Raw genomic sequence first — 288,358 nt, 5'->3', positions numbered from 1 at the left:
CATTTGATTCTCTGATGTCCCCATTTAGCCAATTATAGGCAAGTTTTCAAATATCATCCCCTTAAAAATATTATAAAAGCACTTTGTACTATCATTCCAATATAGATGGAAAGTGTTAAATGCATTAATTTCATTGAACTACAGGAAAATTTCAGATCAGAAGATGATGAGAAGCTAAGAAAAATGAAACATTTTCCTGATGCTTAATGTGGCCTCAACTGCATTGAAAGACAAAATTTTGACAAAATAGATAACTTCTTTCTTTAGGGAAAGCCATATATAAAATGAAGAGAATTATTGTAAGGGTGGAAGGCACTTTTCACGCCAAATGATACCCTCAGATACTTATCAAATTATATATATATATATATATATATATATATATATATATATATATATATAACTTGATATATATATATATGGAGATATTGATGCCAGATGACCATTAAATACTCAATATTTGTATACAAGAGTAGACAAATAAAAGGCCTCAAAATTCTACCAGTTTTTATAATTTTCAAGAGTTTCAGGCTTAATAAATCCAGAAAAGGTAGGAACTAAGGAAAATTCAAAATGTTTATTTAAATAAAACATGTCACATTGTAAGATACAGAAAAATAAGAATAGGGATAAAATTATATTTTTTCCCAAAAATGTTGCTTCTGTCCTTTCTTTTTTTCTTTCTTTCTTTTAAGTGAGAGGAGGGGATATAGATCCCATAGGTGCTCCAACTGGGATCTACCTGGCCACCTTCATCTGGGGCCAATGTTCAAATCAACTGAGCTATATTTAGCACCTGAGGCCAACACTTGGACCAACTGACCTACTGGCTGTGGGGAGAGAAGAGAGAGAAAAGGGGGAGAGAGAGGGAGAGAGAAGCAGATGGTCGTACCTTTTCTGTGCCCTCACCGGGAATCGAACCTGGAACATCCATACATTGGGCAGACACTTTATCTACTGAGCAAACCAACCAGGGCCAAGAAATTGCATTTCTAACAATCACCCAGGTGATAGAGCTGCTGCTGCATCAGAGGCCACACTTTAAGATCCACTAGATTACACAATGATATTTCAGAACACAATACAACAACACATAACAACATGTAACGTAGTATATGTATAGCTTAACATAGCATATCTCAGCACAGCATAATACAGCACTGCATAACATAATTCAATACAGCATAGCTTAATATAACATAAAATCCTACTTTCTAAGTTATTTCACCACTGCTTTGCTTTTTAAAAAATAAATTTGTGCCATGTTCTGATCTCTAGATCAAATAGTCCTTAGTAATCTGCACTTCAAGTGTAAAGTAAATCACAGAAATATCAGCAGATATTGTAGTTCTTCTCCTACCTGGAGCTGGAAGATAGAGAAAGAGCCATCCCGCACTTGCCAGGCTAGACGATTTGCCATGTCATTTCCTGGCACATAATTATGCTACTTGCTGACAACTATTCTACTTTCTGTCTTTCTGTAAATTGTAAATGACAGTTTGGAAGCTGTTGGCTAAAAATTCTGAAAAAGAAACCTTTACAGAGAGAGGCAAGGACAAAATCACAGTCAATTTAGAGCGGTTGTTGACAAGGTGGCCCTGAGAAGCATCCTCAAGTTTGTACTCTGTGGGGGAAAACATGGAATTTCCTGTCCCTTCCTCTTCCCTACCTCCATCCTATCACCTAGAGTCTCAAAGCATGTGAAGCACTAAAAAAATCCAAATTTTATTGGAATGAGTTATACAGCTTAGTGCTTAGAAGACTTTGCTGCCTACTAGAATAACACACAGTTGAATTTTATACTTAGGGTAGAGAGAAATCTTCTTACATGACCAGATGTTTCCCTACATCCACAGCCTACCCCTGCCTCCCAGGTAATGACATGCTTCAAAGCCCATTAAAAAGGGCCATCTTATGAGAAAAGCAACTCAGTCATTTTCCAGGTCTAATATTTGATCTGCGTTGGCTCCCCTCCTTGGTCAAAGTAATCCTTCTGCCATTGTAGCTACCTCTTTTAAACCATGCTTTGTTAACCTCCTAAGGAAGATAGGCCAGTTTAATTCACCCATTACTCATCCACTCCCCATTGTGTCCAGGATCTCAGTGAGTGGAACAAAATAGTTATCCTAAATTAAATAACCAAGCCTGGCCAGTCTTCATGGAAATAAAGAATTCAAGGACCATAGCAAAGCCCATTAAACCTCCTAGAAATAACATCTAAGATCTTGATCTTTTACCACTGCTCAGCACAAGGAGCTAACAACCCGCATAGGTCCTTAGAATACTTTTGTAATTACTTATATTCCTTCAAGCATTTGAAGACCCTAGCACCAGGAATTAGTGGTTTTAAATCCTCTCCAGCACCAATTTTAGCCTTTCAACATTATTTCTTATTTTCCAAGAGAGCCATCTTTCACCATTCCTTCTTCTTGATCGAAGTTAGCTTTTCAACTGCAACCAAGCCTCCTAAGATTCCCTTTCAAACTGCAACTGCAGACATTTGAGGGTACTCTATACAAGGCACTGTGCTAAGGGCACAAATTATAAGTTAAGTGTTAAACAGGAGGTAGAAAGCATCAGTGCAGAGTGACTATAGAGAAGGAAGTCATCCTTAAATGCTGGGAAGATAGAGAGGGCCTCATAGGAGGATAGAACATGACTACAATGAGAAACTTCTGAGAGATAGATTCCAGGGAGAGGGAACATCAGGAGCTGGCAGTGAGGTATGGTAGAGAGAACACAATTTGAAGCCAGCCAGATCTGGGTTTGAAAACTTTGCTTAGATGTGTGAATCGAGTCAGTTACTTTCATGCTCTAGATACCTCAAATTTCCTTATGTGTGAAGTAGGTGTAATAATACTTCTCTTAAAGGATTGTTCTAAAACTACCATGAAAAGGCAGAGGGTATGTGTGTAAAATTTCACCATAGACTTCAAGCAATAGAGCTATTGTTGTTAAAAGCTCTTTAAGCCTAACCATGAGACAGAACAAGAAAAACTAGTAGGGCCAGTTGTTTGAGGTGAAGGCTTTCCAAAAGAACTTCAGGAGACAGTGAAAGGAAAAACTGAATCAGTAAATTAAATCCAGACTTCAGCAGGCTTTGAATGGCAGGCTAAAGAGTTTGAACTTGATTCTAAAGACAATATGAATATGAAATCTATCAAAGATTCTTTTTTAAGAAGGAAAGTGACATATATGAAAAAAATTCATTCCCTCAAATGCCCATTGGTTCCTTTTAACACAGGTTTGGAGAAGCCCAAAATGACATTCAGGTCAACCCTACAAAACCTTGTAGACATCAAAGGTCTAAACACAAATGGATCAGGCCATGTGACTCACAATCTAAACCTGGATTAGGCAAAGCGGTAAAAAAGTTCCAAGTAGACAACTCAGAATTTGTAGATCAAGAATTCAGGTTAAGAACTGAGGAACAAAGGGATGGTGTGTCAAATTTAGCAATTGATTTTACATATCATGTCTCATCAACTCTATGACTCCATTTATGGGGGGAAATCTTGTCAATTAAATAATAAAACACTTGAGCCTATGAGATGCACCCCAATTTCAGAGGCGTTAAAATGTTAAGGAGGAGGAGGAGAAAAATATCAGGGAACTGATGAAATAACACAAATTTTCTCATTCATTTGTCCAGAAAACAAACCAAAGCAAAGTACCATTTATAGAATGCCTGTAAGTCTCAAGCTCTTTTTATGAATATTTCTGTTCAACCTTCACATCCATTAAAAGTAGTTCATTATCCTCTTTGCTCTCTACACTCTTACCTCCCTGAACCACTCTTGGTTTCTTGGATAGGCCATTCTCTTCCCAGCCTAGGTGCCTTGCAAATCTATTGCCTCTCCCTGGACCCCCAGCCCCTTCTCATAATTCATCCCCACACAGCCTTAGGCATCAACTCTTTCATTTCTGTCTCAAGAAAACATTTTCTAAGCAAGGTGCTCATATTACCATATAGTTCGGCAAAGCTAAGGTGCCATTAACTCTAACATATAGCACTATTTCATATATTACAAAGGGAAAAAAACATGCTAATTATTAAAACCATGACCCACCATCAGGCATAATATACATCTCAATTTCACAGATGTTAAAATGTGGGTGGGAGAGATGTATGCTTTAGAACTGATGAAATCTATGGTCTGGTACAGTCATTGATTTACAGAAAAACATGATACCTGAGCTGATATGTAATGTCGCCTTCCATACTGTTTGTCTTTCAGTACATGGGAAGAGATGGAGAAAATTTTACTTTCTAGGGAAGCTGCAAATGGTAGGAAGACCCAGAAAGCCTGATCCCATTAGGGAATTCAGAAGGTGGCCAAACATGAGGAGAGAGCCAGAGAGAGAAAGAGAGAGAGAGAGAGAGAGAGAGAGAGAGAGAGAGATGAGGGATTGGGGTGGGAGGGAGTCAGCTAATAGCTGCTGAGACAATAGAGTTTTCAGGAGGCAGTTTCAAGTTCTCTAGGAGAGCCTCAAAGCTGGATTAAATCTCCAAGTTAAGCAGCCTATATGGATGTTGTTTCTCTAAAAAGTAGCAAAGACCTTGAATTCTGGTAAGCTCAGGGCAGAATCAAGAGGACCAATATGAATTCAGCAATGGAAGTTGAGGAAACCCAATGGAAATCCAGCCTGAAACTGAGAACACAGTGGGAAGAAGTCAATATTTGTTCAAGCTGTGCCACTTGGAGGGGGGATCTCAGCCACATTAATCTCCCAGAGCAAGAGGTGAGCACTAGGTGATCTGGGACATCTTGGTTCATTTTCTACCCGCCTGGTGAGCAAGAGAGTTGTCACCAAGCAGAATGCGGCATTAGATTTATTCTAGGGGTCAAGGATCTAGAACCCAGAAAAGCTAAAGGAATTTGACCCAGGACATAGTACTTAAGGACACATAGTTTGTGAGCACTGATATTTGTTAGAATGTGCTCTCCCCATTCATGTGTTAAAGTCTTCATTTCCAGTGTGATGGTATTTGGAGGTGAGGTCTTTGAGAGGAAATTATGTTTAAATGAGGTCCTGATGAGATTGAGAGCCTTGGAGGGAGATGAAGAGAACAAAGCTCTCTCTCTTTCTACCATGTGAGGATACAGCAAGAAAGCAGCCATCTGTGAACCAGAGACAGGGCCCTTCCCACAAACCCAACCATGCTGGCATGCCAGTCTCATACTTCCAGCCTCCAGAACAGTGAAAAACAATGTCTGTTCTTTAAGCCACCGAGTCTTTGGTATCCTGTTAGAGTAGTCACTGTCATTTGCAATCATAACGAAGTGTCTATGAGTCCCAGACAGTTATGAGAGGATTGGTCAAGCTATTCTGCACAAGTATGCACACCTGGGCTGAGGTGGCAGAATAAATGTGCTTTCCAGCAAGTCTCAAATTAGTCTCCTAGTGACATCAAAGAGAAACGAAAACACAGTGTCTTCTTTATGGGGCCCAGGAAATTCAACCTTGCCAGGAGGGATACACAGAATACTCCAAGAAATAGAAGATGTGGGCTCTGATTCTGGTCTGTTTATATTCCTCCTAAGTGTGGGTGGCAAGGGCTGTGTGGCACTGGCTGGCAATCACCTGGAGACAAAGTCTTACAACACTAAGGGCTCTAGACTGACGCAGGGCTTTAGATGTAGCATGGCAGATTAAGAGCAGGCAGGTCAGATACCTGCATGAAACCGGCCAGGTGGGGGCTGTAGGAGGCCCATCTAAAGGAGACTCAGCAATTGCTATTGCCACTTGAGGAAGTAAACATGCACTATCTTATTTACAATAGAGATAAATGAAATTCTGATGTCCATGGTAATTTTCTCAATCTTTAAATATTGACAGCTAATTTATTTTTTTAAAAAATACTGCTCTGAGCCCTGGCCAGTTGGCTCAGCGGTAGAGCGTCGGCCTAGCATGCGGAGGACCCGGGTTCGATTCTCGGCCAGGGCACACAGGAGAAGCGCCCATTTGCTTCTCCACCCCTCTGCCGCGCTTTCCTCTCTGTCTCTCTCTTCCCCTCCCGCAGCCAAGGCTCCATTGGAGCAAAGATGGCCCGGGCGCTGGGGATGGCTCTGTGGCCTCTGCCTCAGGCACTGGAGTGGCTCTGGTCTGCAACATGGCGACGCCCAGGATGGGCAGAGCATCGCCCCCTGGTGGGCAGAGCGTCGCCCCATGGTGGGCGTGCCGGGTGGATCCTGGTCGGGCGCATGCGAGAGTCTGTCTGACTGTCTCTCCCTGTTTCCAGCTTCAGAAAAATGAAAAAAAAAAAATACTGCTCTGAGACTAGTCTGAAGAGCTGATATACCTATTGGACTTCTCATTTACCATCTCAGGCTTAGCCTTTCAGGAAAGTCTAGACACCTATTTACCCTCCCAACCTTATGGGAATCCTCTATAATTGCTCTAGATTAAAGACCACAGAAAAGAGGTGGCACTAAATGTATGGTGTGGTACCCTGGAGCCATTCCATGTCGCTCCATTTTTTAAGACACTACCATTATTTGGCATTTTTCTTTCCAGGAACTCAGTAACTCAGAGAAGTCTATAGTCTGCTTTTTATGTATCACACCATAAAAAACTATCAAAACTTCTGATTGTCAAGTAGAGGTGGCAAGATTAGTGATTAATAGTTTCATTTCTGCCTGACCAGGCGGTGGCACAGTGGATAGAGCGTTGAACTGGGATGCAGAGGACCCAGGTTCGAAACCCCGAGGTAGCCAGCTTGAGCATGGGCTCATCTGGTTTGAGCAAAGCTCACCAGCTTGAACCCCAGGTCATTGGCTCGAGCAAGGGGTCACTAGCTCTGCTGTAGCCCCCCAGTCAAGGCACATATGAGAAAGTAATCAATGAACAATTAAGGTGCCTCAACAAAGAACTGATGCTTTTCATCTCTCTCCCTTCCTGCCCCCATCTGTCCTTCTCTCTGTCTCTCTCTGTCTCTGTCACAAACAAAAAAAAGAATTTCATCTCTGAAGTCAGAATGCAAGGGTTTGAATACCAGCTCCATACTATATCAGCACACAAACTTAGGCATATTACTTAAGCTCTCAAAACCTGTTTCTTCATCTGTAAAATGGGTCTAATTACTGCTTCTGAGCTTATTTTGAGGGAAAATACATGCACTGCACATAGCAGAGTGCCTTGCCCATAGTAAATGCTAAATAAATATTAGCTATTCTTATTAGTCCAGATGAACTATAATTAAAGGAGCCATATTGCTTGTAAAACTTTGAAGCCAAGTTGATTCAAAACATTGACAGATGGAAAGGAGAGTGACAGTCCCTCAGCATAATTAGATAGAGAAACATTAGAAGGAGGCAAATTTCCGCAGTGCTAGAAAAAAGATTGAGGTTTACCCCATGTGGTAAGATGCTGTCAGGAGCTCTGGAAGAGCTCTCTGCCCTACTCCCACACATCATATTTCCTCAGGCATAAAAATACCATTGGCATAAGACAGAGCCTTCCCTTCCCGTGTTCAGGAATTTGAGGAGGAGTAAGGCAGTAATTTTGACCCCCACTGAGTGTAACGAAAGAAAGGGAGAATTAGAAGGCAACCCCCAGAGGACGAATCCCAGCTCCTTGTCAGATCTATGAGCAAGAAGTGATTTCTTGTTTTGAACAATAAATGGATTATCAATTTGGAACTGAGATAATAACAAAGACACATGCCTGGGCAGAAAGGTTGGAACTTAGAGGCCCTCATTCTCATTGTGTGTCAGAATAGCCAAGCAAGATTCTCAAGGACTCATCATTCAGAAAGGGCCACACTCTCAGAGATTCTGTCAATTGGTCAGGGTATAACCACTTTGGAGACCTGGTTAGTAGTTTCTTATAGAGTAAGTGTACATCTACTCTATGATCCAGATTATCCACTTGTGGGTATACGCTCGACTAAAATAAGTGCACAAGAATGTTCATAGCAGCTTCACTCATAGTCACACAAAAACAGAAACAGCCTAAGTGCCCATGTACACTAGAACTGGCAAGTAAAATGTACTAGATTCCTGACATGGAAAACTACACAGCAGTGGAAGAGAACAACCCCCTGATACATGCAACAGTGTGGATGATTCTCACTCATAATGTTGAGTGAAACAAGCCAGAACAGAGTACCTACTATATGATTCTATTTTTATGAAGGTCAAAAACACACAGGACTCATCCATAGTGATAGAAGACAGAAGAGTGGTAATCTTCGGAGGAAGGTGCTGAATGGGAAATGTTCTTCTGAGGTGCTAGGAATATTCCAAATCTTGACCTGGGTAATGGTAACAGAAGTAGAAGCATATGGAAAAAATCAATTACATTGTACATTTAAGATTTTGCTCTCTGTGTGTATTTGTTTATTTTAAAACTCAATTACCAATAATCTTTTAAAGTCCTTCAAGTGGTTCTTATGTGTGGCCAGAATTGAGAACTACTGTCACCAGGGCGTCGTGTCTTCCAGGGTATTGTTTTCCTATCCACAATCAGCTGTGTCCTTACATAGCAGATTTCGCTGTGCCGCCATTCCTTGCTCTTATAAAACCACCCATGATATTTCTGAGAGGCCTACAAAGAAAGCAATAAGTGTATCATTTAAAATTTCTACCAAGGCTGTTCTTTTCATTAATTCAGCTTTTCTACACTGTGCAATTACTAATGGGAGTTCAGAATTCTCTTGTCAGTCTTTAAATTCTGCAGGAGAGGCCCATATTTCTAGGAAGAAATTTATGGCCTGGTCACTCACCTGAGGGTACCAAATTATCCTAAACAATTTCAATCTAAAGAGTGAGGAAAGAGAAAGGAGGGTGCAAGTGTCACAGTGCAAAAGACACTAATCACACATATGATTCTATTTCAATTCTGTCTTCAAGCTGATCTTAAGAAAAGCTGATCATTGAAACTCCAAGAGCCTCTGTTAATCTATAAAATGAGAAAATGAGTTATAGTTCCAATATTCACTGACTGTTGTAAGTATCAAATAAGAATTTTTGTGCATGTACTACTACTAAATGTGCCTGTGAAGTCAAAGGAGGAGAACAAAGCTGGAAATGTGCTGATGGATGATTTCTCTGCTAAAATATTTTCCAGCAAAAGACATCTTCTTAACAAGCTACTCAGTATGCTATCACATATACATCACAACCTATCTACCTCCTGCAAGATGTCAAGACAATTGGCCAATATTATTTTTAAAATATAGTTATCCACCTCTGGATTTATCATGTGCACATGTATTTGCATAATGATGACTGAATTTACACAGCGTGCATCTTTCCCGACTTTACATTTCCATTACTCTTTTATTTTAAATTGCAGGTCTTGTTACAAAATGTAAGAGTCTCTAAGCATGATTATCATTTTTCTTCAACATAAAAATAAGTAATGGGAGTGGTGTTCGACTGTTAGCCTGGAGACAAAAGATTAGTAACCACTGACAACAAACTTGGAATTTCTACTCCATTGGTCAAAAGAGAGATGGTTCCAATTTGGTGTCCAACTCTATTATGGCAGCAGCCTCAACCTCAGTAAACTGGCAGATTATTTGAGGCAGAAGCCTTTCTGTCACTATCGTTTTATCTGCTGTTGGGAAAAGATTTTTATCTACCACAATCCAAGGGGAGTAGAAACTGAGAGGTGGCCCTATTAGATATCAATGGCTAGCAGTCGATTGGCTGTTACAGAGCCATTTCCAATCCCATTATTCCTTGCTGCCTCACATTATAGGCAGTGGAAAGTCAAATACTTTCCCATACTCCATGGCGGTTTTAGGTTGCTATATGCACAGGTCTAGTTTATAAGATACAACTATGTTTTGTTTTGTTTTTAGCCCTTCTTTTTGTCTATAGGGTATATCTTACTAGGAATAGATATAGTGAATATATACATATACATATATAGTCAAATTACTGGTGTTTAAAGTCATTTAAAATATTTCTTCTCTCTGAATTTTTGCCACTAAGTATAAATTTAGATTTGTTTGTTTTACTTTGTCTTTGTTTTTAGGAAATGCTTTAAAAATTTTTAATTTTGTTTAAAATTATGTAAAACTTTTCATGATTCCAAAGTCAAACCTATAAAACATAGTATATCAGAAAGCCCAATTTCTATCCCCATCTTCCTTACCTGGTTTCCTCCTTTCTCTATGTGTAACTATTTTTAAAGTTTTTGGCTTATTTTGTACTTTTTTTAACTTTTTATTTTAAAATAATTTTAGATTTACAGAAAGTTGCAATAATAACACATAGAGCTCTTATATACCTTTCATTCAGCTTCCTCTAATAATATGTTTTACATAACCATGGTAGATTTGCCAAAAACAAGACTTTAACATTGGTACAATAGTTTTAACTAAAATACAGATTTCTTTATATTATTGTTTTCCTGCTAGTGTCCTTTCTCTGGGCCAGGATCCCACCTTGCATTATTACATTTAGTTCTTATGACTCTTTAGACTTCTTCAATCTGAGATGGCTTGTCAATCTTTCTTTGTCTCTTATGATTTTGACACCTTTGAAAAGGACTGGCCTGTTATATAATGTTCCTTAATTTGAGTATGAAAGATGTTTCTTCATGGTTAAATTCAAGTTATGCATTTTTGGCAAGAAAATCACAGAAGTGAATATCTGCTCTTCTCAGTTCACACCAGAAAGACAAACAATCCAATCAAAAAATGGGCAAAAGAAATGAATAGACAGTTCTCCAAAGAGGACATACAGATGGCCAATAGACAGATGAAAAAATGTTCAACATCACTAATCATTAGAGAAATGCAAATTAAAACCACAATGAGCCTGACCTGTGGTGGTGCAGTGGGATAAAGCATCAACCTGGAACACTGAGGTTGCCGGTTCGAAACCCTGGGCTTTCCTGGTCAAGGCACATATGGGAGTTGATGCTTCCTGCCCCTCCCCCTTCTCTCTCTCTCTCTCTCTCTCTCTCTCTCTCTCTCTCTCACTCCTCTCTCTCTAAAAATCAATAAATAAAATATTTTTTAAAAACCACAATGAGATACCACCTTACACCAGTCAGAATGACGCTTATTAACAAAACAACATATGATAGGTGCTGGCGAGGATGAGGAGAAAGGGGAACCCTCCTGCACTGCTGGTGGGAATGCAGACTGGTGCAGCCACTGTGGAAAACAGTATGGAGATTCCTCAAATAATTAAAAATGGAACTGCCTTTCGACTCTGACATCCACTATTTTTAATATCCATTACCCTTTGAGTAGTGAGTTTTTTGTTAACCCTTTGAGTGAGGACATACATGAACATTTGTACTACTCAAAGAATTAATAATTTTAGCCTAAAACTATTATTTGTGTAGAATTTACCAAATGGTGATTTTCTATTTTCATCATTCTTTCTATATTTGTTACTCAAAGTCTATCAAAAAAGAATTTTTCCTTCTCCTACATTTATTATTTTATTCAATTATTTACCTATATCAGTATGGCTTCACAGATATTTATCTTGTTATATAGGTTATAACCCATTACTATCATTATTTGTTTTGTTGCTTATATTTTTTTCCAAGTTTGACTATTAACAACTCCTTGAAGTTGACTCTTATGTCCTTTAAACACATCCTCATGGTTTTTTAGCACTTCTAATTTCTGACACCACAAGATGTCTCAGGCTTTCCTGTATTTTTCGTACCTCAATCTTGAAATCAATCATTTTTCTGAGGATTCCTGGTTCCTTTTATTGGACAGTGGTATTTTAAACCAATATGTGGGTACTATGTATGATCTTTGCTACTGTAGTGTCATTGAACTCCATCAAAAAAAACTGTTTTGCTCTACAGAAGATACTGTTAAGAAATTGAAAAACCGGCCCTGGCTGGTTGGCTCAGTGGTAGAGCATCAGCCTGGCGTGCAGGAGTCCCGGGTTCGATTCCCGGCCAGGGCACACAGGAGAAGTGCCCATCTGCTTCTCCACCCCTCCCCCTCTCCTTCCTCTCTGTCTCTCTCTTCCCCTCCCGTAGCCGAGGCTCCATTGGAGCAAAGATGGCTCGGGCGCTGAGGATGGCTCTGTGTCCTCTGCCTCAGGCGCTAGGATGGCTCTGGATGCAATAGAGCAATGCCCCAGAGGGCAGAGCATCGCCTCCTGGTGGGCATGCCAGGTGGATCCCGGTCGGGCGCATGCGGGAGTCTATCTGACTGCCTCCCGGTTTCCAGCTTTGGAAAAATGCAAAAAAAAAAAAAGAAAAAAAGAAAAAGAAATTGAAAAACCAATACACCACATTAACAAAATGAAAGATAAAACTCATATGATCCTCTTAATAGATGCAGAAAAAAAGCATTTCATAAAACTCAATATCCATTTTTGATAAAAATTCTCAACAAAATGGTCATAGACAGAACATACCTCAAAATAAGAAAGGCTATATATGACAAACCCTCAGCTAACATTATATTGACTGATGAAAAGCCAAAAACTTTTCTCTTAAGTTCAGGAATAAAAAGGATGCTCACTCTTGCCACTTTTATTCAACATAGCATTGGAAATCCTAGCAATAAAGCAGAGAAAAAAAAAGGCATCCAAATTAAAAAAGAAGTAAAACTGTTACTATTTGTAAATGACATGATTTTATATATAGAAAACCCTAAAGACTCTACCAAAAATAAACCTGTTAGAACTAATAAACATATTCAGTAAAGTTGCAGGGTCCAAAATCAATATACAAAAATCTGTTGCATTTTTATAAACAATGAACTATCAGAAAGTGAAATTAAGAAAACAAGCTCCCTTACAATTGTGTCAAAAAGCATAAAATACCTAGGAATAAATTTAACCAAGGAAGTGAAAAAGCTATCCAGTGAAAACTGTAAAATATTGATAAAAATTCAAAGAAGATGCAAATATATGAAAAGACATTTCACGCTCATGGATTGGAAGAATTAATATTTTAAAATATCCATGTTACCCAAAACAATCTATAGATTCAATGCAATCTTTATCAAAATTTCAATGTCACTTTTCAAAGAAATAGAACAAACAATTCTAAAATTTGTATGGAACCACACAAAAAAAAATAGCCACAGCAATCTTGAGAAAGAAGAACAAAACAAGTGGCATTACACTCCTAGGTTACAAGCTATACTATAAAGATACAGTAATTAAGACAGTATGATTTGGCATAAAAACAGACACACAGATCAAAGGGACAGAAGACAAAACCCAGAAATAAATCCACACATATATGGTCAATTAATTTATGACAAAGGAGGCAGGAATATACAATGGGAAAGGATAGTCTTTTCAATAAATGATGTTGAAAAAACTAGACAGCCACAAGTAAAAGAATGAAGCTGGACCACTGCTTTATACCATACACAAAAAATAATTCAAAATTGATTGACTTTAATGTAAGACTAGAAACCATAAAACTCCTATGAGAAAACATAGGCAGTAGGCTTGTTGACATCATTCTTGACGATATTTTTTTTTGGATCTGACTCAAAAGGCAGTGACAACAAAAGCAAAAGTAAAAAAATAAGACTACATCAAACTGAAAGGCTTCTGCACCAGGGGAAACCATCAACTAAATAAAAAGACAACCTACTGAATGGGAGACAATATTTGCAAATCATATATCTGATAAGGGGTTAATATCCAAAATATGTAAAAATTTTATACAGCTCAATAATGAAAAAAGATCTAATTTTAAAAAGGCATAGGATATGAACAAACATTTTAGTAAAGAACATACAGCTGGCTAACAGGCCTATGAAAAGGTGCTCAACATCACTCATCATCAGGAAAAGGCAAATCAAAACCACAATGAGATGATGTCTCACACCTGTCAGAATGGCTATTATCAAAAGTATAAGAAATAACAATTGTTGGAGAAGATGTAAAGGAAAGGGAAACTTCATGCACTGTTGGTGGGAATGTAAGTTGGTATAGCCACTGTGGAAAAACAGTATGGAGATTCCTCAAAAAATTAAAGATAGAGCTACCATATGACCCAGCAATTCCACTTCTGGGTATTTATCCAAAGAAAACAGAAATACTAATTCAAAAAGATATATGCAGCCCTATAACTCCTATGTTCACTGCAGCATTATTTACAATAGCCAAGATATAGAAACAACCTAAATGTCCATCAATGGATGAATGGACAAAGAAGATGTGGCGTGTGTGTGTGTGCATGTGTGTGTACACAATGGAATACTACTCAGCCATAGAAAAGAGTGAAATCTTGCCATTTGTAACAACATAGATGGACCTTGAGAACATTATACAAAATGAAATAAGTCAAACAGAGAAAGACAAATATCATATGATTTCACTTATACGTAGAATTTAAAAACAAAAACAAACAAAACTCATAGCTACAGAGAACAGATTGGCTATTTCCAGAGGGAAGGAGGGTTGGGGGAGTACAGAAGGGATGAAGGGGATGAAAAGATACAAACTTCCAGATATAAAATAGTTATGAGGAGACAATGTACAGCATGATGACTATATTAATACATTGAATATTTAAATTTGCTAAGAAAATAAATCTTAAAGGTTCTTAACACAAAAAATATTGTAACTTTGTGTGGGGACTAGTGGTAACTAGACTTATTGTGTTGATCATTTTGTAATGTATACAAATGTCAAATCATTATGTTGTGTACCTGAAACTAATATAATGCTGTATGTCAATTACATTTCAATTTTAAAAATTCTTTCTCACACACACAAGAAAATGAAAAGATGTGCTACAGATTGGGAGGAAATCTTTCTAAAACACATACCTGATAAAGGACTTGTTCCCAGAGTATTTTTTTTTAAAAAGCCCTCAAAACTCAATAGTAAGAAAATAAACAACCCAAATAAAAATGGGCAAAAAATTTAAACAGGCACTTCATCAAAGAAGATGCATGGCTGGCAAATAAGCATATGAAAAGATGTTCAACATTGTTAGTCATTTGAATATGTAAATTTATCCACAATGCGATACTACTCTGCAGCCACTGAACCCTCAAATTAAAAGACAAAAACTGACGGTACCAAGCACTGACAAGAATGCAGGGCAACTAGGACTCCACTCTGTTGGAGAGGATCCAAAACAGTATGGAAAACAGTTTGTCAGTTTCTCATCAAGTTAAACATACACTTAACACACAATTCAGCAACCCCATATCTAGGCATTTATCCAAGAGCAATACAAACTTATGTTCACAAAAAAACCTTACATGAATGTTTATATTGGCGTTATTCATAATCACTAAAAACTGGAAACAGCTCAAATATCCTTCATTGGAGAATATTTAAACAAACTGTTATTTAGCAAAAAAAAAAAAAAAAAAAAAAAAAGGAACTAACTACTAATACATGGGAACAGCATAGATGAATATCAAATGTATTATGCCAGCTGAAAGAAGCCAGACCCAAAAGGTTACATCCGGTATGATTCCTTTGACATGACACTCTGGAAAAGGTAAAACTATAGAGACAGAAACTAGATTAGCATTTACCAGGGGCTAGGGTTAGGGGTCAGGATAATTACAAAAGGACACCAGGAACTTTCTGTGTTAATGGGAATATTCTATATCTTGCTTCTCATGGAATTACATAACTGTTAGATGTAACATGTTATGGTGGTTACATGCAGTTGTCAGATTCCATAGACCTATATACCAAAAAGAATGAGTTTTTCTATATATAATTTATTCCTCAGTAAAAAAAAAAAAAGCAGAGAGGAAGGAAGACAAGAAATTCAAATCACATCTCTGTAACTCTAGATTATCTGTCTTGTCAAATGTTTCCCACAACACTTCACAGTGCATCATTTAAATTTTCTATAGCTTTTTGTGTTTCCGTGATTGTAGGTCTGGAAATAGCCATGAAACATCCTGTGGATAAAGTACCTTGTACATTTGGAACAGGGTTTTACAAGAAAAGATGAGAAAAGCAGCTATTCTATGCTTATAAAAGGTATAAGAAGTAAATCATGATAAGAGGCTTAAAGGTCTGAGCTCTACAAATTTTAATTTAAGAAACGCAGGTGGGCCAATTACTCCCTTTGGAAAAAAAGGCAGAAAATCTTCCCCAGACTTGTTCAAGTCAATGAGTCATTTTGAGTGAATCTGTTCAGAACAATTTCTCAAGGCAGCAGGCATTGCTCATTACTGTGTCAGGAAAGAGGTGCCTGGCCACTCTGAATAAGTGCTTTCTCTTCTGTCCCTTTCTAAACCTAAAGTCAGGTATGTTTTCATCCTAATGTCCTTCTCCCCTCTTCCAATCACACCCATATCTTCAACCTCTTACAATCATTCTGTACTAATTACTCCAGGACTCTGCAAATGGTGGCCTATGGGCCAAATCCAGCCTGCTGCATGCTTTTATACAACCTCTGAGTGAAAAGGTTTTCTTTTACATTTTTAGTGGTTGAAAAAAAATGAAAAGAAGAATATTTCATGAAACATAAAAATAATTTGAAATTTAAATTTCAGTGTCCATTAAGTTTTATTGGAACACGGTCATGCTTGTTTGTTTCTGTATTGTCTATGACTATTTTAGCCCTATAAGTGCAGTTAAGAAGCTGCAAAAAAGACCACATTACTCACAAAGCCTAAAACATTTATAAACTATCTGACCCTTTATAAAGAATTGTGCTGAGCCATATTTTAGGAAATTTTATTCTCTTGCCTTAATGTCAATGTCTAGACTATAATTTTATAAAAAGATAAGGCTCAACAGCATCCTTTACACACTGGATGATGTCTCTATGACATCATAACAAATTGTGCTCTCGTAAAATATGTTTTGCTGCTACTATGCAGAATAAAGACGTAGCATTACAATAGCGACACAGCATTGCAGTAAAAATAATTTGAGGAAAACAGTGAATTCTTTGTTTATAAAACTATCTACTTTGTATTCCACTATTATAGGAAATTTGTAGATTCTAAAACAATAACTATTCACTAAGTATCACAATATCTAGTCACTCAACTGAAAGAACCTATCAACTCTACAAGTCACACTGTCTTCCCAACAATAGCAACATCCCAACAGAGGCCAGCCTGGGGATTGCACAGAGCTAAAACTTGTAATACAGCACCACCTACAGGAAGAAAACAGAAAAACCTCTCAAAACAAATATTTTTTCTTTTAAATTTCATTTTCTTTAATTTTTCTATTTTTTTACTCTTATTTTTGTGGGTACTTTGTTTTTTATGACTTTTTGTATTTTACTCTTTCTTTTTGTTGTTTTTATTTTTACTTTTAATTATTTATAAAATTTTTCTATTTTTGATTGTATTTTCATTTTCATTTCTTTGTTAGATTTCTTAATGATCCCACTCTCAAATGCCATTAAAGAAGAAGAAAGCAAATACCATGACTACACAAGAAAGAGGCATAGTTCAGAAAGATAATGAAAAATGTCCAGAAAGCAATCTCAAGCACATGAAAACCTTGAAGTTAGTTAAACAATAGAATTCAAAATTAAAGTACTAAAAATGTTTAATGAGATGCAAGAAAACATTGATAGACAATTTAATGAGATCAAAAACAAGTTAATAACAAAATTAGTAACTTTACCAAGAAGATTAAAACTTTAAAAACAGAGATGAAGAACTCAATATATGAATTAAAAACTGAGCTCCAGTTTAGCTAATTGAATAAGCCAGACAGAGGAGAGACTCAGTAACATCAAAGACAGGCATATAGAGATGCTACAGAGAGAAGAGGAGAGAGACTCATGAATTTAAAAGAAAATAGAACTCTACAAGAATTGTCTGACTCCATCAGAAAGAGCAACATAAGAATAATGGGTATATTAGAATAAGAATAGAGGAAGAAGGGAATGGAGAGCCTATTCAAACAAATAATTGATGAGATCTTCCCAAGCCTATGGAAAGAGTTAGATTCTTGAATCCAAGAAAAAAACAGGACACCGAGTTACTTCAACCCAAACAGGACTCCAAGGCACATTGTAATAAAACTGCCAAAAATCAATGACAAAGAAAGACTTCTCAAGGCATCTAAGGAAAAGAACATAATATATAAAGGAAGGCCCATTAGGTTATCATCAGGCTTCTCAGTAGAAGTTCTCCAAGCCAGACAAGAATAGACCCAAGTATTCAAAGTATTGAAAAAGTCTGACCAGGCGATGACACAGTGGAGAGCATCGGACTAGCATGCAGAGGACCCAAGTTTGAAACCCCAAGGTCGCCCAGCTTGAGCACAGGCTCATCCAGTTTGAGCACAGAAGTCATTGGCTTGCTCATGGGATTATAGACATGACCCCATGGTTGCTGGCTTAAGCCCAAATGTCACTGACTTGAAGCTCAAGGTTGCTGGCTTAAGCAAGGAATCACTCACTCTGCTGTAGCTCCCTGGTCAAGGCACATATGAGAAAGCAAACAATGAACAATTAAAGAGCTTCAGTGAAGAATTGATGCTCCTCCGCTCTCTCATTTCTTGTCTATCTGTCCTTATCTGTCCCTCTCTCTGTCTCTCTCTCTGTCTTGATCATAAAAAAAAATTACTGAAAGAGAGGAATTACTAGCCAAGGATACTATATCCATAGAATTTATCCTACAAATATGAAGGAGAAATAAAAACTTTTCCAGACATACAGAAGCTGAAGGAATTTATCACCAGAAACCCCCATTGCAAGAAATACTCAAGGGAGTTTATTCTACTGGATACAAAGAACAAAACAAAACAAAACCATAAGTAAAAGCTCCAAGGTTACAATAAAAACAAGGATAATCTGTGACAACAATAACATAAAAGGGGAGAGGACAAAGATCTGCGGCAGCAAAGGAGGATGGAGTGCAGAAGCACTCATAAGTCAAAGGACTCTTGCATATATGAAAATTTTTCTCTAATAACCTAATGGTAACCACCCACAAAAAAACCACTACTGAAACACATAGTTTCAAAAAAAAAAAAAAAAAAGAAAGAAAGAAACAGAAGAAAGGAGTATAGAATACCACTCACAGCATGTTTGGTGATTGAGGCTGGCTATTAGCTGAAATACACATGGCTTTCCCATGAAGTCTCTCCATATAGAAAAGTTTAGCTTCTTCACAGCATGGTGGCTGAACTCTAAGAGAATAAAATGGAAGTGCATGACATGTTTATGGCCTATCCCAGAAGTCACAGTGTCACTTCTGCCATATTTTAATGGTCAAGGTAGTCATAAAGGTTTACTCAGTTCAAGAAGAAGGTAATAGACCCTACCACCCAATGGAAGGAGTATCTAGGTTATACTATAAGAAGAATTTGTGGGATAAGAGACATTGTTGTAGCCATCTTTGGAAAATAGAACCTCCTTCTTCAGGGCAGATACAAAGTCTATGAAGGAATATGGATTCCTGGAGCCTGACTGGAGGAGGAACAAGAAAAAGACTTTCCCAGATTTCAAGTCTAGTTGGGAAAAAAATAATCACAAAAGGGAAAGCTTGATTCAGAGCTAGTCTGGGGGAGAAATTATTTCAAAAGATATTCCCAGGAGCTCTGCCCTTTGAGTGTGAAGAAGATCTGAGTATGCTTATTGGCAGAGATAATGGGGCCAAGAAAAAATTTAAAAATAAAAAAGTGGAGGAGGGAAAATAATAAGGCAAGATTCTGGAGGAGACAAATGTGACCAAATACTCAGGTGGAGGTTTTTTGTTTGTTTGTTTGTTTGTTTGTTTGTTTGTTTTTTATTGATTTTAGAGATAGAGAGGAAGGAAGAGAGAGACAGAAACAATCTGTTCCTGTAGGTGCCCTGACAGGGATCAAACTGGCAACCTCTGTGCATCAGGCTAACTCTTTAACCAACCGAGCTATTCGGCCAGGGCAACCCTATTTTTCTGCAACAAGAGAAAGTAAAAAAAGAGGATGGAAGAAACAAAGTAAAATTTTTAAACAGAGAAGACATTTAAAGGGGAAAGAAGGGAAAATGGCAGATCTCAAACTGACCTATCTTCTCAAGGAAGAAAGAAGTAAGAAATTTATTAAAATTAAGACAACATATCTTAAGGTCCATAAGGAATAAAATGACTAGGCAAGAAATTGAATGTTATATCTATAAGATATGGCTCAATTATTTTTTATTTTTGAAAGAAGTTGTAATATTGGCAAAATGCTTGTTGTTGATGTTGGGTGATGGAAATAGGGAAATTTATTATACTGGTTTCACTAATTCTGTGTATGTTTAAAATTTTAATAATAAAATGTTTTAAAAATTTTAAACCTTTGAATAATATACTTATTATCTGTTTTTTAAAGGAAATTAATATCATTGCATTTTTGTTTGTGGGTTGTCAATAAAAATGTTTCCCTTAAGTCAATGGCTCTCAGTGGACAAAGGATTATCTGTCTCATACATACTGCTATTCTAAATAAAAGTTCAATCACCTCAAATGTTTCCATATAATCCTTTGCCTACTGCTTTTTAAAATGCTTGTCACATACTTTAGTCAAGTTCTGAGATAATTTTGTTTATTTACCTTAACAGTATAGTATTGCTTTTGTTGACATAAAATAATGTGTTTTAATTTATTTTTATGACTTAGGACAAGTTGGTTTCTGGCTAAATTCTATTCTGTCCTCTCTGCAGCAATAAACAAGTGAAAAATATAGTTTCTAATCTTGTTAAATTTCTTCTTGGTTCTGAGGAAACGTTGAGCTGGAAAAATAAACAGCTCAAATCTCAGAAACATATTGGAGTGGTATGGTATCCTGTGTGCTTCATAACCTTGATCACCAACTCATTTGTTTTCTTGGGAATTGAAGGAAACATATTATAAAATAATATTCTTGCCTTGTACAAAATGGTCACAGTCAGCTAGCAAGAAAGATTGAAGACTGAAGAAATATCCATGAAGCAGCCACTTGGTTTCCTGAAGCATGTCAATGATACCCAGAATTCATCAAATTCATGGTTCCACATTTTGAATTGTGAAAAATGACTAGGCAATGTGCATGATTGTGACCTTCAGTTAATATCTTTTTTCTGCATTGTATTAAAAATAATGAATTCTCGTAAACAGTATGTGGCTCAAATCAATATTCTGAGAAAATAGCTGGTGAGTTTTGGAAATTAGATGGCAAGGAACTCAAAACCTTCACAGATGAATTTTTTTAGATACTACAAGTATCTTAAAAGTAGAATAGCTTAGTTTTCTAGCTTTAGTTCTTACCAAACTATCCATATGATACCCAAGCTCTTGCTCAGGTAAGAAGCAATAAAATGAAAGTGTAAGTAATACAGTGGATGAAAACTCTGAAAAGAATAGAAGGAGAGAAAGAGAAGACCAGGGAGATTAATGAAAGGGAAAACTCAAAAGCATGAACTCAAAATATAAGGGGTGGAAGACACCATGAACCCTTTGCTGAAGGGTCAAATTATTCCTTTTACGTCAGGACAGCAATGCAAGAACAGAAAACAAGAATTTTTTCTGTCAGATACATTTTACTGGGCAAAATAATGCTTAGTTAACTTCACTTTCAATAACCTTTGACAGTAATTTGAAGAATGCAAAAGAAAAATTATTGATATCAAATGACAGCACCCTCTGACACCATTCCTCCTTTGACTACATTAATCATGAATTACTGTCCAGAAAAGAGTTTCTATTTAATGGAAAAAGAAAGCATAGGCCACCATATTTTAGTATCTTACCAAACAGTAGTTTTGGAATTTATCTGCATGGACAACAAACTATATCTGGAGCCCTGAACTTGATTTTGATGTTGAAAAGTTTGTCAAGAGGTATACTATATGACAAATTAGGGAAGAGAGAGATTGAGAGTGAGGCTGGAGTGGGACTGAGGTTGATTTTTCTTATCTAAATCCCCTTGCTTCCTTAATGGCTATAAATCATCAGCCAAATGTATATAGACACTCTTAACAGCCAGAGAAGAATCATGTCATCTTTTCCTTTTTTGGCTTTAGTGAGTTCCCAGAAGATCTAGTCAAAGAGCTGGTGTTGACAGCCCTAGTAGAGATGCTACTCATGGTTCCCTTATCAAATAGCCCTAGGAGAAAACTCTGTTTATATACAGGCATAGCTGTAGCACACAGCCCCTGTACCTTCTGGTTCTGTGTGACTCAGACACTTTGGCCCCAGTGATGAAGGCAGGGACCAACCATGGTCCAGCTCCAATACCTGACAGAGACTAACTCTGGTATTAAAAGAGTGAGGATTTGAGGCAGACATTACTAACTCAGCCAAATTGATTGAACTCAGCATTGAACATGCATTGAATGCATGTACTGAATGCATGTATTCAACAGCATCGAACAAAATGAATTGAACTCAGCAGTGAACATAAAGGAAATGTTGAAAAGCAAATATAACTTTTGTGTTCAAGTATCCTCAATTGTGGTAAGCTGAATAATACTCCTCCCTAAAGATGTCCATAACCCAATACTAATAATCTCTGAATATGTTAACAGAGTAAAAGAGATTTTGTAGATGTTATTAAATTAAGGATCTTGAGGTGGGTAGATTATCCTGAATTTTCTGAGTGTGCCCAATATATTCACAAGGGTCCTTGTAAAAGGAACATAAGAGGAGTCAGAGTGACAGAAATGTGTGATAACAGAAGCAGAGGAACAGAAAGAGAGATTAAAAGATGCTGTACTGTTGGATTTGAAGCTGGGGGCTGCCTCTAAAGCTGGGAAAGGCAAAGGAACAGATTTTGCCCTAGGAATGCAGTCCTACAAACCAATTTTGAACTTCTGACTTCAGAACTGTAAGAATAAATTCATGTTGTTTCAAGTCACTAGCTTGTGGTAATCTGTTACAGCAGCAATTGGAAACTAATATGCCAACAGCCTTCGCAGATGAGATGAGATCAATTTACTCCTGATCCCTAAATTACGACAACATAAGTCCTGGCTCACTTGTCAGTAGAAGTCCAAGCTTTATGTGACTTCTCTTCACAAACAAAAGGGAAGGATTATTTCTTCTAGGAGTTTGCCTTGGTCAGTTTCTACTTACTTAGTGCCCTCATAGATTGAAGCACCTTTTCCCTCTAGCCTTGGGGCCACTGATGACCCTGTTGCTAGACATTGTTCACTCTCAGGGTTTACTTCTCTTGCATTCTTGGATCACTACCTTGTGTAGTTTTATCCAAAGCATGGCCTGATCACCTTTCTTAACTTCCAAAGTGAAATGCAAGGCTGCAGCTTGTAGTAATAAGAAAATAATAATTAGTAATAAAACTATGAGTTGAGAAAATTACAATTCAGAAGTATCTGTCTTAACTTGGCCTCCCTTGAAGCAAATCCAGAGGTCAGAATTCTCAAGCATGAGTTTTCTTGGGAAAGAGAAGAAGGAGGGAAGCAGGATGGAGCAAGGAAAGGAGTGAAGTAATCATGGGGTCTCACTGGAAATTCAGCTTTAACATGATCCCACAGGGAATTCTGGAGTACACATTGCAACAGAGGATAGTATTACCTTGACAGCAAAGAAGCCAGTATTTTATATACTTGGGTCAATCAGTCATAGGCCATAGCCACTAGGGTGACTGGGGAATGGTAACATAACCTCCCAGATGAGGAGACTCCCATTGTGCTGAGGGTGATTCTCCAAAAAGACAGCCATGAACTATTAACAAACAACAGTCACAGTAGCTGAGGGATGAGGGCACAGACTCTTAAAGAGGATCTGGGTAGAACCAACAGCATCAATTATAATCACTAAAACAGAGCTCATAACTAGTCCCCAAAGAGCATCTGTGCCAATTTCCCTGGCCTTACCACTGTTGAAAGAGTTAACCTTATTTTTCATTGTTCCACCTCCTTTCCAGTTCAGAAACAAAACTGTCCTTGAGCTGTCTTTTCTCCCTGGAGTCGGAGATCCCAGAGACATTTTTTCTCTCCCATAAAAACATCGTTCAATCCTATTTCAATTCCAGGATATTACAAGAAAATTGACAGCCCTCATTCCCTGATCTTCTTCCTTAGACTCCAAGAAGACATTGGAATGCATACTCCCAAATTAGTACATTTTTCCAGGTGTGATTTATATCAAATTGAGTAGCATATATCTATGGCATCCACAATCCAATATATGTTGAGCCAAGGTTACTTAACTGCTTTCATTTCCCTTTCACAGCCTTTCACTCCTCCTTAGGAGGTGGAGATTAGTCCTATGCTTCATTCCTGCCATCCACAAACACCTCCAAGAGAACAAGCAATAATATGAAGGTATTGAAATCTATAAAGCTCTTCTTTGGGAAGAACCTATCACCTAGAAGTGGTATTTATATTACAAGTGACACTGAGAAAAAAAATTATTTAAAAAGTGTGGACTAGAAAAGATAAAAAATTATTTCAAACAATAAATGTGCATATTACTCCATGGAGCAAATCTTTGATTCAGTTATATCTATTAGTATATGTATATTCAAATATTTTTATGTTCAGGGTCATGATGTATTTCTTACTATAAGCAGGATTCCAAAGAAGTTGAAAAAAAAAAAACCCCTCACCAATTTAAATGCTTTTCACTACTCAGATAACCTCTCTCATTTTCAACTAGAACAGCCTGATTTCTTGATGTTGCTGGGGATTTAGAAATCTTTATTTACTGTTGTGGATCTTTGCTTCATGTCTATGAAAGAGAAAGATCCCTTTGGGTGGTTGTTTTTCCCCAAACAACCCCATTCTCCACACCATTCCACATCCCAAAAGTGAATTGAATTTAACTTCTCTACAAAGCCTGCTTAATTAAAGCTTTGAAATTATAACATTATGAGTTGAAATGGGTAGAACTATTCCCTATAAAAAATATATTCAAGTCCTAACTAAATAGGGTCTTTATAGACATAATCAAACTAAAATAAGGTCATACTGGATTAAGGTCCACCCTGTTCCAGTGGTTGGTATCCTTATTAGAAGAGGGAAATTTGGACACAGAAGCACATAGGGAGAATGCCACATGACAACAAAGACAGATATTGGAGTGATGTGTTTATAAGCCAAGGAGCACCTGGGATTGCTGACAACTACCAAAAGCTAGGAAGTAACAGAGAAACATTCTTCTCTAAATCCTTGAAAAAAAAAGCATGAACACCTTGATTTTGGACTTCTGGCATCCAGAATTGTGAAAGAATAAATTTCCGTTGCTTTAAGCCAGGGGTCTCCAAACATTTTACACAGGGGGCCAGTTCATTGTCCCTCAGACTGTTGGAGGGCCGGACTATAAAAAATACTATGAACAAATCCCTATGCACAATGCACATATCTTATTTTAAAGTAAAACAACAAAGCGGGAACAAATACAATATTTAAAATAAAGAACAAGTAAATTTAAATAAACAAACTGACCAGTATTTCAATGGGAACTATGCTACTCTCACTGACCACCAATGAAAGAGGTGCCCCTTCCAGAAGTGCGGCGGGGGCTGGATAAATGGCCTCAGGGGGCCACATCCGGCCCACGGGCCATAGTTTGGGGACTCTTGCTTTAAGCCATCCAGTTTCTGGTAATTTGTTACAGCAGCCCTAGGAAATTAACACATGGGGTTTTCTACTTCTACCCTCAACACTGAATTGTCATATATCTTAGGAAATATTTACATGAACCCTCCTTGAATAGTCATAAAACATGTCTGAAAAGATAACCAAGAAAATGACATTGGTTGTCTTTGAGAAAGGGAACTTAGGATCTGCAGGATATAGAAGGAAGACTTTTTATTATAATACCCTTTTGAATTTTAAGCCACATGATACATTATTGGTTTCAAAAACAAAATAGCCCTGGCAGGTTGGCTTAGAATAGAGCATTGGCCCAGCGTGTGAAAGTCCAGGGTTCAGTTCCTGGCCAAGGCATATAGGAGAAGCACTCATCTGCTTCTCCATCCTTCTCCTTCTCCTTTCTTTCTATCTCTCTCTTCCCCTCCCTCAGCCACAGCTCCATTGGAGCAAAGTTGGCCTGGGCACTGAGGATGGATCCATGGCCTCCGCATCAGGCACTAGAATGGCTCTGGTCTCATTGGAACAATGGCCCAGATGGGCAGAGCATCACCCTCTAGTGGGCATGCTGGGTGGATCCCAGTTGAGCTCATGCGGGAGTCTGTCTGTCTGCCTACCCGCTTCTCATTTCAGAAATAAATAAATAAATAAATAAATAAATAAAACCCTGGTCCAGTAGCTCAGTTGGTTAGAACTTTGTCCTGACATGCCAAGGTTATGGGTTCAGTCCCCAGTCAGGGCACATACAGAAATCAACCAATGAATGCAAAAATAAGTGGAACAACAAATAGATGTTTCTTTCTTCTTTTCTCTCTCTCTCTCTCTCTCTAAAAATTAATTAATTAATAAAAATTAAAAATATATTTAAAAGAAAACAAAATAAAAAATTAGAAAATTTGTGGCTCAATCTTGACCTGCCTACCAATCTTCTTCTCAGAGATTGCTGCTGATGGAAGCCCATTACATTTTTTTAAAACAAAAGGGCAGAGTAGTTGAAAAGACGATGAAGGTAATTGTTCAACCTCTTGAAAAGCTAGTTAACTTGAGCTTTAAGGATAAGTATGATTTAAATAGATATAGAAAACATTCTACACATCCACACAGTGATGAAAATGAGCATTCAATTCAGTAAATATTCATGAATTACTAAAAAAATAACATCATATCAACTACACAGTGGTTGCCATTTTAATTTGGCTGAATCCCTATTTGAGGGAGATATTTTTGGTTATAGGTGACAAAAAGAATTAAACTCACTCAAATCACACACACACAAACAAAACCCCACACAAATAAGAGGTCCCATGTTATTTCTTTATTCAGGTAAGACTTGACCCTGTGGCTTATGCAGTGCCATGAAGTGTCTGTTTTCTTACTGGTTTCTTCTCAGCCTTCCATTGTGTTGGCACCATCCATAGGGTTTTCATGCTGATCCCTTGGCTTGCACCTCATTGTAGTATAAGAGAAGCTCAGGTCTAAATCTCACATCCTCACACCAACTTGCTAGGTGATCTCTTTCTATACCCTCTGCCTATCTTTCAGCGCCATTCTGTATTATGTTCTCACTTGCACTTTGCATTCCAGCTCCATTGGCCTATTATTTCAAGCTCATCAAATATGGTATTGTTACTTTCTTCACAGCATGTGGGCTTCCATGTTGCATTCTTCTTCTTTTTTCATGGTTAAGGCATACTCTAACTGTAGTTCCCAGCTTAAACCACACAACTTAAAGGAAAACTCCCTTGCCATCCCTATCTAAGAGAGAAGATCAGCCTCTGTTATATGCTTTCAATACATAATGTAGATCTCCTTTGTGGCAATATGTTTATATAACCATTTGATTAGTGTGTGTGTCTTTCATGAGAACAGAAACTATGTCTGGTTTTGTTTACCATTGCATCCTCAATATTAAGCAAGTGTCTAAACAGTAGACACTCAATAAATATTTGTTGGTTGGCTAGGTGGGTGGATGGATGGATGGATGGATGGATGGATGGGTGGGTGAATGGATGAACTTGGCTTCTAAACCTGGCCATGTAACTAATTAGTTACTCAGATTTTTTGAGATTCAGTTCTTTCAACTGTGAAATGAAAAGGTTAGACAAGTTGACCTTTAAGATCATTTCTGAATTTAAAGTGCTGAATTCATAAAGTGTTACTGGCAAGAGAATTTCTTTAACTGAAGGTACTGTGGAATCAAACTAAAAACTAATGTCTTGGGTTACTCTGCTATCATTTCACAAATGTTATTTTAAATTAAATTTTGACTTTGCGTGGTCTCATGCAGTAGTGATCAATCTGGAAAAACTGGTGTCCTACAACTGTTAACAAGCAGCTGGAATTGCCAAATAGCTAATACAAGTTAGAGAAATATATGCTGACAATCTAGGCAGATGTTAAATAAAATGTTATTGAGAATATTTTACACATGTTTCTTTCCCCGTCCCACCCCACCCTTAAAATTGACAATATTCAAAGTAAATGGTTGATTTGATTTGATGCACGGTTAAAAATAAAATTTCCATCTTTGAGTGATGTTTAGTATATAGTATTATAATTATATTGAAATAGTTTTATTCTGAATTTACAAAATAGCCTTGTTATAACTAAATTCATAGAAATTTTATTAGATCCTAAATATATTTTCATTCAGGGTCCAATTCATAGCCATCTATTTGTGCATTTAAAAAGAAAATGCAATTTATCTTTTCACTTGACATGCTTATGAAGCACAAGATAAAATTTCCTACCTGCTCTCTTATTTAACATCTAGATCTGAGCTATAATGTGCCTATAAATAAGAAATGAGAATTTTGATCAGGCAGCTTTGCTATCTATTCCAAGTAGTCTGGGAATACTTGATTGTGTAACAAATCTGAAAGTCAATTAAGTATTGTTAAGACAGTTCAATTACCATAGAATGTTTTATTATATTCTATAATCCTTTAAAAATGTATACTTTTCAATGAAGTGATGCAGCTAGAGTACTGATAAAGAGAAAACACTATATAGAAAAGTCCTTGTAAAAAGAAACTTTGTGCCCTTTTTGAGGAAACAAAGGCCCCATTGTTCCTTATGTTTCCTTTTCTAAGTGCCTGGGGTAGGCAATAGCCAACTATTCCCCAAACCTATTTCCATTTCCTCTTTGGCTCCCAGACAGACTACATTTCCCAGCCTCCCATGTGACAGATTTCTGGCCAATGGAATGTAGACAGGATGTTATATACCCCATTTCCAGGCCTGGCCTATAAAATTTTCCCATGCAGTCTTCTACCATCTTCCTTTCCATATGTTGTAGATGGCAGAGCTAGGTCTGCCTTGTTCCCTGAACACTGTGTGGGGCAAAGCCTCATATTTCCAACCAAATTATGTGCTAGCAGAAGAGTGACTATATTATCTTACTCTTCATTCTTAGTATCTCAAGTATCTGGGCACAGTACACTACCAAATGTCTGACTAAAAATGTGCTATAGGTGATTATTTCTTTTCCCTCATTTTTTCCTCCTTTTAAAGGCAGAAAAGAAAAGGAGAGGTAAGAGCCTGACGTAGGACTTTTTTTTCTCAAGAAACATTTCTCCTTGCAGATATTGGGCCCGTAAAATAGACTGGCTGCAAGAATGGAGAAAATACTTAGCTGCAGAAGTTTTTTACCTGTAGGCTTTTTGATTACAATAAACCTTGCTTTGAATGAGTGTTAGTACAGATTCTTATAGAAGCAGATGCCAACATGAGATTAAGCACGTGAGGGTTTTTCTACTTTTGCCTGTGAGGAAAAAAATAGAATGCGAACCAAAAAGGCTAGAGGGTAATCAGACCATAATGCAAGTCTGACCTCGAGTGAAGAAGAGAGAGTAGTTTGGGTGGCAGTGTCCTAGAGGTCTAGGAAAGGTTAGGCAAGGTCATCACGGAGTCCTCAAGCCAAAGTTGGCCAATGGAGGAGTCTTTGTCCCTCCACAAAAAACCTATCTTAGTATCCCTGCCATGTGTCACTGGCTGGGAGTGAGCCTTGGAAGGCAAGGCCTTGGGTCAAATGTGGAGATGGATTTCAGAGCTCAGCAGCTCAGGCCTCAGTCAGTTACACTCCCAACAGTTCTTCAAAGCACATTCTCATAGACTCCACAGAGTGTTTTTTAATGGCAACATGACTTTATCCATCTTATCTGTATATCATTTTGTTTTAATAGATGTTAGGCATGATGAAAACATAAAAGATCAGGACCAGAATAAACTAGTTTCAGTGATAGATCTCATCATAAATTTTGTTTTTATCAGTCACCATCAGTCAGTCAGATAATGCTGCTCCATTGAATAGCAGCTCTTTAATCTAGTTAGTAAAAGGCAAAAGATTTATGCAATCTGAAGAGAAACCAGAGTATCTTTAATCCAGTTAGGATTTTACATTCAGCTGCTGTTAGTTATGCAGACTGGAGATAAAAATGGTTCAACCAAGGGCCCTGGCCAGTTGGCTCAGTAGTAGAGCATTGGTCTGGTGTGTGGATGTCCTGGGTTTGATTCCTAGCCAGGGCACTCAGGAGAAGTGCCCATCTGCTTCTCCACCCTTCCCCTTCTTGATTCTCTCTATCTATCTATCACTCTCTTCTCCTCCCCTCCTGCAGCCAGGCTCAACTGGAGTGAGTTAGCCCTGGGCGCTGAGGATGGCTTCATGGCTTCCCCCTCAGGCGCTAAAAAAAATGGTTGCAAAGGAGCAAGGTCCCCAGATAGGCAGAGCATCGCCCCCAGTGGGCTTGCTGGGTGGATCCTCGTTGGAGTACATGTGGGAATCTGTCTCTGCCTCCACTCCTCTCACGAAAAAAAAATAGTTTAACCAAAATCAGCAGGTTTATTTTCCTGCCATATAGAAGAAGTCTGTAGTTAAACAGTGCTGAAATAGTATAATAGCTGTACAGAGTCATCCTGGATCTAGTACCTAATATATTTTTATTTCTTCATTCTTAGAGTATGACTACCATCCTCAAAGTTACCTCATATTACATAATGGATGCTGGGGATCCAGTCATCATGTTTGTGTTCCAGTCAGGATGAAGAACAATAAATGAAAAGCATAAAATATATATGCTATCTATGCACCCCTTAAAAAATAACTTTTGCTGAGAAATCCCACTACATGTGGACAATTTCAGCACACAACTCATTGGAAACACCTTGCTACACAGGAGGCTGGGAAATGTATTTTTTTAGCTGTACAAAAAAAATGCCCAACTCTTTTCATAGAGGAAGGAGATAAATCACTCTTTCTTCATCCCAGTCTTTTCTTGGGTTTGTTTCTGAAACGAAAATTTTTAACTAAAGACTAATGACATTATCCTGACATGCCAAGGTTGCAGGTTCAATCCCCAGTCAGGGTACATACAAGAATCAACCGTTGAATGCATAAATAAGTGGAACAATGAATCAATGTTTCCCTCTCCCTCTCTTTCTCTCTCTCTCTCTTCTTCACTCTAAAAGTCAATAAATAAAATAATAAAATAAGGCAGACTGATGAGATTTTTTTCCTGTGGTACCAGATAAATGAATTATACTTATGAAAACCATTAATCTAATTCAATTGCCTTCCAGAAATTTGCACATATTGTTCATTGGTTGCCATGTCCAAATATCTATTCACTGTGTACTTTCTTTCCTCTCTGGGCAAAGTAAATTTTTGTAGTTGTTTTTCTGTTTCTGGTTTTTGTTTTTCTCATTGTATTAGTAGCCTTCTAGGCTATCTGTCCCAACCAGCTCCCTTCTCTGAGAACTATTTTCCCAGAAAAGAGTGATTCCTATGCTGAGGTTGCCAGTTCAAAACCCTGGGCTTGCCTGGTCAAGGCATATATGAGAGTTGATGCTTCCTGCTCCTCCCCCCTTCTCTCTCTCTCTCTCTCTCTCTCTCTTCTCTAAAATGAATAAATAAATAAAAATAATTTTTTAAATAAGAGTGATCCCTATGTCATATTTATAACTACCTAACCTATCCCTTGGTCCTTGAATATTAGACCTGGGATAGAAACTAACCCAAGCAGAGCAGACCTACTTCTCTCTTCTGAGAATTTTAACCTGGGATTAAAATCACTAATCAGTCTTCACTGGTCATTTAAACAAATGAGATGTAAATTCAGAAATAATAAGGATAGCCATCTTCTAAGTCAGTTTTTTTTTAATATTTACTTATTTATTTTTAGAGAAAGAAGAGAGAGAGAAAGAGATGGACTGAGAGGAAGAGGGGAGAGAAGCGGGAAACATCAACCCATAGTAGTTGCTTCCTTTATGTGCCTTGTCCAGACAAGCCCAGGATTTTCAACCGGCCACCTCAGCATTCCAGATCAACACTTTTATCCATTGTGCCACCACAGGTCAGGCCTGACAGAGAAGAAGGAAACAGAGATGATGCAGCCCTTATATTGCTGTAGTTATATGAATTAATACAGATATTTTCCCAAATGTTACATCCAAGTAGATGAACTGGAAGGACCCATAAGTAGCTGATGTACTTAGTGTCAGGTGTTTTCTAAATCACTTTTATTATTGTGACCTAAGTAATACAAATCCAGACCTTTCCCTCTATAGTCCCTCAGTATGGTATACTGGACCCACTATGAAATCTGTTGATTTTTTAGTGTGTTCCCCCATCCTCATCCTCATCCCCAGTGTATATTTCTTTAAGTAGGTATCTGTTACTTCTTGCTAATAAGATTTATCCTGCCTGGTATATGTTTTCACAGGTATTAAGGGATAAAGGTAGTAATAAGGGGTTGGGCTATTGGTTTAGCTAACTGAATTCAACTTGAGAAATCAAGTGCAATTGGGTTTTACGCTGTGCTAGATCTGGAGTTTGCACAGATGAATAAGACATGGACCCTGCTAAAGAATTTATAGTTTGTTATCATAAGTGACTCTCAACCAAACCCACATCAAGTCATATCTAGCAAGGAGTGAAGATCACTCAGTAGAAAGATGATTCAATAGCAGAAAGAGAGAGGTGATTCCATTGATTTCTTAGAAAGAGGAAACCCTTTCAAAGTTCATATTTTCCTCTCTACCCTATTTTTTACTGCCTCCCCTTTATTTTTCTGCACTCAGTATATAGATAGCTCCATTGAGAGGAGATAAAAAAGAATGCCATAGGAGGGTAAACAAAAGTAAAACATCTACATGTGACTAATTTTAGGTGATTTTTAAGTAAAAAAGCTCATAATTGTGCCAGGCTATGAAAGTCTAAAAAGATTTGATGCACATACAAAAAAATATATTTTTCTTAATCTTCCGTTTTCACTCTGATCTGCCTTGTTATTTAAAAAAAAAGAAAATGAGTCCCCCGTCTTCTGAAACATTTTACCAGCAGAAGGTGAGAAATCATATAAATTGCTGAAAATAAATGGTAACAGTCAGTAATTTATTTTATTATGGACCATTAGATTAGTGTATTTGCACGTATCATTAAGATTTATTGCAAATTCTCTAATGGAATGGCAATGCTACAACGCTAGAGGTAGTCTGTCTAATACAATTAGAATGTAGAATTCTGGGGTAAAATTGCTACATATTTTCTTTGGAGGGGAAAGAATGTATCTCTTCTGTCATGAAAATACCAATGAGAATAAAGAAGCTATTCTGAATGCTTTTGTCCAATTTAACATTTTTCTGTCATAACAAAATTCTTATGAATTTCACATAAACCGGTGATTTAAAACCAGGCATCTTCAAGAGTGAATTTTTTCTTTTTCTTCTTTTTTTTAATGCAGAACACAGGATAATCAAGATTAGGAATACTATCATTTATTCTTTGATGGGAAAGGCAAATGATTTATGAGTAGTACAACTAGCAGCAGAGGCCAATGTTATGGCTCTACAAGAAATTGTAGGAGCACTCACCTGAGCAGTGCTTCTTTGCAGAAGATGAGAGCTAGAGATAGATTCAAATTCCAAAGTGGGACAGAAAAAGAGACATGTCCTTGTTCAGAGATGCACATAGGTCCATTTCAACACACAAGTTGGTTTTCAAGAGAGTTTCTGGTGCCAGATTTAGTTTTTACACCTCCATTTCCCATACTTGGAACCATTGGTCAAACACTGCTTATCCTCAATGGAAGGCCTCCTTCTACTCCTTGAAATGACAAAACTCTCCCATCACTCCTTGCATTGTTGCCACAGCTCCCATGACACCTGACTCACTTCAGGGAAACCATAAAACCGTATGAAAATCAAATCCATTGTAATTCTGAAACTGGAGGTTCAAGGAATAACTCCCCAAACCTATAGTTTTAAAAACAATTTTAAAAGCAAACCTAAGCATTTTGGAGACTATTTTTAATTACAACATTAATTTAACATATTAAATATTATGTATATGTTCTAGGGAAGGTAGAAATAGAAAAAAGAGAACAGTATTTAAAAATCAGTGGTTTTAACATGTATTTAAACAGCATGAATAATTTAAATCTGCCTCCCAGTATCAGAAAAATATTCCAGAAAAATTTTCAGAGATAAATTTTGGTTATTTGAAATTTAATGATATGATGGGTTTTAGCTATATTCAAATAGATCGTTAAAAATGAAGTATGGTTAACTCAGAGGATGCCAGAATGCCAGAGGAAAGAAAATACTCACGGAAAATATATGGTTTATTAATATTACACACTCAGAAGCTTAAAAATTTCTTTCTGTTACACTTGAAATGCCTGTGGTGCACTATATTATGGATGACGAAACAGAATGTGAAATTAAGCTAATTGCTGAGTGGTCAACCAGTTTAACTATACCAAATGATAGATTCACTAAACTGGTTATGTGGTGTTAATTACTCTAGAGAGAGCCATTGTGAAATACATATACTTTAAAAACAATCCTGAGGCATGTAAAGCTATATTGGTCAATATTTTCTGCAGATATTCTCACAAAATATTCCAAGTAAATGACCTGGAAGGATAACACATAGCTAGTAGATCTAGTTTCAAGTGTTTTCCTAACTAGCCTTTTATTATTATGACCTAATCAATACAATCTCAACTCTTTCCCTCTCTCGTCCTTCCTTCTGGAACAGTGAAATCAGAATGCAATTTAGTAGTGTTTTCATCACCACCCTACCCCGTTCCACAGGGCATATTCTCAAGTGTTTGTTTACTTATTCACTTATGCATTTGTTTACCAATCTCTGAGCAACCTGAGGACAAAGACTATATGTAGTTTATCTCAGCATTCTCAGTATCTGAGATGTGGTAAATATCCTGCTAATGTTTGATAATTATGAATCTCAGTCACTTATTAGTGGTAGGACCTTGTTCAGGAAATAGAAATCTCTGAGGTTCAAGTCTCCTCATCTATCAAGTGGGGATTAACAATATTTGTTTATATTATAAAGTTATTTTTGGAACCAAATAAGATTGACAGAATATTTGATTTTTACTACATCATTATAATAATTTCTGCCTTTATTATTCTAAAAAAATATTATTCTAATTTATTATTCTATAAATTAAAAAAATTTTAATTTATTGTGTTGACATGGTTTCAAGGTATCATTCAAAACACCCTCTACCCCCCCATTGTGTTCCTCATGCCCCATGCAAAGTCTCTTCCCATTCCTATTTACCCCTTTAATCCCCACCCCCGACTTCTACTCCCCCTTTCCCACTGGGAATTGCTACCCTGTTGTATGTATATATGTCTTATGTATATATATTTGGCTAATCCCTTTACCTTCTTTGATCCCATCCCCTTGTCCCCTTCCCTCTGACAACTGTCCATCTGTTCCCTGTTAACCTGCCTTTGTTTCTATTTTGTTCCTTAGTTTATTGTGTTCACTAGATTCCACATATAATTAAGATCATATATTTGTCTTTCTCTGCCTGGCTCATTTTAACCATTATTATTATTCTTATCATGAATCTTCAACCATTACCCAAGAAGACTGATTGACTCAGTCCTCTCAAATGTATATGGCTGAATTTGAACCTGAAAGATGGAGCTTGACCCCTGAGATGATGACAATAATGGACGATGTGTTTTCATTAGAAATTTTGATTTAGCAGTAAGAACCCTGTTTGTTCAAATTCAGATACAGATAAATAATGAGTATGGTTTAGGAATAATTACAGGGTAGCCACAGTTACAAAAAATGCCCTTGTTAACACCCATTGTTCTATTTAGACTTTGGGAGGTGTGCTACCACCTTTCCATAAATAGAATAGAAATTCATTCATTTCAACTCTGATCACGTGCAAGCCTCAGATCTTCTCAAGAGCAAAGGAACCGACCTCCTTTATGTAATTTAATGGTTGTGATTGACCTTATCTATGAGAAAAAGTAAGCACAGCAAAGAAGAAAGAAAGCTTATGAAAGGAGGTGGGGCTTCCTAAGATCCCCAGTAGGTGATTGTTTAGAGAAGAGTGACCCTGAGAAGCTGAACAACCTTAAGCTACTTTCAGTTTCTCCTGACCACTCATACAGTTTTAGATACAAAACAAAAAAAGAGGATTGGAAGATTTATGATTAAATATGGCAGCAAAAAAATGATTTTTGGGAAAGGCCATAAGGTCAAAAAGAATGAAGGAGTAGATGACAGCACATTAGAGATGGTCATAAATTTTTGAAAGCTGGAAATTAGATGGATATGTGGTAACTGGCTTAACATAAACCTAAAACTTAATTATCTACAAGGATTCAAGGTCAGGTAGCAATGGCAAGAAAAAGAAATTCAAGCCGCAGAATACCAGGAATGCACAGAAATTGGCAGCACCAGGTACTTCTGAAGGTTGAGTGGCAGAAGGCTGAAAAATAGCCAAAGCTAAGGGGCGGGGTTCTATACTAAAAACAGGATTTCTTTCTCTCTTTCTTTCTTTCTTTCTTTCTTTTATGGTTGGCAGAGTCAACTGAGACTTTATTTTGGAAAAATAAGTTGATTTGGCTTTTAGTTAGTTAGAGACATGGCTGAGAGGCAGTAAACTGTCCCACCCAAAGGGTGAGCTGATGAGCCTCAGGTGGGCCTCTTGTGCCCACTGTACCCCTGCACAGCCCCCTCCCCACAGGCTCAGAGGACAGGGGGGACCACAGTGGTCATTCAGTTCGGCAGGACATCTGATGACTCAAACACCTGCTTCTCATTGTGGGTCTCTATCTTCTTCATATCCATCTTCTTGGAGGAGCTGGTACTATTGTGGATGAAGGAGCCAGTGACCCCACCAGAACCCAAATTGTCCTAGAAGCACAGGCCATAGTTTAGGTTCAGACTCATCCCTCCTGAGTAGCTGCTGGTGGGCTTGGTGTAGATACTAATGTTCTGCATCCCAGCCTTCAGCTGGCTCTCCTTGCCCTCCAGAAGCTTAGGGTAGGCGGCAATCTTCAGGGCCAGGGTCAGCTTGACATTCATAATCTCCTGGTACTTGTACAACTGCCAGGCCATGTCTTGATTGGTAGTTCTCAGAGGTTTAGTTTTCTTCTGCTGTCTGCATTGCTTCTGTTTTTTCTGGGTTTAAATTTTTCATGTTTGTTCTTTGTCTTTCATGTCAGAACTGTTCTTTAAATGGAAATTCTTGGTAGTCTAAGAATGAAACAGTAAAAAGTTTAGTATAGTAGAAACTGTGGGGTTTGACAATTGGTGAACAATGGAGATTTGGGAAGGGTGGCCAGCTCAAAGAGCATGGAAGCTCCATGCCCTTTCCCTATAACACCCTATACATCTCTCCCATCTGATTGTTCCTGAGTTATATCTTTTTATAATAAACTGTAATCTAGTAAGGAAACTGTTTCTCTGAGCTCTATGAGCAGCTCTAGCAAATTAATTGAATGCAAGGAGGGGGTCATTGGTGGAGACAGGTGGGGGCAGTCTTCTGGGACAGCCCTTAACTGGTGGGATCTGATGCTATCTCCCAGTAGAAAGTGTCAGAATTGAGTTGAGTTGTAGGACACCCTACTGGTGTCACAGGGAATTGCTTGGTGGTGTGGAAACCCAGGACACACGAGAATTGGAATTGAAATCCTAAGATGTGTTCCACTAAAATGAGGAGTAAACCAAGACAGAAGATACGGGATCAAGGAAAGGAATCAAACACAGGAGAGAGAAGACAATTCTGCTTCACCAGGATGAAGGTGAAGGAGATCCCAGGACCATAAACTAAGAAGTGGGCCTAGAAAGCCACTGATTCAGATTGGATAGAAACGATAGAGACATAACTTCAAACAAAAAGTGAGCCTATAGATTACCACCTGTGTTTAATTTGCTCATAGGGGATTGATGTTTCTAGCAAAGTCTTTGGGGGATGAATTAGGGAATAAAATTTAGAAAACTAGCCCAAAAGTATGCAATAATTAGCTCCAGAGAAAACAAAAGTTTTTTTTTTTAAATGTAATAATTGTTTATTTATGCATAATAGCTGCAAAGTCATACTATGAACACTGAATTTGGATCTAATGTTTAAAATTGGTAAAACTGCCTGACCAGGCGGTGGCGCAGTGGGTAGAGCATCGGACTGGGATGCAGAGGACCCAGGTTCGAGACCCCGAGGTTGCCAACTTGAGCGCGGGCTCATCTGGTTTGAGCAAAAGCCCACCAGCTTGAACCCAAGGTCGCTGGCTCCAGCAAGGGGTCACTTGGTCTGCTGAAGGCCTGCAGTCAAGGCACATATGAGAAAGCAATCAATGAACAACTAAGGTGTTGCAACACGCAATGAAAAACTAATGATTGATGCTTCTCATCTCTCTCCATTCCTGTCTGTCTGTCCCTGTCTATCCCTCTCTCTGATTCACTCTCTGTCTCTGTAAAAAAAAAAAAATTTAATTGGTATAACTGTAGTGTAGGAGGGGGTAGAGTAAGTATATGTATTTTGGAACTCAGTCTGAGATAAGCAGGAAAGCTGAGGGTAAGAGTAAAAAAATATAAATGAGATCACTTTAAAATGGAGTCAGAGCCACCATCTCAGAGGAACTGCCTTGTACCTCTCAAACCTTTGAAATGTTTGAACTGGGCTAATAACCCTTAGACTGGGCTAGACCAGCATTGTCTTCCAAACAACTGCTTCTAAAGCAAACAGGAAAGCAGACCTCCCGATGACAAGGACTGAGAATTAAGGACATTCTTTAGAATTAGCACCACCATGTATAGCTAAAGAATAACTTAGCTTATCTGTATCAATAGAAATTCCTTCCTTCTATTGATGCGATGGTTCCCCTTCCTTTTCTCATAAATACCTTTTGCTTTCACCTAATTGGAACACTATGTGGGTTTCTGCCTGAATCAGTGCCACTCAAATAGCTATCTTTGGATCTCAAATAATTGCTTGTTGCCACTCACTTTGGTCTTTTATTTTTAAGTTAACAATAGTTGCCATATTTCCCCATGTATAACACACTCCCATGTATAAGATGCACCTTAATTTTGGGGCCCGAAGTTTGAAAAAAAAAATGTATTACGTAAACTTATTGAACTCAAGTTTTATTCATCATTAAACAACGAGCACAAAGACAAGCGTGAAAATGAGGGAAATGCAAGTAAAAAATCTACAACCATTGTATAAGACACACCCAGTTTTTAGACCCCAAATTTTTCAAAAAATGGTGCATCTTATACATGGGGAAATATGGTAAATCCTCAGCCTCTATAGTGAGAAATGAATAAAACATATAGAATTAGAAAAAAATATTAGAAATATTAGTGTTGATTTAAAATAAGGAGATAAATCCCAGAAGAAAATAGTTTATAGAATCGAAAGTAGTTGACTCCTAAAAGCAGATGACATGTTGAAGGGTAGAGAAAGAGGTTATTCATTTTCATTTAAAATCTTGTAGAACCCTATGAATTTGTAGAATTATGTGATGAAAAGTAACATTAAAAAACTATTGGTAAGTCATGGGGATATAAAGTACAGCATAGGAAATATAGTCAGTAATATTGTAATAGCAATGTATGGTGCTGGGATACTAGACTTATCAGGGGAATCAGTTCATAAATTACATTGAACTTTTTTTTTTTTTTTGTATTTTTTCTGAAGCTGGAAACGGGGAGGCAGTCAGACAGACTCCCGCATGCACCCGACCGGGATCCACCCGGCACGCCCACCAGGGGCGATGCTCTGCCCATTGGGGCGTTGCTCTGTCGCTACCAGAGCCACTCTAGCGCCTGGGGCAGAGGCCAAGGAGCCATCCCCAGCGCCCGGGCCATCTTTGCTCCAATGGAGCCTTGGCTGCGGGAGGGGAAGAGAGAGACAGAGAGGAAGGAGGGGGGGTGGAGAAGCAGATGGGCGCTTCTCCTGTGTGCCCTGGCATGGAATCGAACCCGGGACTTCCGCAAGCCAGGCCGACGCTTTACCACTGAGCCAACCGGCCAGGGCCTACATTGAACTTTTAACCACTATGCTGTCCACCTGAAACTAATACAAAATAATATTGAATGTAAACTGTAGTTGAAAATAAAATTTTAAATAAATAAAATAAAGCATTGCTGTGCATCTTCCACTTCTGCCCTCAGATCTAATCTTTGCCTTGCTCCACTCTGTTGAGTATTCTGGGAAGTTGACTCATGGTGACCACACTAAAAGTCTTAGTTGAATTGACCAAACAGCAGAGGTTGGAGTGAGAGAGAAGAGTGAGACCAGGACATTCCCATCACACTTCCAGTTGAGGGGTTCACAAAGCTCTTTCTCTTCTTGTCCTCCATACCTAATGACACTAAAGCTCTTCTGAGCTATCCTTACTTATTGTGCTCACCTTTACAATTTCCCTCCACTCTGCCTACACTTTTGGAAACAGTTTTTTCATTAAAATTCTCTTCAAATTACCTAATTTGAATGTCATGTACTTCTTCCCAGGACCCTGACTAATCCAGAGCTTTAACAACATCTGCATCTAGATTGACTAGAAAATCAATAATATTTTCTTAACTTTTAATAATAATAATACATTATTATAATAACAATAGTTAACGACATGCCCATCTCTCTTCATTCTAAATCTATGCGCTCTGCATATTCATCTCTTCCCTGACAACACCTAGTTTTACCTTTTCAAGAATTCCACATACGGTTACACTCCACATAACGACATTTCTGTCAGCAATGAATTACATATACAACTGTGGCCATAAGATTATAATGAAGCTAAAAAATTCCTGTCACCTAGTAACTTGGTAGCCATCGTAACATTGTGATGCAAAGCATTACATTTGTATTTGTGGTGGTACTGTCCTACCAGTTGTATAAAAGTATAGCACATACAATTATATACAGTACATCATACTTGATAATGGTAATAAGTGATAATATTACTGGCTTATGTATTTACTATACTCTTTATCATTATTTTAAGGTGTACAGTTCTACTCATTAAAAACAAACTTTTCTGTAAAACAGCATGCCATATTATGCCAGTAACGCCTTCATACATCTTGTAATTTACTAGGTCTCTTGATAGCATCATTTTCTCTTGTGTTTGGCTTAATCCCATGTTTTGTATAGTAACATGACATATAAATTTGTAGCCTGGGAGCAACAGGCCATACCATATAGCCTACGTGTATAGTAGGCTATATACCATCTTGGTTAGTTTTAAATACACTCACTGATGTTTGCACAACAATAAAACCCCCTAAAGATGCATTTCTCAGAATATTTTCCCATGCTAAATGTCACATGACAATAGTTGGAGTCATATAGCATTATAATTTGTGTTATTTTGAGGTATTTTTTCTAGTTATGTACTCTTTATAGAAAAATTGAAAAATAAAGAAACTAATCATTATAATTTCACTAGCCTGAGTCAGTTGATAGTAATACTTTGGTGTGAAAACCCAGCAAAGTGATAATTAGGTACCTGGATAGTCTTCACATGGATATTCTTTAGGTGATATTCAATGTTTGTATAGAGAAGATGTGTAAGGGAATGGCAGAGCATTAGAATGCATTGTTGACCCACCTTCTCTTAATGTTCCCAGTAATACAGTTTCACTCCCAAAATTCTACAGTGTACAAAGTATTTCTTCCAACCATGCACACAGCTATAAGAGAAAAGCTCTGTAAATATGGCTTTCTTCATCTTGGCAACATTCCCAATGATATTTTGGTGCTCTGAAGATCTTTAACTCACCCCATTTCTTAGTCATTGGTACCCTACGATAGTGTGCATGCCTTTTTTTCAACTTTAGCACCAAACTAAGCATGGTAATAGGAGCTTACTTCAACATTGTCAGTAAGTGAGGCCAAACTAAAACATAATCTACAACTCTCCAGTTATCCTATAAAAAGTTTATCTTATCTTCACCAAAGTTTCTTTGTGTTCACAAAGAGATATTGATTTTGATTCATAGCTGATGTAAGGGTAAAAAAAGAAATAAGTGTTTATACATAAATACTTTAACTTGGATGGAATGGAATAGACTATAGGTTAACAAACCCCATCAACAGAAGGCACTCTCACTGCTGTTTAACTTTATACTATTACTGCCAAAAGCACAGGAGCAATGGTGACATCTTGTGTCAGGTTAAAAAGTAACAGGATTTTAATTCCCTGTGGCATCTATGGGGAGTAGTTCAGATGAGCACTGGCTAATATTCATCTTCATCTGTACCTTTTGGTTACTGATGAAATAATAAAACAAGAACATTGATTCTCAGGTGCAGAGACTGTATCTTTAAGAATTATGGGGGAAACTCCAGTTGGTATTTGACTCCTCTGTCACCTCAATAAAAAGGAAACCAAGGATCCCAGTCTAGTTTTTCAACTCAGTCTTTCCACCTTTCCAGGATATCCCGGCTAAAATATATGAACTCTGGCCCTATCCACTATCAATCTGAAGCAACCAAAGGGGAGTTGTGGATCTCTGTAATAATTACACTTAGTTATCCAACTGCTTCGAGCATTTTCCTGATCTTATTTCTTTGATAGCCTTTTGAACATCACATGACATGACTGGAACCTCTGGAGCCAAATAGATGGCATATAAAATAATGCTGGCCTGACCATGCGGTGAAGCAATGGATAGTGTTGGACTGGGATGCGGACAACCCAAGTTGGAAACCTCGAGGTCACCAGTTTGAGTGCAGGATCACCTGGTTTGAGCAAGGCTCACCAGCTTGAGCCCAAGGTCGCTGGCTTGAGCAAGGGTCACTCGGTCTGCTGTAGCCTCCCCCCATCAAGACACATTTGAGAAAGCAATCAATGAACAACTCAGGTGCCACACCAAGACTTGATGTTTCTCATCTCTCTCCCTTCCTGTCTGTCTGTCCCTAACTGTCTCTCTCTCTGTGTCTCTGTCACACCTCTCTCTCTCTCTCTCTCTCTCTCTCTCTTTCTCTCTCTCTCTCTTTCTCACACACACACACACACACACACACACACACACACACACACACACACCATTTTTTAAAATGCTGAAAGCAGACATCTGGGAAGCCAAGTCTTTTGTTTCACGTGCTCTACATGAGCGTGATGGTTCTTAACTCTGGCCACACAAAATCACCTGGGGAGCTTATAAAAATATCAATACCCGAATCTACCCCAGAGCAATGGAATTAGAATTTCTGGGACTTGAAGGCTGACATTTTTTTAAAGCCCCCAGGTGGCACTAGCATGTATCTTTCACCTACTTCTCTTGTCCTTGAAACCCAGACATCATACTGTAAGGAAGCCCAAGTCACATAAAAAGGCCATATGCCATATGCATCCTTGTGTTTAAAGATACAGGCCTTAGCATAAATCTCTGATTACTCTGTATTAAAAAAAAAAACCTAAAAAATCTTAGAAGTATTGAATCAGAGAGCATGCTTTTAAATATATATATATAAATGTGTGTGTGTGTATATATATATGTATGTATGTGTATGTATATATATATATATATAGTGAGAGAGAGATTTAAAATCATTTCATTTTTAATAATTAGAATAATTTAATTTTTTTTGAAATGTTACAGGCCCTGGCCGGTTGGCTCAGCGGTAGAGCATCAGTCCGGCATGTGGAAGTCCCAGGTTTGATTCCCGGCCAGGGCACACAGGAGAAGCACCCATCTGCTTCTCCACCCTCCCCCTCTCCTTTCTCTCTGTCTCTCTTTTCCCCTCCCGCAGCCAAGGCTCCATTGGAGCAAAGTTGGCCCAGGCACTGAGGATGGCTCCATGGCCTCCACCTCAGGCGCTAGAATGGCTCCAGTTGCAATGGAGCAACGACCCAGATGGGCAGAGCATCACCCCCTAGTGGGCTTGCCGGGTGGATCCCAGTCAGGTGCATGCGGGAGTCTATCTGACTACCTCCCCGCTTCTCACTTTGGAAAAATACTCCAAAAAAATGTTACTGAAGGGGAGCAGAATGTGCCACCCTAAAATGTGCCACTTTGGCATGTAAATCATTTTCAGCTAAAGCAATCAAGACCCAGCAGACTCAAAAAGACACTTTTCCCTCTCCCTTAGCTTTATTTTTCTTTAACAATCTGTTTAGGAATATAGCTATATGTGGTAAGAGCATTTTGTTTTAATAAAAGAGAATGTTCAGGAGAGCAGTTATTTTGGTGAGAGAAATAGAAATCATGAAGGGAGCCCAGACATTAATGTTCCAGCCCCTGTGTGTTTACACATATTTTAGTGTTCCTCACATTTTACATATATATTATATATTACATTTATTACTTCATATACTAAATATATTTTGTAAAAATAATTTAAGATAAAATATATTTTCTGTCATAGTATTGTGGGGCAAATTTTTAAAAGATCTTAAGACCAATTGATTTTCCTCGAAAAATTAAGACTTTGTAGCCCTGGCTGGATGGCTTGGTTGGTTGGAGCATCTATTCTGATGCACAAAGGTTGTGGGTTTGATCCCTGGTCAGGGCACATACAGGAACAGATTAATGTTTCTGTCTGTCTCTTTCCCTTCCTCTCTCTCTCTTTTTCTCAAATCAATAATTAAATATTTTTTAATTGTAAACATTAAGAAAGACAGACCAAGTGAAGTCTGAATGCTGGTGCATTCCTCCAGCGAACCTTGAGAGCAGCCCTTATTAGCTGATACACCTTCCAACCCAACTCCAAACACCTCAAAATTACTAAACTGGCTCATGTTATCTAGCAAGCTCCATGCCACCAGAGAAGATAATTTGCCACACTTTGTAACCACTTTGAGAGTTTATCTTTTGATTCTCCATGACAAATCTTTAGTCTCTGGAACATTAGACAGTCATTTTTCAAAGACTAAGAAAATAATGACGATTATCAGCAACTTCCTGTCATTCTTTATGTCCTTGATATTATAAGAAGAGAGTTCATAAAAGGGTTTGGGAGTATTGGAAAAGATTTTGGGGGCTTGGATTTATAACTGGGAGTTTTATTTCAGAGTATAATTCCTTGTATTTTTATGATTTTTTAAAGGAGAAATGGAACTATCTGACATGGTTCTGATTTTGTTTTAAATCCTCTTATTTTCACATTAGCCTTATAGTCAGAGAAAGTGACGAGGAAGGGGGATGGGGAGAAGGAAGAATGAGAAGAGAGGAAGAAAAGGAAATGTGTAAGAGAAAGCAGAAGTAGAGAGAAGGAAGAAGTGAGGAGAAGGAGAAGTGGGGAGGAGAAAGGGAAGTGAAGAGGGCAAACGGTAAGTTGGGAGGAGTAATGTGAAATGGGGAGAGGAAGGAGAAAATAAAGGAGAGGAGGGGTGTAAAGCCAGTGGCCACGGCCAGGGCCACCATCAGAGCAGCCCAGCCCATGCAGGTTCGCATTGGATTCGGACAGTCGGTAAAGAAACAATGGAGCCAAAAACTGATAGGCCATTTTCTTTCATTCTAGCTTGCACCCGGCGGGCAAGTAAAAATACACACTGGGCTCCAAAACCCACTCACATTCAGTGCTCACAAAGCCACTGACTTATCTGAGTTTCCTAGAATCAAAGGTTTCTAGCTCACCAGCCTTATTCTCCTCAGTTCCCCATCTCCTTCCTTATCCCAGATACAAACTCTGCACAAACTGGCCTTTCACTCAGCACTCCGCCATCTTGGCTGCTTGTCCTGGCCACATGGCCTCTTTCTGCTCTCCTTTCTGCTCTCTCCTCTAATGATAATCTCAGGAACCAAGAGGGCAAACTCTCATTCTGCCCCCATTTTATAGTGTAGATTCCAAACCTTTAATCCAATATACAAAATAGGGAAGTCTCTACTACAAAGACACTTCTGTGAGGCATGATTGGATTGTACCGCCCCACATCAAAACGGGTGAGAAAGGCTTAATCCCAAAACCAAGCACCAGGCTACAAGGATTCTACCTGCCCACAGAGACACACATTAATATCACCTGGGCAACGGCCTCCACGTGGGCAGCGCCACTTTAACAAAGTGAGCATAATACATTTTATCTGCCCAACAAGGGGGAACTGTGGAGGGGAAAGTGAGTGTGAGAGAAGAGAACTGGGGAGGATAAAAAGAAGAGGAAAAGGAGGAGAAAGTTACATGGTACGAACAACAACATTTCCACATGCACTGCTGGATGATTCCCATAAAGGTCATCTCATTTATTTCTCACAACAACCTTATGAAGGAGGTCGGGAAACTTCAGGCTCAGTAAAGATAGAAGCTTTAAAATGACAGAGCCAATAGTGTTTAGATTTAACTCCTGGTCTTTCTGACTCTGAAATTAAACTCTTTCTAAGTGTCCACCTCTAGAAACTGGAATTACAGAACAAGGCAATGTACCAAGGAGCAGGAACCTGGAGAACAGTGACAAGTTGGGAATTCCAAATAGGTAGACATCAAAAAGTTTCATCTCACTTGTTGGGCAGATAAAATGTATTATGCTCACTTTGTTAAAGATTACACTGCCCACGAGGAGGCCGTCGCCCAGGTGATATTAATGTGTGTTGGGGTGGGCTAAAGGCAGGCAGAATCCTTGTAGCCTGGGGCTTGGTTTTGGGATTAAGCCTTTCCCACCCTTTTTGATGTGGGGTGGTACAATCCAATCATGCCTCAGAAAGTGACTTTGTATTAGAGACTTCCCTATTTTGTATATTGGATTAAGGGTTTGGATTTCTACACTATAAAATGGGGGCAGAATGAGAGTTTGCCCTCTTGGTTCCTGGGATGATTAGAGGAGAGAGCAGAGCAGAAGGAGGCCACGTGGAGTAGGCCAGGAGAAGCAGCCAAGATGGCGGAGTGCTGAGTGAGATGCCAGTTTGTACAGAGTTTGTATCTGGGATAAGGAAGGAGATGGGGAACTGAGGAGAATAAGGCTGGTGAGCTAGAAACCTTTGATTCTAGGAAACTCGGATAAGTCAGTGGCTTTGTGAGCACTGAATGTGAGTGGGTTTTGGAGCCCAGTGTGTATTTTTACTTGCCCGCCGGGTGCAAGCTAGGATTAAAGACTATGGCCCACCAGTTTGTGGCTCCATTGTTTCTTTACCGACTGTCCGAATCCAATGCGAACTTGCATGAGCCAGAAGACTGCTGTGATAGTGGCCCTGGCCGTGGCTTCTGGCTTTACATCACTAAAATGAAGAGTATTTGATATTATAGACTAATCTGGCTAGCAATTTTATTGAACTGAAGGTACACACACAAATGGAACACACACTTCTCAGTACCCAAGAACAATTTGTTAAATAAAGTGTGAAGAACCTTTATTTTTTTTTTTGTTTTTTGGGGGGTTTTTTTTTGTATTTTTCTGAAGCTGGAAATGGGGAGAGACAAGTCAGACAGACTCCCGCATGCGCCCGACCGGGATCCACCCGGCACGCCCACCAGGGGCGATGCTCTGCCCCTCCGGGGCGTCGCTCTGCCGCGACCAGAACCACTCTAGCGCCTGGGGCGAGGCCAAGGAGCCATCCCCAGCGCCTGGGCCATCTTTGCTCCAATAGAGCCTTGGCTGCGGGAGGGGAAGAGAGAGATAGAGAGGAAGGAGGAGGCGGGGTGGAGAAGCAAATGGGCACTTCTCCTATGTGCCCTGGCCGGGAATCGAACCCGGGTCCCCTGCACGCCAGGCCGACGCTCTACCGCTGAGCCAACCGGCCAGGGCCTGAAGAACCTTTAAAAAAAAAAAGCAGCAGCTTTATCTAAAACTCTAAAAGGCAAGGAAAGTAAAATTAGATGTAGACTTTTAAGAAAACAAATTTCTACTGATTCACGGAAAAGGCAATCACAGAAGAGATTGTTTCAAGGAAGTTCTGAAAATATAGTTCTGACTATTTAATAAGAATACTATAATACCACTTAAGACTAATGTGGGAAAAGAACTAAAGAAACAAATTTTGCTATGAGCTCAGGTGTTCAAAAGTATTTAAAAAATGGCCACACAACCTTTCCAGCTCGATGTGACTCCAGCGAGGGTTTCAGGCATCAAAAACAAGGTAAACGTAACACAGACCCTGGGGCCGAAGCTGCAACTAGGAGGACTGAAGGGTTCTCTTAGTTCTTTCTTGTGCCCCTACCAGAGAGCCTCGGTTGTAGGTTGAGAAATTCCCATATAGTTGTGGAGAAGTCCAGGAAAAAGAAATGGTATCTAGTGGCTCAATGGTCACTGGTGTCCAGATCTTAAGTCAAAGGAGAAAAGGGAATTCTTGACCTTTCTACGTGTTACATCCCAGGTTCCCAATCCAGGCAAACAGTTGGGGATTCAGAAAATGCCAGGAATATGAGCATGCTTTCACTATCCAGGGTCCTGCCAGGAAACAGATGGCACACTCCCATGGGGTAAGTGAGAAGGGTTTAATGAAGAACTCTCTCTAAGGGTAAGGTCAAGGCAAAGAAGAATGCGGAGTAAACCCAAAGGGGAAAACAGAGTGACTAATGAAATTATTCAAAAATATGAGTATATGCAAAGATTTAGCTACAAAAATATTCATCACAACATTGTTTATAAAAGCAAAAATGTGGAAGTGACCTAAATGTTAGATAGGGGAAAATTATGTTATACCCACATGAGGGCAGAGACAATCTTACTTATTTTGGTACATAAACTGCAGCAATTAGAATAATGCCTTACATAGAAAACACCCCTTAAACACTAAAAATGCTAGTGTGGGGTTATTTATGGACATGGAAAGATGGTCATAATTCAGTTTTAAAAAAACAGGTTACAAAATAATGTGGTAGTAATCTCATTTTGTTTGATAGCTAGCTACATAGATACAGGATGCCGTTTTGGAAAAACGCACATGGAGATAGTTAGAGTGATTAATGATGCTCTGAGGGAAACTGTGTTTTGTTTTGTTTGTTTTATGATTGTGCTTCATTTTCTGATTTTCCTGTAATGAATACAAATTGCTTTTGTAATAAGAAAATACATCTTTTATTTTCAAGTTTATTTATAAAACACTAGTTATTTTCTGGTGTTTTCCTTTCCCTTCCCTGTGTCATCTCTTGCTCCATAACCTTGAGAGTGGCAGCAGATGGCTGGGCAGGCATGTGGATTGAGAAGAGGGGAGGGAATCCCACCATATGGGAGTCATGACTCACAGCTTTCACAGCTTATGGAACACCAAGGACCAAAATACAGAAGAGTGGCAGGGGCCTAGAAAAACCTCCTCTTCTCAAGGCTTAAATCCTAAGAAGCTGAGAATTATAGTATATGCTGAAGATGACTTTAAAACGTATTCTTGAGCTACATGGAAAGCAAGATGAACAAGCAGGGAAGAGCATCACTACCAAGGAAAGATTTCACATTACCAGATAGCAAAGAGGAGAAACAGTCAATTTCAATTTTGCTTTAATGTCAATTATAGATAAGGTCTTCTCCTTTTCTCTTTCTTGGCCAACATCACCACCACCGTCATCATCATCATGACCACCATTATCATTGTCACCTCCTCCAAAACCACTACCATTATAATCATCACCATTCCACATAGTAAACATCCTAAGATTAAATATGTAAGTATGTTTTATCCTTGTATGTACACAGTCACATTTAGCACATGATCCTACATAGGATGAACATAAACTGAATTGACAAGGCCAAAGGCATTCTTATCAAATGAGTGGATAACATGATGCTGGCAGGCTAGTAGGAAGACTTAGTGTGTATAGATATATATATATCTTGAGAAGTTTATAAACTTTTTTAAGCCAGTATCCCAAAAGGTGGAAACTTTTTAGCCATGTAACCGCCAGTATATTTATATATGTTTTTACACATTTTATACATGTACTACTATAGTATAACATTGTACATATGATCAAATGCACATAAAACAAGATTAGAAATGTTGCTATGAAAAAAGGTAACATTTGTTTTCCACACCTCAATGGATCATTTTGGGGTTTGCACACCCTGCATAGGAAACCAATGTCTAGATGACAGACTCAGAATCAGATGTTCTTAAAACAAATCTACAAAGGTGGTTGTAACCAACAATAGGCAATTATATATAGATGAATGGATGAATGTCAAACATTGCATTTGAATTCCCAAAATGAGTCCACTTGAGGAATTTAATATACACTCTTGTAATACCAACACATCACCACCACATGACCTGTAGCTCTGATAATTGACTATGGGTAGACTGAACAATAAGCAGCACTTAAAGAAAAGCCAACCTTGACAATTATTCAAATGTACCAGATGGTGCCTTGTTCTTGCTACTATCACTATTTAACATTGTTGTATTATATTAGTGTGTTTTCTTTTTAGGAATTTCTTGAAACAAAATAAAGTTTTAGAGGGCAGAAGCAATATGTGCTTGCTTCCATCACTTTTGGAACCTGCTGAGATACCCAGTCAACCAGAAATTCTTCGGCACCAGCATTCTAGCTCTGGGTTGCCCCTGCAGAAGGGGAGGAAAGAAGGGCCATCCTTGCTAGTTCACCAGTGTGGTTCCTCGCACATCTGGACATTCATGTCATAATTTCACATCAAGTTAAGGAACTTCTGCAAAAACTGCCACCCTGAAGGGTGGGCTTGGGGCAACCACAGCGTGTTCTGGGTACAATAACCTTCTGACCACAGCAGTTTTATGGAAGATTGCCATGTGACAGACTAGAGAGAACAAAGGCTTTAGAGTGGGATTTGGGTGAAATCCTTCATCTGCTGCCCATTGGCTTTGTGACATTTGGTAAGCTACTGAACTTCTTTATTACAAAAGGCAGTTAGTAAAATGCCAAAAGACTTTTTAGTCTGATTAAGGGCTCCAGAAATAATATTTATAGAATAGCAGGCACAGGAGCCAAGCTTGCCATTCACTCTGTCATGCCTGTGGATCTGAATACCTGAAACACTTCCTTAAAATACAAATATTTCTTTCCTAGAGAGTCAGATGGCACAAGCCTGACTTTATTGTTATTCCATAATTCCTGCCACTGGGGAATCTGTATTCTTATTATTAAACAAACTTAGCAATCTTTGCACCAACAATTATTTACCATTATTGTGACCATTGTCATTACTTCTTTGTTCCTTTCTGCTCACCCCTGCATCACTACTCCAGGGTGCCACAGTTATACAGTCTGCCTACTTTCTTCACCAAAGGCTCTGCATTTTCTACTCCACTTCCCTCCTCCCACCCTCACTCCCCAGTCAACCTGCTCTCTGCCATCTGTCGAGTTGGAAAGGCCCGGGTGGATGGATTCACATGAAGGCTTGGAACTGATAGTGCCTTACTGTGTTACGCAGGCCAGAGATATTTCACAAGAAGTGGTATAAGCTAGAGAAATTCATCCTAAATAATATTAGCAGCCCTATTCCAGTGGGAGATATTTTGAGGAGAGGGATTTCCCAACTCTTGCCATTGTCTCATTGTCTACTTGCTGATTCATTTGCATGTGTAGAGGAATCACGGAAAGCTCTTATTAAAATGCAAATTTTGCTTCTATCAACTGTATCCATGGTGGGCCAGAGAATCTACCCAGAGAACAAGCTCCTGGGTAATCTAATGCTGGTCCAAAGACATTTTGAGTACCAAGAAATGGATAATGGTGAAGAAAAGCTACATCCTTAAATGCTTAAAAATTACCAACACCCCTCAGCCTAAAGTGATCATGAATGTCTGGATTCTCTTGATTTAGTAAAGCACCAAGAGATAGGTCTGTCAGTGTGCACACATACACACACAAGCACACAAACCCACAAACACCAAATCAGAATTTTCCAACAACCTTGACAACTTAAAAATCATTACTTTCTGCAGGAAAATAATGACAAAGAGCTCCAAAATTTATTGTTAGAAGCATGAATTAGAGCAGAATTTGCCACCTCAAAATGTGCTTCTTTGGAGATTGATTATTTTGGTCTTGGTTAATTTTAAGAAACAGCAAACATGGGAGAAGCTCTGAAAACCAGGGAAATCTCTGCCTATAAGGGTATCTCCCTCACTATGGCCTGCCTTCACTATCACTGAAGAAGGCAGGGGTTTAAGTCTGCATAACAATGATACCTTTGTTACTGTGCTTTTCCTGCTCACTTCCCTTAACTGACTCTCCAATCCCAACATCATCTTTTATCTTTAGCTGAAGGTGGTAAGTAAGGTAATGGCTTCCGCTATTTTAGGCAGTTTTCCCAAGTCTCTCCCATGTATACATGTTCTTAAACTTTAATTTGTTTTTCTCCTGCTAATCTGTTTCATGGCAATTTGATTATGAGACCATTCAGAAGAACCTTGAAGAGAAATTTTTCCTCACCTACAAGCTTTCTATCCAGTTACTTAAAAATTATATGTTGCCTGACAAGGCGGTGGTGCAGTAGATAGAACATCAGACTGGGATGCAAAGGGCCCAGGTTCAAAACCCTGAGATCATTGGGCTCATCCGGCTTGGGTGTGGGCGCCAGCTTGAGCGCAGGGTTACTGGCTTGAGCGTGGGATCATAGATGTGCTTGAGCCCAAAGGTCCTTAACTTGAAGCCCAAGGTTGCTGGCTTGAGCAAGGCATCACTCGCTCTGCTGTAGTCCCCCCACCCTGTCAAGACACATATGAAAGCAATCAGTGAACAACTAAGGTGCCACAATGAAGAATTGATGCTTCTCATCTCTCTTCTTTCCTGTCTGTCTGTCCCTTTCTGTCCCCCTCTGACTCTGTCTCTGTAAAAAGAAATTATATCTCAACAACTTATAAAAGATAGAGGTAAATGTGCTCATTTTACACATGACAAGAACACCAACTTAACTGTTGAAAAGACCAGCACTCCTGAAACAATGAAATTCCCATTAACCCTTGTGCCACAGTCAGCTCCATAAAGAAAAGGCTTTGAAAGCATTCAACTGGCTACTGCTGTTAATGTTCTGTGGGAAGTTGAGTACAATGTGAAACAATGAACTACTGAACGGGAGAGCTGGGAACAGTAGAGTGTAGTCCTGGTGTTCTGGAGTTTGAGCAGTAGCCTATTTGTAAACCTAGAAGGTCTCTACAAAGCAGCCACTGGTGGTCTAATAGGTTACAGGTGCAAACTCTATAACTGCAATTGATTTGAGGAAGACAAGCTCCACCTTGGCTGTGTAACCACATAGAAACTTCATTTCTGTTTTGGGACCCTTTCTCCTGTCTTTCCTTTTGATGAAAACCGGGCTCCTCCAGCCCGCTGACTCACCTGCCTCCTTCTCTCTTGCATGTCCACTTCCTTAATCATTAGCCCCCCAGGACAATGGGGTCCTAGTCGGCCTCAGATAATCTTAGGAACAAAGCCTCTGGTCTGCTGACCACAGAGGCAGAGTTTCGATCAAACTAGAGATAACATCTAGGCCTCAGTTGTGTTTCAGCTCCAGACCCAGAAAAGCCCCCAAACCAGATGAAGCTACACCATGGCTGACACCAGGACCAGATGCACTGATCAACCCTCCCTACCCTGGTGCCTGTGGTCAGTAAAGACCACAACCCCGACCGTGACCCTACCTCCCTTAGTCACCATGATTACTGACCTTCCCCTATATAACCCACCCCCTAGAAGCCATCGGGGAGCCAGGTTTGAGATTAGCTAGCTGTGTCTCTGGGTGTGGGCCACTTCCTGAAAATAAACCCTTACTCTCTTTGCTGCAAACTCCTCTTCGTGTCTTATCGGGCTCTGATGGCTACAGGCAAATGGAGCCTTTTAGTCTAGTAACAGGAGGGTGAGTGTGAAGCTTCTACAGACACCGATTTCCAGGGTTACAAACATATCACTTGATTCTTCAGCTCCACACATCATCTAGGAAAGCCAGTGTTGGCACTTGCACACATCCAAAGTCTCTTCCTAGGGCAGCTAACACTTTCTGGAACAAGATGACAATGTTTGTTTACAACCCATTTAAAATTGCCATCACTTTCGAGAAGGCCTGGGCTGTGCCCCTGATCTAGAGTCCACCTTGTGCCTTCCATAGAAATGGGGAACCTTTCTCCTCTCCCTGGAAACCTGGATTTTTAGCCTTAAGCTGCTGAGCTACCAGGCTGAGGAAAACATCAAGCAATGTCAGCCAGAAATTTTCACTGTCTCTGCAGTTCTCCTTGTGCCTGTGGGAAGATATTATACTCAACCTTGTACAAGGCTAGTCTTCTTCATATGTTCCAACTCATTAGATTTTAACCTCTGGTAACATTTTTAACTGGAAAAGACCTCTGTCTTTTCTAGTTCTAAGTTAAAACATCATGGGACAATTTTGTAGTTTATATATGGTATTAAATACATTGCTCAGATTTATTTTTCTTTTGTGTTTTTTTCTTTTTTATTTATTTATTTATTTATTTTTATAAATAAATTTTTATTTTAATGGGGTGACATCAATAAATCAGGGTACATATATTCAAAGAAAACATTTCCAGGTTATCTTGTCATTTAGTTCTGTTGCATACCCATCACCCCAAGAGAGATCATCCTCTGTCACCCTCTATCCAGTTTTCTTTGTACCTCTCCCCCTCCCCCTCTCCCTCATTCCCTCCCCCCACCCCCCGTAACCACCATACTCCTGTCCATGTCTCTTAGTCTTGCTTTTATGTCCCACCAATGTATGGAATCCTGCAGTTCTTGTTTTTTTCTGATTCACTTATTTCACTCCGCATAATGTTATCAAGATTCCACCATTCTGCTGTAAGTGATCCGATGTCATCATTTCTTCTAGCTGAATAGTATACCATGGTGTATATGTGCTCCATCTTCTTTATCCAGTCTTCTATTTTTTTTACAGTGATTAAAAGCCTTTAAGCAAACTCTTGGCCAATACAGCAAGAATCCATAAAAGAGTAGTGTCCTTAACATGTTCACCAAGTCCAAGTTGGCCCCATCACCATGCCAAATCCCTGAAAAATGCACCCCAACCACAGTTCAGTCTGTTAGGAGCTGTCACAGGGAGCAGGAGTCCAGGAAAAGTCCACATCCAGGAAAAGTCTGCATGGCACTGGAATTGTTGTCACCATTCTATACTTTGCAGCTCATGTCCAAGTCCCAATGACCATTGCTTCTAGCTGGTAATGATTCAGGTAGACTGGAAAAGCCATTTGCAGCATGCGTGGATATGGAGCTTCTGTTCTCATCTGCCAGTTTCGGTGTGGCTTCTTCAGTGTTCCTTGGTTGAAGAGTCCCTTTCTTTTGTGTTTTAACTTTTGGTTGACCTATAAAACACATACAGAGAAAGTGCACAAATTATATGTGAACAGCTCAGCAACTATTCACAAACTGATCACATCCTTTAAATCGGTATGGAGCACTGAAGCATCCCAGAAAGCCCCCTTTGTGTCCCTTTTCAGTCACTGTAACCTTCCCTTCCCCCAGAATGACGATCCTGACTTTTAACACTCCATAGATTAGTTTGGCATATTTTCAAATTTTAAATAAAATTCTAAAAACTGACTTATTTTTGAGATATGAAATTAAAAGGTAATAGTATTAATACCAACTTTTTAAAAGTTCGCTCTTTTTATGGGAATTTGACAATTCTAAAATTAAAGTTCTTCTTTTGGTCCAGTCCAGTTGCTATGGACTAGATTTTGTCATCCCAGAATTCACGTGTTGAAGCCCTAACCCCAACATGACTGTTCTTAGAGACAGAGCTTTTAGGAAGTAATTAAGGATAAATGAGTCATAAATGTAGATCTCTAATTATATTTGTGGCCTTATAAGAAATACGAGAGTCTCTCTCTCTCTCTTTCTTTCTCTCTCCTGGAAGGGCACAGCAAGGCTACCATCTGCAAGCCAGGGAGAGAGTGTTTACCAGGATCTGAATCAGCTAGCGCCTTGATCTTAGACTTCTTAGCCTCCAGAACTGTGAGAAATAAATTTGTTATTTAAGCCACCAAGTCTGTGATGTTTTATTATGGCAGCCAAGCTGACTAATACATCCATTCTTTTTAAAATGTATTTCACTTTTTGTCTGCCTGCAGTGGCGCAGTGGATAGAGCATTGACCTGGAACGCTGAGGTGGCTGGTATGAAACCCTGGGCTTGCCCGGTCAAGGCACATACAACAAGCAACAAGCAAGCAATGAACAAGTAAGTGAAGCAACTATGAGTTGATACTTCTTGCTCCCCCTCCTCTCTCTGTAAAATCAATAAAATATTTTCTTAATCATTAATCGCTGTATGCCAGCCTGTGCATTCAAAACAATGCATTGTTTTGGCAATATTAAGAGAAGCTAGCACATAAAATTATAATTTCATACTGCCCCCTAAGAAAAGTGGGTTTGTTAGATAAACACATGAGCCCATGTGCTAAGTGCTGAGGTGCAAAGATAAAAAGGCCAGATCTCTTTCTTCTGTGAAATCCACACTTTACTTGGGAAGTTTCCATTATTCCAAGTCAATGGCAGATATGGATGGTCTCTCATGTAGATATAGCTGTCCTGACTTTAAGGCAATGCAACAAAAAGCCCTGTCCTTGCCACTGCCTTTGAAATCAGGATGGAAACTGCAGTGCCTCTCACTAAAAGTAGACATCCAACATGTGTTGTTGATTAAAGAGGCGGCTGGAGGATATTGAAGTGTAGCTGGAGCAGAGAGAGGTGCCAAGAGGTGGCTCACTTTAATTAACACTCTGTTGGGAAGAATCAGGCTCCCAGTGGAATCACCCAGAGTGCCCCAAGAGAGAGCAGTGATTCTGTTTGCAAGGCAGTGTGACAAGAAGCATTTCCACTGAGTCATATTTTCAAAAGCCATCATTTCCTTCTCCTGTAAACAAATGCCAATTAATATGTAGGATGTGACTTTCATAGAGCTGAGTAAAAATAAGAGGGCAACCACGTAGCATGCAATTTGCCATTTGAGCTTTTCATTTACAGACCTATTGCATGCCACCTGTGTTGGTGAAAGAAACAAGAAATAATTAAAAAGGTAGGCTAATGGGGAGAATAGATGTTTGTAACATCAGGGTCCTCCTCATAGCTCAAAAGGCACTGTTTGTTATACTGCATCCAGATATAAAACAAATGTTCTGTGTCCAACATAAACTATTTAGACTGAACACCAGCCAAATGAAAGCAGCTGCCACTAGATTAAAAAGTCATTTTCTCAGCCAACTCAGATTAAAAAAAAAACAAAAACATTTTATGAACATATTTCTTCAACTCAAGCAGATTTTTATTATTCTGTGTTTCAGCTGCACATAGAAATAAAAACATCATCTCCTTGCATTACTATTTGCCAGAAATTTAATTTCAGATAAACAGATGGTGCCAAACTAAAAATATTAGTAGAGTATTATCTGTAAAATTCAAACCATATTAGTATATGTTGTCTTTAGTCTTTTTTTCAACAAAGAAGTTTCTTATTCCAAATTTTATTACATCAAAATATAGCTAACATTTATTTTCCAGAATGTTGAATAGGGGCAGTTGGCATTTCTCTTATGTCCCCTCTGTTTATTGGCTATTGACAAGAAATAGCCTTAAAACATATTGTACCTTCTTTATTCTAGGCCCTGGGATAAATCTGAATACAAATGTTAAAGGCTACAAATTGAAGTTAGAATTCTCTTTACAGGTTGATTTACTTGCTATTCAAGGCTTGGGCACATTTTGTGTACCTGGGGTTCCAAGTTCTTTTTTTTTTTTTTTTTCTTTTTCTCGAGAGAGGCAGGGAGAGAGAGACAGGAACATCGAGCTGCTCTTGTATGTGCCCTTACCGGGAAATCGAACCAGCCTGGAATGACACTGCAACCAACCGAGCTATCAGACCAGGGCTTTGAGGTTCCAAGTTCTAAACAGCCAACATTAATTAAATGCAAAGAAGCAAATAAAAAAGAAAAAGATGGGCACAGCAAATAGCTGAAAGATAAGTTTCCCAAGTTCCAATAATAAGTAAAACAAATTAAAGCAGTCCTTCCAATGACTCAGTGAAAGTTCTCCCCCAGGGCCAACAGTTATAGCAACACTGGGAACCAATCAAAAAACTCTGATTCAAAGCATGGATCAGATTAGAGTGCTGCCTTTTTGCAAGCTTACTACACGGCATATATCAGGTCAAACCATGTGAAATTGCCAACCTTCAACCTGTTTTGACCATTATATATTTCAACTTAATACTGAGATGGCGGCCTGACCGGGCGGTGGCGCAGTGGATAGAGCATCAGACTGGGATGTGGAGGACCCAGATTCGAGACCCCGAGGTCACCAGCTTGAGCGCAGGCTCATCTGGTTTGAGCAAAGTTCGCCAGCTTGAACCCAAGGTCGCTGGCTTGAGCAAGGAGTTACTTGGTCTGCTGTAGCCCCCCCGCCATCCGTCAAGGCACATATGAGAAAGCAATCAATGAACAACCAAAGTGTTTCAACGAAAAACTGATTGATGCTTCTCATCTCTCTCCGTTCCTGTCTGTCTTGTTCCTTTCTATCCCTCTCTCTGACTCTCTCTCTGTCTCTGTAAAAAAAAAAAAATACTGAGATGGCTTTCCAGGGCCACTTCATTTTTAACTATGCCCCTAGTACAAATCAAGAACATTATTCAATAAATATAATTCACAGTGCATATCTGATATCAAAAGTCTGTTGTAATAAATGTTAAGCATTAAAAAATTGAGTCTACTGTAGCCATCAGCATTTGTAAATATGAGTTAACTAGTTCAGATAAATAAATAGATTTGGGATTATTTTTCTGGGAAATAGAAGAAGGCCAAGCTCTTTTTGGAAATATATTGGTAGCCTTATTAACACTATTAAAATATTTATATTACCCAAAGCAATCTATAGATTCAATGCAATTCCTATCAAAATACCAACTACATATTTCACAGAACTAGAACAAATAATCAACAAATTTATATGGAACCACTGAAGGCCCCAAATAGCTACAGCAATCTTGAGAAAGAAGAACAAAGTTGAAGTAACCATACTACCTGATATCAAACAATATTACAAGTCCATAGTAATCAAAACAGCATGGTACTGACATAAAAACAGACATACAGATCAATGGAACAAAATAAAGAGCCAAAAAATATACTCAAACCTATACAGCCAATTAATTTTGACAAAGGAGACAAGCAAATAGAATAAGGTAAAGACAGTCTATTCAATAAATGTTACTGGGAAAATTGGAATGATACATGCAAAAAAAGAAAAAGAAAGAAAAAGAAATTAGACCACTTATTTATACCATATAGAAGAATAAACTCAAAATGAATTAAAAACTTAAATGTAAGACTCAAAACAATTAAACTCCTAGAAGAAAACATGGGTAATAAAATGTCAGACATTTCTCATACTAATATTTTTACTGATATATGTCTTCAGGCAAGGGAAACAAAAGAAAAATAAACAAATGGAAATATAGCAAACTAAAAAAGTTTTTGCACAACATAGGAAACCATCAACAAAATGAAAAGACAACCCACTGAATGGGTGAACATATTCACCAATGATACATCTGATGAGGAGTTAATCTCCAAAATTTATAAAACAACTCAACACGAAAAAAGCAAACAATTCAATTTAAAAATGGACAAAGGGGCTGAATAGACACTTCTCCAAAGAGAGCATACAGATGGCCAATAGACCAATGAAAAGATGCTCAATGTCACTAATCATCAGAGAAATGCATATTAAAACCACAATGAGATATCACCGCACACCTTTCAGAATGGCTATCATCAATAAATCAGCAAAAACAAATATTGATGAGGATTTAAAGAAAATGGAACCCTCTTGCATTGTTGGTAGGAATGCAGATTGGAGCAGTCACGAGAGAAAACAGTATAAAGATTTCTCAAAATATTAGAAATGAAACTGCCTTATGACCCAGTAATTCCACTTCTGGGTGTATATCCAAAGAAACCCAAAACACTAATTCAAAAGAAATATTCAAACTCTATGTTTATTGAAGCATTTTTAGAATAGCCTAGTTATGGAAGCAACCTAAGTATCCATCAATAGATGAATGAATAAAAAAGTGATGGTATATACAGTGGCATATTACTCAGCCATAAAAAAGAATGAAATCTCATCTTTTGTGACAGCATGGATGGACCTAGAGGATATTACACTTAATGAAATAAGTCAGTCAGAGAAAGACAAATAAGAAATGATTTTACTTATATGTGAAATCTAAAGAACAGTATAAATAAACCAACAAACGAGAAACAGACTCATCAGACTCATAGATACAGAGAACAAACTGATGGTTGCCAATTGGGGGCGGGTGGGGGACTGGCTGAAAAAGTTGAAGGGATTGAGAAGTACAGATTGGTAGTCACAAAACAGTCATGGGGATGTAAAGTACAGCATAGTAAATGTTAGTTTAATATTTAATTAGCATAGGAAATATTAGTATGGCTGTATTAGTTTCAGGCATACATAGTTGCTTCTCTATGTACTTTGACCAGGCAAGCCCGGGGTTTTGAACCAGCGATCTCAGTGTTCCAGGTCAACATTTTATCCACAATGCTACCACAGTTTAGGCACACATATATTATATATATTATATACCTTTTTCCTTTCTTTATAAGACTCTGGGGAAGGTGCTGTTCTAGTTTTCAGTACTATAAGGCCTTAGCTTTGTGAAAAAGAAAGCCATAATTGATTTTGGAGGTAGAGAGGGTAGAGCACTGAATTGCTTCCCTAAACAAATAGAAAGAATTTGTGCCTGACCTGTGGTGGCGCAGTGGGTAAAGCATCGACCTGGAACACTGAGGTCGCTGGTTCAAAACCCCTGGCTTGCCTGGTCAAGGCACATGTGGGAGTTGATGCTTTCTGCTCCTCCCCCCTTCTCTCTCTCTGCCTCTCTCTCTCTCTCCCTGTGTACCTTCTCTCTAAAATGAATAAATAAAATCTAAAAAAAAAAAAAATTTAAAAAAAAAAAAGAAAAAGAATTTGTGTTTCACTCCTGAGAAGAACAAAGCAGAGAAGGGGAAGAGGAGAGGGAGAGCTGAACAAGGACACATCCTGATTGATGTGAAATCATAGAGGCAGCCAAAGAATTAAGAGTCTGGATATCCAATGTTAATTTTAAGTTTGGTCCATTATAAACCAGAGGTGTACAAAATACACATTTTAACCACATGTCCAATGGCCCAAGCCAAGGCCAGAATCAAATATTCTATCCTAGAATGAACTTTCGTATGTACAATTTTATTTTACAGTATTACAGTTTTATTATTTAAAATTATAGTCCTCACTTTTGTTAAAGTGTGACATTTTACTGTGGGTACAGCAACATCTGAGCTGAGACAGCGGTGGACTGCCCTTTCAACCATGGCGCCGCACGTTTGCAAGTCTGCACGAAATGGACATTCAGTTTCAAGTGAAGTCAGAGCAGGTGCCCAGTGTTTTTGGCCAGCATTGACAGCATGGAGATCTTTTCTTAGTGATGTTGCCATTGATTTATTACACTCCCTGCTGAACAGTAATTGACCGTGGTCAAAATTTACCTCCTGGAGTTAAAAGTTAGGTGGACGGTGACAGTGCAATTTCACTAAAGCAGGCTCACCAACCAAGCTTTGTGTGCGGCTTAAAGAAGATCATTTCTGAATATTTTCTGGAGCAGTGTTAAGATTGTTTTTCTTGCTCTGGCTTTTTATTTCTAATATGTGTGCAGCATTTACAATGTTTCACATGATCACGGGAGATAAATTTGTCCTCAAACCTTGGATCTGGAAATGTGGCACTGGAGCAGGTAATTGGCTTTCAAGATGACAAAACTATCTCTGAATTTTCACCTGCTCTTCAGCTTTCATTGCATTCACACCAATTTCAGCATCTTCACTGGAGAAAAATGATAGAGGTATCTTTCTGGCAGGTCATGGAGAAAATACTTGCAGCTTCAAGGCACACCAGGCTGGTTTACTGCTTTAGCAGCTTCCAGCAAGTAAACTATCTTCACTGCAAGTAACCCCTGGTTGTTAATAAGCCCTGCTATGTTGTTATCATTATCTGCAAAGTACAGAATTATTAAGGATTCTCTGTCCAAATAACATTTTATAAAATATGTTATTGCTGCATTTACTTTTTATTGGATCTGCAGTTTGGAAAGCACTGTTGACAGTACACTGTTAGGGAAAGAGTTCTTGTTTATTAAACGAGAAGTTTAGGGAAGGAGTTCTTGTTTAGTAAAAGCAACAGTGAGCTAAATGAATACTTCTTCAATTTCAATGACCCTCAGGGATTCTGATTTGGGAGTTTGCAGTATGACGACTGAGGAATTTGTGTTTCTAATGAGCTCCCAGGAGACGCAGCTGGTGGTGAGGGGCCCAACACTTGGAAGAGTTCTGAGTTCAGTAAAAACCTTGCCCTTCACCCACTATCTTGTGTTGTGGGTCTGCTTTGCTAAAGGAGTATTTATTTGCTTTTCTTATTTCATCAGTTTCTAAACTTCTTTTCATTCAGCCTTTTGTTCTTTTAATACTACTACTAATAAGAAGAATAAAACAGCTTTATTGAGATACAATTCACATGATATACAAGTCATCCATTTGAAGTGTCCAATCCAATGTTTTTAGTGTATCCACAAAGTTGAGCAACCATCATCATGATCTTAGAATATTTGCATCAACTCAAAAATAAACTCCATGTCCTTTAGCAATCACCTCCACCTCCCTCCAGCCCCTAGCAACCACTGATCTACCTTTTGTCTCTATGAATTTGCTTACTCTAGATATTTTATAGAAACAGAACTACACAGCCACCTTCTCTTCTTGTGTGCTTTCTTGATGGGACAGGAGCACAGCAGTATTTGTCACGACTGAATATGATTAGAAAAACAACTCTGTTGGGCACCATTCTTTAAGAAATGAGGCTCTGGGGGGATAACATCTCTTTCTCAACGGAGTCAGTGGCATTTGATAAAGTTATTTGGGTTTCAAAGGTTCACCATTTACTGTTGCAGTGGGATAGACTTATTTTATATGGCCACCACCTCACCGTTTGAGAATGACCCATTCTTTCTTTTAGAGGACTCATCTTCACAGCTCCAAATGTGTGATTTGAATGACACTGGTAATCGTAATACTCTCTTTCGAACTCCTAACCCCCATGTTATGGATTGAATGTTTGTATTAGGTACAGGGGCCTTTCAGAGGTAATTAAGTCATGAGGTAGGAGCCTCATGACAATCATCGAGAGCTTGCTTCCTCTCTCTGCTCTCTACCATGTGAAAACGCAGCAAGAAGGTGGCCATCTGGAAAGTAGGAAGAGGGCTCTCACCAGAACCCAACCATGCTGGCACTGTCATCTCAGAATGCCCTGATCCAGTCTGTGAGAAATGTTTGTTGCTTAAGCCAACCAGTTTCTAATATTCTGTTACAGCTGTCCCAGCTGACTAAGAAACCCCAATTCTTAAGACAGGATACATGACACAAGCTTGCTTTGTCAGAAGAACTTCCCTGGACATTTTCAAATTAGCCCTAAAGGAAAGGAACTATTTCTTTTCAGGTGTCTATGCTGGGAGGATGTGAGCCCTTTAGCTGCCATCAACCAGGGCTTCAACATCTTGGTTGGAACCTGCAGAGAGAAGTAAAGATGGGGAGGGAAGGTAAAGTCTTGAGAAGAGGGGGATCTCCATCTTGTCATTGAGGTTCCCAGGGCTTCCCTGGTTCTTGCTTCACTAATACTTGATTTGTTGGCTCTGGCCACTATTCTAGAAGTTGATTGGACCTTATGGCTCAGACCCAGAAACTCATGGGAAGTTAACCTTTAATGTCACCAGTCTCATTACAAATGAGGAATATGCAAGGGTTGTTTTGTGTCTATTTCTCATATCTGGTGAGTAAGCAAGCAGGTAGGTAGCCAGCTTCTGCAGTATGATTGATAAGGGTTAAGAGTCAAAAGTCCCCAAGAGAAGAAGCAGGTGAGAGCTTTTGCCACCCATCAAAATTCTCACTCTGTGTCCACCAACCTTAAAGGGATCTCAGAGGAATCAAGGATGGAAGTTGCATTGTCTCCTGCTTTGTGATGCTGTTGGGCACAGCTAAGTTTCTGTATCTTTTGACATCAGAGAAAACGTATTCCTTTAACTGTATCTATGGCCATATTTCCATTAATCACATCACTGTCCCACTGAGAGAAACTGCAATGAACTATCCAAAAATACTCCCAATAAATCCTTTTTTATCTAAAGTATTTTTTTGTTGTTGTTTTCTCATTTATTTCAAAAAGTTCCAACTAATACAACTGCTGATGCTGAGAAATTCAGTCATCAACCTGCTTATCTAAAGATAATGTGCTCACTATACTTTTGTGAAGAACCTAACTATATATAACTGTCAAGCAGAACACCATAAACCAGCTACCAATCCTGGAGGAGGACTCCAAAAACTTCTGCCTATCGCATCTTTATATCAGAGTTGCCAAGAAAAACACAACACAGGTGAGAACTGGAAGGAATATTTTGCTGATGTGGAGAAGAGATTGAGCGAGGTCAACTTCAACAGTGGGTGTCCATCTCCCATGGCCAGCAGGCTCCCCACGCAGACAATGAAGGGCAATTGCTCTATGTACACCCCTCTAGTGCCACAGCAGAAGGACCCTGACCCCTACCGTTGGAGTGTGAAATACTGAGAGCTGGGAGCTTGCCTTTGAGCCACTGACATACATGATTAAGCAGAATGAAGGAACATTCATTGAACATGACACAGGGCAATAAGCCCAGCACAAGCTGTGTAAGCTCTTATCTCTTGGAAAAGACACGTTCCAGGCCTAAGGCTCATTCTTATATAGTGAAATGGCGAAATGGCAGGGGCAGGTGTCAATAGACTGTGTCATGAGACTACCTTTCCCAACAATAACCATATTCATTAGAAACTCCAGCTTGCAAGGTACAGAAAGTGCAACTCAAATAGAATTGGCTGGAGTAATTGATAAAGTCCAATAGTAAGGATCCCAGCTCCGTTTATGTATGACTCTCTCCTCTGCCTTCTCATATAATACTGTCATTATGTTGAGGCTGGCATTCTTTATGAAGGCAAAATGGCTGCAGATTTTGTCTCTCCTAACATTAGATCGTCCTCTAATTGGACTAACTTAGCATTCCTAAAATAATCAGGGAGAGACTATTTCAAGGTCTTATTTAGACTTAATTTAGGTTGATAATGGCTGAAGTTCAATTGTGTACCAGGTATTGTTCATGAATGAGCACAGCCCTGCCCCACCCTAAAATTAGTCTTCTAGACAATACAGAAGCAGTTACTGTGAATATAATAGTGAATGGTAATTTATAAGTAACAAAAGAAGCCTGGAAGATGATAGTTAGCCCAGCCTAGGGTGTTGTAAAAACCCTCTGGTAAATAGTTTCCTTGTGCTTGAAGGTATTTCCACTTGAGACTTCAACTCCATAATGACACTCCATGAGGGTAAAGCCTAATCCCACAGCATCTACTTATTCTTGGCAGGGACTGGCTCTCATGCCATCCTAATCTGTTCCAGACAAAACCTTGGCATAATTGTATTTTAACCAGTTAGTGATTTTTTTGTTTCTATACTCGGTCAGTTGTTTGTTCTCTTACATTCTCATTCATTAACTTCTGACAATGTAACAATCCTGTTCTGCCCTCCATTTGTTCTTACAGCTCCCTACCCTCTCTGTGTGAAAACTTAATTTTCATTTTTCAATGTATGGAGACCCAGTAGCACTTTTTAGAGCAAGTCAGCAGGTACTGGAAAGGTGAAAACTGACATTTATTAAGCACCAACTATATGTCAGGAACAAGAGTAGACTTTTTTTTTTTTGCATCCATTTAATTCTCAAAGATGTCTGTGAGATAGATATATATCCTTGTTTTACAAATGAGGAAACTGAACCCCAGAGAAGGTATTTTTTACTTATAGAAAGTTATATAGCTGCTTAGTAGAATGGCAGAAATCTACACCCAAAATTTTCAGTTTTCAAAGATTTCCCAAAGCTATGCTTTCTTCATTACCCAGCAATTTCAATTTTGACTGTAATAAAAATCATATGGACAGTTAACACACACACATCATCTCTCTCTCTCTCTCTCTCTCTCTCTCTCTCTCTCTCACACACACACACACACACACACACACACACACACACACACACACACACACACACACTCATGACCCCACTGCTAGAGATCTTTACTTTAATGGGAGAAGTCCAGGCATCAGTATTTTCCTTCAAAGCTCCTGGGATGATTCTAATGAAAACCCAGGGTTGGAACAAATTGTACTAGAATATGCTGTCTCCCAAATTACATCAATAAATTTCATGAAACATAACAGAAGCCGGACAGCACTTCAATCTCGGCATCTAAAAATAACTAATAGTGGCACCAATACACAGCATGAAAGGAAACAGGGTAATCTTACCTAGGATGTTTCACTCACGCAAAATATTTATGATGGGCCTGAGAACCAGGTAGTGCAAGTTAGATCCAAGAAACATGCTCTTGACTTTGCGTCTGAGCCTTCATATGACAGTTGGCTTCTCAGCACACATCATAAATGCCTTGCCCCATGTGCCCTTGGCCCTCCCTGGGTTCACCTGCAGCTATGGGGGAAAACAGTCTCATACACACTGAGAACCGCCCGTGTCTCTCTGCATCTCTGCCCAAGGGCTTTTGCAACCACCTTTGGAGCTGGGTCAGCCTGTGCACAAGGTATTCAGGTAGTGCCAGGGGCATGTTATCCCTGAGAGTAGCGTTAACTAACAAAAGATAGAAGGCTGTGGCTGACTACCCTAGCTTCCCCGTCCTCAGTGGGATGCCTAGGAGGCTCCTTGGTTCTTCTGAGCTTCATTTGCATATTGTTATAATTACTAACAACTTGTCATTTTGAAGGACTTAACAGTTCCCACTCCCTCACTTATGCTGACTGGTATAACCTCCCCAGTTTACTCTCTGCATTCAAATTCTATTACCAGGGTCTGCTTCAGGGGAAGCAAAACTAGAACAACAACCTCCAGATGTCTCATTTTAACCTGGATATAGAGAAGTGGTAAGCTAACAATAATACTTGTTTATATATGAATACTATTTCATAGCTTACAAAGAGTTTTCACAAATATTCTCACGTTGATCACCAAAGGAGAAGAACATGTCATAATATCATCACAAGACAGTCTGGGGATGGATATAATGGAAATTAATTTCCCCTTTATGCATGCACTCTGCTGACTGTTAACTCTATAGGACTGCTTGTTTGAGAGATTTTAGAAAAAAGGCTTTACAAGAAAAAAATGGTCTTTTCAAGCAAATATTAGAAATAATTCTATTGTTTTATACACAGGATGCTCAAGCAATTAGTATAACAATATCAGTGTTTTTTTATTTTATCATGCTTCATTATGTAAAATTATATGTTAAAAATATTTGTTGTGGCCTCAAAGTTCCAGTCAAGATAGCAGTGTAAATAAACATGGTACTTGGAACTTCCCACAACCACATCAAAATGACAACGAAGCTACAGATCAATCATTGAGAATGCCTGAAATCTAGTGAAACAGAGGTCCTATATCTAATGATACAAAGAAAAAGCCACATCAAGACTAGTAGAAGGGGCAGAGACATGGAACTGGCTGGTCCCACACCCATGTGTGGTAGATAATAATTAGGAAGGGTATCTCAGCTGCAGGGGTTCCCCTTGAGGATCTAGGGGTCCCAGTTCTGCACCAGACCCCCCAGCACAGGGTTCCAGTGCCAGAAAGAAAAGTTCCTATAACTTCTGGCTGTGAAAACCAGTGGGGATTGTGACTGAGGGAGGTGAACAGCTGTGGGAGTCCCAGCATTTCTTTTAAAGAGCCAGTACATAGACTTACCCAGGTTCACTCGCTCTGAGCTCTAGCACTGGGACAGCAGCTCAAACTGTGCATTGGCCATATGAAGAGGAACTGAAATATCTGGCTTCAAGACAGGAGCTGGAGGATCAGCTTTCTTCCAGACATAAGTACTGGCAGAGGCCATTGTTCCTTTGCTGAGCTCTCCCCCCATAGAGACAGCAAGCAGATGCCATATATCTGAGTCTTCATCAACCTGGCTAACACTGTTTCCTCACCCTGGTGACTTCCTGAGAACCTACCCCACCCAACTTTCTGGCCCACCCAAGGAGTTTTCAGTGGCTTATCCATACAAATGGTCTCTCTTTGCTCATGTTTCAGACTTTTCTAAAATCTCTCAAACAAGTAGCATCTGGCCTCAGTGTGCCCTGTACCTCTCACTGAGTGGCCACAGGCTTGGCACTAGGAGCAACCAGCCTTGGTTCGCAGCTTGGCCTCTCCTGGGCACCTCCCAGTGCAGCACAAGTAGCACCATCTGCACACTGCTCTGGAGCTCATGCTGGGTGGCTTTGGCCAAAGCACAGGCGGTAGCTGAACTAGCACCTTCTGGGAGACCCCAGAGCCAGTTCACCCTCTGGACAGCTTCAGACTACACCAGATTACAACCCAGCCACCTCCATGAACAACAGACTCAAGAGGCAGATTTAGTAGGCACCAAAGCCTCACTGTCTCAAGTCCTACTCTGTAGGGTTGGGCTCCCACACAGCTGGTCATTAGAGCTGATTAACCTGGAGGTCAATTCCTCCCAGAGACATGTCAACAGCAAGACTCAACTACAAGGCAGTGCACAACACCCACATAGGAGAGGGGAGAAGAAGATCATGGAGCATCCAGCTCAGGTAACTCAGGAGGCTGCACCACTAGGCCCTACAGGACACCTCCTACACAAGACCATTCTATCAAGCCTGGGAGACATAGCAGCTCTACCTAACACATAGAAACAAACACAGGGGAGCAGCCAAAATGAGGAGACAAAGAAAGAGTTCTCAGATGAAAAAACAGGAGAAATCTAAAATTAAAAAAAAAGAACACTCAACAAAATGGAGGCAAGAAAACTACCAGATACAGAGTTCAAAACAGTGGTTAGAAGGATGCTCAATGAACTTAGTAAAAACTTCAAAAGCATAAAAAAGGACAGGGAAACCATAAAAAAGAAGCAGTCAGAAATGAAACATACACTAACTAAAATGAAGACTACATCACAGGGAATCAATAGTACAGTAGATGAAGCAGAGTATCAAATCAGAAATTTGGAATATAAGGAAGCAGAAAACACCCAATCGGAACAGCAAAAAAGAAAAAAAGAAAAAGAAAAACGAAATGACGATACTATAAGGAGCCTCTAGGACAACTTCAAGCATACCAACATTTGCATCATGGGGATGCTGGAAGGAAAAGAGAGAGGCCAAGAGATTGAAGACCTATTTGGGGCCCTGGTCCGTTTGCTCAGTGGTAGAGTGTCAGCTTAGTGTGTGGATGTCCTGGGTTTGATTCCTGGTCAAGGCACACAGAAGTGCCCATCTGCTTCTCTGCCACTCCCCCTTCTCTCTCTCTCTCTCTCTCTCTCTCTCTCTCTCTTTCTCCTCCACCCATGGCTCGATTGGAGCATGTTGGCCTCAGGTGCTGAGGATGGCTTGAGGCACTAACAAGAGCTTGGTTGCTGAGCAACAGAGCAATGCCCCGGATGGGCAGAGCATCACCCCCTAGTGGGCTTGCTAGGTGGGTCCCACTCAGGGCACATGGGGGAGTCTGTCTCTGCCTTCCCTCCTCTCACTGAATGAAAAGAAAAAAAAACCTATTTGAAAAAATAATTTTGAAAATCTCTACTTGGTAAAGAAAATAGACATAGAAGTTCAGGAAGTGCAAAGAGTCCCAAACAAGATGAACCCAAAGAGGCTCACACCAAAACACGTTGTAATTAAAATGCAGAAGTTTAAAGACACAGAGAGAATCTTAAAAGATTCTCTTAAAAGCAAGAGAAAAGCATGCAGCTGATTTCTCAACAGAAACTTAGCAGTCCAGAAAGAATTGGCATGAAATATTCAAAGTGATATAAAGCAAAGTCCTACAACCAAGATTACTCTAATCAACAGGGCTATAATTTAGCATCAAAAGACAACTAAATAGCTTCCCAGATGAGAAAAAGCTAAATGTGTTTATCATCACCAAACCAGTAATACAAGGAATGTTAAAGGGTCTTCTTAAAGAAGAAGAAAGAAATAAAAATAAAAATATGAATAATGAAATGGCAATAAATACATATCTATTAACAATTACTTTAAATGCAAATGGATGAAATGTTCCAATAAAGATATATGGTGACTAAATGGATTACAAAACAAGACCCTTACATATGCTGTCCACAAGAATCTCACTTCAGATTGAAAGACACACACAGACTAAAAGTAAAGGGATAGAAAAAGACATTTCATGAAAATAAAAACAAACAAAACAAAAAGCAGGAATAGTAAAAACAGTACTAGAAAAATTAGTTTATTTTTTAAAATAAGGGCTATACCGAGAGACAAAGAAGAACCCAGCAACTCCACTTCTGGGTACTCATCCAAAGAAATCCAAAACACTAAATTGAAAATAAATATATATCCATATATTCATTGAAGAATTATTTACAATAGCCAAGACATGGAAGCAACCTAAGTGTCAATCAATAAATGAATAGATAATAAAGAAGCTGTGTATATACACACAATGGAATATGATTCAGCCATAAAAAAGAATGAAATCTTGCCATCTGCAACAACATGGATGGACCTAGAGGGTATTATGCTGAATGAAATAAGTCAGACAGAGAAAGACAAACGCTAGATGATTTTATTTATATGTGGAATCTAAGGAACAAAATATGGTCACATGGTATTCCATTGTGTTAGTGTGTACCACAGCTTGAAGGGTGGAGGGATTGAGGAAAAAAGGACAGGAAAAAAAAGAGCGAGAGAGAAAACTCATGGACATGGACAATGGTTTGGCGATTGCCTTTGGTGGTTGGAAGGTGTAGAGGAGGGTGTAAGGGGGACAAATGGTGATGGACAGAGACTTGACCTGGCGAGTGAACACACAATACGGTTTACAGAGATGTGTTGTACAATTGAGCACCTGAAACCCACATAATTTTGTTAACTAGTGTCACTCCCATAAATCCAATTAAAAAAAATGAAGACAAAGCAAAACAAGCAGAACAGAAACAGATTAATAGATACAGAGAATATTTTGAAGGTTTCCAGATGGGAGGGCGGATCGGGGATGAGTGGAAAAGGTGAAGGGATTAAGAAGTACAAATTGGTAGTTACGTAACAGTCATGGGGATGTAAAGTACAGCCTAGGGAATATAGTCAATAATATAGTGTCAGAAGGGTACTGCATTTATCGGAGTGATTACTTCATAAGTTATATAAATGTCTAATCATAGAGTTGTACACCTAAAACTAATATAAAATCATATTTTAACCATGATTTAAAAATTAAAAAAATATGTGCTAAGAAAACATTTTTCACTAAGCTAAAAACAATTTAACTGGGCACAGACTAGGGATAACAAAGAAATTCAATTGCTTTTTCCTGTCTTTCTATAATTTAAATAAAAATGAGATAAAAAGGGGGAGATCATTGGGGTTGCACCATTAAAAGTAATATACCTTTGTGATTTCTTTGCAACATACAAGAGATCCTCCTGGGTATTATAGCTTATAGCAGTCTTAGCTATAGAAATTTTTAAATAAAATTGGCTGGCTCAAGAAAAGGATGTTATTATTTTGAAAATAAGAATAAGGAAGAATGCCCAGCTCTCGCTCTCTCTCTCTCTCTCTTTCTTTCTCTCTCTCTCTTTCTCAGTCTAAATTCCTAATGAAACAGATAATCCTGCAGTAGAAGAATTTGATTTAAGCTATTATTGTTCCATCTGTGCTGAGTCAGAGCTGGCCATTTTCCACTTTTATTCATAGAAAATAGGGCTCCTTTTTAGCAGAATTGCAACCTTTTCTGTATAATTTGGAGCTTTTTATTGCTGGTAGGATTTCTATTATTACTATTTGAATAAATTTTAAAACATTTCCCTAACAACTTTTGTTTTAGGGAAAACTAAGTTTTAAGTAGAAGTTTTAAGTTTCTATAGGTTATCACATTAACCATGTAATTAAGTTGCTTTTAGTTTCATATTTATTTTTCAAAAACATCTAGATGATTTCTTGAAATAGCTAAGCTATGATATCCACAAATGAAGTTTTGAACTTCAGCTTTTTCTCTTAATCTAATGACCTTTGACTTTAATTAAAACACAATTTCATTCATCTTTTGAGGTCACGGTTTGATACAAGTGGTCATGACAAAGTGAGGTGCAAAATGAGTGTTTACTCATAGAGGGTGACAGTGTAAAGAAGCAAATTGTTTCTCAGGAAAAAAACAGTGTAAGAGGAAAAAGTGCTGATCCTAATTGCATGACTGAAGGAGAACGCAGGTGACATGGAAGCAAAGCGACATTTGTCTAGGCTCACTGAACAGAGGGTATGCAAACTGAGAGGTAGGAATTTGGGGACACTTAAAGTTTGAAGAGAAGGGAGCAGGTGGCTGGAAAAGACACTAGAAATCAGCTGAACCCCCAGAGAGAAGCTGGATTTATATATTTAACCTCCTCAGTATAATCATCGTTTCTAAAATATATCAACAATTCCTGTTTTAACATCAATCCCTACCAAACACTCCATGTAGGGAAGGGGAAACCAGCCAGTTTGTCTGTAATCTAACATTTTTATTCCTGATCATAATAATACGGAGATGTTCACATATTAATTAGAAAAGTAGTAGTGTTCCAGATAATCATGTTAACTATTACTGTAGGCTTACAGATAGATTGAAAGAGGCTAAGATATTTCAAAAGTGTATATTCATCTGTTTTCCTGTGCTAAATTAATTTGGGGAAGCAAGAAGATGTAATGCTCTTTTCAACATTTCTCTTTGGGACTTTTCATTTTTACCTTTGGTTTTTGGGTTGGGGATGAAAGAGGGGTTTTGGGGGGGAAATTCAAAATGCATTTATATCTTTGAGGCAGATTTTTATCTAAATGAAGTGATTATTTGTTTTAGCATTCTAAACACTTTTGTTTATTAGGATTATCACCCTCTTTTATGCCTATTTTTATAACAACAAATATCAACATTCTGGTCAGCAAGCAACTTCAAGAGATAAAAACGGGTTTGAAATGGATAGTACTGAGATTAATAGGGTGATTTGATGTTTCCTACCTGAGGACTATTTGAGACCCAGCTTAGCTGTTTTACAATCATCCGAAGGCCCCATACTGACTTCAATTTTATGTGTTGCTCATGAAGATGTCATCTTATTCAGATACAGCACTTAAATTTTACCCTGTGTTTTAGAACAATTACTGATTTCCTCTTTGCTTGAGTAGACATAGTTTTGATACATGAATTTGTATTTCTGAAGCTTTAAGTAATCAGTTAACTTAGGTTCAACCACTACCATATAACACAGAGTACTTGTTTATGTTTTCAAACACCAAATATTACTTTGAAATCATGCTCACTGTAACATTCAGATGAGTTTTCTTTCAACACTTGGAAATTATAATAATACATGTTTTATTTATCAGCTCCCTTTCTCTTACTGCTGTTTGCATGTCAAAAGAACAACGCAAGCTAAAAGATTTAAGTTTAAGTTATGTGAATGTTACAAATGATGGTGATTGATTGGAACTGGAGGGGGGCGAACAAACTTTCTTCTGAGTATGGTCAGGAGTTAAGGCCTTTATAACAGCTAAAACTGTCAAAATTAAGTCAGTTGTGAAAATTCAAACCTTAAGAGGCATTGTTGATCTGCAAATCTGTAAGTTTTATGCTAACTGTCCAGGTCCCCTAGAAAAAAGCTGATGAACAAGACTTTGCAAGATTCAAATTCACTGATGGATGTTTCCCAGTTGAAAACAGATCACTTCCATGAACTTTTTCTTATTTTTCATCTGCAATTTGTGGACTCCTAAATATTATACAGTTAGAAGTTGAATGAAATTCTTTAATTTACTTTTTCGTAATTTTTTAGAAAGTAATTAGCTTGTTCTTTGGTACTTTCATGATATTAAAAATGAAAAATATGATTATAAGCACTTTTATGGATTTTGAGGTTTTAAAAAATTTATGATTTTTGACTTTGCCAGTTTAGAAGAAGACATAGTGTTGAAATTTTAGCATTCATCTATCATAGGGGGTTGGAAGTAAATTCAGCCACTTCCCATGTACTCCTTAGCAGGCAATTTGGGTAACCTCTGGGTTATGTTAAGAGCTCTAGTAGCTATTTTCATGCTGATTTTTCTTTAGCAGGCATTTTTTCTCTCTAGCTTATGTTACTCTTTGAAGGAAAAACTAAGTCCTTAAAATTTATATATATATATATATATAACTGGCCTAGAAAATCTTTGAGTTTTTTTCCATCCCATCTTACACACTGATGTTGGAGTATTTAGACACATTTACAAAGAAAGGATGAAAAGAGAAGAAGAAGAAAAAAGGAAAAAAATCACAACTAAATGTCACCTGGTTAGGTTTTGCTCATCTTTCTCTCTTTCTTCAGTATTTCCTGATTTTAGATTTGGTATACTTTCCGTTTGGGTGTCATCTCTAAAATTCTATCAGTTTGCCTACGCAAGAGAGATAGTCAGCTGAATGGGCTGTGCCTTCCCTCGGGGAAACTAGCAACAGGCTGTCTCATAGGAAGGACTTCAGAAAGTTCATCTGAGAAGGGTGATTACTCTGTGCAAATTCCAGATTAGTATGATCCCTGCCTCAGCAAGACCATTCTACTGACCATTAATCTAAGTCCTTTTAATTCCTGATGATGCACTCCCAATCGGGTGTCTCCAGGCCCTCTCAACTTCTCTGTAAATACAGAGGAGCAGAGTCTTCCTCCTGAAGTCAATCCTTGGTGCTTTCAACTGTGCCCTGCCCCCAAACATTTGTCTGTGGAAAGAGAAGAGTTGAGAGGTGGCATATACAATGTATGTATGCCATTGTCTGTCAGACATTTCACTGGACCTCCTGTAAGTTTCCTCAATAAACCTGCTTTGCCCTTAGCATTATGTACCATGTCTAGTATTTGTCAGTGCCCTAGGGTTGAATAGCTGACATTTAATGTGAGATAAACACCACTTGACCTATTGCTATGGTCTTGGAAAACCAGAAGAGTTCACAGGGTGGGGGAAGGGTGGATACCTCTTTCCTGGGATTATTGGTAAGTCATCTCGCTGAGTTGGAATGACCAGTGACTAGGTGATCTCAAGACTTATACCCACAGACTGCAGAAGCCCCGGATCAGGATATCTGCAATGAAACGAAAAAGTGGTATATAAAGCTGCCATAATTCCATCCCCTGATTCCTCCTCAGTTTGGAGATTGATCATCTGAAGCCCTAGAGATGACGAGGAAGGTGTCCATGTCCTAATTCCTAGAACCTGTGAATATGCTATGTTAATGGATAATTAGCTGACTTTAAGATAGCAATATCCTGGATTATTGAGTGAATCTGATGTAATCACAGGAGTCCTGAAAAGTAGAAGAGGGAGGCAGAAAAGCCAGAGTCAGGTTGTATTGGAAAACTACATAGCTTGACAGAGGAGTGTGTGCAGAAGGTAATGTCTCTTGCTCTGTCTGGTCATCACCCCAGACCAAGTCAAGTGGTCCCTGCAAGGCCTGGGGAAGCTGCCAAGTTGCTCCTCATCATTTCTTGGGATATAGTTTTGGGACTCCTTACCCACATGTTCACCGAGAGCTCTGCAGAGCTGCATGATTGGCGCTGTGTTACTTTTTGGAGTCTGCCTATTAACAGTGTCTTTTCTGAATTTTGACAAACTAGAAACCTTACTTAAGGTCCAGTTAACTTCTGCCTCTGAATAAAGAAAGCTTGTGTTTAATGAGCAGTGGAAGGAAGGTCTGCAAGGTCTGGAGGCCTGAAGGCTCAGTGGTTGCCGACAAACAAACTCTCCTGGTGAGCTAACATAAGGATGTTCCTCTCACCAGAAGGCCTGGCCTCTCACAGACTGCCCATGGCCTTCCATTCCCGCTGTTATATGATAAGTAGGGTGCTCCCTGCCCGTCCAACTTTTCCATGAATATGTAGAGTATCAGTGCGGTAGTGTTTCTAAAACTAAGAAGAAAACCTAAGGATAAATCATGATTTTGGATTTGGTAATGTTTTTTTTTTCTTCCCTTTTTAGTGTGTGTGAGACAGAGAGACAGACAGACAGGAAGGGAGAGAGATGAGAAGCACCAGTTCTCCATTTCAGCCCCTTAGCTGATCATTGATTGCTTTCTCATATGTGCTTTGACCGAGGGAGGGGGGCTAAAACCGAGCCAGTGACCCCTTGCTCAAGCCAGTGACCTGGGGCTCAAGCCAGCGACCTAGAGCTTCATACCAACAACCTTTAGGCTCAGGCCAGCCACCTGGGGTCACATCTATGATCCCATGCTCAAGCCAGCAACCCCATGCTTGAGCTGGTGACCCCACGCTCAAGCCAGCTACCTTGGATCCTGGATCCTCAAACCTGGATCCTCAGCATTCCAGGTTGACACTCTATCCACTGCTCCACTGCCTGGTCAGGCTGGTAATGGATTCTTAAAAATGACACCAAAACCAGAAGCAAATAAATAAAAAGATAAAATAGATATATTAGAGTTTTCAAATTAAAACTTTTGTGAATTGAAGGATACTATCAAGAAAGTTAAAAAAAAAGCAACCTATAAGTACAGGATGTTTTTTTTTGAAGTGATGGAAAATGTTCTAAAACTAGATAGTGGTGATGGTTGCACAACCCTGAGAATATACTTAATACCACTGAATTGAACACTTTTAAATGGTTAAAATGGTAAATTTTATATTATGTGTATTTTACCACAATAAAAACAACAACAATAAAAAAGAACAAAGCCATCTAACAGGGTGACCATTCAGATCACATCTATCTATCTTTCCACAAGGATACGAAGACCTTGCCAAATGCCTTGCAGAAGCCTCTGCATACTATTTGTACCACATTACTTTGATCAACCAGTCTAACATCATTAGTGAAAGTACAAGTAATAGGAAATCTGATGACTGATGTGATATTCTATTGTGACCCCACCATCCTAGCTTCTACAGCTCAGTAATTTTCTGCATGGTTTTCACATTTTATTCTTTGAATATTGCAATTAATGACTTGGGAAGAACATCAAGTATAGTAGACTATTATTTTTAGTATTGTGTCCTTTTTAAGAATTAAGACTTCTCCTCCCTCACCACCCCCTTCCATTCCTCTGGCTATTCTACTTTCCAACCACAGGAATTCAGGGTTTCATTTCGAAGTTTTCTCTGATGGTTTATCATATTCACCTGGGTCCAAACCCCCATAAGTAGAGTTAAATGATGCTGTAACTTTTGTCTGTTTCTTCTTCTTTTTAAATCTCACCTCTCACCATCTTCCTCTTCACTCACTTTACTTCAGCCATGCTAGTTTCCTTCCAACTCCTTACATCAAATATGCCATACTTTCTCCCATCAAGTTCTAAGATTTGGTTCTCTCTGTTCTCTCTGTCTGGAAGGCTTATTCCCCAGATTCTACCGGTTCATTCCCTCACTTCCTTCTGACGTGTGCTCAAATGTCACTTTTCCAGGACCAGTCTATTTGAAATAGCAGCTCCCGTGGTCCCTCCTTGCAGTTTCTCTCTCTTGCTATTTATTATTTCCTGACATATTTGTTTATTTGCTTATTGTGTGTCTTCCACTGTCACTCCCTTCCCCTCATGTCTTAGCACTTCTCACTATCTAACAGGGTTGTGTTTATTTTTGGATTGTATGGCTCCCCTAGGATATCATGGAGGTTCAGTATTATTTAAGTAATAAATCAAGATTGGTCTTCAACTCTCCTGATCCATTCAGCCAATCGACCAAGAGTTATTCAGCAATCTTTACATGGCAGGCATTGTGTAAAGTCTCTGAGCTACAGAAAATAAGAGACATGGTCCCTGCTTATAAGTAGCCTCTGAACTACGAGAAGTGGACAGACAACAATAGGTCTGAATGCCAAGGAAGGTTCCCACAGGTGTTCAAAGTCACTGAGGTAGGGAAGAACATGGCTTATTCAAGGAACTTTAATATTCTGAGACTGGAGGTCCAGATCAGAAGAGAAAAGGATAACACCATCATCTGATTATTTATCATTTATTTGTCCTCTATTATATTCCCCCTTACTTCTTGGGCTTATCACTTCCTGAGTAAGCCCCAAGAGCCTGTCCTAAAGGGCCACCATGCGGAGTTTGACACTGGCAGGTGATGAAACATGAGGTCGAGAAGACAGAAAGGGGAAAATGAGGCAGGGAGCCAAGCAACTGTGCTGTTTGTACAAAACCCTCATTATTCCTGCTTGCAGATGGCTGCAATTTTAAAGAAAGCTGCCAAGTCAGATTAAAATCTGTTAAGAATGTAGACTATGCATCTTAGGTTCAACAGACAGAAGTACTGGCAAGGGGGTCGTTGCTATACAAAAGCTTCCCTGTTTCATTATAGGTTGGAGCAAGGCAGTGTTCAGGGAAAGGCTGGTTAACCAACCTAGCGTGTATCTGAGTCTGTTTTTTTCTCTGTCCTACTAATGATTCATAAGCATAGTGTACTGCTCACTGTGATCCAGATTCATGACTTCAAATCAAACAAAGGAGGCTAATTTCTGTCAAGCACAGGAAGGAAACAATCAGGGCCCTGGACTTGGTTAGGGCAGGCTACCAAGGCAGGAACCCTAATTGCTTTCTCTGAGCCAGGCATTTTGGGAAAACTATAGCTTCAGACCTACACACAGAATAGATAGTAGAAAAAGTCTAGGTCAGTGGTTCTCAAACTTTTTGAAGTCGGGGCACATTTAAAATCCTACAAATAACTGTAGGTGCACTATATATAAATTTCTGAGAAATATGTTATAATAATTAGGTCAAATATTAAAGAAAAAATATAAAGTCCAAGCGTGCTTTTATGGTAATTAAATGAAATAAATACGACAAAATGAAATTTATTCTGACATTAAAAATCATTTTTATGTTACATTTCTTGAGTTATGCTTTTTAGAATTCGTAAAAAAGAGGGGTTAAAAAATAAAAAAAAATGACAAAAAGTTATCTAGATACATTCTTAGTAAGATTTAGTCAATTTGGCAGGTCCCAGACTGAATGTGTTTTTTTCATTCTTGTGTTTATAAGAAACATGAGCCTGATGTGTCCTAGCGATTTCTTCAATGTTTGGGCATATATTTGAAAGGCAAACTCTCATTTCTTTGTCAATACATTGAAGAATTTCTCTTTTTACTCTTAATTGTGTTGAGGGTAGAAAACCCTAATTCACATAAACAGGATGTTGAAAATTGTAGTAAAATGTTCAAAGCTTTTTTAGATATTGCCACATATTCTTCTTTTATAGAAATCCAAAAGGCTGCAAGAGACAATTCCTTGTGTTTAATCATCAATCCAAATCCCCACCATACATATATCATCTTAACTTTACACCAAACAAAGGATAGAAGAAACTTGCCTCCAGTCTTTCCGGGGAACATGGGGCTAGTGTAAACAATCCAGCACCACAGCTTAACAGCCTTTTACAACCTAATCAGGCAAGTGAGGTGGGGGGGGGGGGGTGGGCAGACTAGCAGCTTAAAGCCAATTCCCCACACCTCTGTCCCCCAAAAATCTAAACTCCAAAAACCCTATTGGTTTTTTGGTCCCCAACAGGCACATATTCTCTGGAATACCATAGGGCGCACTTGGAAATCTAGGGTGCACCAGTGAGCCCTGGTGCACACTTTGAGAACCACTGATCTAAGCTAATGACAAACACATGCCTTGAACTTGGCTACCATCATGCCATTTTATTTTTCACAGATCTAAATAATGATAAAGCTGGGACATTTTAGCTATAGTTAACTGAGTAGAGTAGGGGAAGACATGAACAACTGGCACCAAATATTTTAAATACACTGCTCACAAAAATTAGGGGATATTTTATTACTTCATATTCATTTTGAAATATTCCCTAATTTTTGTGAGCAGTATATAAATATTATACTGTTAAGAAATTAAATTTTAGTCTGTTTTATAGACTACAGCAAAGCCTTCAACTGCATCAATTATGGAAAGTTACGGGTTGCTCTGAAAGACATGATTGTTCCTCAACACCTGATGGTTCTAAAGTGCAACCTGAATTGTGGACAGCAAGTCACTGTCCAGACAGAATGTGAAGGGGCAGAATGGTTTCCTATAAGCAAAGGTGTCAGATAAGGGACCATTTTCTTTTCCTATTTGTTTAATCTGTATTCAGAACATATATGAAAAACTGTGCTAGACTCAGAGGAAAGAGGAATTTAAATTGGTGGAAGAAATATCAGTAATTTGAAATATGCAGATGATCCCATCTTACTGGCAGAAGGTAGCAATGATTTGAAACAACCTCTGATGAAAGTGAGAGAAAGGCCGAAAGAGGACTGCATTTGTTAAAAAGACAAAAATCATTACTAAAGAACTATACAGAAGAAATGTACAACTTTGACAATGAAGATATCAAAATTATTAAAATATTTTGCTTATCTTGGTTCAGTCATCAATGCAAATGGACACTGCAGCCAAGCAATAAGAAAAGGTTGAGATTCAAAAAGGCAGCAATAGCAGAATTAGGAAAGATCTTCAAGGGCAGAGATGTGACATTAGAGACCACGGCTAGTCCTCCACACCCTCATATTCCCAATTACTACGTGTGGATGCGAAAGTTGAATAGTGAACAAGGGTGATAGGGGGAAAAAATCGATTCATTTGAAATATGGTATTGGAGGAGAGCTCCGTGGATACACTGGCCTGCCAGAAAGACAAACAAGTGAGCAAATTAAACCTGAATCATCTCTGGAGGCAAAAAGGGTAAACCTGAAGCTGTCCTGCTTCAAGCACATCATAAGAAAGCAGGGTTCTTTGCAAAAGACAGTAATGTTGAGGAAACAGAAAATAGCAGGAAAAGAGGACCAAATATTAGATGAATTGACTTCATAAAAGAATAAGAGCTGGTAAGGTTGTTGAGGAAAGGACATTGTGGACACCACTCATTCATAGTCACTAGGAGTTGGAGCCTATTCAACCACATGTAACACACACACACACACAGACACACAGACACACACTAGGAGAGCTGAGAATTGTTGGAAAGTTACTGGGTGAGGAATTAATAATATTCATATTCCATTGTATACCTACTATGTACTAGCATTATGATAGGTTCTTGCCACACTTTGTTTTATTTCATCTTCAAGATAACTTTCTGAAGTATATATTATTAACCTCATTTAATAGATGAGGAAATCGAGGTTCTGAAAAATTAAGTAAGCTGATTAAGTTATGCAGAAAGAGAAGATTTAAAGCCTGAGTCAGCCTGACTTGAAGGGCATACTGCTTTGTATAGGGCTCCGAAAAGCTTTTTTAGGCTTTTGTGGCAAACAAGTACCTTCTAAAATGAAGTCTTGTTGGAGAAAGAATGCAATGAGAAGTAGGAAAGTATTTTTTACTTGATGTGGATTTACAATGAGGGAAATCACAGTAAGGAGCAGTTGAAGAAAAGAGTTTTATTTAACAGGAAAGGAGTCACTTCACTGCAAAGTTAAATCATGATTATAAACGAGGGTATAAAATAGGAAAGCATCTTCATGAGAAACACAAAACAGCTTCAAGAAAAGAGCCCCTTCATTGAGTGTTAGGCATTATGGGAGAGAGCCAAAGAAAATTCCAAACACTGGCCTTCTATCCCATTTGTGCCTGACCATTTGGGCTTCTGATATATAACTCAGAAAACATTTCGTTTCTGTTTAAGGTGGAGAGCAACAACCCCCCCCCCTCCCCACACACACAAATCTTAAAACAGAAGCTGACTTGAAGTCGGCTTTTCAGGATCTCCAAATTGAAAGGAACCTTAAGGTTCTGAGTGTCCAGCCTTTCGTGTAGTGAAGGAGTGTCTCCCCCGCCCTGTCATTTGTTTCACCATTTCCAACAACTGGGAGTTCCCCGACTTCTATACTAGATTCCTAACTATTAGTAGTGCTTGTTTATATTTTATCTGAAATCTTCCACCCTGTCACTTTCATCTGAAAATCCTTGTTTGTCTCTTGAACGAACCAGAATTCTGTCTTATATCCCCTCTCTTTCAATGCTGTAAGAGAGTCATCCTTTTGCCCCTAAATATTTTATTCTCTGAGTTTACAAACCTCGTTCATTTTGACTGTTGCTCATATGTCATGATTTATAGCATTATATGATATAACTTCTATGAAGGAGTTGAAGTTGGTCTACGTCCCTCAAGAAATATGTTTCCCAGAATTGAACATAATAAATCAAAGTATAGTAGGATTGATTATCAAAAGCATAGAATAGTCAGGAAAATATATTTCTATTTAAATAGCCCTAAATGCTTTTGGGTGTTGTTGTTGTTGTTGTTTTCCTTTTTTTCCCTTTTGTAGCCTCACCACACTCTTGGCTCTTACTGGCTTCAGGTCACTAAAATTCTCATCTTTCTTTCCCATATGCTGCTGTTTAGTAAGTTCTCTCCGTATCTTAAACTTTGGTTCCAAGACTAAAACTTCTCCTATTTAAATTTCATTTTAATAGAGATGGCCATTTAGGCATTTATTCACATATTTATCCTGCCTTATTCCAAAAGATACTAGCTGGTACATCATCGCTGGGCCAATGCCAGCTCAGAACCTGCTTTGTTCATACCCCCTCCCAGCTTCTTGTTCTCCACACATTGCTAACCAGATCCACTCAGCCCGTATCCAGGTTACTTAAAGAGGGCCATGCTGGAAAATAGCTCTGACCTTTGAAAAATTTGCCAGATTTGACAAAGATAGACCCATTAATCATCATTCTTAGGATAAAGTGGTTATGCTGCTAAATTATCCCATCATCCATCTTGTTTCTCCATCTTTTTTGCAAGGATATCATGAAAGTCTTTGAAAAATGCTTTGTGGAAATACAGAAAACTCTACGTCCACAGAATTCCTTTGATCTACTAGTTTAATAAACAAACCACAAAAGAAACCAAGGTCTGTCTGGTAGGCTGTCTTTTCTTAGTAAATCTATGTTGGCTTCTTTAAGGATCATCTCTTCTCTCTCTGGGAGTTTACACACCACTCATATGATATTCATAATGAAGAATTAATATTGAAATCTTTATTCATATTTGCATCACCTACCTTCCCCCCATTTTTGAAAATGTAGACATTTGTCCATCTCCTGTCTTCAAGAAGCAGTTTCATTTCCCATAGAGTGCAGATGATATGTTATGAATCTCTTTTGAAAGTGGTTTTCATATTCTTAGGTATGATTTGTCCAAGCCTGAAGACTTGCATTCTTTTAGCTTGCATCCTTGGAACGAGAGTGATGGTGGTAGGGAGAGAAAACAGCTTCCTCAAGGAACGGGGTACTGAATTTAAAAGGAGTGATACTAGGATAGGATGATAAAGGGATGCTAGGCAAACAAAAAGAAAAAATTGCACTGCAGCAGTGAACCTTCAAATTCAAATATCCTTCTGCAAGTCTCAGTTCCCTCTCACTACTCTTTCTAGCATTAGTGTTACAGGTCTGTGCTGTGCTTATGCTGTGAGTCTTTGATTGCTGTCTCTCTCCTCCAGGTTTTTATGCGTCTTACAATCTGAGCTCCTCAGAGAGCCTTACCCTTCTCATCAGCACATTCAGTTTCTTGCATTTACTTCCTCCACTAGTATTAATAAGGGGCCTTGGTCCCTTTATACAGACAACAGTCCCTTATGCTTATTTGTTATGGACATTTCCTGCAGGTAGATGTATTCATTTGGTTTTGTTGCTTTCAGTAGACCTTGCTCCCATTGTCACAGTTCCTGTTACTAACATAGTTGAAAACTAGCCAAAGACTAGAGAAGATGAAGCCATCCAGGGTTTCTAAGGTCGATAGGTTAGAAAATAAAATACTCCACTATCAGGATAAAAACTGAATCCTCACATTAACTTCCTAATTGCTTGCTTACCTTGTTGCTATACGTTTTAAGTGAAGAGAAACAAAGCCAATTGCTGCTGTTCTCATTAACACTAATGATCAATAGTAGAAACAAAATGTGCTGATTTTTATATTTTCTATATTGTGTATGCTTAATTTAGAGCTTATTAGAGCATTGCCGTCTTTGCTCATTATCTTCTCTACAAGATGAATGTATTTCTTAGGCACATAGTTTATATGAAGAAACAATGACCGACTCAGTTTTTGTAATTAAACAAGACTTTCAGGTATATTTTCTGCTAGGGGTGGGGCAGGAAGAAGAATGCATTAGCATTTAATATTGACTTATTTTAGATATTGCCAAGACAAAGAGGTCTTTATAACAATTTCAGCACTGAAGGTTAATGAGCAGAGCTGACTTAGTGTCCCAGGGAAGTGTTTGCCTTGAGTCTCCCCTAAGCTTTCCTGAGCATCTTTCCATCCATTAAAATCATGCTCTGAAATGAAATCCCAATGTGTGCTGCAACTTGAACGAAGCTTAAAAAATGCTTTGCTAGGTGAAGGAAGCCAAACACAAAGGACCACATATTGTATGCTTCTATTTATATGGAATGGCCAGAATAGACAAATCCATGGACAGAAGTCAGCTAAGTGATTGCCAGGGGCTGGGGAGGGATGGAGAAATAGGATGGTGATGGCTAGGGAGTGTAGAGTTTCCTTTTGGAGTGATGAGAATGTTCTGAAATTGATTGTGGTGATGGTTACATGACTCTGTGTGATGTGTGAATTATATCACAATGTTTTCTGTTTTGTTTTGTTTTTTAAATCACACCCTAGTTGTACTGTTGCCATTATACACCACTTCCTGGAGTCTTTAGCAACTGGATTCTTGTCACCTTCTCCATTAAGTCCTGCTACCATCCTGAATGACTTTGACATTCACATTGATGACTCACTATTCAACATTCAAGTGAGTCCCTTCCTTGATTTTCTCTGCTCCACTGACCTTCACTTCCTTTCCAATCAGCCACCGATTCCCCTCCTTATTTGTTGCATACCTCTGAAATAATGCATTCACGTAGACCACTTCCAATACTTCGAGGTGTCTCATTCAGTTGCTCTACTTATAATCTGGCCTTAACAGATGGAGGGTCCTCCTCTTCCTTGACCGTATTGCTTCCTCTCTTTTTGCTCTATCAGTATCCACAGTCTCCCTCCACACTTTCCTTGTCACTGCTTTCCTTGTCTGGCTTGAATTCCATGCCTCATTACTTCAGTCTCTCCTCCTTCTGTCTCAAGCATCTGGCCAATCTCAACCCGCCATCAGTGCAACTAAGTATAGAATGACCCAGTAACTGATCTCATCTCCACTATACTCTCTGTGCCCTCAATTGTCCTTCCATAGTGCTCCAAAAGCCTTTCTCTGGTTCTCCAAGGTCTCTACTAGAAACTTGCTTCACACTTCTTAACCCATCTCCACTTCCCTCTTCACACTCAGCAGATAATCTTATTTCCTGTTCTATGTCAGCACGAAGAGGCTTCTTCCCTACCACCAGACCATGTGCTTACCTATTTCCTTTCTTCTTCTCCTATCATTCATTGCTCTGTGAAAAATGAAACAAATGCCCCTTCTCTTATTAATTTCTCTACCTGTGCTCTGGCTTGCATCACCCTTCACTGCTTAGCATTCTTGTAGTACTAAGTATTTACTCCTTTCCCCCATGTCTTCCACCTCTCCCTCTCTACTGACTCCTATCTATCATCATGTCTTTCCCTCCTTAAGCAACAACAGCATCTCTAACTTGATGCTACTCCCCCTATTTCAGCTACCTCTTTATTATTTTCCTCCTCTGTAAGTACAACTTCTTGAGAGAGCTGTGTTTACTTCTCCCTTTCCATTTTTCCCTCAATATGCTACAGTATTTCTCCACATCAATTCACTCAAATGGCTTTTTTGAATCCAGTGAGCTCTTTCTGTTTCAACTTAAATTCTCAGCAATATTTGGCACATTTGACAACTTTCTCCTTATCAGAAGCTCTTCCTTTAAGCTTCATGACTCTACATACTTCTTGATCTCTCCCCATACTTTTGACCACTCCTTCTCAGTCTTTTTTGGAGGCTTTCCCCCTGCCGACCCTAAAAGTTAGTGTTCCTGTGTTGTGTACTGGGTATTTGTATAAGTGGTCTATAATGTACAACAAATCAACACAAACTTAGTAGTTTAAAACAACATTTAACAACTCTCAGTTTCTATGGGTCTAGAGCCCAGTCATGGATTAGCTAGTGTTGTGTTCGCATTTGGAGCTCAGGCGACTCTTCCAAACTCATTCAGATTGTTGGTAGAACTCAGTTCCTTGTGATTGTAGGACTGAAGTGCCTGTTTTTTTGTTGTCTGTCAGTTGGGTTTATTCTCACCTCCTAGAGCAGGGGTCCCCAAACTTTTTACACAGGGGGCCAGTTCACTGTCCCTCAGACCACTGGAGGGCCAAACTATTAAAAAAACTATGAATAAATCCCTATGCACACTGCACATATCTTAAAGTAAAAAAAAAAAAAACAGGAACAAATACAATATTTAAAATAAAGAACAAATAAATTTAAATCAATAAACTGACCAGTATTTCAATGGGAACTCTGGGCCTGCTTTTGGCTAATGAGATGGTCAATGTCTGGTTCCATATTTGTCACTGCTAGCCATAACAAGTGATATGATGCACTTCCAGAGCTGTGAGGCATGCATCCCACGTCACCGGAAGTAGTACTGTACGTGAGCCACGCCGGGCTTTGCGTACAGTACAGTACTCCTCCCACTGACCACCAATGAAAGAGGTGCCCCTTCCAGAAGTGCGGCAGGGGCCGGATAAATGACCTCAGGGGGCCGCAGTTTGGGGTCCCTTGTCCTAGAGGCTACTCTCAGGTCCTTCCTCATGCCTCCCATCTCACCAGTGAAGAAACCTTTCTCATGAATTCTTATGTTTCAAATCTCTGATTTTTCTTCTCTTAGCCAGAGAAAACTCTTTTCTTTTAAAGAGTTCTGTATGATTAAGTTAGGTCCACTTGGACAATCTATTTTAAAGTCAACTGATTAGCAATCTTTTTTTTTTTAATTTAACGGAGAGGAGGGGAGATAGTGAGACAGACTCCCACCTGCACCCCTATTGGGATCCACCTGGCAACCCTGTCTAGGGCGGGTGCTCGAATAAACCAAGCTATTTTTAGTTCCCGAGCCTGATATTCTCTGAACCTAACTGAGCTATCCTCAGTTCCTAGGGCTGCTGAACCAATGGAGCCAGTGGCTGCAGGAGGGGAAGAGGGAGAGAAGGGTAGGGAGGGGGAGAGAAGTAGATGGTCACTTCTCTTGTGTGCCCTGACCAGGAATTAAACCCAGGACATCCATACACTGGGCCTATGCTCTATCCACTAGGCCAGGGCCTAGTAATTTTAATTATATCTCCTATTTCTTTTGGTCTGATAATCTATCATAATCACGGGCATAATACCAGGTAGAGAATGTCATGGGAACCATCTTATAATTCTGTTTTCAACAGTACTTAAAAAAATATTATTGTTACATACATTCTTCTGGAGTGATCTCATCCTCTTACTCAACTTCATTTACCAGTTCTATGCTGATGACTCACAAATCTCTAGCTCCAGCTATAGCCTGGCTCCTGAGCCTTCAGACTTATGTCAACAACTCTAACAATTCATTTGAATGCCCTAAAGATGTCTGATTTTGAAGATTGAGAAATGAGTTCATCATTTCTCCACCAGTTATCTCCCAGTATCATCCTTGACTTTACACCCACTCCTCTTGCTCTCACATCAAAACAACCTGCACCAAAAAACAAACAACAACAACAAAAAACAACCTGCACCAATAAATCCTACCTCCTAAACTCCTATCCCCTTTTCTTTATTTTCTGTTCAAGCTACCTTCACCTCTTCTGTGAATTATTCAACAGCTTCTCAGTTGATCTCTCAGCCACCAGTCTTGACCTCTGCAGTGGACATTATGAATCTGATTGCTCAATATCATTTCAATCTCCTTGCAGTGCTCTTTCCAGAAAATGAAAAACTACATTCCTTAGCTAAGATCCTAGTTATGATGTAGATTCCAATGACAAGATGCTTCCATAAAAAATTTGGAAGAGGGCAAGTATGGTTATGGAAGCATTTGGCTTTCAGTGTCAGTTAGAGAGGAAGTCCACTGTCCAGTCCCTCCCGACATGACTGAAAAGAGGCAAGACCCATGGCATCTATTTTGCTGGCAGTAGCTTCCTGATTTCTCAATCACAACAGGGGAAGTATAGGCCTGCAGCCAGCAGTTATGGAAACAGCTTCTTAATATTCTAACTCACTGACAATGGCAGGCACAGCAGTTCCCTGGCAGTCCAATTCTGCAGTGCTATTCTAGAAGGTTTTCCTGGAAACTCATCCTAGATTTTTTTCTCTTCCAGCTCTTTCAATCACTTTTAGGCTGCTTCTGTTTGTATCAGTTACAATGGTTTATTTTATCTGTAACTAAACTCTGACTATAATATATCCCACAATTAACCACATTTCATCCAGAGTTAGCTTTCTGAAACTCAAATATTCAAATCTTATAATGGCACTGCCCATACTTAAAGTCTTTCAATGTCTCCCAAGATCTTTCTACAAAGCCTGAATGTTTTAATCTTGTTTGAAGGGTCTTGCATGATATGGCCCTCATATCTTCTGAAGACTCTTTACCCAGGAGTACTTGGCCACGCTGACCTTCTATTCGGGTCCCTAAGACAGTCATGCATTCATCTCTTCATCTTTGCAAAAGCTATTCCCCCTGTGTAAAATACTCTTACCGTGCCCTTATTTGGCTAACTTCTGCTTTTCTTTTTTTTTTTTTCTTCTAATCTTGACCTACAAGCTGCGTGCTCCAGAAAACCTTCTCTGACACCACCACCCATCACTACCACCAAGACTCTGGGTTAGGCACTCTTATGTACTCCCACAGAACCCTGGACTGCTCCCCTTTTGGCACTCCATTAGTATTAGAATTGCTGAGTGTAAACTGTGCCCCCTCCCCCAATCATACCAGATGAATCTGGTGGAAAGTTCCATGTCTAAGTCAATCTCTATTTTACCATCAGGACCTAGTAAGTACCTGGCCCAGACTTACTGAAGGAAGAAATAAAGAAAGTGAAGCATTGCCTGACCAGGCAGTGGCATGGTAGATAGATCATCGTACTAGGACATGGAGGAACCGGGTTTGTTTGTTTGTTTGTTTGTTTGTTTTTGTATTTTTCCGAAGCTGGAAACGGGGAGGCAGTCAGACAGACTCCTGCATGCGCCCGACCAGGATCCACCCGGCATGCTCACCAGGGGGCAATGCTCTGCCAATCTTGGGGTGTCACTCTGCCACAATCAGAGTCATTCTAGTGCCTGAGGCAGAGGCCACAGAGCCATCCTCAGCACCCAGGCCAACTTTTGCTCCAGTGGAGCCTTGGCTGCGGGAGGGGAAGAGAGAGACAGAGAAGAAGGAGAGGGGGAGGGGTGGAGAAGCAGATGGGCGCTTCTCCTGTGTGCCCTGGCCGGGAATCGAACCCGGGACTCCTGCACACCAGGCCGATGCTCTACCACTGAGCCAACTGGCCAGGGCCAGAGGAACCAGGTTTGAAACTCCAAGGTTGCCAGCTTGAGCGCGGGCTCATCTGGTTTGAGCAAGGCTCATCAGCTTGAGCCCAAGGTCATTGGCTTGAGTAAGGGGTCACTTGGTCTGCTGTAGCCCCCCGTCAAGGCACATATGAGAAATCAATCATTGAACAACTATAATGCCGCAACGAAGAATTGATGCTTCTCATCTCTCTCCCTTCCTGTCTGTCTGTTTCTATGTGTCCCTCTCTCTGTCTCTGTCACACACACAAACACAAAAAGAGAGAAGCATTTTAAGTAGAGGATCTAATCTCTATTAGATTTATGGTTTAGAAAAAAACACTCAAGTGGCCATGTGCTGAAGGAACTACCAAATGGAATCAGGTGCAGGTAAGGAGCTGAGATAGTCCAGTTAATTGGTATGCCTTATTAAGGCAGATGAAAAGAATACTTTACATGCTAACGTAGGGGAAAGTGGTCAGAAAAATCTAATAAAACTCGAGAAGTAATGAGACAGAGGCTAGTAGTTTTGGGCAATAAAGACTGTACTGTGGGCCTGACCTGTGGTGGCGCAGTGGGATAAAGCATCAATCTGGAACACTGAGGTTGCCCGTTCAAAACCTTGGGCTTGCCTAGTCAAGGCACATATGGGAGTTGATGCTTCCTGCTCCTCCCCCTTCTCTCTCTCTCTCTCCCCTCTCTCCAAAAATCAATAAAAAAATAAAAGACTGTACTGTGGTGGGAAAGACATTACCTAGAGAGATAGAATATAGGGGTTCTTAGCTCCTCATCTTCCACTAACTATGTAGTATGATCTTGAACAATTTAGCTTCTCTGGGGCTTAATTTCCTCATTTGTAAGACAAAGTCTTTGACTAATAAGACCTTTAAAATCCTATTTGTTATATTTAAAATGTGTGTAGTAGTTCTAAAAATTTTTCAAATCATTTAATTAAAATATCCATATATTTTAAATAGTGCTTTAGGATAAATGTTTTAAGTTTCTCCTACAGTATTTAGAAAACAAGGATATAATTTGGTCACAAGTAAATTGTAAACTTTGGTTTCTTAATTCTAACAAATAGATGATAATATTGTTCACTTGAAAATCAGGGACAGATTACTGGAATGTGCACCCCCTTTTGGCATTTCCTTGGTTCTTTCAGCCTTAGAATTTTTTAAAATCTGCCTTGCCTATTGCCTAATACAGATGCTAGCCTTTGCCAGATAATTGTGTAAAAGACCCACAAATCAGTCTCTTTTGTCCCTTTGATAGATGAGGGATTTTTAATTCTGGGCTCAAATTGTTTGAGAATTCTCTTTGAATTTCAATGTAAATGAGACACACAAAGTAGCACAAAAACCAGGTTTAGACTTGAGAAAAAGATCTATCTACTTGGAAATTCACTGCCCTCCCTATCACTATCATTCCTTCTCTTGGTTACTAAGTGTGCATCAGCTTGCAAGGATGGCTAGTACACGCTAGCTGGAAAAGCCAATGGTGTAATACAAAGTTTCTCATTTACTCAACCTATAATTGGTAGTAGGAATGATGGTGGCGGTGGTGATTTGTGTGTGTGTCAGCTCCATGCCGACATTCAAGAACTAAGGCTGACAGAGACTTAACCATCTTCAAAGCCTAACTTCTGAGGTCACTTTGGGTGTCAACATCCAGAGGGCAAAAGCAAAGTTCAGGAGGGAGAGAGGAAAGAAACATTCCTGTGGAAGAATTTTCTGGGCCTGGCCTTACATCACCTCCATCCAAATTTCATTGGCTCATCTTAGTCCCATGGGCACACCTAACTGCAGGGGTGGCTGAGGAACAGGGTCTACCTGTGTGCCAAATAAGGGAAAGGGCAGACTTTGATTATCACATAGTGGTTTTTGCCAATATCTCCAGGGGTATTGATTCTGTCCGGCTGTTCCCTAAACCCTCTCCTTTCTCCCTCATGTCTGTAATTACTGACAAAATATATCAGAGATGATTCCTACTTGGCCTGAGTAATTGGAAAATATTTTGATATTCATCAAGTAAGCATCAATTTTTATGGTGCAACCTTCAAATTTCTCTAAGCACCCTAATTTCTAACTTAGACTATTATATTAGTTTGTACAGGGCATACAATAATCAGATGCCACACTCTGGGCTGTGAATAATGATTTGGCTTCAGGTTCATATAACTAGGAATATTACTTGCTTAATGTTTTCAGGCTTAATGAAGTCAGCTATAAAAAATATTCAGATCTCAAGTTACCTTTAGACCATTTTTTTTTCTGGGAAAATTATATCACAGTTGCTGGCTTTGAGAACTTTCCAGTTAGATTTCATAGCTTTTTTGTATACAGAAGTGGTTCTCAAAGTGTGGTCAGACCAGTAGCATCAGCAGTGCTTGGGAACTTGTTAGAAATGCAATTCTCAGGTCTTACCTCAGACCTGTTGAATCAGACACTCTGGGGATGCGACCTAGCAACCTGTATTTTCACAAGTCCTCTAGAGAATATCATAGAAGCACTGGTCTAGTTGAGTTAGATTACTGTCAAAACATTTCAGTTCAAGGACCAGGCCAAAAGAATATACTATCTGAAATTGTTTTGTTGAAAACATATCAAATCTCTCTTAAATTGCTGTGAATTAAGAGTGTTATAGAAAACTAATAGAATGAAAAGATTGCTGAGGGATGTCATTAGGGCAAAGAGTTTTTAAAGCTGTCAATCCCACTGACCTGTGGTGGCGCAGTGGATAGTGTCAATTTAGAATGGTGAGGTCGCTGCTTTGAAACCCTGGGCTTACCCGGTCAAGGCACATATGAGAAGCAATCAATGAACAACTAAAATGAAGCAACTATGATCCCTCTCCCTCTCTCTCTAAATCATTAAAATGAAAATCTTTAAAAATAAATAAAATAAAATAAAATGTAAAGCTGTCAGTCCCAGAAATCTAAGGTTCTGTGAAGCAGCTCTAGGAGTTTCCTAAAAGAAAATGTATTAATACATTTGATTGGGGATTGCCTCCGACCATCCAGGGTTTGTATCCACAAGCCTTGGGATTCTGTGTCGGGAGAAATGGTTTCAGAGCTTTAGAACAAAGTCAACATTTTACTCATCTTTGTACCCCCATTACCTTCTAGAGTGCCCAGCACAAAGTAGATACAAAACAAGCACTGACACCTGGCCTGTGGTGGTGCAGTGGATAAGGCATTGACCTGGAATGCTGAGGTTGCTGGTTCAAAACCCCAGGCTTGCCTGACCAGGCGGTTGCACAGTGGATAGAGCGTCAGACTGGGATGCGGAAGACCCAGGTTCGAGACCCCGAGCTCTCCAGCTTGAGCGCGGGCTCATCTGGTTTGAACAAAGCTCACCAGCTTGGACCCAAGGTCGCTGGCTCGAGCAAGGGGTTACTCCGACTGCTGAAGGCCCACGGTCAAGGCACATATGAGAAAGCAATCAATGAACAACTAAGGTGTCGCAATGCGCAACTAATGATTGATGCTTCTCATCTCTCCGTTCCTGTCTATCTGTCCCTGTCTATCCTTCACTCTGACTCTCTCTCTGTCTCTGTAAAAAAATTAAATTAAATTAAAATAAAAAAACAAGTTTTTATTTTTTTTAAAAAAACAAGTTGTCGGGTTTTTTTTTTTTAAAAAAAAACAGAAACAAAACCCAGGCTTCCCCAGTCAAGGTACATATGAGAAGCAACTAGTTCTCTCTCTCTCTCTCTCTCTCTCTCTCTCTCTCCCTCCCTCCCTCCTCTTTAAAATCAATAAATAGCCTGACCTGTGGTGGCATAGTGGATGGAGCATCGACCTGGAGTGCTGAGGTCATTGGTTTGGGGTCCTGGGCTTGCCTGGTCAAGGCACATATGGGAGTTGATGCTTCCTGCTCCTCCCCCTCCTCTCTCTCTCTCTCTGTCTCTCTCTCTCTCTCTCTCTCTCCTCTCTAAAAAGAAAATGAATAAATAAAAAAATATTAAAATCAATAAATAAAATCTTTGAAAAATAAATAAACACTTATGTTAAATGAATGAAATAGTCATCACATGAATTCAGGTTCTAAAGTAACTTCCACTAATAGTCTGGAGTCAATTTGAAAAAAAGTCCCACTTGAAAAGTTTATTCTAGTTACTATTAAAAAATACTGACTACCTTATGTATGAGGCTAGTCTTTTTTTTTTTTTAGATTTTATTTCTTGATTTTATAGAAAGAGGAGAGAGAGTGAGGGAGTGAGAAGTATAGTTGCTTCACTTTAGTTGTTCATTGCTTGCCTTAATCAGGCAAGCCCAGGGTTTTGAATTGGTGACCTCAGCGTTTCAGGTAAATGCTTTATCCAGTGTGCCACCACAGGTCAGTCTTTTCAGTAGCTGATTTTACCTATGAAATATTAATAATGCCTCCAACTCCTCTAATAGAGAGAGAAAAAAATTATATGAAGATATCGTGTGTGTTTTATTTCTTTAAATGTCTATAAATGACTTCAGTTACTGCATACTAACCTTTTCAGTGACTAACTCGGCATTTTGACATTTTGGGTTAGAGAACTCTTTGTGGTAGAAACTGTCCTATACATTGCAGCAGCAATACCAAGCCCTTCCTCCTCCCCATTGTGACAACCAAAATATCTCCAGAAACTGCCAAGTGTCCCCTGGGGGCGGGGTAAAGCACAATTACCCAGGTTGAGAATCAGTGTGAAACTGGGAAAATGGAAGAATATCTACGTTCGTGCTGTCACCACTCAGCCAAATAAGTAGAGACAAGAATTGAATTTTTGTGGGTGCTTTATTCAGATAGCCAGCGATCTAAGAAAATGGGGGTTCTGTACTCAAAAAATGATCTTAACTCCTCGTCTCAGTCAATCATTTTATAAAGGAAAGAAAGAGATAGGTAAAGGGTTTGAAATTTAGGGAGAAGTTCATTAGATAAAGTTGCAGTCCAGGGATTCTTGTAGTGGTTTCTTCATCTGCTGACCAGTAATTTTTTTTTTTTTTTTCATTTTTCTGAAGCTGGAAACGGGGAGAGACAAGTCAGACAGACTCCCGCATGCGCCCGACCGGGATCCACCCGGCACGCCCACCATGGGGCAACGCTCTGCCCACCAGGGGGCGACGCTCTGCCCACCAGGGGGCGATGCTCTGCCCATCCTGGGCGTCGCCATATTGCGACCAGAGCCACTCTAGCGCCTGGGGCAGAGGCCACAGAGCCATCCCCAGCGCCCGGGCCATCTTTGCTCCAATGGAGCCTTGGCTGCGGGAGGGGAAGAGAGAGACAGAGAGGAAAGTGCGGCGGAGGGGTGGAGAAGCAAATGGGCGCTTCTCCTGTGTGCCCTGGCCGGGAATCGAACCCGGGTCCTCCGCACGCTAGGCTGACGCTCTACCGCTGAGCCAACCGGCCAGGGCTGACCAGTAATTTTTTATCGGCCTCCTTGTCAGTGGGCCTTCCCTCCTTGGAGAATCAGGTGATTAGATACCATTGTGTTTGTGGAGTTCCTGGGCCTGGGGCACAAAGGTGGACTGCTTACAGCCTCAGGAAGTCACACAGGCATATTCATGTATCCAGCTCCTGGAATAAAGCTTTTACTTACATTAATCATTAATCCTATTAGTTATAACTAAAAACTACTATTCTTAAACTAAATTTCTAACTCTCGAGTTCCCCCTATCAACTGCTCTTACCCAATATTAAAAAGGAAGAGTCATTTTCCTGAATTTTATTCAAAGCGATAAAACAGGCTCCAAGATAGAGCACGTGTTTCATATTTCTCTTTAGTTCTTGTTGAGGACTTTGGCAGTGACAGCTCTATCTCTTTGAAATGCTTTGGTTAACAAACCCTCATCATTTTACACCACTTTTCTCCTAGGAACAACTTTATCTTTGGACATCTTTTTTAAACTTATTTTGATCTTCTACAATGATTCAGCACTGAATTCCATTACAAGGCATTTTTATTTACTAAGATTTAAATAATATAGCATAGACTAGCTGAAAGAACTCTGTCCAAGGTCATAATGCAGTGTTAGCACTAACAGAAGGGTTTAATACTACTTTACTACATTTTTTTAATAAGTAAAATCTGCAGTAAAATTAAATGCAATAATAACCTTTATTACATCCTACCTCAAGATTCAGTGCATGGAAAAAGAGTCATTACTGCTTTTGAAATTTACTTCCTGGTACCTAAGAATACACTAAAAATTCTATTTCTTGATTTATATTAGATGTTATCTGTTTTCTTACTGTTAGTGCATGAAAATTTAGCAATTTTTTAACATTCCCTTATTTCTGCTTCTCCATATTTTCAATATATACATATTACAATTTTTACTTATATTGTCAGTGTTTAATGATGAATGACATTGCACTCTGACACCCTTGTTGACATCCTCACACTAATGTCCCGTCTTATTGTCCTTGTAGATATATACAGTAGATATATAGTTTAAATATTTCTCTCTTTTTTTCATTTAATGAAATTAAATTTTGAGAGGGAAGGAGATAACAGCATATGGCCATCATTTAACCAGAAACTAAAACCATTAAAAAAAATTTTTTAAAGGTTACATAAAAAGTCTCAACATTTTATTGTTAGAAGGTAGACTCTCTATTTCACCCTTACCTCTTGCATTTAGCATAAATGAAAGCTAGGCACTTTTTTAAATTTAAGAATCAAGTGATGATAGCTAAACTCATTGTGATTTTATCATTATGTTGTACATCTGAAACTAATACAACATTACATGTCAACTATATCTCAATACAAAAATAAATAAAAGCCAAGTTACCAGACATACTTCAATTCTTCCCCTCTGTACACATGGGACAAGGTTACCTACCTTTCTTACCTTCATACCCAAGGATAAATCAGTTCTTCTCTCTTTTGACTTTGTCGAATTTTCCTTTACCTACTTGGGTCCTTGAAACCAAGAACACCAGACAGCTTTGCATCAAAAAACTACATGTTCCATGAAACATGGTTTTGTAATAAATGTCTCTTATACAAAAATAGTATAAAATCTGATTGTTAATTTTCCATAAAAAATAATTTTTGTCCCATCATTAACAATTAAGCAATCAGGACCACCCAGATAACAAAAGCAGAGGATTAAAAAAGATATCCCATTAACATGACAGATGAAGATACTAGGTGAGAAGAAACATGTATATAACAAAGCCCACAATTTAAAAACAGTGGAAATCAAAGTCAAGCGAGTAATTACTAACAAAACAGTAACAGAACTGCTTTTGTCTTTCACGGTGAATGCACAATTAGCACTTAATAGTAAGATTGAGGAATAAACCATCTATAATCTACTGAAAAAGACCATCTGCTTCTATAAATTTTGTTCTTACACACTTGCCAAAAGAAGAGAACATATTAACAAAATAATGGACCCTGCACTGTTAATTGCTAGGTTGTTTGCATTTGTGCTGTTGCTATTAGAATTTAATAAGCCATTCCTTCTGCTAAATTAATAAGCAGCCAAGATTATGTAATAGCTGCTTTCAGCCGCTAATTATTTTTCCCATAATTCCTTTCCCTCGCTACATCCAACCCCCACCTTCTCTTGGCTGGGAACACCAGAGACTGCCAATATGTCACCAGCAAGTCTCTCGTCCTCATTTTCAGAACAACAGATCAACATTAGGCGCATAACCAATGAGTTTAAACTTGGAGGTGGTTATCTGAGGAACCTTGAGGATGATGTACGTGTTTTGTACTGAAAAAGAAAAAAGCGGTTTGGATTCAGAGGGCGAGTTATCATGGCCTCACATCTGTTTTGTGTAGGAAGGGAGAAATGGGTCATTAACATGTGCCTTTGGGGTGTGATTAGTCAGGGAACAGAAAGAAATTTGGGCAGGGGACCTAGAGACCTACAGAAACCTAGCTCTGCGCTTGGGTGGACCACCTCTTCAATATTTCAGGATGCATTAATCATACATGTTAGTAGGAAATTTTCCAAGCAACATAATAGTGCTTAATAGAAGAAGTATTATACATTTTTATTTTTCCAAATAAGAGCACTTAAATATGGCCCCAAATCCCTATTATAAACTATCTTTAAAACACAAAAAAAGAACACAATCCTTAATAAAAGATTCCTTTAAATTGATTAAGTTTAGCTTCATGAAAAACTTAGCTTTTCTTTTTCACTTTGGGCCATTAAAACAATTCTGGCGACTATGTTTGGGGACCTCCACAAAAAGGGCATAACTCAACAAAAGCAATTTTCCAGCTTCCTTTGTAAGAACCTAGGTTAGGGTAATGAATAGCGTTCAACATGAGAAACCCGTGTCTGTTCAAACAAGGTCACTTAATCCCGTGGGGCTCCTGTTTCCTCATCTGTAAAAGATGAGTTGGACTAGATGATTCATCTATTCGTTCATTCAAAAAAGTATGGACATCCATTATGTGTCAGGCACGATGCTCGGCACTACTGCTCTTAACAAATCTATCATTTTATAGTCCTTATCAGTCAAGTCATATTTATTAGTTGGGTTATGTACCAAGCAGTGAACTAGTTTGGGATGGAAAATAAATAGAATTCAAGATGTGCGAAACAAGAGGCTTAATGGGCATGTAGTTGAAAGAGGGACTCGTCCTTATAGGGTTTGAGAGTGAGCTTCTTAGATGTGACATTTGAGAGCAAGGGCATGCCAGGCAGAGCATGTAGTCAGCAAGACTATACTGGAGTCCAGGTGGCTGGAGCGAGCTGGGCGTCTCTGTGTGAAGGAAACGGGATCTAGATGATGAGGTGCTGTCTGGGCTTTTCAGCAGAGAACGGACAGTAAGTAAGTCATCAAGTCTACAGCACCGAGCATGGGCAGGCAAGCCAGGGACAGACACTTTGTACAGCTTGGGGTGAAAGATGTGTAGGGATATAGCAATGCGATGGGAAGGAGGGGCTGGTTCCGCACAATTCATGGCCAGAACAATTGCAAAAGGCCCTCTGCACGCGTGCACAAGGTCGACGACAGACCTGACTTGTTTTCTCCAGGGTGACAGCACTCCCTGTCTCCCCTCATCAGCATTACCGGTTGTCCGGCTTCCCTGTCCCGCCCTCTTGGGACTCGGGGAATTATCGGAGATCGAACTATGTTCCTCGCGGTCCGGACTTTCCCTACCCTACATAGTAAGGTCGACAAAGGACACCATGCAACCCTGTCTTCCCTCTACCGAATAGCCGGGACAGTCGCCCGCGAGCGTCCCGAATGCACACGCGGGAGTGCGCAGGTGCGCCGGTTCCAGCCGAGGCCGCTTCCGGGTCACGTGGCCTCGCTTCCGGTCCACACCACGCCTCTCGTAGAGAGCCGGCCAATCGGCTCGCTCGGACTGTGCAGTCAGCTGTGCCGTCTCCCGGACCGTTGGTGACAGCCGAGCCGCTCCCCGCGCGTCGCCCGGCCCTCCCCTCCGCTCGCCGCAGCCCCGGCTCCTCCCCCGTCCGGCCCCCGGGGCGGGGTCTGTCGGCTCGCCCTCCCCTAGCCGCCGGAGCCTTCCCTCCACTAACCGGGTCCCCTCCCCACGAGCAACACGGCTTCTCCTTCTCCGCCCGGCGACAGGGGCTTCCCCTCCGCCGCCGCCGCCGCCGCCGCCGGCCGAGCACCGCCGCGCCCGCGGCCCGCGGCCGCCGTAAGTCCCGGGGGGCGAGCCGGGGCGCCGGGGGCTGGAAGTGTGCTGGCGGGGCTGGGGGCGCCCCCGCCGCCCCGCGCGCGGCCCGAAGACCCCACCCCACCCCGCGCCCGGCCGGCCGCGGGGCGCGGCGCCCGGCAACTCACTTCTCCCGGCGCTCGCGGCCCGGGATGCGGGGGGCACAGCCCGGGACGCCGCGCCGGCTCCGCGGCACCTGTGGTTCGGGAAGCCCTCAAGTTTGGTGGGGCGCTTTCGGGGGGAGCCGGGGGCGGCGGCCGCCGAGGACCCTGGGCGCCCCCTGCGCGGCGGCGGATGCCATTGTGTGCCCCGCTCCTCGCCTGTCACCTCGCCGGGGCTCGGGCGGGGATGGAGTGCGGGGCGGCGGGGCGGCTCGGAGACGGCCGGACCGAGGACCGCTGGCCCCGAGCCTGCTCCGCGGCTGAGCCCGTGCTTTTTAATACTAGTCTCGAGGAATTGAGGTGCCCTGCGATTGGCGGCAAAATCAAAGCATTGTTTTTACCAAGGAGAGAATACTTGTGCCTCGCGATTTGTCCCATGTTAGCACATCGTTTATTTTGTTTTAAAGATTGAATTATTTATTCGTCCTATAAAGCGGCAAGGAGCAGGATACAGGACCCTGCTACCGACAGCCTTAAAAAGCCCATGCTCCTTTCGAAAGCAAACCCCCACCCCTCCTGGTCACCGAGGTCCTGGAATACGGGTCTGTGCTTTTCCAAGTTCTGGTAATGGGCTGCTATTGAACGTCCAGTTGATGCTTTAAGCGCGGTCCTCCTCGAATGCCGCTGTATCTTAACAGGACTTGTCTGGCTGGGGAGGCACTCAGATACCACGAATCTCGTTCGTTAATTTTCTGCCAGTGAAGTGTTCGAAGTAAGGTGTAATACGCGAATTTTAACTTTAATAAAGTTAAATTGCCGCATCATAAATTTCTAACTACAGTATCTTGCTGATGCCTGTTTGGATTAGTACAAAAAGCGGCAGTAATTTCTTAGCGAAATTTAGGGCCCATTTTATTCTAAACTGGTTGCGTAAATTCTCCCACCCCGTTTTCAAATTCAAGATGGTGTGCTGAATATTAAGAATCAGGCTGGAATCTTACTTGCAGTAACGCTCTTAAAGGAACTTACAATAATTAAAAGAAAAAAATACGTATCTGAATTATACCTTTAAATTAACCTTTGTAGAGACAATTTTTTATTTATTTATTTTTTATTTTTTTAATTATCAAAGACCATTTATTTGTTTTCTAGACCAAAAGAAAAATCTACATTGTGTCTGTTCTAAAGAATATTTTTACTTTTTCTGACTTATTTCACTTAGCATGATACTCTTTTGTCACTTTTAAAAACAGTTGAATTACAAGAAGCTCATCTTGAAAATTAAGCATGTAGACTAATCCAAAAGATTTGCAGATTCCAAATACATATAAACAAAATAGTATAACTGTAAAATACACTAGAATTCAGCATCCACTCCATCTGTAAATGCTTTTTTTTTTATTTAAAGGAAGTATTTTGTGTAATATCTCTGAATGTATATAACTTTTATTTTGGCTTTTTAAAGGTTTATTTTCTCTTTTATAATACATTACTGCTTTATTATGTGCATATTTATGTTGGAATTTTTAAAAAGTGAGGTGAGAAGAGATACTTAGAAATCAGACTTTTATTAAGAAAAACCTTCGTTTGTGGCTTTTTTTGGTTAATATTTTAGATCTTTTCCTTAAAATATGTAAACTTAGAAATAATATTGAATGTAAACTGTAACTGAGAAAAATTAAAAAATAAAATATGTAAGCATAAACTGAAGAAAGCATTCTAAGTGATAACAGCCTGCCTGCAAGTAATTCATCCTGGAACAAGAACAGCCTGAGGGTGAAAAATAGCAGGTCTCCTGTTTCTTTCAAATGTACCTAGAGCAGTTGATGTTAGCAGTTCTCTTTTGATGCATATAGAGAGAGTGGAATGTATAGCACAGATAGACAATAGTTTCTTAAATTGTCAGACTTGTCTTTTACCTCGAAATTTCCACTTCAGCTTAATGCCTGTTTTTCTTTTTGTTCTGCAGACTCCAAACTCGCATGGAACAGGGTGGAGTGGGGAGATTTGCATCTGGTGGGAAGGTCTTGCTACAAGAATTTCCTGCTATTTTAAGTGGCATAGAAATATTGATGGCTACTAATCATTTGTCAGTTAAACGCTCTGCTCCCCCCCCCCCAAGCTTCTCTCTGAAACCTGTCATCTTAATCTTCATTGAATCAAAGTGTATTGCATGTAATTTTGATTCTATTTATCTTAACAGATGCAGTTTATGTTGCTTTTTAGTCGTCAGGGGAAGCTTCGACTGCAGAAATGGTATGTCCCACTATCAGACAAAGAGAAGAAAAAGATCACAAGAGAACTTGTTCAAACCGTTTTAGCACGGAAACCCAAAATGTGCAGCTTTCTGGAGTGGCGAGATCTGAAGATTGTTTACAAGAGGTATAATTTTTCTTTTTCAGAAAGGTGAAATAGCAGAATCAAATGTTTGGTCATTTATAATGTGCAAACTGCAAACTTTTGAGAGATAACCTTTATAGATAACGATTAACAAAGATTGACATGAGAATGGTTTTAAATTAAAGATTTGTATTTTTAAAATAACTTGTTTTGATTGATTACCCAGGCTAACATGATAAAATGAGGGCAGTTGTTTGAAAACTATGTAATTAAAGGCCTAATCATCTTTTTTAGAAAAATTCAATGAATTCATTACATTGCAGGGGGAAATAAGATCAGTATTTTAAATTATGTGAGTAATTCTCTGAGTTTAACAAGCATTTCCTTTTCTCTCTCGTCTCCCCAAAAATCTATAAAGTAATGACTGATAATTGACATGCCTTTTATCTTTTAGAATCTTACTTAGAAACACCTTGAATACGTGGACTATTTGAGTCATATATATATTTAAATTTTTTTCCAAAACAGGATCTGTTAAGTAGTGTTTATTAATTTGATATACACTTGTTGCTGTGGTGAAACTGATTAGATCTGATAGATAATTTTGGTGTGAATAGATTTAAAAATTTTTTATGAACATGAAGCTTTTTTAAATAAAATGCAGTGTATGTTCATTAGTGTCTGAATCTCTTTCAATACCTTAAAATAAACTTATCAAGATTGTTCTCATTGTGTTAAAAGAAATGTAATTACTTTGTTTTTTCCCCATTTCTGTACCCTCAGGAGTGATTTGCTGTTTTTAAGATACAGGGTTTCTGCGTGTGAAAACTTCTCTCCTGTGGGGGATGTGTAGGGAACGAACACTGGGCTGCCAGGACGGTTTTCTCTCGGCCTCTGCTCCTCTCCCAGTGGGAACGGGGCTTCTGCGGGGGGAATGCAGAGAAAGAAATGGAAATGATAGGACATCAAGAATTTAAAAAATACTGTGGACTTCTTTTCCCAATTAAAGGAATTTAGTCGTCTTTGGGTGATTTGGGGTCCAGTGTTTGGTTTAGTACTTGTTGAGAAAAATCACAGCATTTTAGATAAGGGAAATGTTTTAGAACATCTAGTTAAATGATTTTTTTTAATTGAGGTAAAATTGATGTATGACATTATAAAAAACAACCACTTTTTGCCCCAAAGATAGAACCTTAGATGAAACAAGTAGAAATGGAGGTGCCCTTATGAAAGGAACCGGGGATTCTGTACCCTGCTCACTGGCCCTCTGCCCTGGAGAGGGTTCCTGAGTTTGAAAACCACTGCTGTTGATCAAACATCACTTGAATTTTATACAAAAAGTGAGAATTTGGAAGAAGTGACTTGTCTCAGGTCATCTGCTAGGTAGTGACTAACATAGGGGCTAGGGCTCCAATCTTAACCATGGACGCAAAGGATTTGTAGACGGATGAAGAAAGAGCAGATTGGCCTTTTTAACGGAGCCTTTAACTGGAGCATGGGTGGCGGAAGGGGAAGGGGTGAGAGGAACCTGAGGGAGGTGTTAGGAGATCAAATTAAGCCGAGTTCCCGGAGGAAGACCTCTTGCTGTGTGCTCAGCAGGTGGGAAGAGCTGCAACCCAGGTAACTTTGTAAGAGGAGGTCACTGCTAGAAGCAGGGAGGAGGGCAGAGACCGAAGGGGAGCACTGAGGGCATTCCCCATTTCTGGTTCCCCCTGCTGCAGGCTGCCGCGGCAGACATGTTGGCTTGGTGATGCCTGTGTGTCTACTGGGGGAGGCCTAGTTTTTAGGCGAGGGCACAGGCATGGACATGGGCGGGGGGAATGAGGCATGAGGCGTAGTGTGTTAGATCACCAATGCTCACGCTGGGGGAAGAGAGGGAGAGGGTGAGTGTAGGGTCAGGAACATGGGGAGGAGGAGGGAGTCACCAGTGCCACGTGTTGCATAAGCAAGTCCAATGAAAAGGAAGAAAGAACCTGTTGGATTTTACAGTGAGCATTTCATAAAATGCCCGTTGGGGGAACAGCTTTGGTGAAATCGAGTCAGAACTCTCAAAGAAATGGGGTGAAGGGTGGAGAGGTGGAGACATTCAGACAGCAAGCAGATTATTTAGGGAGCTTTGCTCTGAAGGACTTGAGGTGATGAGCACCCATAGACATAGGGGTTGGGGGCACGGTGGAAAAAAGCTGTGAGAGCCTTCAGCTCATTTCTAGATAGGGGAAGGAGTCCCCCGTGTGGAGGAGGAAAATAGCAGCAATGGAATGAATCCGGGGAATGGAGACTTCTGCAGGGAAAGGAAATTGCTCATTACAGGAAAGGATAAAAAGCGCTAGTTGGTGTTCCTGCATGCAGCATTCAGCCCACCCACGTTGGGCCACTGCTTTTTCTTTCCAAGGTTGTAAAGGCAATGTAACCTGACTGATGTTTACATCGAACTCCTATACATAAAAGGTGCAGTTAAAGAAAATAGCTTTATTGAGATAAAATCTACATGCATTTAATCAATTTTTCTGTGCATCCCCGCCATTTCATATTAAACCTCACCTGTTGTACTAAGGACATATTTATACTGCTCGCAAAAATTAGGGGATGTTTCAAAATGATTATGAAGCTATAAAATATCTCCTAATTTTTGTGAGCAGAGCATTTGTTCATTAAGCAAGTGATTATTTGTCTCTAGTCCAGCTCGAAGAAAAGACCTATTTAGCAAAAGAATGACTACTTAGCTCCTGAGGAATTCTGAACCAGCACTTCCATTGCTCTGATCAGCAAGGGATCTGTGCCTTCCTCAGGGCTCCTCCATATTCTCCCTCGGGAGCTTTTTGCATAACAGTTGCCCCTCCAGAGGAAGTGGTGGGAAGGGGGTAAGGATAAACTGAAAAAACAGACTGAAAGTCTAGGACTTAAGTTCTGTTCAGTTTGTCCCATTAGCTAGTTTTGTGACTTTGAACAAGTCACTTGGCCTTTGTTGCTCATCTCTAAAATAAAAGCTCTTGAGATCCTTTGAAGACAGAACACTAGACTTTTTTTTATTCCTATTTTGTGCAGCATATTATGGAAGAGGCACTGGATTAAAGTGTTAAGATGAAAAATATATATGTTATCTCCAAATTACTAACTTGAGAATTTGTCTTAGAGTACTGTATTGATTTTCTTTACTTACAAAGGAATTTTTAATGCCACCGGGGGTATTGAGAACAGTTTAGTTACATTCACCCACCGTCAGCTGATATTTAGCTGACTGCAGAGAAGTCATGTGTTTTGAATATAAGAATAGGCACTTTCAGATGTTCTCTGAGTGCCAGTAATTAGAGTAAGCCTTAATCCACTCTGCTAAAAATAACCAAACATACCTTTCTTCTTACTAGTCTATTATTAATTTTACTTCAGATTTAGACTTACAAATATGCACTAAGAGAACAAAATGAGCTCATTATTCAATTTTTAAAAGACATATCTAAAATTAGGGAGTACACTTCAAGTTCTCTTGGTAATCTTTTACCAAATCAGTGTAACAGTTTTTATCTCTCCCTCTTCAAAGCTGTTAAATTGCTTTGAATATGTTTTAGTTTCTTGCCAGGTGCAGGAGTACTTTATTTAATACAGTTCCTGGCTATAGTTTTTAATATAAAACTTGAGCTCTGAAGTCAAATTGTTGTTCCTGGGGAGTTTGCTCAATTGGGCCTCAGTCTCCTAAATGCAAATAAAGGGATCTCTGGAAGGGTTGCTGTGAGAATTAAAATGATAAAATATGAGGACTCAGTGAGTGTTATCTTACTATTATGCTATTTATTTCCTCAGCTTTCTAGAAAGTTACATTTTTTCTTAATTCAGTGAAAGGAGGGGAGGCAGAGAGACAGATTCCCACATGCTCCCTAACCAGGATCCACCGGGCAAGCCCACTAGGGGGTGATGCTTTTCCCATGTGGGGCATTGCACCATTGCTCAGTAACCGAGCTCTTTTTAGCACCTGAGGTGGAGGCCGTGGAGCCATCCTCAGCACCCAGGGTCAACTCGCTCCAGTTGAGCCATGGCTGTAGGAAGGGAACAGAGAGAGAGAGAGACAAGAAGGGGAGGGGTGGAGGAGCAGATGGGCACTTCTGTGTTCCCTGATCGGAAATTGAACCCGGCACATCTGCTCTACCACTGAGCCAACCGGCCAGGGCAAGAGTTACCTTCTCATAATCCTGATAAGTAGATGCTCACCTAAAATGAAACATTTATTTTGATAGCTCTTTTTCCATTCTGAATGAGAGTAAACATTTAGATATATTGCTTTTTTTTTTTTTTTTTAATTACTGGTTGGTGCTTAGACATATCAATCCTGGTGATATTTAAATTAATGTTTCTGAATGAGCCATAACATTGAGGACTTTTGACTAGTGTTTAAATGCTGTTTATCTGTAAGTAAAGAGGAAGTACCATGGGTAAGGAGCAAGGGTGGTGCAAGCATTAGATTACTTAATAGTAACGTTAAAAAAAAATCTTTTCATTGAGTTCACTTGATATAATGGATGTATTAAAGCAAACAAGACAAAAAGGAAGAAACAAAAATAAAAAGTATGTATTCTCTGGACTTGAAATGCCTTTTGAAACTATATAATATTCCAAAGATTATACTGGTAAGTGGCTATATGGTGACTTCATGGAAGACATAGTCACATAAGGAGCTGGAGTCGTTTATTTTATTTGGAAATTACAACAAATGAAAAAGAACTAAGTGTGAAAAGCTCACATCCTTTCAAAAAAGGTAACTTCTGTTTTAGACAAAGTAGGCAGATCATTTCTTTTAAAGTTGGTGTCATCAGTACATTATATAAAACAGTGGCTGCCATTTTATTCACAACTATATAAAATGCAATCTTTAGTTAATTGTGGATATGGTCAGATTGGATTTGTGAACATACTGGTATTTCCAGATGAAATTTAGTTTTAAAAGTCCTTTTGGCCAAATATATTGTATTAGTTTAAATATTTCACTTTCACTGTTGATTTTTGTATCCTCAGGGTGGGGGCAAAGAATTTGTATATTTTTAAGCTTAGAAAGTAAATTAAACTGATTTAAGTGAAAAAAAGAAAAGGAAAAGCAAAAAGGAATTTTACCTGTAACTTGGTAAATTCTTTCTAATGGAGTCATTTAGCACTCTGTTCATGTTAGCTGGTTTTTAATCTACCATTTTTAATGTCAGTCCCTTTAATGATGAGTTTTTTTCAATTCAGGGCATCTTAACATGCCATTTATATCAATTTCCCCAAATTCAAAACTATTTTTTGAGCATGGGTTCAGTAGGATGGTGAGTTACAATATCCCATTGCCTTTTAAACAAATTAAAACAGGCCAGTGCTGGGAAAAAGAGGAAGCCCTTCATTCAAGTTGGAGGGGCTGCCCTGTCTATACTCATGATAAGTAAATGCATTCAAATGCCTCCTCCCTAAGATTGCAGGAGACCCACCATTTTAAATAACTTACAAAATGTAGAAGTCTGGTAGAGCGAACATGGCAAAAGTCGCGCTGAGTATGACAGGTCAGTGTGGTAGATGGCAAAAGGCCTGGAGGTAAGGCCTGAAGCCCGGATTTCTTTAGTCAAGGATGATGGTGCTTGCTGTTGGGAAGGTCAAATAAGATGAAATGTTTTTGATAACATTGAAATGAGCAGATTGCTATGAAAATAGTTATTCTCTTACTGAAGAGCAGGAATTCATTGACGAGATTGTGCTCATTTATATATTATTTTACATGAATGCTGTGAGCAGTAATTGCCCATTGTGTGTGTGTGTGTGTGTTTTTTTTAAGGGCTTGTTTTCCCCCATGTACATTATTTATTTATTTATTTATTTATTTTTAGAGAGAGGGGAGAGAGAGAGAGAGAGAGAGAGAGAGAAAGAAGGGGGAGGAGCAGGAAGCATCAACTCCCATATGTGCCTTGACCAGGCAAGCCCAGGGTTTCGAACTGGCAACCTCAGTGTTCCAGGTCGACGCTTTATCCCACTGTGCCACCACAGGTCAGGTCCCCATTGTGTTTTGTAAAAATCACTTAAATGCTCCTCAGTGAACAAACGTCTTAGGTTTTCTTTTTTTCCCAAAACCGTTAAATACACTAAACCATTTAAAAATGTTCTTCTAGTCCTCAAAGGACTTACTTGGTCATTATTAGCGGTGCCTTGAAGGGTTGTCTATTAATAAGTTTTGGCTTTCTTGGGTTAAGTACAACCATGTGCTAAAATCCTAATTTGGAGGAGAATGTTTTTTTAACCTCATTCCTTCAAGGGTGAGTAGCCTAAACTTCAGTCCAACAGGGGAGAACTTAGAAAACTTGAGGACAGGTGTGTTTCCTCTGTTCTCTTTGTCTAACGTCTGTAATAACTTGGGACTCTTGTTCTTTTCTTGGGGTTTATTCCACAGTCCTAGAAATCTCCTTTTTAAAAATAATTTTATGCTGTTAGAAGTCAAGGTAGTAACTACCTGTGGGGGGGTGGGAGACTACCTAGAGAGGCCGGGAGGGGAGTTTCAGCGGTTCAGTACTGTTTATCGAGCTGGGTGCTGGTACACAGGAGGGCTAGCTTTGAAAACCCATTGAGCTACACATTTCTGACTTGTGTGTTTCCCTATGTATACATTACACTTCTGGAGAACATTTCAGATCCTGGACTTCAAATGGACAATACCCTCAATAAGTCCTTCAGTTGGAGACGTTATTTTCTTCCCTGTTTATTTGTTTGAATCAGTCATGCCATGCGTGTTGTTTTAATTAAGTAAATTTCAGGACAACCTGGGTCAGTTATGCTTTATAATCAACATAAAAAGGAGGCTGAAAGGGAGAAGAGCAAAATAGCTCCTTTTTTAGATGGTGTGGTTGAATGATTTTTTTTAGGGGGGGGCTTGGTTTTGGAAAAACAGCTGTGTTGGGCTTGCTCGCTTGTACCTTGCATGAATAGTGCATGAGCACGTGGCAGCGCCACATATGTGTAGTCTATGTAAGGCTATGGGTGCCTGCCCGCCGGGGCGAGGGGCCAGTATCTACTGTTCGTTCACCTGCTGCCGCGAGAAGCGCTTTTCCCTGCCTGTTTGCTCGTCCACTGTTTCGAGCCTCTCCTAAATGGGAATGGCCCAGTGCTTTCTGGCTCCGCAGGTTCTCCTGTCTGCCCGAATCCAGTGTGACCTGCCTGGCCTTGGCCACCACCAGCATTACACTTGCCTATACTTCTCAAGATTTCTCTTAGGCACTTACTGCTTTTGTAATCTAGGAGAAAAATAATGTCGTAAAAGAGGAAATAAACTGTATAAACATAGGCCTTTCATAATAGGATATGAAAATATATTTGGGAACCATGATTATGGGGTAAACTTTTTTCCCATTTGTTGTTTGTTACAGGTATGCTAGTCTGTATTTTTGCTGTGCTATTGAGGATCAAGACAATGAACTAATTACCCTGGAAATAATTCATCGTTACGTGGAATTACTTGACAAGTATTTTGGCAGTGTGAGTTGCATTTTTTTGTTTTGGGTTTTTTTTTTAGGGAATTGAATGCCATAATTAAAAAAAAATCTTTTCTATATAACATATTTATTATTTGATTTTCTTGGGGATTCTGACTATTTGAAAGTAACTGTGGGAGAGGGAAAGAATGGCTTTTTGTCACTGTGCCTAGTCAATCATAATTACCAAAATTGCTTGACCCCACAGACCTACTCATTTAATTATGCTGGTCAGAATGAGGTTTAAAGTCATGAAATAGAAAGGAGTCCAACTGCAAAAAATAATATTCTAGAAGTGCTTAGTGAAGAATTTAGATTGTTTTGCCTGTTATAATCACCTTACCCAGGAAATAGGTATTTTAAAAGATTAGTTTTTTATGAGTAGAAAAGTTGCCCATTGTTGAGAGATTGCAGAGTTGGGTCTTACTTAGCATGTAGGCATTGTGTTTTCAAATGTGTGAAGTTTGATTAACAGTGATGCTCAGTTATAGCAAGACTGCCGTTTTTAGAAAGAATTTAGGTGGATTCACTCTGGTCAGATTTTATTCACTACCTTATAATGGATAAGTATCTTTTGTGCTTTATTATTACTTTTTGTTTTTCAGGTGTGTGAACTTGATATCATCTTTAATTTTGAGAAGGCATATTTTATTTTGGATGAGTTTCTTTTGGGAGGGGAAGTTCAGGAAACATCCAAGAAAAATGTCCTTAAAGCAATTGAGCAGGCTGATCTACTGCAGGAGGTGAGCTTGGAGTTCTCCAGACACTAGCATGTTTTGCTCTTGTTAGGAAGTGTCAGTCATCTTCCCTCATTCTTTCAGGTTTCAGAAATGACTCTGCAGCATGCCTGGCATGTAGAGTCCCTGTGCAATTTGATTGGGATATGTGTCAGTCACGTCAACTCCGTTATCTATGGATGGATCGTTTACTTTGAAAAGGTGGTCTATCATATTGAGGAGCCATTTTGGACCCTAAACACACAAGTCTAAACCTTTAAAGGACAGACAGCTGTAAGAAGGGAAACGACTCATCAAAAATTACCAGTAATATGAGAACTCCCTCCATTGTTCTAAATTACTTTAGAACATTAAAGATAACCCCTTTCCTCATTAATGTTGATAATCAGGAGTTGACTGAGAATATGGCATTTTCATTCCAAACTTCATATTTCCACCTCATGTCCATTAAGTGCAAATGTAGCCAAACAAAGGACAGTGTTATAATTTCACTTTTTGTAGAATCCTCTAGTCTAGTTAGAAAAACGGACGGAAAGCATTTGTCCTTTTCTTTGCTCTTCGATAACCAAGCGTATTCTGTCCAGCTGCTCCATTCTCACCTTGCCTTGCTCCCGCCAGAGCCACCAGCACCCCCTTCCTTCTGATTCTACACTTGTTCTGCGTTGTCCAGTTGGTGCTTCTGTGCCTTTGATTTCTAAGGTTTAGAATTTCCTACATAAGGCTCCCTTTTTCTAAAAACTCAATGATAACCTTAATTTAGGTACCAAGTTGAGTTATGCTTTACTTAAACTTTATAGCATAAGAAGAAGGGGCTGGTAAATATGTAGTATGTTTTTATTAAGGCACTTGCTTTATTTGTTTTAATTATTAAAGGAAACTTTACTTTTTTTTAATTTCACCCATCCCCACACTCCCTTCCCCTTTAGCAGCTATCAACTTTTTTTTCAATATGTATGGGTCTTCTCATTTTGTTTATTCATCTTGTTTAAATCCAGTTTTGTAGCATTTCTGTTATAACGGAAATGTGAACTAAGGGAAGAAGAGTAAATCTCTTTTTCTCCATCATAACTTCTTAACCATTGCCTCCAGAGGGAGAGGGGGAGCTCTCCAGAATCCCTGTCCCTCAGTCACGGACTGGGTCCGTGTGGGGCTTGATCCAAGGTGGGATGACATTGTCCGGGCCATCCATCTGTACAGTGAGACAGGCAGTGTACATTTAGTGATCTTGAGTTACCGAGACAGCGGTGAAGGCACCTGCAAAAGCAAAGCATTTTGTTGGCCGTGCTGATGCCATTCACTGGCATTAGTAGTGAAATGAGCAGAACTCGTTTCCGTGTGTGTCCAGTTTGCTACAGTGGTTTGTTCTCATTCATTGATGGCAAACCTGCCATTGGGGAGAAATTCTTTAACATCAGGTGCGCTGACTACAAGCTCACACTCTGCTTCTTGTAGTTGGTTTGGAAGTTAGCAGCTCCTTATTTTGCTGTTCACTAATCAGACTTTTCTAAAAATTAGGTCAAAGCCAGAATCAGAATTGGGAATTTTCCATATTTGTCCCTTTCCTTGGTCACTTTTATATTTAAATATAGAGCTATAGTCTGGTCAGTCAGTTCCTGATATTTCCTCCAAGTTGATTTCCTCATTAATTATACTTGCCTTAAAACATTTATAAAGTTATTGAAGTTCAACTTCTAATTTTATTGTTTTTTTCTGGAAAGTTATGTTTAGGGTACTGAGTGCTCCTTGTGTCTGGATTGTTTTCTAAACTCTTCTGGGAAATTGCTAGACTTGACAGTGTGACAAGTATGCTAAGTTTGCTTTATGCAATGTATTACGAGTACTTAATGTACTAGGGGATAAAAAGGTATTGCAGGTCCATGTGTGTGAGAGTGTACGTGTGTATATATCTGCCCTATCGAAGTCTTAGAGTAAGTAATGCCTCTCTTTTTGAAGTAGCATTTTTATATCTTTAATTGGAGAAAGTAGGAATGGAGAGAGACATAGGATGTCTATGGTCCCGTGTAAAATTCTTATCTTACCCTATTTTTTAAAAATTGACTGTTAATTACAGTCCCTCGTCTTTGGAAGAGAGCTTATGGCCCCATTTCCCATCTGTGACTACATTTACATTGTTTTGTACATAAACCAAAGTGATAGTACATTAGGACATTTTCTACTCAGTGGTCTGAGTGAACCATTTTTCTTAATTTAGCCATTCAGTTGTTGGGAAGGCAGAAGGTGGCTGATGAATTATTAATTTAGAGTGAATTATAATACATTGCAGGTCTTTATGAAGCCAAGCTACTCTGTATGGGGCAGGAAGGCTTCAGGTTAACAGGTTCATCTGTTATTCGGGTTACTCACCAACATACTGTCATAGGAACCTAGGGGTGACAGGACGCTGGTTTCCTAAAACAGATTCATTTCTATGTTGATATACAATATATGTTTATATCTCTGGAAGAATATTTGAATATTTTGTTCGTCTAATAGATGGTAGAATAAGATGAGAAAAAGCATTCCACAAACTAGTAAAAAGTTTTTGTCTGGACACCAGGACAACAAAAGAGAACTATGATGGCTAATGCGTATGGAGCAGTTAGATCTGAGGCATCTCATGCTAAGCCTCGGGCTGCCCCGAGAGTGTCATGAGAGCCTTTGGAACAGACGAAGTAGAGGCTCAGCGAGGGTCCAGTGACTGGTCCCAGGCAAAGACGGGACCCCAAGCCCAGGTCTGCTAGACCCCAGAGCGGTGTGAAATCTAGTCACTGCACTCCTGTCGTCCCCCCAACCTCATTCTTGTAGGGTCTTGAGATGTATATTTTAAATGTTCTGTTTTAGACACCAACGTCTGTGTTTCTCAGTAATATAGTAAAACAATTCATTATTCTCCTGGAGGTTTCTCTGTATTGAACAGAGTAGATTTCCTAGGCTGGTGCTGTCTTTTACTTTTTGGACTGGATATTTTCATTTTCCAAATTATCAACAGTTGGAATTTTTAAAGGGATGTATAGATTAAAATCCTTATATTTCAAATCATTTCTTGTTGCATTTATTAAAATACTTAGACCTATAGTAGCTTTTTTGGTCTTGTAATTTGGAGTTTCAGTATTCACTTAGTCCATGTCATAAAGTGACTTTGGTTACATTTTAATATAGCTATAAAAACACTTATCTAAATGCAGCCTTAAATTTGTAAAAGTCCTAATTAATTGATTTTTAACCTAGTATTTCATGTACAGCTGCCCTGAACAACATGGGTTTGAACTATGTAGGTCCACTTATATGCACTTTTTTCCGATAAATACCTGTACTGTGTCTGGCCCTCCATTGAGAGTCCACGGGTGCAGAGCCAACTGTATGCACTGATCTTCACCATTTTATATAGGGGATGTGACTATCTTCGGATTTTGTTACCCACCAGAGACCTTGGAACCAATCCCCTGAGGATACTGAAGGATAACTTAAGTTTTTGCAAAGTTAAAATTATACTTGGATTTTCAGCTGCATGGTGTTGGTGGCCCCAAACCACCACCCACCGTGTATTACTGTTCAAGGGTCGACTGTATTGTAATTTTCCTATTTGGTATCAGGCTTTTTCCTTGAATTAATGATTTCTAGTCACCAAAGATGACTGAATTTATAATGAAAATATCTGGTGGCTTAAAGATATATGGCAAATCAAAAAATGATTTTGATTTTAGTCCTTTTTTAATTTGTGAAATATGCATTTCTATCCTTAAGAATGTTTGTTTTCTTTAGAGCATTTGTTTAAAGTTTCCCTTTTACCCAATTTGTGTAAACATCCTATAGTTTTTTTAGGTAGTCTATTTTTTTAGGTAGTCCTTCATTTTTAGAGGCAAACAGTAGTAGATAAAGTAGATTTTCTATTAGCATAATATAGTTAGTAATGAGAACTTAACATAAATGTGTACTCAAATAATAATCACTAAACTATTAGACATTGGCCCTGAGATAGCTTGGTCAAAGCGTTGTCCTGAAACACAAAGGTTGCTGGTTCAATCCTAGGTCAGGGCGCACACAGGAACAGATCAGTGTTCCTGTCTGTCTGTCTCTCTCCTCTCCTCTCTCTCTAAAATCAGTAAAGAAGTAAAAAAATATATAAGGCACTGTGATTAAGTAATAAAGATCTACTTTTTATTTTACTTAATTACTTGGTAAACAATGGTTTTAGTTTTGACATTTCTAGACTGAACTCCGCTTATTCCTTTTGGTATTCAGTTGTATGAATGTATAATTAGATTTGGGGGTAAAACCTAGAAAAAAAGTAGGTCCATTATTCAATTTTTACTGTTTGTTGGAATTTAAAACATATTTTCTTAACATGCCACTTATACTTAATTTGATTCTTAAACAATTAAAGTGCACCATCCTGAGATTACTACACTGACATTCTTGGCCGTACTTGGCGCTCCTTCCCGCCCGCCCTCACACCAATTAAATACCTGTTTTAAGCTAGACACTTTGAGGGGGTAGGAAGGGGAGTGGGACAGTTGGATTTATTTTATAAACATACATATAATAACAAAAGAAGTATAGAGTGCATTTTCTTTGTAAAATAAGGCATTTAACGGTTTTTTTTCTCTGCTCCTTAATTTTATAGAGCCAGAATGAAGAATGGGGAGGTTTGTCTGAGGATATCTTATGATAAAGTGCAGTCTAAGACTTTAGTCCCTTTGAACCCCCAACTTACTTATCGGTAACTACTAAATGTACCGTTTTTGTGGCATGGATAAAATGGAGTGTTATGCCAAGACTGCTGCACGGGAGATGATACCAAGTCCTTGCTTGATCCATGAAGATCAGATAGTTAACTACTGGGCATTGGGCTTTAACCCTCAGTGGTAGATGCATGATGCTGTTGATCAGTGCCTTTTGAGATGTGTCCACCTTTCTTTTGTATACTAACAGCATCATTTTGAAATTCGTGGGGGTTTCCTTTTGAGCTTTGTTTGCTGTTGGTATCTCACTAAAGCAATCTGAAAAATGAAAATAAGTGAGGTATCAAAAGCAAGCATTATACTCATGAATTTGCTTCTACTTTGAGATAACCAACTTTGAGTAGATTTACTGGGTTTGCAGCTGTTAATCTCCCTCATCTAGAAAGTGGTGCTCTATGGAAAATTAGTGCTGCTAAAACTGATTTCTCTCATAACTGGAGCTGCATGATATATCTTAGTACTGTGCAGTATCTTTGTGGAAGTAGTGATTTGTTGGACTGCATAAAAAATGAAAAGGTAAGAATCTTAGGGAAAAACAGTGATTTCTTTAAAAAATATTTGAAGTTTAATATTTTAATAAATACTTGAACTATTTAATAATATCTTTTAATATGAAGTTTTGGGGTTTTTAATTAAAATCTTATTAACTAAAACTATTTGGGCATGCTAGTCAAACTCAAAAAACTTACATCATTTTAAAACAGATGCTTTCAAATATATACAATATCATTTAATAGGAAAAAGCATTTTGATGTAAATAAATCCTCTTAGACAACGTCCTATAACTCCTTTGCAATTACCATTGTTTATGTTAAAACCTTTAAGCCTAAACCTTTTTCTTTTAAATTGGGTTACCAGTTAACCAGGCTGTAGTCTTTTGCGCCAGCACATTTTAATTTTTTTATAGATAAACTTGATTGGGGTCTGCTAGAACAAATTCTGGATAAGTGAGGTTTGGTTACATTAATGCTTGAAATGGAAAATACAGGACAAAGACAGAAAAAACAGAATGGAGAACAAACCTTGCCTATCACTTTACATTTAATAAGACACAGTTTGGCCAGTGTCCTTGGCCACTGGTTTTCGGGCTGTAATCACTTGGCTGTATGTTTATGTGCTTTTTGAGCTCTCTTTATTTTTCTGCTTTTCAGAATTTTGAGGATTCCTTCCTCCCCTGCTGTTTGACTTTAATTTTGAGCCAACTCTTGCTACTGTGTGCTTTGTAATTACTGAAAAATTGGAACACCTTAAAAAATTTAGTAACTGCAAATCTGATTTTCAAAAGTATTTAACAAGAACCCACAGTAATAAATACATTTTATGTCACAATAGTTACATCAGATAAACTGAAAATAACTCGTTAAACAACATACTTATTTCTTGTTTTTAAATCTATTCTATTCTATTCCTTCTTTCAGTGCTGATCCTGATTTACTAAAGTGATTGCATGAGTCCTAGGATTGGGGACTGCAAAAGAGCATATTACTAGCTGCTGGTGATCCTTTTCTTTAAAAAGTACTTTCTGAAAAATTTTAGGGTTTGAGTTCATTTCTCCCCTACTGACACATTCTTTTTTATTTTCTTCTATTGCTTCCTCTATTGCCTTTTTAAAAAATTCCCATTATAGGAAAATTAACAAATACAGGTAAGCACAATAGAACCTAATGTTATTCACCAACCAGAGACCATTAGATTAACTCAGTAATTCTCAGTTGGAGTGGCGGGGCCATTGTGCCGCCTCAGGGGACAGTGGGCAATATCTGGACACAATTTTGATAGTTACAACTGGTGATGGGGTGCTGCTGGCACCTAGTACAGCCTCAAGTGTCAGTACTGCTAAGGTTGAGAAATCCTGGTTTAATTTAACACCATGGATTAAATAAAGATTCCATTTATAGATTGCATTCACATTAAAGACTGCTACGTCTTTTCAGTATAATACATAGTGGGGCAAAGGTAGGTTTACAGTTGTTTGTATGGAAAATACAGTAGGTAATAAATAATAATACAAAAATAAACTTGCCCTGGCTGGATAGCTCGGTTGGTAGAGCGTCATTCTGAAGCGCAGAGGTTGCCGGTTCAATCCCCGGTCAGGGCACAGACAGGAGCAGTTCAGTGTTCCTGTCTCTCTCATTCTCTCCCTTCTCTCACTGAAATCATTAAGTTAAAAAAAAGATAATAAACTCGCATACTCAGAATTGTAAACCTCCTTTTGTCCCAGCCTGTGTATAGTCCAGAGTATAAATGACTAGATGGAAATGAATCAAAGGATAGGAAGGGGGGAGAAAAAACTAAATGTTATAAAAGGAGGATAGAAAAATCACCTGTGTGGTTCACAAAAAAATTACTTTTACTCAATAACCAGTGCCTGGGGAGATAATCTGTGGTTGACTTCAACACATAACACACAGCAAAGCTTGTGGGATGTCATCATATCATTTAATTTCCTCAACTGCCACCAAACCTGTTGACGTCTATTAAGGTAATTGAGTTTTTACCTGGAAACAATTGAATATATCCTCTAGGCAGAACACTTCTGAATTTTGTCCTCATTTCCCCATCCATCTTATGGATTTGATAATTTCTTAAAGAAGGAATAGTATAAATGGTCAGAATTTACATATAGACGTTTATTGCTTATAGACTTTTTTGTCTGTTTTTTCCAGTACCCAATTAGCCTTAAAGAATTTACTCTGTAAAGATATTTAGAATTTGAGTATTTGAAATTCAGTAATTACAAGAACTCTCTTGTTTGGAAAATCCTGATTAAATTCAGGGCATGTCAAATTATGATCCAAATGGAAGATCGAGGCAAAAATATGCATAAAACTTTCTTTATAATTAAAGTTATATTGCTAAGTGTTCTGCTTTTTTTTTATTTTAAAAATACAGTTACCTGCTGGAGAAAGATACTTTTCACCACCAGATTTTAGAGCAGTGTTTACAGAGATGAGTTAAGTTATCCCCATCATTATTTTAAGACAAATGTAATAGAAATAGATGAACAGCACAGTAGAAAAAAAACAGCGGTAGATATGTCATTCATAGATGAAAGAAACAAATGGGTCCTTTTACTAAGAGTATAAATTAAATACCAGTTAGACCTATTTTTGGTTTCCTCTTGGACTGGCAGAAGTGAGAGAGAGCCTCTGGTTTGCTGCTTGTGAGCACTTCCTTAAACTTGTACTCCAGTTTGCAGGGTTGGTTTGGGGATAGTTTTAATGGTTGAATGTGTACACCTTTTGAGCCGTGTTACACACCAAGGAATTTCTACAGAAATGCACAAATACACCAGTTTATAAATGACCAAACGCACTGAGACACATGGGCAGTGCAGGGTTAAACCACTGGAACATACCCAAACAACCATCAATGGGAAATAGGTTAAGAAAATTATAATATGCCCATACATGAACCTGTTAACCAGTTTTTAATTTATAATTTTGTTTTAAATGACAAAATGCTGTGTGAATGGAAGAATATGCATTGTGTTTCTGTTAGGTAGAACCTAAGAGTAGAATTTGCTACAAAGACCGTTTCGACACATAAAGGAAGTACTTGTGTGCTCTTTAACGTCTTAGATGCCACCTGGAGCAGTTATGGTTCTTACCACTCATTACTAACTTCCATGTAAAAAAAACACCGCTTGACTTTCCTAATGCCTCACAATCGGTTGTAAAATAACACTCACCATTAGCCCTGTGAGCCTATCAAAGGTACTTATAAAGTGCTTTCAGTTCTTTTTATTCATTACTTAAAAATAGATCTGAGTGCATTTGGATACTCTGGCCCTTTGGCCCTTCAGTCTTCGGCACAGGGAATAGGGCTCCAGAGTTGAGGGTCATTTTGCCACAGAATTTAGTGAGGGGTAATCAAAGGACCACTGTATTCTAGAACATGAAGGACAGCATACTACCTTTTAATGCAAGGAATAAATGAAGCCCTTTTGCAAGAAAAAGTGGAGTGAAGCTGTATTTTCAAATTAACTTATTTTTCACTAAATGTAAATTATTTTCTCTTTGACTACATTGTGTTACTAGAAAGAGAAAATCAAAAGTAGGTTTTCAATTTTAGTCTACTCAAGCAATCTCATTTCAACAAGACTTAAGCCTTTAGATAATAGCCAGCTTACCAGTTTTCACTGCAGTTTTCCCAGCTCGCGTCACTTTGCGTCATCTGCCTTGTATGGTGATGCTTGGGAATGTTTAGAGTAATGGGTTTGCCTTTTTTAAGGAACATGGCTGATTTTGAGAACGGGTGTGACTTAATTCCCCTCACTGTTTGTTATTCTGTACTTCCCACTACATCTGGTCCTTTCTGTAGAGTGAGAAAAAAGATTCTTAGTATGAAAGAAAGTTGAACATAAATATACTAAGGTGAAGGAGCTAATGCAGATAGCAATGGAAACCAGTAGAATAAAGGAAAAAGTATATTGGGAGAGGGTGGAATCAAGCGTTGGTCTTGGACAAGACGAGTTTTTCTTCCTCTCTCGAGGGGATAATGTAGTAAAGCTGTAAATTGTTCTCATGAGTTGGGTGAGTGGAATTCAGAGTTGTCCTTTTCTTGGCTTTGAGAGGCCTCCCATCCAGGTACTAACCTCCAGCAGCTAGTGGAGAACTGCTGGGGACTGAGGAGGAAGGAAAGAGAAAGCTTGAAGAAATGTTGAAGGTTTGGAATAGACTTAATGGGGAGCAAACCATGATGAGCAAGAGGATTGCCCGGGCTTGAAGGCCCATTTGAGATTGAAAGCACTAAATGCCTAATTTTGATTCAAAAAGTAGGTCTCCAAGAATCTACTAAGGGCAGCTTGTGATTTGTGTTTGTGCAGTACAACCGGATTAAAATGTTTTGTATTTTCATTCTGGCCTACAGTCCCACATAATCTGCATGACTGACATTTTAGTGTAATAGGAAACTCGGTTTGCTGGGTAGTGGAAGGTGGTAAGTCTAGTTCTGCACAGCCCTGTATGTTCTGACAGAGCTTACTCTCACCCTCCCCATTCTAAATACTATGTACTATCCCATCACTTCTAGCAGTACTGGTGGTACAAGGGCCCAGAGTACTGCAGTAGTGTTTAATCCGTGGTTAATTATGGCATATCTATCATTTAGTTTAAAATCAGCTTTAAATGTTAAGTGGTCATTAAAGCATTTGTTTATAGCATATTTTCAGACCCTAGAAGTCTACACTGGGAAATTGTTTAAAATATGTTAAAGCAACTTAAAAGTGGTAAAATAATACATTTACCTTTTAGGGTTTCTTTTCTCAAAGGATGTTCTTCCAATAAACAGGGTTTTTTTCTCTATGAAGACTGTTCTTCACAATGATGGATGCTAATCTCTTGTTTAAGTACAATAGTCTGGGCCATTGACTGAAAAGCAGTTCGGTTTAACAGCAACCGTTTCCTAAAGGTAGTGAAAGGTCCATAGACCTGTCCCTATAGAGGTATTTGTTCCCTTTCGTAGTACAGTAACTCATCTGGGGAGGAATGACTTGTGCACTCAGCCCTGTTTAGGAAACTACGTTTCTTTTTATGGTCATAACCTCTCCATGGTATAAGATTAAGAAAGAAAACAAAGATTAAAAGCTATATAAATACTCCAAGAATTGGCCTTTAGGTGAAATTTTAGGTGACAGACTTAAACTTTTCTTGGTCTCTCTCCAGATAACAATGAATATGTATCACAGGAAGTTTCATGGGGTATGAGAAAGCATACTAGAATACGTGCTGGATACTGACATGCATCAGAATGTAGTAGGATATATAATTCAGTTTGTAATTCTAAGTTTATCAAGTTCGTTATTTACATTTTAGTATTATCTAAGACATCTAGTTACAATAAATCCCAAGGGACAATAGCAAGTATTTCATTTAACTGATATTAGAGAATTTTGTTCTCACAATGATTCATTGTTTATTTTTTTTTGCACAGAGAACAGTGAAAGTTTCACTGGCAAAAAGTATTATTAACTGTGACTCACTAATGCCATGGATACAGATATAGAATTCCCCTGGGAAGATGAGAGTTTTTAGAAGAAAATGAAGCATTTGGGGGCTTGATTTGTTATTTTTTTTAAAAATAAACTTTTATTTATTATTATTTTTTTGTGGCAGAGTCAGAGAGAGGGACAGATAGGGACAGACAGGAAGGGAGATGAGAAACATCAATTCTTCGTTGTGGCTCCTTAGTTGTTCATTGATTTCTCATATGTGCCTTGACAAGGGGGCTACAGCAGACCAAGTGACTCCTCGCTCGAGCCAGTGACCTTGGACTCAAGCTGGTGAGCCTTGCTCAAACCAGATGAGCCCTCGCTCAAGCTGATGACCTCGGAGTCTTGAACCTGGGTCCTCCACATCCCAGTCCGACGCTCTATCCCCTGCGCTACCGCCTGATCAGGCTTGATTTGTTATTAATATTTAACTTGATGCTTCATTCTGTTCTGAGTAGGGGGAAAAGGCAGTGATCTCTTGAAATTGTTTAGGAATTATTTGAGGATTAGATTTTAACTGGCTCTTTTCAGTTACTTTTATTTTTAATGGTTATTTTATAAGGGATCTGTTATGGAACAGTTTACATGACTTTGTAGCCTAATATTTCAGAGTGCCAAGTCGAATAAATATTAAAATGAGGATACCTTTGAAGCATTCAAACAGCAGTTTTACACTTTTTTTTTTTGATTCAGTGGCCTTTTGGTGGGGGTCTAACCCCAAGGAGTCTGACGGGTGGGCCTTGGTCCTCTTCTCAGGAAAATCTGCCCATGGTTTTGCCTCTAGTTTCAGGGGGTTCTTGGAGTCCCTGGAAATCTACCTCCAGACACTTGCAGGTCAGTTTAAAACCTCAACTCAGGTTACCTTACTGATGTGAGAAACACCTTTTTAGATACATTTTTAGGCATAGACATTTAACAAATGTGTTTGGAGAGATCTTTAGAGTTATTTAAAAAGTAAATATAGCCTTAGTCTCAAAGGCATGGTCTTTGGGTGGTTTTGTTTTAAGCCAGTGACCCATTAAAAACCTCCGTTACTACTTAAAATACCAGATGGGTGACTACTTTTCCACTTTTTCTTGGGAAAGCTTTTCCTTTAGGATCTGTCAGAGTTTACAGTCATCTTAGGATGTAATGATTTTCATTAAGGGATTAAATTGTTTGACTTAACGTAATAAAATCCTGGTGAATTTGAACATACTGGTAGGAGGGAGTATTCTACTTGAATTTCAAGTTACCTCAGCATTGACCACATGGCTTAATGTTAGGGTTCTGTAGGATATGCATCATTTTGAATATATATATATATATATATATATATATATACAGTAAAGTTAATAAAAGGTGAATCTGAACTCCTAGGCATTGTTTAGAAATTAAAATATTCAATCATAAACCAAAGAGCAAAAACAAAAATTGCACTTTCAATTAAGTTTTCTTTACTGTACACTAAACCTCTGTGTCTGTCAGTTTGTATACTGTGTGTAAGAACATATGCATTTCTTTTGTAGCCACGTCATGAATATTTTAATGTCCCAGTATACTAAGTGACTACTCCACGTGGCTGCAGACTCTCAAAGAGGAAATAGAGAGCTGATACACTTATGAAAGAAAATATCCTCAGCTTGGTGACCATCTTATAATAATAGAACATTTCAGGACCAATACTTTTACAGTTGTTATTGTTTTCCTGTTCTTAGTCTTTTCTGTTTGATTTTCATGCTATATGTGATCTTGATAAAGCTTATTCCTGCTTGCAGCTGGTTTAATTTCTTCTAGAAATAATATGACCTATGAATGTTTTAGTAATATTTCATCTTAAACATATCCATGTCATTTGTGAACCATCTATGATTTACCTTGTAAGAGGAAAACCTAGCAATCGTTACAATGTTTACCAAAGAAAATACAGTTGAAATGCTAGGTCTAAATAAGCAGTGCCATAATATATAGTGTGGTTCGGTCTTCAAATGTTAATAAAAAACTATATTTAGTGTGACTATATGATAGTCTGTATCAACTAATGTGTTTGAATGTATCACATAAAAGTGTATTCAGAAAAACAAAAAGAAATTAAAATCTGTAGTATTACATCATTTAAGGTAAAACATTCAGTTTTTAAGAAATTTGTAATGCCACACTTCTGAATCATTTTGCTATATGATAATATCAAACAATCCCTTTAAGAAGTATCAGAAAGCTATGTCAGCAAATCTCATCTGCAATATCAAAGTATTAATATCGAGTTCATATAGTCAAGGTTGAATGTTCAGTTTAAATACTTAATGCTTTGTTAACTATGGTTTTATATTTCTGAATATTAAAACCTTTAATATTGATTATTGTGTATACTTTTAATAAAACCTGCAACATAATTTATTATAAAAGGAAAGTACCAAATAAGTCATTGTTTATACCTTGAGAGTTCACAGCCTGAGCTAAGCTATCATTAAACAATAAATCCCGAAGATGCCCAGTGGTTTCCCACTGAAAGAAGACCTAGGAACACGTGTCTAGGCAGGCGTGCAGATCAGTTCTCACCATAGCACCTGGGTGGCTGGCCCCCGAACTGCAGCATTCCACATTAAAAGCATTGGGAAACGTTGTTCTTTCATGTCCATTTCCCCTCCATCCTTCCCCTTGTTCTGCAATATATTATTTATCTGGTTTTAATGCTGCATAAATATGCATTGTCTCATGCCTGTTGGCTCTGGGTGGTGTGTGCTGAGCTGTAACAAGATGTTGCTTCTTTTGTTACCTGTATACAGCTGCTTGCTTTAAGTTAGTAGATTCTGAAATAGCTTTCCTTGCATGTCTAAAATAAAAACATTGCATGTACTTTGTCTCATGTGAATGACTTTTTTTCTTCTCCATCCCTTTTGATAATATATTTTACATTTTAGTTTTTCCAGCTAATTAAAAAAATTTTTAAATTGTGATAAAAAAACACATAACAGAATTTCCCAGCTTAACTATTTTTAAGTGTACAGTTCAGTAGTGTTAGGCATATTCATTGTTGTGATAGATCTCTAGAAATTTTCATCTTGCAAACTAAAATTGTGTACCCATTGAAAACAACTCCCGTTTCCATCTTTCCCCGCGGTGCTTGGTAACCACCATTCCACTTTCTATGTTTTTATGAATTCGACTCTTCAGTAATAGTTTTGCTAGGTAATTTTGAGCTACAGTTTCAGTGTGAACATGTGAAAATTACATTTTATATTATAAACACAATTTAAAAACCTCTAATGTACTATTTGTACAAATCTCAAAGGAATAAAATGTGTAAATAATTCTATGGAACTATGCCTTTTAAAAGGGACAAATATTTTCAACAATGCATATTTGATAAAGCAACATGCTTCTTGCTGAGAAATGCTATACGTATAAGATTGCAGGCAGTGAGCACGTAGGGGAAATATGACCAGCTCCAGGGCGTAGTAGGATAGGGGAGATTTTACAAGGGTAAGTGAAGACTTCATTGTATAGAATTAAATATAGACAACCTTTTAACATTGAGGGTTGTATGACAATTTAAAAAACTAATAAATGAAAATTACTATTTTTAAATTATTTTACTATGTGATTCAGAATACTTAGAGTTTAAAGCTAGACATTAAAATAAAAGACTGGCTTATATCACTCTTGGGAGCATTACATCATTTCCATTAGACTTTCTCTAAAAATTACATCATGAAAACACATGCAAACAGAATAGTACTAGGAACCGTCACACATCACTCAGCTTCGATAACCATCAGCTCCATGCTCTGATTACATTTATTTCATCAGCTGCCACCACCCCATTCTGTCAGTATTTTAGAGCAAGCCCTAGACAACATTTCATCTTTAAAACTGAAGTATGTATCCCTGAGTACCACACCCCATAAGATTGACAGTAATTCCCAGTACCTTCTTCCTCCAATATTTCCTGTCTGAAAAACAGCTTGCCTCAGCACAGCAGGTGCTGGGTCAGTCTGGTAATCTGAAAAAGGTATTTTTATCATTGGTTTGTTAGAACCAGATTCCAAACAAGGTACACACTGGATCCAGCTGACATGTCTTTAGTCTCATTTTCAACAACTCTCCCCTTTGCCTTTTTTGTTAACTGCATCACCTATGCTATAAAATTCCCTTCATTCTGTATTTGGCTGATTGAAATCTTGTGGCAATGTTTGTTTTCTTCTAAATATATTTAGATCTGTAGTCTGGTTAGGTTGAGGCTCAATTTTGGGGTGCAAGAATACTGCATAAGAAAACCTTTTTCACCAAAGCTGATTTTTACCCGAACATACTATATAAGATGTCATCAGAACCTTATAGAGAGTTGGTTTATAGCAGTGGTCCCCAACCTTTTTTGGGCCATGGACCGGTGTAATGTCAGAAAATATTTTCACGGACCAGCCTTTAGGGTGGGACAGATAAATATCACGTGACCGAGACAAGTGTCAAGAGTGAGTCTTAGACGGATGTAATTTTTTAAAAATAAAACATCGTTTAGACTTAAATATAAATAAAACGGAAATAATGTAAGTTATTTATTCTTCCTCTGTGGGCCGGTCCCAGTCCGCAGCCCGGGGGTTGAGGACCACTGGTTTCTAGTGCTGCTTTTACTACTAACCGCTAAGGCCCTTCATTGAGATTTCAACTGGAATGCCCTCAGCTAGCAGCTTTTGAGCACTCTTAAGTAAATCAGGCACTGAGCCTTATCTTCCTTAATCTCTACACCTGAAGGTAAGTACTATGATCCTTATTTTCCCAGTGAGGAAGCAGGCCACAGAATTTAAGTGTTCATTTATTTAAGATTATTCCATGTAGTGCTTTACATAGAATTTAATGTATGGATTTATGATTTAATATATTTTTTCCTTGTTTTGTGCTGTACCACAATTAGGATGCAAAAGTAAGTTAATTTATTATTGGATACTAAAAATTGTTTTCCTCCATTACAATATATTATTAAGCCTTTTAATTATAAAACTGTTGCTAGCAGTACCTGAAATTTGATCTACTTGGTTCTTTATTCTGTGAAGGGCAAAATCAGCCACTTTGGAAAATTTTTAAATGTTTTTTCTAGATATGCCTGCTTTGTCTTCCTTTGATGTCTAAAAATGAGTATTGGTCGTTACATAGGACAAAAATGTCTTCTATCCCAGAGCATTCTTTATGTACTTCGCTTCCAGCGAAGCCATTGGCTGCCCTGAGGAGGTCTGGGGAGGTGACTTTCAGGAGCCATAATGCTAGGAACAGTGTAGTCAAAAACTAAGTAGAAGCTCAGAAAGGAAGACACTTCTATGAACACATTTGATCTGCCCCCCCCCCCCCAAAAGCAGGGAGACCAAAATTATGTGAAGAATCAGGAGAATGTGGGGTTTTCCCTGCTTTTTATTTAGGGGAGGTTTGGAATTTTAACACTAAGATAACTTACCTTTCCTGTAAATAATTTGGTAGCAATGATTTCTTGAATTGCCAGTAGATTTGACTGGTTTTGTGTTACAGCAAGTGTCCAGCATATTGGTCAGTAGTCAATAGATTTATTTATTTATTTATTTACTTATTCATTCATTCATTTTTAGAGAGGAGAGAGAGAGGCAGAGAGAGAGAGAGAGAAGGGGGGAGGAGCTGGAAGCATCAACTCCCATATGTGCCTTGACCAGGCAAGCCCAGTCAATAGATTTTTTAATGCATGCTGAAAATATCCTGTGGCTTCCCATGTCTGGGGTACAAAGCCCTAAATAACCACTGGCTCCAGTAGACATGCCCATACCACTGACTGCTCGCACGTCCTGTGTCAGTTTCAGTCTCAAGCCACCCCAGATCTGCTTACCAGAGTCTCACATTTTCCCTCCACAGGAAGCTGAAACCCCACGTAGTGTTCTTGAAGAGATTGGACTGACATAACTCTTCTCCCCTGATGACTTCTTGTGGCATTTCACACACTGTAGATGGTCACTGTCTTCATGTCCATGTTAGCTAATGGTGTAAGATGACGTCTTGTCAGTATTGTTTTGCTAAGCTGCTTCATTCAGGCCTACACCAATTTTTTTAAAGGGAAATTTGGTTAATTGATAACTTAAGAAACTTAAATATGAATTACAGTGATACAGAAAAAGAAAGGTACCTGGTTATTTTAAGGTTTATAGGTCTGTTTCTCTTAATTTGATTTTATCTATGAAAACAGCAATCAGGCAATATACATTTATTACTGTCTTTGGCAAAGGAAACTTATGTAACCAAAGACCAGTGCACTTCAGTATATATGAGATAAAGGGAATTGACATTAACTTTATGTTGAAACTTAAAAAAAAAATTATACCAAAGACCCTTATTGGAAACTACATACCTGAAAACAAAGGGAATACATATGACTAAATTGGAATTCTGTTGTTTTACACTAAAAATTATTTGTTTGGCATCCCAAACCTAGAGTGAAGAACAGAGACCAACTGTTTCATAATAGTGAGCATGTTATTTTTAAGGCCAAGGAACATTTGACTTATGAGATGAATTTTTTGCGGTCATAAGCATTTAGTCACTTAGTTGGGTTGTTTTTGATGCCCCCAAATAAAATGGAAATGTTGACTTACCTGGAATTCTTCATAACAGTATCCTCCAGAAAAAGGTTACTCTGTTCACAAAGTGTTGACTAAGTCATTTAAAGCACTAATGTTCCTCCCTGCGGTGCTTGTTGCAGCCAAGTTTACTTTGCTCACCCCCCTTCCCTCCACGGAGAAGTACTGCGAACTTTAGGAAGGCTTCCTGCTCTTCCATGCATTGTCTAGTTCTGTGAAGTCTTAAAAGAACATCCCACTTTCATATAAACGTGAGAGCTGAATGAGGTAAAGTGGCATTAGCGGGCCCGAGATTTTTAAAAGCTGTCTCAGTGTCACTTTTATACGTACTCCATATATAAACATGCCTTCACAGTTTACACTTTCATTTGTATCTGCTGCGCTGGATTAAGCTTTGTTGTGATTGTGACCAATATTCAGGCCACATGTGCATTGTCTTACCACATCGCCAATTAGTTGTAATAAATGTTCAGTGTACACCATTGTAGTGTGTTTTGATCTCTTTCCAAAAGCTTGTTAAACTATAGAGAGCTGCTGAAGAAAAAAATTCTAAAGTTTTATTTTCCATAAAATGGTAAAAACTAACCTCCATTTGAATGTGGTGGTTGTTAAAAGCACACACAAGATAAATGGCAGATATAAGGAATCTTCATATACTTCATTAAAAATATGGATTCCATGCTACTGAGAGCTTACCTACACATTTATTTTCAGTCAATAAATGCCGCTTTAAAACCTGATCCACTTGACTTTTCTACTCTTTCTGACTGCGCAACTCCGATTACTCCAGGTAATCAAAGGTATTCCAGATGAACTGGACCCCTCAGTCCCCTCCCTATGAACTGGAGGTGCTAGCACACTCACCCAACAGGCTGATTTTGCCAACTACTGTCTCATAAGCGAGTCAAAGCTTAGTTAAGGACCTTCTCTATTAACTACAGATGGGAATGTTACACACTAAAAGAGTATTTAAGAACAAGGAAACAACAACCATCAAATTAAGTTGCTAGTCTGCTAAAAAAGATAGCTGTAGACTTAGAGCCTCCAACACATTGCTATTTATTCTCTGAAAACAGGCCAATGGGCTGTGGCAATGTACAGCTGGAATTTTTGAATCCTAAGTAGTAATAAGGTAAGTTTAAAAAAACAGTTAAGTTTAAGTTCAAGATGGACATTTATCAGCCTAATGATCTGGTCAGTGGCTTAAAATTTTTTCCCCACCCTCCATACCACACTGCCTGTTAAATACTTGGAAAAGTCACCAACATCTCATAATAACCTTTAAGCACAAGCTGGTGTTTATCCTCCATGACGTTTTCCCTTCCATGGCCTACTACAGACTTCAGTTTGGAATACCAACTTTAATTGTGTATAACTAGGTGGCATTTAGAAAAATATTGAAAAATACTGAATTCAGTGACAATCGACATTAGTGAATGTTGTAGATAATTACAGAAAAACAATCATTTTTAGGGTAAAGAAGGCATTTAAAGTCTGGAACAAATCAGTTTTTCAAGTAAAATGTATTCTCAACCACATACTTTCTTCTAACAGATACTGCTCAGAAGTCCCAATCTTTAGGAAATCTCTATTCCCTTTCTGTTAACTTCACTACTTTGTGTATCCTAAAGTCCCTATCTCCAAATCTCAAGGCGCCAAATGCCATATACTCAAGATCCCCAGGATGTCAATGGAAAGGTTACTCAAAATAAAAATGAACGAGGAAGCATAAGAGCACAATTTTTTATGATCTGAAATAGAAGAAGAATATTTTGCCTTACGTTTTTAAATAGAGTTTTCAACACTAGGCATATTCAGTAGCAATGACCCTGATTTTCTTTAAAATGACAAAAATACAATTTGCCTGTATATAAACAACTCTCCAATACACTAGTAAAAAGATGAACACCCTAACGGAAAAGCCTCTACCTGAGGAGGAACTATAAATATGGGGGAGAAGGAAGGGGGAAAATTGACTACCCTTTAGTACTTTAAAACGGAGAAAGTGAATTTTAAAGTAAAAAGAAAGCTGTTTATTGCATGGAGAGAAATCAGAGATTATTACGGGGCAAACACCCAAATTTAATGGCCATTAAATATAGAAAGTGACTTCGCCAATGCATGCAGAAATAAACATTTATAGACAAAATTTACCAAATCGGCAAAGAGAAAAGTAATGGGGTGGGAACAGTAAAATTTATTGATAGTTTTTTGTAGTTTTTCTGGAAAGCCAATTTGGAAATACTTCAGTATTCTTATCTCTTAATGTAATTTATCCTACGGAAATGATCAGAAATGTATGAAAGTAAGGAAATCCACCACAGGATTGTTCATTTATAGCACAGGATTCTTTAATAGTGTAAAAGTTAAAATCGAATCACAAGAGGGATATAGATGAATAATTTGATAGATCCACACTATTCAGTAAGTAAAATAACATTAAGAACACAGCTTGAAGAAATATGACAATGTTTTGTGTGGAAAAAAAGCACATTCGACTGCAGCCATATATGGTCTTTGTGTAAAAAATGTGTACACACCCATAACACGAAAATAGACTAAAGTAATGCTCCAGTGTTAACTGGTTATCTTTAAGGGTTAGGATTACAAGTAATATTCATAGATATTTACACATTTTAGGTTTTCTAAAACAGGCACATAAAAATGATCAGAGAGTAAGGTTTTTTTTTTTAAACTGTATTTATTAGGTTGAAACTAGTTAAGTATTTTTAAATAGAGTTCGAGATGACATAAGGTTCTGCCAGACCTGCTAACCCATTTAAACTCAGAACCCTCTTATCCAGGTATGTAGCGACCATAATAAATAAGGTATGCAATCATTTGAAAACAAGACTGACTTATTTGGATTTGGGACTATGAATAGTTCTGTCCCTACTACCTGACCTCCTCCCGCCATGACTCCTGGACCTAGAGGGGCTCCGACTTCGGCTCCGGCTTCCGCTTCCGCTCCGGCTTCGGCTCCGGCTCCTGCTCCTGCTCCTGCTCCGGCTTCGGCTCCGGCTCCTGCTCCGGCTCCAGCTCTGGCGGCTCCTGCTCTGGCTGCGCCGGCCCCTGCTGCGGTCCCTTTTTCTTTCTCTACTTCGAGAAGTGTGCCTCTCACGACTTTTTGCCCTGTGTTTGTGAGATTTCTTCCCCCTGTGGCTACTCTTCTTTCTCCTCTCTGTCTCCCCGTTCCGTTTGTAGGAGCGAGACAGACTGGGGCTTCTCCTCCTCCTGCGTCTGCCGTGGTACTCGTCATGGTGTCCCAGCCGCTCTCTCCTATCTGAGCTCTTCCCAAAGGAAGAGCCGGACCGGTCTGGAGAGAGGTAGATGTCCCTGTTCGCTTCCCAGAATTCATTGTTGGGATTTCTGAACACATGAAGAAAGTTGCAGTGCTTTCCCCTTGGGCACTGTTGTATTTCAAATAAGCCTGCAGTGGCACAGTGAGAAAGTATCATTTATTGTTGGCACTTCAGCCTTCTTAGAAATCACATTTCTCATGTTTGGGGTGACAGAACTGTTGTCTTCTGTGTATTATTTAAAAAGGGCTTATATAAATTGATGTCACAGTTTTGGTTCGCAGAATTTTAAATATGTTCAAGTGCTCTAATAATGGCACCGTGAAAAGTTAACAAATCAGAAGCCTGAGTTAGCCAGGATACCCCGTTCCTGTACTAGATTACATTGTGGAGTGCGACTGAACACGCAGTGACCACAATTTTTTCTAGGGTTTCACCATCACACTCATTGACAATGTAGATCCCTACTTAATACTTCAAGAAGAAAATGGTAAACATTAGCCTAATGGTTTTAAATTTACAAAGTTCTTTTAATATTGATTATTTTCAAGGGTGAAATCTGCAGTGTGTCCGTAAAGTCATGGTGCACTTTTGACCAGTCACAGGAAAGCAACAAAAGACAATAGAAATGTGACATCTGCACCAAATAAAAGGAAAACCCTCCCAGTTTCTGTAGGATGATGTGGCAGCATGTGCGCATGTGCAGATGATGACGTAATACTGTGTATACAGTGGAGCAGTCCACAGCCGTGCCAGTCGAGATGTGGACGGTACAGAGGAAAGTTCAGTGTGTTCTGTGGCTCGCTAAATTCAAATCTGTGACCAAAGTGCAACGTGAATATCGGCGCATTTATAACGAAGCACCCCCACATAGGAATAACATAACTCGGAGGGATAAGCAGTTGAAGGAAACCGGCAGTTTGGTGGAGAAACCCCGTTCTGGTAGGCCATCAGTCAGTGACGAGTCTGTAGAGGCTATACAGGATAGCTACCTATGGAGCCCTAAAAAATCTGTGCGTGAGCCCACATCGAACTGCACTGAATAGGTATGAAACTGGGAGAGTTTTCCTTTTATTTGGTGCAGATTCCACATATCTATCCTTTTGTTGCTTTCCTGTGACCGGTCAAAAGTGCACCATGACTTCACGGACACACTGTATTTGAACAACTTAAAGATCCTTTTGGGGTTTTCAAACTTTTTTAAAAGCAGTAATTTCCCGCCTGTCCGGTGGTGGCGCAGTGGATCAAGTGCGAGCCCGGAACACTGAGGACACCGGCTCTGAGCACAGGCTTGTTAGTCAGGGTTGTCGGCTTGAGGTGGGCATGGGGAATCATGGTCCACATGACCCCAAAGCCTGCCAGAGTGAAAAGCCGAAGGTCAACGGCGTGAGCCAAGAGGACACTGGCTCAGCCCCAGTCAAGCACAAATGAGAAGCAATCAATATACAATTAAAGTGAAAGCAACTAGGAGCTACTGCTTCTCACCCTCTCTCCAGTCCTGTCTCTCTCTCAAAAAAAAGCAGTCGATTCCCCAAATATGTAAAACAGTTAAAAGAGAAATAGCTCTATACCACAGACTATATACAAAAAGAAAGTCAAAATGGATCAGTCCTAAATGTAAGACATGAAACTAAAACTCTGAAGCAAACATACAAGTAAAATATTTATGACATTCGACTAAGCAACAGATTGTTAAATATGACAACAAAAGCACAAGCAAAAACAGAAAAAAACAGATATACGGAGCTTCATCAAATAAAAACTTCTGTTTTCAAAGGAAACCATCAAAGTGAAAAGACAAAACATATAATGGGAGAAAATATTTGCAAAGGGACTTGTCTATAGAATAAATCATGAACTCCTAAAACTCAATAATAAAAAGACATTTAGCCTCATTAAAAATGGCCAAAAGATCTGAATAGACATCTCTCCAAAGATACACAAATGGCCGATAACAAGGACATAAAAAAATGCTCAGCATCATTAGTTACTACGAAAAATAACCAAGATGTTATTTTGAGGGGGAAAAAAAGGTGACCTAGTCTCCTGCTTTGGGGAGGGGGGGGTCAAAGCCACACTCAGAGGCATCTCACTGAAATCATACTGGATTGCCAGGAACTGACAAAAGTGACCACCTTCATGGAGAAAACAATTCCACTTCTTCCAGCCTCCAAGCCTTTGACGATAAAGTAAGGGGTAAGGGTTCTTCTGGTTTTCCAAAGCAAGGAATTTCAAAATCTTTTTCTATTCTTTTCAATACATGGTATTTAAGTGACAGCATCCATTAAGATAAGGTTGCCAAAGATTCAGACTTTATAAATTACAGATGTTTAAATAGGAGGTGATAAGCAGGCAAGTGTGAAGCAAAGAAAAGTAAAGGGTCAGGGATGTGCTCCCCTAAGGCATAGAGAGCTCCATCTCTTTGCTTCCGGTACCCTAGCAGTAAGTTTGGCTAAGCCCATCCAATAGAAATCAAAAAGAAAAGGCCATGAAACTTGCTGGCTACTCAAAGGACTGACTCATTTCCTGATTTGGGGCCACTGCCGATGAGTCAGTCTAATTGCACCCTCAACCACATCCTACAGCTAGAATCAACTACGACACAAAAACATGTATTTCAAGTAAGGCAGGGAATGTACAGATAATGTTTTAGGTGGCAGAGATCGATTAGGAATAAAGATGGGGAAAACAATATAGCTCACGTGAGGGGAGTGAATGAATAGCAAACATCTCTGAAACTGGGACACGCCAAGGTGGTTTCTCAGGCTTCCTATAGGATCAGACACAGAGCCCAGGACAGGATGAGAAGACCCAATTCTAGCCCAAACTCTGTCACCAATACATTGTGACCTCAATTGTCTCATGCATGGAGACCCGCAAGGTCTGTTACAGAGGTAAAATGTCATGTCCTTTCTATCAGGGGTTTTCAACCTTTTTATACTTGGGGACTGGTGAACATAGGTTTCAGGGACCACTAAGGCAGAAATCACCATGAACATAAGCAAATTCGACTAAGATATTGGATCTATAATCTTCATACAATATCGGGGTCGATAACTCTTTCATGGACCGGTGCAAAATTTCCAGCGGACAGGTGCATGGACCAGCGGTTGAAAAGCACTGATTTATGTAATGATCTTGGCTCATCTACTGTGGCAGGTGAAAGCTATGCTTCACCTCTTCAAAGGATTGTTTTTCACTAAGAATGTCCCTTTATGTACCAGTGGGACAACTGGGGGAAAATCATCATGTTGTATTTTACCACAAATTGCCATTTTCCATCGGGTCACGGGGCAGAATTCGCACTGAAGCTGCCGTCCTGCATACCATCTTCCGTTAAACAGAGAAAGGGCCGCCTGGCACTCTTCTTCCCTTTAAACCACAAATTAAAGGATAAACTTTACAGTAACGCTCCAGTACGTAGATTAACCCTGTTGTTCATTAACCCTTTTATTGGTTGATTGTCGGACCACCAAGCTCACTGCTTTTGTATTACTGAGGGACTACTCATTAGAACCTTCAGCTCCTGAAACTCACGATTTACTCAGGAACCCTTTTTACTAACCCTCTGTGAGGTTCTGATGCATGGAAACTGGTTTGAGTCCAACCTTCTCCCCACACCTGCCCCCAATCAACTGCTGTTTTTATCCCAGGTATTATTAACTGGAAGAGAGGAAATTTTCTTTCTTTAATGTACTTCTACAGTCGAAAGAGAGTGACGTTGCACTAATCTTAGGAACATCTGAAAGGATGACAATCACAGGTAAGGTTCTTAAACCAAAAGATTGGACCATTAAAAATGCAGAAGCATTTTCCACTGTCGAGCTCACTGTTTCTCAGCTCAGACTGCTGTTCTTCTTCCAATGGTTAATTAACGTATTAGCCACGCACGGCCCAGGCTTAATGAGCAGAAATGATACACTAACTGCACGCTCAGATTACCTGCTGCTCCAACTGCTGGCTCTTTTGATTTATACTTTTCTATTATCTCTTCTAGTTCTCCCTTTCAATTTGCATTTTAATTATTAAAATTATTTAAGTAAAAAATAACTTTATATAAAAGATTCAAAACTATGTAATTATAGAAAGAATGAAATCCAAAGGTATTATTCTCAAATCCGTTCTTTATTTCTATATCAGCTCTTAATATTTACATTTTACAAATACCATGAAAGCTGTATGTTCAGTGGAAAGAATCTCAGACATGCACACAATCACAACATCACACTGTGACAAAATAGGAAGACATTTTATGTTCTGAATACTTACGATTGGTATTGAACATATACATTGCCCCTTAGGTGAGGTTCCAAGTTGCAACTGACCTATGGAGCAATAAAGAATTCTCTCATTATAAAAAAAATAATAAAATTAAAAAAACAAGGAAAAGAAGCCCTTCAGTCATCAATGCACTTTGTTCATTTCAACACTACCAAAAGTAGTTATGATCTAGATTCCAAAATCGAGGCACTACCCCACTCTCATGTCTATTTAAGGCAGGGGTCCCCAAACTTTTTACACAGGGGGCCAGTTCACTGTCCCTCAGACCGTTGGAGGGCCGGACTATAAAAAAAAACTATGAACAAATCCCTATGCATACTGCACATATCTTATTTTAAAGTAAAAAAAAAAAAAAAAAAAGGAACAAATACAATATTTAAAATAAAGAACAAGTAAATTTAAATCAACAAACTGACCAGTATTTCAATGGGAACTATGGACCTGCTTTTGGCTAATGAGATGGTCAATGTGCTCCTCTCACTGACCACCAATGAAAGAGGTGCCCCTTCCGGAAGTGCAGCGGGGGGCCGGATAAATGGCCTCAGGGGGCCGCATGTGGCCCGCGGGCCGTAGTTTGGGGACCCCTGATTTAAGGTATACTTCAGCACACAGCGGTATTACAGGCCTCAAATATCTGATCCCTGTTCATGAAGCTCCTTTCCCCCCCAGATACGAACTGTTCTACATATGCATAAAAATGCAGAGAACAGGAATCAGCTTCTCTATACCCCACCCAGCCCTAACATGAACATTTTCCTTTTAGACTGAGAATGTTGAAATACAGAAAACATTAAAGATCCAGTTGAAGCTCTTCCATCCTATGCTCGCTGTTCCATCCCATACATAAGCGCTATCCCGAGGCTGGGCGTAGCCTTTACATTCCAAACATAAATACACATACACACATACACGGTCACACATACCCCCAAAAGCAGCAGCATCCATATGAACCAAAAGTTTACACTCCAGAAGGCCAGGTCAGCTATGCCAGGCACCTCAGAGATCACTGAAGCCAGTGGTTTCCAAGTACCCGTTATTAATTTTCCATGATAAATTTGGTGTTTTGGAAATTTTCCTTCTAAAAATGTCCTAAACAAAGAGCTTTCCATTTATAACTACCAATGTGATTAGCTTAAGCTTGGGTGACAGGATTCTAAACAAAAGAAAAAAATACATCGTGGTTAGTGGTTAGCAGGTGGCCTATCGCAGGTAATGGTGATTTCCACTAACTGGCCTGCAGTTTTGGAAGTGGCCCCACTACTAACTTCATGAAGCAGTATAATGCAGGGGCCTGCGAGGGAAATTGCTGATGTTGTGAAACCCCCTCACTTTCAGGATGAGGGCAGGCCTGGAGAGGTAAGGTGACATGTTCCAGAATGCAGGCCTATTCAAATCACACTAATGTGGCGCCACTGCATGTGGCCAGGCAGAGTATGAAGACAGTAAGGCATATACATCAGAAATAAAAGGCAAGGGGGAAAGAAATTTTAAAAATATATTTTTGTAATCTTGAAATTGGTAGAAAGAAGGATAGCCTTGAATTTCATGAGTGCTACTGGTTAGCACTTGCTCTGTTCTTAGCTGTTCCAAGTGTAACTTCCACCGAGCTGAAAACAGCTCTACTCCCATGCTTTCGCAAATTATCAGACATGTTCCTTGCTCTTATATAACAGAATCATTCAGGATTGGATCTGATCAAATCACAAAGTAGGTGGCATCACTGTGCTAGGACTCAACTACTGGGTCCTGCGAGCAGTGGTTATCACATCTGACTGTACGCGTACCTCAAGGAGTGTGGTAGAATAATTCTGTGCAACCTGAATGCCTCTTTTTTATCCCATATGGGGCACCACAAACCATGACTTTGGGAATTGTATGTTCAGTATTGAAAATTATCCAATGACAAAAAGAAACAATGTAAAAAAAAAGGACTCATGATGTCAATTCTAGGGCAGCTCCAGAAGAAGTACACGCACCTAGGATGGCACTAGGCAAAACACTGCAACGCCATAACAACAAGCTTCTTAAGTGGAGTAAGTGAAGTTGGAGGGGCGTTACACTGTGTACAAGCAGCCCTAGGGGAGACCCACAGCAGAGGGAGGGAGGGCATTCTCCGTCATGGGCGGTCTCCACCCGAGAGCTGGGAGAGCTGTCCATAGCGACCTTCCGCAGCTATTCACCGGCAGGGTTAGACCACAAAGGCACTGAAAAGATGAGAGAGCCTTTCCTGTCTAGTCCCTGGTGCCCTGGAACTTTCATGCTAGTACCTGAGTTCATGCAGTACCTCTACCAAGAGAAGGAAGTACCGTTCACCAAGTGCCTGGGTGGCCAACACCGTGCCAGGCATTGCACCGCCACACACGCCCCCACCGAGGCAGAAGGCCTGTGCCCTAGCTCTGTCGTCCCACCGGGGACTTCAGTGGGGTGTGTACCAATCCCCTCCTTCAGGCTCACTGCGCATGCCCACCTTGAACTGGATCACCTTCCCCACATTCTTGAACTCAGGGAGCACATCCTCATAGAAGTCCAGGAACTGCTGGTAGGTCTCCTCTTCACTGTACTCCAGGCTGGCATCGGGGTCGTAGTCGTCCCTTCTGCACTGCTCCATTCCAAAAGTCGTAAACATGCTTCGGATAAGAAGGGTGGGGCTGGACGTCGGGAAATTGTGTTTGCGTGAACACCTGCATATGAGAGAAACATTTAAATTCAATAGTTCAGTAGTTAGAAATGACACATAAAGAGTTTGCTTTAAAGATAGAGATGTAAGTAACTTGGTTGTTTCGACTTAATTGTAAGATAATGAAATCCAATCAGACATCAAATTTCAACACTTAAGAAAAACTGTTCTAAGGCTGACCAATATATTGACCCTCATTCAAGTGTCAAGTTGGCAATTACCTCCACGTTCATTTCCCATTCAGATACCCTACGTGAGACACTGGAGGAAGGTGAGAGCGTTACAGTCCTGGTTCTATACAATCTTCAACTAAGCCTGTGCTCAGAGAATAGGGCAATCTAAGAGTTTCCAGCTAAGAGTATTTCGATCTCATACACGCATAGCATTTCATAGCTTTCATGACATTTGCATATTTTGAACTCTGATCCTTGCAACTCGTTAAGACAGCTGGGGCTAGTATATCCCCCACTTCGCAAAGAAGGAAGTTGAGGCCTAGAGCAGCACACTTACCCAAGTCACATGGCTGGTAGGTAAGAGGACCCAATGGATCTGAGTTAACCTACAGTGCTCTATGGTCCGTTCATTATATAGGATGGTATGTAATTGATTTTTATTTAATTGAAGGAGGCTAACCATTACGAAGAACAATTTTCTTTTCACAGTGTAAACTGAACCAGGCCATCCCTGAGTAATTTAAAAAAAATATTTGGGGTTTAATTTTCTTATTTTACCCCTTCTCCTAAAATAAAATGAGGGGGAATATATGTGGTTCAAGATTCCAAATTATCAAAATTCTCCTGATTAGGTTTCTAGTTTAAAAAATTGATTAGGACAGAATTTTTAGGGGGGAAAAATATCCCCAGAACATAGGAAAAAAAACTGTTGAAAACCTAAGCACATGCTGGCAAAAATAAGAGCCCTGAAGTGACTAAATGTTTAATTCATACTCACTTTCCATGTTGTAATACAAATCTGTACACTATCTAGTGAGAACTATAGTGGGATAACTGCACACAGAATGCCCCCACACAGTGCCCAGCTCAGAAACGTGCAATCAGTGCTCGTTAATGTGAAACTCTCTATTTTCCAAAGGAGTCTCCTAGATTCTTCAGTTAGGGACCCTGTGATGCGATCCGGCTTCCCAAGTACAGTTACTGACAGAACGAGAGCGAGGATCCATCCTGGTTGGCAGGACTGGCAGCGAATCAGAATTTTACAAGCATGAAGCGTATGCAGAGAATTACACAAGAAACCAATTGAACAAGGTTACCACTCCACCCACAGGCTTATTACATCTAAATGGAACTGGCTCTAGTTGCTAGGGTGTCAAATGAGCATTTGTGAGTTCTGGAACAGAATCAGAGTTCCCATCGAGGGAAAATTCCCCCTTGGCCTGCAGACAGGCCATACAATCCGAGTACAGTCAAGGCCAGCCCTACAACTCCTACCAGAAAGTCAGCTAAGACAAGAGAGAGTTGGGAAGGCAAGCTAATGCTGTGGAACCAAGCCTGTGTGAGTCTAAAAATCATGCAGGGAAAACTAAGATTTCTTACGTCATGCCCCAGAGTCCCAGTGGTCGGCACACCGCGGCTCGCAAGCCACACGCAGCTCTTTGGCCAGCTCAGGAGTACCCTAAGCAAGTTAATAACAATGTACCTACCTATATAGTTTAAGTTTAAAAAATTTGGCTCCCAAAAGAAATTTCAATCATTGTACTGTTGATATTTGGCTCTGTTGACTAATGAGTTTGCCGACCACTTCCCCAGACCATCTGTTTAGAGCTCAAAAAGTGGGGGACCTATATTTTCAAAGTAACTCCGCACCTGGTCCTGAAGGTCAACCATGTTTGAGAAACCCTTGTTTAGGACATGCTATGTACCCATTACTCAGATACTTGAATCAAGTAACACTGCCACGAGATTACATTCTTAAACATTACCTTACCACCCCAAGGATAGCCAAAAATGGTGTGGGTCTCCAAATGTCCCCTCAGGTAAAGCAAACCGGCTCCCACCTCTTTTTCTCTGTTCACGGGAACACACCAGGTGCCCACCACTATTGTCCTCTCTTCCTCTCTCTCTCTCCCTCTCTCCCTCTCACACACACACACAGACTGCAGTTAGGCTGCAAACATTTATTGAAGGTCTCTGTAAGAAACATTCTCATGAAAATTACATATGCAACTGTTAACAAAACATTTATCAAAGTCAACCTTCCAACTCAATATCTTTATATAGTATTTCATGGCAGAAACATTTTGAATCTGATATCAGGAAATTCTCTGTCTTTCCAGAGATATCGCTCATTCTTCCTTTTTGGTGAGAACTATATAGTTCATCACCCGCCTGGGAAGGATTCCGATTGAGGGCCCAACGCACTGCATATTCACAGCCCACTCTCTCCTCCCACCCTTGATTGCAATTTCTTTTATTTTATTAAACTCACTGCAGAAGACTGAGTTTTCTTTAAATCACTTCTGGAAATAGGTGAGCTATAAATAATTACTCCAGTAAATAAGTTTTAGTTTTCATCAGTAATTATGTCCTTTTGGGAGAAAACAATAACTCCCCTTAAAGCTGTGACTCCAAAAAATATCAGTTCCAGAAAGGTACTAGAATTGAACTCTACCAATTACAAAAACAACCCAGCAAAGAAGTCCTTAGGCTGTGGAAGCGTTTGGTGATGTGACAAGCCTCGACAGAAAAGAACAGCTGTGTGATGTGGAGGGCGTCCCGGTGGCTAAGTGCAAAGGGGGCACAGTGTTTTGTCTGAAGGTTAGTGCTAGATTTTTAAACTGCTAACTTCATATAATTTGACTTCACAACTTGTCCCTTGAACAATGGAAATATCCAAATCACCCTCCTACTTTTTGATAGCTTTGATGGTGACATTTCATATGCCTATCAAAATATTAAGAAATATTCACAGGCCCTGGCCGGTTGGCTCAGCGGTAGAGCGTCGGCCTGGCGTGTGGGGGACCCGGGTTCGATTCCTGGCCAGGGCACATAGGAGAAGCGCCCATTTGCTTCTCCACCCCCCCCTCCTTCCTCTCTGTCTCTCTCTTCCCCTCCCGCAGCCAAGGCTCCATTGGAGCAAAGATGGCCCGGGCGCTGGGGATGGCTCCTTGGCCTCTGCCCCAGGCACTAGAGTGGCTCTGGTTGCGGCAGAGTGACGCCCCGGAGGGGCAGAGCATCGCCCCCTGGTGGGCAGAGCATCGCCCCTGGTGGGTGTGCTGGGTGGATCCCGGTTGGGCGCATGCGGGAGTCTGTCTGACTGTCTCTCCCCGTTTCCAGCTTCAGAAAAATACAAAAAAAAAAAAAAAAAAAAGAAATATTCACAAACTAATCTAACCACTGTCAGTATTTCTTTGAAATGACTCTCAGGTGAGTTTTGAGAGCCTGACAGGCCATTCCCTGTTCCACAAATAATCACTGTCAACTGATTCCCTGAAACTGTTTAGGACATCTAAACTTCCCTGAAACTGTTTAGGACATCTCCCCTTCTGCCTTCTGTCCAACAGAAGGAGAATCCAGAAGCAGATGACCACAAGACCTAAAATTCAAGGAAATGTTAGATATCATCAATGAGGAATCCTGCAGTGGGAAACCTTAAATGCAATGTGGTTCAACTACCCACACAAATGTGAACTCATATCGAGCCTCAGTTGTCTTTCAAAGGAAATCACTATACATTTTTGTTCTTTGGTGAGGGGTGTTTTACATCAATCACTATTACTATTTCTTGATGAAACTGAGCATACATTTGGAAAAGACTTGCAAAACTACAAAGGGAAATAAAGTTTTATTAGTTCCCAGTTCCCCAAGAGGAAGCTTTCACTGTTGATCAAATCTTGTGAGTCCTTTCTTAGATCTCCTGGGCACATATACATAATCCTATTTGAAAATATGTATAATAGCAGTTACACACCCTACATTAGTGTCTCTCAATTCTGGGGCACATTAGAAACACCTGATGACATTTCAAACACAAGGCTCCCCAAGTCGCAGACTCTTATTTACTCAGTTTGAGGTAGGACATAAATTTTGTTTAAAGCTTTCTGGGTGACTCTACTGTACATCCAGGGTTGAGGACCACTGTTCTTAAAAACTGTAAGGCTTAAATTTAAAAAGAAAAAAAATAGAGAAGGTTCATGTTTGCAAAAAGGAAATGAACTAATGACATGGATAATTTTACAAATAAGATAAACACGAGAGACAACAGTTTCTCATTGACACCTGTGAAACTGCCTATTCATACCCCTTTTTACAATTAATAGGACAATGAGATATGATTAGACCTTTTATTCTGCAGAATACATAGTAATAATCAGATTTTGCTTCGGATGGATTCCTTCACCATTATGAATTATTTACCTGAGTTATTCATTCATAAACAGGCCAAATTATAATAATTACCATTGCCTGGCATATTGTAGGTATAAATAAATATTTGCTAAATAAATGAAGATATCAACAGTTTTCTACATGGATCTCGTTTCAAAAACACTGATGCAAAAGAGGCACAGAATCAGTGTGTCAGAGAATTCGGGCCACAGTGACACAGACTCTGAGTGCCTGCCCTCCGCCGGGCACTGCTCGGCCTGCTTTCCCTGCAGGCGCTCAGCGCAGCCTCCCGAGCCCCTTCTAAGGGGGGACTACTTCTTAAAACTTTATTTACTGATTTTAGAGTGAGAAGAAAGGAGAGAGGGAGAGAACGGGAGAGGGAGAGGGAAAAGGGGAGAGTGTGAGAGGGGGAGAGGGGGAAGGAGGGGTAGGAGAGGAAGAAGAGGAAGAAGAGGAAGAGGAAGGAGAGGAGGGAGAGGAAGGCAAAGAAGGAGAGGAGGAGGGGGAGAGGGAGGGGAGAGAAGGAGGAAGGGGAGGGGGAGGGGGAAGGAGAGGGGGAGGGTGAAACATTGACTTATTCCTGTGTGTGCTCTGACTCAAACCCACAACTTTTGAGCCTCACAACTACGCTCTAACCAGCCAGGGCAAGGGGGTACTATTTATTGTAACCCGCATTCTGCAAATGAGCAAACAGAGATCGTAAGGAACTTTTCCAGAGGGACAGCCACTGAAGCCAGTCTCGGAACCAGGTGCCTGCTCCCGAACCGAACCGGAGCAGACAGAAGGGTGAGGCAGAGCACTGCTCCCCCACTCACTTGGGTCTGTCTTTCTCAGTTATCCCTGTAGGCATGCCCATTTTTAAAAGCCTCTTTTGTGCACAGTGTTTGCCATTCAAACCATAAAGCCAGGCTGCTCCGATCTCTTGAAATAGATGATATCCCCATCCAAGTTGTCCCACGTGGGCTAATGTGAGTACCGGAAGCAAACAAAAAGCAAAAGGTCTTCATAAAGCTGTGGAAAGAATGCACAAGAGCACCCCCAAACAGGATGGTGGGGGTGGGGGGAGCAGAGAACCAACAGCCAGGGAACTGGGCAGAGCTGATGCCTGACTGTGAACACCTCACACTCAAGCCTGAGTCACCCCCCAAAAACAACCCCAAACCTCAACATTTCGAGGCACTTAATTCTAATACAGTAAAGCAAAATTAGTTACCTATCTCCAAATCTGCAAGCTCCCGTTTTACTGTAGAATGGACAATTAGCTCGATCTTTCTCCATTATTCTTAAGTCCGTAGGTGGTTCTGGGTTTTGCCATGTGGCAACATTTTCCAACTGTTGAAAATAACCATGACTTTACTGGTGGTGTAAAAATCTATGAAGAATTAAATGTTTAAAATGTATTCAAATATTTTGGTCAAAAAATAAAGGTGGGTTCTTCTAAGAATATACACACTTAAGTTGTAACACACAACTGAGACTTGACAAACAATTGTGCTGAGACATGAGCTTGGCTCCCGGTCATTGCTCATTATCAGGGATCACGACCGCAACCAGAAGCAGTCACCAAGGTGGCCCTTTGTCCATCCACACTGAAAACGTCACAAGACTTGTTAGGGAACCACTGAGACAAATCAAGGTACTCTGAAGCGGGTTAAACAGTCCGTGGGGGGACAGGTAAGAGTGCGTGCTGTTGTCCTCTGTATATTATGGACTACAATCAACTACAGGCCACAGGGGTGATTCGATAACATTTGCTTTGTTGATCGATAACTTTTGTGGTTCTTGTTGCTGCATAAATCACTGAGCCACAAAAGTGATCCCAGGTATTTCAGACAGGATCTAAACAGCCAACAGCAAAATTAACGTTGCTGGAAGTATCGTTTTTAAAGAAATGCACATCAGTCTCAATTTCTTCACAAAAGGTTTTGAAAATACCTCATTTTCAGCCCGCTCCAGCATCTTCTGCACAGCCTCCTACAAATGGTGCAAACACAGACTAATGAAAACCTGCAGTCAGGTAAGTGCCATCTGGTTTCTCTCCTTAAGAACCTCATGTGTAACAATTTTTAAACAACCCACACATACACAAAGCTTCATTTTCTAATTTATTTTCTACAGCCCAGATCTTCTGGAAAGACTTCAAAGGAAATACAGTTGAGTTTTTATTCAAACAGGACATTTAATGGCTCGGATTGCATAAGAGTGAGAATATCATCTTATAATAGTAACAGGCATATTTAGGATATTTGAGCATATATATCATGTTCTAGTTTTTATGATGAGGTATTATAAATATTATAACACACAATGCTACTGGAAACACCATAAACATTTAACAGATGATAAAATATAACATGAACAGTCGTAACTAGGATTCATGTAAAATCTCAAACTTTTCACTAAGGCAAAAGAACTCCTTCAATACGCCAGTAGATCTGACCTCACTGGCATTTAAACAAGTTTAGAAATTATGGTTAACAGACTTCTCCTCCCTAGCCCCTTAAAGCATTACATAAAAGATTTGTCTGTCTGGCTGCTTAACTTGCTAACTCCACCTGGTCAGGTAAGGGTCCTCGGTAACTTAAATGTTCAAACAAAAACTCGCTTCTTCCTTACCAGCCCTCTAGCAGCCACACTTCATTTCCAACTGGAAACCTACAGTGTATGGCTTGAACTCCCCTTCCTTCATTTCCTCTCCCTCTACCTGCTAGAATCCTGTTCCCTGAGCCTCAACCCACCGCAAGCTGGTGGGCTTGTCTGCACCAAGCACCGCCCTCATGCAGACCACCACCACGTCCTACCTGGAACAGCTGCCTTCCGACGGTCACCTCATTTCCACTCCTGCCTGCTTGCTCGCCTGGCTCCCTATCCCCCACCTGAGCCCTCGTTCTTTATACATAAGTTAAAAGAATGATCTGTTCAAGATATAAATTAGATTAAGTCACTTCCTGCTTAAAAATCCTTCAGTGGCTTCCCATTACATTTAACAGAAAACCCAAACTCCTCCTTCCAACCCAGGAGGCCTTACGGGATGTGCCCCTGCCCACCCTCCTGACTTCCTCCCCGCCTCTCCTCTTCGGTCTCCAGGATTCAGGCACCCGGCCTGCCTTCAGCTCCATGCTCAGCCTCTTCCCTGGGCCTGGCCCCTCTCCCTTCTCTCTGCACACAGGTGTCGGCTCATGCACTGGACCCTCGGAGAAGTCTTCCTTGACCAGGCAATCTAAAGAAGCGCTTCCATGCCCCAGTGCCTCTTACAGCACTTAAAATGATTTACTGGGGCTTTTTTGTTTGTTTTTTTGCTTACTTATCACCTGGTGCTCCCCTCTAAAAACCTAACTCAATGACAGAAGGGACTGTCTTTTCAGATGCTATTTCTCCATCCAGTAGAGAATATCTAGCTGACAGGCGTCCCCAAACTATGGCCCGCGGGCCACATGCGGCCCCCTGAGGCCATTTATCCGCCGCCCCCCCCCCCCTCCGGCCACACTCCTGGAAGGGGCTCCTCTTTCATTGGTAGTCAGTGAGAGGAGCACTGTATGTGGCGGCCCTCCAATGGTCTGAGGGACAGTGAACTGGCCCCGTGTAAAAAGTTTGGGGACCCCTGAAGCAAAAACACAGATAGCATATCTCCTCACATATGCTTAGAATCGACCTCATTTTACCCGCTTCTCCTTAACGTCTCATCACACTTCCTCTGAAACGAAAGCTTTAGCTCTTAAAAGAAACTTTAACTTGTATCTAATGGCAGAAAGGCTTCAACTGAAGCACATTCTACTGCTAAATTGGAATTGACTACTCTCTATTAAAAAATGGACAAATTCAAAACAATCGTTGTGCCCCTAAAAACCTAGCCCAGTCTTGCCTTATCTGGAGAGCAGTGCTCAAGTAAGGGTGTCTAAAACAACTGGCACTGGAACTGACTGAGGGCCTCAGACACAAAGGACAACGGTCCTAAAGACCGCTTCTACCACATCTTGACAAGGATGGAAATAAATGCATTTTTCCTGAGATAAAATGGTTAACTACCTAATTTTATGCTATTTAAACTCAGCATTATTACAAAAAAGATACATCCTGATGAATGATTCAAGGGAAGATGAACTTTGACATCTTTGCAATAAATACACTGTTAAGGAAAAGCAACAAGACATATCAAAGCAATCTTTCAGAATCCTGAAGATACGGAGATATGTACAGATAACCTTAGAGATTGTTTTTAAATGAGCAACTATGTGTTAGCTACAATTGTTATAGCTCAAGTTGAAAAGAAAGTCAAGGTTTAATAACAAAAACCTCCCTTAATTCCTCAATAATCGAGTTCCTGATTTCTTTCAATCAACTAATTCTTGCTGACATGTCATAAATAGTTAACTCTCTTATATATTAAGTAAATGTGGAAACTATACAAAATATTTTTCTCTAACTAAATCAACCCATATACAATAGAACCTCAGAAAAACACCATTTGTTCTAGAGTGGTACATAGTATAAAGCAGGGCCCACTGCCAGTTTTTATAAATAAAACAATAAAGTTTTATTGGAACACAGACACAAGCATTCATTTACAGATGATCTAGGGCTACTTTCACAGCACATGGCCAGAGCTGGGTGTTTGCAACAGAGACCATATGGACTGAAAATATTTATGCTCTGGCCCTTTAAAGTTTGCCAATCCCCAGCATAAAAGGGTAAGAGGGGTAGAGCTGAAGAAAATATTAATTCAGGTATCCACCAATGCACAGATGAGAAGAGCACCAGAAGGAAACTCCAGTGTCTACTTTACTGAAAACATGGCTCTTTGTGAAGGGGAAACTGGCAGGCAGGCCCTGCTAGGCCTATAGCGTGTGCTCAACCCCATCATTGGCCTCATCCGCTCACTAAGAGGACACGCAGTGCGTTTATCCTCCTGTGACAGAAATCACCTCTCTCTCTCTCTTCTCTTGTAGCTTCTGCTTCTCTTCTTCTTTCTCCTTCTTCTGCTGTTCTTCCCATTCTTCCTTTAACTTTCTCTTTACAGGGGGAGAAAAAGAAGGAAAAGCAATATTTTTTCAGACTCACTTTTTAAAACATTTAATATATGGGGGGGCAAATAAATGAAAAGCTTTACTAACACTGGTAAAATGGAGAATAGGATCTTTTTAAGTTCGAGCTATATAACTCTTAATGAGTTGTGGCTAACTAACTGGTCAAGCAGTTATCTGGTTAATACTGTACCTCCTGTTCCGCTTGCCGCTTCCGAGCCGTCTCTTGTCTTTCCTTCTTTATTCTGAATTCTTCTTGTGCCTTCCACTCCCGCTGCAACCACTCCTCATGTAATCTTTGCCTATCAGTGTGATAACATAATCAAATAAAAGAAATGGGCATTAATCGACAAATACACACACACTAGTAAAAATGACATGTCGGGAATGATTCCACTCTCCTGCCAGGCATTTGCTAGTCCGCAGTTAAGTGAGAGTAACAGGGTCGGAAGACGCGAGTAACTGAGAGAAGCAGTACGTTTCAGGAGCTACCTTCCCAGAGGATAACGGTTTAAAATCGTTCCTTCTACATTTCGCACTGTCATATCTTTTACATAAAGCAGTGACACCACAACTTTCCCTGGAGGCTGACCATAGGGATGTTTAGGTGCCAATAAAATGAGTAACAAGTTTCAAAGCCACATCTAGCTTTTCACATTCAGAAAGTCTTGCCCTTTCTATCCTGTGCATTTTAAGTGGCAATAGCAGGACTGCAGCACTGGGGAAAACTGGCATCTTCTGCCGTAAACCTTGAGACTGCTGCCCTACAGTTCAAGAGATGCCTGTGGTTTGCTCCAAGCGCTGAAATTGTTGAAATGAAAATAAAACTATATCATGATCATGTCTTTAAAATAAAGAAAACTACAGGTTTCAAGAAAGATGACAAGAAGTTACAAAAACAAATTAGCAGGTGTCTAGTTGATTTTTTTAAAATCACGCATTATAAACAGTGATGTTATCTTAAAACGGTATCTCCAACATCTAGTATTACAAGTTTCTAATTTAAAGATGGGTTACAGTTCAAAAGTTTATTATCCAATCAGGTGTTTAGAACCTAGATTGCATTTCCCCCACTGAGTCTGGAAATGGGAAATGAAATATGAGAACTGTTCTACATCTCTTCAGCGACATTAGAACTGAAATAAGGTTTTATGTCTCACTGGGGACCTAACCACAATTTCAAATACTCTACGGGGAAAATATATTCCAGTGCCAACTGCAGATTCCAGGAACATGTCCTTTAGCTATAGTAGAGACTGGCACATTGCAAATGTCAAAAGTTGTACATGAATTTTTGACTGCAGGAAGTCAGTGCCCTCAACCCTCACACTGTTCAAGCATCATCTGTGTAACAACATCATAACAAAAATGTATAAGCAGCAGCAGCCGAGTTATCACGGCACCTCCTATCTGCTAACACTGTCAAGGACTGCACTTCCCACCTCACCTAAGTAGTCTAGAGCTAAGTACTATGATTGACTTCATCTCCATATTTCAGGCAAGGAAACTGAAGCGGAGAGAGCTTAAGCATCTTGAGCACAACTAGTAGGTAGTAGGGCCAAAAATTGTCAAGAAAGATGACAAGAAGTTACAAAAACAAATTAGCAGGTGTCTAGTTGATTTTTTTAAAATCACGCATTATAAACAGTGATGTTATCTTAAAACGGTATCTCCAACATCTAGTTGGACTGCAGAGCTGGCTGGGCCGCTCCGTGTCTCAATCACTATTCCATGCTTTTCCTTCTGGCACTTTGATGATTTCACCTATTTATGTGCTTAGGTAGATAACAGGAATTCATTCTAAGAAAAGAAGCAATATTTCCAGTGAACACACCAAATAGCTAGAGAGTGTCTATAAAATTCTTTCTCCTTTCAAGAAATGTTTACTTTTTACTTTGGTAGAATATAAAAATACATACTGTAAAATTTACCATTTTAATCCTTTTTAAGTATACAAGTAAGTAGCATTAAGCACATTCGCATTACTGTGTTTAACTTAAACAAACAAACAAATAAATAAAAACTACCTCCTGAAATAGAATGAGAGAAAAAACCCAGAATATTTCTGTCATCTTGGGATGGGGGAGGCCTTTTTAAGTCAGACACAAACAACAGATACCATGATGAAAGCTGACAGCATGAACATTTAATTGCTGTAAGCCAAGGTAGGGCGGATGACAAATGAGAAAAAATATACAGCACATATATAACAGATAAAGAGCTTATATCCTTAATCAAGTAACACTGCTTAAACAAACAAAAAATCCCCAAAGAGAACGATGCAAGACGTAAGCAATCTACAAATAGGTAACGAAATGCCTAAACAGACACTCAGCCCACTGATCAAGAAATGTACGTTTGACTGACTACTGCAGGTGCTAGAGTGCAAACAGGGGTGCCCTTCCCACTGCCCAGCTGACTGACTACTGCAGGTGCTAGAGTGCAAACTGAGGTGCCCTTCCCACTGCCCAGCTGACTGACTACTGCAGGTGCTAGAGTGCAGCAAACAGGGGTGCCCTTCCCACTGCCCAGCTGCACTGTACATGTATTTATCCTTCGATCCCAATCACTTCATTTCCAGGCATTTTCCTAAGGAAATAATGGGACAATTACCAAGGATATACAGTCACGGATGGTCATTGCAACTTTTTATATAATAGTAAAAAACCTGCATGTAAAGTAATAGTACATAGTAAGTATATGTTATTTAATAGTGAGTAACCTAAATTGCTATTAAAATGGTTGAATTAGATCTCTGTATCAATACTGAAATAAATAGCCTATATATTTAGCAAATAAAACAATTTATAGAAAAAATATGCATAGCCCTGACTAGGTAGCTCAGTCAGTTAGAGCGATGTCCCATTACACCAAGGTTGTGGGCTTGAGCCCCAGTCAGGGCACATACAGGAGTCAACCAGTGAATGCATAAATAAGTGGAACAACACATTGATGTCAGTGCCTCTCTCTCTCTCTAAAATCAGTAAATATAAATTAAAACAAAAAAGAAAAATATGTATAAATATCATTATATTAGAGAAATATACATATACAGTACATCTCCTTTCTTATACTTGGGAGGGGGAGGGGGAGAGAGAAGGGAGGGAGAGAAGGAGAAGGGAGAAGAAGGGGAAGGGGGGGAGGGAGAGGGAGAGAGAGAGGTAGGGGGAGGGGGAGAAGGGAGAAGGAAGGGAGAGGGAGAGAGGGAGAGAGAGAGGGAGGAGGAGGGGGAGGAAAGAGGGAGGGGGAGCAGGAGGGGGAGAGGGAGAGAGAGGGAGAGAGAGAGGGAGGAGGAGGGGGAGCAGGAGGGGGAGAGGGAGAGAGAGGGAGAGAGAGAGGTAGGGGGAGGGGGAGCAGGAGGGGGAGGGGGAGAGGGAGAGGGAGAGAGGGAGGAGGAGGGGGAGGAAAGAGGGAGGGGGAGCAGGAGGGGGAGAGGGAGAGAGAGGGAGAGAGAGAGGGAGGAGGAGGGGCAGAGGGAGAAGGGAGGGGGAGAGGGAGAGGGAGAAGAGAGGGGGAGAAAGGAGAAGGGAGGGGGAGGGGGAGAGGGAGAAGAGAGGGGGAGAAGGGAGAAGGGAGGGGGACGGGGAGAGGGAAAGGGAGAGAGAGGGAAAGAGAGAGGGAGGTGGAGAGGGAGAGGGAAGAAGGGAGGGGGAGGGGGAGAGGGAGAAGAGAGGGGGAGAAGGGAGAAGGGAGGGGGAGGGGGAGAGGGAAAGGGAGAGAGAGGGAAAGAGAGAGTGAGGTGGAGGGGGAGAGGGAAGAAGGGAGGGGGAGGGGAAGAGGGAGAAGAGAGGGGCAGAGGGAGAAGAGAGGGGGAGGGGAGAGGGAGAAGAGAGGGGGAGAAGGGAGGACGGGGAGGGGGAGAGGGAAAGGGAGAGAGAGGGAAAGAGAGAGGGAGGTGGAGGGGGAGAGGGAAGAAGGGATGGGGAGAAGGGAAGGGGAAAGAGAAGCATCAACTTGTTCTACTTAGTTGTGCATTGATTGCTTCTCATCTGTGCCTTCCTTGACCAGGGAACTGACAGGCAACCTAGCCAGCGACCCTGCACTCAAGCTGAAGACCTTGAGCTTTGAACCCAGTGTCTGCAGCGTTCCAGGTAGACACTCTATCCACTGTGCCACCACAGGTCAGGCTACTTTCTTACACTCTCAACAGTGACTACCTTTGGGTATGTTGAGTTCATTAAAAGTCCTTTCACTTTCTACACTTCTTAATTACTTGGCTTTTTTTTTCAAAAATATTTATGATTTAGCACCAACAGTAAAAAAGATTCCCATTTAGAAAAACAACATCTAGTTTTAGTCTCTGTCCACTAGAGACTTAAACAGGTTATCCAGGGTATTTAATAAGACCTGTTTTGGACAAGGTTTTATAAAGAAGACCGACCGGTATTCAATAGTAAAGACCCAATATTCAACTGAAATAACCGGCTTCACGAGAAGTGCTTCAGTCAGTGCTGACCTCTCTATCTCCAACAGCGTCTCTTCTTCTTCTTGTTGTTCAACAACAGTTTCCTCCTCTGCCTCCTCCGTCCTCGGTGAGAATCCTGAGGGAATTTCAATGTTTTATTAAACCATCTGAGTATTACAAAACCTCAGTCAATAATTCAGGAGAAAAATATACATTCTTTAATCTTTACACTTATGGTATGATCCTGTTCTTAAAACTTCCTAATAATAATTCTCCAACTACCCATATGTGAAACAATGTGAACATTAAAAAGGAACACTACTCGTAGTTGATAACACATTAAATGTCGAAATTGAATTGATGGTTCCACAGTGATACTCAAAAAGGTGGTGGTGGTGGGGTGGGAAGAAACATCTATTTTTGCAGAAGAATGGTGACTAAAAAATGTAGAAAGACAATTAGAAAAGCCGTTACTTTGCAACTATAGACAAAGATGCTAAAGAAATTGGATGAAAGCTTGCTGGGGATAGGATCTTTATTTACACCATCTCAAAATATTAGAACAAATGAGTACCAATTACAGGACGTTCATTCTTTACCGTGGAGCCATCTGATTGGTAACACTGACCACACTTAGCATCCTATGAGTGGAACCACTTGACATTATATGCCCCTCTCTCCCACAATGTATGCAATGAAAGGTATTCAGCTTTGTAGTAATTTGACATAAAGAGTGTAACCTGGCCCTGGCCGGTTGGCTCAGTGGCAGAACCCAGTGTGTAGATGTCCCAGGTTCGATTCCCGGTCAGGGTACACAGGAGAAGCGACCACCTACTTCTCTCCCCCTTCGCTCTCTCATTCTCTCTTTCTCTCCTGTAGCCATGGCTCGATTGGTTCTAGTGCATTGGCCCAGGCGCTGAAGATGGCTCCGTGTAGCCTCCACCTCAGGCACTAAAAATAGCTCGGTGGCCAGTGGCCCCAGATGGGCAGAATATCGGCCTCAGATGGGGGTTGCCAGGTGGATTCCGGTCAGGGTGCATGCAGGAGTCTGTCTCCTCTCTCTCTTCCCTATTCTCACTTAAAAGTAAATAAATAAAAGAGTGTAACCTGAAGCTAATGAGGAGAAAATAAACTAATCCAAAATGCAGGCCTTTTCAAAATAATCACTCTTGGTTTAGCAAGATTTAAATATGGCCTATATATCATATTCAATTTTTGCTCCTTTACTTGAGTGAAAGTTTAATATTGTGGTCCTTATTCTTAGGAGATGCAGGCTAAAGTATTTAGGGGTGAGTGGTCATGATTATCAGCAACTGACATGCAAAGGATTCAGAAAAACTGTGCACATATGTACCTATAGAGAACGAAAGTAAGGCAAAATGTTAGCAATGGGCATTTCTAGGTGAACAGTTCATGGATGTTTCTGGTAGTATTTTTTTCAACCTTTTGTACATTGAGACGTTTTCAAAATAAAAACATGGGAAAACAAATTTTAATATAGGAAACACAAATCCTTTCCTACTCAGAATTAAATTTGAGGGAATAAATGAGGAAAACTAAAGAGATCTTAAAGAAATATAACAGGGAATCTCAGGCTTAAAGAAAGATTTTGTGTCTGTCACATATATTGAATTTAGGTCTAACCAAAGGCTCACTTCATTCTAGATAATTTACTTTATTTTTTATTTATTTTCTTTTAGTGAGCAGAGGAAAGATAAACAGACTCCTGCATGCGCCCTGACCAGGATCCACCAGGCAACCCCATCTGAAACCTATTCTCGAATCAACCAAGCTATCCTTAGTGCCTGAGGCTGGAGTTCAAACCAGCCAAACTATCCTCAATGCCCCAGGCCGAAGCTCGAACCAATCAAGCAACTGGCTGTAAGTGGGGAAGAGAGGGAGAAGGTGAGAAGGAGGAGCAAAGAAGCCGATGGTCACTCCTCCGGTGTGCCCTGACTAGCAATCAAACCCGATGTCCATATGCTGGGCCAACGCTCTATCCACTGAGCCACTGGCAGGGCCATCATTTACTTTTCTTAAGCAACTAAATTTTATTTTTCAACAACTAAGATTTAAAAAGTCAGTAAAAACCCTGGCTGGTTGGCTCAGTAGTAGAGCATCAGTCCGGCTTGTGGAAGTCCTGAGTTCAATTCCCAGCCAGGGCACACAGGAGAGGCACCCATCTGCTTCTCCACCGCTCCCCCTCTCCTTCCTCTCTGTCTCTCTCTTCCCCTCCCACAGCCAAGGCTCCATTAGAGCGAGTTGGCCTGGGTGCTGAGGATGGCTCCGTGGCCTCTGCCTCAGGTGCTAGAGTGGCTCTGGTTGCAAGGAAGCAACAGCCGCAAACGGGCAGAGCATCGCCCCCTGGTGGGCATGCCGGGTGGATCCCAGTCAGGCACATACAGGAGTCTGTCTCTCTGCCTCCCTGCTTCTGACTACAAAAATTAAAAACTAAAAATAATAAACAAATAAATGAAAATAAGTAAAATTAAGAGAGCCATGGCTGGATAGCTTGGTTGGTTAGAACATCATCCTAAAGTGCAGAGGTTGCCAGTTCAGTCCCTGGTTGGGGCACATACAGGAGCAGATCTATTGTTCCTCTCTCTTTCTCTCTCACTCCCTTCCTCTCTCTCTCTAAAATCAATAAATAAAAAAATATATAATGTTTTTAAAATAGAGAGGTTAAAAATAAATAAATAAGGAGAGGTTACCTGTAATCAAGAGGCTGACATTCCAAAAATGTCTACCAATCATTTGTGAACTCACTCTTGATAGTAATTCTTTAGAACATCTGTATATTCTAGCTCTCTGGGGGTAATGGTTACCCATCCAACGTGTGCTATAATGAACAGCAGTGTTTGGTAGGCTACTGTATTCACAAAGAACCACTAAGTAAAGAATTGAGTTGGAGTGGACAAAAATAGAAGCAGTAATCCAGAGACAAGTGCTTAAATATTAGATCTGCCATTAGCCATAGAATCCTGAAGAGATCTATGACTTGCATCTCCCAGCTGACGAACCTGCCAAAGGACATGATACACTTGCCTTTCCACAATAACTCACTCCAAATGCACTTTGTAAAGTCAAAGGGGAAAGAAATCAATGCCATACAAACAACAGTGACATAATTTAAAATGAAAAGAAAAAAAGAGGTTGGAAAAAGTGTTAGAAGAAAACAGGTTAACAAATAAAGGTAGCTGAGAACTTGGAGGGGTGAGGGGACCACTGAGAGTACCAGTAACTGCAACCTACCCTATCTGTTTGGTTTTTTACCTCGATGCTTTGGCCTGCCTCTAGTGGACTAGTGGACCAGTTTCAAATGAATCAAAAAAATTGAGAGAGATGCTAACAAACGTTGCAGTTAAACATCCTGCTCCTTCCATTCTAAATATTCCAAGCAATGCCACTAAAATAATTACTAGGCAACTACAATGGTAAATAAAACTTCGAAGGCTATGGTTCTCAAGGCCTCAGAATCATGCTTACTTGAGGCCATGGTCTGGGAACTTCAAGAATTGTCAGGATAACTTGAGCATATCCTGGATGTTCTGGACGGCAGCCATGGCAGCCAAGTACTTCAGTCTGCTTTCAAAGCTTCCATCTGCATTTACAGTTATATATAAATACATTTTTTAGCCTGACCAGGAGGTGGTGCAGTGACTAGAGCGTCAACCTGGGACGCCGAGAACCCAGGTTCAAAAGCTCGAGGTTGCTGGCTTGAACGTGGGTTCATCCAGCTCGAGCTCAGGGTTGCCAGCTTGAGCATGGGATCATAGATGTGACCCCATGGTCACTGGCTTGAGCCCAAAGGTTACAGACTTGAAACCAAAGGTCGCTGGCTTGAGCAAGGGGTGACTGGCTTGGCTGGTGCCCTCTAGTTAAGGCACATATGAGGAAGCAATCAACAAACTAAGGAGCCACAACTATGAGTTGATGCTTCTCATCTCGCTCCCTTCCTGTCTGTCCCTATCTATCTCTCTCTTGCTAAAAGAAAAAAAAAATTATATAATTATATATGAAATTAAGATAATTTTATAACTAAGCTACTAGTACTAATTTCATTATATTAAACAGGCAGGTTTAATATAGAAATGTTAGATTCTGCCATGTGAGAGACAAATGACACCATAGCTAGTCCAGATGAGTGTTCCACATGTTTTAACAGAAAAAAAAAGTGGTAACTAAGCACAGGGCAATAGTCGCAGCAGCATTTCCAACTCTAGTCAGTACCATATTCGTGCTGTGAGCACGTCTCCCATCATCAGTAACGTCACATAAACCTAGATGGGATGTTTTACTGGATGTGTAATTTCACTTGGTCTTGTCATCTGCAAATACGTTGTTTTATAGTTACATACGTTTCGTAACTATTTTTAAGCTTATATATTTCAATAATGTATTAATAAAAATTTGAGTCAACAAAGGGTCTTTTACTCAAGTTTGAGAGAAACTTGCAAAATGTCTAAAATCCTCAACTGGTTTTGCAAAGAAAAATATTCACCAAATACTTATTATGTGCTAGTACCTGTAATATTAGATAATTCATCAATAGTTACACATAATCAGTGAGTGATGGTTCACCACTCTCCCCCGTTTAATACGGTAACGGTTTCTGACATGGGTCTAACATCACTTTGCTCGGGAGGCAGCAGCGACACTAACTCTTCTCAGATACAGTAAGTAGTACCGTGTGTCCTTCGGAGACCGCGGCAAGTTAGGAAGGGGGTGGGCAGAGCAATCTCAGACCCAGAAAAAGGCTGAGGAGCCCGTTACCTGAGTCTCTCAGTCTGGCGAGCTCCTGCCGACGTTTCCTTCGCTTCTCCTTCTTCAGGGCGGCCCTGTACTTCTTGTGGCTGGAAGAAGGAGACAAGCAGTCCGGCGTCGGCGGCCGCCCCTGGAGCGCCGTCTGCCTGAACTCCCCTCCCCTCCGTCCCCAGTGGCAGAAAACCGCTCGGGTGCTCGGACCGAAATCTTGCTCCCCGTGTTTTGATCACAGAACAGGCATTGACCATCACCCCTCGCCCCTCCACGCCCAGATGGCAGGCGTCCCGAGGCCCGCCACCTGTTCCCCTCCTCACCTCCGTAAGCCTGCGGACGTCCGTGACAGTCCGGATCGCATCCCGGGAGCGGCTCGGGCTGCCGCGCTCTCTCGCTTGCTGGGCCTAGCTCCCCTGCCCTCCTGCTCGCACCACCTCCACGCCCAGGATCGGCCCGCGGCGTCCCTTCTCCAGGCCGGCCGGCCGATCTCCCTCAGCCCCTCTTACCTCGGTTTCTCCGGAAGAACCGCCGTGCCGGGCGCCGCCATCTTGCCCGCGCCACCACGCCCACAAGGGCCGGCCGGAAAAGGCGGGCTTAAGAGAGAGAGCGTGAGAGAGAGAGAGAGCGTGAGAGAGAGAGAGGAGAGAGAGGGGAGAGAGGGGAGAGAGGGGAGAGAGAGGAGAGAGAGAGAGAGAGAGAGAGCGAGGAGAGAGAGAGAGAGACAGACAGACAGACACAGTGAGAGAGTGTGTGTACAGCTGCGCGCAGGCGCCGCGCGGTCTCTCGCAAGGGTGGGAGGGCGCGCCTCCGCCCCCGCGGACCGAAGACCGGAAATAGAAGGGTTTCCTCTGATGCCTTGCCTGTCGAAACCACGCACAAAAATGTTCCTTCTCGAAAATTTCTATCCCGCCCTGGCAGTATTTCTTCCCTCCTTGCGCTTTCCCACTACTCTACACCACAGTGGAGGTTAAAGCCACAGGGCTCCCTCTCTTCTCCTCGCCCGCTCGCGAACCCTCACTGCCCGCGGAGCAGCCCGCCCCGCTTCCCAGCCCGCCCTCCCCAGGCTCCCCGCCCTCCCCAGGCTCCCCGCCCTCCCCAGGCTCCCCGCCCTCCCCAGGCTCCCCGCCCTCCCCAGGCTCCCCGCCCTCCCCAGGCTCCCCGCCCTCCCCAGGCTCCCCGCCCTCCCCAGGCTCCCCGCCCTCCCCAGGCTCCCCGCCCTCCCCAGGCTCCTCCTCCTTCCGCGAGTCCACTTAGCACCACAGACAAAGCTCCAGACTGGGTCCCTTCCAGTCCCGCCTGCTAGCTGTAGGGGTGAGTTTAACTCTCCTCTCCGGCCTAGCTTTGTTCCTCTGTCCTCCAAATCAAAATTACTGAGCTATTCTCTGAGTAAACTGCCCCTGCTTCCCCTAGTTTCTCCTTGGAGTCATCTCACCAAAGCCAAACTGCATGAGCCTGGCTGGACTCCCTTCCAGAGACACTGGGAGTCAACACACTTCCAGGTTCATCTTGCCCAGCTCACTGCATCCGTAACTAGGGCCATGGCTTTGGAATTGGATGTACTAGGAAACTCAAGCCTTGGCTCTCTGATCTTGAGTAAATTCCTTAATATCTAGTCCTCAGTTTTCTCATCTGTAAAAAGCGAGATAGGAAGAACAGTTCCCAAAGGTATGCTACCTGTTGGCATAGTGCTTGGCAATAGCAACTGGCCCTGACACATTCGTGTTACAGCATCACCAGTGTGAAAACTCGCCGACCCCCTCAAGAGTGGGTTAGGTATTTGCCCTGCCTGCGCTCCCAGCATAGGTATTTAACTTTTCATAACACCAGTCACACTAAGTTGCATTTTGTTTTCTTTCACAAGTCTGCTTCTTGCACTAAATCTTAAACTCCTTGAAGCTAGAGACTTAAGTTACCGGTACATTCCCAAATTCGAGAATGCCCTGAGTGGCACAGAATATAGCTGTGTAAATCGCCAATTTTGCTGTTTCCTGTGACCAGGACTTATGCTGAGTATTACTGCCATTCTGAAAACATCACTGTTTGGTTTGCTGTAACATTTCTTATAAGTTGTAACAGACCTTCAGGTAATGACAATAAGAAAGCATGTCTTCTAGGAAGATACCCTTAATTTCAAAAACCAATTCCATATCCAAACTATACTTACCATCATTTGAATTGATAAATATTTTTTTAAGATTTTATCAATTTTATAGAGAGTAGAGAGAGAAAGGAGGGGAGCAACTCATAATTGCTTCCTGTATGTGCCTTGACCGGGCAAACCCAGTGTTTCGAACCGAGGACCTCAGCATTCCAGGTCGACGATTTATCCACTGCACCACCACAGGTCAGGCAGAATTGATAAATATTAAGATGAAAATAAGGTATGTAAAAATTTAATAACAAAGATACTTTCTGCTATGATATTCCAAGGTTATCTTTATTCTGCAATATAACATGTATTTTCTATTTTTCTTAGTGCCTGAATTACAACATCTACTTATTCTCAAGTATGTATATTTTAGCTTATCCTTCTTCTATGGAAAAATATCTAAATTTTTATTTTATGTTGTCAGTTGAAAATACCTGATTAAAAATAAAATATTTTACTTATATAAATGATGTAGTAGATAATGTTATTAGTAATACAAATTTTAATTATAAACTGACCAAAGAATAATCCATAATTTCTTTCTTTCTTTTTTGCTCACTGCGAGCATAAAAGGATGAAAGGAAAAAATGTACACTCTCTGAAAGCCAAGTCTGGACTCTTTCAATTCGTTTTTTTTCTTGCTATAGCAGGACAATGGTGTTAGGATCCACTCAATGGTCAATGCAGAAATCCTTGGGAAAGAAAACTTCATTCTTTACCTACTCTTAATTTCAGTATTAGATTTGTTCAAGGACATACAATGGGGTCTCAAGTTTCTCCAACCTTCAATGTTATGTCAAGGGCTTTATATATTTTCCAGATAACAGTTATAACTTAAAATAGCAAAATAACCCCAAGGTCACCAGCTTGAGCATGGGATCGCAGCCATGACCCCATGGTTGCTGGCTTGAGCAAGGGGTCACTGGCTTGGTTGGAGCCCCCCCACACACACACACACAAGGTACATGTGAGAAGCAATCAGTGGACATCTAAAAGTGCTGCAACTACAAGTTGGTGCTTCTCAACTCTCTCCCTTCCTGTCCATCTGGCTCTTGCTTGCTAAAAAAAAAAAAAAAAAAAAAAAAAAAAAAAAGAATGTGTCCTCCAGAAAGACAGCTTACTAAATTGTTTTTGTGGTGGATGCCTGGTTTCAGAATAGCCAACATTACCCTAGCCCACGTAGCCCTGGGAAGGGAGAAAGGGGCTGGCAGCTGCCCTACTGGTGATGTCAGCAGATCGTGCTCCGCTTTCACAGAAAGAGGTGAGCTAAGGAACACCGGGTGGCTCTTTCCATTCCTGCTCCCTAGTCCATCCTTAGGAGGTTTCCAGTCACTTTCTGATCTACATGTTAAAGGATGTCTCGCTAACTTTATAGACGTCTTCCATACTCAAAACAACAAATAGGAAGAAAAAATCATTCAACAAATATTAATATTACAAAGAAATGGTTTTATTAATCTAGTATTATTAATACAAAATTCCTTCTCAAGCCCTTCGATTTTCTGCCTTCAGGTCTAGGAAGGTCCCAGTAAAATACCTTTGGAGGCACTGAAGACATAAAAACTCTCCTGCTAGGGTGTCAGGAGCCAGGGCACCCATATCATCCTTCTGGGGAGCCGACGACTAAGGCATGCGTGAAACCACACCCCCAAGGTAGCTTCCGTAACTTCTGCAGGGAAGGTGACCAAGAATTTATCACGCACACCAGGACATGGTTGAAAATGAAACCGGGTGCTGTTAATAATTACACCCAGAACATGAGGTTTAAGTAAATCTGGAGTGGCAAAGTGAGAAACATCATATAAATACAGGATGGGCAAACGTAGGTTTACAGTTGTGAGTACGGGAAACGCTTTATCCCTGTACTGTTCTTTATTAATTATTGTATTATTTGCCATACAACAACTATAAATGTACTTTATCCCCACCCTGTACAGTCAACCCTTCAACACTGCAGGGGTGGAGCACTGACACCCCTGAGCAGTCAAAAATCTGTGTATAACTTGTGACTCCCCCAAAACTGAACTACTAATAGCCTTCTGTTGACTAGAAGCCTAGATGATAACATAAATAGTTGATTGATACATATTTTGTATGTTATATACTGCATTCTTACAATAAAGTAAGTTAGAGAAAAGAAAATGTTAAAATCATAAGAGAAAACACATTTACAGTACTGTACGTATTTAGTGAGGAAAAAAATTCACAGATAAGCGGACCCGCGCCTTTCAAACTGTGTTGTTCAAGGGTTAACTGTACATCCTTTGTATCCCTAAGACGTAAGGGTAAGTTGAGCATTCTGTATATTGCTTCTTGCTCCAGCTTAGACTCACTGCAAGAGAATTTTGCATTAAGAGTCTACAAGAAGCCTAGGAGGGAAATCCGTGTGAAAGAAATAATGCATATCTTGTGTTTACCCTTTTATTTTTCTGAAGTTGGAAACAGGGAGGCAGTCAGACTCCCACATGCGCCCGACTGGGATCCACCTGGCACGCCCACCAGGGGGAGATGCCTGCCCATCTGGGGCGTCACTCTGTTGCAACCAGAGCCATTCTAGCGCCTGAGGCAGAGGCCACAGAGCCATCCTCAGCGCCCGGGCCATCTTTGCTCCAATGGAGCCTTGGCTGCGGGAGGGGAAGAGAGAGACAGAGAGGAAGGAGAGGGGGAGGGGTGGAGAAGCAGATGGGTGCCTCTCCTGTGTGCCCTGGCCGGGAATCGAACCCGGGTCCCCCGCATGCCAGGCTGACGCTCTTATCACTGAGCCAACCGGACAGGGCCGTGTTTACCCTTTTAAAGATAACTGTGGTTTGAAACAGATCAGTTAAGTTAACATAAATGTTTTTGCCCACATTTATCTTTTTGGGAATTGTATTCGTTTCCCAGAGTAGAGTTGCCTCCCTTTCCCAGAAAAGGCAGGCACCCTAGAAGCAAATGCCTTCATCCCCCTTCCAATCCCCTTTAGAGCAGAGATACCCCCCTAAACTTACACATACAACTCCAACTCTATCTGCTCTTCCTCCTGAATCATTATTCATTTTTCATTGTGGTAAAATAACACAGCATAAAACTTGCCATCTTAACCTTTTTCAGTGTACAGTTCAGTAGTGTTAAGTGTATTTATCCAACCCTATCTTGCAGACCAGATGACTAGCATATTAATTTAAGAAATACTACTAGTTAATACAATATTGAACACAGGATTATTGGCAATTAGAGACATTACAAGATATTTACAAACAAGGGCAACAGTGGTGTGAATTCCTTGCAATATGTATAATTATCTAGATTTTAGCCTGCCTGAGAAGTTCTTCCCCCACTACTGCAGCAAAAGTCTTCTGAGCCACTGTATAAATTGGGAAATTTATTTTGATCTTTGCATGGAACCTCCACAAATGAAATAAAATAAAGTTCAGACAGTTTTAAAGGGAAGCCAAGATAGTTCTAATATCATAGTCTATGAAACTGTGTACAAATAATGCAAAAATAAAGTATAAACTATAGATTATATTACTAGTTATTTGAATAATACTTCTATAAATATATCATGAAAGAATTCTAAGTCCTAAGCACTTCAAGAATTTTCTTTAAAATGTCCTATACTGCTTTTGCTTTCTATATGATCAAACCTTTAAGTAAAATATCTGATGTTTAGAAATGCAAAGGTATTTCCCGATATCAGCAAATCTTTGTTTCCTTAGGATTACAAAATGTTGATAGTAAGTAAGTAAGCACAGCATGCAAGATAACTAAAGATCAGGGCAAATATGCTCATTGAGATGGCCTTAAAAAGAAATGTCATCCATATTTTGAAATCAAATGCACCTGAAACCACAGTGAGTGCTGAGCTCCGAAGAGCCAGACTGCAGCTCTTCCTGAGAGCCTGCGTTCTGGATGGTCAGTGTCTGTAGTGAAATATTTTGATTATTCTCTCTATGCCACCACCAATTGATAAACATAAAAAGGACAGACAGCTCAAATGTCAGATATAAAAAGACATTATCATATCAACAGGTTGTAAGAGAAACTTGTGTCTCTTGCTGCTACTTCAGTGATAAAATATCATTATCAATAAAAGACTGAAGGGTCACTGCCATACCAAGAAATGCACATCAATAATTAGTATTAAACGCAGATGTTTAGAATAGTCTCAGTTAACAAATTTTTAAAAGCTCTTACGTATTAAAGCAAAACATCACCTAGATGTGGTTGTCTTAGGGGCTTGCTTGGCTGGCCGACGACTTGGGTTGCGCTCGTATATTAAGCACATAATCATGACGGAAGGATGAGCGGACCGTGCGATTCATGAGGGGCTGGAGGGGGCGGAAGTTGTCCACCATTCTTTTCTCTTTCTCCCCCTCGGAAGTGAAAAGGAGGGTCCGAAATTGCTCGAGCTTGAAATAGAAACAGGAAGCATAAATAATTTCCATGGAAAAACAGCTTCAGTGCACGAAAATTACTTTCATTTCTACAACTCTGAAACATTCCTCTAAGATTGGCCGGGGAAGGAGAACTTATTTCAGGGTAAGATGCTCTCGCCGCTGTACAGTGAGGAAGATGTTGTGTGGGGAGGAAAGCAGCAGGAGGTGGTGAAACCAGCCAGGCACTCGGGACCCGAGGACTGTGGGAGGGAGGTCAAAGGCCCTCTCCCCCACATAGTAGCCATTTGCCAAGAACGAGTTACTTCATCTTTGATTCCAGGAACCTCATCTTGTAATGCACAAAACAGCCCACAGAATGAAAAAGGAAAGGCCGAGTACCAGCGCCGAAAGTGTTTTGTTTTGTCAAATTTTAACTGAATTGTTAACAATGTATTCTTTTTTAAAAAAACATTTTATTGATTGATTGACTTTAGAGAGACACAGAGAGGGAGGGAAAAAGAGAGAGAGGAAAGAGAAATGTTGATGTGTTGTTTCCCTTATTTATGCATTCATTGGTTGTCTCTTGTATGTGCCCTGACCAGTGATTGAACCTTGGTGCACTGGGATGACACTCTAACCAACTGAGCTACCCAGCCAGGGCCTAACATAATTTGTTCTTAATTGCTTACCATACCTAGACACTATGGGTGAGGCAAAGCACGTGGCTCCCTTAACAGGCCGTGGGCCCCTTGTTGACACTGTCCTTAGTTTCTGAAATGATGGCCAGAGCCTCTGCAGTCCCTTAGGGTAGCCACAAGCCACATATAGCTACTGAGCACTTGAATTGTGGCCAGTGTTGACTAAGAAAGTGAACTTTTTATTTAATGTTCATTTTAATGTATTTATATTTAAATGTAAATGGTCACATGGGTCTAGTGGCTAATGTATTGGACACAGCAGCTCAGTACAAAAAGAACAACCCCAAACAAGGGTTCCTCAATGTGACAATAGCATCAGCCAGTAGTGCCTTGGCTTTCTGAGCGACTACACTGTGGACACTTGACTTGGAAGTCAGTTCGGAAAACCTGTTCACAGCCTTTCTCGTTATTCAATCAGGTTCACTACAACTTGGAGGAGATCAACCTGAGGCACAGTAGGCGAGCCTGTAAAGATTCGTTTGGATCAAAAACTTCAGACTAACTAGAGACACAGAGGCAGGACTGGGACCAGAAGCAAGGACCAAACAAGTTACCATACTTACAAATGTACACCTGTGTTATACCCTCATGATAAGGAACGTGTACAAGTAACAAGGTTTATTTTTATTTGACAAATTACAACGATTAGAAATAGCCCAAACATCAATAAGTTACATTAGATCTATAAAATGGACTAGTACATAGCCATTAAAAACGATATCCAAGACCCTGGCCAGTTGGCTCAGTGGTAGAGCACCAGCCTGGCGTGCAGGAGTCCTGGGTTCGATTCCTGGCCAGGGCACACAGGAGAAGCGCCCATCTGCTTCTCCACCCCTCCCCCTCTACTTCCTCTCTGTCTCTCTCTTCCCTTCCTGCAGCCAAGGCTCCATTGGAGCAAAGTTGGCCCCGGTGCTGGGGATGGCTCCATGGCCTCTGCCTCAGGCGCTAGAATGGCTCTGGTTGCAACAGAGTGACGCCCCAGATGGGCAGAGCATCGACCCCTGGTGGGCATGCCAGGTGGATCCCGGTCGGGCACATGCAGGAGTCTGTCTGACTGTCTGACTGCCTCCCCGTTTCCAACTTCAGAAAAATACCAAAAAAAAAAAAAAAAAAAAAGAAAAAAAAAAAAAAGATATCTAAGATAATACTGTAGGGCAAATGAGTTTGTAAAATTTGAATTTTTTTGAGTTTGCTCACTTTTAGCATTAAAAAATGGCACTGGGAAGCCACGTGTGTGCTTGCCCATAGAGCAGGCTGTTGATTGCAAATTGTGGATTACCTTCCTGCTTGGGAAGGGCCATTGTTTTGCTAATGTTTGCTGGAGAAAGGTCTGTGTGGGGCCAGCCAGTTTTGCAGGGAGAGCAGAGAGAATGCAGAGTGCTGAAGAAGAAGCCAGTTTTGCAAGAAAGAAGAAAGAAGGAGAGAGAAGCCATGTTGGCAGGGAAAGAGAAGGTGTACAGATGGGGAACCAGAGCTGAGGGGCTTTGCGAGCTCTACTGAGGCTTGTGGGGGCCTTTGATTCTTAGAGGAATCAGAGAAGATTCTCTTGGTTGTAGAACTGGAGAATGTGTCAGGGCTTTGGGAGCCAATGAAAGAGAGGGAAGAGGTCTTCCCTGCCTGTTTGCTTGTGGGCCAGTGCGAGACTTTAATAAAGGAATGGCCCACCATTTTTTGGCTCCACAGTTTCTTTACCATCCACCTAAATCTAATGAGAACCTGCACGTGAATGGCCAAAACGGCAGCGGCCACAGGCCTTACAGCCCTGATGGCAGCAGCCACTGGCCCTATAAATGCTATTATCTATTCAATATATGATCTTCCACATATCTGAGTAAAAAAAGGCAGCAAAATGGTTCATGCAGAATGATTTCATTTTGTTTAAAAAGTTACGTATATTTATACATATAAAACACCAGAAGGAGCCTGACCTGTGATGGCACAGTGGAAAGAGCATCAACCTGGAACACTAGTCACCAGTTCAAATCCCTGGGCTTGCCCAGTAAAGGCACATACAAAAAGCAACTACTATGAGTTGATGCTTCCTATTCCTCCCCACTTCCCCACCTTTCTCTCTCTCTCTCTCTCTCTCTCTCTCTCTCTCTCCTTTCTCTATAGTCAATAAATGAAATCTTAAAAACAAAACAAAAAAAACAGTAGAAGGACATACCTGTGAGGTCGGTTGGCAATGGGAGAAGGTCACATGAGGAACCAACCACCCTTTTGGTGCCCATGACCACCAAAAGAAACAGCCCAGGAGCGTTTTGAAAAAAGACAACTGTCTGTCAGCCAATGAAATTTCACCACAACCTATCACACCTACACCACCCTAGCCATGCTATAAATTACCCCCCGGCAGGAGAAGCTGCGTGACTTCCCTGGCCCCTGTCTTGCGGACCAGTGAACCTCGCCCAGGAGTGCTCTAAATAAAGCTTTTGCTTGTCCATACTTGGTGGCTATGTCCTTCTTTCTTCCTCAGCAGAAAATACCTTACATTTAGTGAAGAAACCCGGGAGGAGCTTGAGCCTGCAATGGCCATTCCTCTCCCCTTCCCTTCCGAGGATGACCAGGGACCTCTGACCTCTCACCTACTTTGGCACATGGTGCAGTATGTCCCCTGCCTCCAGCCTCCCTTCCGTTCTTTCTGACTCCGAGACTCCCTGTACGTAATTGCAGCTGCGTCAGGGACCTCCTACCCTTTCCAAGTGCGTGTGTGCCTGTGGAGACGTCCCGGACACTCCCTCTGCCTGACTGTCCGGTAGCCAGAGATTGAGTTGTGGGATGCCAATTCTCATCTCTGATCACCCCAAGGCTGAGGGCAGCCATGGGGGCACAGGAATCTAAACTTAACTCAAAAACACTCCTAGGGTGCCTTATCTGGAATTTCTCAAAAATAGAACCCTCCCTAAAGAAGAAGAAACTGATCTTCTCCACTGTGGCCTGGCCACAGTACCCACTGGATAACCAGACCAGGTGGCCTCCTGAAGGGACTTTTGACTTTAACACCCTCACTTATTTACAGAACTATTGCCAGAGAACTGGGAAATGGTCAGAGATCCCTTACATTCAGGGCTTCTGGTATTTGCGCCCCCGTCCTAATCTCTGTGCCGTCTGCTCTATGGCACAGGTCCTTTTAGCCAGAGAACCCTCAGCTAAACCCTCCACTTCTGATCTTTCCTCCTTCACCGACCCCCTTGAGGAACTCTCTCTCCCTTCTGCACAATCCCCTCTGCCCTATCAGGGTCCTCCTCTCCCTTCACCGGGTCCTGTTTCTCATTTGCCTGCAGATACCCGTCCCTCTCTCTCCTCCCCTGTCAGTGCTCACACCAGATCCTGCTCCGAGCCACCAGAGGGAGACAACCTTCTCTGCCCTCTCTGCAAGGTGGCCAGAGTGGAAGAAGTTGTTCAGGTTCATGTTCCTTTTCCCCTCTCTGATCTGTCTGCAATCGAAAAGCGTTTAGGCTCCTACTCTTCTAATCCTACCGCCCATACCAAGGAATTCCAATATCTCACTCAGGCATATGACCTCACTTGGATGATCTCTATGTTATCATGTTTTCTACCCTTACCCCCGACGAACAGGACTGAATCCGGACAGCGGCACGGACTCATGCCGATCAGGTTCACCTCGCAAATGACCAAATTCCAGGTGGGATACAGGTGGTCCCTGACACGGACCCCAACTGGGATTACCAGATGGGACAAACAGGTAGGAGGCGATGAGACCAAATGGTTGACTGTCTCATAGCTGGCATGCAGAGTGCAACCCAAAAGGTAGTTCACTATGACAAATTGAGAGAAATCACTCAAGGGCCTGAGGAAAACCCAGCCCTCTTGTTGAACCGTCTCACTGACACTATGGTCCTCCATACTCATTTAGACCCTACCTCCAATGCCGGGGCCACTGTATTAGCCACTCACTTCATTTCCCAATCAGCCCCAGACTTTCGGAAGAAACTTTAAAAGGCGGAAGAGGGCCCCAAACCCCTATCCGAGACCTGATGAACATGGCATGTAAAGTTTTTAATGGTCAGGAGGAAAAGGCCGAGGCTGCTCACCAGGCCCTCATGCAGCAAAAAGTAATGCTCCAAACCCAGGCTCTTGTGGCAGCCCTGAGGCAGGCAGAGCAACAGGGGCAAGGTTTAGGAGGTGCCCGACCCAAGTCCGGGCCGCAAAGAGGAACCTCACCAGAAGCTTGCTTTAAATGTGGCAAAGAGGATTACTGGGCCCGGCAGGGCCCCTGCCTGAGGCCACCCACTAAACCTTGCCCTGATTGCAAGTAGCCTGGCCACTGGTGAATCGATTGTCCCCTTCAGGTAACAGGCTTTTCTTTGGCGCCTCTATGCGGAGGACAAGCCACCCAAATGGGAGGGCAAGCCAGCCAGGCGGACCCATCGCTCAAACTTGTCGGTCTCATGGACAACTGACACAGTACAGATTCAAAGACCCCCATCACCCTCGCCGAGCCCAGGGTATGCTGCAGGTAGCGGGTAAGTCCATCCCATTTCTTGTGGACACAGGGGCTATCTTCTCTGTTTTACCATCACACTCTGGACCTCTAGTTCCCTCATGGGTCTCGGTTATAGGAGTTGATGGGACCCCTTCTTTCCCCTTCACACACCACTCCTGACATGCAGTTTGGATGGAATCCCCCTTTCACACTCGTTCTTAGTTATGCCCTCATGCCCTGTACCCCTCCTGGGTCAGGACATTCTACAAAGTCTCGGAGCCACTATCCAACTGACAGCAACTTCCCACCTACTCCTACCACTCCTGGCTGAAGGCTCTCCCACCACCACAGATCACCCTATCTCAATCACACCCCCTATTTCACCAGACATTGTCAACCCCCAAATTTGGGACATCTCGACCCCAGTGGTAGCAACCCATCACCCACCTGTACACATCCGCTTGAAGAATCCCTCCCAATTCCCATCTAGGCCCCAATTCCCCATTGCGGCAAATCATCGACAGGGCCTTAAACCCATAATTACCTGCCTCTTAAATCAAGGCCTATTCATCCCTATGGACTCTCCCTACAATACCCTTATCCTTCCTGTTCAAAAACCCTCAGGGGCCTACCGCCTCGTACAAGACTTACACCTAATCAATGAGGCAGTTGTCCCCCTCCATCCGGTGGTCCCTAATCCATACACGTTACTTTCACACATTCCCTCAGACACTACTCACTTCATGGTCCTAGACCTCAAGGATGCCTTCTTTACCATTCCTCTACACCCTGACTCTTACTTTCTGTTGCCTTTACTTGGACTGACCTGGACACTAGTGCAGCCCAACAGCTTACGTGGACTGTCCTACCCCAGGGGTTCAGGGACAGCCCACACCTGTTTGCGCAGGTGCTAGCTCAGGATTTAGCTGCATGTGATCTGGAGACAAGTACCCTCTTGCAATATGTAGATGACCTACTTCTCTGCAGCCCCTCCCTGTCTGCCTCAAGGAAACACACCACCACCCTTCTTAACTTCCTTGCCGTGAAAGCTATCATGTCTCCTCTACTAAGGCTCAACTTCACTCTCAGTCCATAGTCTATCTGGGCATTGCCTTGACTCCCACCACCCGAGGACTCACTCTAGATTGAACTCAGACCCTCCGCAGCCTCCAACCACCTACCACCACTGATCAGATTCTTTCTTCGGTCTAATAGGCTTCTTTCGACACTGGATTCCCAATTTCACTCTCTTAGCCAAACCCCTCTACGAGGCTGTAAAAGAGACTCCCACAGGACTTCTCACATCCCCCAACACCATAAAAGGGCTTTCTCTACCCTTCAAAATGCCCTCATATCCTCTCCCCCTCTCGCTTTACCTGACCCCAGATGCCCCTTCCACCTTTTCACTGATGAAAAGGACAGTAATGCAATTGGAGTACTGACTCAACCTGTGGGGCCTACATACCGCCCCGTGGCATATCTCTCTAAACAATTAGACACCACCATCAAAGGCTGGCAGCCCTGCCTCCAGGCACTGAGTGCAGCAGCTGAACTCACCAAGGAGGCTACTAAGCTCACCCTTTCCCAGCCCATCACTGTCTTCTCCTCCCACAGGCTCACTGACCTCCTTTCACACAAATCTCTTTCACTATTGGGTCCTTCCCACCTACAAGAATTTTACCTCCTGTTCATCGAAAACCCTTCAGTCACTCTTTTGCCCTCTCCTCGAATCAACCCATCCACTCTACTGCCAGCTCCAGCGACACTTCCGGAACCCACCCACTCCTGTACAGAGCTAATGTCCTCAACAGACCCTGAGATGGATTATCAGATTCCCCTCTAAAAGATCCAGATCTAATACTCTTTGTAGATGGGAGCTCTGTGCAGGGACCCAACAGACGACAACGGGCAGCCTACGCGGTGGTCACCACCTCCTCCACCCTAGAAACCCAACAGCTGCCAGAGGGCACCACCTCCCAGAAAGCAGAACTGATTGCCCTCACGCGGGCACTCACTCTGGTCCAGGGAAAACGCGTAACTATATATACTGACTCTAAATATGCTTTTCTTATCACCCACAGCCACTCTGCCCTCTGGAAGAAAAGGGGCTTCCTCACTACCAAGGGCTCCCCCATAATCAATGCTACCCTCATTTCTAAACTTTTGCAGGCATTACAGCTTCCCGCTGAGGTGGCTGTGGTACGTTGTAAGGGTCATAAAACCTCTCAGGACCCGGTGGCCTTGGGAAATGCTCGGGCCTACGTGACAGCTCGAAACCTCGCCCTGGGAGCCTCCCCCACTCCTCTCACATTTCTCTCCACCTCCTTGAAACCTTCCTACACTCCTGAGGAAGAACAGGCCCTCCTCAGAAAAAGTAGAGATGTATGCAACCAGGGATGGATATTTCTCGGAGATAGAATTGCCTTACCAAAAGGACAGGCTGAAACTCTCCTTTCTGATATCCACTGTTCCTTACACATAGGGCCAAAAGCTCTCTATTGATTCTTGCAACCACTCTCTTTCTTCCCAGGTCTCCATCAGACTATCGAAAGGGTACACGCATCATGCACTATCTGTTCCAAAACATCTATGCAAGGGGGACTCCGCCCCCGCTTCCCCACTCATCAGCTGAGGGGGCATTTACTGGGCCAAGATTGGCAAATCGACTTCACTCACATGCCCCTCACAAAAACTCCGCTATCTCCTAACTTTTGTTGATACCTTTTCAAGATGGATAGAAGCCTTTCCAACTTCTCGAGAGACAGCAGACACCGTTGCCTCCATTCTCGTTGAAAACATCATCCCACGGTTTGGACTGCCAACTACCATCCAGTCAGATAATGGCCCAGCCTTCACTGCCCAAATAGTCCAGCAGATCACCACCTCTCTCAACATCACCTGGAAACTCCACATACCCTATCACCCTCAGTCGTCGGGTAAGGTGGAAAGGGCCCATGGCATCCTGAAGGGTCAGCTAACTAAACTGTCCATCGAGACCAGGCTCTCCTGGCCAAACCTCCTCCCCCTGGCACTCACCAGAATCAGGGCAACCCCGCGAAACCCCACTGGACTCAGCCCCTTTGAGCTGGTTTACGGTAGACCATTCCTAATCAATCACAACTTACTTGTCAACCCCCCTCCTCTTGCCACATACCTCCCCTTTCTGTCTTTACTCCACCATCTTCTTAGGAAACATGTAGACCAGACTGTCCCTCCCATAAGGGGTCCAAGTGAAGCTCACCCAGAAGTCCCTCTCCAACCAGGGGACAGAGTTCTTCTAAGAGAACTCCAGCCCGGCTCCTACAGCCCAGGTGGATGGGATCCCATACAAAAATATTGACTACTCCTACTGCAGCCAAGCTCCTAGGGCAAACACCTTGGTACCATGTTTCCCGCCTATAGCTTGCCCCCGTACAGAACCCCTGGCAATCGGAACCACTGGGCCCCACCCGTCTTTGGCTCACCAAAAGGTTGGGCCCTGCAGATCCTTCTGTTACTCCTGTCCCTCCCACCGGGAATTTGCCACCATCTTCTGATCTCCCTTCCCACAACACCCCTAACCAGCAGGGAGTAGCCAGAGGATAGCAGTGCCCTATCTAACATAAAAGGTTGGAATGTGAGGTCCGTTGGCAATGGGGGAAGGTCACATGAGAAACCACCCATGCCCATGACCACCAAAAGGAATGGCCCAGGAGCATTTTGAAAAAAGACAACTGTCTGTCAGCTAATGAAATTTCACCACAACCTATCAACCCACCACTACCCTACCAATGCTATAAATCACCCCTGGGCGGGAGAAGCTGCGAGACTTCCCTGGCCCGTCTGTGGACCAGTGAACCTCGCCCAGGAGCACTCTAAATAAAACTTTTGCTTGTCCACATTTGGTGGCTACATCCTTCTTTGTGTTCTTTTTTGGTTCCATATAAATTTTTGGAATCTGTGTTCTATATCTTTGAAGTATGTCATCGGTATTTTAATTGGTATTGCACTGAATTTATAAATTGCTTTGGGTAATGTAGACATTTTAATGATGTTTATTCTTCCTAACCATGAGCATGGTTTATATCTTCCATTTGTTTATATCTTCCTTGATTTCTTTTATCAATGTTTTATAATTTTCCGAGTACAAGTCTTTAATCTCCTCGGTTAAATTTACTCCTAGGTACATTACTTTTTAGTTTTAATAGTGAAGAAGATTGTTTCCTTAATTTCTCTTTCTGACAGTTCATTGTTGGTGTATAAAAATGCCTCTGATTTCTGAGTATTAACTTTATATCCTGCCACCTTGCTGAATTCATTTATCAGGTCCAGTAGTTTTTTGACTGAAACTTCAGGGTTTTTTATATATAATATCATATCATCTGCAAATAATGATGGTTTTACTTCTTTTTTTCCAACTTGAATGCCTTTTATTTCTTCTTGTTGTCTGATTGCTATGGCTAGGACTTCCAGGACTATGTTGAATAAGAGTAGTGAAAGGAGGCACCCCTGCCTTGTTCCTGATCTTAAGGGGATTGCTTTTAAATTTTTCCCATTGAGTATGATGTTGGCTGTGGGTTTGTCATAGATGGCCTTTATCATGTTGCGTTATGTTCCCTGTATTCCCACTTTGCTGAGAGTTTTGATCATGAATGGGTGCTGGAGTTTATCAAATGCTTTTTCTGCATCTATTGAAATTATCATGTGTTTTTTCATCTTCCTTTTGTTTATGTGATGAATCACATTGATTGATTTGTGAATATTGTACCAGCCTTGCCTCCCCAGAATAAATCCCACTTGATCATGGTGTATAGCTTTTTTCATGTATTGCTGGATTCGATTTGCTAATATTTTGTTGAGGATTTTAACATGTATATTCATCAGGGATATTGGCCTATAATTTTCTTTCTTTGTGTTGTCTTTGCCTGGTTTTGGAATCAGAATTATGCTCACCTCATAAAAGGGGTTTGAAAGTCTTCTTTCCTCTTGAATATTTTGAAATAGCTTGAGAAGGATAGGAGTTAGTTCTTTGAATATTTGGTAGAATTCACTTTTGAAGCCATCAGGCCTCAGACTTTTCTTTGTTGGGAGTTTTTTGATAATGGTGTGGGTTATTTCTAGGTCTTCTTGGGTTGGCATCAGCTGTTATTTGTAATCCACTGTCAGATTTGGCTTTTCTAGTAGAGCCGCTTTGAAGTCTTATTTTTTTTTTTTCTTCTCAGTTTTCTTAACACGTAGTAGCCTTGTTTACTGATCTCAGCTGGGAGCTTATTTGAAACTGTATCCAGAAATGCGGTGGGTGTAACCTGAGACTCTGAAGGCCTGATCTGCCAGTTACTCTCTCCGGGGGTGGGGTGTTTTTTCAGTAGGGAGAGGTGTATCTCAGATCTCCATGGAGACCTGAGTTACTGCCCCTCATCCCCACTTCTTGTTTTTAGCTGTGTCTTGTTGCACTGATTGGAGCTCGAGAGATGTCTGGAGATAGGTCACCTGTAACTACTTTAGTCTTGTATTGTGTGGAAGAATCAACCGCTCCCCCAGTGATTGCCACCTCCAGCACTGGATGAGTCAGCTTCTCAGGTCATCCCATGCATTCCTCTGTCCCTCACCATCTGTCTCTCTCTCTCCCCTTTCCTTTTGGAAGACTAGCCAGCCCTTTCAACACACCTTGTTCCCAGGTCCCCAGGCAAGTGGCTGTGAGCAATATTTTCTGCTCTTTGCCTTGGAATGAGGGCCCATGTAGGCTCTCAGCCTCACCTCCCCGTTCCTGTAAGCAGGGGAGAGCCACCGCTCCTCAGTGCTCCCTACCAGGCTTGCTGTGGCTTCTTTGCTCCTTGGTTTTTGAAAGCTGTTCTTGTAGTCCAGAGTTGGTTTTTCACACTGATTGTTCCTAAATTAATTTGTAATCCAGTTTGGTGGTGTGAGCTGGGAGTCTGTACATCTGCCTCTATATAAACTTTTTAAGATTTCACAGATGAGTACATAGATCTCCTTGCTGTATGGCCTCATGAGTTCCCTTGCTTATTTTGGTGTGATTATATTAATGTGTGTTGGGGGCAGGCTGTGGGCAGTCAGGATCCTTGTAGCCTGGGGCTTGGTTTTGGAACTAAGCTTTTCCCACCCTTTTTGATGTGGGGTGGTGCACTCTCATGAGGAATCCCATTATGCCTCAGATAAGTGACTTTGTATCAGAGACTTCCTTGTTTGTATATTGAATTAAAGGTTTTGGTTTCTACACTATAAAGTGGGGCAGACCAGGATCTTGCTCTCTTTCAGTTCCTGAGATTAGCATTAGAGGAGAGAGCAGAGAAAGGAGAGCAGAGAAAGGCCACATGGAGGAGAGGAGAAGTATCCAAGTTGGCAGAGTGCTGAAGGAGAAGCCAGTTTGTGCAGAGAAAAGGAGATGGGGAACAGAGGTGAATAAGGCTAGTGAGCTAGCAACCTTTGATTGTAGAAAACTTGGATAAGTCAGTAGCTTTGTGATCACTGAATGAGTGGGTTTTGGAGTGCAGTGTGTGTTTTTACTTGCCCGCTGGGTGCAAGCTAGGATTAAAGGTAATGGCCCACCAGTTTTTGGCTCCGTTGTTTCATTACTGACTGTCCGAATCAAATGCGAACCTGCATGGGCCAGGTGGCTGTGATGGTGGCCATGGCTACTGGCTTTACATATTTCATTAATTACTGGTTTATATTATTTTATAGTTTTTTCTTTATTTTGAGAGGTCTAATTATATTAACCATTTCTAGAATATAATTTAATATAAAGGTTAATATGGTAATTAATTGCTTTAGAACTGAGATAAATCTCTTATCAAGTTGGGCAAGTCTCCATATATTTCTATTTTATTGAAATTTAAAAGAACTGAATGACAAATTTTGCTAATGGTTTTTAAGAATCGATGTAAATTAGTATATAATTTTTATATTTCAATTCATTGATATGATGAATTATATTAATATCAGTCTTAATAAATCATTCTTGCATTACTAAAATAAATGCTACTTGCACAAAGTATATATTTCTTTTACTGCACTGCAATATTGTTTCTAATATTTTTTAATTACACTTAATCTTAGCCAAGGACAAGAAGCAATCTAATATGTTATTTTAGTGTTTTAAAAAGTATATTCTTCAGGGATATCAGTCTATAGTTAGCTTTTTCCTAGCCCAATCTTTGATATGTATTGTTATCCTATTTTCATAAAAGATCTTTAAAAGCTTGTGTTCTTGTGAAAATGCTTTGTAATTAATAAAAATCTCCTAAAGGAAGTGTAAGCATGTAATGTAGTTTACTAATATCAATATTATGAATTAAACAGGATTTTGTGTATTGACATAATAATCATCACTTAAACTTAAGTTTCTAAGGAAGAAATAAATTCCAAATTCAGAACAACTGACTTAAAATAACATTTCTAGACAGACATTATTGGATTCCGTCCTTATCCTGAGATTCTAGACCAAAATTACCTTAAAAAAATGAGAGTTTCGAGCACATTCATTTCTAGCTTTTGCTCTTCACTTTTAAAGGGTCTTGTTTAAATAGAAATTCATATTTATATATAAAATATACAATACAATAAACATATCACTGTCAAATATGGATGTAAAAAGCTTTTTTTATATTTCCTAAGTTTTAACTTCTCTTTCTGGTTAATTTGAATCATTTCCTAATTCATATCCAAATTAGACAAGTAGTTAGCACATTTTAATAAAAATTTATAAGCATTGTAAGATGTTAAAAACTGATCCCAAAGTTTGAGCCCAGCCTTGTTTTGAAGGGTGTTGGTCAAATAAATTTGTAAATATGATGTATATCAGTGGTAGTCAACCTGCCCTACCGCCCACTAGTGGGCATTCCAGCTTCCATGGTGGGTGGTAGATGAGCAACCAAAGTATAAATACAAAGATAGATTTAACTATAGTAAGTTGTTTTATAAAGATTTATTCTGCCAAACTTAGCGAAAATCTGACATAAAGAACTTGGTAAGTAATTATTATTATATGCTTTAACTTGCTGTCACTCTGCTTTATAAATTTTATAAAGTAAAGTTACTTCCCTACTTTATAAATCACCATTACTGTGGAACCAGTGGGCAGTTAGAAAATTTTACTACTAACAGAGATACAAAGTGGGTGGTAGGTATAAAAAGGTTGACTACCCCGATGTAAATGTTTGCTCGTTTATAGTTTGCATTGGGTGTGGGGGACAGGCTGTAAGCAGGCAGGGTTGTTATAGCCTAAGGCTTAGTTTTAAGACTAAGCCTTCCCACCCTAAGTGACTGTATCAGAGACTTCCTTGTTTGTATATTGGATTAAAGGTTTTGATTTCTACAGTATAATATGGGGGCTGAGGAGCCCATTCTGAAGGAGAAAAGAGAAAGGCCATGTGGAGGAGAGAAGTAGCAAGATGGAGGAGTGCTAAAAGAGAAGGCAGTTTGTGCAAAGAGAAGGAGACGGGGAACAGAAGTGAATAAGGCTGGTGAGGTAGAAACTTTGATTCTAGAAAACTCGGATAAGTCAGTGGCTTTGGGAGCCCTGAATGGAAAAGGAAGTATTTTCCCACTGTGTATATTTCTCACCCGCCGGGTGCAAGCTAGGACTAAAGCGCATGGCCCACCAGTTCTTGGATCCGTTGTTTCATTACCGTCTGTCCGAATCAAATGCGACCCTGCATGGGCCAGGCAGCTGTGATGGTGGCCGTGGATACTGGCTTTACAATTGGTGTAGTCTGTGGCAGGATTCAATACAGATTGGTATGGAGCCACCTTTGAGCGGTGGGGTAGAGGACTGGCTGCTGTTATGGTTCCCCATGGCTGTCCTTTTGGGGGCTGTAGGCTGGCTGACTTTTATAGCCATGCATGGGGAATTAAAGAGCTCTGTGGAAGAGGCTGCCTGGGACCTGCAAACTGAGCAGTGGAAGAAGCTGGAGCAAACATGGGGGAAGTAGATGCCGACCTTGGAGCTGGAGCAAGCACTGGAGGAGGCCGACCAGGTTCGTGAAATTCGCTTGGAAATGGAGCAGCCACTGGAGAAGGAATCACAGGTTCATGAGTTGCAGATTGCCCTGGACATTGTGGAGAGCCAGCAGTGGCAGGAGGCTGGTTTTAAGGCTGGGGCTGGGGCTAAAGGTCTGCAGAGCAGAAGGTGGCGGCAGCCCAGGGCTCGAGCCCGGCAGCAGGAGCTGATGTTTTCAGTTCTTTTTTGGAGGATGAGTAGAATCGGTCTGGAATTGCAATCCAAAGTGTCCAGAAGGTGAGAGCCTAGCAGCAAGGAGTACCTTCTACACCTCTGGTAGGTCTGCAATTTTGGGACATATGGGTGCATGCCATCAAGCTCTCTGGAGCAGAGATAGAAATGCTGACTGCCATTGCCGTGTGCTCCTCTTTGGGACAGTGTAAGACCTGCCAGGATGGCAGGAATGAAGGGGGAGGCTGAGGCCCCACGTGCATGGACTGATTCCTGGACTATGACCAGAGTGGGCACTGGCTCCTTCGTTGGATGGACTTATGGATTTTGGACAATGTGAAATACCCTGATGAAGGTGGGAGATGGCTTATCTGGAGGCCATCCCCTGCCCCAGGAAGCTTTCCCCATGGCTAGAAAGAAGGCCGAGGACATTTTGTACTTTTGGCAAAGTGCTCAGAGACTGGTGAAACGTACCTTTGTAATTGTTGAAATTGTATAATTTGCCATGTTGTTATAATTTGTGTAATGTGCCTAATTTCCTTGTGCAGGAATACCTGCACTTTAGATTGTGAAGCTAGCAAAAGGGGTGGAATGTTGGTCAAGTAAGTTTGTAAATATGATGTATATGTTTACTCGCTTATAGTTTGCATTGGGTGTGGGGGACAGGCTATAAGCAGGCAGGGTCATTATAGCCTAAGGCAGGGGTCCCCAAACTTTTTACACAGGGGGCCAGTTCACTGTCCCTCAGACCATTGGAGGGCCGGACTATAAAAAAACTATGAACAAATTCCTAAGCACACTGCACATATCTTATTTTAAAGTAAAAAAACAAAACAGGAACAAATACAATATTTAAAATAAAGAACAGGTAAATTTAAATCAACAAACTGACCAGTATTTCAATGGGAACTATGGGCCTGCTTTTGGCTAATGAGATGGTCAGTGTCTGGTTCCATATTTGTCAATGCTAGCCATAACAAGTGATATGACGCGCTTCCGGAGCCCTGACACGTGCGTCCTGCATCGCTGCACTTTGTGGCGCCACCACATACAGCACACAGGATGCATCCTGTGCTCTCTCACTGACCACCAATGAAAGAGGTGCCCCTTCCGGAAGTGCGGCGGGGGCCGGATAAATGGCCTCAGGGGGCCGCATGTGGCCCGCGGGCCGTAGTTTGGGGACCCCTGGCCTAAGGCTTAGTGTTAAGACTAAGCCTTCCCACCCTAAGTGACTGTATCAGAGACTTCCTTGTTTGTATATTGGATTAAAGGTTTTGATTTCTATACTATAAAATGGGGCAGAGGAGCCCATGCTGAAGGAGAGCAGAGAAAGGCCACTTGGAGGAGAGGAGAAGCAGCCAAGAAGGCGGAGTGTTGAAGGAGAAGGCAGTTTGTGCAGAGCTTGTGCAGAGAGAAGGAGATGGGGAACAGAGGTGAATAAGGCTGGTGAGGTAGAAAACTTTGATTCTAGGAAACTCGGATAAGTCAGTGGCTTTGGGAGCCCTGAATAGAAAGGGAAGTGTTTTCCCACTATGTGTATTTCTTGCCCACAGGGTGCAAGCTAGGATTTAAGCTAATGGTCCATCAGTTCTTGGCTCCATTGTTTCATTACCGTCTGTTTGACTCGAATGCAAACCTACATGGGTCAGGCGGCTATGATGGTGGCCGTGGATACTGGCTTTACAATTAAACAGGACTTTGTGTATTGACATAATAATTACCACTTAAACTTAAGTTTCTAAGGAAGAAATAAATTCCAAATTCAGAACAGCTGACTTAAAATAACATTTCTAGACAGACATTATTGGATTCCGTCCTTATCCTGAGATTCCAGAGCAAAATTACCTTAAAAAAGTTAGTTTCGAGCACATTCATTTCTAGCTTTTGTTCTTCACTTTTAAAGGGTCTTGTTTAAATAGACATTCATATTTATATACAAAATATATAATACAATAAACATATCACTGTCAAATATGGATGTAAAAAGCTTTTTTTATATTTCCTAAATTTTAACTTCTCTTTCTGGTTAATTTAAAGCATTTCCTAATTTATATCCAAATTAGACAAGTAGTTAGCACATTTTAATAAAAACATTCAAGCATTATAAGATGTTAAAAACTGATCCCAAAGTTTGAGCCCAGCCTTGTTTTGAAGGGGCAGACTAGAATTTCCTTACAGGGAAATGAAAGAACGTACCTGCTCATGATCAACCTCTACAGGCTGCTTCTTAATGATCCAGGTAACGGACTCGGAGAGTGGTGGAGTGGTCAGGGATCCCGAGTAGGTCCAGTAGTCCGGACAGATGGGTATCAGGCAGGCAGGGTCAAACGACCCAAATTCCACTAGGGTGTCCTGGTCAAGAGAATGGGTCAATGCAATATCATTTCATAGTGAAAACCACTCAGGAATCTGATGACAAGGCAATGATTCTAGGAATGTCGGGGGATTAGCAGTAGACTGGAAGAGTTTCTAGAGGCCATCTGGGCATCTTAGGACTGAATCATGCCCATGCTTTGCTCCAGTTAACTGTGGATTTTTGACATTCCTCAGTGTGAACACAGCAGAACCCATTTTCTCCCTCCATTCTAGTGAGTTTCCAACAGGTGGTTTCCTCTGAACTTTTGGGAAGGTTTAGGTGGTGGCTGGTACATGAATAAGGAGGCTTCCTTTTTTAAGAGATTAACATCATCCTCCTTTCTAAAATCCAATGCAAGTTAGAAGCCAGGATCCTGGACTCAAAAGAAAACAAGAGAGAGAAGGGAAAGAAAAAGGGGGATATAGAGAGGGAGGGAGAGAGAAAGAGAGAGAGAATATGTGGACTTCCAGGGAGCAGCCCCTTTGGGATTCTGAATATTGAACAACTGATCTTGAGGCTGGACAAAGGTATCCATCCTGAAGGATATGGGTAATTCTTCTTTAAAAACAAGTCAAGTGTCTTCTAACTTTCCTCTGCTTCCTGCCTGAGGGAGGGTTACTAGAGTCAAGAAGGCTGCTCTGATTGTTTCCACAAGGACTGAGAAGGAGGAAGTATCAGCAGCAAAGGAAGGGACCCCATTATGTTTCTTGAGTGCTCAGTGGCATGGCAGCAAAATTACAGTGGCCAGTGCCCACCAATGGAATGCCTTCTGTCCCCTGAAAGGCATCCGGGGGCCAGAGGCACTCTCAACATACAAGCATCATAAATGGCAAGTTGGTGTTTAGGGAACTTTCAAAGAGAACCTGAACTACACTGCAATTAATTACATTTCTCAATTCAAAGGGCCTTGTTAGTATTTCCACTCCTGAGACTGAAACAAAATATATTTCAAGTGATTTTGGAAAATATATATTACCTTATGCTTAATTGAGGGCAATGTATCCACCAATTTCTGTAACTCTTTATGATTTTCCCCTAGCTAAAGAAGAAGCAATGAGAAAATATTAAAAACAATTGATACATTTGAAACTATAATAGAACATGAATTAAAATTAACCACCTGGTGATTACATAAAAAGAAACCAACTGTACTACTTAAACTACACTTAACCTTGTAATTTAGATCACTAAATTGAAGTAGACACAGCACAAGTAAATGGGCTGTGTGTAGACACAGTCCAAGTGCCTGCAGGAAATGGTGTGCCCCCATTTAACTATCAGTTCTTAAATTGAATTTTAAATTCATTAGAATTAAAAATTGTTTCATAGTCAAAGTAACTAAATTTCAAGTGCTCATTTGCCACATGTGGCTGGTGACTACTCTGTTGGACTTGCATTTTTATACTATTTAAAATATATTCATAGTAATTATGTATTTTAACTATTTCCCCCAATATTCTCAGAACTTAGTATTGCAATGTTCTATCTGTTCATCCTAGAATATTACACATATGTTAAAGTTGGTAACTTATTTTTTACCTTTAAAAATACTCCTATCACAGCCAAACCATTTTCTTCCAGTGCTGCATCCTCAAAGTTTTCAAATTTGTCTGCATTCCAATGCACCAGGTGCAGCTGAAACACCATTGAAAGATGGTTTGACACATGACCACATAGGATCGCTCCGAAACAGACAGCCTTATTCAACATATGATATATTAACATGTTTTCTCACCCAAAACCAAGCCACTGGGAAAAGCATAAGGCAGTGTGGTGCAAAATGAGGTAAAAATGAAGAATAAGAAGAAATGTATGCAGCAGTAGAAATTATTATGACTTTGGAATAGAGATGTTTATTTGGGGAGAAAACTAAAATACTTATAGCAGAGTAACATTTCAGTAAGGGAGCAACACTTGGCCATCCCCATTCTGATTTGCATATAAAGAACAGATGTTTATCTTGAGTGAAATAGATTCTCCCCAAGTGATTTAGACAGGAGTTGAAGACATATTTCTTTGAGGGAGAATCAGTTAAAATGTGTTTCTTTTGAAGGTGACACTTAAAACTAAACCAAGGGGAAAGATTTTAGAAGAAATTCTATGTGCTATGTGCTCCCTGTGTTTCACTACAAATCACTGCTCATTCATCATTCATGAGTGCTTCATAACCCAGCCTCCCAAGTGATACCCTCACCAAGTGGTTCCCTCTCTCCCTCCCTTTCTCCCCTCCCCTCCCCTCTCCTCTCAAGAGGATCCCACCTAAAGACCTGTTGCTCTTATTTTAGAAATACCTGTTAAATCTTGCTCTTCTTCCCTTTTTCTATTGTCTCACCCTTCATTTAGGTTTCCACTGTCTCTCACTTGGATTATGGACCTGGTGGCCCTGCACTGTTACTGGGTTTTTACTTTAGCCTGTGATTTGAACTTAGCTTAGAATTCTGAAATAATTCCATTAATAAAATCTTAAAGTTCATTTCTGCTATATTATGAGATGAAGGCAGTTGTCGTTTTAAATGTAATAACTGGGAATAATCTAATATGGCCCTGAGAGAGCTATCTAGATTTATAAGAATCACCTGATTCTTCCTGATAAGTCCTTCAAACTAGAAACTCTGAACTATCCCCACCTCTCCACAGTTGTTACTGTTCCTGAGCTTCTCAACATACCTCTGCTGGGTAACATTTGCTGTCCACGGTATGCTCGGAGCCCCAGGCATCGATGGCCCCCCAGTGAAAATGGAACTGCTTCAATCGGTAGTTATGTTCCAGGGGTCCACCCTTGATCACTGAAATGGCACATCCAACAATTTAGGGGACAGTTTTTCACGCCATGGAAGGTAGGGGGAAAGGCCAAATCTGTGGATGAACATTCTATGTGAACTGTCCTAAAGGGACACACTGAATTATATACAAGTATTTATCAAGTTGATCTCCATGCAGTTAATACATGTGTAAGGGAGAGACCTGTACTCTGAATAACACTGAGACTTAACTCCACTCCAAGCTATATACAATTGTTTAAGGCCAATTCATGACTTATTTTTATATTCTACATTTACTGTATTGGGTACAGTAAAATGCATATTTCTCTCAGCATAGTTATCCAACCCAATCTTATAAAACTGAAATATGGGGACAAAAGATATTCTATTGATTTTTTATGCACTGATGCTTTTCAATTTTCAGATACTAGAATTTCTTTCCCTTTCATTGAAATGGAATAGGAGATTTGTAAGTTAAAAATGATCACCCATCTCCCTCTGGACAGAGTGAACAATGGGAGTGATTCACACACTTCACCACTAGCTCACTGTATTGAATAATAAGTACCTTTTGTTTAGTTAGACGAAAGTTTTCTAATACTAGTGAAATCAATACATTACAGTATAGGCAAAATATTTGGATATGAATTTTTCAAGTCACTCATCCTCAGGCTTTGGTTGGTGCTCATTGTTTTGTTTTTATTTTATTTTTTGCTTGAATTTGCTAAAGCATATGAGTTCCTCTTTTCATCCATCTAATCAGACTCTGGTGATGTCTGTCCATGGTTAAACCAATACAACAACATGAAAACCATCCATCTCATCTATCTTAATGATCTTTAGAGTTTATCACATCATTTGTTGAATTTTACGTACATGAATGATTGAGTACAGAGATCTCAAGGACCAAATATGCTGGATGTCATATAATGGTCTGCTATGTATTGTACTGGCTTTTGAAAATATTTTACCTAACTTCCTCTTTAAAAAGGAGTTTTGTAAGAGGTGAGCAAAGATGCCAATGACTAGTTTTTGTTGGGGGCAGGGCCGGTGCAGAGAATAATACAAAATGATTCAATAAATTAATAGGAGTATGTTACTAAAGTGTACTAATATAAAAATAAAATGTCTACCAAAATTTCTTATTTTCCTATCCCAGCTCCATATTGTGAGCATGACTTTGGCAAATATTCAATCTAATCTGTTGAATTAAATAGAAGTTCTGGTCCCAATGTAAGTGACCAGGGCAGAGGAGAGGCCCAGCTTTTCTGCCCTATCCTCAGAAACACACTGGCAACATTTCCTGGACACTTACTGTGTACCTCCTCCAAAGATGAGGAGTCAGGCAGAGAGGAGAAATGGAGGCTTCACGGGAGGGGAGCAGAACTGGTCTTCAGGTGTGTTTGGATTCACTGATATAATACTAACGACATTTTTACACTCATTGCCAACTTTTAAATCTGGACAATTTAATATAAAAATGCACATTTCCAACTTAACTTAAGAGTAAGACTCCTTGACCATATTAGGCACACACTCCCACTGGGCCACAATAGGCTGGGCAGGAGAAATGATCACTCCCTTTAGATCATCCCACCAGTTCTGTCTCCCCACCACACTGTAAGCTCCTTAAAGGCAAAACCATCCTATTTTCCTTTCTAATCTGAGCACCTGGCATAATGCCTGACACTTAGAAGATCCTCAGTAAAACCAGGAACTAAAGAAATAGCCTGTAAAGTGTCTGTTGGGTTTGCAACACCACTGGTAACCTCAGCAAGAGCAAGGAAAAGGGTGGGGTCAGGTAGCACAGGTGTGGATAAGAGGGGCAAGTATTGTCAGCAAGAAACAGGGCAGAGAAGGCAGACAGAAGAGAATGAATTAAAAAGCAGAGCAGCCATAGATATATCAGATAATTATATCTTCATTTGTTTGAGGTTGTGGATATTTTGTTCTTTCTTTGCTCTAAGATGAGAAGAGATTAAACTTATGAAAAGCAGATAACAAATCTAAAACACCTCGCATAGTGTCAGGTAAGCAGCCTATGCAATGTTCATTCCCTTCTTTTGCTTTTAATGTGGAGGTGAGGGAGCTAGCAGAGAATGGGATGGTGAAGGGAAAGGTAATACACAAGAGCCCCAAACAGGGCTCATCTCTCCTTCTCTTTAATGCCTGGTAATATTGCTGATGAGAGTAATTTCATAAGAATCATCCATGGGACTCAGCCCAGGCATAATTCCGTGCCCTTTTCTATAATGTTTTGTATCCCTCATATGCACTCATTAAAATCAATAACTGTGTCCTATTCAGGGGAGCCAAAAAATAAAAACAAAACAATACCCAGCAGAGGGCAGTGGTATGAGATGCTTACATGCCTTCTCTTACCTTTTCATGTCTGTAAGGCTGGTTGCAATGTCCCCTCTTTCATTCCTGATTTTAGTAATTTGAGTCTTCTCTTATTTTTTTCCCCTTGGCTTACAGAGATAAAGGTTTGTCAATTTTGTTGGTCTTCCCAAACAACCAACTTTTGATTCCACTGATTTCTATTTACTATGACCTTCTTTCTGTTGCTTTGGGTTTAATTTGCTTATCTCTTTCTAGTGTTTTAAGGTAGAAGGCTAGGTTATTGATATGAGAAATTTCTTCTCCAATATAGGCATTTTTATCTACAAATTTCCTTCTAAGCACTGCTTTTGCTGCATCCCATAGATTTAGTATCGTTTTTGACACATACCTTCCCCATCTCCTTCCCCTGTATACTTTATCCTCAGTTCTTTGTAAAGCACATTGTAGCAGAATGTCCTACTTTGTTGGGGGGGACCCATAGACATTGATACTTATTAGATCCTTTCTTTTCTAGAATTAGTTGTTTCTTGCCTTTCTTTCTTTCTAGAATGTCTTTACTTTCTTTTATTTTCTTTATTTTTTATGACCATTCATTCTTTCTTCCTCTTTGAATGCTATTGATTATTTTGAAACAGCATGGAGAAATAGCAGTGAAGAATAAGCAGGAGATAGGAGGCAGTCACTGAAATGTGGAAAAAGAGATAGTTAGGTACTTATTAAAGATTAATGGTATCTCAAATAAAAATAATTATTAAAGCAAAATGAAGAGGAGTTACCCCTTTTGGTCCTTCCTGACAAAACAAGTGGCCAATTAGTGGCCTCTCTACAACTTTTCTTGCATTTTGTAAAAAGAGTGTGAGACTGACTCACCTAGGGATGGTAAGATTAAGGAATGATTTAGTTTGTTGTGTTTGGAGGTATCTAGAGACCTATTATAAGGAAAATGTTGGTCACTTGTTTTTCCATATGAGAATGCCCATGCAAATGGATGGATAAAAATTCCTGGATCAGGCCCGGGCTGGTTGGCTTCAACCAGCATATGGCTGGACAGAGCTTCAACCCAGCATATGGGTATCTCAAATTTGATTCCAAGTCAGGGCACACAGAAGAAGCGACCATCTGCTTCTCTTCTCCTCCTTCTTCCCCTTCTCTCCCTCTTTCCCTTCCTCAGCCAGTGATCCAGCTGGTTCCAGTGTTGGCCCAGGCACTGAGGTTAGCTGGGTTGATTCAAGCATCTGCCCCAGATGAGGGTTGCCGGGTGGAACCTGGTCAGGGCACATGTGAGAGTCTGTCTCTATCTCCCCTCCTCTCACTTAAAAACAATTCTTGATCTATTATTTAAATAAGAAAAATATGACTAAAAAATAAAACAAAAAGCTATTTGCCTTGAGTGATCTTGGGATTAACTCACTGGATTAAGAATCCAGTAAACAACTTCTTAAGATCTCCTAACTCAATAAAGCAATAATATATTGACAATAGTCTCTAGATGGTCAGCGTCATTAGAAGGCTGACCACCATTTAGGATACTCAGAAGAAAAGAAAGAAGGTTTCCAAGGACCTAGCTGAGATTGAGACTAATTAATTGAGAGAATTTTTATGCATCCAGAGTGAACGTCTGAGAGCTGGTGTTCTGTGGATTGGGTCTATCCATTAGTCTAGCTCTGGCGGGAATAATGGTAGAGCTCTAAGGGAGACACACCAAGTAGAGCTCACCATAGTGCAAGATGATCATCTGGAACACAGGACTTTACCTTGTTGTTTTGAAGGTTTCTGGAATCCTTATACAAAATGCAACTATTATAGGCTTTTAGTTGAGATGGGGACACACTTTAGGGTTTAGAAAAAGTAAGAAAGACACTGATGAATCTGGAGAAAAAGAACTAATTTCTAGCTTGAAAAATGTAAATAGATGTTTAGGGTTTGGGGGTCATGTAATAGCAAGGAGAAGAAAGGAGAAAATGGAGGACAACATAGACACCTAAGCCCTTAAGGGCAGACTTGAATACTTCCCGAATCACAGCAGAGAAGTATGTCAGAGGGGAAAGAAACAGAGACAGATGAATCCCATCGGAGGATCAGTCTGCTTGCAGTTGAATCAGAGGGCCATGTCTTAGTACTGGAGCATCACTAGGAAAATTCAAGGAAAACCAAGATAAAATTGAGAATTCTAGAGCCTGGATAAACACAGGAGTGAACAACTCTATGCTTTAAGTTATCCTTTTACTTCACTCATGAACACTTTCACGGACTCATTTTCTCATATTCATAAGAGGAAATTAATTTCCTTTTGATCAGGGTTTCTCAGTCTCAGGTCTGTTGATATTTGAGGCTGGATAACTCTTTATGAACTCTGTCCTGTCTATTGTAGGATCTTCAGCAGCATTCCTGGCCTGAACCTACTAGATGCCAATCACACCACCATGTTCCAGTTGTGACAACTGAAATGCCTACAGACATTGGCAAGTGTCCCCAGTCCCTGGCAAAGAAGAGGTGCCAAAATTGCCACTGGTTGATAACCCTTGTTAAACTTTAAGATATATTATTTCAAATACTGTAATAATTATTTCAATCTAATTAAGGCTATTTAATGCCATCCAATTCAGCTTGGGAAAAAAAACGTATAGAATTCATCACATTCTAAAGTTTCAGGAACACTTTGAAATCATTTAGATTAATTTATATCTGGCTAGGAGGAAAAAAGATTCAAAAGCAATATGTTTGAATTTTAAATATCTTTTAAAATTGTGTTTCCTTTAAACTAGGTAACATTGCTTAATTAAAAAAATTAATAGAAGGTAAATTTCCACTTCTCTAATTTCCACACTACTAGTTAAGTATAACTTTATGCACACATGAATATTATTGTCACCATTTCAAAGGAACTGAAGTCTGATCAGTGAAATCTGATTAAACGCTATTACTATTTAACATAAAAGTGTCTTGAAAAGTCAGCAAGAAGGGGAAATTAGCACATATTCATAAACACAAAGAAAAGAAATTTAAGACACAGCTTTAATTTCACACCCTATCTTCTCAATGATGAATCTATACTTAGAGATATGCATATTTATTAATAGAAATATTACCTATACTAGAAGATAATGTGCATAAGAACTAGAAGGGACTATTTTCATACATTGAAAAAGTTCAATGTATCCCATCATTATTAACAAAAGAGGTCCACGGATTGTCCACGGAGACAATGTGATGTGGCCTATGATACTACCCGTCTGGCTCTCACCTGATTTATTTGTAGAATCTTCAAATTCCACGAGGAAAGAGTATCCATTATTCCAGAGATGTAGGCAGGTGCTCGGGTCATATGAGATGGTAAGTGGTTTTAAATCAGGATCATAGACACTGTCCCTCCACCGGATGTTGATGGGCGACTGGCGCTCACCTCTGGGAACCAGGTCCATGCTCTCCCAGAGTGGGTGCACTAGGACAAAGCACATTGGGACTGTCATCAGGATGTCCCTTATCTGGGAATCACACACCAGGCAGTTGTATGTGTGGAAAGGTCAGCAAGACTAATGGAAACTAGGAGTCTCAGGATTTAGCCACGTAGGGGCTTCATGGACTCACTAAAGCAGAGGACACGGACACAAGCAGGTCAGGATCCCTTTGCAGAGGAGCAGACTCTGCTGTCTTGTCAAACTTAAGGCTCTCAGTGGACCTTCTAATTTCACTTAAACTAAATGCGACCCAGTGCTGTGATAACAGGAACAATGCATGGGGATTAGCGTTAATCATTTCCTGGGCTCCACCTGTGTCCCAATATGCCAAGGTAGCAGGTTTGATCCCCGGTCAGGGCATATACAGTAATCAACCAATGAATACGTAAATAAACGGAACAACAAAGTGATGTTTCTCTCTCTCTCTCTCTCTCTCTCTCTAAAATAAATCAATAAATTTAAAAAAATTTTAAAGAAAACTTAGAAAAAATGTATATGAATTGGTACAATATACTCATAACTGGATTAGAATGGAAATTCCTTGCAGGCAGTAGCCATATCCTTCTCCTTTTTTTATTGTCCTGTAGTGCTTTATTTGATATATGCATTTTAATTTTAGTATTAAACTTTGTTTTCTAGATAAAAAGCTGTATTTGATTGTGCAATACTTTTACACTTCTACAAACACTTACAGCACCCTTGATTCAGTTTTAAATATGCCTGGCACTAGTCTTGACATCGTCTGCTTTGAGATCTTCAGACTTGAATCTGTACTGGAGAATTCATACTTGTTGTGATCAGATTAATATAATTTGAAATCTATTAGTTTTTAAGAGTGAAGTTGTTTTAATCTAAGAATTAAGTTGTTTTTTTTTTGTTTGTTTGTTTGTTTGTTTTTTCATTTTTCTGAAGCTGGAAACAGGGAGAGACAGTCAGACAGACTCCCGCATGCGCCCAACCGGGATCCACCCGGCACGCCCACCAGGGGCGATGCTCTGCCCACCAGGGGGCGATGCTCTGCCCATCCTGGGCGTCGCCATGTTGTGACCAGAGCCACTCCAGCGCCTGAGGCAGAGGCCACAGAGCCATCCTCAGCGCCCGGGCCATCTTTGCTCCAATGGAGCCTTGGCTGCGGGAGGGGAAGAGACAGACAGAGAGGAAAGCACGGCGGAGGGGTGGAGAAGCAAATGGGCGCTTCTCCTGTGTGCCCTGGCCGGGAATCGAACCCGGGTCCTCCGCACGCTAGGCCGACGCTCTACCGCTGAGCCAACCGGCCAGGGCGAATTAAGTTGTTTTTATAAGTAAAGTTGCTTTGATATGAGTGGCATGAACTGTGTCAGAATGTCTTTTATTATTGGGGGGGGGGGGCTCTGACAAGAATTCAGAAGGGTAGAGTGAAAATAATTTGTTCTCAGCCCTGGCCGGTTGGCTCAGCCGTAGAGGGTCGGCCTAGCGTGCGGAGGACCCGGGTTCGATTCCCGGCCAGGGCACACAGGAGAAGCACCCATTTGCTTCTCCACCCCTCCGCCACGCTTTCCTCTCTGTCTCTCTCTTCCCCTCCCGCAGCCGAGGCTCCATTGGAGCAAAGATGGCCCGGGCGCTGGGGATGGCTCCTTGGCCTCTGCCCCAGGCGCTAGAGTGGCTCTGGTCGCAACATGGCGACGCCCAGGATGGGCAGAGCATCGCCCCCTGGTGGGCAGAGCGTCGCCCCTGGTGGGCGTGCCGGGTGAATCCCGGTCGGGCGCATGCGGGAGTCTGTCTGACTGTCTCTCCCTGTTTCCAGCTTCAGAAAAATGAAAAAAAAAAAAAAAAGAAAATAATTTGTTCTCCCTACATATATACATGTAACTATCTGCCTCCCCCTGCTGCTCTGCAAACCAGAATTGACCTGGATTTCAATCATGTGTGGACTGAATGAATATGACAAAGAACATCACAGGGAAAGTTTCATTCTTCTTTTATCTTTATTTCATATTACCCTACTGACCACATTATTTTTCCTTTAAAAATCTTTCAGGTTCATCTCTTCCTTGCCTCCCCCTCGACTACCAGCCCAGTTCAGGCCTCTATAGACCAGACTTTATACCATGCCTCCTGGTTGGTTTGCCCCCTCTCTCGAATATTCCCCTCTACTCTGTCTTCCCAAATTCTGATCTTGACACTTTCTCCAACCATTCTGACTGACCTTTTCTTCTGTTGACCTCACACTGCACTCACTTTCACACCATTTAGCACCCAACCATGCCTCAGGCAATGTGCATTTACTTTATTTGCTCAAAGGGCCTGTGTCAACTCTAAGCCCTAGGGCCTGAGTCCTGTACTTTTTTACAGGCCTAGGGCTGGGCTGATATTGGCACCAGGAACCATGGAGGCACTTAATGCTTATTTTACTGATAGAGAAAACCAAACAAGTTAATACCAAGCTCTCTAACCTTACCTCTCACTCATAGTCTCTACAACCAGGCGAGCAGGTGTAACCCAGAACACTTCCTGCATTCACATGATCACATCTGCTTGTTTCTCTCACATATCTGAAAAATTGACCAGACTCTTAAGGTAAGTTCAAGCCCCTGCCCTGACAACCCCATATTATAGAGTGCTCCCTCATCTGCTGCTACTCATAGGCAACTGCTCTCTGTGCATGCACTGTCTAACATGGTACCAACTTGCTCAGTGTAACTAGTTTAAATTGAGATGTGCTGTAAATGTAAAACACCTAGGGAACTCGAACACTTAGTATAAAACAAAGAAAGTAAAGTATTTCATTATAATTCTTTTTTCATCTTATTTTAAAGTGATAATATTTTGGATATATTGGGTTAAATAAAATATTTTAGTAAACAAATCTTACCTATATACCATACTATATTTCATCTATATATTTTTTCCTATATCAGAAGAATTAATTTTACAAATGAACAAAATTTACTCCACCCAGTTATGTTGAGATGTAACTGACATACTATTTGTTCTTTTAAAAATGTGTTATTAGAAAATATAGAATAGCGTACATAGCTAGTTTTTGTGGCTTACATTATTTAGTTACTGTACAGTATTACTCTATACACTCATTAGCTTCTCCTTCTGTGTCGTGACCAGTATTGCGCTTTACCTTGAGACGTGCCATTTCCTCATCTAATTGAAGAGCATGCTAGTTGGCTGAGGGCTCAGTGCAGTGCCTGGATACACAGGGACCCTCCATGGGACTTTGGGAGGGAGATTACAGTATATCGGCTATTAGAGCATCAGGGCTGCACAAGGCATTCTGATGCTGAGCCCTGATAACCACAGTACATGCATGCAGTTGGCAGCTCAAGAGATTAAAGCCCACATTTTCTGTAGCTGCAGATACCCCAGGTCTCTAACAAAATCCCAAGGGGTTCCTAACCAGCCCACTGTTTCTCAAGATGATTTGAAAGTTAATGAAGAACAACACAGGCTGGTGTCCTGGCCGATATTATCTGGGATTAGCAGAATTCTTTGTGAAGAACACATTGCAAAGCAAACTCTTTCATACAGTTAAGTCTTCAACATATTAATAGTTCTTGGAAACTGCGATTTTAAGCAAGACAACCGATAAGGAAACCAATTTTACCATGGGCTCATTGTACACAGACCTGTGCAGTAGGAATTTCACTGGCATTTATATCAATGAGCCCATGGTAAGATCGGTCAGTCACCGTTTCCCAGAACCCACCCACGATGTTAGGTGAGGACTTCCTGCACTACTGCTCTCCAGGCTTTATTTGTGCTCTGCACAATCAGCTGCAGAAATATACTACTTTCTAACACAATTCCATTATAACAGTCTTGTCAAACAGAACTTTCCCTGACGATAAACATTTCCAATATGGTAAGTGCTAGCCACATGTGGCCATACACTTTTAACAAATTTATATTTACATGGAAATGCACACATGAGGCTAGTGACTACATTTTATACAGTACCACCCTATTCCAAGTCCTTCTAAAAAGAAATGTTTCTTTTCCTTCTAAAAGTAAGGGATCATGAAATCAAGAATCATTGGAATGATAACAAACCATGCTAGATAATACTTTGTATTTCATTAAACTAAGAAGTAACATAATTACATTATTTCCTCACTGTTTAAGATCTCATGCCTACATTTCCTTCATGTGATAATTAGGCTAATTTCACAGGATGATACAGTAAGTGAACTGACTTTATTTTCATCTTGGGTAATAGGAGCAAGGCTTTTATATTTATTTGATTATGTGACCAGTCCCCAGTTAGGACTGTCAACATTTACTGTCTGCTACTTGAGATAACAGCACACAGCAATTTGCGTCTCAGCCAGTGATCAGCTGGGGGAGCGTGGGCAGTGAAGGCTCAGCAGAGAGCACAGGCTCTAGTGAACACTGCTTTCTGAACTCACCACATCCTCCCCCTTCACTGACAACCTCATCTGCTTCACCCCATCCGACAAGTGGTCAGACTGAAACACTTGAGGGAGGCACTAAGCCCATGACGATGAGAAAGATGGTGAGGAGACAACACTCCCAGGACCAGAAGAGTGGCCAACAGGGAGTGTCTGTGTGGCAGGCACAGCTAAGGACTTGTTACTTGTCTTTGCTAACCCAAAACACTCTTGGGTCATTCTTGGTCACAAGTTGAAATATAGAAAAGAAAGACACTTAGCATGAGTAATTTTTGGCAGAACTTACTTTCTCTAAAACAAAGAGACTTTTAGCAGAACTTACTTTTTCTAAAAAGACTCCCTACCCGTGGCCTTGAGGCTGGGTTTCCAGGCTGTGGCCTTGGAGAGTTCCACAAGGTTGCAGATGTTCCCAGAATGTTTCTCCCTGAATTAACCTTATAGATAAACATTGTAAGAGAGCTTGTTTCACTGCTGTGTTTTACTGTTAGGCTTCCTCTCCTCCCCATTCCCCAATCAGTATGTAATTTTGTCTTTAAAAGATAGCCCCAAACTATTTTCGGGGTTGCATGATTTGGACAACTTAGGTCTCTGTGTTGTCACCGGCTTTAAATAAAGACTCCTTAATTTGGCTACTTAATAGTGTGGCAGAAAATGTCTGTTTCTCGCTGTTCCAATACAACAAAGTGAACCTGAGCCTTCTGCTGGGGACTGACTTGTCCGAACAATGAGCAGTATCTTTATACCAGGTTATGAGAACCAGACATGCTCACTGGCCCAGGGCAGCAGGAACCACAATATTCTCCTGGGTGAAAACAGGGAAGGATGGTGTCATAGGACAAATGCCAAATCAAATGTTGACTGTCACCTGCTTTTCTTAGCAACTTACCAAGAGTGCGTCTGACTGGGAATTTAATCAAAGGAAGACCTACTTCCCAAAGCCACAACTACTTTTTGTCATTTTGTGAGCAAAAATGAAGCAAAACTCTCCTGAAGATATGAATATAGCGGATTTTACACTTAGACCTTTCAACTTGCTTTTAAAAAGTAACACTTTATTAATTAGATCAATATATCTATTCTTTCCCACTTGAAGCCTCAGAGTGCCAGTGTTGAGAATGAGCCAGTCTGTGTAGGATGTGGGCTTGCTGGTAGGAAGTCACACCCAGCAACCAGAATGCTTTATAACTCTGGCCAGTTTATTTTAATGACAACACAGTCAATGTGGGAGGAAACAAAATACACTCGCAATAAAAATATATTTATGGGGCAGTCTCAGGCCCTTGGATTTAGCTAGATGATCACCCTAATTTACAAGCATTCCTTTCTCACCTATTTTTTATGATGTGCACATGCGGTCAAAAGAAACTGAACCCAAAGAGAAAAAGTCGAGGGACCTAGACTAGACCTAGGAGGATGCCAACATTTGAAAACTCGGAGTCACTCCCTTTTTCATAAAGGAAAATGTGAAAAATTCCTCTTTAGCAATATACTTAACCTCTTCAGCTCTCCATACTCAAACTCATCTCTCCACAAATGCACAGGTCATTCTCTCCTGTCATCTCAATGGTTCTTACCAGGGGCAATTCTGTCCCCCGGATCTCCTTTGGTAATGTGCGAGACATTTTTGCTTGTTACGCCTGGGCAGGGAGACTGCTGGCATGTAGTGGGTGGAGGCCAGGGTGCCATGCAACATCCTACAGTGCACAGGACGGTTCCTAGCAACACAGAACGACCCACCGCCGTCAGCAATGTCGTCTGGAGATCAGAGCCTGCAGAGATGCGGATGGTAAGGGGTATTCCAGCAGGGGAGGAGATGCCAGACATTTCTGTGAAGACCGTCTGCTGCCTCACTTCATCTGGTGAGTGAGTGCCCCGCAGAACGTGCACTTGACAAGCTGGCCAGCTAGCAGTAACTGCAATTTGTGACTTGAGAAAGAATATTCCGGAGTGTGGAGCTGGTGTTCTGAACTGCTGCTTATCATTAATAGGCAACTTCCCGAATGTTCAGATCCACATTGAACATTGTGGCAGTGTTGGATCAAACTTAATAAAAAATATGGCTGCTAACAAGAAACGATAAAGAGCAGCTTCCAAAGTATTGGAAACTGGGATACCTCCCTTGTCCTATTTCTTCATGGCATCATTTAAACATGTTAAAACTGGTCAAGAAAAGGACTTTACCAATCTTACTCTAGTGTCCAATCACCACGTGCTAGGCCTGACCTGTGATGTCTCAGTGGAAAAGGCTGGACCTGGAATGCTGAGGTCGCCAGTTCAAAACCCCGGGTCAGGGCACATATAGGAAGCAACTGCTTCCCACTCCTCCCCACCCCCACCTCCTTTTCTCTCTCTCTCTCTCCTCTCAAAAAAAAACCAAAAAACTTACCACGTAGTGCACTGTAGACTTACATGTGTTACATGTCAATTATAGCTCAATAAAGCTGGAGCAAAAAGAATTGCCCACATTTATTTTATAGGATGAACAGAGAAACAAGTAGTTAATTATCACAGTTCTTAAGGCATGGAAACCCACTCTGGAGTGCCATGGACGTCCTATCTCCAAATCCTTAAAACATGCGTGACTGTTAGGAAACACCAAGCCTCCTGTATCCTGTAAGGCAGCAGTGTACTCACAGGCTCGGTTCCGGGTTTTGTAAGTGCAGGTGTAGAGGCTGCAGGGCCTCACTGGCGGGGACCTCGGAATCGGAATCGGGAATCTTCTCCACAGCGATTTGCATGGAGAGACTTGAAGAATCGTCCTTAGGCTGCTCATCCCCACCATCTTTAACTTTGCAAAGAACTTGCAGGAACCTAATTACCCAGAGGCAGGAGGAGAGAGGAGGAAAAGCTGTCAATAGTAGAGACTGAGGATCACCAGGACTCCTCCTAAGTAGCACAACCACATTCAGACGGTGCACAGCCTTGGGATGAGGAAGGCCCAGGTGACAGTCCATAGTTCATCCACTCCTGTTTCCCACATTTGTTGGTCACTTCATTGGCAGGGTCTGGATGACTGCCTCAGGCGCCCTTCCCTACTTACCGTGGGGATTGGAAAATGATTCTCTTTAACCACAAGAATGAAAAGACTTTACAGACAGTTTCTTAAAATTAATAAGATAGTCATTTTCTGAAAAGCAAAGAGTGCAGCATGGCATGTACATGTAGGAAGTGAGCAAAGATTAAAGCTCCCCCCAAGCAGCCTGAATAAGAAAATCAATCTGTATTTGTACTGTTTAAAAACAACAACCTAAGGTACATCCTGCCAAAAGAGTTAGGGGTGGTTTTGAAATCTAAGCTTACACATAAAATGTGACTGCCAAGTTTAACAGTAACACGATTTCCCTTGGCTAATGGAGGAAATGCAGAAGGTTCATCTCGGCCTAATCTACAAGTAGATTCAATACAAAGATTCATTTATGACTGCACTGATGACCTCCCTACCTCTCACATGTTCATAGTTGAGTCTCAGAAGATGATGGTTTATAAGGTATTCACTATAGTGTCCTGAAAGGATAGTAATGTTAACTCTGAGTGCTTCTTCCCTACTCTCTGCCCAATATTGCTTCATCCAATTTTCTTGAAAACTCTTATTCCTGTACCAAGTAAGCAAGCAATGTCAAAACTGAAAACAAACAAAAACTTTTTTTCTTGATTATACCTTCACTCCACTATCGATTACAAAGTGTTTAGAGTGATTACTTGAGATGCATTCAAACAACTGTCCTGTACACTATTTTAGCATCAGTGAGTATGGTTTAGATTCACGGCTGGTAGCTCTAGCCCTGTAGACCTCTCAGCCTCATGTCCAATTCACACTCCTGCCTGCACACCAGCCCCATGGATTTTGGTTCTTCCAACTCCTGATGCTCCCACTAGCCTCAGGGTTTATGCATATACTCCTCCTCCCCTGGACCACTCTCACCCCCTCAGTGCCTGGTTATGCACCCTTTGATGATCACATCCCACTTTGTCACAACCTAGGAGCCTGCCTTGACTGTGGTATATTTGGTGAGCCCAGGGCCCTCTTCTCTTGGTCACAGTGCTGATCCCAGTTGAATTAAACATGTCATCAGAAATGTAACTTGTGACACCATTTATCTCTGCCTCTTTCACAGGTGGGTCTCTTGGGGACACACTGCTTAGCACAGGGGTCGAGAACCTTTTTGGCTGACAGAGCCATGAATGCCACATATTTTAAAATGTAATTCCGTAAGAGCCATACAACAACCCGTGTATGTTACACATTATCCAATAAACATTTGGTGTTGTCCCGGAGGACAGCTGTGATTGACTCCAGCCACCCGCAACCATGAACATGAGCAGTAGGAAATGAATGGATTGTAATACATGAGAATGTTTTATATTTTTAATGTTATTATTTTTTTTTATTAAAGATTTGCTGTGAGCCAGATGCAGCCATCAAAAGAGCCACATCTGGCTCACGAGCCAGAGGTTCCTGACCCCTGGCTTAGCACATGATGGCTACCTGATCATCTGAGTAGGTGCAGAAGACCTTAATCCTCATTTCAGGAACTGAGAACACTGAAGTGACTGCTGGAATGTTGTCATATTAAGGTTAAGGATTTTTCCTTTTACTACTTGTCATCATCACCCATTTGCAGGTTTAGTTATACATTGGAAATACTTTTAAACATTTGTCTTTTAAGAGGAAGGTCTCATATCCTTACATATAAAACATGAAGGGCCCCCAAAGTTCTGCCTGATCTGAAAGAGGAACCTATCCAAATATGAACCTAACCTGGTCTCACAGGGATGGGAATTCTGCCAGTACTGATTTTCATGTAACATTTATTGTCATTTCATTTGTCCCATGCACTATGTTGGGTGCTCCATGCAAAGAGGAAGAAGACATGAACTCTAGCTTCCAGGTATGCATTGTCTCCTCTTAGGAGCATCTTGAAATGCACATTCATGGGAAGGGAAGCACACTCCAATCCAGTTCTCAGCAGGTGTTCGTGCCTCCTCAGGTCCTGCCTTCAGCCTGTTGGAGGCCTCTGAACAGTTTGGCAACACCAGGGGAGGGCAGATACCAAAAGGCATATTAAGAGAAATTGAGAACCACTAAAGACAGGTCATTTATGTACTTGAATTTAATTATTCGTATCGTCTTTCCAAGAAGAGAGATCTTAAAAAACCACATTAGGATCCCCAGTGATGCAGAGAAAGGAGGCACCCATTCTGATTTCACCCGCCCCTCTTCATGGACCTCACTGCTATTAACTGGCTGTGAACTAACTAGCTCTTTCACCCTGCAGTGTGGCCCCTGACTCCCCAGTGCTGAGCTACAGGGGAGAAGGCTAGACCCAAGGGAAAGGTGAGGTGTTAATTCCCATTATTACCTTGAGAGGAACAACTGAGGGCTCCAGGCAGATCTCTTTTTAATTAGCTATTCATCCACGTGCCTGGACAAGTATTGTAGAATGCGGTGTGGCAAGAAGCCAGCCTTTCAGCCTCTGTGCTGTTATCTGCAACATTTTGCAAATGAACAAACACACTTGACCTCAGGGAGTGGAAATGCTCATCACCACATGAAATGAGATTGGTAGGATGTTCTTGAACCCTAAGGCTCCTCACTTGTAAGCCTGAATCCTCACCTGGGGTCTTCAGGACAGTGACACCTAAATTATGTCTTCATGGACAAAAGGGGTCGTAAATTCTGAATCAACTTAAAATCACTTTTGTTCAGTATAGCTTTCTGTGTATTTGTATGTATGTAATTTTGGAGGAAGCAGGTATATTAAAATGTACCTTAATTCTGTTCTTCTTTGTATTGACCTCCATTTCTGAATGAAAGCAATAATGAGTGACTGTCTCATCCAAAACACTGTGCTGAGTAAAAATGAAAAAGTCATGTTTTCTCACCACTTCCACAAGCTCATTATTTATAAGAAAAAATTATTTAAACAAACAACTTCTCTTTTGTTTTTAGTTACCTTTTTTTATTTTTCTTAAGTGAGAAGCAGGGAGACAGAGAGACAGACTCCCGCATGCACCCGACCAGGATCCACCTGGCATGCCCACTGGGGGTGATGCTCTGCCCATCTGGGGTGTTGCTCCATTGCAACCAGAGCCATTCTAGCACCTGAGGTGGAGGCCATGTAGCTTTCTTCAGCACCCGGGCCAACTTTGCTCCAATGGAGCCTTGGCTGCGGGAGGGGAATATAAAGATAGAGAAAAAGGAGAGGGAGAAGGGTGGAGAAGCAGATGGTCACTTCTCCTGTGTGCCCTGGCTGGGAATTAAACCCGGGACTTCCACACGCCAGGCTGACACTCTACCGTTGAGCCAACCAGCCAGGACCTACCTTTTTTATTGTAGTAAAATATACATAATATCATTTTCAAATTTTAAGTAGAATTAAATGCATTCACAATGTGTGTACCCATCACCAGTAGCTATACCCAAAATTTTTCATCATCCCCTATATAAACTCTACCCATTAAAAGGTAACTCCTCATTCCTCCTGATCCCCCAAGCCCCTACTCTAATTTCTGCCTTTATGTATTTGCCTATTGTACATACTTCGTATAAGTGGAATTATATAATATTTTCCCCTCTGAGAATTGTTTATTTCACTTAATATAATTAAACAAAAACCTTTTAAATCAAAGCCAGATGTGATAACAGCCCTGGTATAATAAGAACAGAGGACACAGGCTCTGAGCTTCAGAAGAGGGTGAGATGTGAACCATGTTTCATAACAGAGAGACTATTTTAACAGGAGGGGCAGAGACAGAGAGATGGACAGGGGTATTATCAGCGATGATGAGGATATTGGTGGAAGGCAGGGTGTTTATGAGCCAAGGCCATAGAGGACAGTTGAGGTTGGAACAGGCAGAACTTTGGGTTTATTCGGTGACCAATCCCAGTGTCAGGGGGAGGAGGGCAAACATTTGGAAAAGGACTCCTTTCTTGCTTACAATCTAGATAAAAGAAAGACTTAGTAATATCCTGGAGTACGATGCCAATACAAGGTATACTCAACAGAAGGAAACTGCTGTTCTGTCCTGAAAAGAGAATGTTATGATAAGACAAGGTCAATAGCACGCCTGACCACCATGCGAGTTGTACAAATGAGTGGGCATACTCTTGACCCTGGACAAGGGACCATGTGAGGGTCTGAGACCTGTTACCATGGTGCCCAGAGCATACTGGGTAACTGATTCTTGGTCTAGCTCCAGAGCCATCAAGAGAACCCTGTGGCAAGGCTGAGCTGGCACAGCAATCTGGAGTTGACCTCCAAAACTGTGACCATGCCTTGAGGACTGCTCTGTGATCATGCTGTCTGTGCACAATGCCAAAGCTGACTGCTAATGCCACCTCATCTAGAGTAAGTGTCTCTTATACACTTCTAGACCAGCTCTCTAGAACTAGAAAGACACAAAAGCTTGATATCAACCTTACCTTCTAGTCCAGGGATAGTCAACCTTTTTATACCTACTGCCCACTTTTGTTTCTCTGTTAGTAAAATTTTCTAACCGCCCACTGGTTCCACAGTAATGCTGATTCATAAAGTAGGGAAGTAACTTTACTTTATAAAATTTATAAAGCAGAGTTACAACAAGTTAAAGCATATAATAATAATTACTTATCAAGTACTTTATGTCGGATTTTCGCTAAGTTTGGCAGAATCAATCTTTATAAAACAACTTACTATATAGTTAAATCTTTTTATTTATACTTTGGTTGCTCCACTACCGCCCACCATGAAAGCGGGAACACCCACTAGTGCACGGCAGGGACCAGGTTGACTACCACTGTTCTAGGTTGTCTCCTCCACAAAGCCCACCAAGTAATAGGCTGCATGTAGTGATCTGGAAGTGTTAACTTCCATTTTTCTCTTAAGAATACTGCTGATGTCACTGTAGGAGGCACTGACTCTGAAGATTACTTTGTGTATTTGACAAACAAAACAAAACAAAATCTTGTTACAAAAAGCCAATTGTATCTGAACTTCTCATAATCTGAACACCATAATTAAGGTGTCGTCCAACCAGATACACAGGGGACATGGTGGAAGGTAAAGATTGGGAGGCTTTCAGGCAGTATCCCATGTGCACAAGAGGAAGCACTGATGGTTTCTGATGTCCTTCAGCCCAGTGCAGGATGGATGGGCGTGGGCAAGGACTGGAGCCAGGAAACTTAGCAACAAGATGAATCCTTCAACCACCCTTCATCGAACCCATCCCCCTTATATTCTTCCATTCATCAAGACATCAATTAAATGTATAATGCCAGACACCATTCTAGGATCAACGGGGCAATAAAACAAAGTCTCTACCCTTGTGAAACCTACATTCTAGTAGGACGAGACGGACAATAAATAATTTAATATATTAGTCAGTTGTAGAGACAATGAAATTAAAATATTTTCAGTGAAAAGTAAGGCAGGATAAGGTGAATTTGAAATGCCACTGGGAAAGAAGTGTTGGATTTTAAATAAATTGTTCGGGGAAGGCCTTATTGAGAAGGTAAAAATTGAACAAAAGATTGAAGGAAGTGAAGGAATTCATTATCAGGCTACCAGGAGGAAGGACATTCCAGGCAGAAGGAATTGCCTGTGCAAAGACTCTTAAGTGAAGGAACTAATCAAGTGGCTATCTAGAGGAAGGGCATATATATACATATATATGCATATATATGTGTGTCTCTGTGTGTGTATAATGTGCTATATATGTATGTATGTATATATACATATATATATAAGTAAAATAGTTTGAGGCTCTGAGATGGGAGTGTGTCTGGCACACAGAAGGGATAATAAGGAGATCAACAGATCAACAGGGCAGGATTGGAGTGAACCAGGAAGATGAGGTTGAGAGGTAATGGACACCACATCAAATAGCTGTCTAGGCCAGTGAAAGGTTCTTTCTCTAACTCGGGTTTCTCAACCTCAGCGTTGTGGACATTTTTGACCAGGTAACTCTTTTGGAGGGAGCCGTCCTATGCATTGCGGGAAGTTTAGCAGCGTCCCTGGTCTTACCCACCAGATGCCAGTGGCACGCTTCCTCCAGCCGTGACAGTCAAAAGCATCTCCGGACATTGCAGATGTCCCTCGGAGAAGGGGGGTCACCTCTCATTGGGAACTACTGCTCTAAGCAATATAGGGACACAGTGAAGTTTCTGGAGCAGAGAGGGACATAATCTGATTTATATATTTAAGAGATCATTCAGGGTGCCCTACTGGAAATTGACTGGGATGGGAGGCAGGAAAGAAGCAGGGAGACCATTCAGGATAATCCAGGGGCTGCAATGAAGAATGTCGCAGTGGAGGTGGTGAGAAGTGGTTGGGTGTTGGCTCCATCTTGGATATATAGCCCGTAAGATGTGCAAGAGAGGAGTCAAGGATGACTGGATGATTCTTGGCCTAAGTAACTGGAAGAACGAAGTTGCCATGAACTGAGATGAAGACAATAGTGTGTGGAACAGGTTTTGGGTGGGGAGTCAGTAGCTCAGAGTCGGGCCTGTGGAGTATGAAATGAAATTCCAATAATCCCAGTGGAGAATATGAAGCACTGAACTGGACAGGGACAGTAGAGATGGAGAAGGCACTTTGCATTCAAGAGACGGCCATGTTGGGAAAAAACCAAAACACAGGGTTTGCACTCAACTGGAGGACAGGAAAGGGAAGGAGTTGAAGAAGCAGAAGCTTAGAGATTTCACAGCTGGAGGACGCTGGTGTTAGAACGAGGATGAATCCCTGACCAGAGAAACAGAACCTGGCACAAGGTGCAGGTCGGAAGGGAAAGACGGCACCCCTCATCTAATTATACATCGGAGTTGAGGTCCAAGGTACAGCTGGGAGGAAGAGTCTAGGAGAGTTGGCAATGCAGCTGTGGTGCTCAGGAGAGATTATGAGGCTAGAGAGAGAAGAAACCCCACCCCCTGCCGAGAATAAGTGGTGTACACAGGGAGATGGAGAAAATAGAGTGATTAAGGAGGTCAAGATATGGCGAAGGAACAACCAGTCAAAGGCAATCAAGGAAGGAATGGAGCATGGAAGGTCAGGGGAGGAGGGTTCCAGGAAAATCCAAATAAGCAGAAACTCAGTTTAGGTACGGCTGGGGTACTATACCTGTAACAATACATGAGATAATTTATACTCAAGCCTAAAGCCAATTCCCTCTGTTAGATGAAAACTTATAGAGTTGGTTGTTTAAACTTACCTAGGATCTCATAAAACCCAGAAATAATGTTTAGTTATAAAACATAATATATAACAATGAAGTGCTACCATACATTACTGGCTATCACAAAAAATTTGTCCTTACTTAAGTTTGTCCTTAAAGATGAGGCCATTAACATAAAAATAAAAGGTCAAAGTGAGAAGTAACAAGCATTTATCTGAGATTCAAAAGAATAGCTATTCAGAAAGTACTGACTCAGGCAGAAATTCAAATAGTGTTCTGATTAGGAGGTGCAGGCAGTTTTTATGAGATAAGGAAAAGGGAGTAAGTGTAGGAATAGAAGGAACTTCTATGGGTGTTAAGGAAGAAATTTCTATATATGCAGATAAGCTAACATCGATGCTAATTTTAAAGAAAGTTTCATTTTTAGTCATATAGTCATGTCTACTTTCTTATGGGTTTTGCAAACAGATGTTTGGGATACAATGCCACAGGCCCAGTCCGAAGGTTATTTGCCCAGTTTCAACAATGCAGAGGTTTGAGGAGTAAGACTTGTAAGGTAGTTCCCTTGCAGTGGCAGCTCCAACTTCATTTTGAAGTGGCTCCGTTCATATTAAGTTTTACAGAACCATGGGGTTGGGTGGGACCCAGGAGGGCTAAGTTTTCTGTACTATATGACTTTTCTATCTCTATTTATATATGTCTTTGGATTTGATTTTAGTAACATGTCCATTATCTGCTGTTTTGCAGACTTAGAAATGTGTGAAAAAGTAAAGATTCTGAAAGCCTTGAAAGAATCATTCAGAGATCATGTATTTATTAAATGACAAACAGTTTGAACTCTGCCTGATTGAACCATTTATACATATGCAAAACAGACAGCAAAAAAGTACCTACTAAAGGTTATCATTACATTGAAAAAATTCCTTGATTCTTATCAGATTGACCCTTCATTTTCTTACCTCCAGATTTAGAAAGGAAACCAGCCTGTTGCAATTCTCTGAATTTTAAGTAGAGGGTTTGTTTCTATGTTTTGACTGAGAAAGCTCATCTTCCTCCTCTCACCCACTTCTTTTCTGAGAGTATGAGTCTAATCCGGGGTTGCCAAAGGTTTCAAAACATTTCTAGTAACTGCTTAGTGTGCTGCAACTAACTGCCCAAGTGCAACCTATCCTACTTCCATCAGATTTATAAAATATTCATTCACGTTCACTCATTCATTCACAATCACTCAGTCTTGACTGCATTCCAACTTGTGAGCCTTGACATTCTCTCCCCTGGCTCCAGGGAGGTGTGCACAGGCACAGAGAATGGTGCCTTTGTTGCTCTTGGTCTTTTGGTGAATTTCAGTCCTGGTACTGATGTAAAAATTACCTGAGTAAAGGAGGAAGGCCCTACATAGCTGAAGGTTCCCCATTTCCAACATATCCAAGACCAGTGACCTTTCTGAGGGATGTATAGGGGCAGATGAAGGATAGGTCTGATGCAGCTTCCCTCACCCGATCAATCTGGTTACTCCCTTCCACATTCCAACAAGATTTTTAATGAAGAGTAAAGAGGACCAGATTGATCAATGAATGAAATCGGGGAAGCAGAAAACAATGTGGGTTTCAGTGGCTGGGAGAGAACAAGTTCTACCCAAATGAAGGTGTACACATTAACTTTTTGTACCTCTCAAACTTTCCCAGTTAAAATATACCTGAGAGGAGGGCACTTATATGAATATTAACAAGTTGCTACCGGCCTCAAGGCAGTAGCATTTAACACTGAATGCCACAAAGACTCGCAGCCATCAACATTTGTATTCGGGAGGCTCTCCTCCAATTCTGAGACAGGGCACAAAACACAAAAGCCAGAAGGAATTGCGGAATGCAGGAGGCTGAGATTTGTCCTCGCGACATAGCTGTGATGCTGATCACCAGCCTTGAATGCGGGGGGGGGGGGGGGGGGCATAGTCAGAGGAGAAGAAATACAATGCTTACTCAAGTCGGTCCCGGCTTGCCGCGCCTCGGTTTGTGGAACCGGAATCTCAGATTCGTCGTCTTTATCCCTGTGTCCAGCTATGTACACAGCAGCTTGGACTTTCTTGAGTTACTCACATCCAACCAGTCCTGACAACACTCCCTCCTAAGGAACTGTTTCCTCACACCCTCTACAAATTCCCTGGGGCAACTGTTTTCCCGTCAAGTGCAAATAACCCTAAAGGAAGTGCCACCTGGTTGGTGACTCCCATAGGAGAAGAGGGCTGCGGAGGAAGGGGGACGGGGAGGGCGATGACCTACTAGCCTACCCGGTCCACCGGGCTCCCCGCGTGGACTCCTGCTATATATGCAAACAGCCGCCCCCGTTCCAAGACCCGACCGGGAGGTGCTGTGGTATGTGAGGAGGGACCAGCCTTCCCCAAGTCAGCCAGCCCACCCGTTAGCCCCGGCTCCACTAGGTCGGCGGCCCTTACCTGAGCGTTTACCCAAGAGCGCGAACCTTAGTCCTGGGACCGCGACTTGCAAACTTGGCCATCATAGCCCCGCCCTCTCGTCATGTACCACAGCCATGGTCACGCCCCTAGCCTCTAGGCCACGCCCCATATGACTGGTCACTCCACCTCCACGTCCTTACTTGCTGTCCTGGCCACGCCACTGCAGACAATGCTCCTTTCTGCTATTTGGCCTAGCCACATACTTCCCGCCGCAGCCACGCCCCCCTCTCCGGGTCACACCCCTGAGCTGGGCCGGGGCCGCTCCTCCACCTTAATTACGTCCCTGCGCTCCCTCCCGCTCCGCCCAGCTCCTGGCCCTCTCTCCTCTTGGGCGGGACTTGGTCGCAGGAATTCGATGTCGCGTGAGCGGCCCCCCAACTTGTCTCTAGAGAACCCCTCCGGGGCCGTACTACTGAGCGCCGGCGTCATTTTGTCGGGTGAAGTCAAACTGCGGACTTAAGAGCTTCGTCTGAAATATGACTTTCCTCAGGTTTTTCCCATTTCCAAACACCTGAAAGCAGGTGGCTCCGAAGGGAAACGCAAACACTGGACAGGGCATGCAGCAGTGTTCCTTCCCGCTAATTTTCACGTCCACTTCACTCGAGTTTCTTCGAGCCAGTTTCCACGTCCTCTGAACTCGGATTGAGAACCGGTGTTCCTCCTAGTCCCCCAAGCAGATGAGTGGATTAAACAGAACTCTTGTATTTCTTGGTCTCCTCCAGAAGTACTTCCCTAGGCATCCAGTGAGCTCTTGCTGTCTAGGGCTTGTCGAGACAACACTCTTGAACTGAAACTGATTGCAGCCCTGCGTGCGCTCAGCTCGGAGATTGCTTTGCTAGCTTTACTCTCTCCATTGACAACTCTGGTTCCACAACAAAAATGGGACAAGGTTATAACCAGCTTTTCTACACTTGTACAGAAATCTCTGGTTTGTCCATTTCAATCATATTTATTGAGTACATGATTCCCCTGACCAATAAGCTCAAGGAGCTTACAGTCTGAAGTTATCCCAACTTGGGTTTAGATGTGACAATTACGACAAGAATATTAGAGAAGATGTGGAAAAGGATTTGGGAATCACAGGATTTCTTGAATTGATTAGAAGGAATGCTTTTGGGTAGCGAGCAGGAAACCACTTTTATAGGGCTTAGTACACTTCTTTAAACAATAAATTCTCAGTAACTCTTCATTGAATATTTACCCTTTTCACATATGTAGAAAGGTAACATTTCTCCCCTTCCTAGCAGTACAATTTGCTATTTTTATTTCTTTATAAGTCAACAATAACATTTTTATGATAGCATATTTACTTTTTTTCTTTCCACCCACCACTGCATTTCTGGCTTGAAGATAGTGAGAATATTCAAAATATTGCTCTAGAAGGAACACAGAGAGCCTGACCTGTGGTGATGCAATGGAAAACTGAGGTCACTGGTTCAAAACCCCAGGCTTGCCTGGTCAACGCACATATGGGAGTTGATGCTTCCTGCTCCTCCCCCCTTCTCTCTCTCTCTTTCTCTTCCTTCTCTAAAATGAATAAATAAAATCTTTTTTTCTTAAAAAAAAGAAAGAACACAGAGAAAAGAGTAAGTTTCAATAGAATACCCTGACCCCAAGAAACTTGACTCATTATAAAATGTTTCAAATATCAGTTATTTTTGGCTGAAAATTTAATTCACAGAAATTGATCCAAATACAGCCTAGAAAAATGACTGAGTTGATTTTTATACATTTAGTTCTACTGCATCTTCTTCCACAAATGATTTGAAGCAGCTTACTAAAATATAGACATTACTAGATAAAAGAAATAATTGAAGGAGCCAAGGAAAGGGGGAGCCAAGGAAGGAGAATAATGTAGCTAATGATAAGATTAGCATTTAAGTATGCAGGCCACCTGACCAGGCGGTGGCACAGTGGATAGAGCATTGGACTGGGATGCAGAGGACCCAGGTTCAAGACCCCGAGGTCACCAACTTGAGCGCAGGCTCATCTGGTTTGAGCAAAGCTCACCAGCTTGTACCCAAGGTCGCTGGCCCGAGCAAGGGGTTACTCAGTCTGCTGAAGGCCCGTAGTCAAGGCACATATGAGAGAGCAATCAATGAACAACTAAGGCATCACAATGAAAAACTGATGATTGATGCTTCTCATCTCTCTCCGTTCCTGTCTGTCTGTCCCTATCTCTGACTCTCTCTGTCTCTGTAAAAAAAAATATGCAGGCCATCAGATCCAAAACAGTTTTTTAAGGTGGGCCAGAGATTTTTTAAACAATTTTAAAATTTTTTCAATAACAATTGACATACAATATTACATTACTTCCAGGTGTACAACATAGTAATTAGATATTTATATAACTTATGAATTGATTACCCTGCTAAGTCTAGTAACCATGATATCCTTGTTCCCTCCATTTACAATAATGGATCCAGAGAAATAAAAAATTGAAGAGGTTTATAACTGGCTTTCTTCCCTGTCCAGAAATTTCTAAATGGGCACTTCTGGGGGAAATGCTCTCTCAATTAGCCATTCAATTTTTCATTCATTTAAACCTTCTTTATCAAGTACTATATTCCAGTGACAAATAAGACAAGCCTCAAGGAGCTTACGGCCTGAACTTGCCCCAACTTGGGTTTTGATACAACAAGAAATGAATAGAAGGGAAGGTGCGTTAAGGGGGCTGATAGATGGAAATGGACTAGATAATGGTAAAATTAATTTGTATATCAGGACTCACAAAATGGAGGCTGCCCCAGTGGCCCAACCCATGTCAAATCTAAACCTAGGTCAGTATTCACTTACAGGACACACCTGTCAAAGGAACCTAACACACACCAATCACAATTGTCCAAGTCAGCTCTAGGTGGCTCACCTTATCCTAGAAAATAGAGCCTGCTTACCTTACAAGGAAATCCCTGACCTCCTAGCCCCTTGATGGTGAACCTATGATATGCGTGTCAGTACTGACACACGTAGCCATTTTCGATGACACGTGGCCACATGCGGCCACATACCAGAGAAGTATGGGGCCACATGCTGAGAAGGACGTTTCATCCTTGGCTCATGCACAGCCAGGTGCAGTAGCCAAGGATAAAACATTTGCTGTAGTGTAGACACTCTGTGCCGGAGGTCTGCAGGCCAAAACAACAGAACTCTGGCACAGAGTGTCTAGTTCTGGGACTTCCGGTTAGGCCGTTAGGGGATCTTTGACCTCACTTCCAGCCGGCGGAGCATGAAGCAGAAGAATGCCGTGGGAGACACATCTCTGGGGGCCCTGTGATCGCCATTACCAGCAACCACACAACCACAGCAACCATCATCCAATCTACTGTTCTGGGGTGTCATGGATTTCTAAATGACCATCATTACTGAGATAAGTGAGGGGGAAGCTGGGACAGGTGAGGGCCTGTGCTATGGGTGCCGTTTCCCACCATTAGAAATAGCGGCAGCCATCTTAATTTACATAAGATGCAACTTGCAGAATTTCAAGACAGCATCTGGGCTCAGGTGTTTGTTGACCTGAGGTCAAAGCTTGAGAATCTGGAAAGGTGCTGCTTGGAGAATCAAGAGGAGTGCCACTATGAACAGGAAATTTGGAGTGCCTGGGACCGATTACCAGACACTTTTAACACCTTGAAAAATATAGCAAATGGCTTTACTCACAATTTTTCCCTCTATGTACTTTTGTGAGACCTTATTCTCAGTGTTAAATAATATCAAAACCAACAAAAGAAACAGATTGACAGATGAAGTTAGTAGTGCTTGCTTGGGCTTGAAGTGTACAAAATACCAATCTTCAATTGAAGATTTAGCCAATGAAATTCAGCAACAAAAAAGGCACTAATAGGCAGGTTAGTTAAAGAATTCTCCTCCCCCTCACTTATCTTAGTTCACGGCACCCCACACAAGTTAAATAATATCAAGACCAACAAAAGAAACCGACTGACAAATGAACAAAGAAGTCACTAAGCAGGTAAGTTAAATAATTAGTTTTTGGTTTATTAAATACAGTTATATATTACAATTATACATTTTTGTTATTTGAACTATAAATATCGTGAAATTATGGGGTTTTTTCTTGAAGTGACACACCACCCGAGTTATGCTCAGTTTTTTGGCAAATTTTGACACACCAAGCTCAAAAGATTGCCCATCACTGTCCTAGCCCATCCTGCCCAGTTTCCATGTTACTTCTAATATTTTATAAAATTCACTCTTGCACAAAATTCCTCAGGAAGAGCAGGCCTCTTGCTTGTGAGGCACTGTACTCCCCCACCCATGGACTGTTTTTCCCTTCAACAAAGGACATCAAACTTGCTACTAAATTGTTTCTTTTGCTCTGTCTGAATAGCTCACTTTGTTAGAGCATCATTGTTATACACAAAGGTTGCAGATTCGATCCCTGGTCAGGGCACACACAGGAACAGATAATGTTTCTATCTCTTTCTTGCTCCCTTTCTCTTGCTCTAAAATCAATCAATGAAAAAAAAATAGTTTTGTCATCTGACAATAACTATACCTGTTCTCAATCTGATTAGTAGGAATATTTTTGACCAGAAAATAGAGGAAGCCACTTTTATAGTCCTTATTACAGCCACTTACACAATAAATTATCAACAAATCTTCATTGAATGCATGCCCCTTTAACTTGTGTAAGAGAGCTACATTTTTTCTCTCATAGTAGCAAGACTGACTACATATAATTCTTCATATGCTATCAATAAAGATTTTAAAATCACATATTAGTTCCCTTTCCTTCCTTTCCTACTCTCTACTACATTTCTGCCTTGAAGACACTGGAAACATTCACAAATGTTGTGCTAGAAGGAACACAGAGAAAAGAACACCTTTTCAACAGAACACTTTCATTAGGCTCACTCTGACCCTGAGAACTCTGCTTCATTTATATAAGATGTATTAAATATCATTTACTCCTTTCCTTAAAAATAACAGAAAATGTGACCAAGTACTTACTGTGTAAGTTATTGTGTTAATTTTTATGTAGTTAGCAATAGCTTACTTTTTCACAAACGATTTGATGCAACTTATGAAAATATAGGCAATACTGGATAAAAGACATAGTTAAAGGAATCAAGGAAAGGGAAACTAAAAAGAAAAAGAATAATGCAGCTGATGATAAGATAAACAAATAGTCACTGGATCCTGAACTTTTTCCTTGCTAACAGGGGCAGGGTTTCAGAGATTTGACTGTAAACTTTGAATGCCCATCAAAAGAGAATGACGATCATTGTAAGCTTTTCCTGTGTTCATAAAATATAAAAGCTAGGGGTTCTGTTTGATTTATTTTGAGTACAGTTTTTCTTGATTTTTAGTACCAAGAGAAATTCTGATCCCTAATAAAGGTAATGTGAGCTAAGTGGGAAATAAATGTTATAAGGAATGACCAGTTGCCCTCAATGAAAACCATTACTACAAAGGCAAAGCACAGTGCTTAAAATCGATGCTATGAATGATCCACTTTCGTGTTCAACTGAGTAGGTACACAAGTCCTGAATGGTCTGGCCAAAGCCAGGGTAGCATTCAGATTATTGTTACCTAGCATGACAAGTAGATTTCAACTTGCATTTCAATTCTGATTCATTCATAGATATAACTTTGCTGGTAAGTTTTGTGGCTGAGTCCACACTCAGAAGGAAAAAGTTTTGTGATTAACATTGCAGAAATGGGTGAGTGGCTGTGAGCAGCAACCTATCTGGCATCTCTGATTTGTAATAATAGAGGTTGTATAAAGGTCTTTACAGCCTTCCAAAAGTGACATTTCTCATTATAGGGTGTTGAGAATTATCCTATGTGGTAGAGATCACAAGGTCAGTATCACCGGCTAAAACTTCATGACAGATACTTTGAGATACTGACTCATTCATACACTTTGAGGAAGAAGGTAGTTTAAGGTTCTGTTATGAAAATGAGAGCATGTAACCAAAGTCGCCCGATGCCCCCTTAACCTCTTTATAACTGGTGTTGAGAATATTGAATCGATAGCAGCAAAATAAAGAAAAGGAAACTAGACCACCAAGTTACACCATACACAAAAATAAACCTAAAATGGAAAAAGACTTAAATGTAAGTAGCGAAATCATAAAAATCCTAAAAGAAAACATGGGCAGTAAAATCTCAGACATTTCTCATAGAAATATATTTGCCAATAAATCTCCTCAGGCCAGGAAAACATAAACAAATGGGACTACATCAAACTAAAAAGTTTTTGCACAGCATAGAAAACCATCAACAAAACAAAAAGGGAATTCATGGTATGAGAGAACATATTTGCCAATAATACATCTGATAAGGGGTTAATTTCCGAAATATATAAAGAACTTGATGCAACTCAACACCAAGAAGACAAATAATCCAATAAAAAAAATGGGCAAAAGCCTGACTGGTGGTGGCGCAGTGGATCAAGCATCGACCTGGAACGCTGAGGTCGCTGGTTCAAAACCCTGGGCTTGCCTGGTCAAGGCACATATGAGAGTTGATGCTTTCTGCTCCTCCCCCTCTTCTCTCTCTCTCTCTCTCTCTCTCTCTCTCACTCTCTCATCTATAAAATGAATAAATAAACAAACAAACAAATAAATAAATAATGGGCAAAAGACCTAAATAGACACTTCTCCAAAGAGGACATACAGATGGCCAATAGATATATGAAAAGATGCTCAATGTCCCTAATAATCAGAGAAATGCAAATCAAAACCACAATGAGATATCACCTCAAACCCATCAGAATAGCTATCATCAATAAATCAACAAATAACAAGTGCTGGACAGAATGTAGAGAAAAGGGAACACTCATGCAATGCTGGTGGAAATGCAGATTGGTACAGCCTCTGTGGAAACAAGTATAGAGTTTCATCAAAATTGAAAAATTGAACTGCCTTTTGGCCCAGCTCTCCCACTTTTGGGAACATATCTTAAGAATCCTGAAACACTAATTTGAAAGCATATATCCACCCCTATGCTCATTGCAGAATTATTTGCAATGGCCAAGATCTGGAAACAGCTCAAATACTGATCAGTAGATGAGTGGATAAAAAGACTGTGGTACATTTACACCAGGGGTAGTCAACCTTTTTATACCCACTGCCCACTTTTGTATCTCTTTTAGTATTAAAATTTTCTAACCACCCACCGGTTCCACAGTAATGGTGATTTGTAAAGTAGGGAAGTAACTTTACTTTATAAAATTTATAAAGCAGAGTTACAGCAAGTTAAAGCATATAATAATAATTACTTACCAAGTTCTTTATGTCGGATTTTCGCTAAATTTGGCAGAATAAATCTTTATAAAACAACTTACTATAGTTAAATCTATCTTTGTATTTATACTTTGGTTGCTCCGCTACCACCCACCATGAAAGCTGGAACGCCCACTAGTGGGCAGCAGGGACAAGGTTGACTACCACTGATTTACACAATGAAATACTATGTGGCTGTAAAAAAGAAGGAAATCTTACCTTTTCAATAGTATGAATGGACCTGGAAATACCGTATGATCTCACTTACATGTAGAATCTAATGAACAAAATAAACTGAAGAACAGAATAGAAACAGAGGCATGGGTACATGAAACAGACTGACAACTGTCAGAGAGGAGGGGGATTTAGGGACTGGGTGAAAGAAAGTGAAGGGATTAGCCAAAAAATAACACATAGAAATAGATAACAGTGTGGTGATAGGCAGAGGGAAGAAGGGATGGTGTCTAGGGGGAAGTAGGCAAAGGGGGAAATGGTGATGGAAAGAGACTTTGTTTGGGGCAATGGGCACACGATACAGTGTGCATATGAAGTTTTGTTGACTTATACACTTGAAATCTGTTTGGTTTTGTGGACCAATGTCACCCCAATAAATTCCATTTAAAAAAACTATGTATTTCTCCTTTTACATTGTGATTTAATATAGAATATAAATCTCTTGTATTCAAATTTCTGCATTGTATATGTTTTTATTTTGTACACAAAGACATTTTTCATCAAGTTTATTATTTTAATATGTGAAGTACTATTAAAATTTACCCTGGTTCTAAAAAAAAAGCTAGCAGAGGGGGGTAGGGGGAGGGAAGAAAGGAGAGGGGGAGGGGGAGGGGGAGGGGCACAAAGAAAACTAGATAGAAGGTGACAGAGGACAATCTGACTTTGGGTGATGGGTATGCAACATAATTGAATGACAAGATAACCTGAACATGTTTTCTTTGAATATATGTACCCTGATTTATTGATGTCACCCCATTAAAATTAATAAAAATTTATTTATTAATATAAAAGCTAGCAGAGGAAGTACATATGAGCAGAGCTAAACACTTTTGGATAAACTCCAACAGGCAGCCTATTGGGTGATTAAATACCAAAAAGTCCTACTAGATTTTTCTAGCTGCAAGAATTTTAGGCTAGAAAAACAAGCATTGTATGCCAAGAGTACAAAAATCTTTCAATGTAACACCCAAGAAACAATGTAAATATTTAAACATCTATGAGGAAATATCAGAAGATACATGGAAATCATTATGATTTATTTGTCTGTATTCACAGAATGAGACACGCAGACAGGCATACATGTGTCCCATTTAAGTGACTGCCCTTTAAATTCCCACTTTAGGGATATAATGCTGGCAAAATTGCACTCACTCAATTTGTCTAATTTCTGTTTCCAAGCAATAGTGATTGTCACCAAAGTAAAAAAGAAAAAAAGTTAGCCTGTAAAGAGTAAGTCAAAGTTCATAAAGGTTATAGCTGTTAATTAACCTACAAAATTTGATGAACCATTTGAATATCCTAGCTTAATAAGGTTTTCTCATCTTAAAATAAAGCATAACTTGGCCCTGCCAGTTGGCTCAGTGGTAGAGCGTCAGCCCAGCATGTAGATGTCCCTGTTTCGAATCCCGGTCAGGACACACTTGAGAAGCATCCATCTGCTCCAACCTTCCCCCTCTCTTTTCTCTTACTTTCTTCTCCTCCCTCAACCAAGGCTCCATTGGAACAAAGTTGGCCCGGGCACTGAGGATGGCTCCATGGCCTCCACCTCAGGTGCTAGAATGTCTTGGGCCACAACGGAGCAACACCCTAGAAGGGCAGAGCATCACCCCCTAGTGGGCATGACGGGTGGATCCCGGTCATGTGCAGGTCTGTTTCTCTGCCTCCCTCCTTCTCACTTCAGAAAAATAAATTTTAAAAAAACTGGCAGTCAGAGAAATTGCGGCCGTGAGGAGCGTAACCGACAAATCTCCCCAAAATTCCAACAAGTTCATCAACCAGAGACAGAAAAATCTATCCTTGGAGTGTATGGAAGTTTCACACACTGAAGGCGAAGGTAGGATCGAGTGAAAAATTGACTAAATATATAATTAACCCTGAAGGAAATAAGTTGGACAAAGAAACACTCTGCCTTCCTCACTAACCTGAGCAAAGGCTGCTTTCACTTGGAACTGAGAGTTGGGGGAAGCTAAGGGTGTGGAGGTAGCTAGGCTGTGGTACAGACGTTTTTCCAAGCCGAGGAAGGAGTGTGCCTGTGGTGAATCAGCCCACGCAAGCAAACGCCCGCGCCAGGAGAAGCAGCTGCCAGCGGCACATGGGGAGTGTGCCAAAGCGAACTTCCCTACGCCCGAGCTTCTCTGGGTGGGCAGGGCGCCTCACCCAGCCATTCAAGCTAACAATCAAGCTTGGGGAGGGGCCCACGGGCAGCTTGCAGTCCTTTCTGGAGCAATTCGGCGGCGGATCCAATCGCTGAAATTAGCTTAACCCACAGGCTACTCATCTCCCAACTGACCTATGTGGCTCTAATTGACAAGATCAATCTCAGTTTAGCGATCCAAGACAAGAGGCATGATATTTTTTAGTGCCTCTTGCTAAAGGGGTGGGGGCAACTTCTGATTGGCAGAGCTTTCATACTCAGGGATATACGCTAAAAAGAGGGACTTGGCAGATGTTAAGACCTGTACTGCAGGCAGCGACTAGGGCATCTTCTTCCCAGCCAAAACAGGTTACAAAGTGTGGAAAGCCTGGGGAGAGTGGTCCCACAGAGTGCTAGGCATGCTGAACAGGCCTGGAGACTCATAGAAAGTCACCTTGAGAGCAATTGGCTCCCAGCCCCGCCTGATTACGCTGGCGGCTCTGACTGCCAGAGCCCTGCATTGAGTGGGGATAGAATGGGGATTTGACAGCTCTTTGAGCCTCTTACTCCCCAGGCAGAGGCAGTGGCAGCCTCATAGCTGAATCATCAGACTGCTAATTTAGGAAGGAGAGACTAGGAGAGAGGATCCAGGAAAACAGGACTGTCTTATTGTCAGAGCCTGCAAACATTAACAAACCTTGACTACCAACGAGACTAAAGCCTAATATATGACATTGCCGTAGAGCAGGGGTCCCCAAACTATGGCCCGCGGGCCGCATGCAGCCCCCTGAGGCCATTTATCCGGCCCCCGCCGCACTTCTGGAAGGGGCACCTCTTTCATTGGTGGTCAGTGAGAGGAGCATAGTTCCCATTGAAATACTGGTCAGTTTGTTGATTTAAATTTACTTGTTCTTTATTTTAAATATTGTATTTATTTCAGTTTTGTCTTTTTACTTTAAAATAAGATATGTGCAGTGTGGATAAGGATTTGTTCATAGTTTTTTTATAGTCCGGTCCTCCAACGGTCTGAGGCACAGTGAACTGGCCCCCTGTGAAAAAAGTTTGGGGACCCCTGCTGTAGAGTCTCATCAATTACAAATCCCTACCTAAGCATGCCCCAGTTGCAGAGCCTGGAGTACAGAGTCACTGACCAGGAAGAGGGAGAGGAAAGAAAAAGGAAGAAGAAGTTAACCTCTCAAAATCAAGAAAAATCCACAGACTTTATAATCTGTTCCACAATTTTTTTTTGTTTCTTTCATCTTCTTGCCTTTATTATTATTATTTCTATTTCCTCCACATTGGTCCTTTTATTATCTGCCTGTCTTATACTTTCCTCTTCTTGAACTACACTACCCATAAGTGTTACATTTTATTTCTTTTCTTCTTTCTTACTCTCCATGAGAGTTATACTCCAAAACCCTTAACTCTCTCTCTCTTTTTGTTTTTTTCATTTTTCTTCCTTTCCTTTTCCCCTTTTTCTTATTTCTCCCTTTCTATTAGTTTCTTCTTTTCTCCTTTTACTTTTCCTCTCATTCAATCCTCAATCATGAACAAATTATTTAATTTGGGACTCAAGTTGTTGTTTTTTTTGTGTGTGTGGTGTGGCATTTTGGGTGCTTTTTACTTCGCTTTTTAACTCATTAGCATTCCTCCCAACCCAGGATCTCCATTCTATTCAGTCTTTGCTCCACTTAATACAATAGTTTTTTTTTCTCCTTTTTCCTGTTTCCCTTTTATCCCTCTCATTATATCTCTTAGTCGACCACCACTTACAAGCAAATCATTTTATACTTGACCCAAATTTTTTTTTTGGCATTTTGTGCGTCCCTACTTCCTTTTTTGCCCCTTGAACACTTCCCCCCAACTCAGGCCCTTAGTTATAGGCAGTTTTTGTTCCATTTAGCATAATATAATTCACAGTTCATCACAATATTTTCCTAAGGAGGAGGGGAGAGGAGGGGAAGAGAAGAAAGAAAGGGGAGAAAAATAATAAATTATTATTGGATTTTTTTGTGTGTTTCTTTTTCCATATTTTTTTTCCATTTTTTTTAACTTTTTTTTCTTCTTATTCTTTATTGATTCTCATTAGTGCTATCAACAAGACCACCCTGAGATGTCATTAAGAAAAAGGAAATCGAATATCATGGATACAAAAGATAGAGAAGTAACACAGATAGATGTGGAAAAATCTATAGAGAAAAAAAAAATTTTTTTTGTATTTTTCTGAAGCTGGAAACAAGGATAGACAGTCAGACAGACTCCCACATGCGCCCGACCGGGATCCACCCAGCACGCCCACCAGGGGGCGATGCTCTGCCCACCAGGGGGCAATGCTCTGCTCCTCCGGGACATCACTCTGTCACGACCAGAGCCACTCTAGCGCCTGGGGCAGAGGCCAAGGAGCCATCCTTAGCACCCGGGCCATCTTTGCTCCAATGGAGCCTCGCTGCAGGAGGGGAAGAGAGAGACAGAGAGAAAGGAAATGGGGAGGGGTGGAGAAGCAGATGAGCGCTTCTCCTGTGTGCCCTGGCTGGGAATCGAACCCGGGACTTCTGAATGCCAGGCCAATGCTCTACCACTGAGCCAACCATCCAGGGGAGAAAAAATTTAATATATTGGAAACCTTGGAGCTAAATGACAGAGAATTTAAAATAGAAATCCTAAAAATACTCAGAGATATACAAGAAAACACAGAAAGGCAATTTAGGGAGCTCAGAAAACAACTCAATGAACACAAAGAATATTTTACCAAGGAAATAGAAACTATAAAAACAAATCAAATAGAGATGAAAACTCAATTCATGAACTGAAAAACGAGGTAACAAGCTTAGCTAATAGAACAGGCCAGATAGAAGGTAGGATTAGTGACATAAAAGACAAGCAACTTCAGGCACAACAGAGAGAAGAAGAGAGAGACTCAAAAATTTAAAAAAATGAGAAAGCCCTACAGGAATTGCCTGACTCCATCAAAAAGAATAACATAAGAATAATAGGTATATCAAAGGGAGAAGAGAGAGAAAATGGAATGGAGAATATATTCAAACAAATAATAGACGAGAACTTCCCAAGCCTGTGGAAAGAACTAAAGCCTCAAATTCAAGAAGCAAACAGAACACTGAGTTTTCTTAACCACAACAAACCTACTCCAAAGCACATCATAATGAAAATGGCACAAACCAATGACAAAGAAAAAATTCTCAAGGCAGCCACGGAAAAGAAGAATACAACATATAAAGAAAGGCCTATTAGATTATCATCAGATTTTTCAGCAGAAATTCTACAAGCTAGAAGAGTGTGGACCCCAATATTTAAAGTCCTGAAAGAGAGGAACTTTCAGCCACGAATACTATACCCATCAAAGCTATCCTTCAAGTACAAAGGAGAAATAAAAACATTCACAAATACAGAAAAGATGAGGGAATTTATCATCAGAAAACCCCCACTCCAGGAATTACTAAAGGGGGTTTTCCAACCAGATTCAAAGAACAAAACAAAACAAAACCACAAGTAAAAGCTCCACCAAGAACACAATAAAACCAAATTTAAACTGTGACAAAAAAGCAAAAAAAAGGGGGGGAGAGGACGAAGATTAACAGTAGCAAAGGACAATGAAGTGCAGAAACACTCATAAGATAAGGTACTGCAATGAATATGGTAGGTACCCTTTTCATTACTTAATGATAACCACCCTTGAAAAAACCACCACAGAAGCACATGACTTAAAAAAGGTAGCAACAGAGGAAAGAAGAATAGGATACAAACAAACAAAAACAAAGGATAGAAAAACAAAAGAGAAGAATCAAACAAGATACAAAAGTAACAGAAAGCAATTTATAAAATGGCAATAGGGAACCCACAAGTGTCAATAATTACACTAAGTGTAAATGGATTAAACTCAGCAATAAAAAGACACAGAGTAGCAGAATGGATTAAAAAAGAAAATCCAACTGTATGCTGCCTACAAGAAACACATCTAAGCAACAAGGATAAAAACAAATTCAAAGTGAAAGGCTGGAAAACAATACTCCAAGCAAATAACATCCAAAAAAAAAAAAAAAAAAGCAGGTGTAGCAATACTCATATCTAATAATGCTGACTACAAGACAGAAAAAGTACTCAGAGACAAAAATGGTCATTTCATAACGATTAAGGGGAAACTGAATCAAGAAGACATAACAATCCTTAATATATATGCACCATACCAAGGAACACCAAAATATATAAGACAGCTATTTATTGACCTTAAAACAAAAACTGACAAAAATACAATCATACTTGGAGACCTCAATACACCGCTGACGGCTCTAGATCGGTCATCCAAACAGAGAATCAACAAAGATATATTGGCCTTAAATGAAACACTAGAGCACCTGGATATGATAGACATCTATAGGATACTTCATCCCAAAGCAACAGAGTATACATTTTTCTCTAGTGTACATGGAACATTCTCGAGAATTGACCATATGTTGGGCCACAAATATAACATCAGCAAATTCAGAAAAATTGAAATTGTACCAAGCATATTTTCTGATCATAAAGCCTTGAAACTAGAATTTAACTGCAAAAAAGAGGGAAAAAAACCCACAAAAATGTGGAAACTAAACAACATACTTTAAAAAAATGAATGGATCAAAGAAGGAATAAGTGCAGAAATCAAAAGATATATACAGACAAATGAAAATGACAATATGACATATCAGACTCTCTGGGATGCAGCAAAAGCAGTGATAAGAGGGAAGTTCATATCACTTCAGGCCTATATGAACAAACAAGAGAGAGGCCAAGTGAACCACTTAACTTCACACCTTAAGGAACTAGAAAAAGAAGAACAAAGACAACCCAAAACCAGCCGAAGAAAGGAGATAATAAAAACCAGAGCAGAAATAAATGAAATAGAGAACAGAAAGACTATAGAAAAAATTAATAGAACAAAGAGCTGCTTCTTTGAAAAGATCAACAAAATTGACAAACCCTTGGCAAGACTCACCAAGTAAAAAGGAGAAAGGATTCATATAAACAAAACCCAAAATGAAAGGGGAGAAATCACCACAGATATCATAGATATACAAAGAATTATTGTAGAATACTACTAAAAACTATATGCCACCAAATTCAAAAGTCTAGTAGAAATGGATAAATTCCTAGAACAATACAACCTTCCTAGACTGAGTCATGAAGAAGCAGAAAGCCTAAACAGACCATTTAGCAGGGAGGAAATAGAAAAAACTATTAAAAACCTCCCCAAAAATAAAAGTCCAGGCCCAGACGGTTACACTAGTGAATTCTATCAAACATTCAAAGAAGACTTGGTTCCATTTCTACTCAAAGACTTCCAAAAAATTGAAGAAGAAGCAATACTTCCAAACACATTTTATGAGGCCAACATAACCCTCATACGGAAACCTGGCAAGGACGGCACAAAAAAAGAAAACTACAGACCAATAACTCTAATGAATACAGATGCTAAAATACTAAATAAAATACTAGCAAATCGAATAGAACATATTAAAAAAATAATACATCATGATCAAGTGGGATTCATCCCAGAATCTCAAGGATGGTTCAACATACGTAAAACGGTTAACGTAATACACCATATCAACAAAACAAAGAACAAAAACCACATGATCTTATTAATAGATTCAGAAAAGGCATTCGATAAAATACAACACAACTTTATGTTTAAGACACTCAACAAAATAGGTGTAGAAGGAAAATATCTCAACATGATAAAGGCCATATATAATAAACCATCAACCAACATCATATTAAATGGCATAAAACGGAGGAGTTTCCCCCTTAAATCAGGAACAAGACAGGGTTGTCCATTCTTATTAAATGTGGTGCTAGAAGTTCTGGCCAGAGCAATCAGGCAAGAGAAAGAAATAAAAGGCATCCATATCAGAAAAGAAGAAGTAAAGGTATCACTTTTTGCAGATGATATGATCCTATACATCGAAAACCCCAAAGACTCCACAAAAAGATTACTAAAAACAATAAACCAATACAGTAAGGTCTCAGAATACAAAATTAACATACAAAAGTCCATAGCCTTTCTATATGCCAACAATGAAATATTAGAAAACGAACTCAAAAAAATAATCCCCTTCATGATTGCAACAAAAAAAATTAAAATACCTAAGAATAAGCATAACAAAGAATGTAAAGGACCTATATAACGAAAACTGCAAAGCATTGTTAAGGGAAATCGAAAAAGATACAATGAGATGGAAAAACATTCCTTGTTCATGGATAGGAAGAATAAATATAATCAAAATGGCCATATTACCCAAAGCAATTTATAAATTTAATGCAATTCCCATCAAAATTCCTATGACATTCTTTAAAGAAATGGAATAAAATATCATCAGATTTATATGGAATTATAAAATACCCTGAATAGCCAGAGCAATCCTAAGGAAAAAGAATGAAGCTGGGGGCATTACAATACCTGACTTCAAACTATATTATAGGGCCACAACAATCAAAACAGCATGGTATTGTCAGAAAAATAGACACTCAAGACCAATGGAACAGAATAGAAAGTCCAGAAATAAAACCACATATATATGGTCAAATAATTTTTGATAAAGGGGCCAACAACACACAATGGAGAAAAGAAAGCCTCTTCAACAAATGGTGCTGGGAAAACTGGAAAGTCACATGCAAAAGAATGAAACTCGACTACAGTTTGTCCCCTTGTACTAAAATTAATTCAAAATGGATCAAAGACCTAAATATAAGACCTGAAACAATAAAGTACATAGAAGAAGACATAGGTACTAAACTCATGGACCTGGGTTTTAAAGAGTATTTTATAAATTTGACTCCAAAGGCAAGAGAAGTGAAGGCAAAGATAAATGAATGGGACTACATCAGACTAAAAAGTTTTTGCTCAGCAAGAGAAACTGATATCAAAATAAACAGATAGCCAACTAAATGGGAAATGATATTTTCAAACAACAGCTCAGATAAAGGCCTAATATCCAAAACTTACAAAGAACTCATAAAACTCAACAACAAACAAACAAACAATCCAATAAAAAAAATGGGAAGAGGACATGAACAGATCCTTCTCCCAGGAAGAAATACAAATGGCCAACAGATATATGAAAAGATTCTCATCTTCATTAGTTATTAGAGAAATGCAAATCAAAACTACAATGAGATACCACCTCACACCTGATAGATTAGCTATTATCAACAAGACAGGTAATAGCAAATGTTGGAGAGGCTGTGGAGAAAAAGGAACCCTCATTCACTGTTGGTGGGAATGTAAAGTAGTACAACCATTATGGAAGAAAGTATGGTGGCTCCTCAAAAAACTGAAAAAAAAAAAAAACTACCTATGACCCAGCAATCCCTCTACTGGGTATATACCCCCAAAACTCAGAAACATTGATACGTAAAGACACATGCAGCCCTATGTTCATTGCAGCATTGTTCACAGTGGCCAAGACATGGAAACAACCAAAAAGCCCTTCAATAGAAGACTGGATAAAGAAGATGTGGCACATATACACTATGGAATACTACTCAGCCATAAGAAATGATGACATCAGATCATTTACAACAAAATGGTGGGATCTTGATAACATTATACGGAGTGAAATAAGTAAATCAGAAAAAAACAAGAATTACATGATTCCATACATTGGTGGGACATAAAAACGAGACTAAGAGACATGGACAAGAGTGTGGTGGTTACCGGGGGTGGGGGAGGGGGGCCCGGGAGGGAAGGAGGGAGATGGGAAGGGGAGAGGGAGGGGCACAAAGAAAACTAGATAGAAGGTGACAGAGGACAATCTGATCTGACTTTGGGTGATGGGTATGCAACATAATTGAATGACAAGATAACCTGGACATGTTTTCTTTGAATATATGTACCCTGATTTATTGATGTCACCCCATTAACATTAATAAAAATTTATTTAAAAAAAAGGAAAATAAATAAATAAATAAAATAAAGCATAAATTATTAGGAGACATGAATATTCCAAAGCTTTGTTTATGATAGATCCTGAAAGTGTTTTGGTTTTTTTTTTGTTCTGTTTAGGAATGAGAAAAAAAAATGTAATGTACCTCAAGACAGTTCATTCCCAACAGTTTTAATTTCTTAGAAATGTAGTTTATGATTATGATTAGTCAGTTCCATTATAGTCAACAATCCATTATTGATGGGCCATGAGAAATGCAACGCTGATATTATTTAGAATGTTTTAATCCTCTAATCAATTATTTTTCCTTTCCAGATAGATCTTTTGGAACCATGCAATACATACAAAGCTACACAAACTCCAATTTCTCCATCAAAAATCTGTAAACATTATTATTAAAAGCAACCTAGGAGTACTTATCAAGTGCAAGGACAAAGCATTAGGTACTACTAGTAGAATGCACAGTGATACTGGCAGTATACATGCATTTTAGTTAAAGAAGTTTTCAAACAGCCCCAGTGTGATAAACTAGAGGATGTTGTAGAAAGCGAGAGACAGCAGGACTGCATTAGGGACACAGGAGTGGAGATGTGGCTTCCTCCCCAAACAAGCTTTATAGGAATCAACTCACTGGTCCCAAGAGGAAGGTGCTGCAATCATGTGGGTTTTTTGTTCTAAAAATAAAAATTTTATTTATTCATTTTTAGAGAGAGAGAGTAGAGAGAAAGAATGAGAGAGAAGAGGGTGAGGAGCAGGAAGTATCAACTCCCATATGTGCCTTGACCAGGCAAGCCCAGGGTTTCGAACCAGCGACCTCAGCATTCCAGGTCGATGCTTTATCCACTGCACCACCACAGGTTAGGCTCATCTGGTGTTTTCTTGTAAAGAATTTTCAGTCTTATTACTTAATACTAATAGTTAAATATTTAGCCAAGAAAGGGATATATAAAGGAATAAAATCTGATTATAAATCTTGTATTAAAAATTGAAACAATTTTTTTCTGTAAGGCTTAAACAGAGAAAATTAAATTTTGATCAGGCAAGTCAGATAAAGTAGATGAAGGAGTGTAAAATTAATCAGTTGTAATAATGATTTTGAGATTTAATTAAAAATAAGATCATAGGTTTGATTATTCTACTCTATAATTAGCCATCTTAATTAGAAGGTAAATGAACTTATTATAGTAGTAAATTCAGAATATAGAGCAAATGATAAATTATAAGTTAATAATATGTGTGATGAAAAGTTATATATTATTTATATTAGCCTGATCTTTCATTTAACCAGTATCCCATTGTAATCTTAGAGAAACATTAGTTAGGCCTTTAACTGTCCATTCTGCCTACTTACTAGTTGTGTCAATGTAAATAACCCCGAATTAGAAGAATAGGAGTTAATAAAGGGAAACAAAGATAGACAAAATTTGCAAACTGATAAATTACACTGTTGGTAGCAATGTGGAGAGAAACCTTCATAAATGTAGAGCTTTGAATAGCCAAACCTCTGTAGTCACCATAGAGAAAACAGTTTTAAATGAGAAGAAACTTGGGTCAAAGTCAAACTTCACTTGCACAAGCAAGTGTAAAAAGTTAATTAACAGCAAACTTGTTGCATTCCTTCAATACAATACTTTTGTGTTCAAGTTGAGAACTCTTCAAAGTAAACTGTGCCCTCCTAAGTAGTTTCTATGCAGCAGTCAAGACTGAGCCTGATCAAGTAGTGAGAAAACTCACTGTGCCTACAGCTAGGAGGTTTTCCTCAGAATGTGACATATGGCTTATTTATTTATTCATGTGAATAATAAAAGTAATGATGTTAATTTACCAAGGTGTCAGCACCAACCATTGCCTCCAATATACTAGATTGTAGGTTGTTTCAGATATTGGGAAACTGGGAAGGGCTATGTGGTCCCTTACCCAAAAGCATCTGCAGAATGAAAGTGGCACCATTCATTACCTTAAAACACAGTTCCTCAGACTCAGCACTACTGACATCTGGGTCTGGATAACACTTTGCTGTGGGGCTGTCCTGTGCATTGTAGGATGTTTAGCAGTATCACTGGTCTTCACCTACCAATTAGACGCCATGAAACTCCCAGCCCCTTGAAGTTCTACCAACTGAAAATGTCTCCAAACATTTCCAAATGTTCGTTAGGGGCAAAATTGTCCCTGATTGAGAACCACTGGGTTAAAATATAATAGGTTTGCATGTGAGGCAAAAATCTTATTTCCATATATATCTTAACCTGATGGTAGCTTAAAGAGAGTAGAATGATTTGTTACCTAATTATCCTGAAAACATTGGGATAATTACTATAAACCTCTTGAAACTGTTTATTATATATCAATTTCATTCCAATTAAATGATGAAGGATCACATTTGATTAAAACTATTCAACTTCTATTCTAGAAAATTAGTGAGTGGTGCTAAATAATTGTAGTAGATGTTAGCTTCACATCATTTTGTTAATGTAGGTAGGTACCTAGATATTGATGGCGAAAGAGAGAAAAAGGCACGGTCATTGAATTTTTACAAATTCATTTATTGATTTGAGAGAGAGAGAGGAAGGGAGAGAGGCACACAGAAACATTGATTTATCCCTGTATATGCCCTGACTGAGGATCGAACCCACAACCAGAATGATGCTCTAACCAACTGACTATCCAGCCAGTAGATGTTAGTTTTAAAATTGCAAGGTCTACCTGTCGTGTGGTGGTATAGTTGATAAAGTGTTGACATGGATTGCTGAAGTCACCGGTTTGAAACCCCAGGCTTGCTGGGTCAAGACACATATGAGAAGCAACTACAATGAGTTGATACTTTCCACTTCTCCCCCATAACCTTTCTCTCTCTCTCCCCTCTAATAAATCAATAAATAAAATCTTTTAAAAAAGTGGTGCCTTTTATCTTATAAAGCATTTCTATATTCAATGCTTAAAGGTTTTATTTGATTTATTTTAATATGTTACAACCATATATATTTCCCAAAACATGAAAATGTACAAAATAACACTATATTTTACATGACTTCATAGTTTACTGTAGTAGATTTAGGTGTTATAGGTTTAGTAAATTTCTTTTTGTGATAATCCAGATCCAAATTCAAAAGCAATGGTTCTCATTACCTTTTGTTTTATTACAGGTAAGTGAAACATGTATATGCCCACATGCTTTCACAACTCTGATGACCTTTAAAAGGCACCTTGAATGAGTAAAAGGAATGACTCGCAAGTTTTCTTTTCATGTGATCTTATATTTAATTTACCCTCCAGAGCAGTAGATCAATAGTTATGTGCTGAGAAAACTGCTTTTCAATACTGTTGTGGAGTATCAAAAAGCATGTAGAAATCAATTTATTTTTCCTGTCTCAGGAGACTTGGTGCCTTTCCTATTGCTCCTGGTAACAGTAATCTCAACTTTTTATCTGCATTCTCTAAAATCTGATCATTGGAAGTCAATAGTAATGATTGAAATTGCTTTATTTGTTATTATTACCACTGCTACTAATAAGTTATTATACCCCTACATGAGGAATTGCTGAAATGAACATTGTATGAATCATGTAGATTTCACTACTTAAAACTTGTACATCAAAACAAACACTAAATTTGTGCAAGATTTTGAAAAGTGTAAGAAAGTAAAGACAGTACGTTGAGAGGCAAGAATTCTAGTATGTAGGCCTGTTTTCCATCTATTTTTTTTTGAGATTTCTATCAAGCTCTTTAACAATTAATTCATTTTTAGTACTTTCTATGTGTTATGTAATGTGTGGTGTCTTTGGACTTGAAGTCAATTTACTGGCAGTGTCTCATATTTGTCACTTGAGTTTTTGTCTTTCTATTCACTTGGCAGGACCTGTAAAAGTTGACATTTTGAATCATGCCATGTTGGGACACACATCTGACAATTTCTTTTGTTGTTGTCAAAAAAAAATCCAAAATATAAGCACATCAGCCTATTGTCAAGAATTTGCTTTATCTTGATATCAAAATCTTATTACCTTGAGAATTTTTCCATTTCATAGCTCTTTAATTTTATGATAGAGCTACTTCTAAACAATATGAAATAGTCACAGATAATGCTTTTATAATTATAGGAAATTTAATCTAACATTGTAGTGTTCATTCATGATTCTTTTAAAAAGAATATTATTAGATGTTTATTTGAAGTTTTTAATAAAATACATTTGCACATAATGGGTAAATTATACAGATTTCCTCTTATAAATTCTAAGATTAAAAATGTATTAATGTATTTGTGGCCTTGGCCAGTTGGCTCAGTGCTAGAGCATCTTCCTGGTGTGTGGATATCCTGGGTTCAATTCCCAATCAGGGCACACAGGAGAAGCACCCATCTGCTTCTCCACGCCTCCTCTTCTCACTTCTTTCTCTCTCTCTCTCTTTCCTTCCTGCAGCCATGGCTTGATTGGAGTGAGTTGGCCTCAGGCACTGAGGATGGTTCCATGACCTTCACTTCAGGCACTAAGAAGAGCTCAGGTGCTGAGCAATGGAGCAACAAATACTCCAGATGGGCAGAGCATCACCGCCTAGTCAGCTTGTTGGGTGGATCTTGGTCGGAGCACATGCAGGTGTCTGTCTCTGCTTCCCCTCCTCTCACTGAATAAAAAAAAAATGTATTAATGCATTTGAGACTAATAAGACTACTATTTAAAGTGTAATATATATACACATTTATAGTTAAGTCTGAAATTAGAAATTTCAATTAGAAATTTAGAAAACACTTTTCTAAGTAGTTACTGGGTTACAGAAAAAATGAAAACTTTAAATATAATCATTTTGAAAATTTATAATAATGAGATCACTGTACTTCTACACTTCTTATGTCATATGACCAGACCTGTACTCAGAGGAAAATTAATAACCATAGATTTTTTTTTATTAACTAAGACTAAAATTAAATGAGTTTATTAGTCAACTCAAGAGTTATTAAAAGAATAGCAAAATAAGTTTAATAACTGGAGAAAAGACATAATGAATATAAATAAGATTAATAAATCAGAACACAGAAAGAATAGAAATAAAAATTAATCCATAAACATGTTTTTTGAAAATACAACAACAAAAATTAACAAGGTTTCTGGCAAGTCTAATGGAAAATGAGAAAATATTAATGTATTCATTACCAAATATATAGGGAACATAACAACAAATATATTTTATGGGAAATATTCTATAAAGCTCATAAGAATACTGGAAAATCAAAATTAATTAAAGGATTTTCTTAGAATTAATAAGGAATCTAACTGAATTTTAAAAGAAGTATAAATTCTGAAATGACTAACAATGGGGAAAAAATAAAGAATTTTCAGAGCATTCCTTGCCCCAAATATTGTAAGATCTAGATCATTTACCTATAAAGTTTTATTTCTTATGCTTTCAAAGTAATTCTTTATATGAAAATGTAGAAACTATTTCTATCCAATTTTCAATACGATAACATAATGACAAAAAGGAATTGTCAAGAATTAGCACCTGAAAAAGAACCCATGTGCCATTCTTCTTATAGAATAGATCTAAGAATCCAAGGGAAAAAAGTAGCAAAATAAGTAAAGTAGCATGTTAAATATCATCAAAATGAGTTTTTCTAAGGGTTGGATCAATATAAAGAAATTTATTAGTATAATGCACCAAGTGATAAAAATCCAATGGTCATACTAATGCTTACTGAAAAGGCAGTTGATAATATTCAACATCAAGTATTGATAGAACGATCTTTTAGTAAAGTAGGAATAGAAGATACTTTTATCTCACGACACATCTTATTAGGAGTGAGTCACTAGATTCTGGGGAAGATGGGCATTTCCATTAGAATAAGGAAATGTTAAGGCTGCACGCTATTCTCACCGTTATGTTGCACCTGTTCTGATAGGGCCATTAAATGAGACAAAACAACAACACCAACAGTTAGCTGTTACTGTTGAAAAGTAGAAGAAAAATTTTAAATGATATGTAGTTGTCGTGAAATAAAGGGTTGCTTACCAGGAAAATATAAGAGAATAATCATATTGAATTGAAAGGGGAAACTAATAACAGACAAAGAATGTGTACACACACACACTGGCACAAAATTTTTGAGGAAAAAATGAACATTTTGGCAGAAAAAAAGGACAAAGCACCAAATAAGCAGTTTACAAAGAAAAAAATTACAGCCCTAGCCACATAGGTAAGTTGGGTAGAGCATCATCCCAAAGCACAGAGGTTGATGGTTCAACTCTTGGTCTGGGCACATACAAGAACAGATCAGTGTTACTCTCTCTCTCTCTCTATTCCTTCCTTTCTCTAAAATCAATAAAATAAACATTAAAAACACAAATGGTCATTTAACATATAAAATTTTCAGCTTTAGATAAAACAAAAGAATTGCAAGTCAAAGCAGTATTTATACACTGCTAGGCCATTTCCTTTGCCAAAAGAGTGTTCAGGACCATAAAATTTGGTGCAGGATACTGAAAAATGAACACACATAGAGTGCAACAAATATGTATACAGACAACACTTTTTAAAATAATCTTACAGTTTTGTATAATATTTGTCCTTAAAATTTAAAATTAAAGAATTTATACCAAAAATATTATTACAAATGAGCAAAAATTGTTAGCACTCAGAATATTTATTACAGAATTTTTATTATAGTAAAAAAGAATAAGAAGTTAGATTTAAAAGCAAATGATTCATTAAACATATTATAGAGGAATAGTTACTGATGTGAAAATACATCAAACATACAAAGTTCAAGAAAAAAGTAGATAAAGCTTTCTAATAGTATAATCTCAAGTTTTTAAAATGAGATATACCGATAATAGAAACAACACCATATAAGTTTAAGTTGTTGTAAGGCCAGTAGCCACGGCCACCATAACAGCCGCCTGGCCTGTGCAGGTTCGAATTTGATTCGGACATACGGTAATGAAACAATGGAGCCAAGAACTGGTGGGCCATTAGCTTTAATCCTAGCTCATACCCGGCAGGCGAGTAATACACACAGTGAAAAAACACTTTCCTTTCCATTCAGGGCTCACAAAGCCACTGACTTATCCGAGTTTCCTAGAATCAAAGGTTTCTACCTCACCAGCCTTATTCACCTCTGTTCCCCATCTCCTTCTCTCTGCACAAACTGGCTTCTCCTTCTGCCATCATGGCTGTTTCTCCTCTCCTCCATGTGGCCTTTCTCTGCTCTTCTCCAGCATGGGCTCCTCTGTCCCATTTTATAGTGTAGAAATCAAAACCTTTAATCCAATATACAAACAAGGAAGTCTCTAATACAAAGTCACTTTTCTGAGGCATAATGGGATTCCTCATGAGAGTGCATCACCCCCTATCATGCAACAGTCAAGGGTGTGGGGAAAAGCTTAGTCTTAAAACTAAGCCTTAGGCTATAACGACCCTGCCTGCTTACAGCCTGTCCCCCCCACACACAATGCAAACTATAAGCGAGCAAACATACATATCATATTTACAAACTTATTTGACCAACAGGTGTATAATGTGTTGATTTGATACTTTTTTTTTTTTTTTTTTTTTTTTTTGCACTTTTTCTGAAGCTGGAAACAGGGAGAGACAGTCAGACAGACTCCCACATGCGCCCGACCGGGATCCACCCGGCACGCCCACCATGGGGCGACGCTCTGCCCACCAGGGGGCGATGCTCTGCCCATCCTGGGCGTCGCCATGTTGCGACCAGAGCCACTCTAGTGCCTGGGGCAGAGGCCACAGAGCCATCCCCAGCGCCCGGGCCATCTTTGCTCCAATGGAGCCTTGGCTGCGGGAGGGGAAGAGAGAGACAGAGAGGAAGGCGCGGCGGAGGGGTGGAGAAGCAAATGGGCGCTTCTCCTGTGTGCCCTGGCTGGGAATCGAACCCGGGTCCTCCGCACGCTAGTCCGACGCTCTACCGCTGAGCCAACCGGCCAGGGCTGATTTGATACTTTTATATATTACAATGTGATTATCATCATAGTATTAGCTAACACCTCCATCACATCACAGAATTATCATTTCTTTTTGTGGTGAGAACAATTAAGGTCTAATCTCTTAGCAATTTTGAAATTTATAATACAGTATTGTTACACATAATTACTATGTTGTGCATTAGATCTCCAGGACTTAAATACTGGTTGCAAGTTTGTACTTTTAAACGTCTTCCTGATTCCCCCACCCCCCCAGCCTCTGGTTTTGTTTTTAAGAAGAAATCAATTTGTATTTACACACACATCAAGGAAAACCCAATGCTAAAATGTTCCAAATAGTTGGACATTAACAATGGTCATTGATGCTGGTGGAATTATAGATGGTTTTTCCTTTTTTCTTTTGGCTTCTCTGTTATTTTCTAAAAAGAACTTAAATTACTCTTTTTCTACCTTTAAGAAATGATACGACAAACACTGGGAAATCATAATGCAAAAGGAAAGAGATTTTCTCCTTTTCTTGAATGAATGGCTTAGACTACAATTCAGCATTTTACTCAAGCAAAAGAGAGTAATTTAATACTCTTATGAAGTTTGAAAGGCTAAAGCAAAATGAAGTCAAATTTAAGCCAAACCTTAGGGCGGACCAAAATTATCCCCTTTGAATTGGGAGCTCTGTTAGTATGTTTACCTGCTGAAGTGTGAATCAGTTAAGGCCATTCTCACAAGGCCTTTGTTCACTCGAGATAGAAGGGAGTGATATTAGCTTCCCAAACTGAGGTAGCTTATCTGTCAGCCAGTTACTTGAGGCCTGAAAAGACGGAAAGTTCATGCCCAGGAAAACCTCCAGAGAGGACTAAATTCTTTCCACCCTGCACTGAACCAGACAACGAAGGGGCAGGGAGAATTCTGACTTTGAGTCAGCAGAGGAAACATTCTTTCAAGGTAGAGTTTGCAAAGGGCAGCTAATCGGTTTTCCAAACAGGTTTTCGTAAATAACTGACAGGAGATGGGCTGCTTTTATCAAAGTATTAACCCAAGTGATGGGGGTTAATCATTAAACCTTCTAGCTGGTGGCTTGCTTGTTTCTCTGATATTCTAATCTGGGTCACAGAATGGCTAAGGCAGCTTTAAGTGGAGAGCAGGATTTGTTTTATTTTTATTTTTTTCCTTTCTCTGTTTGCCTTTGTTGTTCCACCATAAAACTATGTGTGAACTCTTTTTCCTGGTGACTACTATTCCTTTTGTAGTCAGGTGTGTCACCTTAAACCTTAAAAGTAGAATAAATTCTGTTGTCCAAGTGGCAAGTCTGTGATGTAAAGAACTGGTTGTGTTTCCTGTATAAAGGCTTGAAAGTTGAGACTGTTTTGTAAATTTGGATAAAAACTATTAAACCATCTATGATGACCGGGGTTAACCTTTTGGGACTATCTGAGGCCAAATATTTGTAGCTCTGTTTTCTGGTCATTCCAGCTGCATTAAATATTAGGATTTAGCAGGCTCTGGCACATTTCATCATCATATGCCACTCTTTTTAGGTGCTCAACAGCCACCTATGTCTACTGTCTACCATATAAGACAGCACAAATATAGAACATTTCCATCATTCCACAAAGTTTCATTGGACGGCACTGTTCTACAAATTAGCTTTGTTTTTTTGCAAACGTCAGACATTCTCTCTGCAAGAAAATGCTTTTAATGTGAGCTTACTATCAGACCAGCTTGGGAAATAAAGCACTAAGTGGACCATTTACGTGTTCAACTTTATTTTTTATATTTATTGAAAAAAATATAATGATTGATTTTAGAGAGACAGAGGAATAGAGAGAGAGAGAGAGAGAGAGAGAGAGAGAGAGGCATTCATTTGTTGTTCCATTTAGTTGTGTATTCATTGGTTGCTTCCGGTATGTGCCCTGTGTGCCCTGACCTGGTCAAACCTGCAACCTTGTCATTTCAGGACAACACTCTACCCGACTTTGCTAACTGGCCAGGGCTGTGTGTGTTCATTTTTAAAATTTTATTTTCTAATTACTCCATGCTTTCTTTAGTAATGAACCCCTCTGCATAGTTATCTTAAACTGGAATAAATTATTCCAAAGAACTCAATCTGATGTTTTATTAAAGCAATAATGGATTCAAATGGAAATTGGTAATAGAATGGTTTTGCTTAAAGTATCAATATTTATGCTAGATAGCTAAACTGGTGGATAAATATACCCAACTAATATGTGCTTCTTGATCTCTGAAGCCACAGGTGAGATATAGAGATGTATCCCATTTAATTCCACACATTCACTGAGCACCTATTATATATGAAGTACATGCACAGCAGGCTGCTAAGCTGCTATGAACATTCATATCTATGTAGTTTCCATGTGCTTTTTCTTGGATATTTTTACCCACAGTGAAATTGCTAGTCATAGAGTATACATATGTTTAGTTTTAGTAATTCTTTCCTTATCCTCTCCTAAACTGTACTTTTCCATTTTATGCACAGAGACTATCTCTTTGAAATGTTTTGAATGCTCTTGTAGAAATAGGTTATATCCGATGCACAAACTTTCAATCCCGCAACACTTACTTCAATTGGCAGGATACTTAATCTAGAACTATGTCAATCCAGTTCTAATCGAAATGGTTTGAAGCTTTGGTTCTGTGAACAAAACTCAAGTCCTACCCATTATTAGCCAGTTTATAATGTTGGAATTAAGAGGACGAAATGAAAGAACAGAAGATCGGGTCAAATCATATCCAACATCTGAAAAACAACTTAATCTCATGTTCCAGGTAGAGCTGGTTGGCATCTTCATTTCCATCTGCTGCACTGAGCATATCATTCTGATTTTCATGTGAGTAGGCTTGCCCCCATCTCATCATTCTGGTAATAAGCCATATATTAATAGTGTCTCTGTTGGCCTCTGATCAACAGTGGTCTGTTTTAATTTTAAGTCTGTAGCCATGAAGTCTTTCTACACTTCAGCTCCCTAAGCAAGTAAAAGAAAACCAGGGGAGAATGAAACTCAAGCTCATTTTTCCTTATATTTATGAAAGTCACTTTGAGGAAAGAGGATCTTAAAATTATTCACTAAAATGAAGATTTAGATTTTATTTCTATTTCAGCAAGTCACTATTTTTCTGTCTGAATTTATTATAGTAGTACAAAAGAGCTTATCTAAAGCCCATTCTTCCTTCATGCTCAGAGAGCTGTTCCACTTCAATGTAAATTAGTTTTGAAAATCTATCCTCTGAGCCAAATAGGAATTACCAATAGACATATGAAACATAACTTCTGGTTTTCAGTCAATGAGAATGCCTCAGACAAAGCAGTAGCTTCATATTTTGTCTACTGATGGGTGGGAAGGCTATAAGAGACTTATGCTGAAATTACAAGCACACTCTGCTTTCACTGAAATCTCATATCTATGCGGAGTTGCTGTGAGAGAGGTGCTGATGGAAATCCCCATAAGCTAATGTCCTCCCATGTCATTCCATGGGGCCACTACTGTATACATACTTACACCTTTACTTATGTAAAGTTGCACACACACACACACACACACAGAGTCCCTGGATGATAGCTCAGCTGGTTAGAACATCGTCCTGATACACCAAGGTTGCAGGTTCCATCCCCAGTCAGGGCACATACAAGAATCACCAATGAGTGCATAAATAAGTGTAACAACAAACCGTTGTCTTTCTCTCTCTCCTTTTCTCTCTTTTTAAAATCAATTTTAAAAAAACAGCAATAAATAAGTGACACAGATGACAGCTATTACTAGGATTATGGTACACAAAATCTTCTAAACCCAAATTGGGCAGTATGGTTGACTATAATGAATGTCTTTAGGGAATGCTTTTCCTGTGTCTGTAGATCAATGGATTGGCTGTAAACGTGTGTTATAAAGGAAGAGAACTGTCTGCCTTAAAAACAATAAAGTGGGGTAGACGGTGCTTTATGTTGCGTGATCAGGGGTAGAACTCTCTGAAGAGATGCCATTTAAACTGAGACTGGAATAACAGGAAGGAGCCTGTAAGGACAGCAATGTTGCAGGCAGGAGGAGCTGGCTATTGGCAGGATGCCCTGGGTGGAGGGACGTGCTGATCATGCTGCCAGGCTGTATAAATCCCAGCCAGGCTGCTGTCAGGAGCTGAGTGATGAGTCTGCTTAGTGAATCGTATTCAAAATGCAATTCAAAGTGAGGGGCCCATTTCTCCATGCTCTGCCATAAAAGAGGCTTCATCTTGACACAAACAGGCTTCCCCTACTGAAAACGGCACCACAAATGCTAGGTGGGATTGAAGACGACTTTGCAGGGAGGCGGCATACAAGTGTGGCGGGTTGGTAAAAGTCACCAGTAGCTTGGCAGCTGGGTCACGTTTTAAATCTTCTGCCTTTCATGGGTCTTTTGGTGCCAATGTGGGGCAGAATAAATTCTGGAGGGTGGGAAATACCCTTTCAAGGAGGGTCTCAGGGGTTTAAATCTTGAACGTTTGCTGCCTGTTTTATCGTTTTGTCTTCCCCATTATTGCGTATTCTATGATTACTACAGAAAATTGGAAGATACTGAGATGCCCTGAATAGAAAATGTAAAGAGAAACTCATTGAAAAAGTCAAGTAATAACGAATACTCTTGTTTGCGTCATACCTTTTGTCTGGTCCTTACTACAGTATCTCTTATATCAAGCTTGATCACCTTCAATGACAGAGAACTCAGTATCCCCTGAGGATGCCCTGGCATATTTGAAAACCTGCAATTAGCACATTCTTTTTTATTTCTTTTTATTTTTTTATTTTTTTACAGAGACAGAGACAGAGTCAGAGAGAGGGACAGATAGGGACAGACAGACAGGAACGAAGAGAGATGAGAAGCATCAATCATCAGTTTTTCGTTGCGACACCTTAGTTGTTCATTGATTGCTTTCTCATATGTGCCTTGACCGTGGGCCTTCAGCAGACCTTGCTCAAGCCAGTGACCTTGGGTCCAAGCTGGTGAGCTTTTGCTCAAACCAGATGAGCCCACACTCAAACTGGTGACCTCAGGGTCTCGAACCTGGGTCCTCCGCATCCCGGTTCGACGCTCTATCCACTGCCCCACCACCCTGTCAGGCCAATTGGCATATTCTTGATGCAGTATAACCTTGACTGACTATGAAAGAGGATGTCCTTTCTAAAGAGAAGTCCTGGCTGCATCCATGCAGTATATGCTGGAGAGCTGAACTGGTCCAGTCACCATCAGCCCAAGGGCAGTGGAGGAGAAAACTAGAGGGTCACAGGGGCGGAGCCTGTGGGCGTGCAGAGAGGCTGTGGCATTTCTGCCCTTTTCCGCATAGCACAGGGGCCAGAACGGGTTCTAGGTTCTGGTGCATATGCACTATGCAGCCAGGGGGTGCTGACAGCTGGGCCCCCGCTGATGAGTTGGTGCACATGCTACCCAGTGCCTGTATGTAGTGAGTGACAGCCTTGCTTGTTCCCCTGACAGTCTCAGTTCAGGCAGAGAACTGCTCACAGAGTAGAGTTGTCCGTGAGGGGAGAGACTGGCTCTATCTCCTGGTTGGATGATTCCCAAGTTGCCGACATTGTCAGGACTACTGCAAGCTGCCTCCAGAGTAGCAGCACCTGGAGTTCTAGAGATGATGACGCTGTCCTGTCTCAGTGAGTGTACTGAGGAATGGAAACTGGTGCTTTCCTTTTAGCCGGGTGGGTCTAAAGGTGCAAGGCTGACTTGAGCCCATGATTGGGGTGAGCTCTGAGGCACATCTCTGGCAGCTTTGCGAGCAGTCTGCATTTGAATGTGTTTCTGAGGCCAAATGGAGACTGCTAAAGGGAGCTGGACTGCATTGCCTGCTGGTCCAAGAACCCACTGCAGGGCAAAGAGAAGGTGGTAGAGCAGGGCCGGAAGTCACACCTGGAGGCAGAGCAGATGGTGAGCTGGAACAAGTCAGCCAGAATGCCTCACCTCTGTCAGGGGCCACCCATATCAGGGGCAGATGCATTGCAGAGGCCCCCAGACAGGTCCCCAGAGGCCTCACAAGCACACGCTGAATGGAGAACAGCAGGATGCCCACCAAGACAGAGGACCACAACAGGGAGAGGGCCACAGAGAGCCCAGGCTAAGGGAAAAGAACATTGCCTTTTTCTTCTCTGTTTCCCACCCTCTCCCATTTCCCTTTTCCATCCCTAAATAAGCAAGAATGAGAGGGTGAGGGGCGATACGCAGGAGGACACGGGCACAGAATAATAAAACAATAGAACCAACCCTCCAGTCAGCACTGCTGGAAGATGCTGAGTGCCAGAGGCAGGGACACAGTTTGATGTGAGTTTTGATCAGACAGCCCTGAGCTTTAAAACAATATTTTATTCATTGATTTTTAGAGAGAAAGGAAGGGAGACAGACACAGAGACAGAGAGAGAGAAAGGGAAACATCAATTTGTTGTTCCACTTCTTCATGCCGTCATTGGTTGATTTTTCTTGTATGTGCTCTGACCAGGGCCCGAGCCCACAACCTCAGCATAGCAGGATGACATTCTAACCATCTGAACTACCTGGCCAGGGCTGCTCTGAACTTTTTGGTAGCCATAAGTGACAAGAAACCTACCCCAACTGCTCCAAAATGCCATCAAAGAGAGGGGAAAGTAGAGCTGACAGAGCACCCAAAGGCGATGGTGTGAGAAACATGGACGTCTTTCTTCATTGTGGTCTGCGGAGGCCAGCCTATTGACCACACTTTTGTGGGTGGAGCGATAGAAGGAAATTAAGAACTGGAAGTGTATGATGGGGTGAGCCCTGAGATTTTATGATGGGTAAAACTATTTTCCACACAGCATAAGACCCAGACCCAAGAGGCTGGCCCTGGTAGAAGTTATAGGAAGATGGACTCAATTGATTCTTTTGGAATCATCACTTACAAATCTTGATATCAACTGGTTTTCTAGATATTTTTGGACTCTCTTATGGAAGAGGGATCAAAAAATTTAAATGATAGAAAGTTCTGGTTTCTTTTTTAAAAATTTTAAAATTCATTTTAGAGAGGAGAGAGAAAGGGAGAGAGAGAGACAGAGAGAGTGAGAGGAGAGAGAGAAGGAGGGGAGGAGCTGGAAGCATCAACTCCCATATGTGTCTTGACCAGGCAAGCCCAGGGTTTCGAACCGGTGACCTCAGCATTTCCAGTTCGACGCTTTATCCACTGCACCACCACAGGTCAGGTGAAAGTTCTGGTTTCATTAAGTCATGTTACTTGAAGTTGTTCTTGGGACTTCCATGGAAGATAGCCACCTTCTTCAAATGATTGAAAGATATCTGCAATATTTTACAGTAAGGTTTCTGCCAGATTTATTAAAATAATTTCACGGAGATTTTAAAATGTTGTAAGTCATTTCTATGGAAGACGTAATCTAAGTTTCAACTTCAGTCTATTTCCCAATTTATCTAATTTACTCAAATATTAGCTTTTAAGATATTTTCTCATTTTTAGCAAGCGAGGTGGGAGTCTAACTGAGGCATGGCATTTTCTTTCTGAGTTAAATGATGTAGGGCATGGATGGTTCCTCCTCTGCCTAGTCTTCAAGGAAAAGTCGTATGATCGGAATAAGGAACAACGTGCTGTTGTGTCCATGGAAAGGGGATTAGCAGTCTTGTGCTTCTAAGACAGCAGCCAGCTCCTATTAGGCCTTTTGATTTCCAGAAACAAGAGCCCCATTTTTGCCACCCTTGGACGCAGTTGGCCCTATTTGGAGCCATTGAGGAGGAATGGCAGTGGAGCCAATTCTTAGAGAATCCCCTTCAGACCAGGGCTCCTCACACTTGAGGAAAGGCAGGACCCTTTTACCATTCCAGTGACTTGATCAAAGCAGCCACTGTGTATGCACTGAAATAATTTCTTGGTAAAAACGACTGGTAGAAATGATTATGAAAGTAGGTTTTAAGAATTCCAGCAGAACCCCCTATATTTATCGTCTGTTAATGTATATTTTCTTTTTATCTGTGCTAATGGCATTTCAGTCTGTTGACTGGAGGTATAGTTGACATACATGATTATATTAGTTTCTGGTGTGCAACATAATGATTCAATATTTGTTTATATTTGGGAATGTCACCACAATAAGTCTAGTTAACATTTGTCATCATACATAGTTACAAGGATTTTCCCTATCATAAGAACTTTTAAGATTTAGGTATTTCTGTTATTTATTACATCAAAAAACACTTTAAAAGACATATTAAACTCAATATTGCTTACTGGTTGATTAACTTTTTCAGTTTGTGAAAATCTCAAAGATTCAGTGTGGTTGTATTTGGATGAAAGACCATGGAAAAAGACACGTTAGTTGTTCACACAAATGACTAAACATCAGAAAAATTTCTAAAAATTTTATGTAAGTATTCAGACCGCCCTTATGCTGATGGATGCTAATATTACGCATTTATATGTAGCTTTTTTTACTTTCTAAGTAAGTGTGTATCTTTTAGGTAGTTATCAATGATGACAATGAGAATTGTTATTAATTTATCAATTACTTTCTTTTTTGTCATATCTATAGTTCATTATACAGTGTCCAGACAACTTTTTCAATTACTCTTTGGCCCTTGCTAAATTATATCTCTATATTAAATTACATCTGCATATGTTTTACATTGAAATAATTTTAGACTTTAAAAAAAAGTTGTACAGATACAGAGAGTTCCTGTGTAACAATGGTTCACAACCTGGGATGACTGTGTGCCCCATCCTCATCCTAGAACATGTAGAAATATGAGGACATTTTTTTTACTGAAGCTGGAAACTGGGAGGCAGTCAGACAGACTCCCGTATGCACCCGACCAGGATCCACCTGGCACGCCCACCAGGGGTCGATGCTCTGCCCATCTGGGGCATCCCTCTGTCGTGACCAGAGCCACTCTAGCGCCTGGGGAAGAGGCCAAGGAGCCATCCCCAGAGCCCGGGCCATCTTTGCTCCAATGGAGCCTCGGCTGCAGGAGGGGAAGAGAGAGACAGAGAGGAAGGAGGGGGGATGGAGAAGCAGATGGGCGCTTCTCCTGTGTGCTTTGGCCGGGAATCGAACCCGGGACTCCTGCACGCCAGGCCAACACAACATTGTTGGTTTTAAAACTGAGCTGGGTAAGGGGGTATAGTGAAAGAGAGGTGGTAATGTAATGTACTGGGTAGACACCAGAGATGATCAAAACTTCCTACTAGGCCCAGAGCAGCCCCCAACACAAGGACTACCCCCCAGTTGTCAAAGTGCTGAGTTGGAGAAACTCTGCTTCACTGTTTGCTCACTGCTTCCCCTAAAGTTATCACCTTACCTAACCAATGCATTCCTCAGAACTCATGAATTAATGCTGGATCAATGCTCTTGGCACGAGACATTACAATTTGGTATTGTCTGAGGGTATCCCCTGATTTATCGGAGTAAATCACTTTTTGGAGAAGAGAATCACAGCGGTGAAGTAGCCTTCTCCACATCTGGTGTTATGGGTGCACCATGTTCACATCACATCTGGCGATGTTGAACTTGATGTTTTGGATCAGGTGGCATCCTCCAATTTTCCCTTTTCAACCTGTATCTGTTAGAAGCAACTCTCTAAGCCCATTGACTTGCATCCCAATGGAAACACTGAACACAATGAAGCAATTTGAATTCATAGTTAGGGATGTGCAGTTCCAAGGTGAGGGGACAGAGGGAAGTATCTGGGACCCCTGTTGTGTTGGTGGAGTGCATGCATTCATTCTCCTTGTATTTTATGTCCTCTACAGCACTTCTCCCAGCAGCAGTGCACACATTTATTTACTCAGTTATCTTCTGTTTCTATCCCTTTAGACAACAAGCTCCATGGGAGAAGGGACTTTGCTTTGTTTATGGCATCTTTCCTTGACTCTCTTAAAAAAGTACCACGAAATTCTGTTTGAACAGCATTTAAAGAGCTTTAGGTGCAAAGAAAACATAGGCGGAGTGTTCTAGTGACCACCTACCTGGCTCCTGGGCTCCTCTCTTATGCCAGCAGATTTACTTTGTATTTGTTTAATTTATGCAAATAGATGTTCTACCACGGAACATCCCACTCCTATGTTTTTCATCTAATAGAGTAATTTTGAGATTGCTCCTTTTATAGAACTGTGTAGTTTTATTCAGTACCTTCTCACTGGGGATGGTTTCTGTCCTTCAGGGGTATCTGCAGTGCTGGCAGAGATTTTTGATTGTCACTACTGGAGGTGGCCTAATGACAAGTACTTGATAGAGGCCAGGGTTGCTGCCAAACATCCTGCAATGCACAGCACATCCAGCCGGCACGAATTACCTGGCTCAGTAGTTGGACAACCCTGGGCTCTTTCTTCCTTGACTCTGTGGACTAGAACTGGCTGGATAGCACATACTGCATTACTTGATCCATTCCCCTACTGCTGGACATAGGGGCTGTTCCAGTGCTCAGCAGTGACAAACAGCGCAGCAGAGAACAACCCCACTGATCTCTCTCTCTTCCTCTCTCTCTCTCTCTCTCTCTCTCTCTCTCCCCCTCTCTGTCTTACTCTGTAAGGGAGGTGCTGGTGTCTGCATTCTGTTCTAGGAAAACTTGCAGAACTCTGCACCCACTGACACCCACAGCTCTGCCTGGGATTGCAATTCTCACCTCTTTGCCAGCATTTGCTTTTATTGAACTGTTTAATTTTTGCCAACCTGAAGAGCTTAAATGAGTAGCTCATTTACAAAAGAAAAACTTTACACTGGCTGACTATTAATGAGGCAACAGTATAAATAATTCAGATGCCACAGCACTTTGCTAATTTTTTACAGCCTTTTATTTTTTTAAACTTAGTTATGGATTATTGGTTTTTAGAGAGAGAGGAAGGGGGTGGGGGAAGACAGAAGGAGGGAGATAGGGAGGGAGGTAAGAAGGGAGGGAGGGAGGAAGGGAGGGAGAGAGAAAGAATGAGAGAGAGAGAGAAACAAGTATCTGTTCCTGTATGTGCCCTGACCTGGGATTAAGCCTGAGACCTTTGCATATGGAACAACACTCTAACCAACCCACCTTTCTGGGGGCCAGGTCTCAGCGTTTTATATTTTATCTTTATTTTTTAAAATTGAATTTACTGCGGTTACACTGGTTAATAAAACGGTACAGTTTTCTGGCGTACAATTCTATGACACATCATCTGTATATTGTACGGTGTGTTCCCCACCCCAAGTCCGGTCTCCATCCATCACCACTTGTCCCTCTACTTAGTAGAGTCCTCTGTCTTCTCCCTCCCCCACCCCCTTTCCCTGTGGTAACCACCATGCTCTTGTCTGTGCTTGAAGCTTTGTTCTTTTTTTTCCTTAAGCCCTTCATCTTTTTCACTCACCCTTAACTCCTTCGCCCTTGGCATTCTATAAAATTGGCGGAAATGTTTTTGCCAAGCACACATCATTTTATTTTTTTTTAATGTCTGATACTTTGGTATCTGTTTCAAAAATGTCATTTTGGGAAATCAAGCTTGACTGTTTCTGCCAGTAGAGGTCACTGTCTCGGTGGTTCTCCACCAGTGTGATTACACACACACACACACACACACACACACACACACACACACACACACACACAAACTAACACACACACACCCCTCTCCCAAGCCACCACCGCCACCCTGTGGAATACTTGGCAATGACTTTATTCTCACAATGTGGGTATATTTCTTGCTGGCACCTAGATATTAGAGACCAGGCATTCTGCTAAAACCCTGCCATGCAGAGGACAGCAGGACAGCACACAACCAACAGCAAAGGATCATCCGGCCCCAAACGTGAACAGTTCCATGTTGCCGAAACTGTGGTGGAGAAGAAATCCTAATAGATGGACCTTGGAAAGACCTTGGAAAGAAATACTATGACAATCTCTATGACAAGAACAATGCCTACATTATTATTTTAAATAAGAATAAACCTTTACCTGACCTGTGGTGGCGCAGTGGATAAAGCCTCGACCTGGAATGCTGAGGGTCGCCAGTTCAGAACTCTGGGCTTGCCTGGTCAAGGCATATATGGGAGTTGATGCTTCCTGCTCCTCCCCTCTTCTCTCCCCCCTTCTAAAATGAATAAATAAAATCTTAAAAAAATTAAAATAGGAACAAACTTTTAAGTATACCAACTGGACAAATGGAAGAGAGATGCCTTCCTGATAAGTGTGTTCTGAGAAAAGGCAGGGTGGGCTTGTGGGAGGAAGGCCCAGGGTGGATCCTGGTAGTGTTTCCATATGTTGCTGCTGCCACCTAAGGAGAGGGGGCCTGGGGCTGGCACAGCTGCCAGCTGGGGTGCTAAGAGGGGACCTGGCCGTGTCCCTGACTCATACAGGGGAACAGCAGGCTCACCAGGCTGAAAGAACTGTGGCATTGAGTCTCAGGCTGTGGTAGTGGCAGGGCCTCGACCAACAGGACACAAGGATGACCTCAGGCTCCCAGTTTTCCGCTGAGGCTGTGACTGTGCCGCCTGGGCTGGGCGTGTCCTTGCATCAGGGTGGGCGGCAGACAGGGAAGGCTCAGGGAGGGTGGCGGCAGTGTTCCCTTCTGATGCTGTTGCATCGGGAGCTGATGCCCAGGACTGGGCACTAGGCAAAGGATCACTCGCTCTCTCCGTATGGGCGTGAAGGCACACACCTGCTTTGCTTGGTGTGTGGGCTCTCAAACCATGGTGGCCCCTCGAACCTCCTTTCTCTCAGCTGGCATTGGCTCAGAGCCTTCAGCACGGTCCTCTCTGCCCGGGGGTCAGGGTGCTCTTGTGTGGCTGGACACGTGTCGTGCTCACGAGGAACAACTTTGATGGTCTTCGGACTTTGGATGCTCTGGGGGTGGGGGTATTCCAAAGCCCCGCTTCATGTTTCTCTTGTGATTGCTGGGAAGTTCAGCTCTTTGAGGGTCTGACGGGGTGGCTGGCTGGGAAAGGCATCTCTTAAGATGGTAATAATAGCAGAGTGGATGTCTGATGAAATTTTTATTTTCCTAAACTGTGTTTTTTTTTTTTCCTTCCCGTGTTCTGCAGAATTTCCCATGTTCTACTTTGCAATGTAACCCAGCGGGTGTCATTCTGGTTTGTGGTTACAGATCCTTTGAAAAATCACACGCTGCCTGCTGAGGAGATACGGTCAGCTATAAGGTAATCACACTAAAAATCCTGCCATTTGAGTGTCTGACAGGGTGGCTGGTTGGTAAAACACTCCCATACCCTAGGCATCTTCTCCCTCCAGACTCTGCCAGAGTCACAGCCTGGCAGTATGGTTGGGCATCAGGTTTGGGGTTGTTAAGGATCTATTCGGTTCCTAGATGTTTCTGCTGTTCGGAGATTTGAAGTGGGTAGTGCTAGGCTGATTGTTGGCATTGGGTACAAGGGCAGCATGTGGGGTGTTGGCATGTGGGGAGCCTCTGTGCACAGGGTCCTGCATGTGCTAGGCCCACACCCTGCACAGAGCAGGAACTCACAGAACATCCCCTGCTTTCTTCTCAGAGGAACCTACAGCTTCCCACTGCTGGCCCCTGGCACTTGGCTCTAGGCAGAGGGGCCTAGGAGGCTTTGGCTTCTGTACTTGACATTTAAATGGAGAAAATATAAGAATTTCTACCAGGTTCTGAGAAGTACAGAAAGTTGACAGGGGGTATTTTCTTTCATTATTGTTAAAATGAACACAATGCACTTGAATGCTATTTCAAGGAAAAACAACGGATTTACTTTTAGTACTAAAGGGGATTCATGTTTCATTCCTCTAGAATGGTTGATAATGCCACTTTGTACAATTTTACTTTTAAGGAAGTGGTTAAAGCCGTTCTGGATTTTATGTTTCAGCACTGACAATGCTGATTTAATGTGGAGTCTCACATAATTTTCAGTCTCCATCCATTTAGAGGTAGGTCGTGTGGTGTGTGAACACTAATGTCATTTCTCTCTTCTCAATTCTATTTATAATGTGGCACTCTGTCCACTTGACTTGGAAACATCCAAGTTCAACAACAAAACATCCAAATGTTCTGGGGAACTGATTATAATGCTTAGGTTTGGAGGCTTGTTAAAAGTGATGGAATGAACTTCTTCTAAAAATTTCCCTGCAAATCTCATGCAGGAGGTACTCCAATACTGGGATGGAGATAGAAAGTAAAAGTCTGCAATCAATCAAATCCTAGAGTGGGCAACAGATTCCATTTAGATATGAGAGGTGGACAACTGAATGGTGAGGATACTACATAGGCCTTAATGAGGGAGAACCAGGTTTCTGAGGTCCAAGGTAGGCTAATTGTCTTGTAACAGAGGGGTGTGACCATCTGGTAGGTACTGGGGAATGAGATCCCTAAAACTCTCCACTAACTGATGATTTATTATTTTTTTAAAAAATTTTATTTAGAAAATTATATTTAATGGGGTGACATGGATCAAAGAGAATATATAGGTTTTAGGCAAACATTTCTATAGCATTTGAACTATTGATTATATCGTGTACCCATCACCCAAAGTCAAATCATTTTCCATCACCATATATTTGTCCAGAAGACTGCATCTACTAGAAAGAGGAGGGAATTGGCCAGAATCCCAGGAGCTCTCCTAAAAGGCCAGCGCACAGGAGCTTGCTCTTGGGCTCACACCCAGAGCTCTGCTGGAGGAAAAGCAACTCAGGGCCAACAGAAGCCACAAAGAAAAGACCTGGACAGAGTGACTACGAAGGGAGATCAGGAGGGTTGGCAACTGAGGTCCTGGTCCTGAGTCTGCATCACACACCCCTCAGATGCCATCTTCCAGGGTCGGGCACTCCTATTCTCACAGCACCAGCCTGGGAGGTGCACTAACATGGTCCTCCAAATACTGGTGACACAACCTGCCAAGCTTGAGTCCAGCAGAAAGGACTGTTGGCTGCACCCAACAGGGACCTGTGGTGTGCTCTTCTTCTCGAGAAACTATGGGCAGACTCTCAGATGGTCACTGAACTGTGTGGCTTTGGAGCAGAGGCCAATCTTTCTCCTATGTCCATGGGCTAGGCAGGTGCCAACCCCAATGGAAAACTCCATTGTCAGGGTCTCTGGTGGCAAGGGGGTGGTGCCAAGGGGAGGTCTGCAGCTCCATCCCCTCTCATATGCCTGTGCCACCCTTAATATAGGGCTGTGTTGATTTGCATTCCCAAATCCCACTGGCCTGGCCCGGTAGGTCTGAGTTCTACAGGGGATGAGGGCATAGCTCAGAGCTAGGACCCTTGGTGCAACCCCCTCAAAGCCTCCCATCAGGGTCTCTGGATGAGCTGTTGATGAGCTAAGGGGAGGTGAGCAGCTCGCTCCCCACCAGAGGGCCAGGGGCCGGCACCACCCTCTGTGAAGAACTGCCTTGATCTTCTCCTCCAAGTCCTGCTGGCCCCAGCCTGCTGGACCCATTTCCACAAGGGGAAGGGGATCTGCTCAGAGCTGGGATGTTCAGAGTGCTTCACCCACAGTGGTTCCAGTCTGAGCTCTGGCGGGGAGTGCGGCTCACCCTGCCCTCCTGCAGCCCAGCCAGTGCCACCCCCAACACAAGGCTTTCTTCATCTATTTGCCCAGGTCCCAGTGTCCCTGTTTTGCCAAGCTTTCTCTTGCAGTGGAGACAGCTGGCCGCACCCAACCTGAACCCATGCTGGACTCCCGGGGAAGCTAGAGCTGGAGACACTGGCAGAGACTGAGTGGGATGGCTCTGGAATAGGGGCCACATTCTCCCAGTGAGTACTTGAGCGTGCTGTTCCCAAGCAGGGGACCCAATAGCCCCATGCTCCCAAACTACTTGCGCCACCTGACTAAGTAAGCTTGAGCCAGAGGAAGGGTCAGAGGGGTGTGACCAGCTAGGACCCACTCTACAGCTTTCCTTCATACGACTCCAGAGGAAGTCCACACAACCTCAGGGTGGGGGTCAAAGGTGACAGGTAGACACTGACCTCAGGGAGCTTTGGACTTTTATTAATCAGCCCCTAGCTCAGTGCTTCAGGAATCCTATCCTGGGACATAACACAGCCTGGCTCCTCCCCTACACACCCAGGCCCAATAGACACAGCCACAAACAGTGCATAGTGTGGTAGCTCCAGATGGGTAGCCCAAGCCTGGTTACACACAATGTCTGACTGACATCAACCTGAACTGGAGCCCTGGCCAAGGCAGCCCCAAAATAAACACAACCAGCTGTGGCTTTCAAACCACAGTAGAGTTTGACCCAATTACACACAGAGATGGCACAGCCAAAGAGGAACTCTGGCAGACACCAGACCCTGCCAGAAACAACTCAAAACAAAGGCATAGCAAAAGACAAAGAAGGTCACTATATAATACTAAAGGGATACATCAAACAAGGGGATATAACCCTTGGAAGCATATTTGCACCCAACACAGGAGCACCTAAATATATAAAGAAGGTCTTAGGGGACATTAAGGGAGAGATTAACAGCAATACACTCACAGTAGGGTGTTTTAACCCCCTATTGACATCAATGGATAGATCTTCCAGACAAAAAATCAACAAAGCAACAGTGCCCTTAAACGATACACTGGATCAGATGGATTTAATCAATATTTACAGAATACTTCACCCCAAAGCAATAGAATATACATTCTTCTCAAGTGCACATGGAACATTCTCAAAGATAGACCACATGTTAGGACAAAAATTAAGTCTTAACAAATTCAAAAAATTGAAATAACATCAAGTACCTTCTCTGATCACAATGGTATGAAACTAGAAATCAACTACAATAAAAAACTGAAAAACATTCAAACACATAGAGGATAAATAGCATGTTATTAAACAATGAATAGGTTAACAATAAGACCAAGGTAGAAATAAAAAATTACCTGGAAACAAATGAAAATTAATATACAACCCCAAATCTATGGGACAAAGCAAAAACAGTCCCGAGAGGGTCATAAGTATTACAGGCTTACCTCAAGAAGAGAGGTACCTACACCTAAAAGAACAAGAAAAAGCACAACAAGCAAAGCCCAGTTTAAGTAGAAGATAAGAAATAATAAAGATCAGAGCAGAAATAAACGACATACAGACCAAAAAAAAATATAGAAGATCAATGATACCAAAGCTGCTCCTTTGAAAAGATAAGCAAGAATGACGAACCTTTAATCAGACTCATCAAGAAATAAAGAAAGAAGGCCCCAATAAATAAAATTGGAAATGAAAGAGGAGACGTAACAAATGACACGAAGGAAATACAAAGGATTATAGGAAAATATTATGAACAACTATATGCCAACAAATTGGACAACCTAGGTGAAATGGATAAATTCCTAGAAACATACAATCGTCCAAAATAAGTCTGAAAAACAAACAAACCCTGAATAGACCAATTACAACAAATGAAATTAAGCAGTAATCAAAAAACTCCCAGCAAGCAAAAGTTCTAGACCAGATGGCTTCACAGGTAAATTTTACCAAACATTCATAGAAGAATGGACACCTATTACTCTCAAACTATTCCAAAAAATTCAATGGAGGGAAGACTTACAAGCTCATTTTATGAGGCCAGCACTATCCTAATTCCAAAACCAGCTAAAGACACTACAATGAAAGAAAACTATAGGTCAGTATCACTAATGAACATAGATGCTAAAATCCTCAATTAGCAAACCAGATCCAGCAATACATTAAAAAGATCATACACCATAATCAAATGGAATTTATTCCTGGGATGCAATGTTGGTACAATGTTCAAAACCCACCAAATGATACAGCACATAAACAGAATGAATGATAAAAACCATATGATTATATCAATAGATACAGAAAAACCATTTGATAAAACCAAGCACCTATTTATGATAAAATCTCAGCAGTGAGATTAGAGGGACCATACTGCAACATAATGAAGGCCATATATGATAAACTCACAGTCAACATCATATTCAATGTGCAAAAAACTAAAAGTGTTTTCCTTAAGATCAAAAATAAGACAGGGAGGTCTGCTTCCACCACTCCTACTCAACACAGTACTAGAAGTCCTAGCCATAGCAGTCAGACAACAGGAAGAAATAAAAGGCATCCAAACTGAAAATAAGGCAGTAAAACTGTCCTTATTTGTAGATGACATGATTTTGTACATAGAAAACCCTAAGAAGCCCTGGCCGGTTGGCTCAGCGGTAGAGCGTCGGCCTGGCGTGCGGGGGACCCGGGTTCGATTCCCGGCCAGGGCACATAGGAGAAGCTCCCATTTGCTTCTCCACCCCCACCCCCTCCTTCCTCTCTGTCTCTCTCTTCCCCTCCCTCAGCCAAGGCTCCATTGGAGCAAAGATGGCCCGGGAGCTGGGGATGGCTCCTTGGCCTCTGCCCCAAGCGCTAGAGTGGCTCTGGTCGCGGCAGAGCGACGCCCCAGAGGGGCAGAGCATCGCCCCCTGGTGGGCAGAGCGTCGCCCCTGGTGGGCGTCCGGGTGGATCCCGGTCGGGCGCATGCAGGAGTCTGTCTGACTGTCTCTCCCCGTTTCCAGCTTCAGAAAAATACAAAAAGGAAAAAAAAAAAAAAAGAAAACCCTCAGGACTCCACCAAAAAACTACTACATCTAATAAATAAATTTGGCAAAGTAGCAGGATATAAAATTAATATTCATAAAACCAGTGGCATTTTCGTACACCAATAATGAATTATCAAAAAAGAATTAAAGAAACAATCCTATGCATTACTGCCAAAAAAAAGTACCTAGGAATTAGGAATAATTTCACCAAGGAGGTAAAGGACCTGTACTCAGTAAATTATAAGACATTGATGAAAGAAATTGAGGAAGATACAAAAAAGTAGAAACATATACTGTGTTCCATAGACTGGAAGAATTAACATCATTAAAATGTCCATACTACCCAAAGCAATCTACAGATTCAACACATTGCCTATTAAAATATCAATGGCATATTTTACAGATCTAGAAAAAATACTCCAAAAAATTATAGAATGAAAAAAGATCCCAAATAGCCTCAGCAATCTTGAGAAAGAAGAACAAAATTGGAGGTAACACACTACCTGATATCAAACTGTACTACGAGGCCATTGTAATCAAAACAGCTTGGTACTGGTACAAAAACAGACAGATCAATGAAACAGAATAAAGAATCCTTGCCTGACCTGTATAAAGTGTCGTGGTGCAGTGGATAAAGTGTCGACCTGGAATGCTGAGGTTACCTGTTTGAAACCCTAGGCTTGCCTGGTCAAGGCACATACAAGAAGCAACTACTATTAGTTGATACTTCCTGCTCCTCCCTCCTTTCTCTCCTTCTCTCTTTTCATTCTGTAAAAAAAGAAAAATCAATAAATAAAATCTAAAAAAAAAAAAAAAAAGAGAGAACCCAGAAATAAACCCATGGCTTTATGGTCAATAAATATTTGACAAAGGAGGCAAGAACACACAATGGGGTAAAGACAGTCTATTTAATAAATGGTGCTGGGAAAACTGGACAGGTACATGCAAAAAAATGAAACTTGGCCACTAACTTACACTATACACACTAATAAACTCAAAATGGAATAAAGACTTAAATGTAAGTCACAAAACCATAAAAATCCTAGAAGAAAACATAAGCATCTCTGATAGCAATATTTTTGTCACTATATCTCCTCAAGCAAGGGAAACAAGGAAAAAATAAACAAATGAGATTACATCAAACTAAAAAGCTTTTGCACAGAAAAGGATACCAACAAAGTGAAAAGATGACCCACTAAATGGGAGAACATACTCAGCAATAATCCATCTGATGGACCTTGGTTTTAAAGAGCATTTTATGAATTTGACTCCACAGGCAAGAGAAGTGAAGGCAAAAATTAATGAATGGGACTACATCAGACTAAGAAGTTTTTGCTCAGCAAGAGAAACTGATAACAAAATAAACAGAAAGCCAACTAAATGGGAAATGATATTTTCAAACAACAGCTCAGATAAGGGCCTAATATCCAAAATATCCAAAGAATTCATAAAACTCAACAACAAACAAACAAACAATCCAATAAAAAAATGGGAAGAGGATATGAACAGACACTTCTCCCAGGAAGAAATACAAATGGCCAACAGATATATAAAAGATGCTCTTCTTTAGCTATTAGAGAAATGCAAATCAAAACTGCAATGAGATACCACCTCACACCTGTTCGATTAGCTATTATTAGCAAGACAGGTAATAGCAAATGTTGGAGAGGCTGTGGAGAAAAAGGAACCCTCATCCACTGTTGGTGGGAATGTAAAGTAGTACAACCATTATGGAAGAAAGTATGGTGGTTCCTCAAAAAACTGAAAATAGAACTACCTTATGACCCAGCAATCCCTCTACTGGGTATATACCCCAAAAACTCAGAAACATTGATACGTAAAGACACATGCAGCCCCATGTTTATTGCAGCATTGTTCACAGTGGCCAGGACATGGAAACAACCAAAAAGCCCGTCAATAGATGACTGGATAAAGAAGATGTGGCACATATACACTATGGAATACTACTCAGCCATAAGAAATGATGACATCGGAACATTTACAGCAAAATGGTGGGATCTTGATAACATGATACGAAGCGAAATAAGTAAATCAGAAAAAACCAGGAACTGCATTATTCCATACGTAGGTGGGACATAAAAGTGAAACTAAGAGACATTGATAAGAGTGTGGTCGTTACAGGGGGGAGGGGGGAATGGGAGAGGGAAAGGGGGAGGGGGAGGGGCACAAAGAAAACTAGATAGAAGGTGACAGAGGACAATCTGACTTTGGGTGATGGGTATGCAACATAATTGAACGACAAGATAACCTGGACTTGTTATCTTTGAATATATGTATACTGATTTATTGATGTCACCCCATTAAAAAAATAAAATTATTAAAAAAATTAATAGGCCTGTAAGCATAATTGCAATATAAAATATTACAAATGTTTTTATTATGCATCTTTCATAGTGTATTATTGTCGCAATGAATAAAAATTTTTTTATTTAAAAAAAAATTCCAAAATATATAAAGAACTTATACAACTGAACACCAAAAACACAAACAATCCAATTAAAAAACGGGTAAAGGAACTGAGTAGATAATTCTCCAGAGAAGACATAGAGACGGCCAATAGACATATGAAAAGATTCTCAATGTAACTAGTCATCAGAGAAATGCAAATAAAAACCACCATGAATCACCTCACACCTGCCAGAATGACTATCATCAATAAATCAACAAACAATGAAGGCTGACTAGGATGTGGAAGAAAGGGAACCCTCGTGCAATGTTGGTGGGAATGCAGACTGGTGCAGCCACTATAGAAAACAGTATGGAATTTTCTAAAAAAATTAAAAGTGGAATTGTTTTTTGATTCAGCTATCCTACTTCTGGGAATATTTTCTAAGAATCTTGAAACAGTAATTCAAAAGAATATATCCACTCCCATGTTTATTGCAGCATTATTTACAAAAGCCAAGATCTGGAAACAGTCCAGTTGCCCATCAGTAGATGAGTGGATAAAAAAGCCCTGGTACATTTATATAATGGAATACTACATGGCCATAGAAAAGAAGGAAATCTTACCTTTTGCGACAGTATGGATAGAACTAGAAAGCAGTATACTAAGCGAATCAAGCCAGTCAGAAAAAGACAAGTACCATATGATTTCACTAATTTTTTATTTATTGATTTCAGAGAGAGGAAGGGAGGGAGGAAGAGACAAAAACATCCATTTATTTCTGTATGTGCCCTGATCAGGGATCAAACTGGAAACCTTTGCATATCAAATGACGCTCCAAACAGCGGAGCTATCCAGCCACAGCTGATTTCATTTATATGTGGAATCCAACAAACAAAAGAAGTTGAAGACAAAATAGAAACGAGAGGCATGAATACACGAAACAGTCTGACAGCTGTCAGAGAAGAAGGGTTGGGGGACTTGATGAAAGAAGGTAAAGGGATTAGCGAAAAAAGCCATACACATAACACATGGACACAGACAACAGTGTGGTGATAGCCAGAAGGAAGGGGGGGCAGGTGGAGGTTGCTCAAAGTGGGGGAATATGGTGATGGAAAGACTTTGCTTGGGGCGTGGAGCGCACAATGTGGTGTGCAGATGGTGTTTTGTTGGGTTGCACTTGAACTAACAATTTAGAGTGTTATAAATGTTGCTGAATGAAAGCAGATAGAAAGCAAATGAGCAGGCTGTTTGCTGACTGCAGAAACCCACAGACAGCAGAGAAGGATGTCCTCTTCTCTATTAGCTGCCCACTCTGAGCTTTACCGGGCCCGCAGAGGCTCAGGAGGAAAGCTGTCAGTCAAACCAGGGTACAGTAAGGCCCGGCTGCCAGCTCGGGCCCTTGCACCCTCAAGGGCTCTTTCCATGTTTTCCCGTTTCTGTATTTGATGCTTTAGCTGAAGTCATGCTGAACCAAAGGGGTTGCCCCTCCCAGGGGTAGCTAGTTCCTAGAGAACTGGGAGCATGCCTTTCATCTGCAAACCAACCAATCCAGAGTCCAGACCCCAAGCACCCCCTTTATAGGGTTCTTAAATTCTGGGCCACATTCCTTTGCCTTAACCACCCCAGAGCCAGGCACCAGACAACTACAGACAGCCTCTCTGCCCAAGCACCCACTGAAATGATTCAAAGCACCCGATCCTATGCCTGGCTATGCTGCCTTCCCCTATTCATGCCCATGGAATCCACAATAAAGTTTCTGTCCACGTTTTCTTTTTGCTCCCTCTGCTTCCTGACCATCCGTGGTGCTTTCCTACGTGGCTGTCAGTGGCGTGCCATGCCTCCTGTTTTTAGGTAGCTGTGACTGTAATAAAATTCTTTCTTCATGACAGTCATTTCTCTGTGTGTGTGTCTTACCATACCTGATTAAACCAAATCCTGGGTTTCCTTAAAAGTCCCCAACCTTCTTTGGGCCACGGACCGGTTTAATGTCAGAAAATATTTTCACTGACCGGCCTTTAGGGTGGGATGGATAAATGTATCACGTGACCGAGACAAGCATCAAGAGTGAGTCTTAGACAGATGGAACAGAGGGAATCTGGTCATTTTTTAAAAATAAAACATCGTTCAGACTTAAATATAAATAAAACGGAAATAATGTAAGTTATTTATTCTTTCTCTGCGGACCAGTACCAAGTGGCCCAAGGACCGGTACCGGTCCGCGGCCTGGGGGTTGGGGACCATTGCCTTTAAACACTCAGTCTCCAAAGAAGGGAGCTTGAGAAAGGCCTACACTGGCAAAACCTATAGGAGCTCAGAGGCCCCGTGCACAGTGCAGTCCCCAGATTTTCAATCCAGTTTTTCAGTTGCTACTTCTGTGACCTGGCAGGAGATCACTTAACCATCTTGAGATTCATTTTCTTTCACTGAAAACTAGGGATGATAATAATGCCACCAGAGACCTCTTGGGAACATAAACAAAGCACTTAGCAAGTGTATAATCACATAGCACTCATAATATTAGTTCCTTTCATGTTCATTTCATATAGCTCTTTGCTTTTATCTTTTTGTTCTGTTTATATACATTCTTAACTAAGCTCACATTTTAATCATTATATTTTTTATTACTTTATTGTGTTTACATAGATTCTAGTGTCCCTCTGAATACATCCTCCCCTCCCCCATGTTCCCCAGTACATCCCCCTTGTCCCCCCACCCTGTAACACCCTCCCCACTTCCCTCCAGAGTTTGCTTTTCTGCTCTCATCCCATCCTATCATCCTATCATCCCCTTTCCCTCTGTCCGCTTTCCTGCTGGACCCTTTGATCCCGCCTCTGTCTCTATTCCACTCCTCAGTTCATATTGTTCATTGGATTTCTCAGATGAGTGAGGTCATATGATATTTTTCTTTCTCTGCCTGGCTTATTTCACTGAACATAATAGTTTCCAGGTCCATCCATGTTATCAGAAAAGGTAAGATTTCCTTATTTTTCATGGTTATTCTATTGTGTATATGTACCACAGCTTTTTAATCCACTCATCCACTGACAGACACTTGGGCTGTTTTCAGATCTTGGCTATTGTGAACAATGCTGCCATATACATAGGGGTGCATTTCTCCTTTTCAATCATTGATATGGTGTTCTTGGGATATATTCCCAAAAGTGGGATGGCTGAGTCAAAAGGCAGTTCGATTTTTAATTTTTTGAGGAATTTCCATACTGTTTTCCACAGTGGCTGCACAAGTCTGCATTCCCACCAGCAGTGCAGAAGGGTTCCCTTTTCTCTGCATCCTCGCCAACACTGATGTTGTTTTGTTGATGAGTGCCATTCTGACTGATGTGAGGTGATGTCTCATTGTGGTTTTAATTTGCATTTCTCTAATGGTTAGTGATGTTGAGCATTTTTTCATATTCCTATTGGCCATCTGTATGTCCGCTTTGGAGAAGTATCTATTCCAGGGGTCAGGAACCTATGGCTTGCAAGCCAGATGTGGCTCTTTTGATGGCTGCATCTGGCTCGCACACAAATCTTTAATAAAAAAGTAATAACGTTAAAATATAAAACATCCTCATGTCTTACAATCCATTCATTTCCTACCGCTGATGTTCATGGTTGTGGGTGGCTGGAGCCAATCACAGCTGTCCTCCAGGAAACACCAACTTTTTATTGGATAATGTATAACGTACACAGGTCATTGTATGGCTCTCATGGAATTACATTTTAAAATATGTGGTGTTTGTACTAAAATTAACTCAAAATGGATCAAAGATCTAAACATAAGACCTGAAACAATTAAGTACATAGAAGAAGACATAGGTACCCAACTCATGGACCTGGGTTTTAAAGAGCATTTTATGAATTTCACTCCACAGGCAAGAGAAGTGAAGGCAAAAATTAATGAATGGGACTACATCAGACTAAGAAGTTTTTGCTCAGCAAGAGAAACTAATAACAAAATAAACAGAAATCCAACTAAATGGGAAATGATATTTTCAAACAACAGCTCAGATAAGGGCCTAATATCCAAAATATCCAAAGAACTCATAAAACTCAACAACAAACAAACAAACAATCCAATAAAAAAATGGGAAGAGGATATGAACAGACACTTCTCCCAGGAAGAAATACAAATGGCCAACAGATATATGAAAAGATGCTCATCTTCTTTAGCTATTAGAGAAATGCAAATCAAAACTACAATGAGATACCACCTCACACCTGTTCGATTAGCTATTATTAGCAAGACAGGTAATAGCAAATGTTGGAGAGGCTGTGGAGAAAAAGGAACCCTCATCCACTGTTGGTGGGAATGTAAAGTAGTACAACCATTATGGAAGAAAGTATGGTGGTTCCTCAAAAAACTGAAAATAGAACTACCTTATGACCCAGCAATCCCTCTACTGGGTATATACCCCAAAAACTCAGAAACATTGATACGTAAAGACACATGCAGCCCCATGTTTATTGCAGCATTGTTCACAGTGGCCAGGACATGGAAACAACCAAAAAGCCCGTCAATAGAAGACTGGATAAAGAAGATGTGGCACATATACACTATGGAATACTACTCAGCCATAAGAAATGATGACATCGGAACATTTACAGCAAAATGGTGGGATCTTGATAACATGATACGAAGCGAAATAAGTAAATCAGAAAAAAACAGGAACTGCATTATTCCATACGTAGGTGGGACATAAAAGTGAAACTAAGAGACATTGATAAGAGTGTGGTGGTTACGGGGGGTAGGGGGGAAAGGGAGAGGGAAAAGGAGAGGGGGAGGGGCACAAAGAAAACTAGATAGAAGGTGACAGAGGACAATCTGACTTTGGGTGATGGGTATGCAACATAATTGAACGACAAGATAACCTGGACTTGTTATCTTTGAATATATGTATACTGATTTATTGATGTCGCTCCATTAAAAAAATAAAATTATAAAAGAAAAAAAAAGGAGACGTGAAAAAAAAAATATGTGGTGTTCATGGCTCTCTCAGCTAAAAAGGTTCCCGACCCCTGATCTATTAATTTCTTTTGCCCAGTTTTTGATTGGACTGTTTATCTTTTTGGTGCTGAGTTTTACAAGTTCTTTATAAATTTGGGGTCAAATATGTTCTCCCATTGAGTGGTTTGCCTTTTTATTTTGTTCATATTGTTTTTAGCTGTGCAAAAGCTTTTTAGTTTGCTATAGTCCCATTTGTTTATCCTGTCCTTTATTTCCCTTGCACGTGGAGATACATCAACAAATATATTGCTGCGAGTGATGTCGGAGAGCTTATTGCCTGTTTTCTCTAGGATGTTTATGGTTTCATGACTTACATTTAAGTCTTTTATACATTTTGAGTTTATTTTTGTGAATGGTGTAAGTTGGTGGTCTAGTTTCATTTTTTGCAGGCAGCTGACCAATTTTCCCAACACCATTTGTTAAAGAGACTGTCTTTACTCCATTGTATGCTATTGCCACCCTTGTCAAATATTAATTGTTCATAAAGCTTCAGTTTTATTTCTGGGTTCTCTGTTCTGTTCCATTGATCTATTTGCCTGTTCTTATGCCAGTACCAAGCTGTATTGTGTACAATGGCCTTGTAGTATAACTTGCTATCAAGAAGTGTGATACCTCCCGCTTTATTCTTCTTTTTCAAGATTTCTGAGGCTATTCGTGTTCCTTTTTGGTTCCATATGGATTTTTGGAATATTTGTTCTATATCTTTGAAGTATGTTCTTGGTATATTAATAGGAATTGCATTGAATTTATAAATTACTTTGGGTAATATGGACATTTTAATGATGTTTATTCTTCCTAGCCATGAACACGGTATATGCTCCCACTTGTTTGTATCTTCCTTGATTTCTTTTATCAATGTTTTATAATTTGGGGGGTACTAGTCTTTAACCTCCTTGGTTAAATTTACTCCTAGGTATTTTTTTTGTTGTTGTTGCAATAGTGAAGGGGATTGTTTTCTTAATTTCTCTTTCAGACAGATTATTGTTGGTATATAAAAATGCTTCTGATTTCTGAGTATTAATTTTATATCCTGACACCTTGCTGAATTCATTTATCAGGTCCAGTAGTTTTTTACTGCAACTTTAGGGTTTTCTATGTACAGTATTATATCATCAGTAAATAATGATAGTTTTACTTCTTCTTTTCCAATTTGGATGCCTTTTATTTCTTCTTCTTGTCTGATTGCTGTGGCTAGGACTTCCAGAACTATATTTAATAAGAGTGCTGAAAGGGGGCACCACTGCCTTGTTCCTGATATTAAGGGGATTGCTTTTAACTTTTGCCCTTTGAGTATGATGTTGGCTGTGGGTATGTCGTAGATGGCCTTTATCATGTTGCGGTATATTCCCTGTATTCCCACTTTGCTGAGAGTTTTGATCATAAATGGGTGCTGGATTTTATTGAATGCATTTTCTGCATCTATTGATATTATGATGTGGTTTTTCTCCTTCCTTTTGTTTATGTGATGAATCACATTGATTGATTTGCGAATATTGTACCAGCCTTGCCTCCCCAAAATAAATCCCACTTGATGATGGGGTATAAATTTTTTCATGTATTGCTGGATCCAGTTTGCTAATATTTTGTTGAGAATTTTAGCATCTAAATTCATCAGGTATATTGGCCTATAGTTTTCTTTGTGTTGTCTTTGCCTGGCTTTGGAATCAGAATTATGCTCGCCTCATAAAAGGAGCTTGGAAGTTTTTCTTCTTCTTGAATTTTTTGAAATAGCTTGAGAAGGATAGGAGTTAGTACTTCTTTGAATATTTGGTAGAATTCACTTGTGAAGCCATCGGGGCCTGGGCTTTTGTTTGTTGAGATTTTTTTGATAACTGTTTTGATCTCATTTGTTGTAATCGGTCTGTTTAGGTTTTCTAATTCTTCCAGACTGATTTTTGAAAGATTATATTTTTCAAGGAATTTGTCCATTTCACCTAGGTTGTCTAAATTTTTGGCATAAAGTTCTTCATAGTGTTTTCTTACAATCCTTTGTATTTCTGCTGTGTCCGTGTTACATCTCCACCCTCATTTCTAATTTTATTTATTTGAGTCCTTTTCATTTTTTTCTTGGCTAGTTTGGCTAAGGGTTCATCAATCTTGTTTACTTTTTCAAAGAACCAGCTCTTGGTTTCGTTGAGCTTCTGTATTGTTTTTTAGTCTCTGTGTCATTTATTTCTGCTCTGATCTTTATTATTTTCTTCCTTCTACTTCCTCTAGGCTTTACTTGCTTTTCTTTTTCTAGTTCTTTTAATTGCAGGATTAAGTTGTTTATTTGAGATATTTCTAGCTTCTTAAGGTATGCCTGTAATGCTATGAACTTCCCTCTCAGGACTGCTTTTGCTGTGTTCCACAGATTTTGATTTGTTGTATGCTCATTTTCATTTGTTTCAAGGAAATTTTTTCTTTCTTCCTTGATCTCATTGTTGACCCATTCATTGTTTAATAACATGCTGTTTAGTTTCCAAGTGTTTGAGTGTTCTTCAGTTTTCCTATTGTAGTTGATTTCTAGTTTCCTGCCATGTGGTCAGAGAAGATGCTTGATATGGTTTCAATCTTCTTAAATTTGTTGAGACTGGCCTGTGGTGGCGCAGTGGATAAAGCGTCGACCTGGAAATGCTGAGGTCGCCGGTTCGAAACCCTGGGCTTGCCTGGTCAGGGCACATATGGGAGTTGATGCTTCCAGCTCCTCCCCCGTCTCTCTCTCCTCTCTCTCTCTCTCTCTCTCTCTCTCTCTCTGTCTCTCCTCTCTAAAATGAATAAAAAAAAAAAAAAGATTTGTTTAAAAAAAAATTTGTTGAGACTTGTTTTATGCCCTAATATGTGGTCTATCCTAGAGAATGTACCATGTGCACTTGAAAAGAATGTATATTCTGCTGCTTTAGGGTGAAAGGTTCTGAAGATATCTATTAAATCCAGTTGATCTAGTGTGTCCCTTAATTCTGCTGTTTCTTTGTTAATTTTCTTTCTTGAGGATCTATCCATTGATGTTAGTGGGGTATTTAAATCCCCTACTATTATAGAATTGCTGTTGATCTCTCCCTTTATATTCATCCAAATCTGCTTTATATATTTAGGTGCTCCTATATTAGGTACGTAAATATTTATAACGGTTATATCTTCCTGTTGGATTGCTCCCTTTATAATTATGTAGTGACCTTCTTTATCCCTTAGTATAGTCTTTGTTATAAAGTCTATTTTTTTCAGATATAAGTATAACTACCTCAGCTTTTTTTTTTCATTTCCATTTGCATGAAATTTTTTTCCCCATTCTTTTACTTTCAGTCTATGTGTATCTTTTGTTTTGAGGTGGGTCTCCTGTAGACAGCATATGTATGGGTCCTGTTTTCTTATCCATTCAGCTACCCTAGGTGTTTTGATTGGATCATTTAATCCATTTACATTTAAGGTTATTATTGATATGTAGTTGTTTATTGCCATTTTTTTCTTTAAATCTATATTCCTCTTTTATTATAAAAAATATTTTTCCCCCGCTTTGTTATGTCTACAGCAGTCCCCTTAACATTTCTTGCAGCATTGGTTTGATTGTGATGAATTCCTTGCGGTTTATTTTGTCTGGGAAGCTTTTTATTTCTCCTTCAATTTTAAATGATAGTCTTGCTGGATAAAGAAGTCTTGGTTGTAGGTTCCTATTCTGCACTACTTTGAATATTTCTTGCCAATCCCTTCTGGCCTCAAGTGTTTCTGTTGAGAAGTTGGATGTCATCCTTATGGGTGTTCTTTTGTAGGTGATTCACTTTTTTCTCTTATAGCTTTTAATATTCTTTCTTTACCTCTTAGCTTTGATATTTTGATTATGATATGTCTTGGTGTGAGTCTCTTTGGGTTCTTTATTAATGAGGTTCTCTCTACTTCTTGAACTTGTGTGACTATTTTCTGTATCAATTTAGGGAAATTTTCATCTATAACTTCTTCAAAGAGTGTCTCTAGTCCTTGTTTTTTCTCTTCTCCCTCAGGAACCCCTATTATGCAGATATTGTTTCTCTTCATGTTGTCACAGAGTTTCCTTGGACTTTTTGATCCTCTTTTCTTTTGCTTTTCTGCTTCTGTGTTTTCACTTATCTTGTCCTCTAAGTTGCTGATTCAATCCTCTGCTTCATTCAGCCTGCTTTTAATTCCTTCTAGTGTAGTCTTCATTTCTGATATTGTGTTTGTCATTTCTGTCTGGTTCTTTTTTATGATTTCCGTGTCCTTTTTGATGCTTACAATTTCTTTATAGAGCTGTTCACTAAGTCCATCCATTGTAGCTTTGAGATCCTTAAGCATCCTAACCATCATTATTTTATATTTTGCATCTGGTAATTTGATTACTTCTGATTTTTCCAGGACTGTTTCTGAGGACTTATCTTGTTGAAGCATATGATTTATGCTTCTCTGCCTACCCATTATTTTCTGTATGACTTATAGGTTTCTTCCAGTTTTTTTGTGATCTTCTTACATAGTAGAGCCACGTTGAAGTCTTTATTATTTATTTAGGGTTATTTGCCTTTATACTTTTATACTAATGCTTAAAAATAGAAATGTAATGCTAATCAGAGAGGTAATTTTAAAGTTTCTAGGAGTCACATTTAAATTTTTTTAAGGTGGAATTAATTTTTATAATATGTTTTATTTCACCAACTATATTCAAAACATTGCCATTATAACATGTAATCAAAATGAAAAAATTTGAGGTAATTTATACTTCTTTCCATACTTACTGAAAATTTGTTGTATACTTATGTGTGTACACTGGCAATCTGGATGCTAAATTTTCATTGGATATACTTCGTTTGTATTTAGATTTCTATGTGGCACATATTATATCTTTTGGAGAAGATTACTCTATAAACTCATTATCTTTTCCTTCTGTCATGCTCTGTATTGTGTTTTACCCTGAGATGTGCCATTTCCTCATCTAATTGAAGACCACGCTAGTTGGCTGAGGGCTCAGTGCAGTGCCTGGACACACAGGGACCCTCCATGGGACTTTGGGAGGGAGATTACAGTATATCGGCTATTAGAGCATCAGGGCTGCACAAGGCATTCTGATGCTGAACCCTGATAACCACAGTACATGCATGCAGTTGGCAGCTCAAGAGATTAAAGCCCACATTTTCTGTAGCTGCAGATACCCCAGGTCTCTAACAAAATCCCAAGGGGTTCCTAACCAGCCCACTGTTTCTCAAGATGATTTGAAAGTTAACGAAGAACAACACAGGCTGGTGTCCTGGCCAATATTATCTGGGATTAGCAGAATTCTTTGTGAAGAAGACATTGCAAAGCAAACTCTTTCATACAGTTAAGTCCTCAACATATTAATAGTTCTTGGGAACTGTGATTTTAAGCAAGACAACTGATAAGGAAACCAATTTTACCATGGGCTCATTGTACACAGACCTGTGCAGTAGGAATTTCACTGGCATTTATATCAATGAGCCCGTGGTAAGATCGGTCAGTCACCGTTTCCCAGAACCCACCCACGATGTTAAGTGAGGACTTCCTGCACTACTGCTCTCCAGGCCTTATTTGTGCTCTGCACAATCAGCTGCAGAAATATACTACTTTCTAACACAATTCCGTTATAACAGTCTTGTCAAACAGAACTTTCCCTGACAATAAACATTTCCAATATGGTAAGTGCTAGCCACATGTGGCCATACACTTTTAACAAATTTATATTTACATGGAAATGCACACATGAGGCTAGTGACTACATTTTATACAGTACCACCCTATTCCAAGTCCTTCTAAAAAGAAATGTTTCTCTTCCTTCTAAAAGTAAGGGATCATGAAACCAAGAATCATTGGAATGATAACAAACCATGCTAGATGATACTTTGTATTTCATTAAACTAAGAAGTAACATAATTACATTATTTCCTCACTGTTTAAGATCTCATGCCTACATTTCCTTCATGTGATAATTAGGCTAATTTCACAGGATGATACAGTAAGTGAACTGACTTTATTTTCATCTTGGGTAATAGGAGCAAGGCTTTTATATTTATTTGATTATGTGACCAGTCCCCAGTTAGGACTGTCAACATTTACTGTCTGCTACTTGAGATAACAGCACACAGCAATTTGTGTCTCAGCCAGTGATCAGCTGGGGGAGCGTGGGCAGTGAAGGCTCAGCAGAGAGCACAGGCTCTAGTGAACACTGCTTTCTGAACTCACCACATCCTCCCCCTTCGCTGACAACTTCATCTGCTTTACCCCATCCGATAAGTGGTCAGACTGAAACACTTGAGGGAGGCACTAAGCCCATGACGATGAGAAAGATGGTGAGGAGACAACACTCCCAGGACCAGAAGAGCAGCCAACAGGGAGTGTCTTTGTGGCAGGCACAGCTAAGGACTTGTCACTTGTCTTTGCTAACCCAAAACACTCTTGGGTCATTCTTGGTCACAAGTGAACCCTGGGTCTTCTGCTGGGGGACTGACTTGCCAGAACAATGAGCAGTATCTTTTTTACCAGGTTATGAGAACACTAGTGCCCTGAAATTATAGTAATGTAACTCTGAGTGCTTCTTCCCTACTCCCTGCCCAATATTGCTTCATCCAATTTTTCTGAAAATTCTTATTTCTATACCAATTAAGGAAACAATGTCAAAACTGAAAACAAAAACTTTTTTCTTGAGTGATTACTTGAGATGCATTCAAACACCTGTCTTGTACACTATTTTAGCATCAGTGAGTATGGTTTAGACTCATGGCTAGTAGCTCTAGCCCTGTAGACGACTCAGTTTCACATCCAATTCACACTCCTGCCTGCACACCAGCCCCATGGATTTTAGTTCTTCCAATTCCTGATGCTCCCACTCAGGGTTTATGCATATACTCCTCCTCCCCTGGACCACTCTCACCCCCTCAGTAACTGGTTATGCACCTTTTGATGATCACATCCCACTTTGTCACAACCTAGAAGCCTGCCTTGACTGTGGCCTATTTGGTGAATTCAGGGACCTCTTCTCTTGGTCACAATGCTGATGTCAGTTGAATTAAACATGTCATCAGAAATGTAACTTGTGAAAAATGAGAGAAGACAAGATGGCGATAAAGTAGGTGAATGTACCAGCTTCCACCTTCCAGAACCAATGTAGATTACAAACTAATTTTAAGAACCATCATCTCGAAAAACCAACTTTTGACTAAACTATGAGGACACTTCAACCAAGGAACACTGATGAAGCCACACTGAGACTGGTAGGAAAAGCAGAAACACAGAGAGGGCTGCCCAGCTCCCCAGAGCAAACGGCAGCCGTGAGAGACTTGCATGACGGGAAGTGAGTTTAGCAGAGAGAGGAGGGTCCTGAGTCATAGGAACAAAGCCCCAGCCTGCAACCCCAGAGCCTAGAAGAGGCATATGGACAGTATTTAGCTAGAAACAAGACAGGATACTGTTTGTGAGAAAGAGACTGATTCCACAGACCCAGGATACTTCTTAAAGGGACTGCACAGAAAACCTCTCTCACAACCACTCACCCGGGGCTTCAGGGGATGGGGAGAGAGGAGAGGACTGGAGTAGCAGGAAGACAGTGTAATCTAGGAGGCACAGGGAGAAACATTTTGAGAGACAGCCACCCTAACCTCTGAGATGAGTCACTCCCCAAATCTGAAGTGAATATTTCCCCTGGAAACAGCAATACCACCAAAGGGAAGCAGGACACCAGCCAAACAAGATCTGCGGCACTTAGAGAAGAGTGGCTTAGAAGTAGGGAGCTTTCGGGACTACAGTAGGGAGTGTTACGGTCTGAGCTGCAGTGCCCCCACCCACACGGCTGAGGGCTTGCCCGAGGACGGGCAGTGGTGGGACATGGAAGCTCGGTTCTGTTGGCAAGGGCAGAAGGTGACTGGCCACCACTGAGGCCCAGGTGTGAGCTCAGTCTTGCCCGGCTGGAAAGGAGGGAACATGCAAAAGTGGTCAAGCCCATCTGTGCACTGTCTACAATACAGTCTGCGGGAAAAGGTCAGGAGCCCTGGAAGGGGCAGAGACCTGCCCTTGAGCAAGGGTGCAGGAGCACAGCCTTGCCCCGCCCATGAAACTGAGGCTTGTGGCCTGACTTGGGAGCCGGCTTCTCCCATGGGGGTGGAGCCAAAAGCCCAGAACAGGCGGAGTCCCGCTACTGAGCATGGGCATGCAGTCCCACCCAGCCTATGGAGCCAAGGCTTGCAACCATTCCACGAGCAGGCTCCTCCTGCAAGGGCGGGGTGAAATCCTGGAATCAGGCGGAGACCCGCAGCTGAGCAAAGGTGCTCACTCCTGCCCTCAGGGCTGAGCATAACACCACCCACGGGGGCGGGGTGAAGGCCAAGGACTGAGGCTTGTACACCCAAGCATGTGATCACAACCACTCCAGTGAAGGAGAGGCGAAACCACAGCAACAGCCCCAGTGGGCAGGCACTGGCAACACCCATACCCAAATGCCCTAGGCAGCAACAGTAGAGGGGGTGTTGGGCCTGCAGACAGACCACACCTAGGGAACACAGAGGCCACACCCAGTGGACTCTAGTGGCCAAAACCTTATTTTACACAGAGAAAATGAGAAGGCAGAGAAATGCAACAAAAATGAATCAAGAGAAATCCCCAGAAAAGGACCTGAATAAGTCACATATAACCAAATTACCAGATGCAGAGTTTAAAATAACAATTTTTAGGATGCTCAAAAATATTAGAACAACAATAGATGGTCATTACTAACACCTAAATAAAGAGATAGCAAATATAAAAAAAGACATTGAAATAATAAAATAGAATCAGTCAGAAATGACAAATACAATATCAGAAATGAAGAACACAATGGAAGGAATTAAAAGCAGGATGGATGAAGGTGAGAATCGAATCAGCAATTTAGAGGACAAGATAAATAAAGGCACAGAAGCAGAACAGACAAAAGAGATTCAAAAAGTCTGAGGAAACTCTAAGAGAACTCTGTGACAACATGAAGAGAAATAACATCCACATCATAGGGGTTCCTGAAGAAGAAGAGAAAGAACAAGGGATAGAGACTTTGTTCAAACATATCATAGCTGAAAACTTCCCTCAATTAAGGTAGGAAAACATCTCACAAGTTCAAGAAGCACAGAGAACTCCATTAAAGAGAAACCCAAAGAAATCTACACCAAGACACATCATAATTAAAATACCAAAGCTAAGTGATAAAGAGAAAATATTAAAAGCTGCTAGAGAAAAAAAGACTATCACCTACAAAGGAGCCCCCATAAGGATGACATTCGACTTCTCAACAGAAACACTTGAGGCCAAAAGGGAATGGCAAGAAATATTCAAAGTAATGCAGAACAAGAGCCTACAACCAAGACTACTTTATCCAGTAAGGCTATCATTTAAAATTGAAGGAGAAATAAAATGCTTCCCAGACAAAAACAAACAAACAAAAAACTCAAGGAATTCACTACAACCAAACCAAGGCTGCAAGAAATGCTAAGGGGCCTGTTGTAAACAGATCAAAGGAGAAAAAGAATATAGCAAAAGAGGAATACAGTTTTAAAGAATAAAATGGCAATAAACAATTACATATCAATAATAACCTCAAATGTAAATGTATTAAATGATCCAATCAAAAGACATAGGGTAGCTGCATGGATAAGAAAGCAGAACCCATACATATGCTGTCTAGAAGAGGCACATCTTAAAACAAAAGATGCACATAGAATGAAGATAAAAAGATAGTAAAAAATATTTCACACAAATGGAAATGAAAAAAAAAGCTGGGGTAGCAATACTTATATTAGACAAAATGGACTTTAAAACAAAGACTATAGTAAGAGATAAAGAAGGTCACTACATAATGATAAAAGGAGCAATCCAACAGGAAGATATAACCGTTATAAATATCTATGTACCTAATATAGGAGCACCTACATATATAAAGCAGACTTTAATGGATTTAAAGGGCAAGATCGAAAGCAATACTATAATATTAGGGGATTTAAATACCCCACTAACATTGCTAGATAGATCCTCAAGAAAGAAAATTAACAAAGAAACAGCAGACTTAAAGGACATACTAGATCAACTGGATTTAATAGATATCTTCAGAACCTTTCACTCTAAAGCAGCAGATTATACATTCTGTTCAAGTGCTCATGGTACATTCTCTAGGATAGACCACATGTTAGGGCACAAAAGCGGTCTGAATAAATTTAAGAAGATTGAAATCATATCGAGCACTTTCTCTGATCACAATGGCATGAAACTAGAAATCAACCACAACATAAAAACTGAAAAATACTCAAACACTTGGAAACTAAATAGCATGTTATTAAATAATGAATGGGTTAACAATGAGATCAAAGAAGACATTAAAAAATTCCTAGAAATAAACGATAACAAGCATACATAGACTCAAAATTTATGGGACAGGCCCTGGCCGGTTGGCTCAGCGGTAGAGCGTCGGCCTGGCTTGCGGGGGACCCGGGTTCGATTCCCAGCCAGGGCACATAGGAGAAGCGCCCATTTGCTTCTCCACCCCCGCCCCCCCTTCTTCTCTGTCTCTCTCTTCCCCTCCCGCAGCCAAGGCTCCATTGGAGCAAAAGATGGCCCGGGCGCTGGGGATGGTTTCTTGGCCTCTGCCCGAGGCGCTAGAGTGGCTCTGGTCACGGCAGAGTGACGCCCCAGAGGGGCAGAGCATCGCCCCCTGGTGGGCAGAGCATCGCCCCTGGTGGGTGTGCTGGGTGGATCCCGGTCGGGCGCATGCGGGAGTCTGTCTGACTGTCTCTCCCGTTTCCAGCTTCAGAAAAAAAAAATTATGGGACATAGCAAAAACAGTCCTGAGAGGGAAGTTCATAGCATTACAGGCATATCTCAAGAAGCTAGAAAAAGCTCAAATAAACAACCTGACCTTGAATCTAAAGGTACTAGAAAAAGAACAGCAAATAAAGCCCAGAGCTAGTAGAAGGAAGGAAATAATAAGGATCAGAGCAGAAATAAATGACATAGAGGCTAAGGAAACAATACAGAGGATCAATGAAACTAGGAGCTGGTTCTTTGAAAAGGTAAGCAAGATCAATGAACCTTTAACCAGACTCACCAAGAAAAAAAGAGAGAGGACTCAAATAAATAAAATCAGAAATAAGAGTGGAAAAATAACAACTGACACAACAAAAATACAAAATACTGTAAGAAAATACTATAAAGAACTGTACGTCAAAAAACTAGACAACCTAGATGAAATGGACAAATTTCTTGAAACATATAATCTTCCAAAAATTAATCTGGAAGAATCAGAAAACCTAAACAGAACAATTACAATAAATGAGATTGAAACAGTTATCAAAAAACTCCCCCCCTCCAAAAAAAAAAATCCCGGGCCTGATGGCTTCACAAGTGAAATATTCAAAGAAGAACTAACTCCTATCCTTCTCAAGTTATTTCAAAAAATTCAAGAGGAAAGAAGACTTCCAAGCTCCTTTTATGAGGCAAGTATAATTCTGATTCCAAAACCAGGCAAAGACAACACAAAGAAAGAAAATTATAGGCCAATATCCCTAATGAATTTAGATGCTAAAATCCTCAACAAAATATTAGCAAACCAGATCCAGCAATATATGAAAAAAATCATACACCATGATCAAGTGGGATTTATTCTTGGGAGGCAAGGCTGGTAAAATATTTGCAAATGAATCAATGTGATTCATCACATAAACAAAAGGAAGGAGAAAAACCACATGATAATTTCAATAGATGCAGAAAAAGCATTTGATAAACTCCAGCACCCATTCAGGATCAAAACTCTCAGCAAAGTGGGAATACAGGGAACATAACGCAACATGATAAAGGCCATCTATGGCAAACCCACAGCCAACATCATACTGAATGGGCAAAAATTAAAAGCAATCCCCTTAAGATCAGGAATAAGGCAGGGGTGCCCCCTTTCACTACTCTTATTCAACATAGTCTTGGAAGTCCTAGCCACAGCAATCAGACAAGAAAAAGAAATAAAAGGCATCCAAATTGGCAAAGAAGAAGTAAAACTATCATTATTTGCAGATGATATATTGTATATAGAAAACGCTAATGTTTCAGTTAAAAAAACTACTGGACCTGATAAATGAATTCAGCTAGATGGCAGGATATAAAATTAATAGTCAGAAATCAGAGGCATTTTTATACACTAACAATGAACTGTCAGAAAGAGAAATTAAGGAAGCAATCCCCTTTACCATTGCAACCAAAAAAAAATATAGTACCTAGGAATAAAATTAACCAGGGAGATTAAAGACTTGTCTCGGAAAATTATAAAACACTGATAAAAGAAATCAGGGAAGATACAAACAAGTGGAAGCATATACTGTGCTCATGGTTAGGAAGAATAAACATCATTAAAATGTCTACATTACCCAAAGCAATTTATAAATTCAGTGCAATACCAATTAAAATACCAATGACATACTTCAAAGATATAGAACACATATTCCAAAAATATATATGGAACTAAAAGAGAACACGAATAGCCTCAGCAATCTTGAAAAGGAAAAATAAAGTGAAGGTATCACACTTCCGGATATCAAGTTATAGTATAAGGCCATTGCACTCAAAACAGCCTGGTACTGGCATAAGAACAGGTTTATAGATCAATGGAACAAAACTGAGAACCCAGAAATAAACTCACACTTTTATGGACAACAGATATTTGACAAAGGAGGTAGGAGCATACATTGGAGTAAAGACAGCCTCTTCAACAAATGGTGTTGGTAAAATTGGACAGCTACCTGCAAAAAAATGAAACTAGACCACCGACTTACACCATTCACAAAATAAACTCAAAATGGATAAAAGACTTAAATGTAAGCCATAAAACCATAAGCATCTTAGAAGAAAACATAGGCAGTAAGCTCTCTGAGATCTCTTGCAACAATATATTTGCCAATTTATCTCCACGGGCAAGTGAAATAAAAGACAGGATAAACAAATGGTACTATATCAAACTAAAAAACTTCTGCACAGCTAAAGACAATAAGAACAGAATAAAAAGACAAACTACACAATGGAAGAATATATTTGACAATACGTCTTATAAGGGGTTAATAACCAAAATTTATAAAGAACTTGTAAAACTCAACACCGGGAAGATAAACAATCCAATCAAAAAATGGGCAAAAGAAATGAATAGACACTTCTCCAAAGAGGACATACAATTGGCCAATAGGCATATGAAAAAATGCTCAACATCACTAATCATTAGAGAAATGCAAATTAAAACCACAATGAGATAGATATCACCTCACATCAGTCAGAATGGCGCTCATCAACAAAACAACACAGAATAAGTGCTGGCAAGGATGTGGAGAAAAGGGAACCCTTCTGCACTGCTGGTGGGAATGCAGACTTGTGCAGCCACTGTGGAAAACAGTATGGAGATTTCTCAAGAAATTAAAAATCGAATTGCCTTTTGACCCAGCTATACCACTTTTAGGAATATACCCCAAGAACACCATAGCACTGTTTCACCCCATATTTATGGCAGCATTGTTAACAATAGCGAAGATCTGGAAACAGCCCAAGTGTCCATCAGTGGACAAGTGGATTATAAAGCTTTGGTTCATATATACTATGGAATACTACTCAGCCAAAAGAAATGATGACATCAGATCATTTACAACAACATGGATGGACCTTGATAACATTATACTGAGCGAAATAAGTAAATCAGAAAAAAACTAAGAACTATATGATTCCATAGATAGGTGGGACATAAAAATGAGACTCAGAAAGATGGACAAGTGTGTGGGGGTTATGGGGTGGGGGGGAGGAGATGGAGGTGGTTGGGGGAGGGGAGGGGCTCAAAGAAAACCAATTAGAAGGTGATGGAAGACAATTGGACTTTGGGTGATGGGAATGCAGCATAATCAAATGTCAAAATAACCTAGAGATGTTTTCTCTGAACATATGTACCCTGATTTATCAATGTCACCCTATTAAAATTAATAAAAAAATTAAAAATAAAGAAATGTAACTTGTGACACCATCTATCTCTGCCTCTTTCACAGGTGAGTCTCTTGGGGACACACTGCTTAGCATAGGGGTTGGAAACCTTTTTGGCTGATAGAACCATGAATATCACATATTTTATAATGTAATTCCGTGATAGCCATACAACGACCCGTGTACATTATGCATTATCCAGTAAAAATTTGGTGTTGTCCTGGAGGACAGCTGTGATTGGCTCCAGCTACCCACAACCATGAACATAAGTGGTAGGAAATGCATGGATTGTAATACATGAGAATGTTTTATATTTTTAATGTTATTATTTTTTTTATTAAAGATTTGTCTGTGAGCCAGATGCAGCCATCAAAAGAGCCACATCTGGCTCGCGAGCCAGAGGTTCATAATCCCTGGCTTAGCACATGATGGCTACTTGATCATCTGAGTAGGTGGAGAAGATCTTAATCTTCATTTCAGGAACTGAGAACAATGAAGTGACTGCTGGTATGTTGTCATATTAAGGTTAAGGGTTTTTCCTTTTAGTACTTGTCATCATCACCCATTTGCAGGTTTAGTTATACATTGGAAATACTTTTAAACATTTGTCTTTTAAGAGGAAGGTCTCATATCCTTACATATAAAATGTGAAGGGCCCCCAAAGTTCTGCCTGATCTGAAAGAGGAACCTATCCAAATATGAACCTAACCTGGTCTCACAGGGATGGGAATTCTGCCAGTACTGATTTTCATGTAACATTTATTGTCATTTCATTTGTCCCATGCACTATGTTGGGTGCTCCATGCAAAGAGGAAGAAGACATGAACTCTAGCTTCCAGGTATGCATTGTCTCCTCTTAGGAGCATCTTGAAATGCACATTCATGGGAAGGGAAGCACACTCCAATCCAGTTCTCAGCAGGTGTTCGTGCCTCCTCAGGTCCTGCCTTCAGCCTGTTGGAGGCCTCTGAACAGTTTGGCAACACCAGGGGAGGGCAGATACCAAAAGGCATATTAAGAGAAATTGAGAACCACTAAAGATAGGTCATTTACGTACTTGAATTTAATTATTCGTACCGTCTTTCCAAGAAGAGAGATCTTTAAAAACCACATTAGGATCCCCAGTGATGCAGAGAAAGGAGGCACCCATTCTGACTTCACCCGCCCCTCTTCATGGACCTCACTGCTATTAACTGGCTGTGAACTAACTAGCTCTTTCACCCTGCAGTGTGGCCCCTGACTCCCCAGTGCTGAGCTACAGGGGAGAAGGCTAGACCCAAGAGAAAGGTGAGGTGTTAATTCCCATTATTGCCTTGAGAGGAACAACTGAGGGCTCCAGGCAGATCTCTTTTTAATTAGCTATTCATCCATGTGCCTGGACAAGTATTGCGAATGTGTTGTGCCAAGAAGCCAGCCTTTCAGCCTCGTGCCGTGTGCTGTTGTTTGTAACACTTTGCCAACAAACACACTGACCTCAGGGAGTGAAGCATGGTGTTTTAAATCAATTCATGCTGTTAGATCGAAATACTACAAAGCGCATGACTGTAAAGCCAGTAGCCACAGCCACCAACACAGCTGCCTAGCCCGTGCAGGTTCGCATTTGATTTTGACAGACGATAATGAAACAATGGAGCCAAGAATTGGTGGGCCATTAGCTTTAATCCTAGCTTGCACCCGGCCAGCAAGAAAAACACACAGTGGGAAAACACTTCCCTTTCCATTCAGGGCTCCCAAAGCCACTGACTTATCCGAGTTTCCTAGAATCAAAAGTTTCTACCTCATCAGCCTTATTCACCTCTGTTCCCCATCTCCTTCTCTCTGCACAAACTCTGCACAAACTGGTTTCTCCTTCAACACTCAGCCATCTTGGCTGCTTCTCCTCTCCTCCACGTGGCCTTTCCCTGCTCTCCTCTAGCATGGGTTCCTCTGCCCCATTTTATAGTGTAGAAATCAAAACCTTTAATTCAATATACAAACAAGGAAGTCTTTGATACAAAGCCACTTATCTGAGGCATAAATGGGATTCCTCATGAGAGTGCACCACCCCCTATCATGCTATAGTCAAGGGTGTGGGGAAAAATTAGTCTTAAAACTCAGACTTAGGCTATAACAACTCTGCCTGCTTACAACCTGTCCCCCACACCCAATGCAAACTATAAGGAGTAAACATATACATCATATCTGCAAACTTATTTGACCAACAATGAATTAAACAACAGACATTTATTTCTCATTGTTCTGGAGTGTAGAATTCCAAGATCAAGGTTGTGGCCAATTTCTTTCCCAGTAAGAACCTGCTTCCTGGCTCAGAGATGGCTAGCTTCTAACTATGCTTCCACATGCTGGACAGAGAGCAGTCTCTGGTCTCTCCCTTTTCTGATAAGGACACTAATCCCATCATGGGGACACAACCCTCATGACCTTATTTAACACTAATTACCCTACCAAGGCTCCACCTCCACAATTTCATTGGGGATTAGGGCCTCACTGCAAGGACTTTGAAGGGACACAATCAGTCCATGACACATGGCCATCATATTAATGGGGATGTTAGAAGTTTGTGTATGCCATATAAGCTCCTCACCTACAAGCCCAATTTCTTACCTGAGGTCGTTACGTCAGTGTATTAGTTTATAACACAGTATCACAGCCTCAGAAAGTTATTGTCTCACACTTCTGAAGGCTGTAAGTCGGATATCAAAATGTCGGCAGGGCTGGTTGTTTCTGAGAGTTATAAGAGAAGAATCTTTTCCAGGCCTTTCTACTTGAAATGGTTAATTTTATGTGTCAGTCTGGCTAAGCAGATGTCCAGGAGGCACTGTGGAAGGTGGGTTGGAGAGGCATTTGAGATTAATTCGAAGAATATAAATTTCAGATAACATTCAGATAAATTTCAGATAATATTCCATGTGCACAGGATATTGCAAAAATCCAAGGAGGACAAAAATGCCCAGTCAACTTGATTAAGGAAGTAGGATTTGTTCAGCTGCCGGAGCTGCATGACCTTAACAGAGTCAGCTAAGAACAAACTTTTCTAAGTTACATTTCTTACATCTTATATACTGTAAAGCCAGTGGCTACGGCCAGGGCCACTATCACAGCAGCCCGTCCCATGCAGGTTCGCATTGGATTCGGACAGTCGGTAAAGAAACAACGGAGCCAAAAACTGATGAGCCATAGTCTTTAATTCTAGCTTGCACCCGGCGGGCAAGTAAAAATACACACTGGGCTCCAAAACCCACTCACATTCAGTGCTCACAAAGCCACTGACTTATCCGAGTTTCCTAGAATCAAAGGTTTCTAGCTCACCAGCCTTATTTTCCTCAGTTCCCCATCTCCTTCCTTATCCCAGATACAAACACTACACAAACTGGCATCTCACTCAGCACTCCGCCATCTTGGCTGCTTCTCCTGGCCACATGGCCTCTTTCGGGTCTCTGCTCTGCTCCCTCTGCTCTCTCATGCTAATCATCCCAGGAACCAAGAGCGCAAGCTCCTATTCTGCCCCTATTTTATAGTGTAGCTTCACAACCTTTAATCTAATATACAAAATAGGGAAGTCTCTAATACAAAGTCACTTCTCTGAGTCATGATGGGATTGTACCACCCCACATCAAAAAAGGGTAGGAAAGGCTTAATCCCAAAACCAAGCCCCAGGCTACAAGGATTCTGCCTGCCCAGAGACACACATTAATATCACCTGGGCAACGGCCTCCACGTGGGCAGCGCCACTTTAACAAAGTGAGCATAATACATATTTGTTGGGCAGATAAAATGTATTATGCTCACTTTGTTAAAGATGGCTCCGCTGCCCACGTGAGGCCGTCGCCCAGGTGATATTAAGGTGTGTTGAGAATCCTTGTAGCCTGGGGCTTGGTTTTGGGATTAAGCCTTTCCCACCCTTTTTGATGTGGGGTGGTACAATCCAATCATGCCTCAGAGAAGTGTATTAGAGACTTCCCTATTTTGTATATTGGATTAGAGGTTGTGAAGCTACAATATAAAATGGGGGCGCTCTTGGTTCCTGGGATTATCTTCAGCAGAGAGAATAGAGCCAGCAGCGGGAGGAGGCCACATGGAGGAGGCCAGGAAAAGCAGCCAAGATGGAGGAGTGCTGAGTGAGATGCCAGTTTGTGTAGAGTTTGTATCTGGAATAAGGAAGGAGATGGGGAACTGAGGAGAAGAAGGCTGGTGAGCTAGAAACCTTTGATTCTAGGAAACTCGGATAAGTCAGTGGCTTTGTGAGCACTGAGTGTGACTGGGTTTTGGAGCCCAGTGTGTATTTTTACTTGCCCGCCGGGTACAAGCTAGGATTAAAGGCTATGGCCCACCAGTTTTTGGCTCCATGGTTTCTTTACCGACTGTCCGAATCCAATGCGAACCTGCATGGGCCAGGATGCTGTGATGGTGGCCCTGGCCGTGGCTCCTGGCTTTACAATATTTTATCTGCCCAACATATACCTTTACAGCTTTAGCTTTCACATGACAAATGCCTAATTTCTATGACTTCCTTGTTTGCAGGTTTACATGACTTTCTTTTGTGTCTCCAGGAGGGAAAGGGGAGAGGAGGCCGGAGGCTCTGTCCTTGATAATCTTATTACTCATTCTTCTTGCTGGAGCTGCAAGTTCATTTCAAGGAACTGGTAACAAGTAAGGTCCACAGCAGTGGTTTGTTATTTTTTCAAACTTTCATGTCTGCTCTTCTTCCTTCAGTCGAGAACACTGAGGTCACAGGCTGGAGTGTAAGACACCATATATTACAGGACTCCTCTGTAAAGCCAGTAGCCACGGCCACCATCACAGCCGCCTGGCCCATGCAGGTTCGCATTAGATTCGGACGAATGGTAATGAAACAATGGAGCCAAGAACTGGTGGGATATCTTCCTTAATCCTAGCTTGCACCCAGTGGACAAGAAATATGCACAATAGTGTAAGGCCAGTAGCCATGGCCACCATCACAGCCACCTGGCTCATGCAGGTTCGCATTAGATTCGGACAGATGGTGTAAAGCCAGTAGCCATGGCCACTATCACAGCAGCCCGGCCCATGCAGGTTTGCATTGGATTCAGACAGTTGGTAAAGAAACAATGGAGCCAAAAACTGGTGAGCCATCATCTTTAATCCTAGCTTGCACCTGGTGGGCAAGTAAAACACACACTGGGCTCCAAAATCACTTACATTCAGTGCTCACTAAGCTACTGACTTATCCGAGTTTCCTAGAATCAAAGGTTTCTAGCTCACCAGACTTATTCACCTATGTTCCCTATCTCCTTCCTTCTCCCTGCACAAACTCTGCACAAACTGGCTTCTCCTTCAGCACTCCACCATCTTTGCTGCTTCTCCTGGACTCCTCCATGTGGCCTTTCTTAGCTCTCCTCTCTAATGCTAATCTCAGGAACTGAGAGAGAGCAAGCTCCTGGTCTGCCCCACTTTACAGGGTAGAAATCAAAACCTTTCATCCTTATACAAACAAGGAAGTCTCTGATACAAAGTCACTCATCTGGGGCATAATGGGATTCCTCATGAGAGTGCACCACCCCACATCAAACAGGGTGGGAAAGGGTTAGTCCTAAAACCAAGCCCCAGGCTACAAGGATCCTACCTGCCCACAGCCTGCCCCCAACACACATTAATATGATCACGCCCATCCCAAGCAGGAAGGGCAACTAATATGAACACCTGGGTGACGGGCTTCCACGTGTGCAGCGCCATCTTTAATAAAGTGAGCATCATATATTTTATCTGCCCAACATCCTCTCCTCTGTATTCTTCTGGTTTCTCCTCCCTCAAGGAGGAAGTACTAATGGTGCGTCAGCCCAACACACAATGGATCGGTGTGAGCAGACTGGAGCCAATAAAGGCAGCAACTAGGTGTCTTCTCCAACCACCCTTCATTCAATCTGTCACACTCTTTTACTCTTCCATTCATAAGACATCAAACATAAAGTGCCAGAAATCATTTTAGGATAATGGGGGAATAAAACGAACTCTCTACCCTTGTTAAACTTATGTTCTAGAAGGGGTAGACAGTCAATAAACAGAAAGCATATAAATAAGCAAATTATAGAGAAGATTAGAATGAATTCAGTAAAAAGTACAGCAGGGTAAGGTAAATTTAAAGTATTGTCCCTTTATCAAGGTGCTCAGAATAGACCTCATAGAAAAACAAAAATTTAGAGGTGAGGGAGTTATTCAAGCTATATAAAGGAAGGGCATATATATAAAGATATATAAATATATACATATAAGTAATATGCTATATGTATATGTAAAATAGTTTGAGGCTCTGAGATGGGAGTGTATCTGGCACACAGAAGGGATAATAAGGAGATCAACAGGGCAGGATTGGAGTGAACCAGGAAGATGAGGTTGAGAGGTAATGGACACCACATCAAATAGCTGTCTAGGCCAGCAAAAGGTTTTTTCTCTAACTCAGGTTTTTCAACCTCAGCGTTGTGGACATTTTTGACCAAGTAACTCTTTTGGAGGGAGCCGTCCTATGCATTGCGGGAAGTTTAGCAGCGTCCCTGGTCTTACCCACCAGATGCCAGTGGCACGCTTCCTCCAGCCGTGACAGTCAAAAGCATCTCCGGACATTGCAGATGTCCCTCGGAGAAGGGGGGTCACCTCTCATTGGGAACTACTGCTCTAAGCAATATAGGGACACAGTGAAGTTTCTGGAGCAGAGAGGGACATAATCTGATTTATATATTTAAGAGATCATTCAGGGTGCCCTACTGGAAATTGACTGGGATGGGAGGCAGGAAGGAAGCAGGGAGACCATTCAGGATAATCCAGGGGCTGCAACGAAGAATGTCGCAGTGGAGGTGGTGAGAAGTGGTTGGGTGTTGGCTCCATCTTGGATATATAGCCCGTAAGATGTGCAAGAGAGGAGTCAAGGATGACTGGATGATTCTTGGCCTAAGTAACTGGAAGAACGAAGTTGCCATGAACTGAGATGAAGACAATAGTGTGTGGAACAGGTTTTGGGTGGGGAGTCAGTAGCTCAGAGTCGGGCCTGTGGAGTATGAAATGAAATTCCAATAATCCCAGTGGAGAATATGAAGCACTGAACTGGACAGGGACAGTAGAGATGGAGAAGGCACTTTGCATTCAAGAGACGGCCATGTTGGGAACAAAACAAAACAAAACACAGCATTTGCACTCAACTGGAGGACAGGAAAGGGAAGGAGTTGAAGAAGCAGAAGCTTAGAGATTTCACAGCTGGAGGATGCTGGTGGTAGAACGAGGATGAATCCCTGACCAGAGAAACAGAACCTGGCACAAGGTGCAGGTCGGAAAGGAAAGACGGCACCCCTCATCTAATTATACATCGGAGTTGAGGTCCAAGGTACAGCTGGAAGGAAGAGTCTAGGAGAGTTGAAAATGCAGTTGTGGTGCTCAGGAGAGATTATGAGGCTAGAGAGAGAAGAAACCCCACCCCCTGCCGAGAATAAGTGGTGTACACAGGGAGATGGAGAAAATGGAGTGATTAAGGAGGTCAAGATATGGCGAAGGAACAACCAGTCAAAGGCAATCAAGGAAGGAATGGAGCATGGAAGGTCAGGTGAGGAGGGTTCCAGGAAAATCCAAATAAGCAGAGCCTTAGTTGTGGTATTTTTTTAAAATTAATTTTAATGGGGTGACATTGATAAATCAGGGTACATATGTTCAGAAAAAACAGTTTTGGTATTGCTTAGTTATAATACCTGCAACAACACATGAGATAATTCACATCCAGGTATGTGCTTTGGGAAGAAGATTGTTTATGAGAAAAATGTTTATGAACTTGCACCTAGAGTATAAATTGTAAGTTTTGTCATTAAAAATATACTAATAATTATTATAAAATAGTCTTCAGGTGAACCCTGGAATGTATAAATATGGAATGTACTTTCTTAGTTATATTATTTAGTACAGGTACAGGAAAAATGCATAACACTGAATAAACTTAAAAAATTTAAACTATTATTGATTATCATCTATGCATAAAAACTAGTTCATTGGATAAGTTTTAGAACAAAATACTTCCCTTTCTCAAAAGCACATATTCAAAATAATAGGACTTCAAATATACAAACTAATGCTCACCTTGTGAAACACATTCAGTAATTACAAGTCAACTATGGCCTTATTGGTATAAGAACAAAATCATATACCAAGACATAAAAAATAGACACTTTAGAGTACAGGTATGTACTGTATAAGGTAAGCAATGCTGCCTAAAGCAAATCATGGTTCTTAAAGTTAGTACTTTATTGAGAGGTGGTTATTTGAACTCACACATAGAGCTCATAAAACCTAAGCTTGTAAACCACAAATAATGTTAATCCTCAAACATAGCACACAACAGTGAACTAATAGTCTACATTACTGGATTTCACGGGCACTCTGTCTGTCTTTAAATTTGTCCATAAAGATGAGGCCATAGGCTGGTTAGGTCTCAGGAGAGGTCAGCTTTCTGTGCTATATGCCATTTGCTATCACTGATTTTTTATGTATATTCTTAGAATTCTCCTTACGCACTCCTCATGTTTCACAGATTTAGAAATGTGTGAAAAAATAAAAGATTCCAACAGCCTTTTAAAACTATTCATAAGTCACGCATTTACTAAATACCCCAGTTCTTGGACTCTGCCATATATATAGGACAAACAGCAAAAAAGGTACCCACTAAATGTTACTTTTAAATTGAAAAATTCCTTGACTCTTATCAAATCGGCCCATCATTTTCTCATCTTCTCAAATAGAAAGGAAGTCAGCCTCTTGCAATTCTGAGAAAAACTAGCTTCCTCCTGTCACCCACTTCTTTTCCTAGAGTATGTTCCCTGTCTGGGATTGCCAAAGGTTTCAAAATACGTTTCTTACCCTGGTTTATGTTGCTGCTCAGTGCAGCCAATGAAATATAAGTGCACTTCCTCTTTTCCATCAGATTTCCCCAACATGCATCTTCGGCCAATTTGTACTGTTTTCTAACTATGAGTGATGGTAACCTTTTGTGTGGCAGGTGCGTAGAGGCACAGGAATGGAGCCCTTGCCACATTTGGCCTTTAGGTAAATTTCAAGCCTGTACAGAGTTTACAATTTCTGAGCAAAGGAGGAAAGCCTTAGAAAGCTGAAAGGTTTTCCTTTCCAAAATATTCAAGAACAGTGCAGCTCTTTACCAGGGCCCAGAAGGGAGAGTGGTAGGGGTAAAATCTGGTTCACTGTAGATTCCAGTGCAGACTGAAAACAGAAATCTTTCTGAGGGATGTGCAGGGGCAGATTATAAATAGGGTGTGGGGCAGCTTCTCACCAGAGATTTCTGACTTCTCTCCATATTCCAGCAAGACTTTTTAAATAAAAAAAATGGAGATGGCTAGATTGTAAATAAAGGAAGAAGGGAATGCAGTCAGCAGTGTGGTTGTCACTGTCTGACAGAAAATAAATCATACCCAAATTAAGGTGTACACATATTCGTTATCTCCTTAGCTTTTTAAAGCTTTCTCAGCAAAAATAAAAGAGGGGGACTTACACTGGTTATTACAAGGAGTTTCCAGTAGCCTTAGGGCAGTAGATTTTAACTTATGCCACAAAGAATTACAGGTACCTAAAACGTTTATATTTTGTAGGTTATTCCCCTCCAGCTCCCAAGACGGGGTAGGAAACAGAAAAGAAAGAAGAAAGAATTGAAAAGTAGGAAAGGTTCAAAGTTGTTCAAATGGCACAACTGTGCTGCTGACCTTCTGCCCTGGGTTTGGCTGTGAATCAGTCCATAGCCCTTGGCATAGTCTGGGGAAAGATCAACAATGCAGGTCTGAGCGAGTCTCAGCTTAAGGTGCCTCGGTTTCTGGATCTGCAACCCCCTCAGCTCCCAAGTTTTTGTGACAGCTGTTCTATTTCTAAGTGGACAGAACCCTAAAGGGGTGTAGCTGCCCAATGACACTCAAGAGTGAAGGAACAGAGTTAGAGTAGGGAAGGGGCGATTCCCAGCTCCTTCCCCACCATTCTTCATAAGTCTTGCCAGGACTGGGGCCATCGTCGCCAGGTCAACAGCTGTCCTGCCTCCGCAACGCATCGGAGAGCGTGGTCGAGTATGCGGGAAGGACCCTGTCCTCTCTAGTAGGCCACGCCCCCTTGCTGCCCACGCGCCACATCCCTGAGGAACCTTACCCAAAAATTTCTAACCTCAAAAGGGAATGAGGTTCCTGTGAGTGGCAACCTTAGCCACGCCCCTTGCACCTCGTTGCTTAATCACGTCACGCCCCTCCCCGCCCAACAATGCCTTAAGCCCCTTAAGCCCCGCCCCGGCTACGCTACCTACTGGCACCTCTGCTTCAGTTGCTTCAAGTCTATCGCGGTTGCGCACCAGCGCGCTAACTTGGCCCCGCCCCTGCCCTCCCTCAGCTTCCCAGCTTTCTGATGTATCTGAGAGCGGCAAAGCTACGCCCCATTGACAGGGCGCACCTCACGTTTGTGGTACATCCTTGCGCTCCACCTGCAACCACGCCCCTTCTTCCTGTAATGTTATTGTGTCCCGTAAACTATTCTGTCGCCCGCTTTCCATCGGTATTCACATCCCTGTTATTCCCTCGGGCCACCCTCATTCTGCTGACTGCACATCTCTCCTCTCTGCCCATGTCCCTGCTTTTAACGATAATTCCTCTGCCTGAGTTTACCCTTCCCGCAATCCCGACTAATTTTGTCAAGCCCTTACTGGCGGCCAGCCCCCTCGCGCTTCAAGTCCCACTTTTTCCGGTCACGCCCCTGGGCTACGCCTAGCCCCGCCCCTCTCGACCTGGCCTTGCCCGCGCTCCTCTCCACGATTCCAGGCTCCGCCCCTCTGGGCCAGTTCGTATTCCCTGCCTTCTGCATTTCACCCCCCTCTGTCTTTCCTGATACTTGGCAAAACACATTAGGCAGGCCCACCCCGCTCATGCGCATTTTCCTGCATTCGGTCGAGGCCGCTTCCTGGGTTCCCAAGCCACCCGCTTTTGGTTCGGTGCTGGCCAAGTCCACGCCTCTAGCTCTCCTTCCGCTGGCGGATCCTGCCTGTGGGAAGCCTCAGAGGAGTGGGTGGGGCCTAAGAGTTTCCAAAGAAAACCTCCCAGGTCCCAGAGCTAGACGCCAGCGACATTTATATAATGGGACAAGCCTGCGGATCCTAGGGCTCCCTCTAATGATTGGCTTTTCTTCATATTTCTCCCAGTTCCAAACACCACAACTAGGAACAGAATCATGATAGGAAACATAACTGGGAACGTACTGAAACTGTGTTTCTAGCAGTCCCTCAGCTGACCTTTAGTGCTAGGCAGCTGCACAGAGTAAGCATGCTCCTCCTCTACTTCCTGATGTGTACTTAAAATGACTTTTCCTCGAAACTTAGTGTCCTGTTGGCTAGGGCTTGTGGAGACTTACAGCCCTGCCTAAGGCCCCCTGCTTTGCAATTAAGCTTCTTTATTTCCTCCATTTACAATTCTGGGTCCACAAGAAAAAGTAAAGCGGTTATTACCAGGGTTTTGTTTGGTTTTCTGTCCAGAAATCTCTGAACCAGCTCTCCTGGGGGCAGGACACTTTTCATTAGCCATTAAGTTATTCATTCATTTAAATTGTATTTATAGAGTACTATGTTCCAATGACAAGAAAACCACAAGGATCTTACAGCTCAAAGTTCCCCTTACTTGAGTTTGGATGGAACAGGAATTGAGAAAGTTAAGGAAGGTGTGGTACAGGGGTTGGTTAATTGATGGAAAAGAACTTGGTAAGTGCTGTTTTTTGTGTGTTTTTTTCTAATTGAGGTATGTTGGGCAGATAAAATGTATTATGCTCACTTTGTTAAAGATAACACGAGGAAGCCGTCGCCCAGGTGATATTAATGTGTGTTGGGGTGGGCTAGGGGCAAGCAGAATCCTTGTAGCCTTGGTTTTGGGATTAAGCCTGTCCCACCCTTTTTGGTGTGAGGTGGTATAATCCTATCATGCCTCAGAGAAGTGACTTTGTATTAGAGACTTCCCTGTTATGTATATTGGATTAAGGGTTTGGATTTCTACACTATAAAATGGGGACGGAACGAGAGTTTGGGCTCTTGGTTCCTGAGGTTAGCATGAGAGAGAGCAGAGAGCAGAAGGAGGCCACGTGGAGTAGGCCAGGAGAAGCAGCCAAGATGGCGGAGTACTGAGTGAGATGCCAGGCTGTGTAGAGTTTGTATCTGGGATAAGGAAGGAGATGGGGAACTGAGGAGAATAAGGTTGGTGAGCTAGAAACCTTTGATTCTAGGAAACTCGGATAAGTCAGTGGCTTTGTGTTGGGCGGATAAAATGTATTATGCTCACTTTGTTAAAGATAACACGAGGAGGCAGTCGCCCAGGTGATATTAATGTGTGTTGGAGATCGTTGTAACCTGGGGCTTGGTTTTGGGATTAAGCCTTTCCCACCCCTTTTGATGTGGGGTGGTACAATCCAATCATGCCTCAGAGAAGTGACTTTGTATATTGGATTAGAGGTTGTGAAGCTACAGTATAAAATGGGGGTAGAACGGGAACTTGCGCTCTGGGTTCCTGAGATCATCATTAGAAGAGAGAGCAGAGGAGAGCAGAGAAAGGCCATGTGGAGGAGGCCAGGAGAAGCAGCCAAGATGGCGGAGTGCTGAGTGAGATGCCAGTTTGTACAGAGTTTGTATCTGGGATAAGGAAAGAGATGGGGAACTGAGGAGAATAAGGTTGGTGAGCTAGAAACCTTTGATTCTAGGAAACTCGGATAAGTCAGTAGCTTTGTGAGCACTGAATGTGACTGGGTTTTGGAGCCCAGTGTGTATTTTTACTTGCCCGCCGGGTGCAAGGTAGGATTAAAGGTTATGGCCCACCAGTTTTTGGCTCCATGGTTTCTTTACCGACTGTCCGAATCCAATGCGAACCTGCATGGGCCGGGCGGCTGTGATAGTGGCCCCGGCCCTGCCTGCCGGCTTTACACTTTGTGAGCACTGAGTGTGACTGGGTTTTGGAGCTCAGTGTGTATTTTTACTTGCCCGCCGGGTGCAAGGTAGGATTAAAGGTTATGGCCCACCAGTTTTTGGCTCCATGGTTTCTTTACCGACTGTCCGAATCCAATGCGAACCTGTATGGGCTGGGCTGCTCTGATGGTGGCCCTGGCCCTGATTATTGGCTTTACAAGGTATCATTGACATATTAGTTTCAGGTGTACAAAATAATGATTAAATATTTGTATATATGTCGAAATGATCACCACAATAAGTCTAACATACATCACTAGTGATGGTTACAGATTCTTTTTTCTTGTTGTAAAGCCAGGAGCCACGGCCAGGGCCACTATCACAGCAGCCCGGCCCATGCAGGTTCGCATTGGATTCGGACAGTCGGTAAAGAAACAGTGGAGCCAAAAACTGATGGGCCATAGCCTTTAATCCTACCTTGCACCCGGCGGGCAAGTAAAAATACACACTGGGCTCCAAAACCCAGTCACACTCAGTGCTCACGAAGCCACTGACTTATCCGAGTTTCCTAGAATCAAAGGTTTCTAGCTCACCAGCCTTCTTCTCCTCAGTTCCCCATCTCCTTCTTTATCCCAGATACAAACTCTGTACAAACTGGCATCTCACTCAGCACTCCGCCATCTTGGCTGCTTCTCCTGGCCTCCTCCCCGTGGCCTCCTTTAGCTGCTGGCTCTACTCTCTCCGCTCTCTCATGCTAACCTCAGGAACCAAGAGCACAAACTCCCATTTTGCCCCACTTTATACTGTAGCTTCACAACCTCTAATCCAATATACAAAGTAGGGAAGTCTCTAATACAAAGTCACTTCTCTGAGGCATGATTGGATTGTACCGCCCCACATCAAAAAGGGTGGGAAAGGCTTAATCCCAAAACCAAGCCCCAGGCTACAACAATCCTGCCTGCCCCCAACACACATTAATATCACCTGGGCGACGGCCTCCTTGTGTCATCTTTAACAAAGTGAGCATAATACATTTTATCTGCCCAACACTTGTGATGAGACTTTTAAGATTTACTCTCCCAGCAACTTTCAGATCTACAATACAGTATTATTAACTATAGTTTGTAGTACTCGAGCCAGCTGGGAACTACCAGTGTCATAAGAAACTTACTCAAGACAGAGAGTTATGTCAAGAGGAAAAGGGGGAGGCCTGCCAAAGGAGGCAAAGACCTGCATTTCCTTCTCCCTTAGCTTTTATTGATCAGAAGCAGAACAGAGGTAACAGGATTACAAGGGAGGGAGGCCAGGTGATAAGGGGAAAGAATAACTAATGGTCATTTCGCTGTAATGGAGAAAGGGCTAATTTGGGTCAGTACATTCTTTTTCTTTTGCTAATTAACAAGCACAAAGGAAGGGGCAGTCTAAAACCTCCAGGCTAATTTTCTAAAGCCCGTTCACATGCATTCCTTTGTGTTTGCACAAAGGTCACTCATCACACAGCTTCTTGGTGTTTGCATCCAAGAGACATTCACTCAGGACTTTTAAGTCCCCAATCCAAGTCATAGAGGGTTCAAGGTGAGATGGGTGATTCCTGCAATAGTTGCCATGTGATACATTACATCCCATGACTGATTTTTTTTATAACTGGAAATTTGTATCTTTTGAACCCCTTCACCCATTTCACCCCCAACCCCTCACACTGCCTCTTGGCAACCACCAATCTGTTCTCTGTGTTTGAGTTTGTTTTTTGCTTTAGTTCATTTCTTCTTTTCTTTTCTCTTCTTTTCTTCTCTTCTCTTTTATTTTCTTTCTTCTTTCTTTCTTTCTTTCTTTCTTTCTTTCTTTCTTTCTTTTTTTATTTCAAGCATAAGTGAAATCATATGGTACCTGTCTTTCTCTGCCTGACTTATTTCACTTAACATAATGCCCCCTCCAGGTCCATGCTTGTTTGTTTTTGAGAAGCAGTTTTTCTTGACTTTTAGTCCCAAGGGAAATTCTGGTTCCTCATCATGATGATACTGTGAACTAAGTATGGAACAAAGTATGGTTAGGAGTTTTATATAAATATCCTCGATGTAAACTGTTGCCACCATCACAAAGCACAGTGCATTATTTAATTCTATGAAACACTCATACTTCCTTTTCATTTGAGATCACAGGCTTTATTCAGGGCAACATTTAGATCACTATTCCTCATGATGGCAAATAAGTTTCAATTCACATGTCAACTTACCAAATAACTGCCTATGACAGTTGTGTTGCTGAGTCCATGCTCAGAAGAAGTTCTGTAATAGAGTAACAGTGTCTGAGTGCAGCCTGGATGATTGGCTGCAGCAACGTATCTGGCATTTCAGATTTGTAATAATAGAGGTCTAGCATGCGCATCTTTTGACAGTCCCCCAAAACATATCTTACTATAAGCTTTTGATGATTTTTCAGACAATAGAAGGATCAAAGTCAGCCCCTGGCCCAGAAGCTCAGTTGGTTACAACATTGTCCCAACAAGCCAAGCAAGGTTGATGGTTCAATTCCCAGTCAGGGTATATGCAAGAATCAACCAATGAATGCATAAATAAGTGGAACAACAAATCAATGTCATTACTGCTGGCCAAAACATAAGGGCTGAAACTTTGATATGTTGATTAATTCGTATGTTTTGTGTATAAACAAGAAGGAGATTGGTTTAAGATTCTGTTATGAAAATGAGAGCACCTAGCTTAAAAGATACCTGGCCCAGGCCCTGGCCGGTTGGCTCAGCGGTAGAGCATCGGCCTGGCGTGCGGGGGACCCGGGTTCGATTCCCGGCCAAGGCACATAGGAGAAGCGCCCATTTGCTTCTCCACCCCCCCCTCCTTCCTCTCTGTCTCTCTCTTCCCCTCCCGCAGCCAAGGCTCCATTGAAGCAAAGATGGCCCGGGCGCTGCCCCAGGCGCTAGAGTGGCTCTGGTCGCGGCACAGCTACGCCCTGGTGGGCAGAGCATCGCCCCCTGGTGGGCGTGCCGGGTGGATCCCGGTCGGGCGCATGTGGGAGTCTGTCCGACTGTCTCTCCCCGTTTCCAGCTTCAGAAAAAAAAAATACAAAAAAAAAAAAAAAAAAAGATACCTGGCCCAAATGACCACTCCACCTATAGAGGTTGGCAAAGGAAGTACCTATAGGCAAAGCTAAATGTGACTGGATGACACTGTCAGCCACATAGAAGATCAAGGATGGCAAGAACATGGCTGCAATAGTTTTAGCCTAGAAAAATAAAATCACGACTTACCAGAACTGTGAGAATACTTTGTATATCAACGAAGCAACATTGGAAAGACTTAAACATCTAGGAAGAAATGTCAGTAAAGACGCTTTTACTACATGAGACTCATGTTAATGTATTGGTCTTCATGCATAAGATGAGGCACGCAGACAAGCATGCATGCATTCTGTTTAAGAAAGTGTGCTTTAATTTCCTACTTTAGGAATATTAGGTTGACAGTATTACGCTCACTCAGTTGGTCTGAATTAATCTTTATTTCCACACAGTAGTGATTAACTTTCTCTGAACTAGAAAAATGTGACCCTGTGAAAAAGCAACAAAGTTCACAATGGTTATAGCTTTTGATTAACCTACAAAATTTGATGAGCCTTCTGAATATGGTGTCTTCAGATTTTTTTCCTATCTTAAAAAGGGCATAAGGTATGGGAGTGGAGACAAAAATAGTCCAAAGCTAGGAGTGTAAAAAAAAATTGCAGTGTACCTTATGATATTTCATTTCCACTGTCTGAAGCTTCTTAGAATGCCAGTTTATAATTCATTTAAGTTAATTCAGTTTTATTAAATTATCAAGTATTCATGGGCCATGAAAAATGCGGAATTGGACCAAATATAGTCCCTGCCCTCCAGGATCTTAAAGTTTGTAGGCTACAAAGGCAAATCATGTTAGCAATAGATACATGTAGTAATGTGAACAAAATCCTATGGGAATGCAGAAGAAGGAGAGAATAGAAAGTTAGTAGACTGGACAAGTCTACAACAAATAAAAATCTATAACAAAAACAAAAGAAGAGATGATACTGAGATAGGCCTGTAACATGGCTAATATGTTTAATGGTAAATAAATAAATAAATAAAGGGAAAGCTTATAGTATTGAAGTTAAGGAAGTAGTGTGAAAACAAACACTTGCTGGGACTAGCTGGCATTCATGTAGGTACATCTGGAAAACCCAAATTAGGTTCAGAGCTTGCAAATTTAAGAGTTTGGATTCTCTGGCACAGGCCCTGGAGTGCTAATAAAGATTTTAATGTGGAAATGACTTCAGTGTAAATGACAAGGAGAAGGACAATGTAATGTAGAAACATCATTTAATGACAGTAAGTCTATGCTTATTAATCATGGGCTGTTGGACTGGATCCAGCAACTAAGCAATTAATTATTCTTTCTTATTAGCCACCTTAAAAAATAAGTATGTTCATTTTAATAATAAATTCAGAATATGGAGCAAGTGATATTAAAATCTTATAGAATGCTTGATTTTACACACACACGCACACAGTACCCTTCCATCTCCCGTTATTTTTGAGTTATTTCCATTAACTCAAATCCAAGGAGAAAAAAGGTACCATATAAAGGCCTAAATGATGTTTTTAAAGTTTGTAGGATGTTTGGCAGCTTTCCTGGCCTCAACTCTGTAGATGCCATTAGCAACCCTCCCCTACTTGTGGCAACCAAAAATGTCTCCAGACATTGCCAAAATGTCTTTTGGAAGAAAAAAAAAAACCATCCCCCCAACCCCCATTGAGAACCACTGAGGCCTGACCTGTGGTGGCGCAGTGGATAAAGCCTCAACCTAGAATGCTGAGGTCACCGGTTCGAAACCCTGAAACCCTGGGCTTGCATGGTCAGGGCACATATGGGAGTTGATGCTTCCTGTTCCTACCTTCCCTTCTCTTCTCTTCTCTTCTCTTCTCTTCTCTTCTCTTCTCTTCTCTTCTCTTCTCTTCTCTTCTCTTCTCTTCTCTTCTCTCTCTCTCTCTCTCCTCTCTAAAAATGAATAAATAAAATCTAAGAAAAAATTTGAAAAAAGAGAGAACCACTGAGTTAAAATATAGCATTTTCCACAATAGACAAAATACTTTTACCTCCTAATTATATTGAAAATGTTAGACTAATTAAACATCTTGATATTGCTTATTTAATAGCATACCAGTTTCACTTTCGTTTCAATGATGCAGAATCACATTTATTCAAAATTCTACAACTTCTAGAAAACAAATGAATGGAACCATTACTTAAAAAAGTACAAGTTTTATATCTTATAAAAATGAACATATTCAGCTATTAAAGTTTTGAGTTATTTTAGTTTTAATTGAATTTATTGGGGTACAAGTTTCAGGTGTGCACCTCAATAAACCATCATCTGCATTGCATCCTCTGCCCTAAGGTATGATTTCTTTTAATATGTCACAGCTAGGTTCATTTCGCAAAATCCAACAGAAATGTACAGAGTAAAGTTATATTTGAAGTGGTTTCACCATTTACTAGTTTTAGGTGTTACAGATTCATTAAATATGTGTATGTAACAATGAAGCATGATCAGGGTCAAAAATAAGAGCGACACTGGTTCTTCCTACCTCTTGTTTTATTGAGGGTAAATGGGGCATACATATCCCCACATGCTTTTACGGCTCTGAGAAACGTTAAAAGGCATCTCACATGAATCAAAAGAATGTGACCTCATATTTAATTTACCTTCCAGAACAGTAGATTAATAGTTATGTACCAAGAAACTGCTTTTCAGTACTGTTGTGGAGTATGTGAAAACATGAAAAAATCAATTTCTTTTTCCTATCTCAGGAGACTTGG

At 40.6% G+C, this 288,358-nt stretch overlaps 3 protein-coding genes across 7 annotated transcripts; 1 reads left to right on the top strand and 2 right to left on the bottom strand.

Moving 5' to 3' along the window:
- The first annotated feature begins 98,616 nt into the window (after window positions 1–98,616).
- On the top strand, window positions 98,617–127,459 carry AP1S2 (adaptor related protein complex 1 subunit sigma 2). Of its 3 annotated transcripts, XR_010747852.1 has the most exons (6): window positions 98,617–98,756; window positions 101,079–101,257; window positions 108,586–108,694; window positions 109,296–109,433; window positions 114,052–114,147; window positions 126,012–127,459. XR_010747852.1 is itself a non-coding variant. In XM_066356708.1 (5 exons), exons 2-5 carry the CDS (start codon window positions 101,079–101,081, stop codon window positions 126,057–126,059), a joined length of 474 nt encoding a protein of 157 aa, XP_066212805.1. In that variant the 5' UTR covers window positions 98,617–98,756; the 3' UTR covers window positions 126,060–127,459. The 3 variants fall into 3 exon arrangements, 2 of the variants coding, with proteins under 2 accessions (XP_066212805.1, XP_066212806.1); XM_066356708.1 differs by lacking the exon at window positions 114,052–114,147; XM_066356709.1 differs by lacking the exons at window positions 114,052–114,147; window positions 126,012–127,459 and adding an exon at window positions 121,670–122,980.
- Window positions 127,460–129,078: 1,619 nt separating this feature from the next.
- ZRSR2 (zinc finger CCCH-type, RNA binding motif and serine/arginine rich 2) lies at window positions 129,079–156,522 on the bottom strand. Its single transcript, XM_066356638.1, has 11 exons — window positions 156,021–156,522; window positions 155,530–155,609; window positions 150,808–150,892; window positions 146,545–146,653; window positions 146,253–146,339; window positions 143,266–143,304; window positions 142,544–142,662; window positions 136,778–136,991; window positions 134,299–134,354; window positions 133,292–133,401; window positions 129,079–130,160 (listed from the first exon to the last, which is right to left on the bottom strand). Exons 1-11 carry the CDS (start codon window positions 156,059–156,061, stop codon window positions 129,589–129,591), a joined length of 1,512 nt encoding a protein of 503 aa, XP_066212735.1. The 5' UTR covers window positions 156,062–156,522; the 3' UTR covers window positions 129,079–129,588.
- Window positions 156,523–160,421: 3,899 nt separating this feature from the next.
- On the bottom strand, window positions 160,422–285,910 carry CA5B (carbonic anhydrase 5B). 3 transcript variants are annotated; one of them, XM_066356244.1, is made up of 8 exons: window positions 285,778–285,910; window positions 194,289–194,465; window positions 187,041–187,238; window positions 181,359–181,477; window positions 180,231–180,326; window positions 179,668–179,730; window positions 178,532–178,687; window positions 160,422–162,054 (listed from the first exon to the last, which is right to left on the bottom strand). In XM_066356244.1, the coding sequence occupies exons 2-8, from the start codon at window positions 194,434–194,436 to the stop codon at window positions 161,875–161,877; spliced, it is 960 nt and encodes a 319-aa protein (XP_066212341.1). In that variant the 5' UTR covers window positions 194,437–194,465; window positions 285,778–285,910; the 3' UTR covers window positions 160,422–161,874. The 3 variants fall into 3 exon arrangements, with proteins under 3 accessions (XP_066212341.1, XP_066212342.1, XP_066212340.1); XM_066356245.1 differs by lacking the exon at window positions 285,778–285,910 and adding an exon at window positions 230,445–230,591; XM_066356243.1 differs by lacking the exon at window positions 285,778–285,910 and adding an exon at window positions 204,256–204,420.
- Between the last annotated feature and the right edge of the window lie 2,448 nt (window positions 285,911–288,358).

This window comes from Saccopteryx leptura, chromosome X, assembly GCF_036850995.1.
Source record: "Saccopteryx leptura isolate mSacLep1 chromosome X, mSacLep1_pri_phased_curated, whole genome shotgun sequence".
Lineage (NCBI taxonomy): Eukaryota > Metazoa > Chordata > Mammalia > Chiroptera > Emballonuridae > Saccopteryx > Saccopteryx leptura.
Note: the sequence above shows the minus strand (reverse complement) of the source record. Positions and strands in the feature narration are given on the sequence as shown.

Excerpts from the sequence above, each read along its gene's own strand:
- AP1S2 (XM_066356708.1), top strand. The coding sequence starts at position 101,079 with ATGCAGTTTATGTTGCTTTTTAGTCGTCAGGGGAAGCTTCGACTGCAG. Across the intron at positions 101,258-108,585 it reads CTGAAGATTGTTTACAAGAG|GTATGCTAGTCTGTATTTTT; the intron begins GTATAATTTTTC and ends TGTTTGTTACAG. Across the intron at positions 108,695-109,295 it reads TTGACAAGTATTTTGGCAGT|GTGTGTGAACTTGATATCAT; the intron begins GTGAGTTGCATT and ends TTTGTTTTTCAG.
- CA5B (XM_066356244.1), bottom strand. The coding sequence starts at position 194,436 with ATGGTGGGGATGAGCAGCCTAAGGACGATTCTTCAAGTCTCTCCATGC. Across the intron at positions 181,478-187,040 it reads AGATTCTACAAATAAATCAG|TGATCAAGGGTGGACCCCTG; the intron begins GTGAGAGCCAGA and ends GTGCCATTTCAG. Across the intron at positions 178,688-179,667 it reads TGCCCTCAATTAAGCATAAG|GACACCCTAGTGGAATTTGG; the intron begins GTAATATATATT and ends TCTCTTGACCAG.
- ZRSR2 (XM_066356638.1), bottom strand. The coding sequence starts at position 156,061 with ATGGCGGCGCCCGGCACGGCGGTTCTTCCGGAGAAACCGAG. Across the intron at positions 146,654-150,807 it reads ACGCTGTTGGAGATAGAGAG|GCAAAGATTACATGAGGAGT; the intron begins GTCAGCACTGAC and ends TCACACTGATAG. Across the intron at positions 142,663-143,265 it reads TGGAGCGGGCTGAAAATGAG|TTGGAAAATGTTGCCACATG; the intron begins GTATTTTCAAAA and ends TATTTTCAACAG.